Source organism: Rutilus rutilus (assembly GCF_951802725.1).
Source record: "Rutilus rutilus genome assembly, chromosome: 12".
Classification (NCBI taxonomy): Eukaryota; Metazoa; Chordata; class Actinopteri; order Cypriniformes; family Leuciscidae; genus Rutilus; species Rutilus rutilus.
This window is the reverse complement of record NC_140217.1, coordinates 12116990-12405347: the sequence shown is the minus strand read 5'-3', so window position 1 is coordinate 12405347 and position 288358 is coordinate 12116990. Positions and strand designations below refer to the sequence as shown.

General features: G+C 40.6%; 4 protein-coding genes across 9 annotated transcripts in view; 3 read left to right on the top strand and 1 right to left on the bottom strand.

Moving 5' to 3' along the window:
* Positions 1–114587, top strand: part of tns1a (tensin 1a) — a 122955-nt gene extending 8368 nt beyond the window's left edge. Inside the window, exons 2-34 of one of the 3 annotated variants that reach the window (XM_084426088.1) lie at positions 7631–7745; positions 48270–48307; positions 67631–67669; positions 69595–69641; positions 70345–70516; positions 74463–74513; positions 74628–74750; positions 76075–76139; positions 76239–76322; positions 76680–76792; positions 76911–76971; positions 81213–81288; positions 81423–81552; positions 81648–81713; positions 81834–81950; positions 97676–99205; positions 100385–100462; positions 101010–101197; positions 101384–101459; positions 105216–105299; positions 105622–105648; positions 107560–107707; positions 108198–108841; positions 108946–109035; positions 109866–109994; positions 110077–110172; positions 110330–110407; positions 110587–110658; positions 110740–110769; positions 111552–111720; positions 111810–111878; positions 111999–112028; positions 112120–114587. In XM_084426088.1, coding sequence (XP_084282214.1) covers positions 7631–7745; positions 48270–48307; positions 67631–67669; positions 69595–69641; positions 70345–70516; positions 74463–74513; positions 74628–74750; positions 76075–76139; positions 76239–76322; positions 76680–76792; positions 76911–76971; positions 81213–81288; positions 81423–81552; positions 81648–81713; positions 81834–81950; positions 97676–99205; positions 100385–100462; positions 101010–101197; positions 101384–101459; positions 105216–105299; positions 105622–105648; positions 107560–107707; positions 108198–108841; positions 108946–109035; positions 109866–109994; positions 110077–110172; positions 110330–110407; positions 110587–110658; positions 110740–110769; positions 111552–111720; positions 111810–111878; positions 111999–112028; positions 112120–112261 — 4977 coding nt within the window. In that variant the 3' untranslated portion in view covers positions 112262–114587. Of the gene's footprint in view, positions 1–7630; positions 7746–48269; positions 48308–67630; positions 67670–69594; positions 69642–70344; positions 70517–74462; positions 74514–74627; positions 74751–76074; positions 76140–76238; positions 76323–76679; positions 76793–76910; positions 76972–81212; positions 81289–81422; positions 81553–81644; positions 81714–81833; positions 81951–97675; positions 99206–100384; positions 100463–101009; positions 101198–101383; positions 101460–105215; positions 105300–105621; positions 105649–107559; positions 107708–108197; positions 108842–108945; positions 109036–109865; positions 109995–110076; positions 110173–110329; positions 110408–110586; positions 110659–110739; positions 110770–111551; positions 111721–111809; positions 111879–111998; positions 112029–112119 lie in introns of all 3 variants that reach the window. The other 2 variants (XM_084426087.1, XM_084426089.1) reach the window with 2 other exon arrangements.
* Positions 114588–150499: 35912 nt separating this feature from the next.
* On the top strand, positions 150500–244414 carry col18a1b (collagen type XVIII alpha 1 chain b). Its single transcript, XM_084426262.1, has 39 exons — positions 150500–150894; positions 168286–168827; positions 169577–169660; positions 169872–169928; positions 191585–191657; positions 201039–201184; positions 207132–207194; positions 207500–207583; positions 208545–208577; positions 212292–212435; positions 212530–212583; positions 212670–212714; positions 213134–213199; positions 215603–215722; positions 215868–215936; positions 216034–216060; positions 216150–216248; positions 216333–216368; positions 216573–216656; positions 216778–216810; positions 217000–217035; positions 217295–217354; positions 222045–222122; positions 222225–222251; positions 222350–222403; positions 223486–223557; positions 223639–223704; positions 223790–223823; positions 225259–225312; positions 225448–225482; positions 225589–225702; positions 225810–225966; positions 226175–226239; positions 233955–234083; positions 235432–235464; positions 236192–236563; positions 241588–241785; positions 241877–241992; positions 242083–244414. The coding sequence occupies exons 1-39, from the start codon at positions 150600–150602 to the stop codon at positions 242285–242287; spliced, it is 4059 nt and encodes a 1352-aa protein (XP_084282388.1). The 5' UTR covers positions 150500–150599; the 3' UTR covers positions 242288–244414.
* A 1433-nt stretch (positions 244415–245847) lies between these two features.
* slc19a1 (solute carrier family 19 member 1) lies at positions 245848–256006 on the bottom strand. Of its 2 annotated transcripts, none has more exons than XM_084425925.1 (7): positions 255927–256006; positions 255107–255172; positions 254574–254875; positions 250918–251698; positions 248983–249175; positions 248483–248624; positions 245848–246439 (listed from the first exon to the last, which is right to left on the bottom strand). In XM_084425925.1, exons 3-7 carry the CDS (start codon positions 254844–254846, stop codon positions 246239–246241), a joined length of 1590 nt encoding a protein of 529 aa, XP_084282051.1. In that variant the 5' UTR covers positions 254847–254875; positions 255107–255172; positions 255927–256006; the 3' UTR covers positions 245848–246238. The 2 variants fall into 2 exon arrangements, with proteins under 2 accessions (XP_084282051.1, XP_084282052.1); XM_084425926.1 differs by lacking the exon at positions 255927–256006 and adding an exon at positions 255398–255415 and having other exon boundaries at positions 245959–246439.
* A 7890-nt stretch (positions 256007–263896) lies between these two features.
* On the top strand, positions 263897–287877 carry LOC311300791 (poly(rC)-binding protein 3; the record flags this gene model as incomplete). Of its 3 annotated transcripts, XM_084425363.1 has the most annotated exons (13): positions 263897–264240; positions 273317–273477; positions 273783–273806; positions 273998–274030; positions 274112–274228; positions 274338–274469; positions 274682–274810; positions 275831–275977; positions 276671–276712; positions 276984–277059; positions 280229–280281; positions 280401–280570; positions 287244–287877. In XM_084425363.1, the coding sequence occupies exons 2-13, from the start codon at positions 273403–273405 to the stop codon at positions 287296–287298; spliced, it is 1053 nt and encodes a 350-aa protein (XP_084281489.1). In that variant the 5' UTR covers positions 263897–264240; positions 273317–273402. The 3 variants fall into 3 exon arrangements, 2 of the variants coding, with proteins under 2 accessions (XP_084281489.1, XP_084281490.1); XR_014629374.1 differs by lacking the exon at positions 276984–277059 and having other exon boundaries at positions 263943–264240; XM_084425364.1 differs by lacking the exon at positions 287244–287877 and having other exon boundaries at positions 264126–264240; positions 280401–280574.
* Between the last annotated feature and the right edge of the window lie 481 nt (positions 287878–288358).

The following is a 288358-nucleotide window of genomic DNA, read 5'->3' as shown; positions in this document are numbered from 1 at the left end:
ATGGGGATTGGGAAGCCCGAGGTGGCGCCGTAGAGTTGTACAGAGTTAGCGGCAGAGGCAAAGCCGAGGAACTGGACGACACCAGATGAGACGGCAGATCCAAGGGACTGGACTGAACCAGCGGAGGAGAAAGAACTAGGAAGTCAACATCTACTAGGAACTAGGAACATCGGAGGAGGAAGGTCTCTGGACCGGACCGGAGCATCCAAACAGCCAGACAGGACCAGCGGAAAGGCGTCAATTTGAGGGTAGGGACTTGTGAGGGAACTGTTGACCACAGGTCTATAAGGCAGTGGTTCACTCTTGGCCCTTGGATGGACTGGACAGCGTGCTTCGACTTCGGGAACTGGCTCTGGTTCCGGGACGGACTCGACAGACTGTGAGAGGGGAACCGCAGGGCAGGAGCACCCACCCCAAATAATTCACCAAAGTCTTTTGCTCGAGGAGAGGCACAGCAGGTATGTCCATACTTCTAATTATTATATGTCGGTCGGTTCTTCTGTAACGATAATGGTAAGCACGCACAAAGAAAAAGAACTTTATATAATATAATAATATATATATATATATATATAATATAAGAACTTTATTATTATCTTAACACTCAAGAGAACATAGGAGAAACGCTATCACAACAAACAAGGGACTGAACATAACAGAGTATAAATAAAAGACAAAAACATAATGAGAGATAGGTGCAAATCATACTTAACCATAAGATAAAACGAGGACATGACCAGAGTAGGCAACCCAGAAATAAAAGGAAACAAACCAGAATATCAAAAGAAGAGTCCATAACCATGACAGTGCTCACCACTGGGGGGAAAAAAGATCCCATCTGATTGATGCATATTGGTTCTGTTGATTTTAAAAACTTTTAACTATTAAATTGTATCTCCGGAAAAACAACACTACCCATTTTGCAATGTAGTGACAAATTGCACCTGGCATTTGCTGGGGCTTATAATAATGCTTAGTCTTAACAGTAGTCAATTATTCTGAGTGAGAATTCCTAATATGCATTTGGTTTCACAGTATGTTAACAGAGCATCAATTTATATATACCTCTTTGACAGAGACAATGGCTTTCAATCCTGTGCTCCTTTTTAAAACTGCCAGATGCTTCAGTGATGGGCTGCTCTGGGAATTCAGGCAAGCTAAGCCGGGGAAGCCATGGGAAAGGAAAGAGAGTAGTGAAAGATAGAGAGTAGAGGGGCAATGAAAAATTTAAGTAACGTTAGCAGAGACATAATCAAGCAGGCATGCAGGCAAGATGGAAGAAAGCAGAGAAGGGAGGAGGGAAACAGAAAAGGAAACTAAACATTGGGGGTGGGCTGTGTTGCTTGAAAGAGAACTGCACTTGAATAAGATAGAAAAAGAAAATGGGGAGGGTGAGAGGATGGAATAAGAGTGTGAAGGAAAAGGAGAACACATAGCTGCCTTTCCTTGCCTTTGATGCATCATTGATCTCCTAAACCACCAATGGATGTTGAACAGAATACATGGGATTTATATAATTTTGAATCCGATTCAGAATGCCATCCTTATCTATCGGGTTGCCATTTTCACAGGAATGGAACCTGGTTCTGCATGCATTGTCATCATCCCAAGAACAGGTCAACATTTATGAATACATTCACTTCCTACAAATTTGTAGCCTGGATGCCAGCCGAACTTAGCCCCGCCCATTTTAGGTTTTTCGCAAATGTTTCTGAACATTTGAGGTCGGGAAGTTCGGTCTGGACTTGATACGTTGTGGAGCAACTATGCTCGAACCAGAGCTATTCGGACCAATCAAATTGTCAGGGCGGGCTTTATACGATGATGGACAGATGATCAACAGTAACTTAATCATCTATTCTACGTCATCAAAGAGTGCTGTGGTTGAATTTGTTTATAACAAAAATGACTGCCGCTGGAGAATTGAGATGAGTAGATTCCGCCATCGCGTCCGTTATAGAAGATATCGACAGCACATTAATTTTACAAGAGGAACAGAGAACCGCGATCAAGGCATTTGTCGATCAGAAAGATGAAAGAAGAACATACATCACTTACTCCTTTGCTCTGATTGGTTGTAGGTCTATCCAATTTAGTGCATTTTAGGCATTTTCTTCCTGGTTCGGTTGAAACACGCCCCTTAATCACAGCCCAGTGGAGCAGTATCAGACTCATATTCTGACTAGAATCTGATATGAAGACGTCAGGCTAACAAATTTGTGGTCTATAGAAACATCTTCAACTTTCTAAAAAAAGGGGTCAGAGAGCAATGAGAAACAAATAATACAGCTCCCCTAGAGAATGACAGTCTTTCAACACATACCACATATACTCAAGATCCAATGTGCAGGAAAGCCTTGGCTATATACACAAAATAGCATGAATATAATCACAGTAAAAATATTAAGGACAATATTTCATTAAAGCAAAATTAAGGAAATAGATTAGGGGTCATTTTTCCTCTTAAAATATACTGACATAGACATTGTTATGCAACAAAATGGGAGCTGCTTTCATCTACACATTTTAGAGGGAAATTAAAGCTTTTTTCACGGAACAGCATTTAGCATAGCCTTTGCAAGGTATAACAGAGCTTTGAGCTTACATTGACTCAAGCATTTCTTTTATAGTTTTGTTAGTCTATATGAATTATGGAGTGAGAGGGTAGCTGTCTTTTAAGATATTTTTATTCTGTTCTGCTCGTGTATAATTTAATCTGCTGGTTGCAGAAAACAGAGTGCTCTCAGTCCAGGGGGCTCCTAAAGCCTAGGAGACAGCCAGGGTCGCAGGGCAAGAAAAGATACCCATTATTTCTAACACCTTACCCAGCCACTGCTAATTATCACCCATTTAGCGAGGGTCCCTTGGGGACTGGTGAAAACCATGCAAGCTGAAAATTTATTTTTTACTGCTAGAGGTCCAAGCACCAATTTTGTTCACCTGAAGTATGTATTGTTTGTGTTAGCTTTCTTGTTTGTATTATTATTAATGGTTTAGTTCATGCAAAAATTAAAATTCTGTATGGATTTAATCATTTTTGTTCATCTCCGGGACACAAATTAAGATGTTTTTAATATTGCCTCATAATTTTTGCCTCTCCATTGAAAATCCACACAACCAAAATCTGCAAGTTTTGGAAAGTGCAAAGAGACATCGTAAAAGTTATCCACATGAATCAAGTGGTTTAATCCATGTCTTCTGAAGAGATGATCACTTTCGACGGCCATTTGAAATCCATTTTATTTTTCCCAAAATTCCGTAATTTTTTTTTTCCAAATTCTACTTTTTCAGTTTTACATTTTCTGGATTCCGTTTTTTTTTTTTTTTTTTTTTTGACTCCCATTAAATACAATTTTAGCAATCAAAAAGCAGGTCTGATTAATTGAAATTAGGTATGTCAATTTACACAAATTCCCATGATCGGTCGTCGTTTAAATTAACAATCAATTAATCTATCAATCGTTAGCCTTAAAGGTGGGGTAAGCGATATTTGAAAAACGCTGTTTGAAAGTTATTCGGACAAACACACGAACAAACAACAACAAACGTGTGTAGCCAATCAGCATTAAGGGGTGCATGGTGGAGGAGAGAGAAAGAGCAAGAGGGAGATTTGAAGAAAGAATGCAGAAATAGAGATGAGACATAATACAAAAGAGAAAAGCTCAGAAGAAATCACTGGAAAATGAAGGGTTATTACTGGGCAAGAGCTTTAATACCCGCGTTAATATTAGAAAAGCTGTCCAGAGCTGGAGAGAAGAGAGAGTGGGAAGGCCTGAAAACAGACGCGGAGGTTGCTTTGAATCTGCTTCACATGTGAGTAACACTGGGTTGGAGTGTCATTGTCTGGAGCTGCTGTGCTGTTGTATATTATAACAACCAACTCTTGTTTGTAATTACTATTATGTAATGTATGCAAATTTTTTTGTCCTTCCTTGTCATTCGTTCATCATCTGCGCTTTATTTTTCGTGAAGCATTATTTTGTTGCACTTCTGCTATGATAAACAGACATCCACTATGCTAGAGAATGAATGAAGAGAGGGGTGTGTTTGTTTGGGTTGATTTCAAATATCTACAATGTCCAACAGCGTTTTGGAAATAACGCTTACCCCACCTTTAATACTGCAATATGCATCCATTGCAGTGGCATATAGCCAACAGCATGACAGGATCTGCAAATGCTGCTCCAAACGTATGTTCCTCACCAAATTAATGAGAAGGGTTTTTAATTTAAATAAAGGACTAGTATGATTGTAAAATAAGTCGATGTGATTGATCATTTATTAAATTACTTATTTAGTAATCAAATATAATGACTAATACAACATGTCACCAACGCCGCCTCAGATGTGTGCTTGTCAGAATGTGTAGCCTACTCCTGTTGTAGATGCGCTTTTCCTGGAACAACGCGGCAACTAAACAAAATGAATTCACGACGATTTATTAAAATAGTGTTCTCATTAATGTTATGTAATATGACAGTCCCAATCATAGTTAGGCCTACTATTAGTCATGTATTGCTGTTTGTGCTGCGCTCGCTGAATGAACACCAGTAAACTTCAGCACTTTGATTGCGTGTTATGTAACTCAAAGAAATGCATCCTATATGAGATTAATCAGATAATATACAAAATAAACATAATATTACAAATTATATGTGCACAAAATGACGCGAATGTAACAAGTGAACTTGAACTAAGTTACGGTGCTATTCAGAATGTGTAACTAATGTTGTGGACGCGCTCTTCCCGGAGCAACGCGATGAAACACAGCAACTAAACCAAAATAATTCACAATGCTTTATTACAATATTGTTCTCTTTATAATGTTATGTAATATGACAGTCCCAATCATAGTCACTATATTAGTTGTGCATTGCTGTTTGAGCTGCATGCGCTGAAGCTGAAGATGATCACTGGCACGCTTTACTACAGTGTTAATTCTTAACCAACTGCATCCTATAGGAGATAAATCAGATATACTGTAGATAGGCCTATACAAATTAAACACAATATTACAACTTACATTTGCACGAAAAAAAAGGCTGCGAATGCACACGCAAACTTATAGTCATGATGAAGGTGTAACTCTAGCTGTAAAATGGTCCCAAATATAACTGGCGCGATTGCTTCATTTTTCCTTGTGTCTGCTTTACATGCTTCGCAGTTTTATCGATTAAATGTATTATCGACAATGAATCGATCGTCAATTAATTGTTAACATTCCTAACTGAAATCATGAAACCTATACAATTTAACAATAATTTATCAAAAGTATTTATTTTTTATTTTATTATTACATGTTTAGGGCCCTATGAAATACTTTTATTTTTTATTTTTATTTTTTTTACCAAATTCTGTGTTTTCTGTTTTAAGTTTTAAGATTAGTTAGCTCAGACTGGTTGGCGCCCACTTAATTTATGGTCCTAGATTGTTCTGTTTTGTTTGAACGAATCATCTCTGTCCGATCTGCTCAGTTTCTACAGCTGTTACGTTTGTTCTTCTCTAGTTGGTTTTATTTAATAAATCCTATTGTTATTTGTACTTCTTTGCAGCTAAAAATACAGAATACCGGACCCAGAATGTATTATGCTGCAGCATTCACTGCCCTAGCCAGGAAAGGACTTTCATTTGTTAAATATTCCATCTATTTCTGAACCCTCGCACAAGATATGGCCTTCAATGATGGGACCCTGAAGTCGCTGTTCTGGATTGGGGCGAACTATCACCAACCAAGAGACCTTCCAGACATGTCGATAGGAACATGAAGGGAGGCCATCCTGCGCTGTCGGGAGAGTCTCTAACCCCAATCCACACCAGAGTCCACGTCATCAGACCCAGAGCCCAGCCAACCATCACCCCAAGACACGGAAATTATGCCAGAGCCCACTGCAGACAGGAGCTTCCACCCGCTGTGACGACGGAGCCTGTAAGGATTACAGCGCCGACCATCGCTTCGGAACCGGAGCCCAGCAGTGAGTCTGACCTGGTGTGTGAGCCGGCAACAGTCGTAACAGTGGGTGATTTGGTGGAGTTGGACACTAAAAACTGGCTGATTGATTGGGAATCTGAGGTTGTGCTACCAACCAGCCCTACCCTGAGCCTTCCATACCCTCATCATCGCTGGTTCTGTCCAGTCCTAAATCATCCGTGCCTTCATCGCCACTGGTCACAGTTCCATCTGCTCTCCATCTGCACCCTGGGCTCCACTTTGAACGGCTCCATCTCCATCGGTCGTACCCTGGATGTCGCCTACAAAGTCACCATCATGGCTCCTCCCTCCATCGACTCCGCCGTGGGCTTTCATCCTAGCTGTTCTCTGGGTCACCAACAACTAACCACTCCTTCCATCATCTCCACCATGAATGCTACCTCCATCATCGCCACCCTGGTCTCTCCTGCCTCTATGTCTGCCCTCTTACAGGCCTTCACCTGCTCCTCATCCACCTCTAAAGCCCCCACCTTCCTTCCCTTGTATCATCTCTTACGGCGCAAGGTCACACCTTCCTGGAGGGGGCGTTATGTCACAATTATGTTATGTCTTGTTTGTTCTTCTCTAGTTTGTTTTATTTAATAAATGCAATTGTTATTTGTACTTCTTGGACATCTTCTTTGTCTTTGGAGCTAAAACGTTACATTGTTATAATTATTTATCAGATGGTACAACATATTATAAGGTTGTTTTTAAGCATTATGCATATATTATAATGCATTAAGAATACCCTTTTAATGCATTATAAATACAGGCTTCATATAAAGTATTAGCAATTTTTTTAATTTGTTAAGTCATCTGGAAGCAATGAGCCACAATGATTTGGTGGTGTCCCATAATAACTGCTTGACCTGTTTGATACTAAAACAACTGTATGCACAGCATACACAGGATCTATTTTTTTTGTTTTTTTTTGTGAATATGGCTTGTTTGATCATGTTCTCCATATGTGTTTGGTTTCTTTCTTTCTTTCTTTCTTTCTTTCTTTCTTTCTTTCTTTCTTTCTTTCTTTCTTATTTATGAGATTCTAATTATTATGAATCTTTTTTTTATGTGAAAGTCTTGATGCATATAAATGCACATGCCTCTCGTCAAGGTCACTGTTAAACACAAATCGTTCCCATTCTGAGTGAATGCTGTACTTACTGTAATGGTCTTAATGGTTTAATAGAGTTGTTTTAGTAAATGTCCAATGAGTGTCCACCCTTCTCTCTGGCTTTCTACAGCCAATGTCACTGATGCCAGGCTTTGCAGTCCTGAGCTTGAATGGTCTTGTCAATGTGTGACAAAAAGGCATTAAGATTTAGGGAGATAGTACAGCTGAAAATGCTGAGGATCACACTTTTCATTACCTTGACAAAATGGCTTTGCGGGACAGTGACTTAATACATGTGTAGTGTGTTGGTGTCTGTAACTGTAATGTTGACTTCCTTTCTGTCATTCTAACAATACAACTGTACAGGCCATCACTTAAAATTAGCTGTGAAATTTGTGTGAGGCTTAAAAATATCACTACCATAAAAAAGAGATATATGGTCTAAAAATTTAATTACTCTGATGAACCTTGTTCAGCTTATTGAATGTGTTCTCTCTCTCTCTCTCTCTCTCTCTCTCTCTCTCTCTCTCTCTCTCTCTCTTTAGCCAGAAGACTTTGAGGCTGTCCATTCCCACACCTTCAAGGCTAAGACCTTCAAAAAGGCAAAGAGTTGTGCAGTATGCAAGCAGGCTTTGACAAAGGAGGGCCTGGTTTGCAAAGGTCAGTACTGCCATTACAACAGATTCTATATGGTTATTATTATGATGGTGACATACAATGATTCAGCATCAATCTATCCTTGGATAGCTCATCAAAAGATCTGTGTTCATTATTTTATCCCAAGTATGGTTACTGAATTTGTGTTGTTGATACAAAATGTTTATTGTAAAAATGCGAAAGAACAGAACATCCATATTATTATTAAATCTAGTTATATCTTTGCATCTGTTCATATATCATACAAATGTAAGAAATATATTTTGGCAGTAGCAAGGCAGTTAAAATTAGCCTGCTGTTTTACCCTATAGGAACTAGTGTAAAAAAAAATGCCTTTCTGAATAGCAGACATGCAAGATTGAAGTGGGGCAGCAAGCTTTGCAAAAACACCACAGAGCTTGACAAACTCACTAGCCATCCGCTACTCTTTTGTTCCTTCAAATATCACACTGCCCTTGCCTGTTTACTCTTTTTTTCCTACTAATTGATAACATTTGTGATACAGTGAAGTTTATTTCTCTCTTTCCATCAAAAATGGTCAATTAAACAGACAATATTTCCACTTTTTGTGAATGCCCTTTAGTTTTCCTGTCTTTTGACGATTGATTGAATAATTTTTTTCCTTTGTTTTAAACAAAATCAAGTCAAGTCACCTTTATTTGTATGGTGCTTTTTACAATACAGATGGTTTCAAAGCAGCTTTACTGTGATAACAGGAAATTAATGTAACAAAGATTGCTTTGGCTGAACAGCAGCTCTAGAAGAAAGTCGTTGTCTAGTTTAAGTAAGTTCAGCATTAATTCATTTCCATTGTAAAGAACACTTAATGAAGCACCATTATGCTGTTGTTAAAGGCAACAAGTGGTGGAAAACATGTACAATTTGGTTGTGTTTAAGATAGACTAAAGCTCTATCAGGGATTTCACTTGGTCAAACATGGTCTTTGGTGGTGGTGGACAACCACAGTCAACCACACACACAATAAAAAGTACCCTACCCATGTGAACTGCGAGCCCAGTACTGACAATAAATCAAAAATAAATGCAAAGAAACGGTTTGCAATATTAACTTATCCTATTTATTCATGAAATAAAAAATAAACACTGTCAGGACAGATCATAACAAAGTGCTTAGAACTAGTGTCTTATATTTAAAAATCTGTAAATTTATAATTATGTAAAAGGTCACTTAGTGACTGATTTGAAAAGTTAGAAAATAAAATGAACAACAAAGTAACACATTACATAGAAAAAGTCTATTATTTTGCATTTACACCAATAATTGATGCACAGATCATTTGTTCTGCCCATTGCTATGGTTATCACTGTCAATCGGCACTCTTGCCAAAACTCTCGTTATAATCAATGAAGCTGTCTACGCTGTACAATGAATCTTATAATTGACATTTTGCTTATACTTTGTTGGTTATAATAAAAGGATTCACAAGTGTGCAGTACTCAGCTGCACCATTTTAAACAGTGTTGAGTGGATTCTGACTAGCTTAAACACAATGCTGCAAAAACACGTTGTAAATAGAAACCTTTGACGCTCTTCACAGAGCACATAAACAGTCACGCAAGCATTTTAAAGCAGCCGGCTGTCAGAGGGTACTGCAGAACGGCAGGTATTGTCATATTAAATTATAAAATTAATCTTTGGTGGCTGCCAAAACATTTGGCTGTCATTCAAGAAAGTGCTTTGAAATTGATGCAGACCAGAGCTTTTAGCACAGCAAAACACCTAGAAACAACTGGAACATTAATGTAATGCTCAGCATTTTTAAAGAAATTATTTTGAAACCACCAAAACAAATCTTTCACAGAATTTTACAAGCACATAATTTTACCAGATTGCTTTACCATTAGAAAAAGTTATAATTGACCATTATGCTTTCTCTAAGAGGCACACATGATCAGTCACTTAATGTTTGCGGACACCATAGAAATTAATAAGTTGTGCCATATACTAAAATGTCTGTGACTTCTTTTATAAAACTTTTTTGTTTTGTTTTGTTGTTGTTGTCATACTGTATATAGCTGCAAAATAGCTTACTCAAAATTAACTCATTAAAAAACATTGAAGATTAGCAGACAGGCTGTCAATTCATTATTAAGCAATAAACTGTTTCCTCACAAAAGTAGTTTGTTTAGCATACTCTCCTTAATTTACATTAGGGATGGGCATGAAAACCTGAGTACTCAAGTACTCAGTACTGATCAAAACCATAATCACTTGACTAATATATTAGTGCTGTCAAAATTAATGTGTTAGAGGCAGGGTAGGTGATTTGTTCCAGAAACATTTTTGTTATGCTGGTTGAAAGTCTCTTCATGTCCTGTTATGTGGCCCAGAGTGGCAAGTCTTTTTGTTGTTGTGATATACAGTATTACACACATTTTTGTCATGTATTTCATATTAAGTTTAGAAAAAGGTTTCATAGATAAGATTTGTTTAATGATTTATGTGTTTAATGCTTTATTTATAAAGTTAAGAGCAGAGAGGGAACACAAATGTACATTTATTTGTTTCATATTAACACCAATAATAAGATATTCCTTTTGTCGCTGCCTAGCATTGTTGTGCTAACATTCCGTGTGAAGCTAATGAGGAAATTATGTGGTCTTGCATTGCTCCCTTTGCCAAGTGCATTACAAATGGCTTCATTATGACACACAAGTGCCGTACTCCCTCTAAAGTCCCCACTTTAAGGGCTCTGGCCTTTAGAGTTAGTAGGGCATAGGGATGCTCACTTCCGCTTGGAGTTTGCTCTGTATTTTCATACCTCCATGCAAGCACCCTTCTCGCGCAGAAATCACACGTCATCAGCGCGTTTCATGCTATGCAGAATTCGACACTAGACAGATGTCAGTCACCTTGCACTGCAAAAGAAACAGCAGCCACCTTTTACAGTTCCTTCTGAACTAAAACAACGAGCTTGTGCTTCATTCACGCCATAATAACTGTCATTTGGAAGAGATGGAACCCTGAGTTTCAATGGCAGCACTATCAATGCCAAAATGAATATTGCATATTTTGAAATCTGGATATGCCAAATGCAGCATTTCTTAAAGTCACCATGAAATCTAAATTGACCAATTATATGCCCTCCTAATCTTTAATCAAAATAACTTCCCCCTCCCACTTGTATCTCCTCTCTGATGAAGTGTTTTCTGGCACAAGGATGGGACAACCTTGGCACTCACATAAGATTGCAAGGCAATGGCAAACGACAACAATCCAGTCAATTCCCGGTGGACAAAATTAAGTCCCGGCCAACATTTGTTCTTGTTTGAGAAGCCGTTTCCCTCGAATATGTCACAATATGACTATCTTAGCTTCCATTTAATAGACTTTAAATGACTTTAAATAAATCTTACATGATTATGCTTTATAATCGACATTGTGTAAGGTAAATGCCTAATACACTTTTTAATTGTATATATATATATTATATATACACGATTTTTTGTCAATTACCTCCATTATATATATATTACACACACCAATAAATAAATAAATAATGCACATTTCTGCCCATTTACCTTCATTGTGTGCATGTGTGGCAAACATGCCTGCAATTTATCATGAAAAACAGTTTCAAAACTCCTAGTTTTGGTATAGTACTAGTTTTAGACAGGCAGCGAGGGCAGTGATTTAGAGACAAAGTCATGGAGTCATTTCTGTGTATCAATTAAAATGTGTACTAATAATAACACTTAGAATTATTATTTTTTTAAATCAAGTACGCTCAAATGAGTTAAAGTATAGTCACATAATTAATCAGCCTAATGAAAGCGGTTTTATTTTATATGGAGCAGGTCACCTCAGGAGCTGACATCATGATCACATAACAAGCCGAATACCACTTTATTTTGGTAATCCCCTTTACTGGACACTTTCTCTCCTACAATAACCATGACTGAATTGTGTATAAAATATTGCAAATAGTGCATTTTTACTAGAGATGCACCGATTGATCGGCTGGTGACCGGAATTGGCCGATGTTCACGTGGCAACCGGCCGGTCAGTCTGACATATGCCGGTCAAATGCACTCGGGCGCCGTATGATTAACCTTTTGAGCGGTACGGTCTCATATATGGGATTTTATCTCTGTGCCCCTGAGAGTAACGTTACGGTGCCACATTTAGAATGTTCAGTGACGTTGCATTACATAACTGCCAGATTCAAACTGTGCTTTCGCGCGTTGGCTCACTTGGCTGGCGCTGAGCCAGACGCGTTCAGCGCTGTCATATATCACAACTAAGCAGTGTTTTCAACCTCATAATGTTTATTTTAGGTTTCAGATATTTAAATACACACAAGCACGAGTAAAACAATACATCTGGAGTTTGTAAAATACACACTGCTGTGGAAGCAGCAATAATAATCTATTCAAATATAATTTGCCGACATGTTCATATCAGACAAACATAGTGGAAGTAAAAGTTAACGTTAACTATAAAGTTGACTCTATTCTTCTCAGTTCACCGGCCACTTTCTTGCATTTATTTCGGGTGAAACTGATGAATTCACGTGCTGTAAATCCGACTGACAGGACAACATTGCGGCGCCCATCATAGACCAAGATTATTTATAAAGGTTTTTAAACGACCAAACACACTCACTTACACGTATTTGAGAATCGGAATATCAGATAGGCTAGTTGATGACATGGTAAGCAAGTTTGTGAATATTTTGAATAAAAAAGGAAAAGCTAAATAAAAGCGACACATACAGTATTATTGTGGCTGCGGTGTATCGCGTGACGCGTCGCCATGGAAACATTAAAGGGAACGTTCGGCTTGAAAAAACTCACTCTGGGGGTGGGGGTGTCAGTTAGAATATTTTAAATTTACGCGTGAAAGGGTTAAAGAAAAGATCGACAATAAATATTTGTGTGTGCTGTAAAGTGGTTAGAAAAAAAATTAAATCGGTATCGGCTAAAATCGGTATCGGCAGGACAACCTCAATGAAAAATCGGAAATCGGAATCAGCCTAGAAAATTGTAATCGGTGCATCTCTAATTTTTACAATGGCAGGGTACAGTTTATTTTCTTCAGTAGTAACACCATACAATACTATCCAACATCAAAAATAGAATGACTGTTACATACATAAATAATTTAAACTTGATAGGTCCTTGACTTCTGCTAGCCAATCAGCTCGCTTGCTCCTTTTTCTTCTAAAATTTAAGTAGTCTCACTTATAGTCATTTTCTGGTAAGCTGGTGATAAGCTACTAACAAAAAAAATCAACAAAACTTTCTATTTGATCAAATGGTTGCTAGAGGTCTTTTTAAGGACACTAGATCAAGTAGATTCATGTTGATAAGATGGCTCTCTGGAGTGGTGATGGTGGGGGTTTGTGTTTTATGTTCAAGTGTATATTTGTGCAACCACAGCAGCATGTCAGCTTGCTCACTGCAGCATGTCTGTGTATGTATTAGCAGTTGCACAGCTTTGTACTTGCAATGCATCAGCAGCGTAAGCAGATCCACTGTGACCAACTACTTGTCATATCCATAATAACATGCTAAAGGTTTATCCTGAGAGTTGTCATGACTGAAATATGTTTAGTTATAAAATGTTACATGGTGCATGCTAGGGGTGCAACATTTCAAGTTTCTCATGGTTCGGTTCATATTGAGGTTTTGGGATCACGGTTTCATTGCGATTTGTTTGGGGGTGGAGTACAATGTATATAAAAAGTCTACACACCCCTGTTAAAAAAAGCTGGGTTTTTTTGTGATCTAATAAATGAAACAAATATAAATTGGCATCTTGGCTTAGGAATATTTTCCCACTCTTCTTTGTAAAAAAACATTCCAGATCTGTTAATTTCCGAGGGCATCTCCTGTGCACGTACCTCTTCAGGTCCCCCAGATTTTCTATAGGATTCAGGTCTGGGCAATTCAAAAACATTAACCTTCCTTTGCTGAATCCATTCTTTTGTTGATTTAGATGTTTTGGATCATTGTCATGCTTCAGTGTGAAAGTTCTCTTCATTTTCAGCTTTCTAAGAGGTTAATCTTGGTCTCATCAGACCATAACACATTTTTCCTCATAGTTTTGGCAAACTGGTTATATGTTTTTGCAAAGTTTAGCCATAACATAGTATTTTTTTTTTTTTTTTTGATTCAGTAAATGTAAGGGACTATTAATTATATTATATTATATTATATTATATTATATTATATTATATTATATTATATTATTATATTATAGTTAAGGTTCTAAAAATAAATAAAATTCAAGGTAAATTTGAAGTCCAACAACAAATATTAATATTTTAAAAATACATATTTTAGAAATATCATTGCACTCCTTTCTGTTGTGCTCCGTCGTGCACGTCCACTCAGTTTTTACTATGATTCATTCGCTGTTAAAACAAATATTGATTTGCGCATTGATTTTAGCCCATAATATTTAAGTGATGTTGAATCCGTTGGAAATTAACGTAATCGACCTGCCTCACCACTCATAAGAAGCTTTAAGCAATCAGGCTCTAAGTTAAAACCATAAATGAATCTAGAGATCTAAAAACTTCATAATATATTCATATAACAACATTACACAGCAAATTTTAAAAGAAAATTCCACTAAATGCTTATACATGCTTCAGTCTATTCATTAACACTGCTGCTGCTGCTACTACAACTGCATATGCAGAGATAAACAATCATATTCCGCTAGCTTTGTTCCTGTTGCCATCACTGCCATGCCATCTAGTGGTTTGGCTGTGTACATGCAGAACAACGCACGGATGCAAACACATGAGACAGGCAGTAAAGTCTGTGCATAAGTGAAAGTTGTCACTCTGAATGTCTATTTGATGCTTTGTTTTTTTTTTCATCAAAACAGACATGCATTCATCAACACATTCTCACTCACAGCTCGTCACATATGGATGCTTGGTCAGGACACATTTAATACTTTGCATGCATTTGTGAAAGCAGAAATTATTTTATAAATATTTATACTTTCATAGATAGTTTGCTACTACTTATAGACCTTATGTAGCCCCGCCCCTTGTCAGCGCTGCGCTCGTTGTCTTTTGTCTTCTGGTCTGTATTTTCACAGCAGTCTTGCGTATTATGAATGAACGGCTCGTTATTAAATCTTCCCGGTCGACTGACATTTGTTAAGACATCTGCTTTAAATATTACAGTCCTCATGATAACTTTCGTTCATTTTACATTAAGTAAATCCCCTTCAAATGCTAATTACTCCTGGACAGCAATGCCATAGAAATTTACAGAGCGAAGAAATTAAAAGACAATATTCTAAAGATGTTTGCCCTTGTTTCTCTGTCATCTTCATTTATATAGCGCTTTTAACAATGTAGATTGCACATACAGTGCTATGCATAAGTTTAGGCAACCATGCTAAAGTTGACTAAAAAGAGGAATAAAAAATCATATTTTGCAAATTTAACTTAATGCCTTATTTTAAAAAATTAGGAAAAATCCAACCTTTAAGGACACCAATTTTCTTTGTGAATGAAAAATGTATCGTAAATAAATAAATGTTCTTCCTTAAAAAACAGGGTGCATAAGTTTGGGAACCACTATGTTAAATTCCCATAGAGGCAGGCAGATTTTTATTTTTAAGTTTTTTTTTTTTTTTTTTTTTTAGGATACTATGCATCCTGATAAAGTTCCCTTGGCCTTTGGAATTAAAATAGCCCCACATCATCACATAGCCTTCACCATACCTAGAGATTGGCATGGAGTACTTTCCATAAGATCATCTCTCAATGCAAATCAAACTAGCTATTAGGCTAACTGAAATAAAATCATGCCAATCTCTAGGTATAGTGAAGGCTATGTGATGATGTGGGGCTATTTTAATTCCAAAGGCCAAGGGAACTTTATCAGGATGCATAGTATCCTAAAAAAAAAAAAAAAAAAATACTTAAAAATAAAAATCTGCCTGCCTCTATGGGAATTTAACATAGTGGTGCCCAAACTTATGCACCCTGTTTTTTAAGGAAGAACATTTATTTATTTACGATACATTATTCATTCACAAAGAAAATTGGTGTCCTTAAAGGTTGGATTTTTCCTAATTTTTTAAAATAAGGCATTAAGTTAAATTTGCAAAATATGATTTTTTATTCCTCTTTTTAGTCAACTTTAGCATGGTTGCCTAAACTTATGCATAGCACTGTAGATTTCTCTGGCACATAAGGTCTATAGCGCCAGCCACTTGGATGTTAGTTGGAAACAGGTGACCAACCGTAAGGGGCTATTTACACAATACCGTTTTCAACTAAAAACGGAAAATGTTTAATGTGTTTTTCTGGCTGTTCATTTACACAACAACAGCATTTGGGGGCCTTAAAAACGTAAACTTTTGAAAACAAGTTTTAGAGTGCAAGTTTCGGAAAACGATATTGTTATCGTCTTTGTGTAAAGTTCAAAAACGTGAATCTGTTTAAACGGTGACGGGATACATATGCATAATACATTTTTAGTCTATAGGGCTGCGTGTTTGGTGCGAGTGCCCTGTAAGAGAATGCATTTACATTTACATTTTTACATTTTTATTCATTTAGCTGACGCTTTTATCCAAAGCGACTTACAATTGCTATACATGTCAGAGGTCGCACGCCTCTGGAGCAACTAGGGGTTAAGTGTCTTGCTCAGGGACACATTGGTGTCTCACAGTGGATTCGAACCCGGGTCTCTCACACCAAAGGCATGTGTCTTATCCATTGCGCCACACCACCCCCTATGCATATGTGCGCATGCGCGTAGTGTTTCTTTACAAAGTGACATCACTAACTACTGGCCTGGCATGCATAATACAGTGTTTTAGTCGTTTTTTACAGATTCGTGTGGACGGGGATCGTTTTGATAACGTTGTCATCTGTAGAAAGAAAAAATCATTACATTTTTAGAGACAGTGCTGAACACTAGTTGATTACCATCAAAGTAATTAGGATTGCCACCCATCTGAAATTATCAAGGCCATTCCAGCAGAAATGCAGAGCTCACAGCAAGAGAGGCTATGGACTGATTTACTAAATAGGTTGAGAGGGTCTTCGTAAGGAAAAGCGAATTAGGTTAAAAAGAAATTACTGCTGAATCATCCGTCAGCCAATCAAAAAAATAAAATAAAATTGTGATATACAGTATAGGCTGTAATGGGATGCTCAAACGACATGAGCCATTGAATTTCACTAAATTAATAGAGCTTCAATATTGTTCGGAGAAAGGTGCATAAGTGGGTTTTCCATAACATAAGCTATTGACGCAACGTTGAGTGAATTGAAATCATAAGGGAAATACACAATCAAAAATTTTCTTAGGCCAGTTTACGGTTCATAATCTTTCAGATGACCAGGTAACTTGTTTTCTGTGATTTTCTTATAACATCAGGCTAACAGTTTTTTTGCTGTGAGGTTTCAGACACTGTTTCTTCAGTCAATGCCTTTTTGTCAGAAAGCATAGCATTCTGTCTAATGTTTCCCATGTCTCCAGAGTCACCTTTATTTATATAGTGCTTTATACAATGCAGATTGTTTCAAAGCAGCTTCACTGTAATAAACAGAAAAACAGAATCAATTAGACAAACTTCATCAGAAATTAGACTGATTAATGACAATAGTCTCATTATTCAGCTCAAGTAAGTTCAGAATTGATTCAGTTCAGTTCAATAACAGTGTCATAACAACTATGAAACAAATTCAATTCAGCTGTAAAGCAGCTCTACAGAAGAAAATTGTGTCATCCAGCTCAATTCAGTTAACATTTTGTTCTCATCTGATAATATCAGTGCAGTCAAATCGATAAAATGACTGAATATTAAATGACTTTTAAACCCCAACTAATGCCAGACTGAACTCCAATGACTGGAGCAGATTTTAAAAACCGACTGTGAACACAGACAGAAAGGAACGTCTTGGTTACATATGGTAACCCTCGTTCCCTGAGGGAGGGAACGGAGACGTACGTTGTGGTGAACGACAGATAGGAATCTCGCTAGAGAGGCCAATCTACTTAGAGTGAAACTAAAACAAGCCAATACACATTGCCGTGCAATCATTTGCATCAGCTATGCATCCTTGCAGCGCGGGTATTTAACGAGCAGCTGGTGCGATTGCACTTCAGTTTTTTGCTGAGGAGCCAAGCCTGAAAAGCTGGTCGCCCCGGCGGGTAGCAGCAGATGTGGCGACGGGACGTACGTCTCCGTTCCCTCCCTCAGGGAACGAGGGTTACCATATGTAACCGAGACGTTCCCTTATCGGTCGGTCACTCTCGACGTACGTCGTGGTGAACGACAGATAGGAATCCCTACCAAAGCACCACAGCTGGTGCACCCCATCCAGTGCCCTGTGTAAGCCTCCACACCTTCTTGCCTGGAAGGACCGAGAGTATCCGTCACTGTTGTTCCGTGATAACCCATACAGTGAGATTATTGGATAACACTGGGAAAGCGCGCCCCGATCTGAGGGAGGGGAACGCTGCGGGAGCCACATTCTTAAGCAGAGTTATGTGGGAATAGACATATGGACTAGCCCGAGGGTTGTACTGCATATGAATAATGGGTGACTTAGCCCAAGGGAAAGACACTGGCTTCCGTTTAGGAGCAACCGTGGGGAATATACACACATGGGATCCCCGTTGGGTCAATCATGTGGGACCCAGCCTAGACCCGGTTCTCAAGGATATAGCGGATAAAGGCCTGGCACCGGATGCTCCGCCATGTCCGTGCCGAGGGTGTTGGAGGACTCAACAGGTTTTGACTCTGGAGCAATAAGGGTGCACAGTAGGATGCAGCAAGCCGACAGAGCCGGTACTCACAGTGCTTCTACCCGTTTAGGGTGAGAACACGGGAGGACACGGGCTCTACACGTAGGCTATAGTATCTAGCGAACTTGTTAGGTGTCGCCCAGCCCGCAGCTCTACAGATATCTGTTAGCGAGGAGCCACGTGCCAGCGTCCAGGAGGATGCAACGCCTCTCGTGGAGTGTGCATGCAACCTGAGCGGGCAGGGCACGCCTTGAGCTTGGTAAGCCAAGGCGATGGCATCCACTATCCAGTGGGCCATCCTCTGCTTGGAGACAGCCTTTCCCTTCTGCTGGCCTCCGCAACAGACAAAGAGCTGGGTCTGCCTCCTCCAGGGGCAGCGCTTGCAGGTTCACTACCTAATCTATAAAGGGAGTGGTAGGAACCTTGGGCACATAGCCAGGCCGGGGTCTCAGAACAGGGTTGTCGTGGTTGTCACCCGGCCCGAACTCTAGGCACGATTCATCGACCAAAAAGATATGTGGCTAGATAAAATGGCAGCCACGTAGAACTTTAGTGTAGATGGGGTCAAACCCGTTGAAAGCATTCTCGAAGGAACTCCAGCACTGAACCAACCGAGAAATTGACTGGGTTCAGGTGGCGCTGCTCGCACCATGATATAAAGTGTCGCCGTTTTATGCCATACAGCTTCCTGGTGGAACTTCCTCTAGAACTCAGAATTGTCTCAACAACCTTGGTTGAAAGATCAGAATCAGATCAAAGATTCTGATCAGCTCAAAGTTTCCAGATCTCCAGCTTGGGGTGGTAGATCGTCCCTTGCACTTGAGACAGAAGATCTCTCCCAACTGGGATCTCCCATGAAATGCCTTCCAGGACAGAGATCAGGTCCAAATAACATACTCGGGCCAGCTGGAATGGAGCCACTTTGAGAAGGTGGACTCGGTCCTGGTGAACCATTGTTAGAATTCCTGGAAGCAGAGCTGCCATGGTCACGTCTATACCATGGCATCCAGCCCCAAAGGAGCTGGAGTTGTGAGGGCAAACTGTCTCAGTGCGGAGACGGTCGGACGTCTTGAATTTATCTTCTGCCCAGAGCAGGATCTGCTGCACCTGCCTGAAAATGGGGCGCAAACCCAGTCTACCCTGATGATTTGTATAACTACCGATGTATTGCCTGTGTGTACCAACACATGTTAGCCCCTCAGGTATGGGAGGACGTTTTTCAGAGCTTGAAACACTCTCCTCATTTCTAGGCAATTTATGTGCTAATGAAGATGAGGGTATCCCCAAAGCCCACTGTCTGGGCGGCCATAGAGAACAGCAACCCATCCCGTGAGGGAGGTGTCCGTTGTTAGAGTCTTGTAACAGCAACACACCTCAGCCTGGCCCTTGTTAAAACCTTAGACTAAGTGACCTGCCTCTTTTTGTCAGGCCACTCCAAATTCAACTTGGCCATAGCACAAGTAACAACCTTGAGCAGCTCCTCGAACACGACTGATTGAGAGGCTGCTCTGCTGATGCACCCACCTGTCTGTCTACATCCAACTCCTCAAATCAAATACAGACAGCTTGAGTTTCTCATTCTGGTCTGAAGAAACCGGAAATGGAGTGAGCTTTAAGATCCAGAATGGAGTCCTCAGAGTTGATTGAGAGGACGAGAGTTACTAGGTTACTGATTATCAATGATTACCAACCCAAATTGGGTTAAATCAACCCAGCGTTTTATAGTGTATGCAGTAGAGAGGTGATCCACTCCCAGTCTGCTCCTATTGGATAGGCCTGACCAGAGTCAAATACCACCTTGCTTGAGTAGGATATACTTTTTGGCAAACTTTGTCACAATGGTGTTGACTTAAAGGGTTAGTTCACCCAAAAATGAAAATGATGTCATTAATGACTCACCCTCATGTCGTTCCAAGCCCGTAAGACCTCCGTTCATCTTCGGAACACAGTTTAAGATATTTTAGATTTAGTCCGAGAGCTTTCTGTCCCTCCATTGAAAATGTGTGTACGGTATACTGTCCATGTCCAGAAAGGTAATAAAGACATCATCAAAGTAGTCCATGTGACATCAGTGGGTTAGTTCGAATTTTTTGAAGCATCGAAAATACATTTTGGTCCAAAAATAACAAAAATGACGACTTTATTCAGCATTGTATTCTCTTGCGGGTCTGTTGTCAATCCGCGTTCACGACTCAGCAGTATGACGTAAGACGCTGCTGACGTAAGACGCTGCTGACGTGTTATCTGGTGCGCCCGAGCTTCGTTTACAGTCTGAGGGAGCACGCACGCTGTATTCAAGCTATTCTACATTGTTTGTATTTTGGTATTGCTATATTTTTTTAAATGGTGCGTAAGTGTGCATGTCAGCAGCGTCTTACGTCAGCAGCGTCTTACGTCAGCAGCATCACTGCGGAGTCGTGAACGCGGATTGACAACAGACCCGGAAGAGAATACCATGCTGAATAAAGTCGTAGTTTTTGTTATTTTTGGACCAAAATGTATTTTCGATGCTTCAAAAAATTCGAACTAACCCACTGATGTCACATGGACTACTTTGATGATGTCTTTATTGGTTTGCTTCTTTTTTTTTATCGTGCTTGTACAATGCAATGTACAATTCTATTCCAGGGCGGCTTGCAGTGGTAAACAGTTTGCAGCACATTTTTAGAGTTCCTCTTGACAGCTAGATTGTGAACGCTTCTTGCGCCATGTTTTAGCCTACTCTCTTGCACTCGAGGTATGAGTAATTGCTAAGCAGCAGTGTTTATGTTCATTCGCACACGTATACACTTTCAATCGGGGATCACCTTATTTGCTCTAAACTTCCAATGCTTCAATATTTTCTAAGGGCTTTAATTTATATGTCGAGCAAGTGCGGGCTGATCAGATGCATGACACACTTCATCAGGTCTGTTCACCTTTGTTTGCACAGTGCTTGTACAATGCTGTGTACGATTCAATTTTGGGGCGGCTTTGGATCGCGCTGCATCTATGAACAGCTTCACTTATTAACTGGTTCTATTGATTTCGTTGTGCCGCTTGCATCTGGCGTAGACAGTTTTTGAAGTGAAATAGGCATTTTCTTACTGTTTTGCTTCAATGTGGCTTATATCAATACTAATTTATTGTGCAGCAGCAGCATGCAAAGATATGCAGATTGTATTGATTGCAAAAATTATTAGCAGCAGCATAAATTTCAAATTCAGATTGTAATGTTTGAGACATTATTATTATTATTATTAATATCAGCCGCAGCACTTCCATACGGTAGTTTTGCGAAAATTAATTTCTAAGTGCTTTCATTTCTACATTGCAGCATGTGGGCCGATTCAGATGCATGCCACACTTTGGGGCGGCTTGCAGCAGCAGTCGTTTCAGATAAGGTTTGGTTACAGAAAAATTCATTGTGAAAAAAAAATTATAATTAGGGGATAGTTTAAAGTGCATTAATTATCAAATTAGTTAATATATGAAGATAATTGTAATAATAATAATAATAGATTCAGTTCTGTTTAGTGATAATGTGAAGTTAAATTATGAAATTAGTTCGTCACATTTAAAGTACAAAAAAATCTGTTATGTATAGAGTGAGTTAATTATGTTAGCAGCTAGTGAATATGCTATATCTGTTCTTGCAGCAGCAAGCAGACAATGTAGTCACTGTGAATATATTCTTTAACAGGTTAAACTTGAAATTAGAATTTGCTTATGTTTTCGGTTATTAGATTAGGCCTACAACAATTCTAAGTACTTTGGTGCAGCTGTAGCAACAGTAGGCCCTATGCATAGCAGTTCAGATTACATATTAGCGAATATTACTTGCATAAAATTTCAGTGACAAAGCATGGAAGGTCAAAAAATAAAGATATTCCAAGGCACTAGAATAGTTTAAAAAAAAATTAAAAAGCCTTTATTTCATCATGGCGTTAAAATTTAAAAACTGGTGACAAGTACACACCTACGTGTTGTGGCTTACAAGCCTTCGTCAGGGTGTGAGTCTGCATGGATGGTACTTGAACTCTTTAAAATGAAATAGGCATTTTATTACATTTTGCTTATTCAACAGGGCTTACAGCAATTCTAAGTAGGCTACTTTGTGTAGCAGCAGTAGGCTATGCTTAGCAAATTCACATCGTAATATTCGTGAATGTCATTAACAGCAGTAGCACGCATAGCAAATTTATACTGTAACATTGCGCATATTATTAACAGTAACAGCACATATTGCAAGTTCAATATTGCATGTAGTGAATATGATTAATAGCAGCAGTGGCAGAAGGAAGCAATCAATGTGGTTGTGTTAGGGTCTCAAACTCGTTAAACAATGTCTGCACTGGAGTACCACGCTACAATCGTGAAAATTCATTTGTCTTTTGTATCAAGTAGCTTGAGCGCTTGAAGTACATCAGAAATTGTGTTGCTCACATCGCATAGCGTCCAGCGTGGACAGCTTCACCTGTTATAATGGGTTCTATTGATTTTGTTGCGTCGTGTCGCTCCCATTGGCTTAATCACAGTGTAGACACACTTGAAATAGACATTCACTTAGGCCCAATCCCAAGTCTACCCCTTACCCCTTCACTTTCCCTCACCCCTCTGTTTTGCGCGTTCACGTGAAGGGGTAGGGTTGTCTCAATTCTCTTTTGGTTGGAAGGGGAGGGGTAGGGGTAGGGGGAAGGGCCAGATAGCCCTCAAACGAAGATTTTTCGGGACCACACTTCAAACGAAAGGGTATGAGAGATGTCCCTGCATACACCGGCTACAGTGGCAACATGGCTGTCCAAGCGAAAAAGGAAACCCATTTATGAAAGAATTTTTGCCATTAATAAATATTTTAACGACAAATAATAATTTGCATTCAATCTTGCAAATTCAATTAAATCATTTCAATCAATTCAATCAAACATTCAATCTTGTGTTCATATTTATGTTCATGTTCTTCAAAGAAACATTTGCAAAAAAATCGCTGAAGTTCGCTAATGATAATCCTGCAACATATTTTCATGCCTGATAACTGGTGAATGTAATTGTGGCAGGGAATTGCCTTATCTTTTACCATACATCTGCTATGAATGCATTGTTTTTTTGTGGTTATATGTGAACATGATATAAATGAACAATGCTTACAGTTTTGTGCTTTTTGCAACATGACACATGACGCTGACAACGAACTAACGTTACGTTAAAATTGCAACAAAACAACTTTGCAGCCATCATACATACCATAAACTGATCCACCAGCAAACTGTAGTGGTGTCCCATTTCTTAGGGGAATATTTTCACCCCACGCCTTGCCACTCTGTTTCAAGGGGCAAGGGTACAAGGTAGGCGAAGAGTTAGGGGTAGGCGAAAGGGTATAAAATAGAATTGGGATTGGGCCTTACATTTTTGCTTATTCAACAGGGCTTACAGCACTTATAATTTATTGTACAGCAGCAGCATACATAGTTATTCAGATTGCATTGTTTGCAAAAACAATTATTAGCAGCAGCATACATGGCAAATTCAGTTTATATGTTTGAGATTTTTGTTAGCAGCAGCAGGATGCATATCCTATGGTTGCGAATATTAGTTGGTCACAAATAATATAAACCTCAGCAGCATGTTGTTACATGTCGATTAATCAGTTGTCCTCTGTTCCCTGTTTGTCTCCTTGGTTACAAATTAATTAGGTTCCTCGTTTCGTGTGCTGTGTTAATTAGTTTTGTTAGTTCGTCCTGTTTGTTTGGTATTTAAGCCCTCTGTTTCAGTCTGTTCCTTGCCTTGCACTATTTCAGTTCTCATCTATATGTGGTTGTATGTTTCCTTGTTTAATTATTGATTTAAAGTCTCATATTGTATCTCCTTCGTCATGCACTTGATTACAGCCACCATATCCGTAACACATGCATAGTAAATTCAGATGATAATGTAGCGAATAATTAGCCTGACTTCGTCATACTCATATTCTAGTCAGAATGTGAGTCTGATACTGCTCCATAGGGCTTTGATTATGGGGCGTGTCTCAACTGAACCAGAAAAAAAAAAAAAAACTCTGCACTCAATTGGATAGACCTACAACCAATCAGAGCAACGGAGTAAATGACGCATGTTCTTCATTCATATTTTCAACCAACAAAATGTCGCGGCTCTCTGTTCCTCTTTTAAAATGAATGCGCTGTGGATATCTTCTATAACAGACGCGATGGCGGAATCTACACATGATGTTTCATAAACAAAGTTCGGGAGGAGCACGTACAAATAATCAATCCAATATCAACTTGTCATCAAACAATACCATGTCTAACGTTACCCTATATCAGCATGAGGAAGCATATTCACTCGGTCAACTTACCTAACACTCCTTGACGGTTTTTCAGCATCCCTCCACCACCCTGAATCCTCACTCTTGTCTTGGCTTGTTCTCTCACAACCAGGAATATCGGGGAGAGTATGGCTACCGAGCCCACAGCCCTCTCCTCGGACAGCACGTCATATACGCATCTGACTTATTTGTGTGAACTCGTGAAATCTAAAATACGCATTTATTCTATCTGACTTATTTGCAAGTGTGAACTCGTGAAATCTCAATTCTCCAGCGGCAGTCTTCTTTGTTGTAAACTAATTCAAATCAAGCGCTCTTTGGTGACGTGGGTGATTACGTAACCGCAGATCATCTGTCCATCATCGATTAAAGCCCGCCCTGGCAATTTGATTGGCCCGGCCTTCTGGAAGCCGAGCATAATTACTCCTCAACGGATCGAGTCCAGACCGAACTTCCCGACCAAAAAATGTTGTGGGTGGGGTTCGGGCTGGCACCCAGGCTAGCGAATAATATTAACATCATTAGCATGCAAAGCAGACATTGCGGTGAATAAAGTACTGTAGCGTCTTGCTTAATATCACCTTGTTATGAGTCATGCATTTGGCTAATGAGTTGATCATGCAATATTGTTCTTAATATGCAATTCAAATATATTAAACTATCGAAATATGAAAAAAGCGAGAAGCTGCATTTTCTGTTAGAATTAACAGAATGTGGGCATATTATACCACCAACGGTATATTTTTCTGTTGATATGAAAAAATTGGGTACATTTAGCAATATAGCGGGTGAATTATGTATGTGATGTTTTACAATGTTATGATGAACTATATCCCTTTCTCCACTGACGTTGTAAGTTGTTCAAAGCTTTTCTAAGGATGTTGATTTTTACAAGACAGCTGTCTGACTCTGAGATGGCGAACGGGAACATGATTTGTGTAACGTTAGCAACACATTATTAGCTGTTTGATAATGTAGTCAAGCAAAAGGCTAATCATATTAATTACCATTATGCGTCCGACGTTCTTTCACTGACGGAAGTGCTAAAATAAACACGTACACACCCCAACCACCGCACCACCGCCAGTAGTTGGTCCATTACCACTGTGATGGTTACGTATGTAACTGGTTCTGTGAATTCTGGATGACTGCCAGAGGCGGTGCTAAGCACTAGTGGATTATTGGTGCACCAGCCAGAGAAAAAATTACAACAAAGTCATGTCATGACATAGACTGAGCCGCGATGATATAACCCGCAGTAGCTGGGTGCCCTGCCTCGGAATGCTCTCTCACGCATTCCAAATAAAAAATAAAAAATGTATCCGGAATTCACGGAACGTCCTGGTTGCGTATGCAACCCACAGGGAACGGAGGACGTAGTCGACGTCGACTGAATGGGATCACGCTAGGGAGCCAATGCTTGAACGAGCCAATGCGCGCAATGACGACGTGAATTGCATCACGCGCTCCGCCCCGCGAGACGGGTATAAATATGGAAGCGGATGCATACCATCTGTTTTTCGCTGAGGAGCCGAGCGTAACTCGGAGTCAGCGTTGGTCCAGCTATAGTGGCAAAGGGACTACGTCCTCCGCTCCATCCTTCAGGGAACAGTGGGTTGCATACGCAACCAGGACGTTCCCTTTCAGTCGAGAACGTCAGACGTAGTCGACTGAATGGGATCTTTAACCCTGGAAAACGTCACTAGAGCTGCCACCTTCCAGTGCCTGGGTAAAAGCCTCAAGCCCCCCCGCAACTCTGAGGCGGAAAAGGGCGAGGCTTAGGCCGAGGAAGTTGACTGCTGTTCCACAGGACCACTGGGAAAGCGTACCCTGACAAGGAAGGAAGGGACTCTGCGGAAACCACATCCTGCCGAAGGGAGGTAACATGTGGGGAATACACATATGAAACTGGGCGGATGACCGGGCAGTACAACATATGGAATGTCACTGGGATGACTCCAGCCTATAACAGGGGGAGTTTGATCGACCAACAGTGACGGCAGAGCTTGACACGGGTTCACCGTAGGGAGCCGTACCGTGGAATAATACACATATGGGATCGCCGTAGGGATCACAACATATGGGCCCAGCCTAACACAGGTTCCACCAGTGCATACGAGTGATAGGCCTGGCTTCGGACGCTCCACCACATCCTTTGCCGAAGGGTATGGAGGAACTCAACAGGGTTCAGTTTAAGAGGGAACTCAACTGGAGCAAAAATTGCGCACGTATCCAGTCCATAGGAGGGGAATGGCGCAGCAAGCCGACACTTCGAACTGTGCTTACAGTGAAAACTGGCATCATGTGAAGGGAGCCTACGGAAACAACAGTTCGACACATGCTAGTTCTCTAGCGAATGTGTATAGGTGTCGCCCAGCCCCCGACTCTATTCAACATCTGTTCAGCGAGGCACTGTATGCCAATACCTAGGGGGGAGCAGTACTCTCACTTAGGACTTATTTCTCACCAAGACGAAGGCAACCACTTTGAAGTGGGCCAACCTCTGCTTGGAAACAGCCTTCCCTTCTGCTGGTTTGCATAACAGATAGAGCTGGTCTAAGGTCTAGGCTTTGCATTCTGATCACGTATAACCGCACTGAGGCGGACGGACAGAGAAAAGCCAGGGCTGGGTCTGCCTCCTCCGGGGCAGCGCTTGCAGGCTCACCACCTGGTCCCGTAGGAGAGGTAGGAACTTTGGCACACATTCAGACCGGGGACTCAACTTGTGAGAGTTAGCCAGCCCAAATTCCAGGCACAACTCGTTGACCGAAGCTAGCAAGTCCTACCCTCTAGTGAAGACCATGCGAGCAGGAGAACTGTTTCTTAAAAAACTGATTTTTTTTAACTCACTGCCTGCGATGGCTCAGGGGCGGTCTCTGCAGTGCAGTAGCACCAGAGAAAAAGACCCAAGAGGGTAAGGAGGGGACGCAAGGCGGATATATTTATCCTTGCTCGCCTCAGGGACCTTGGATTTGAATCCACTGCCTCATGATGTGCGCCAATGTAGAAGCCACAACATTTTGAGGTGGAGGGGACAGCCCTCACTCCAACCACAAGCAGTTTTATAAAAGGGAGCACTGAAGTGATCGAACACCTTCGGGATCTCCTCACGGAGAGAAGACTCAATTCAACGAACAGGTTCGACTTCTATTAGAGAAGCAAGTGTCTTTCTAGAGGGTGCTCACAGAAGTGATGGTCTCTACTGCAGCGGTTTTCAAACCCTGAGACTTAAAAAATGGGTTGCCAGGATGATTTAAGGAAAATATAGTTAAATTAAAAAACAACATTTGTTTTCATAAAATCATAGTCTATAGGCCTATATAAAAGAAACACGCGAAATATGGCTATTTAAAAAATTAATAGATTAATAAAACGAAAGAAAAAACTGACAGCATTCTGCTGAGTTTGGTTCATTTCTGTGAGGCGCGGCGCCTCACAAAAGTTGACGGAAAGGAAACCGAGACGGCAGTTTGTTTGTTTTCTTTATTTTACAAAAGCACAATGTTGTGTTTTATTGCGAGTGTACACAAATATAAATAAATACTTTGCAGTTTCGAATGATGTCCTGTATGAACAAAAACAGTATATTTTTATGATTCCATGCGCCGGCGCCTCACACACACAACATATTCCAGCATTGCAATCTTGACATCGCAGCCGGTTCATTACCAAAATAAAATAGTAAACCTAACATAAAAATTGCACTGCTCTGTTTAAATAGTCAGTAGCCTACAATTCGTACCATTCAAGAGGGATCGAGATTGGAACGTGAGTGAAGTACAAAGAAGCCCACGGGCGTAATTTCCTATGGGGACAGGGGGGATCCCGTTTGCTATTTATTTATATAGTGTGCACGCAATGTTCCTGGACGTGGACGCGCGCATCGACATAGGCTCGGTCCTGCTCCTCCGTGGTATTGCGGTTGCGTCACAGGCGATGAAACGCCAGAAACAACAACAGGTGACTTTAAGCTATCGTTATATGATCCCGCTCTTATTCATGCAAATGCTTTTAAACCATTCATGCGCGACAAGACAAAAGAGAACGCGCTGTCAGTGAATGTCCTCCTGACACACACACACACACATACACATGACCCACAGATAGACGAGCGCCAGTATCAAGTTCTCTTTCGCGCTAGAACGAACAACACACATTGCCAAAATGTCCGTTTTGTCGAGTATCCTCACAAGAACAGTCTTAAATTAGTTAAATAAAATCTTAAATGAAAGTGAAGAGTAGTGAGAGAATGGGATGCGTGAGATCGTCAGCAGCGGCTGGTCCTAAAGTGGCAGCAGCTAATTCTCTCTGTCAGTAAAGTTAACCAAAGGACAAAGAAAACAGAGAAAATTACTAACTGTTCTTGACTAAAGAATGCTTGTAGCTTTAATAAGGATTTATCTATATTTAGTTTATAATTTATGCAGTGCGGAATGTTTTGATAACCTTATTCAATCTGTAATTTCATACCTGTTAGACAGGAAAGGCACAGGTAAATATGACATTTATAATGGGTTTATGTAAGGTTTGCTTTAAGTTCACTTAAAGCTAGGGTAGGTAATCCTGTTCAGAAACACTTTTTTTATACTGGGTGAAATGGTCCTTCCATCCTGAAAGTAGTCAATACATTATGTGTTCAGAAAAAGGAATGAAAACAATCAGACCTCTGTAGCAGCTGCAGGACAGTAAAAACTCTGACCAATCACTGCCACTCGGTCCGAGTGTAAAGAACCCATCAGATGCCTTCGTGTCTCATGCCCGCGCCCCACTGCGTGCGCTGCCCTGCGTGCACTCATCACATGTCACCGTTCCCGGAAATATTCAGCTCAAAGCACCTGCATATGCAGTCAGCGAAGGCAAACAAGGCAAAAACTAGTTCCTCGGACCCTGCCCGCACTCTTGAACGGCCTCCTCTGCTTCGCCCTCAACCCCGGACCTGTCCTCGAACCGACGATGCGATACTTGTCTCCGGACTCGGAGTGTACGTTAGTCTTCATTAGAGTCAACAATGTTTTCATCATGGAAACTCTTACATGCAAAACACCGTATATGTTATGAATCTTACACGAAATTCACCTTCATCACAGTGTAACTGATGGTAATGGAAAAACGTGTATCAATGCAACCTGTTTTTAGTTTTGCCTTATAAATATAGCTCGTTACCTATAAATATAGCTAGTTACCGAATCAAACTTTACCAGTATCGATATGCTTGCTTGATAGTGAGTACTAAAAGAAATCTTATTTGTTTATATTCATAGTGATAAAGTTAGGTATTTTATTACATGTGATTCTGACATGATGTCACTGTATGTACTGCGCTCCTTCCTCTCCACTCGTCTCAGGTAATAAATGCGTCTTCCAGCTGAGCCTGAGCGTTTGGCGTCGCGCGTTCATGTGTTTTGGGGGCGTGGCTTTGGAAGGAGCTCAGAAGGGAGGGGGTGGGAGTGAATGGAAATAATGAGCTGTGTTTATTGCAGATTAAAAGGTCTACAGTCACTCGATTTTTATATTCTCTTTTTCAGAGTAATTATGTATTGGTTTATAAAGACAGTTTAAACAAATTTGGAATGTTTTTTTTTTTTTAGAAAAATCCTACCTACCCTGCCTTTAAATTAAAAGTTGTTATATTTTTTGAAGCCTAATAAATATAAAAAATTTGGGGGGATAGTCATTTAAATTTTTTTTCTTAGAAGCCTATAATAAATTATAGTTTAGCATCTAAATAAATCGCGAATATGGAAAAAAATGTATTTGAATGAGAGAGTTACATGAGCACAACACCGCTACTTTCACTTTCGCTTTAAATTATTTCGTTTTGGCTTGTTTATAGATATTTTTTTTTCATTCTTGTTCTGTTATGAATATCATTAAATTTAAAGGATTTGTTGTGGAATATTTTTAGTGTATTTTTTAAGCATACAGCAAACGATAGTAGGCTATTAATTGGTTAAAATTCTTACAATGGTTAATGGTTAACAGGTTAATTAGCATCCCTGTAGCTTTAGCTAGATCAAAAGAGTGCAGAATCAACTTTGCGTTGCAATCGCGTCATGGATAAGCCACTAATGTGCCTTTAGCCCCATTGTATTCTGTATGCTTGGCTTAAGAATAGGCCTATATAGGCCTATGGGTCGCGTCAAAAAAAAAAGAAAAAAAAAGGGTCGCTCTTGAAAAAGTTTGAAAACCAATGCTCTACTGCATAACAATTATTGCGGTAGACCAGAACCTCCTCGTCCCGTTCTTACTAGAACCAGACCTGGAACTTTCCAAGGTCTAGACGCGGGTGCCATCGTGCCCCATCCCTGAGAATGTGCTCAGAGGAAGGTGTCAGGAAGGCTGTCGAGAGGAGGTTGGTTGGGCCAATGAGGGGCGACTAACAAAACCGGTTCCATCTCTTCCTGATTTTAGCACCATAGTGCAAGAAGGCGTAGGACGAGTCCGGATGGGCAACAGACGTGGCTGTGCGGCCCCTAAGTGGTCTGAAACAGCTGGCGTAGGACGAGTCCGGATGGGCAACAGACGCTAAACAGAAACAGCTGGCCAGCTGGGGATGGAGTCTCCACTGTATCTGGACCGGAGGCTGTCGTGAGGCTTGTGAGCGGCACGATTGAGCAGGCCAGCAAAAATAGGTGGAATAAAGCAACCTTAGAAGCTTCTGACTCCAAGGAGGAGGTGGCGGGCGAGTTGCAACATGCAAGGGGAGCGCAGCTCGTCGCAATGTTGTCAGAACAGTACAAGCTCGCTGAGCAGCAGTGTAACTCGAGCAACTCGAGGCAACGAATGCCAATGCAGTCAGAGGGCACCCAGAGCTCTCTTACTGCATGCCCTATTTACGTGGCCCCTCAGCCAACATTTGGAGGACACTTGTTCCAGGAGCCACTAGCCCGGGGAAACAAAGGTCTGCTTATGGGCTGAGGGTTTGGCGACAGGCCAGGGTGTTTGTTTTCTTACACAGAGGGTGTCGCTCTGCCACGGCCACCTCGGGACTCGGTCGTCAAGCCAGTGCTGAAGCGGTCTCCATATGGAGGAAGCCGTGCGGTTGCATCTGCCATATGCCCCAGGAGCCTCTGAAAGTTTCAGTGGGACCCTTTCTCACTTCTAAATAGCACTGAGCTGGCACACCTCACTTGAGAGATGCGCTAGACCGAGACCACCTCCATACTAGAAAAGAGATACTCGGCATTTGGGCGAGATTACTCTTTCCCAGTTGACCTGAAGACCCAACTGGCTATGGAGCACTCGAAGGGTAGGACTATGTACTGATACTTCATATCTTCTTACGCAAGAACACAGTAAGCCCGTGGAGCAGAAGGATAGAGATCTGAAGTACACGTCTTTCAGGTCGAAAGCTGCAGACCAAGCTTGGGGACGGGGCATTGAAAATGCAACTCTGTGTTTACAAGTGAACGGAGGCTTTCGAAAAAGGGCCTGTATCAGTTGGCACAGAACCAAGATGGCCATAACCCACCACATATTAAGGGTACAATGAAGTACGGGCTCTGAAGCCAAACTCCATACCGGCTGGAGGGAACGGCTAGCACGCGTCCTTCGCCAGTAGGACTGCGGCGCACACACACAGGACAGGAGCTCTGCTCAACACCTAGGTGTGATGGCTCTCACTAAAAAAACCTTTTAGGAGCATTTCTGCTCAACACCTAGGTATGATGAATATCACTGAGCCTGGGCGGAAGCCGAGTGAAATGAATCGCAAGCCGGGTCTGAAGGTACCGAATGGGTCCAGGCTGGGCATCGGTTGGAAGCGTTTTAGACTTCGACAAAACCGGACTAGGGGCCAGGGAACCACAGACGTACCCGAGGTGGGGCAGCGAGGTGGAGGACAGGGATCCAGCTCTTGAGACCCGAAGGCGGCCCGAAGTGGGATCTGAGTGTGCGGTGCAACACTTACCTGACTCCACTGGGTGGCAGGGGATGCGTGAGAAGGCGGATGACCAGGTCCTCGAACCGCACCCAGCTGCCAGCTGGCGAACAAGAGGGGGCTGAGGGGTGCAAGGCTTTACAGGGTCGCAGACCACCAGACTTGCCCTCTTGGGACCCAGGGACTCTTTCTTTGAAGTGTGGGTACCGCTTGCTCTTTTTTTTGGGGAGCCAGCTCTGGAACAGACACACACACAAACAAAGACTCCACCCGGCCCTCATCAGGGGGAAGGGAGTGGATGACCCACTCCAAAGCACCTTCCTCCATCCCTGAGCAGCCCGCTCAGGAACGCTTTTGCTGTTGCTTGCCACCTGGCTTGGCAGCGCCTAGAGCGGGCTGGGCGTCCCTACTGCGGTCGGCTCTATGGTGAGGCCTGGCTGGATGCTGCTGCGGAGGCCCACATCCACCATACAACCAGGCTGAGTCAACGATGGCGCTCCTGGACCACTAACGTGGACTTCGCCAGACCGATCACGCACGTCACGACACTCGTACCCCGGAGGGCGAGGTCGGATGCGCTGCGGAGCTCACCTATGAGCGCACGGTCTGGACTACCCTTGTGCATGTCCATGAGTGCCCTGGCCTGATAGACCTGAAGCAGCGCCATGGCACGCAAGAGGAGGCGGCTTGCCCACAGGCTTTGTAAGCTCTGCCCGTCGGAACGGGCTAGAACTCACAGGCCTTAGGGGGGAGATGAGTGGCCGCATCCAAAAAGCAGCGGCCGCCACATGTGTCGCGCCAGACCGCTCCATTGGAGGGACAGCCTCGGAACCCTTCACCGCTCCTCCGTCAAGGGTAGTGAGGGGGGAAAAACGTATTCAGGCAGTTTCTGGCAGAGAAATGTGCCGTCTACAACCTGGTAAGCTCTCCATGCATTTCGGGAAGGAAAGGCACTGGGGCGGCGAGCTGAGAACCAGCGCGGCCCGTCCCGAGATACCAATCATCCAACCGAGACTGTTCGGTTCCAGTCGAGCCCGACAGCCTCGGCGGCCCGATTCGGCATAGCTGATGTTACTGGATCTGGCTCGGGCAACGTTACACTCCCAGAGGGAGATAACGCAGCAGAGTCATCATTTCCAGAGGTCAGCTCACCCTCCGATGCTGCAATCGGCATCCTGTCCCCTGGAGAGGCCCCGAATGAAACGGCTGGTCGGTCCATTACAGAGGAACCAGCGCGCTCAACGGGGCTCCACCGGCTGCGATGTGATAGAGGAGTGAGGAGCCCACAGGGATTGGTAACCGGGCAGGGAAGCCTCACTATGATCCTCTGATCACCCATCCCACACGGCGCCGTAGCGGGGCGTGGTAATGGGGACTCCAGCTTCACGCATGAAGGAGAGTCTCGATCTCAACACCGCGATAGTCATATCCTCGCAATGAGAACATAAACTATCCATAAAAGCTGCTTCAACGTGCTGCATATATACTGCCCTACAAAGGCAAAACGCCGTAACATCATGTTTGGTCAAAAATGAGTTAGTGTAATTTTTGTGGTATTTGAGACCTCCTTTATCATGTGAATAAATATCGTGAGTCAATTTGATTGTTGTAGCGAGAAAATAAAGGGCTATGACAACCGTAACTTCCAAAACCATACGAGAAACCACAGCAGAACGCAGTAACAGTTGTTACGGCTCTTTGCCTTTGTTCCAGCACGCTGAAGTTGAGTTAAGGTGTTCTGACTTTGTTTAGCCTGGCATCAAGAGAGATGTTACGGTGCCGCTGTGATGTTACTGTACTCTGGCTTTGTAATACTGTCAAAGTTTGCCGCTCTTTAACTGTCACCAAACCACGTAACATACACACGACACATCTTTGAAATAAAGTGTACTGTAGACTGCCGAGTGCTTGTTTGTATATTACAGAAACAAAGCAAGGTGAACAAGCCATACTTAGATGGTATGCAAGCTAATAGGTTGTCATAAATGTTGTTATTTTTGTTCAGATTTCGTGCGATGGTTCAGATCTGTCAATGTCAGTGACAGCCCGGAGCTAGCTAAATTTAATCTGTGTCACGTAAGTTAGCGCTAACGTTGACGCTGACACTTGCCTCACATCAGACGCTAAAAACCAATTATTAAATACACAGGCATCCTACCTTTCCATGCAATCCGATATAATCCATAATCCATAGCAATGCACGTCATCTGCTGTATCCACAACAATCCATACGTGATTGAGCCATATTTCCTTCTTGCAGGTGTTCATGTCAGATCTTACACAAATCCATTGCACTAAGCTAGTTATCGCTAACGTACAAAGTAGGCTAACCTAAATGGTAAAAGTAATTCCAACTTTTTTTCGGTTGACTCTGTCTATATTATCTCAGAATTAAAAAGCAGTAATCCAAGTCGAGTTTGTTGACTGCATCTTGAGCAGTTTGGTGGCCCTTAAAGCCCATGTTGCAGGTTAGAGCACCCAGTAAGCCAATGTATAGAAAAATAATGTAGGAACTAGATTTAAATATAAAACATATTAGACTAGATGGATTTCAGAAAAATGGCCTTCTATAAGAAGTGAGGAGCATTTATGGGTACAAGTCGGGAACTGGCCTACCTTACATATTTCAAGGGTGCTGAGTCCAAAAAAACTGGTACCCAAGTGAAATTTTGAGTTTTTGACCTTCTAATTTGCATATCAAAATGGCCGCCAAATTGCCTATCTTGCTCAGTCGTTGGACCATTTTCCCAAAAGTAGGCAATCAAGATGAGGAAATTAAGTTTCTAGATCGATAGTCAAGGGTCAGAGCAAAGATATAATGGAGGCTCACTGCCTTTTTTATGTATATATATGCAAAATACCAACTTTTAAGGTGAAATTAAGCATTATTTGTGTCATTTTTTAGGGCCGACATACATCAATCAATATCACTCTTAAATGTTCCCAGTGTATATATGATATGTGATGTATTCCATATTACATAATAACTAAGAAAAACACCATTGCAAGTTGTCTGAGATTTTATTTTTTTATGCAAATTAAGCATTTGTTCTCTAAATTCTAAGACGGGAAAAACCCAGGTGAATAGGGAAAAATATTCAAAAAGAGACCACCATGAAACTTCCCAAGTTGAATATTTAGATCAGGACATAGCATGGTCAGTCCCATCTCTGAGGACCCTTTGCCTGAGGTGAATGTAACAGCAAAGAGGATCATAACAGTTTCACACGCTTTGGTAAATTTCCTGTTTTTTTTATTTTTTTAGACAAACAATGTCAATATTCCTTAGTTATTGATTGAACTTCTTACCCTATTTATCCAAAATGATACTTTTTCAACCATAGTGGGTCAAAATTTTGGGCCATATGATTTCCGCGATCACAGAATCGCGGACGGAATTGCGGATGCGGAATCTAGTTTTAACGTGGAATTTCGCAGAATTGTACATATTTGTAATGGAGTACCGGTACTCACTAACGTTTATAGGCTCGGCTGCTTTCAGACGCTCCCATGTCTCTGAATGGCGCGGCATTCAGTGAGAAAAATTATCCTTAATTTTTCAGCCAAAAAATTATCCTTAATTTTGTATTTATTGTCAACGTAGTGCGGCAGCCAGCAGACTGTATAAGCGTGCTCATTGGCTGCCCTGCGGCAACTGCAGCAGCCTACCAGTGAGCCCTGCGTGACGTCACGCCCAATGAGGGCGCTTTGTGCCCTCCACACGCCTCAGCCCACCAGAATGGGTGTGGCTAGCTTGTATAAAAGAGGCTGAAAGGCTGAAATTCTGGTTTTCATAGACTGAAGCGAATAAGCTCGTGGCGCGACACGGCAGGTTACGCAATACTCGTTCCCTCTTCTAGAGAGAAGTGAGGCCACGTTAGGTAACCGAGTACGTTCTCTTACGAGAGGTTCTCTCGTATTGCGTAAGTTGCTTACGCTACGGGAACCCCTTGTCAACGCCGTGCGCGCCGAGCATCCACTGCATGAGTCCCAGTGGAGCCCGGGGAACACAACATGCGGGAACAGGCGGCCAGCAACGCGGGCCAGCACATGTCATAAGCACTTCATAGGAATACAGAGCGGCTCTGCCAGTCTATGTATTAGCATGGAGAATGTGGCCAGCAGCACGGGCCGGCACAGTACATAAGCACATCATAGGGAGAATATAGAGCGGCTTCGCCTGGTCTATGTATAGAGAGTATAACCCCTAGCGCAGCTGAGTGGAGAATAGGCGGCCAGCAACGCAGGCCAGCACCAGTGCACAAGCGCGTGATGAGGAAAATACAGAGCGGCTCCACCGGTCTGTATATAGAGAATCTCATCCCTTAGTGCAGCTCACCAGAAAAGCTAGTAGTACACGAAAGTAGTCTGCACATGAACGACTGGGCAGAACATACATATCACTTAAACTGATATCAGTTTAGCCTGCAAGGCGGGAACTTCCAGGTTATAAAATCTCACGAATGTAGAGGGGGAGGCCCAGCCTGCCACCATACAAATGTCGTGAATAGAAATCCCGCTGGACCAAGCCCACGATGAGGCTATGCCTCTAGTGGAATGGGCTCTGATGCCCAAAGGGCACTGCAGGTGTTTGGACGCATAAGCTGCTGCAATAGCGTCCACTATCCATCTGGACAGTCTCTGTTTCGAGGTGGCGAGACCCCTGGTGCACCCACCAAACGAAACAAAGAGCTGCTCAGATTGCCTAAAGGCGGCGGAGCGTGTGATGTAAACTCTCAGTGCCCTGACGGGGCATAAGAGGTTATCACTGTCCTCACTATCGGATGCTGGCAGTGCCGACAGGGAGATGATCTGCGCTCTAAAGGGAGTGCCAATCGCTTTGGGGACGTACCCGTGTCTCGGTTTGAGGATGACTTTGGAGTTATTTGGTCCGAATTCGAGACATGCGGGGCTAACAGACAGTGCATGTAGATCCCCCACGCGTTTTACTGACGACAGACCTGTCAGAAAACGGTTTTGAGCAAAAGGTATTTCAGATCCACAGATTCTAGCGGTTCAAAGGGAAACGCTTTCAGGGCCTCTAGGACCAGAGAAAGATCCCAAATAGGAACTGAGGGGGACCGCGGGGGGTTCACCATCCTGGCTCCTCTAAGGAAGCGAATGATAAGCTCGCTCCTTCCTATTGCACGGCTGCACGTCGTCTCCGCGAATGCTGCAATAGCCGCAACATACACTTTGAGCGTGGAGGGGGACCTGCCCTTGTTCAACAGCTCTTGTAGGAAGGAGAGCACCTGTGAAACCCCACATGTGTGTGGATCCAGGCTCTTAGTAGCGCACCATTTGGAGAACACTGTCCATTTAGATGCATAGAGCCTTCACGTGGAAGGAGCTCTAGACTGCGTGATCGTGTTTACGACCCCTTCTGGCAAATCAACGGGTATCCGTTAATTATCCAGGCATGCATGCTTGATAGAGAAGATCTTTCCTTACTGGGATCGGCCATGGGGCTGAGTGCGACAGCCTAACTAGCTCTGGGTACCAGATTTGGTTCTCCCATCGCGGGGCTATGAGGAGCACTGAGTGGTGCGTTTCCCTGATCCTCTTGATTACCTGTGGTAACAGCGAGATCGGAGGGAAAGCATACAGCAGGCGGCTGGGCCAAGTTTGGGCCAGCACGTCCTCGCTCTTTGAGAAAAACGTTGGGCAGTGAGCGTTGTCTTTTGACCCAAAAAGGTCGGCTTCCGCCCTGCCAAACAGGCGCCACAGTAGCTGGACTGTCTGGGGGTGCAGGAACCATTCTCCCGGTGGAATGTTGTCTCTGCAGCAGAGCTGCTGCAGCTGATGCCATACAACCCAGCATCCTCTGAAATGTTTTTAGAGGTGCGGCGCTGCCCAACTGAAAAGACGCGGCCAGGCGTCGGATAGTGTCGACAGCCGGGCCGTCATTGCCACAGAGTCCAGTTCCAAACCCAGAAAAGAGGTTGACTGACTGGGCAGTAATGAGCTTTTGGTCCAGTTGACTGTGAGACCCAGGCTTTCCAGGTGGCTGAGAAGCACTGTTCTGTGAGAGATAAGTTCTTCCTCTGACTGTGCTAGAATCAGCCAATCGTCCAAATAGTTCAAAATCTGCATGCCCTGACCTCTCAGGGGAGCGAAAGCCGTGTCCATGCACTTCGTGAATGTACGGGGTGCTAAAGACAGGCCGAACGGCAGGACGGTGTACTGATATACCTGACCGTTGAAGGCGAATCTCAAGAATGGCCTGTGACGGGGTATTATCTGGATCTGAAAGTAAGCGTCTTTCAGATCGAGGGGAAATAAACCAGTCCCTCGGGCGAATCTGCGCGAGGATCTGTCTGGTTGTGAGCATTTTGAACGGTCTTTTCATAAGAGCTTTGTTCAAATATCTCAGATCTAAAATCGGTCTGAGAGCTCCGTCCTTCTTGGGCACGAGGAAGTAACGGCTGTAAAAGCCTGACTCACTCAGAGAAGGGTGTACCGGTTCTATGGCCCCTTTGCACAGAAGTTTCGCTATTCCTGCACGAAGTAGGTGTGCTACTTCCCCATTCACTCTCGTCTCGGTTCGCGCTCGAAAGCGCGGGGGACGGCGAGCGAACTGCAATGAATAGCCCTCTCTTACTGTGCTCAGCACCCATTCTGACGCACCTGGAATAGCTTCCCACACTTTCGCATGTACGGCTAGGGGCAGAATGGCCTCCGGGCTCCGATTGCCGCATTCCACGGGCTCGAGAACCTGATTCGGAGGCGTGGGCGCAGTGCGTGCACTCTCGGTGCTTGAATACGGCGGCTCGCAGACAGCGATGGCTGGCCGTTTTACACACGATGTCCCGGAGGAAGTTACAAGGTGTTTTTTTCCTTATTCACCTGGGTTTTTCCCGTCTTAGAATTTAGAGGACAAATGCTTAATTTGCATAAAAAAATAAAAATCTCAGACAACTTGCAATGGTGTTTTTCTTAGTTAGACATTTCTTAGTTTTTCGCATAGACATGAAAATCACTATCCAAACTTAAATGGTTGTAATTCAAGAATGCTTTGTAATAGACCTATGGACAAGTTGTATTCCAAATTTTAGGTTGATATCTCAAAAAATGAGCTTTCAGTAAGATTTTATTTGGGCGCAGTAACAAACTTTTTCACTAGATGGACAGCCAAGCTTCCTTACTGACCATATAAGGGCGCCTCCATTTTCATATGTTTTGAGTGATCTGAACCAAGTATTTCCATAATTTTCATACAATTTATGAAGTAGACATCCTATTCAGAAGTAGTATGGGTGGTTTGGCAGTATTTGATTTGAATTCAACCTCTAATAAACGCATAAAAAGAGCATATATGTGCGTTATAGCTGGCAGCCGCATCACAAATCGAGAATCCATAATATTTTTGTTTATATATATAAAAAAAAATCACTTTTTTTTTTAATAAAATTGAATTGGTGTTAATTTTTGAACTCTTGGTATGAAAACAAACTGAGCTTTCTACCAATCTTTCATGATTTTTCATGTTTATTGCTATTTCAAAATAAAGGCCTAAACACGCCTAATGAATATGAAATATTCTTGTTGCAAATTGATAAATTACTGCTCCTCTGTAATTTATTTTAAAAACATTTGTATTCAATTATAATTAAATTATCTTTATTGTGAAAATATTTATTGTATTTATTCATACTGTGCATACTGTACTGCAAAGTAACTTATCTGTCATACTGTTTAACTTTGTTAGTGTTGCCGCACTATCCTGATCATTATAGCACTAAATAGGAACAACCAAAGGTCTTCTATATAATTTAAAACACATACCATGATGACTAGACCTTGGTTAGGTGTTCTTATAATGGATGTAAGTATGGGGGACAGCAAGCAAATATTGATTATATGTCAGTTACTGATTTTTGCCTTTGTACGACTCCTTATTTTTGGCACATGATACAAAGGCAGAATACAGTAACTGCCAAACAAGGGTCAAAGGTTAATTTTGAGCTCAAGATTTTTTGCATACAAACATTTCTTCATTATAGCAACTAGTTGTCAAATTTTGGGAGTCCTACCTATAATACTTTTGTCTGGACAAAACAGAAACTTTAAAGTCATTTTTCTCAGTTTCACACTCTAGCGAGTTAAGGTCTTTTGCCTTTGCAGGGCAGTATACACATACATTATATACACATATATATTACAAACACGTGATACAACCATTGTGACCGTCCATATGGGGGGACAGGGAACGATCGCATCCAGAAACGCACGGGTGGAAAAACATCTTGAAAAAGACGCAAACGCACCCGTGTTGCTCTTTCAGGAAATGAGACCCATCACCAGTGCCGGAGCACACAGGGGAATTTGATGCTGTTAAAACAGCAGTTGAGAGCTCAAAGCTCGCGATCACTGCTGCACTCGCGCTGTAGAATCACCAGCAGCTGGGAGAGTCTTCCTAGAAGAAGCAACGACACACTCGCTCGTTGTACACTCTTCAGAGACATCGACGTAAAAAACGATCGGCTCCGAAGCGAAAGACAGATGGTGTATGCATCCGCTTCCGTATTTATACCCGTCTCGTGGGGCGGAGCGCGTGATGCGCGTTCAAGCATGCTCGAAGAAGATAGGCTCCCTAGCGTGATCCCATTCAGTCGACGTCGACTACGTTTGACGTTCTCGACTGAAAGGGGACCACAGTTACATACATAACTAGCGTTCTGTTTCATTCCTCCTGACCACCAGAGGCGGTGCTGAACACTAGTGGATGACACATACCAACACAGTCATGAGGAATGCCACCAACCCGAAAACATCAAGATTGCTCCAGAAGGACTGTAGAGCTCACATCATCGGAAGCAGCAACATTGACCTTGTAAAATCACGCAAAGGTACATGGCAAAGACCAGGTAGCCACAGAGCAGACATCTGCCAAGGGAACTCCCCGTAAAGCAGCCCAAGATGAAGTAGAGTGGCAAGTAGAACATTCTACTACTGCCCTAGTAGAATGGCAAGTAACACCTTCTGGTAAGGGTTGATGAGATGTATTATAGGCTAGTTTTATCACCTCTACAATCCAACGTGACAGTCTTTGTTTGTAAAACAAAGACAAAGTAATTGTCATAACAGACAAGTAATTGATCCGTCTGTCTAAAAGAAGCGGTAGGTTCTACGTAGGACTTTAAAGGCATGTACAGGGTAGAGAAGATTAGACCTCCCATCGATATTAGAGTGGGAAGAGCAGCCAGATGAATGGACTAATTCACAAATTGTGGTAATAAAACCTTGGGAATAAGGGTTGGATTAGGTCGAAGAATGACCCCTGGATCCTATGGTAACCAGCGTAAGCATGACTCACTAACTGGCAGGGCATGAAGCTCACCAACACGTTTAGCAGAAGCAACAGCCAGAAGAAACGCCACTTTCAAGGACAACTATTTAATATCTGCGACACCCAATGGTTCAAATGGTGGTGCACAAAGGAATTTGTGTAAAAGCGGTAAATCCCACACAGGAAAAAGTGTAAAACAAACAAGCTTTAAACGCCTTGCTCCCTTCAGAAAATTACCAAACCGGTTATAAGATCCCAAAGAAGAACCATCAACTGTAGCATGATGAGCAGATATGCCATCAACATACACTTTTAAGGTAGAAGGCACTTTGTTGTCTTCTAATAGATGTTGTTGGATACTCAGTACTTGTGAAGTGTGAAGAGAAGATCCAGATCCAGATGCCAAATCTGCCGGCTCAGCTGTATTGTTTTGTTCTTATGTGAATTAGCACTTATGTGATTTTAAATGTCTGAAACCTAAAATAAACATTATGAGGTTGAAAACCTTCGCAGCCAGGGCATCATCAAAATCCAATCTGCTGCAAGCCACATGCTCTTGGGAAATGAGAGTTGATTTCGGAAGGAGGCTGCAGTTTCCGGAAGTGGTCCACACAGCTCTTCAACCAGATATCGTCCTGTGGTCAGCCAAAGACCGTAAAATCCTTCTAATCGAGCTGACCTTGCCATGGGAGGAGGGCTGTGAGGAGGCTCATGAGAGGAAGGCCTTAAAATATCAGCCTTTAATTTTAATTTTTAAGCCTCTACTTTTATATCATGCTGTGTTTTATATTATAGAGCATAAAACATCCTTGTGTCGTATATTTATTTAGCATTTAAAGGTTGCTTACCTGTCTATAGTTCATATTTCAACATGTTTCCGTCAATTTCATACATTTCAGTCTGGCACCAGTTCAACTAGAACAAAGTGAAGTTTATGCAACAATAACACGCTAACTAATATACTGTAAGTGAGAATGCATTTCTTACCTTAAAAATCATTCTTATCTTCAAATTGTGTTCTTCTTCTTCTGAGGTAATTCCAAAGTAAACTCATAGCATGTCTTCCAAACTCGATGAAAATCAGAGGAATGATGAAGTTTGATGCTTTGTTTTGAGGTGATGGGGGAGCGTTTACAGGTTTGCATTCCTTCATGTGGACGATTAGCATGATAATCGCTTGTGCACGTGTGGGTGTGGTCACATTAGAGATAATGAGCAGAGCATGAGAAACTGTACCTCTCGTTGGTTTCATACGGATGAATTAAAAAGAGAATATTTGTTTGTATGAATTGTATCATTTAAAAATAGCACTTCAAGCTTTCTAAAGACATTTCTCTCATTTCTGTGTGGCAAGTATTCACTGAGTTACAGTTCATTTTCTGTGGATTAGAATGGACTTCACACTGAGAGAGAGATGGCAGAACGCGCATCATGTTTATTTTCTTTATTTTACGAAAATCACAACATTTAGTTTTTACTATGAGTGTACACAAATAAAAGTAGACATTTAACAGTTTTGAATCATATATATAAAACACTCAAATGTATGACAAAAATCGACAGAGTTATTTGAGTGTCTTTCGCACTGATAAGAAAAAAAAGCGAGGCTATCGCGATGGCGCGATGGCCGACACCAGGGGGTTAAACACCATAGACCCAGGATCGGCTGTAACTCGCCATCTTTTTTTGGAACAAGGAAGTATGTGGAGTAAAAACCATCCCTCTGACTGAGGGGAGGAACTTTTGTAATGGCTCCTTTCTCCAATAGTGAACGAATTTCTAGAGAAAGGGCCATTGAACTCTTTAAATCCACCGACGTCGAAACTGCAGGTTGTATCCCCTGCTCAAAGTTGCCAGAACCCAGGGGTCAGACACTGAACTCCTCCAGTAATTTAGATGTTGAAAAGAGAAGCGACCAACTACCGGCACAAGATCATGAGGGTTTATGTTCTCTGCTTTAGTATGATGACCCTGGGCCATTTTAGTCCCTCTATGTCGTGGTGGTGTCTGAAGTTGGGAAGCCATGTGGTGACGTAATAGCTGCTCCGAAATCAGGTAGCGCAGTTGAGCTGGAGCTGGTGGCATCCTAAAAGAAGGTGCTCGTGGTGTCTGAGTTAGCTTTTTCATGGCTTCTGAGAGTTTCATTCTTTTCTCTAATACCTCAGAGACATTGGGCCCAAAAAGATGTCCCAGTACAATTTGTAGTTCTCTCAGGGTCTTTTTACAATCTTCAGGTAACTGTGCCTGTGCAAGCCATACTGCTGGGCTGTTAGGAGGGTTGCTGATAGTGTCCCAAGCTCACAAGTCACATGATCCATAGCCAGTAGAGTAGTTTGTAGGAACTGAGGCACAGAAGGGTCCACATTTGAGGGCCAAGTCAATTAAAGTCAAGAGGCAGCTGGTATATGGTATTCTTTGCTTGAGTTATAAAAGCTAATGACTCATATGCCTTCTTCAATAATATGTCAGTTCATCCACATTGTGCACTTGGATGCACATACATGTACATAACCTCTTAGTGCTTCATCAGGAAATACCACCAATGCTGCTACTGTCTCAGGCTCCTGCCCCACTTTTATTTATTTTAAACCACTGCTTTACCTTAAATGTAAAATACTTTATTTAACGTACTGCTTTAAACTCATTTGGCAACATGTTCCAGAGTTGGGAGCCCTTTACAGAAAAGGCTCTTTGCCCTTGTGTAGTTCTACAGAAATCAATCCAACAATTCCTACCTGTTGTACTCCTGGTGATTCTACTTGTATCATCCTGTCTCTTTATCAATTTAGTAATGCTTAGAATAAAGATATAGTGTTAGTTGTACACCGCATGGAGTGTGTTGTAAAAGGGTGGAAACACCACAACGTCCTGTTAGTACCGTAGGAACTCAAACAGTGAAAAACATGAGCCCGGAAAAAAACAATTGGTAGATAATTTTTTTTGGTTAGGACAGAAATATTTATGACAAACACTCAAACACGTAATCACACGTAAAATGAATCAAAAACTAGCCTTTGGATAGTACCATGTGGAATGCAGTAACCTACATGACAGATTAAATCTTAGGTTAGGACCGAAAGATTTATGACTGCGACAAACACTCAGAATCACACATAAAATGAATCAAAAACTGCCCTTCGGATAGCACCGGGTGGCATACAACAACCTACATGACAGTAATTATGCAATAAAAAGTAATCATGAGCGAGAAAGCGAAAGAGGCTGGGCACCGAGCTACTGTCATGGCGTGAGTTTGTTGTTATATTCTCTTGACCTATCTGGCTGGCGCTGTGATAATCCACTAGTGCTTAGCACCACCTCTGGCGGTCAGGAGGAATGAAACTGCTCTCTTTGGGGGTCATAGTGGACTAAGGCTTCTGCTGACTGAATAATTTATTTTGCCTGTTCAAATGTATCCTCTTGTTCAACACTCCATTTGCACTTATAATTAGAACTGTGAAGAAATTTTGCAGAACCTTCTGCTCTCCAGTGTCCACCTTGTGTCCTTGAACATTTCCTCCATTCCCATTAATATGCTTTTCGCTTCAGTCGTAGCTCGGCTCTTGGCAGAGTCTTGGCAGTACTGTGGCAAGAGTCTGGAGGTGCTTGTGGTCAACTTGTAGTCCCCACATAGTCTCACTGAATTGTCAGGCTTTAGTATGGGTACTATGGGTGCTGAGTTATTCATTGGCTCTATGTGCTCTGTGTGATGTGCTCTTTGCACTTTTCCTTGTTTGTCTGTCTTGTGCACTGTGCTTCCCCTTTAAACTCTGCAGCTTCCATTTTTGACTTGTATACCCTCAGTATGTCTTTTTGACACATTTATGTTATTTTATTTTTACTTAATGAGTGACACGCACTCTACTGCTGCTGCTCAGCCCGACATCAGTAGCATGTTTTGCTTTGACCCCCTCTTTGCTTATAGCTTGGGCCAGGTTAAACCACAGTTTGTGCATCTTCATGGCACTTGGGTATCTGCATTTTGGGCCTGCAAATCCCTCACATTCTTGTTGACTGTCTCTATTGCTCTGTTTCTTACAATGACCTGTGGTCACTGTGGTCGTTGGATATTCCACAGACCAGCGTCTTTCTCTGTGCATTTCTGTTGATGTGTTTCCATAATTGCAGTTTCCTTAGCATCTTTGCTTAACATATACTGTATATCCTTATATATATCTGAATTCTAACTAACAAAAGTGATTTCTGTCTTGCTGCATCAGTAATATTTATTTGACTCGATGTTGAATGGCATCTTGCTGCCTACCATGCTAGCCATCTTCTTTCCCTTTCTTAAAATCTTGACTTCACAATCAGTAAAGTTAATCTTTCTGCTCTAGAGACCTCCTCAGTCTTTCCTTTTTTTTTTTCCTTGATGGCATTTATATAATGATTTGAGACTTGAGGTTTCAGTCAGGATGTTCACTGAGAAGCTATCCCTTGCAAAAATATAGTGTTCTGACAAACTCCTGTGGCAAACTTATGGTGAACATTGACACAAATTCATCATTTTTTTACATTTGAGCTTTGTGGCGAACAGTGTGCAGCAACTTTGCGGCTGACAGTTGTGGCAAGTCTATGGTGAATATGAGTGTAATACAAGTGCTTCTACTTTTTGGTGTAGATTCAAAGTATTTTTTATACCATTGAAGGTTTGAATATATAAAACAATTATCTCTTGACAAATACATATTAAAAAACAACAACAAAAAATCAAACACTATGTGCAATACTTCTAAAAATATTTGTCTTCAACATATAAATCATAATTCAAATTAAAAGCAGTGGTTAGCTATAATTCAATACATAATATTAAATAACCAAGATAAACAATCAATATATACCAAGATAAACAATCAATATATATATATATATATATATATATATATATATATATATATATATATATATATATATTTAAAAAAAAAATATCATAACCTCAACCATTAAACACTAAATTCATTCATTTACTTGTTTTTTTATTCACATATCCTATTAAGCATGACTACTCCCCTACAGGTACGAGTTCACTTCTTTGTTGAAATCTGCATCTTTCATTTTCAGATGATCTGAAAATGAACTGAAAAAGAGAGTGAAACTAAACTGTATAATGGGGTGACGGAACATTAAGCATGTGTTATTCATTTCATTGCTCACTTTATTAATTTTAACTTAAATGCTGTTGATGTCTTGCCATACAGATCACATGATTCTTAAAGTCCCTCCATGAGTTTGTGAATGGTGAAGCCTGGGCCTTCATGCTGGAACCTCTCAAGAGTTGTTACAAGCCATGTTTTTAAGACTGCCAATGACTTCAGTATCAGGGGCAGGCTTCATTCTCTTTCAGGATCAACTGGTAAATAAATGAGTTTCTAAACAATCTATATATACAACTGATACAGAATATGAGCATGACTATTCATCTAATCACATCTAACATTCTCAGCAGGCAGCATATTTACAGTCATTGAAATGAAAACCTCACTTACATAAGTAAATATAAAGTATGGGAGAAAAGAGGGACACAGATTAAATATGACACACAAGTGAGATAGATAGATAGATAGATAGATAGATAGATAGATAGATAGATAGATAGATAGATAGATAGATAGATAGATAGATAGATAGATAGATAGATAGATAGATAGATAGATAGATAGATAGATAGATAGATAGATAATGTTTCTTAACTAATTTGCTGTTTTGAATAAAAAAATCACTTACATAATTCATCTAGATCTGAAGAACTGTCACATTAGCAGAACTTCAGTCATATCTATTGACATAAAGTTCATGCTATTTTCATATTTTTGTCATTGATATAATTTGTTATGAAGTATAATTGCCTCACCTCAGAGAAACTCACTGCTTTTAGGTTGCTGCAGATTTGCCGCAAAGTACCCATAAGTTAGCCGCAAAGAAATGTTTTTGCAAGGGACATGCTATTTTTACTGTAAATAGTATTACAGTATAAATAGTGGTAAATGCTGTTTGCACCAAACATACATAGCAACAAACATCTTGTTTGCATTAAATACAAATAGTGACATGTCATTCACATAAAGTGTTATTAGAAGTAACTGAATATTTGTACTCAGGGCAAATAGTGGGCAGAGGTAGTGAAATTAGCCATAGCCTATTTGCACCTGTCTTGTAGAACACAGATTAGATTATCTTTACAAAGCACTTTTATAGTGTGAATTGGTACAGTAAGAGTAAATGATTGTATATTGAACTTTTAATCCAATAATTCTATGATCACATTTAATGCATTTTTTTTTCTTTTCTTTTCCTGCAGTGTGCAAGTTGTCCTGCCATAAGAAATGTGAGGTAAAGGTAAATCATGGATATATTTTTCATATGTTTCTTTCTTTTCTTACTTTTAAAAGAGGACTTTTATAAAATGATATCTTTGTATTCTCTTTTATATCTGTGTATCATGCTAGATTTTGACACACAATATTTTATTGGTGTGTTTTATTTAATTGACCTTTATTGACCTCTGTGTACATGTGTGTTAAAATCACCCTAGTTTGCAGTGCCAAACGTATGAAACAAAGCAGTGTTTACACCTAGAAGCTTAACTACAGACAACCAACAAGAAATTGAACAGAATGTGCCTCATATCATAGCTTCATACAGTCACATTCATTCACAGAAGCTGTATGTGTTTTAAAACACCAATCAGGATTTATGTGTCAACATTTTTACTTACCAATACGAAAGCTCAAAATAAGCTGGTTATTTAAACCACTCGCATGCTGTATTTATCTGAGCATGGCTGCTGATGCCACAAATGTGCAAATAAGAAATTTAACTGAGGGTTTAAGAATGTAAAGTGTAAAAAAACATCAGATTATAAGTACCCAGGATTAATTGTTAAATTATTGTTAAAAAATTGTTAAGTATGAAAAGTATGTTTTCAGAAAGTCATAAGTATGTTAAGCAGAAAACATGATACAAGATGACCCAGGAACCCTGGGTGTGCAAAGCCCTAAAGTTACACTGTCATCTGCGTGTGGTAACATACCTAATAACCTAATCATGTGTGGGACCTCCTTTAGCCCACAAAACGAGCCACGCAGCGAGGCATTGATTCGACGAGTTGGCGTTAGGTCTCCTGGGGTATCTGGCACCATAATGTCCACAGCAGGTCCTCCAGTTCCCGTTCATTGCAGGGTGGTGGTGATGTAGTGCAAGCCCCCTTTTTCAAGTTGAACCACAAATGTTCGATTGAGTTCATGTCAGGTGAATTTGGATGCCAAGGCATTACACTCCTTGACGAGTCTGGCAGAGTGGCATGGCACATTATCCTGTTGGTAATAGCCATCACTGGCTGGGAACACAGTTTACATGAATGGGTGAACTTGGTCCACAACGGTGGTCAGATATCAGACAGCTGGCAGGGATTGTGCTATTCCAGTATCCCAAGAAAACATCTTCTGCTCAACAGTGCCATCCAGGTGCCTGCAAAGCGCAACAGTCTTTGCTCACCTCTGGCGTCAGTGAGCTGCAGACGACACACGGCTGGATGACAGTTTGTCGTTTGGCCATCCATGCACCACATTTGATATGTACTTATTACTTATTATTACCCGCAATGCGCGCTTTTTCTGAGATTGAAGTTCCGAGGTGCCATGCAATCACAATTTGTCCTTTATGAAACTCAAATTGCAGCTTTTCCCATTCTGGCACCGAACACTCGACCAGCATTTACTTTAATTGCAAGTGCCTCACTGAAAGCCATATATTTATATATATATTTTTAAAGAAAAGGTGAGACAAGTTGAAATACATTTTTGTGATAATCAACATAATGCCAAAAATGACAAATTATTTGCTGCTATAATCTAATTTTTACAAGTTTTATTAGCATGTTTATAAAGTTAGCTTATTGCATTGCAAAAATACTAAAATACAACTTCAAAATAATAAGGTAGACAGAATACAGTTTTAACTGAGGCCAAACTGCAGTTGTAATCAAAATGATTAAACCCCTATTGCAAATCAGGTTTATTGGCAAAATGTACATATTTTCATCTGTTTGCAATGAACAAATCAAACAAAAGTAATTGAAATAACTCAACACAATAAATGGTTCAAGTGGTTTCCCCAAATTCAACTGAAAATGCAACTTTTAATGACTCCATTCTCCAATGACGCCCAAGCTTCAGCTTCCTCACTGATAGCATGATGTATTCTCCTAGGATTTCCTGATATACAAAAATGAATCCATCTTGCCTGCCACATGCTGCAAGTTTCCAGAGCCAGAGGATGCAGAGCAGCCCCAGAGCATCACAGAGCCACCAACGTACTTAACTGAAGACAGAGTGTTCTTTTCAGCATATGCTTCATTCTTCTTTCTTGCAGACATACCGCTGATCCATAGGGTAGAAAAGTTCCAGTTTTGCTTCATCGCTCCACAGAACAGAATCCCAAAAGTTCTGTGGCTTATTTATATGATTTTGAGCACTTTTCCTGTGCTTTTGGGTCATCAGTGGTGTACGTCTTGGAGTTCTGGCTTGGAAACCATCTGCTTCGTACATGCCATACTGTGCAAGCTGAAACCTCAGTGCCTGTTGCCACAAAGTCTTGCTGCAGGTCTTTTGCAGTCACTCAAGGGTTTTTCTGAACCTACCTTTTCAGAAATCTGGTTACAGTCGTTGATAGCTTCCTTTTTCTGCTCCGTCCAGGTAGTGTAACCACTGTTCTTTCAACTTTGAACTTGCACACTATGCTTCCAACAGTGTCTCTAGGAACATTTAGTGCCTTCCCTATCTTTTTGTATCCTGTTCCTTGTTTGTAAAGGGCAATGATATCCTTCTATTAACTTTTTGGACTATTCTTTTCATTTCATTTCATTTTATTGTTTATTTTTACAGGGACAATGCACAATTAAAAGTAATTGCACCAGAATTAGCTAATAGCTAGTTTACATCTGCTGTCCCTGGGCAGGTAAACAAATAAAATAACATACATTACATATACACCACATAAAACATCACAATACATACAGGTCCAGGAATATAAAATTTAAAACCAGAATATAAAACAGATAATGTACAACACAGTCATTAGTGGTTGCAGATCTGTTGTGATAGGAGCCAGTACTTAAGCTTATTTTTAAAAATTGAGAAGCTATTGAGGCTTCGAATGTTTGTAGGTAAGGAATTCCACAACCCCACTACTCTAACTGAAAAAGCTTTTTGCCCAAAGGCTGTTTTTCTGTACTGCGGTACCAAATCTCCCCTGGCAGATGCTCTATACCTGCACTTCCATTATGGGTCACGCATCCCTGAAGAGGGGGTGGAGCAAGATTATGAATAATTTTGTACATCAGGCACACATCAGTATAAAATACAAAATTATTAAAACTTAAAAAATGTAACCTTTTCAAAATAGTACAATGATGATAGTCCCCAACACTTTCATGATTTGTTTATGAAGGGAGTACACAGGCTTAAGTGTAGTTGCATCTGCTTGTGACCAAGTTGTTATACAATACGACAAGTGAGGGAGAATCAGAGTATGTACTAAAAGAAGTGCAGCTGATTCAGAGAGCTGGTGCCTGATGTTTTTAAAATTATTCAAATTGAATTTAACATTATTTATAACCCTTTTTACTTGCTTTTTAAAAGACAGGTGTTGGTCTATTATTATTCCTAAATATTTAACATGTGTCACAAATTTGATTGCTTCACCATTAAATATGATATCTGGATTCACAGAGTTTTGTTTTCGTGCAGTGAAATACGTGCATACAGTTTTACTTACATTTAGAGACGAACAAGACTCATTCAACCAATTTGAGACTTTCACCATTGCAGATGACAGTTTGTTTGCAGCTAGTTCTTTAGTTCTTGCATGAGTAAAAAGCACAGTATCATCTGCATACATTATAACATTTACACCTGGACATACTTGAGGCAGATCATTAATATAAATACTAAATAAAATCGGTCCTAAAATTGACCCCTGAGGAACCCCCGTAGGACAGCTAGAAAATGAAGAGCATTTATCAGCCACTCTTGTGCATTGACTTCTATTACTGAGGTATGATTTCATCCACATCAAGGCAGCATCTGATAAATTAAAATTCTGAAGTTTTGACATTAAACAGTTATGATTCATTGTGTCAAATGCCTTTGCTAAGTCTAAAAACACAGCTCCAACAACACCACCTTTGTCAAGTTGACTTCTAATTTGTTCGAGAAAATAACAATTAGCAGTTTCAGTAGAATAATTTTTTCGAAACCCAAATTGCATTGGGTGTAGATTCACTTCACTTTCGTTTAAATAAGAAACTAATTGATCACAAACTACTGTTTCTGCAATTTTTGATGCTATTGGAAGGATACTTATGGGTCTATAATTTGATGGAAGAGTCCTATCACCTGCTTTAAAAATAGGTGTCACTACTGCTGCCTTCCAGCAATTTGGAAAATAGGAGTTTGTTATTGACAGATTTGTCAAGTGTGTTAGAGGTTTGCAAAGAATTGATTTATAAGTTTTAAAAAATCGTGCATCAGTATCATAAACATCTTTAGACCTAGATTCTGAGACATTTTCAATAGTGAAGACAGGCGTTTCATTGTTTATGGGTTCTAGTACTCCAGATCTAGCACCAAATTTCCTAGCCAGACACTGTACAGAGTTCAAGAAGAAGGAATTAAAAATTGTAGCTATTTTTTCTTTATCTTCTGTTAGTTTCGATTGGTCCTGTATAATCCAATTTTGAACTGATTTATTCTCCTTCTTTGTAATTTTATCAATATTTTTCCCAATTAATTTACTATTTCCTTTAGAATCCTCAATTAATTTAATAAAATAATTAGCTTTGGCCTGTCTTAATTCTTTTACTACTTTATTTCGCAAATTCTGGAATTTTCTCTTATCATGTGGTAATTTAGATTTAAGAGCAGCCTTTAATGCCAAGTCTCTCTGCTTCATTAGCTTCCAGAGCTGTTCATTTAACCATGGCAGATGTACTTTACTCGAGTAAGATATATTTTTACTAAATTAATTTTTAGTCGTATTAACTCTATCCATCATATAGATAACATCATTCCAGTCCAGGTGCTTTAATTTCTCCTCGAATTGGCCAATTAGAGATTTTGGTATAATATTAAAAAAGCTTTTGCCTTCTTGTCTGTATAAAAACCTTTTTTTTTGTCAACTTTCTTACAATTAAGGTCAGGTTGTTGTCTGACATACCTGTTACCAAATTAAATGATTTTGTAATTCTTTCAGGTTTATTAGTAAAAATTAAATCTATCTGAGTTTGTGTTGATTGAGTAATCCTAGGTGGGCCAAGGATCATTTGTGTAAGATTCAACTGATCTGATATACTTTTAAGTTGATATCTCTTAGCTTTTTCCGCCCAGTTTATATTAAAATCACCTAAAACAATTAATTCCTTTTTTGTACCAATTTCCTTTAGTACAGATTTCAATTTATCATAAAATGTCTTTGTATAATTTGGGGGTCTGTATAATCCAACCACAGTAAAAGACATTTGAGGAGATAAGACAATAGTAACAATAATACATTCTAAATCTTGCGTTGAATTAAGATGAACCTCCACACATTTAAAATGATTACGAACATACAGAAGGACTCCTCCTCTACCTGATTTTCTATCCTTCCTAAAAACATGATATCCCTGTACAGCAAAAGCAGTCTTTGGTGATAACTCAGTTAGCCATGATTCCGAGAGAAAAAGAAAGTCCAAATTCGAATCCATCAGCAGACCCTCAATTTGCTCTGTCTTTGATACAATACTTCTTATATTCAAATGTCCGCCGAGCAGGCCTTTGGGTTTTAGTCTTTTATCCCACACTGCTTTAAACGGGTTAACTGGTTGAAAAAGTTCAAACTTCCTTTTATTCGTCATTCTATTTAAATGTTCTTTACAGCCATTCAGGTTAAGAATAGTGTTTTGTGGAGTTGCAATCGGACTTACAGATCGATTGTCACTTCCTTGATGCAGTTCAGTGGCGTTTACAAGCTGAGGTGTAATGCTATCCGGCAAAAATGGCTTTCGTTCAACTTTGCAAACTGGTCCCGGGTTTGAATGAACGTCACCTGCCAGTAAGATCGTGATTAGCAAGTAGCTGGTTAGCTTGTAGTTTGGGCTTGAAGATTTCATCCTAGAGCGTGGCCGGACAGTAGTTGGTAAGTTAGCCGTTCCATTGCTCAGGATATTTTGATACAGCTTGATGACTCAGCTGAGCGAAGACAACAACGCTTCCCCGCGCAACACCGCCAGCTCGACCAAGCCAGCAGCAACGGAGCGAAAGCAGCAGGAGAGCTAAGATGTAAATAATCATTCCGCCTCGATACGCCATATTTCCAGTAAATTGCTTTAATCTGGTTCCAGTTCTCAGTTCTCAGTTTGATTTGCAACAAAACCCATTCTTATTGAAGTTAGTATTGTACTTATATTTGGTTTTGGCTGAGCAAACTCCAGCAGCACCTGCCGTACTCCGCGTCCGCTCCGCCATCTTCCTTCCGAACTAAATAGAACTAAAGTTCAGGCTGTCTGATGTGATGTGTTGATCTGCTGAATCATATTAATCCGCTGCAGTGAATAAGTCAACAACTGCTTCGACTGATTCAGTCAGTGAGAGATTCAGCCAAACTCAATTCAACTCAATTCTTTTGACTTAGCCATATTTCTAACATGAAGTCAATCGTAACACTCAACAAACCTAGCCAGTTCAGATATTTCATGTGTCATTGATTAGTTGCATCAGGTGTGCATGAGACAACACCTGTTTTGCAGATTTGTGCTGTTGTGGGGGATTCTATTCAGGGGGTGGAATCATTTTGAGACTGCAGAAGTCATTAAAAGTAACCACTTGAAACATTTGTTGTGTTGAGCTATTTCAGTTACTTTTGTTTGATTTGTTCATTGCAAACAGCTGAAAGTCTGTACATTTTGCCAATAAACCTGATTTGCAAATGGGGGTTGAAAAAATGTTTTCAAACATTTAAATGAAATATACTGAAACATTTTGCTCTGGTTGTTTTCAGACATTATTAATGTATGCATCAGTATCAGTGCAGTCAGCACAGGACCACATATTAAAACAGAGTGTTACATTAAAGTATTAATGGAAATTATGGAAATTAAATGAAGACAAATCAATAACAAAAACAGGCACAACAGTTTTGTTGACCAGACATTAATTACAATCTCGTCCCAGTTAAAGAGGACTAAGAAAATGAAAAACATATTCCCAAAAAAGTTCTTTGAATGCTGTTGAAGGAATGTAGACTATGCAGTGACATTTTCCATGCAGAGAGAGGATGCTAATGTGAATGTGCTCATGGATGATGACAGTTCGAGCTTGCATGATTCACAGTGTTACAACTGTACCGCATTTCTACATTACTTCTTGAAATCATTAAAATGTATTATGTAGATGTATTGTTCCTCTACACAACTCTCAGGATGACAACAGATAACTTTGTTATTTGTTGCCCCCCCCCCCCCACCCCCCACGTGGCCATAACCTGCCATTACATCTCCCCTTTTTATATGAAAGTTTAACTGTTTTAACAGAACCTATAATGAAATACATTCAACAGTCTGGCTACTTAGTTATTTCACTCACTTAATTTATAACTTTACGAATAAAGTTTGCAGACTTTATCTTAAAGTAACTGCAAGATTCAATATATCAGAACATGGCTTTTCTAATAAACATTTCACTTTTCAAACAGAAAATTATGACCCTTTTTTTTTTCTTATCCTCTGTGATGTGTATGCGTGTGTTTCATGTTTAAGGCGAGACACTACAGGTGAATAGGGTAAAATTTTTAACTAGCAGATATCACCATGAAACTTTCCCAGTTGATTACCTACATTAAGATGAGAAAAAAATGTATTACAAGTTTTCTGTAATTTAATGTTTAAATATGCAAATCAGGCAATATCTAATCAAATATGCACTAATTTGCATATATTTAAAAAAACGATATCTCAGTATTGGATAAAGCCAGGTTAAAAATTATTTTTTCATTGTGTTCACATATTAGATGGGAAAAAAATTACAGAGGGATTTATGGATATCTACTTTTGTTATCCTGTAAATCAGAAAATACTGTCAATAGCCTTAAAAAAAAAGATTTTCGCCATGTTTTTTGGAATAAAATGTTATATAAATCAGGCTAGGAATAATATATTTACAAATCCCTCTGTAAATGTCTTCATAATATAACTAGGTACAAGTCTGGAAAGTTTGGTGTATATAGGTGCTACTGAAGTGGAGATTTCGGACTTGGAGAATGAGAGAAAAGTCATTTTGAGAAAACGGGCTTTAAAGATTTTTCATCAGCCAATGAGATTGCGCATTCAGCCCTTTTACTTTCACGATTGGTTGCTGATAAAAAGGAAATGACCATATTTGGATCCGACAGGATTGTACACAACATAGAGAGCTTCCTAACGGTGCTTCTGATGACAGGCTGACGGCAGAGATCGCGGAGCAGCACGTTGATTAAGAACGCGAACTTTTGTTGAATTTATGAGAAATCTACAGACGCAAACAGACAAAGTGTAATAAAATAAAGACCTAAATGTGTATTTCGGACTTTTTTTCAACACAAGTCTGAAAGAAGACATGTTATTGAAGACAAATATCCCCAAATCTCAAAATTGACCAGTAAAAAAAAAAACAATGTTTTTGCCTGCCGTGTCTCGCCTTAAATGCCCAATCTCTCAGGAGCCTTAGACAGTCTCCCTGACCTAGTCATTGTCATGTCACCTGGAGGCACTGGAACTTTCCTGAGGTGGAAACGGTTGCGTCGTAGCCATTCTCCCTCCAGGGTCTCTACCTCGTATGAGCGTGGTGTAGGTGCCGGACTAACAACAGTCTCTCTTGTGCATGTGGGTTTGATCCACACGTGCTGTCCAGGCTGGAGAGGTGGTAAGGTTTGAGTACGGTGTCTCCGGTTGAATGTTCGTTGCTGTTTCAGTTTCAACACTGTGTCCTTTTCTCTGAACCTCTCAAGATCGGGCCACTGTGGTTGTAACTGCTCTGGTGACACGGGGACTGGTGTTCTGATTCTCCTCCCCATCAGTAGTTGTGCTGGGGAGCTGCCGTGCACCAATGGAGTGGCCCTGTAGACCAGGAGAGCTTTGTGGAAATCTCCCTCTTTCACTAAAAGAGACAGTTCTGACGGCCCCGTTCAGCCTCCCCATTGTTGCAGGGGTAACGGGGGCTCCTTGTCACATGGGCAAAGTCATAATCCCGTGCAAACTGAGCGAATTCATGACAGGAGAATTGCGGACCATTGTTTGTGAAAAGCACTTCTGGGCATCCATATCTGGCAAACAATCTTGCAATAGTCTGTTTTGCTGATGTGCTGCCAGGTAGGGACAAACTTCAATATAGCGAGAGAAGTAGTCTATCATGACTAAATCTAAGTTCCCATTCTGCCATTGGAAGAGATAAGCTGCAACCCTCTGCCATGGTCTGCTTGGGAGTTCTGTTGTGAGCAGAGGCTCGACTGGTGTTTGAGCTTCGCGTGTGCAAATCTCACATCTCTCGACCATTTGCTTTACAGCAGACGTGATGCCTGGCCACCAGACTGATTCTCTGACCCTTGTTTTGGCATTTGTTGATACCTTGATGTCCCTGGTGCAGTCTCTGCAGGATGTCAGGTTTCATGCACTCAGGGATTATAAGTCTCTCTCCTTTCATGAGCAGTCCTCTTCCTTCATGCAAAACTGACCTATTGGGCCAGTAGGGTAGCAGCTGCTCATGCACATGTGTCCCTGCCATCCATTTGCAATGTATCAGCTGAGACGTTTGCAGGTGTTATCTGAGGTTTGTGCACTCTTAATCTGTTCCAGCTTTGTCAGTGTGGCTGGCAGGCTTTCTACTACGCTGTCCAGGTAAGCTTTGCATTCTCTTTCCAGGTCTTGCTCCGCCTCTGTGGCTGCTGCTGGAAGAGGCGCTCTGGACATTGTGTCAGCTGTTATCAGATTTTTACCTGGGACATGGATGATGTCGAAGTTGAATCTGAGCAGCCTGAGTCTGAATCTGATAATCCTCGGCGAGAGGTCATCTAGTGCTCTGGACTTCAGGAGAATTATGAGTGGCTTGTGATCAGTTCTTATGGTAAAGTCCAGTCCACTCAAGTATCCTCGCAAGCGCTCACATGCCCAGGTCACAGCCAAAGCCTCCTTTTCTATCTGGGCATATCTTGATTCTGCTTTGTTCAGACTTCTAGAAATGAAGACGACAGGTCTCCACTCTCCGTCTGTCTGTTTTTGTGTCAGGACACCTCCAAGTCCATATGAAGAAGCATCCGCCGATACCATAGTTTCGTGATTTGGGCTATACTGGGCTAACACAGTCTCTGATCCCAATTCTTTTTTTGTCTCCAGGAACGCTTTCTGTTGGGGTGCTCCCCATGTCCAGCTGTTCTCTGTCTTCAGCAGGTCACGAATGGGCTTTGTCAGATCTGGCAGGCGTGGTGAAAATTTGCCTACAAAGTTCACCATGCCCATGAAACGGCGAACATCCGCCACATCCTTTGGCTCTGGCATCTCCAGGATTGCCTTTATTTTACCCGGGTCTGCTCTGATGCCCTGAGAATTTATGACATGACCCAGGAAACAGATCTCTGTCAGGGCAAACTGGCATTTCTCATTCAGAGTGAGCCCAGCCTCTCTGAATTTCTGTAGCACCCTGTGCAGCCTGTCGTCATGCTCCGCCCGGTCTCTTCCTATAACCAGGACATCATCAGCGTGACATAGGACTCCGTCAACGCCATCAATCAGCTGAGAGAAACCGATTATATGCCAAAAGGTAACCTTTTGAAGTAGTAGCGGCCCTCTGATGTGATGAACGTCGTCAACAGCATTGAGTCTTTGTGGAGTGGTACCTGCCAGAAGCCTGATGTCGCGTCGAGCTTTGTGAATACTCTGGCTCCTTCCAGCTTGGCCAGTGTCTCATCCCTGCCGGTAAGATGTGTCTCTCTCTGACGACGGTCTCGTTCAGATGGGTTAAGTCCACGCAAATGCAAATTTTCCCTGACGTTTTCACTATAGGGACCATACCCACACACCATTCAGTCGGTTCTTCAACACGGGCTATGACCCCCATCTTCTCCATCCGGTCTAGTTCCTCTTTGACTTTGGCCCAGAGAGGGATGGCCACACGTCGCGTGGCCGAGAGGGCATAGGGTGCCGTGTTGTCTCTCAGCTTAATTTTATACTCCCTCTTAAGGTTACCCAGCCCTTTAAATACGTCTGGGTAAGTTGAGCGGAAGTGTTTTTCTGCGTCGTCAATGCTATTGAGCTGAGGGATCATTTGTAGTCTGCGGATAGCTGGGAGCCCCAATAAGGGTGTGGTCAGGTCCTTCACAATGAACACCTCCTCCTCAATCTTTCTGTCCCCTCTCTGAATGACTGCATACACTTGCCCTTTTACATCCAGAGGTTGGTTGGCGGGCCCAGCAGGGGTCTGCCCGGCACTGAGTGCATATATATATATATATTAGCATTAGTTAAAAGCAGAAGGAACATCAGGTATATATATATCTGTCCTTTTAACATTGTAGAGAGAAATGACTCGAAGAAAATGATAAAGTGTTTATGAGGACACAGAAAATGTAACTACAACACTCAAATTTTAAGGACTAAAAACACATAGGATCAACCTAAAATGTATTCTCTACCGCAAGATAAAATGACCATGGATTGGAAACCATGAAGGTACACTTATTCTTTACCAGACTCAATGTGCTCAAATGAGCAGTGCCACCAGGAATATGCATCTTTTTCAGAGATCCTTGGAAAATAACAATTCAGAGATAAATATTTTAGGTGTTGGTAGAAGTATATTGTTTGTATTATGAACTTGTTCTTGTCTTGGTACTTGCATACATTTTGTTTTAAGTCAATGACAACAGTTTCAAGGTTTTTTTTTAAGTCTCATGCATTTTATTGTTATGTCTTTGATGTGAATGATCTGTGTTATTTACTGGTTTGATGTAGCTCTGTTTGTAGGACATCAGAGATCCAGATGCTATTCAGTTTAAAGAGAAACCATGTTATGTACTTACCTTCATGTCATTCTAAACCCATATGTCATTATTTTTCAAGTTCATTAGGTTACAGTGGAACACAAAAAGGGCATTTTAAAATAATTTTAACTGAGCTTTTCTACGATGACAGATCATAGTGACCATATCTGTCCAGCTCCAAAAGGACAAAAACACCAAAAAGTATTCAAGTTTTCCATACAACCCATGCACTATATTTAACCCTCTACCGCACGCATTATGATAGACCTATAGAAAAAAATATTTGACTCTTTTTCTTTTCTTAGAATGGCTTAACTTGAAGTGCTGTAAAAAAAAGATTTGGAAAAAAATATTGTTTTAAGGTACTTTATGATATGTTGCCATATGGCAACAACATACAATAGTGGACATTTTTTGGAATTTTTTTTTTACATTTAAATTAGATTTTTTTTCCATTCTACAAATGCCTTGGCAGTCCTTAACATATGTGTCATGATTCCTGTCTTGTGTTCCCCTTGTCTTGTGTGGACTTTTGTTATTTCCTGTTCTGTGCCATGTTTTGTAGCTGTTTCATGTTCCTGTCCTGAGTTCCGTTGTTTGCCCTGGATTACCTGTTTGTTTTATTAAAGTCGTGCTTGCATGTGGATTCTCTCTCCGCTTCGTCCTTGCCTATATGTTACAGATATGAAACAAAGTCTCAGATTTCAATTTACGTCCATTTTCTTACGAAATTCAAAACCATAAATACAGTTTTGGCGCTGTGGCGTGAGATCGCTTTGGCGCAGCTCAGCTCAAGAGATATTTCATATAACTTTATTATTAGAAAAACTAAATAAAAGTGTAATTTAAGAGTTTGTATGCAAATCAGTTCATTTTTACCTTCAATATTATAGTAGGCTAATGAAGCCTAGTAGGCTACAACTGACTCCTATAGTTTACAGTTAAGTTAAGAGATTTGTTTTCCTTGAGAAAATTTGCCATGTAATGTACCTGATATCCAGAATAATCAATACTGAATCGAATCGGAATCGAAATCGAATCGAATTGCAAGCTTGTGAATCGAAATCGAATCAAATTGTGAAATTTGTGTCAATACCCAGCCCTATTATTAACGTTAGATCCATCAGCATGAAGACAAGTTCCACTCTCATTTACTGCGTCATCAATCTAAGCCTTTGTTATTGTAAGAGGTTAGTGAACCCTAGTGGCGAAAAAAAATTACAAACTGTAGCTTTAAATCATCTTTTTTGTAGATGGCATTTTCAAATTTATCCACTTGGCAGAATGTCTTCAAAAAATACTCAGTTGTCACAGGACAAAAATACTGTCTCAGTGTGGATGAAACAGTCTACCACTCTTAACTGCAGTATGTTACTTTTTTTAGTAACTAGAAAACAAATTCCTTGTCAAATTAGAATATGTTAAGTTTTACCCACAATTATATATCATCTTAGACAGCATTTTCTAAGGATATGTCCAGATGTGCATTTCATCTCGACTTTATTATTAAAATAAAACTCCATTATCCCCAAAAAAATTCTGTGTCATTTCAACAATCTGGAAAAAAGGTGGACAAAAGAACAGTCTGAATTAACTAAAGTGTAAAATGATGCATGGCCATAAACATTTGCAATAACATAGGTGTCACGTGTCAGTGTATGTTTGGACTTTCAGTTTGTGTTTTGATTTGTTCCTGTTTTCCTTTGTTCTTTTTCCACCACTCCTTCGTTTCCATGGTTACTGTCATTATCAGTTCAGTTGTATCACTTATTTAGTCATCATCGCCATCTGTATCACCTGTGTTCTGTTAATCAGTGTAATCTGTGTTTGTATTTAACACGTCTGTTCTGTCAGTCTTTGTCTGATCTCCGTTATATTTAGTGTGTGTTGCTACCTGTTCTGCTGTCCTGTGTTTAATTACATTAAACCTTTGTTTTTGGAACTATATCCTCATCTCCGGCTGCCTTCCTGCAACCACCCGTGACAGAAGATCGGACCAGCCCATATGGACGACAGGGCTATATTTGTCGCCATTGCTCAAGAGAGCACAGAATTTTTCTCCTTTGTGGTGAACTTTGTTCGTTGAGCCGTCACTAGCCCCCTCAACGATGAAACCCTAATGCTGCTCTTCTGGATCGGGGGCCAATTTCCACCAGGCCACCGACCTCCCAAACACTGATGGCCTGAACTGGAGGGAAGCCATCAGCAGGTGTTTGATGTGCGTTGCGTCCCGATCCAGAGAACAACCACCATCACCAGCAGCCGCCGAGACCACCCTTATAGAGCTTCTTCACGTCATGCCTGTCGAGCACTCAGCAAAGATTTCTGTTCCTGTTCCCAGAGCCTGTATCTGTCCCAGAGCCTGTATCTGTCCCAGAGCCTGTATCTGTCCCTGAGCCTGTATCTGTTCCTGAGCCTGAATCTGAGCCTGAGTCTGTTCCAGAACCTGAGCCTGAGATGGTTCCTGAGCCTGTTCCTGAAGTCCCACCCAGCCTCCCTCTCCCACCCTTATTCCACCATCAGGGATGTGGGGTCGCCGTGGGTCTGCCAGTCTCCAACTCCATCATGGTCTGTGGATCCCTGGTCTCCGCCTCCGGCCTCAGGACTCCACCTCGGCCCGTCAGTCCATTAGCTCTACCTTGGCTCCCACCTCCCTCATCTCCACCGTGGTCCATCAGTCCACCAGCTACGCCGGGCTCCCTCGTCCCTCCAGCTCCACCTTGGTCATTCGTCGGCCTGCCCTCGCCTCGGGACTACACTCCTCTGGCTTTGCCTCGTCCCTTTGTCCCTCTGGCTCCGTTGGGCTCCTCACTCCCTCCAGCTCCACCTTGGTCCTCAGTCGCTCCGGCTCCAACGCGGCCTTCTGGATCCCCGCCTGCGTCTCGCTAACCAGAGCCATCGGCATCGCCATGTCCCTCGGGATCCTCAGCATCGCCTTGGCTTGTCGGCTCTCCGGCTTCATCCGGGTGTCCTCTTCCACCTGCTCCACCTCCGTCAGTCAGCCCCCTGGAGTTGCCTGCCCTGCCTCCGCCCTGGCCTCCTGCACAGCCTGCTCCGTCCTGGCCTCCTGCATCGTCTGCTCCGCCCTGGTCCCTCCTGCCTTCTGTCTGCCCTTCACCTGCTCTTCGTCCTCCTCCTGAGCCCTCCCTCCCTCCGTTCCTCCGTTCCTCCCTCCCTCCGCAGTTGGTCTATCTACGGCACAAGGTCGCGCCTTCCAGGAGGGGGAGGTACTGTCACATGTCAGTGTATGTTTGGACTTTCAGTTTGTGTTTTGATTTGTTCCTGTTTTCCTTTGTTATTTTCCCGCCACTCCTTCGTTTCCATGGTTACTGTCATTCAGTTAAGTTGTATCACCTGTTTAGTCATCATCGTCATCTGTATCACCTGTGTTCTGTTAATCAGTGTAATCTGTGTTTGTATTTATGTTCGGTCAGTCTTCGTCTGATCTCCATTATATTTAGTGTGTGTTGCTACCTGTTCTGCTGTCCTGTGTTTAATTACCTTAAACCTTCGTTTTTGGAAATATATCCTCGTCTCCATCTGCCTTCCTGCAACCACCCGTGACAATAGGGGCATTATTGAACCCCATAATCAGTTTACGTGTTCACGTACTGTACATTAAAGAGAAAACTGTCATTTGCAGTTAAACAAACAAACAGAACAGAGTTAGAATTGTAGCACTTCCTGTTCCATCATCCCAAAGTCAATGGGTTTTGGTTAAATGTCTGAAATAAGGTCTGTGTGTAATGTTCAGGCAGGGAAGAGGTGAGGATGTAATTCCAACTTTTTAGTCACACAAAACATAATTCAAGTAGAAAACCACAATAACTTTACATACACACATAAGACGCATTTCCACTGAAATTACCTGGAACAATTTGTCCTAGGAACTTTTTTTCCCCCCAGACTATGGGATGAATATAGTATCAAAATGATTAACACGTGCAAGCACAATTATCCATGAACCTGATAAATGTTGCAGATATGTTTTACTATCCACAACTAAATGCCTTTCAACTTGCGTGTGCAAAATTCAAAATTAAATGCATGTGTAGCAATTTGTACAAATAGACATTTTTGTGAATACAAATTATTTCTTTTGTATTAGTGTATCATAATTTGCGCATGCAACAAAGAAGATGTGCATGTGTGGATCAGGTGACACGCGTGCATTCATTGACGTCTTTTTTGAGTCAGTCTCATTTGATTCATTTGGATTTTGAGACTTTCATTTCACGGTTTCATTTCGCTAATTATTAATGTGTGCACAACAACCCATCTATTTGACAAATTCACAAATGTGCGTCACTACATTTAAACTAATACAATACAACTTGTGTGTGCAAAATCCAGAATCATATGAATGTGCAGCATTTTGGACAAATAGAGACATAGTTGTTAATACAAAACCTCGATTTTGTATTAATGTAGGTCAGGATTTGTGCAAATAGAGACATAGTTGTTAATACAAAACCTCGATTTTGTATTAATGTAGGTCAGGATTTGTGCATGCAACAAGATGTGCATTTGTGGATCAGGTGACGCGTGCATCATTGACTCATTTCTGTGTTGATCCTATTTGATTCATTTGGATTTTGAGACTTTCATTTCGCCCGTTTAGTCTTGCATGATCCACACACAGCTGTCTGAGAAAACCTGCTACCACTAGATGGCAGTAGCTGCTAAAACAGACGTTCTTCCCTATTTAATGTGGATTAAGCAAGTAATATTGAAGCACCAACTTTAGTACACAATATAGGCCTACCTTATAAATAAAGCATACTTTGTAGAAGCAAACAGATTAAATCAGATTGTGAACAACACCCATAGAAAACCATTATAAAACACTTAACGTGCAATAGTGCGTTGCATGTTCAATAAGGTGTATAGGCTACTGAGTTTTAATATCACCGTCTTACTGCATTAACGTTAAGCTTTTTCTTTATAATATTCTCTATGGGAAGAAAACTATACACCGACAATAGTACAGTAGGCTACACAACTATTTTCAGTTTCAGTCAACTAAACCAACAAAATGAAAGTCTCAAAATCCAAATGAATCAAATCGGATCGACCCAGAAACGAGTCACCTGATCCACAAATGCGCATCTTACTTGTTGCATGCACAGATTCTGACCTACATTAATACAAAACCGAGGTTTTGTATTAACAACTATGTTTCTATTTGTACAAAATGCTGCACATTCACGTGATTCTGGATTTTGCACACACAAGTTGTAGCCTATTAGTTTAATGTAGTGATGCACATTTGTCAATTTGTCAAATAGATGGGTAGTTGTGCGCGCATTAATAATTAGCACCAGGCCTATTCATTTGTAGTTGTTTGTGTGTGGGTTGTGAAATGCTTTATGATAGTCTCAAAATCCAAATGAATCAAATTAGATTGACTCACAAACAATCATGAATGCACACATGCACATTTTCTTTGTTGCATGCGCAAATTATGATACACTAATACAAAAGAAAACATTTGTATTCACAAAAATGTCTCTATTTGTACAAATTGCTACACATTCATTTAATTTTGAGTTTGCACACACAAGTTGAAAGGCATTTGGTTGTGGATAGTAAAACATATCTGCAACATTTATCAAGTTCATGGATAATTGTGCTTGCACGTGTTAATCATTTTGATACTATATTCATCACATATTGGACTGGTCGCTACTTTACAGATCCCGCTGGATTTCATCCTCTGAATTTAAGTTTAAAAAAGTCTAAACCTCGTTGTCGGTCCATGAATTGAGGCTTTCACAGCCACGTGTTTAAAATCACACTCTTGACTGAAAGTGTTGTCAGAAGTTTAGTAATGGTGATGCGACCGTCGTGTAGTCTGTTTATAGCCTATGTTAGCTTTTCACTTCTGCTGATTGTATTTATTCTTCAAAAATTTTAAAAGTTGTGTGAGGATATTTAATGATGTACAAAATGTGTAAGATCATAAACTTTTGTTGGTCACAGAGATCCTATTAGGATTTTGCAGAGGGAACCAGGGTGATGCTATTTTATGATAGAATTTTATAATATAGAAATATTGGATTACTCTTTCATTAAATTATGCTTTTGTTAAAGCAGCAGTATTTTAAAAGCTATTTTATGAAAGAGTGTGATTACGTAATTACCTTTTGCTAATTACAAGAAGTGAGAGTTGTATCACTTAAAGGGTTAGTTGAAAATTCAGTCAGTAATTACTCACCCTCATGTTGTTCCAAACCTGTAAGACTTTTGTTTATCTTCAGAACACAAATTAAGATATTTTTGATTAAATCTAAGAGCTGGATCACTCCTCTATAGGCTTCTATGGGATCGAAACTTGCCGGCCCAGAAAGTTAGAAAAGACAATGTTTAAAATAGTCCAAGTGACTACAGTGGCTCAACCATAAGTTTATCAAGTGACGAGAATACTTTTTGTGCGCAAAACCGAGAATACTTTTTGTCTGTGTGGGCCTCTGAGTGAGTTCATGTAGTGTAACAGCACAGCGCTTCTGTGTTGTACGTCAGCATGTAGGCTCACTGTTGGCCGATGCTGGTCATGTGTGTGATGCGTACAACACAGAAGCGCTGCGCTGTGAACTCACTCAGAGGCCCACACAGAGGAAAATGAATAGTTGAATAAAGTCGTTATTTTTGTTTGTTTTTTTGCGCACAAAAAGTATTCTCGTCGCTTGATAAACTTTTATGGTTGAGCCACTGTAGTCACTAAAATGGACTAATGGACTATTTTAAACATTGTCTTTTCTAACTTGCCTAACTGCGCCGGCAAGTTTCGATCCCATAGAAGCCTATGGAGGAGTGATCCAGCTCTCAGATTTAAACAAAAATATCTTAATTTGTGTTCCAGTCAGAGATGAACAAAACATGAGGGTGAGTGGAGGAACAACATGAGGGTGAGTAATTACTAACAGAATTTTCATTTTTGGGTGAACTAACCCTTTAACACACTTTTTCCCTGTGCCACTTCACTACTACCACCTATTCTTGTCTACATTCAAAGCAAAGCTTTTGTGATCTCAGATGGGCCTACTGTTTTGCACTGTTTTTGATTCATTTAGTCACTGGTATGAATCAAAATTGCTCACCCATATGTCACTTTAAGCAAGAATAAATATTTAAAAGTATGTGAACCCTTTGGATTTACCTGGATTCCTGCCTGAAGTTGTCATCAAATTTGACTTGATCTATACTGTGCTTTTCAAACCTGTCCCAGACCACTGCATTTTGTATGTCTCCCTAATCTATCACACCTGGTTTAATTCATCGGCTTTTTATAGAGACTGCAGACATCTAAAATGTGTAGAAATATGATAAACAAATGATATATAATTCAAAGTGGGTAAAAATTATTTATTTATTCAAGATGTGTACAACACATTTTATCTGCAGCAAATTGTAAAGTTTAAAAGTTAACAAATTTAGATTTCAGTATCCAGTACAGTATTCTACACATGAGAACCTGATATTGACAATATGGTGAGGGAACAAATCCCCAAAAAATTCTGCTTAAAATACTGTACTGATACATTTAAAAATATAGCTGATGTTTTCAGTCACAGTTGTCTCTTTTCTACCTCTATCTCATTCTCTTTTTATCTGTAGGTAGCCACAGCCTGTGAATCTACAACTAACAACAGTCAGGTCAGCTCTTTTGTATTACTTATTTGCATTTTTTTTTTTTTTTTTTGCTCAATATTCCTCCTTCCATTCAGCACAGGATGAATTTGAGTTATTCGTGAAACAACACATCTTGTACAATTACTTTATTACTACAGATTGGGTTGCTTTAGTTTTAGAGCTAGTAATACTAATAATTGTGTTTGATCTTATTCTGCCAGTTGTCTTAAACACTAAGGTCTCCATCACAATTTCAATTAAAATTACAATGAAATCGGCAATCTTTTTTCTTTTCTTTTTTTTGTCTTGGTGCGACGCAAGTAATTAAGAACTAACTCTGATGCAGGCATTTCCATGTTTGTCACATCTTTTATTCAAATGACACCAAATATTGCATGGTGATGATAAAAATGCATACAGGTCAATTTGACCTTTTTTTCTCAACCTATATCCAAGAAACATGTAAATTACATTGCTGAGATATCAATGGAAGTCCGTTCAAAAGATCTCAAAGTAGTTGAAAAACTGATGAAATTTGGCATGTGTTCTCTGGATGTGCTGTTGTCCATGTGTATCACAAATTTGAACAATGTGGCAATAGCCAATATGGACCACACCTAAAAACCATATCTGCTTAAACATTCATATTTATTATACTTTGAAAATATATGTGCAATTATACTTTATATCGCCAAAAGTATTGGGACACCCTTCCAAATCATTGAATTCAGGTATTCCAAATCACTTCCATGGCCATGGCATGCAGACTGCGTCTACAAACATTTGTGAAAGAATGGGTTGCTCTCAGGAGCTCAGTGAATTCAAGCATGGTACCGTGATAGGTTACCATTCGTGAAATTTCCTCACTACTAAATATTCCATAGTCAACTGTTAGTGGTATTATAACAAAGTGGAAGCAATTGGGAACAACAACAACTCAGCCACGAAGTGGTAGGCCACGTAAAATCACAGAGTGGGGTCAGCGCATGCTGAGGCGCACAGTGCGCAGAAGTCGCCAACTTTCTGCAGATTCAATAGCTACAGACCTCCAATCTTCGTGTGGGCTTCAGATTAGCTCAAGAACAGTGTGTAGAGAGCTTCATGGAAAGGGTTTCCATGGCCGAGCAGCTGCATCCAAGCCTTACATCACCAAGTGCAATGCAAAGTGTCGGATGCAGTGGTGTAAAGCACGCCGCCACTGGACTCTAGACCAGTGGAGATATATTCTCTGGAGTGACGAATCACGCTTCTCTGTCTGGCAATCTGATGGACGAGTCTGGGTTTGGCGGTTGCCAGGAGAACGGTACTTGGCTGACTGCATTGTGCCAAGTGTAATGTTTGGTGGAGGGGGGATTATGGTGCGGGGTTGTTTTTCAGGGGTTGGGCTTGGCCCCTTAGTTCCAGTGAAAGGAACTCTTAATGCTTCAGTATGCCAAGACATTTTGGACAATTTCATGCTCCTAACTTTATGGGAACAGTTTGTGGACCGCGCACCAGTGCACAAAGCAAGGTCCATAAAGATATGGATGAGCGAGTTTGATGTGGAGGAACTTGACTGGCCTGCACAGAATCCTGACCTCAACCCGATAGAACACCTTTGGGATGAATTAGAGCGGAGACTGCGAGCCATGCCTTCTCGTCCAACAGCAGTGCCTGACCTCACAATTGCGCTTCTAGAAGAATGGTCAAAAATTCCCATAAACACACTCCTAAACCTTGTGGAAAGCCTTTCCAGAAGAGTTGAAGCTGTTATAGCTGCAAAGGGTGGGCCAATTTCATATTAAACCCTACGTATTAAGAATGGGATATCATTAAAGTTCATGTGCATGTAAAGGCAGATGTCCCAAAACTTTTGGCAATATAGTGTATTTGTGGAAATATGTGCAATTATATTTGTGGAAATATATGTGGATTGTGTGTGTGTTTTTTCTGTCATCATGTATAACCAGGGATCCACAAAGTCTCCCAATATGGACTCAAAACGAAGACCATCCAGGTATGCATGCTAATTTACACTGACATCATATCCTGGAGTTTTGTCATTTGTGCTAGCCATTGATCTGCGGTGATCAAGTTCAATATTTAAATTGATTTGGTTAATGTAAATTTAATTGAATAATTTGCGATTTCGGCTGACAATTTAGCTACAATTGCAAATACTTCAGATGACGCCAACTTTGGATCGACATACAAAATCTATCAAATATTATCCTTACATTGTATATTATCTTTGTAGTGTAATCATTACGAGCACAGTTTGTAATTGCTATGCTACCTAACACGTTCACTGTGTCTGCTTAACTGAATATATGACATTAACTAAGCACATGCCATATTATGTTATAGTTGTGTATTACTGCCATATGGACGTTATTTTGACACATTATTTACTTTGTAAATTGTAACACTGAAACAAGCATTTTTTTGTAAAGCTGCTTTGAAACAATATGTATTGTGAAAGGTGATATATGGTCTGTGTGCTTATTCAATATGTCTGGTATACTCTATCATCTCCCCTATGGCTGGTTTATCATATTTTTTTGTTTTATATCGTATATCTTTGTGTCTTAGATCAATAAACAGCAAGATGTTTCTACACAAAAAAAAAAAAAAAAAAAACATGCCCAATTACACTATATAAAGCAGGTTTACTGCATCTTTTATTTAGTGTCTAGCATTTGTTATTTCTCTTCCCTAAGGAGCCTGAGTCTGATGCAAACAATGGAAGAAATTAATGAGGTGGACCTTGTCTACATCACAGAACGCATCATTGCTCTGTCCTTTCCTGGTGGAACAGAGGAGCATAAATACAGTGTACACCTGAGGGATGTGACCAGCATGCTCCGTTCTAAACACCAGCAGCACTATCTAGTAAGAATCCTCCAAACCTTGGAGCAATTGACAGTCCCAAAATAAAGAGAAAAGAAGTTCTAGAAAAGTTCTAGTACATTATTTTTGGTGAATTGGAGTTTAGTGTTCCCTTTAAAGGGAACTCGAGCTGCGTCGAGACGCTGTGGGAACGCCCCTGTATGATTGCGTTGTGAAGCACGTGTATAATCAGTCCAATGGTGTGACGAGACGTCATAGGCGGGTGACATCATAGACCAGCAAACTATAAAGCACACTTGAAAACAAACTCCTTCTTCGAGGAGGAGGGTGCGGGTCCCGCTGCTGCCGAGGCACAGTGGTGACACACATCTTGGGACTCGCAAATGGATCTGACAGCGGGGTTTGAGACAGGCCCAGCCCTACCTCAGCCTTCACCTGCCAGATCTAGATCCTTATCTCAGGGAGAAGCACGTGCTGCGGTTTCTTCTCCCCGAGCTGAGGCACCAATGCTGCGATTATCCAGTTCTGAGGAACTGGATGTCATCAGCATTGATGCAGGGGATTTTGAGGATTCGCCATCTCATACCCCTGCTGATGAGGAGCTTTTGGAGGTTGTGACTCGCACTGTTGCCAAATTAAATATAGATTTTGCAAGCATACCAGGTTGATCTGCTTTAGGGACATGGATGATTGTGAGGAAGTCAGATCTGTCTCTCCGGGCCACCAAGGAGGCGGCCAAATCAGTAGGACAGTCTATGGCAGCCCTGGTGGCCACAAAATGACATTTATGACTGAATTTGTCTGATATGAAAGATAGCGACAGATCTTTTCTTCTGGACGCTCCGCTTTCGCCTTCGGGTCGCAGGGTAGCAGTCGCAGTCGAAGCCGGTTAGAGGCAGGCAAGATCTGAGGACTGTCATCATCTCTAAGAAGGCTTCGACAAAGAAGAAGTCCTGACGCCGAGGCTATTAGACTTCTGAGGGTGGTCCCCTCCAGGGGAGAGACGGGTATGTGTTGAATTACATCGACGATTGGTTGATTTTAGCTCGGTCCGAGCAGATGACGGTTCGGCATCGAGATGTCGTTCTGTCCCACATAAAGATGCTGGGGTTGAGGCTCAACGCCAAGAAGAGTGTGCTCCTCCCGTCTCAGAGGACCACTTTTCTAGGTGTGGTATGGAATTCGACAACGATGCGGACACAGTTGTCACCTGCACGTATTACTTCGATTCTCTCAGCCGTAAATAGGGGTAAAACTAGGCCAGTCACTTACTGTGAAACAGTTTCAGAGACTGTTGGGTCTCTTGGCAGCTTCGTCCAACGTAATAACTTTTGGCCTCCTGTATATGAGACTCCTGCAGCAGTGGCTCAGGACCAAGGGGTTTTCTCCAAGGGGAAATACGTTTTGCAAGATCAAGGTTACACGGCGATGCCTACGTGCCTTAATCATGTGGAAGAAACCTTGGTCCCTCGCCCAAGGCCCAGTGCTGGGGGCTTCTTGTCGTCGCGTAATGCTATCGACGGATGCTTCCCTCACAGGTTGGGGGCCGATCATGAGTGGTCGCTCGGCGAAAGGTCCATGGCAGGACCATCTACTTTCTTGGCACATAAATCGGCTAGAAATGATGGCGGTGTTTCGAGCTCTCAAGTACTTCCTGCCAGACCTGAGAGGTCACCATGTGCTTGTCCACACGGACAACAGGGGGGTCTGAGGTCACGTCACTTATGCAAACTGGCTCATCAGATCCTCCTATGGGCCCAAGGGAAATGACTGTCTCTAAGGGCAGTATATATTCCGGGGCCGAGGTGGTGAAGCTCCTTTGGGAGAAATTTGGTCAAGCTCAAGTTTTCGCATCTTCAGAGACAACTCATTGTCCCATGTGGTTCTCTCTCACACATCCAGCTCCTCAGGGGGTATGGCCGAGGTGTGGCCTCACACAGGTGAGGCTACACCTGTACACTTTTCCTCCGATATCTATGCTTCTGGGAGTTCTGGAGAGGGTTCGCCGGGAAGGGACCCGTCTGTTACTAGGAGCCCCGTACTGGCCGGCCCGAGTTTGGTTCTCGGACCTGGTGTCCCTTCTAGACGGCTCTCTGCTGGAGATTCCGAGCAGGAGGGACCTGCTGTCCCAAGCAGAGGGCACGATTTATCACCCTCGCCCGGAGTTGTGGAAACTGTGGGCTTGGCCCCTGAGGAGGCCCAGCTCATAGAATCAGGTCTCTCGACCGAGGTTGTGGAGACCAAACTCCAATCCAGAGTTCCCTCCACAAGAAGACTGTATGCACTGAAATGGAAACTGTTCTCTGCTTGTTGCGGAGAACGCCAACTGAATCCTGTTAACTGCCCTGTTGGTACAGTACTCGATTATCTGCAAGAACGTTTCTCTGCGGGGTTATCTCCTTCCACCTTGAAGGTGTATGTGGCGGCTATATCTGCTTACCATTCTCCTCTGGGTGGTGCATCATTGGGGAGATATCCTCTCATTACTCGTTTTCTTCGTGGCACCCTGAGGCTGAGGCCTGCACTGCGCACTAGAGCACCGGCTTGGGATTTGGCCGTTGTTTTGGAAGGCCTGGCTTTGGCTCCCTTCGAGCCAATTGAAGAGGTTTCAGAAAAGTTCCTTACACTAAAAACTTTATTTCTCCTTGCTATTTCTTCTATTAAGAGAATTGAAGATTTGCAAGCCTCGTCGGTTGCTCCTACATGCCTAGAATTTGCACCTGGTATGGTGAAAGCCTTTCTTCACCCTAGGCCGGGTTATATTCCTAAGGTCCCTACTAATGTTGCAGGCCCAATAGTGCTGCAGGCCTTCTGTCCTCCACCTTTAATACAACAGATCAGGAAAAACTTAATCTGATGTGCCCTGTGCAAGCTTTTGATGCTTACGTACACAGAGCTGCCGTGGCGTAAATCGAATCAACTGTTCGTCTGTTTCGGGTCACCAAGAAAAGGTTACCCTGCATCCAAGCAGAGGATAAGTGAGTGGGTAGTCGAGGCTATCTCACTTGCTTATGAAGCGGCTGGTCAGGCTTAACCTTTGGCTCTCCGGGCCCATTCTACCAGGAGTATGGATGCCTCAAAGGCTTTATTATCAGGGGTTTCCCTTCTTGACATCTGTGATGCGGCAGGCTGGTCCTCACTGCATACATTTGTTAGATTTTACGACTTGGATCTAGGCTCCACTCCAGGGTCTAGGGTGCTTGCTTCTTAGTGTGCGCAATGATTTCACACAGAACAGGCATTTGCTATTATGGCGTCTTGGGTATAGTCTTCCCACAGCGTCTCGACGCTGCTTGATTTCCCCTGAAAGGGAACGTTTCAGGTTACGTATGTAACCCTGGTTCCCTGAAGATGGAACGAGATGCTGCGTCACCCTGCCATACTCCCTGTATGTCTGTGATAGACTTGCTTCGGCCTATCAGCGCAGTCTGTTTTCAGGTGTGGTTTCCTGGTCTATGACGTCACCCGCCTAAAACGTCTCGTCACACCATTGGACTGATTTTACACATGCTTCACGACGCAATCACACAAGGGCGTTCCCACAGCGTCTCGACGCAGCGTCTCGACGCAGCGTCTCTTTCCCTCTTCAGGGAACCAGGGTTGCATATGTAACCTGAGACGTTTCCCTGTATTATTAACTGACTATTAACTGGTCATAATGTGGGAGGTTCTTGCTCCGTCCATGCAGTAAATGCATGTTCTTGAATGAGCAGGGGTTTCTTGCCTATTTACTTCTCAGGTAATGTTAATGGTTTGACATGGTTTTAAAATCAGTCAGCACTGTACAAATGTATCTTTATATTTATAAGTAAAGCTACATATTACATGTAAGCTTCTTTCTATGACCAAAGGTCCGATCTATTCTTCACAATATGTGTTATGTTTTTCTGAAGAAGAGAATGCATACAGGTTTGGAATTAGGATGAGTAAAGAGGATGTTCTTAACTAGAAGCAATTAATGTTTAATGTTTTTTGTTTCCAATTTCAGCTGCTTAATCTCAGTGAACGGAGGCATGACATCACCAAGCAGAACCCAAGGGTGATCTTTATTTATTTACAGTATTTATATATTTATTTATTTACTTTTTATTTTACAGTTCCTGTCAGCTTGTGGTCTTAGAGTTGATTTTATGTATGTGTGCATTTATGACAGGTGCTGGATTTTGGTTGGCCTGATCATCATGCTCCTGCTCTAGACAAAATTTGCAGTATCTGTAAAGCCATGGACACCTGGCTTAATGCAGACCCTCACAATGTAGTGGTACTGCACAACAAGGTGATTATCATATCACACCTGTCCTTAGGCACCCAATCTCCACCACCCTCGCTTTGCATGACTGTCCGGACTGACGTGCAGTTGTTAATTAGTATGCTGTAATTGGAACTTTTACAATGAAGTATAAAATGGAATTTACAAAATTAAGATGATGTTTTCATGAATTGGAATTTAATATTTTATGTTGCTGGTTTGTTAGCTGTAGTAATCTGCTCACAACTGGACACACAGAAGGATTCTTGTCTTATCATCGCCGTAATTGCAGAACCTGATTTCACCAAGTGCAAAATGTTCCTGGATCATCATCCTTGTTGTTCCTGGAACAACATTCCAATCAACCAATCAGATTTGAGGGACAAGTTTAGAGTTTATGCCAAGTTTAGGCTTACAAACAGGGTTTGGTGCTTCTACATCAGTGTTATTCACCTATCATTTCCCTCTGATTTTAGGGATGACTTATGGGTAGGGTTAGGTTTAGGAGTTATATGGTTAAGACTACATTTTCAGACAGGAATGTTGTTCCAGGATCAACACAATATGTTGACCCAGGAATGTGTCTAACTCGGCAAAATCAGGACATGCTGGGCTTTCTAGACATCTGCAATCTAAGATAATGATGAAGATAATTATAACCAGAGGTGACATAATCCTTTTGTGTCATATCCAGAACAGCAGTCATGGTGCTGTTAACAATTGATGGATATCTAAAGTTTTTCACCTAATCTCTTTGTAGAGAAAAGTTGGTGACACATCTGAGTTGTTGCTATGTTTGCATCCATGGAAATAATCAAATTGTCCTTCAGTTTCCCATGTTCAAAGTTAGCAGTTAACCACTTGAAGGATACCTGCACACATTTCTGATGCTTAATAACTTATATTCAGTGATGTCATCATCAAATTCCCAGATTCAAATTGGCTTTTGCACCAAACCGGAGAGGCCATACTAAGTGGCTGTAATTCATACTCACTCAAACAGCTACTTAAAATTTATTTTCAAGCACATAAGGTAATGTTATTGAAACATATGTGTGTAGCCATGTCCATTTACATCAGAGATGTGCTGCTGCTGGCTGAACAGTTTTCATTCATATTTACACAAACAATTCCAAACATTATTTTTCCACAATTTTGCCGTCAGCCAGTCTGTGTTGTCATTGCATAATTCAGTAATTACGCACATGGCATGTATGGCTCATGTGATTGGCTTAAAATATCCTGTGGTCCCATAAGCCAAGATGGCATAGTTCAAATGACGGTGCCTTTGATGGTGCTTTGTTTTCACTTTGCATATTCTCCTTTATAAATCTGGCACAAATTCTTACAGGGAAACTGGGGGAGAACTGGTGTGGTGGTTGGTGCCTATATGCACTACAGTAACATATCTGCCAGGTAGGACATGTCTATTTTTAAACATTTTGGTGTGTTAGATACGTTAGAGAGGACCCTGCATTTGTGTTGAGTGTTTATGTTTTGTTTTCATATTTTCAGTGCTGACCAGGCATTGGACAGGTTTGCCATGAAGCGTTTTTATGAAGATAAAGCCATGCCTGTGGGCCAGCCTTCGCAGAGAAGGTCAGCAATGACTGATTACCCTGTCACACAAGCCTATTTTGACTCTGCACCACAATATCCATGCTAATTTTTTTATTTATATCATGGAATTAAACATATTGCCTGCTGAACCACACTGTGACTTGCTTTTTTTTTTTTTTTTTGCGTGAAATAGGTAATTGTGCTTTAGATGTCTGCGAATCACATCACATTGCAAAGTCTAAACTGAGTCCATGCACTTGCAGTTTTAGGATTGAACCAGCAGATGATACCAAAGTACATGGAATTACAGTGGAACATAAAATTATGTCTAATTAGCCATGGTGTTGAATGTCAACCAATATGAACAATGATTAATGATTCTGTAATGCTGTGTAGGTATGTGCATTACTTTGCTGGTCTCCTTTCTGGGCACATAAAAATCAACAACAAGCCCCTGTTCCTTCACCATGTCATCATGCATGGCATCCCTAATTTTGAGTCTAAAGGAGGTAGGTGCAAACACTGCTACACATTCAAATCCATCAGTGCAATTTATGTATATTGTACTATGTTTGAACAAGTGACCTTAACATCAGTGATGTGCTTTACTATATCTAACCCTGTCAGGTTGCCGACCCTTCCTCAAAATCCATCAATCAATGCAGCCTGTGTACACTTCTGGAATTTAGTAAGTAAAATGCTTCCTAGTATGTATGCTAAATTATTTTAATATGTAAAGTGTGGTTGTGATCTCATTATGTTATATATGATGTCTGGTTGTAGCACACATACATTTTCATTTATGTAGAGACATGTACATCTTACATCACTGGCAGCTTCTAAACTATAGGCAAACTTTAGCAAATACGTTTCAAGTTAAGATAGAAAATAAATTTATTTTAGTCAATAGATAATAAAAAAATCCAAAGTAGTGTATCTAACAGATGAGATTTGTGAAGATCAGAGTTTAGAGAAAGAAAGGCCCAAAAGAAGTAAGCTGAGTATATGATATCATATGATATCAAAAGATAAGATAAATGAGTATATGATATCAAAAGTCCCAAAAAGGACATTCATAAAAAGAATACAATTTGAATAAATTCAAATATGAAGGATTTAGCACCCACCAGTATTTAATCAGTTCGATTATTTAAATGTGTTCAATGCCATCACATTTGATTAACAGATTTACCTGATTTGACATTATAACGGTTCATTGTGATCTCTTTTGCCGCATTCAACTTGTTTTGAAGGAATTCATGTTTGAAGGATGTTTACGTTCACAAGAGCACCATGACGCATGCGTGTTGTGTTGGCGCGAGAGCATACATCATTGCATAAATGGGCATTGGAGATTAATATTTTGTAAATAAAGTGGTAATTTGTTTTTTGTCCGTTTTTTGCGCAAACAAAAGAATTTGCGTCGCTTCATAAAATTGAGGTTAAACCACTTGGGTCCCATGGATTGCTTGTATAATGTCTTTACTACCTCTCTGGGGCTGGAAAGTGGTAGTTGTTTAGGCTGTCAATGGAGGGACAGAAAGCTCTCAGATATCATTAAAAAGATCTCCATTTGTGTTCAGAAGATGAACAAATGTCTTAAAGGGTAACTCAACCCCTGGTCAGAGCCTGACTCCACCCACTGGCAATATTTGAAAAATGCTGGAAAAGTGGGCAGAGCCCAGCGCAGATAGAGGGGATGAACCGAGGGCGGGTCTGAGCGGGGGGCGGGCACCTGAGAACCGCATTTCAATAGCGCGCGCGCACTCTATAGGCATATTCACATTTGCAGATAATGAGTTGCCATGAAAACGACTGACATCTCTATCTTTTCATACAGATTACATAAACAGAGAATATTTGTTTTCATTTTGAATTAGATAATTGAATAGCAGAGACTTCAATTTTTATAAAGATATTGCTTATGCCTGTGTGACTAGTATTTGCTGAGTTTTGTTTAGAGACGTGGAGTTTATTCAAATAACACTTGGCTAATGCTACCGCTAACCCACATGTCGAGGTCACTTCAGTGATTAGGGAAAAGCACGTAAAAGTCCTGGCAGAAAGCCAGTATATCCATTGGTTTTTTTTTTTTTAAGTTTACTTTTAACTTAGTGTTAACTAATAATTGTTGCAAACTGGTACTACCAACAAAATATTAGCGTATTCCTGGAACTGGGCGTTGTTACACTATATCCTTATACATCGCTTTCTGCCAGGATTTGTACGTGCTTTTCCCTAATCACTGAAGTGACCTCGACGTGCGGGTTAGCAGTAGCATTAGCCATCAGGCAAGTGTTTTTTAAATAAACTCCTGATGTACTTACAAACTTTCCAGTGCCTCGTTTTATGAGTACAGAACACTGATCTATATAATGACTGGATAGCTCATGACGTTCTAAACGGCCATAAGGCAGTGAAGCCACCGGAAGTGTTCGAGCGGCCATCTTACGATTCCCTACAAGCAGAGGCTCAAACGGCCATTATACAGAGATTGGTAGCTCCGACGGCACTTTTAAGATGACCCGCTGTGCAGCATACAAGTGTAAAACGACGTTCACAAAAGGATGTAGAAAGACTGCCCACAGGTTTTAATTCAAGCCCTATAATTAATATTTTATATGCACAATTGTCACGTGTTGTTTTCTCCGAGACAAGAGTAATGCTGCTGCTTCTTCAAAAAACAAGGATAAAACTGTCAACAGTAGCCTATAAGAAACCTCAGAGCAGCATTAAATTAAAACAATTAAGTGTCCAATAGTGACACCATTTGACAGCTCAAAAGAGCTTCGTGCAGAGTCCGTTTACCGTTACAACCCATACAATTTGTATTATGCATTTCCTGAACATGTACTTGCTAACTAATCAAACACTTTATTTGAACAAACTACTGATCTATAAAACACAATCGGTCTTCCGACCTTTAACTATCGTGTCAAATTGATTTTGATAAGCGTGGGGGAGAGAGAGCATACAGCGCTCGTGTTGTTTGAAGACGGTGAGAGTGCGCGCGCGCAGCCGAGGTTCTCTCTCTCTCTGCTCGTTCTTATGTGCGCCCTTTCCACTGATCTAAATAATTTGTTGTTACGACGACTTATTTGTTCCCTCGTTTTAATAAATCGTGGACACGTTTAACTAATTCCATCACTCTTTGATTTAACGAATTACAACGTGGCCACAATATAGTAAAACGAGGGAACAAATTAGTAAAACGTGCTGAGGTATTATTAATTCGTGGCCACGAATCAATATTCACCTGAATATTCACCAATTCACAGAAATATAGGTCTTTAGCATTCACTATTTAATTAATAGTATCAAACTGTTTTTCTTACCTGTGAAGATAGCTCTTCAGTGAAGGCCGACTAGTTCTTGTACAGCTTTTTATTCCTTTTAAATGCTTAGGATGTTTGCGTTGTAAGAATGTACAGGGAGACTTTAGATTTAAAAACGGTGTCTCCTTAGGCAATGTTTTCTCAGTCAAATCATAAAATGTCCTATTGATTCAATAGAACGCGTGAGCTCACTAAGGAATACCAATATGGCGGCGCGGTGGCTTCACTGTTTATGACATCATGAGCTATCCAGTCATTCTAGATCAGTGGTACAGAACCTATTTGTACTACTGTAGAAGTTTGGTACCATTCCGGGCATTATTAGTGGGGTAATTTACGAGATACATCCTAGGTTCCATTAGCGCCTGCACTAAGCCATTCGGCTCAATCGGCTGTTATATCTAAATAAGCTCTACCTTTAATAATGTTCGACCAAGGGGAAAAAAAGCTTCTGGGGGGGTGTTTGGCTTGAGGTCATGGTGCAAAGGACCCTAGGTTTATTTTACTCTGAACCATCCCTTTAGCTAAAAAAAGTTGTTTTAGGGTTTAGTTACCCTTTAATGGTTTGGGGGGGGGGGGGGGGGGGGGGGGGGGGGGGTTGAACTAACCGTTTAATTATTTTATTGTGTTATATTTTGGGTTAAAAATATGTGTATAATAGTATATGGTGACCTATTGTAAAATTATTATTACTTTACATATATGCCTTCTACGTTTTTATATTGTTGAGAAGTGGTTACATTTAGGATAGGGGTGATAAAATAAAACCATTTATGGCCTGAATAAAACTCGAAAATACTCCAAAAACTCCAAAAACTCCAAACTGTGGTTTCACAGATTGGCCTTAGATTAAGTCAGGATTAGGCCTTAGTTTAATTAGAACATTTAAGTAGCTTTTATAAATGTGCCTTAGAAAAAACATTACTGGTGTGCATCTTGAGACAAACACAATGGCACTGACATATTTAAAGATATGCCAAGTTGCTTTCGGTTAAAACAGCTCAAACATGCATTTTAGCTGGGACTAGTTTTAAGCCTTGTCTGTGAAACTGGGGGTATAAATGTTACATACACATAGTTATGAATTATTATAAAATCAGGGTGAAAGTGTGCATACTGTAAGCTACTGTATATTAATATATGTGTGTGAGAGTCTGGTATAACATCTGTTGCCCTCTTGTTAAGGGATTAACCTATCTTAATCTGTACCTCTGTGTGTATGTGGAAGTTGGCAGAGACAGTGACAATGACAAGGCTGCAGTTCATTTGTTTAACGTTTGAATGAAAGGGTCCTCTGTGCTCTCTGCCCTGGCCAAGAAAAGATCCTTGAATTATTTTCTCATCTGACTTTTGCGCCAAACACTTGTCCATCTCTTTTTCTAACTTTGTTTTTATGGCATTAATATCCTGTGTAACTCCAGAAATTCTGCTACTTCTAGTTAATTTTTTATGTTCTTGTTCAGCAGAGGATAATATTTTAACAAGCTAGTCATCAATTTAGGCTTAGTTTGTATAATTCAGCATCGAGACAGTTTGAAGTATGCCTGTAATAACCCCATTCATAATTTCTTCCCCTTCCCTCTCTGTTTTACAGTAACGTTCAAGGCGACAGCCATACAAGCATCTGTATCACCATTGAGCCTGGCCTGCTACTAAAAGGAGATATACTGGTAGGAAGTTCAACAGTACCAATATCAACACCAACATTATTGTTATAGTTGAAGAAGAATCCAATAAATGTATTTTCCATACTCTCCCAATATGTTTAATTTTCTGTCCCTTTTTCATATCCTCCATCCTGAAGCTGAAATGTTATCACAAGCGTTATCAAAACCCCAATAGGGATGTGATCTTCAGAGTACAGTTCCACACATGTGCATTACACAATTTAGCTCTGGTCTTCACCAAGAATGACCTTGATGAGGCATTTAAAGGTTAGTGTGCTTTATGTTTATTAATTGCGAATAAAAAAAAGACTAAACACCACCACAGTGGCATGCAGACTGATCATAAATATGTGATTTAGCAGATGAGAGGTTTCCTGAATATGGGAAGGTGGAGTTTATCTTTTCTTTTGGTCCAGAGAAAATCAAAGGTAATTTAATATTACCAAAACTGTAGTTTGTATATCTTTTCTGCACAGAGATAAGATCTTGATAAAAGAGATTCGCATGCTGCAAGGCCTCGACTCAAAGTTCTTTTTTGTCCCTCTAAGGGTTGGATCATCTACAGAACGGACCTAGTGTCTCTGTGGACTACAACACCCAGGATCCTCTGATCCGCTGGGACTCTTATGAAAACTTCAACAGGAGATTTGAAGACATTAAAGATGGTGAGAGGAACTATTCTCTGTGTGCTCAGGCTCAAGGTGCTGACTGGTCAGATATCTGTGTTATCTGAATCTTGTGGTGATTCTGAGATTTTTATTAATTTGTTTGCTGCAATTGACGGTGGGAACAAGGTCAAAATATAATGGTCATTTGGCCTTGTATGTACACCATGTTTCATTTCATTTAACGTGCTATGGGGTAATGGAATGATTGTGCTCTTGGCGAAGGCAGCTTCTTTATAGAACTAGAGGGGGTCAGTTGTTCTGCTAGCTTGCTGATTGGCATAAACACCCAAGTGAACAAGGAGGGCTAAATGAGATGTATGGATTCTCCTCTCATTGCTACTAGAAATCTCCTCAAGACTTGTTTCATGGATTATGATTGTTCTTCTGGGTATTCAGCATATTGCAGATTTGATAAAGTAATTTGGCTTTATGATAGGATAGCTCTGTTTGCTTATTTTCATCCATTAAAAAAAAAAAAAAAAAATGGTGTATCGGGTCATTAGGACACTTATCCCCTTGGCTTATTTTTTTTTTAAACCATGTGGTCTGCCATAAAGAGCCATTCCCATGCCTCCTGCCAATCAGAGTTTTAAATAGCATCTAGAGAAATAGAAGGCGTCAGTGGCCCTGCTGGCAGCCCCAGGGAGGGGTGGAAAACTGACACTCCTCTCTTCAGTGTCCTCTTCTGGGAGGAAGGGCTGGTGGGTAAGGCCAGGAGACGTGGGTACCCCAACACACACACACGCAGTTAAATACACAATGAATACATTGACAGTAAAGGAAAGATTGATGCAGTCTTGACATTGACAGGGCTTTGGAAAATGGCGCAGAGCCCTAAGGAAATCCACAATTACAAAGCCCAATTAAAATTAATCTGTATACAAATAAATAACTATACAGTGTACTGTGTAGATAAGCAACTTGCTTATAACTCTCCTGTTATATTCCTGTCCTTTTTATGGATTTCTAAATGATCTAATCGTGCCATTCGCAACACAAGAGTAATCAAATACCGGTATAGAAGGCTGCTTACCTCACTCCAGTGACAATTTTTCCAGCAACCCTCTACCTCCCCATCTCAACCATCTCAAGCCATTTTATTACTAATATTTATTTAAGGAAGTTCAGGGGTGCTTAGAGCTTGAGTCAAGTTTGGTAAACCAAATATGTAAACCTTTATCTCTTGAGAGAGGATTATATATTAAAATGGCATGCAACAAGTAATTTAAAATTTTGGCAAAACTAAATTAAAAAGCAAAATAAACTGGAATGCTATCAGACACTTAACCTAACTTAATACACAAAGCAGCCACATACAAACATTGCTTTTAAAGGAAGAAAGAGTCTGCTGTGGTTAAGGGACACTTTTTACTTCATAGTTTGGAGAGTTTAAGCGATATTAGACTCTCAAATCTCTTTCTACATATCTCCATTTGTGTGTGTTTCCAGGTAAAGGGTATGTGGTGTCTGTGTGCGTATTCTTATGACAGAGACAGAGGGGTGCTCTGGGGCAGTATAGCCACCAGGGCTTGTTTACAGCTCAGGCTCCCATATTTGGCTGCTGCACAGCTTCATGGCATTTTTGGAATGACTAAGAGGGAAGTGTGTGGAACAGATAGAGAGAGACAGAGAGAGGTGACTGTGGCTCTTAGTCAGAGTGACTCACAAAAGAGAGCGACTGATTAATGAACTAGACACAATGATCTCACAACGAAGACACAGAGACTGGCAAAGTCTCTGGTGAGCAGCGCTTAATACCGTTTTTTGAATCAGAACTGAATTTTATTTTCCATTGGGCTTGAAAGTAGGTGAGTGTTACAGTCGAAGTATCCTCATTCAAACTATCTACTCATTCTCAATGAATGTATATGTGTGCGTTCAAGTGACTAGGTGTAATTATTATGTTCTGCTACTGTATATCTTTTTTGGGGTCTTGTCACAAGTAATTGTATCATCTGTGCTGCTGTGTGATATGTGATGTTTTTTTTTTTAAGATTATTGCAAATCTGTTTGTCTTAGATAATACGTGCTTTTAAAGGACATGTGGTTTTTCAGTAGTTTTTGTAGGTCTTTTCTATTCTTTTTATAGCAACGCAATTATCTTTATGTAGTTCTTATATTGAATCATCATTGCCATATTAACTTGTATAAATCCAAAATCTGAGATCACATTGAATGGGTTACACAGAACAATTTAGAATTTTAAAGCATTTAAAATAAAGAAAAATTATGATGGTAAAATCAAGAAGAAATATATAACACTTTTACAATAAGGTTTCATTTGTTAACATTCGTTATTAACAAACAGTGAACAGTCAATACTTCTAAAGCATTTATAAATTTTAGTTAATGTTAATTTTAACGTCTACTAATACATTATTAAGAATAAATGTAGTATTTGTTAACATTAGTTAATGCACTCTGAACTAACGGGAACATGAATATTTTATTAACTGCCATTAACAAAGACTAATAAATGCTGTAAGAATGTATTATTCATTGTTAGTTCATGTTAGTTATTGCATCAATAATGTTAAAGGGGTCCTATTATGCCCTTTACAAATTCTTGATTTTGTTTTTGGGGTGTACTAGAATATGTTTTCATGCTTGATTGTTCAAAAAACACATTATTTTTCACATATTTTACATTAATACAGCTCCCCAGTCTGGTTGAACGTATTGTTTTCAATGAAGCCACTCCTTCCGAAATTCGAAATGTGCTGTGATTGGTTAGCTGGCTAAGTGTGTTGTGATTGGCAGCTCTTAGCGCATGTTGTGGAAATGTCACGCTCCTTTATAACTGCAAGCTCTACTCAAATATAAATATTAATGATGGCATCAATTTCAAACCATTTAGAACCCGATTCAGACCCTGACAATGTTAATGAACAAGAGGACTGTGTAGAACGGATTTCAAGCACAGACTTTGCAAGCACAGATTTCCCAGAACGTTTCAAAGTGGTATGTTTTTTTTTTTATCCACCATTTAATCACATAAACTATGGTAATACAAACAGTAATCGATCACAAAATCATGGATAATTTTCCTAAAGCTGGGTGCACACTGTGAGATTTATTATCGTCCTTTACGATTGGTGCTTGTCAGACTGTACGAACATGATCATCGCTGTAAGCCATGTCACACTGTAAGATTTCAGTTGTCATTAATGTCAGACTGTACGACAGTCAAGACGCGTTAAAAATGGATGCACGCAAGAAAACTTGTCCGGAGTTTTACATCATCAATCAAGCTACATTATACGCGGCATAGAAATGGTGGCTTCAAAGAAATCTCTAATGTTAATTTTGGTCACGCCTTGTCTTGAAAAACAAAGACAATTTGATGGTTGTCTGCACACTGCCACACTGCAGGATTGTGAGTCAAATCTTCTGACGCTGCCAGAATTTCGTCGGAGATAAAACGGTAATTAATCGGCTGTTGGTGAACAAATTAACGTTCAAAGACTTCAGATTTTAGCCTAGGATCAGAGGATTCTTTTAGGATTTGCAAAATTTGTCTCAGACGGCCAAATCGCAGCCAAAATCGCACAGTGTGCACCCGACTTAAGGGGCAGTGAACAGTCTTACAAAAGCAAGACCTTACAAAAGTTACCTTACTACATCAATACTGTAATTTTAGTTAGCAGGCTAGCAGAGGCATAGCTTTGCCCTTTGTTTACATCATAGCTATCATAGCAACTACATAAAGCTTATAATTTAAACTGTTAATAGAAAACACAACTACAAATAATAAGACGTAATTACAAGTTGTGATCCATAAACAAGATTGTCCCGACAAAATGGGAATGGCTACGTCTTTCAGGAGAAGCTTTTGTGCATATAGCCTGCATTGTACTCTCTTCTGGAAGCCGTTTTCCGTAGAATGTGCAGCGCACAGACAAACATTGAGGTTATAATATTCAGGAATAGTGTTAAAAATATATTTTAACCTCTTTAAGTTCGTTAGCCTTAGGACAAACTATTTCGGGGGTGGAAAAAAACAGCAACAACTCTTCCTCTTCTCTAAAGCACCCACACATGGCCTCACCATGTTGTCATTTTTATGTAAATGTATGTACATTTTAGGGTTTGTGATGTCACTAATCCAGGAAGAAGCTCGTTGTAGTCCCTACCAGCCATTCCCTTTCGAGGGAACTCGAACTGCGTCGAATGACACTTTGGGGGAACGCCCCTCAGTGTAGCGCCTCTGAAGTATGAATGAAACTAAACCAATCCTGATTGGTGTTGCGTCATGACTTAATGTGTGACGGCATATGCGGAAGCTACAAAAGGACGCCGGCACACAACAGAGATAGCTTTCTGTTCTTCAGCAAGCGCTCTCTGTTCTTGTATGTCCTATTTGGTGTTGTTTGTCACAAGTCACAAGTCACAAGCATTTATATATAAATATGGCGAGTAAAACCAGTTACAGGAGGTGTGTGCATCCCTGCCCACATTATATCACGGGTGGGGACACACACCAACTGTGTGTACACTGTTTGGGAGCGCAGCACGCGCGGGCAGCTCTCGAGGGGGCTGCTTGCGAGGATTCTGAAAAATGAACAATCCGTGTGCTGCGCTCCCGTCTGGCCATTTTCGATGATGATGGCCAGGCTCGCGAGCCTCGTGGTGCGGGACCCGCGTTCGCTGAGGCGGCGCAGCAACGCTCTTCATGGGGCTCGCAGATGGATCTGGCGGGGGATCCCGAGACTGCCGAGGCACGCTCTCGTAATTCATCCGCCAGTTCCGATGCTCTCCCTCCTCGCGCAGAAGCCCGCTCTGCGGCTTCTTCCACACAAGTGGAGAGCCCGATGCTTGAGCTGTCTGCTTCCGAGGAAGTAGACGTGCTCAGCATTGAAGGCGGGGATTTTGGGGATGACTCGCCACCCCATGTCCCCGCATATGAGAAGCTGGTGGAGGTTGTTTCTCGTGCTGTGGCCCGTCTTAATATCAGTTGGCCACATGAGAGGCAGGAAGCGCTAGTAAAAAGCAAGTTGGACGAGCGCTTCCTGCAGAGCAACCTCGCCATCGGGGTTTACCGTTCTTTCCCGATTTGCATAATGAGTTGTGTAAACTGCGAAAAAATCCACACTCATCTCGCGTGTCCAACCCCCCTGTTTTGAACTACAGTAACATCTTGGGGGTGCGAGAGAACGGTTATGGGATGATGCCCCGGGTGGAACAGCCGCTTGCCACCTATTTAGCCCCCGAGTCTGCATCATCCCTAAAAACCCCGGTGCTGCCCACTAAACCGTGTCGTGAAACATCATCGTTGGTGGGCAGGGCTTATATGGCTGCGGGTCGGGCTGGTGCTAGTCTGCATACAATGGCAGTACTACAAGCGTACCAGGCCGACCTTCTCAAAGATATAGATGAGGGCGAGGGACCAACTCCGGAAGACATTGCGGAGTTGAGGAAGGCTGCAGACTTGTCTCTCCGAGTCACCAAGGAAACGGCCCGTGCAATCGGCCATTCCATGGCGGCAATGGTGGTCTCGGAGAGACATCTGTGGTTAAATCTGTCGGGCATCAAGGAGAAAGACAGGGCTTTCCTCCTTGATGCCCTGATTTCGCCTTCTGGCCTGTTCGGCGACTCGGTTAACATCGTCGTCGACAGGTTTCAGGAGGCGAAGAAACAGTCTGCAGCCTTCAGACAATATCTCCCTCGCCGCTCAAAATCAAAGAAGCCTGCCCCCAGTGGGCAGCTGCAGCCATCCACCAGCTCCTCCACCTATAGACAAGTGCAAAAAGAGAGCGTCGCTTCTAGAGCCCCCCCTCAAACAGCATGGGGGCATAGATGCTCAGCCGAAGCCTCAGCCTAAGCAGGGCGACCTGAGGGCCGTCCTGCAGGCGAAAAAGGCTAGGTCCTCTGCGGGCGGGGAAGCGATCGAGGTCGCCTGCTAAGCGGAGCCCGCAGGAAATCGATGTCGACTTCCCGCCGTCAAGTGCACTTCGAGACGCATCGGTTTCCAGCGAACGCGCCCTGCACTGTCCGCCCCACAGGCTTGCAGCCAGGCAGCACTCGCGTCCGCACATCGAGAATCGTTTTCGGTCGAACCCTGCTGGAGATCCGCTTCAGGGGGCCAAGAACGAATCCTGATTAATACCCGAAGCCAGCCTCGGTTCCCGCCCACCAAAGTTCAATGGGGTGGTCTGGACTGTAGTCGACCCAAAGCAGAGTCGGGTTTTGGAACAAGAACTCCCTGCTGATAAAGGAGACTATAGAACGTATTCCTCCTCCAGACAGGGAGTCCGGGTTTTACAGCCGCTACTTCATAGTTCCCAAGAAGGATGGGGGGTTGCGTCCGATAATAGATCTCAGGCACTTGAATCGGAGATTCAGGTTCAAGATGCTCACTATTCCCATCATCGTGAACCAAATTCAATCCGAGGATTGGTTTGTCAGGATAGATCTGAAGGACGCATACTTCCACATTTCCATCCTTCCATCTCACTGGAAGTTCCTGAGGTTCACTTTCGGGGGCGAAGTGTACTAATATCGGGTTCTTCCGTTCGGCCTAGCTCTCTCCCCTCGCACATTTACAAAATGTATGGACGTAGCTCTAGCACCGCTGAGGCTTCAGGGTATCAGGGTCCTCAATTATATCGACGACTGGCTGATCCTGGCCCAGTCACAAGAGCTGGCAATTCGGCATCGAGATGTTGTCCTTGCCCACATCCAGAGCCTGGGGTTGAGACTCAACACGAAAAAGAGCATGTTGGCACCAGCCCAGAGAACCACGTTCCTGGGAGTGGTGTGGGATTCAGTCACGATGTGGGCACAATTGTCTCCTGCACGGATCGAATCCATCCTGGCCACGGTGACCAAGATAAAGCTAGGCCAGGCCATCACTGTAAAACATTTTCAGAGAGTGTTAGGTCTCATGGCAGCAGCATCCAATATCATTCCATTCGGTCTCCTGCACATGAGGCGCCTGCAGTAGTGGTTGAAAACCAAGGGGTTCTCCCCGAGGGGAAACCCATTTCGCATGATCAGGGTTACGCGCAGATGCCTTCGTTCCCTATCTATGTGGAAGAAAGCTTGGTTTCTGTCCCAAGGTCCCGTGCTGGGAGCGGCATGTCGCCGGAAAGCCGCCTCGACAGACGCCTCCCTCACGGGCTGGGGCGCGGTCATGGACGGCCACTTTACGAGAGGTCTATGACAGGACCATCATTCCTCTTGGCATAGGAAATGTTGCGAGCTCTGAGGAGCTTCCTGCCGGATCTCAAGGGTCATCGCGTGAGGACGGACAATATGTCGGTGGCGGCCTATGTAAACCATCAAGGGGGTCTGAGGTCTCGCCCTCTATGCAGACTGGCGCATCAGATCCTCCTGTGGTCCCAGGGGAAATTGTTGTCTCTCAGAGCAACATACATCCCAGGGAATCAGAATCAGGGAGCAGACATCCTGTCGAGGCAGGGGCTGAGGCCCGGGGAATGGAGACTCCATCCCGAGGTGGTGGATTCAATATGTCAGAGGTTCGGCCCAGTGGAAGTGGATCTATTTGCGTCTCAAGAGACGACTCACTGTCCACTGTGGTTCTCCCTCACACATCCAGCCCCACTGGGGTTGGATGCCATGGTACAGACGTGGCCGAGGCTGCGTCTGTATGCATTTCCCCCGATCGCTCTGCTCCCGGGAGTTCTAGAGAGGGTTTGTCGCGACGGGATCAGTCTATTATTGGTAGCCCCGTTGTGGCCGGCCCGAGTATGGTTCTCAGACATAATATTACTCCTTGACGGGCCTCCATGGGAGCTTCCCATCAGGTGGGACCTGCTGACTCAGGCAGAGGGCTCAATATTTCACCCTCGGCCCGAACTATGGAAACTGTGGGTCTGGCCCCTGAGGGGGCACAGTACCGAGAGGCCGGCCTGTCAGCAGGAGTAGTGGAGACCATACTTAGCTCTAGAGCTCCCTCCACGAGGAAATTGTATGGCCTAAAATAGAATGTTTTCACCGTATGGTGTAGAGAGCGTGAGGTGGACCCAGTTAACTGCCCCGTGGCTTCAGTGCTGGAGTTCCTCCAAGATCGCTTCTCGGCTGGTCTTACCCCGTCCACTCTCAAGGTGTACGTGGCTGCCATTTCGGCTTTCCACGCTCCTCTGAGTGATGGGCCTCTGGGGAGACAGCAGTTGGTCGTACGTTTCCTCCGTGGGGCATGGAGGATGAGACCTGCGACTCGTACCAGGGTTCCCACTTGGGACCTGGCGGTGGTTCTCGAAAGGGTTGGTTGAGGCCTCCTTCGAACCGCTGCAGTCAGCTGAGGCCAATAACCTTTCTCTAAAGGTGGCTTTCTTGTTGGCCATTACTTCTCTGAGGAGGGTAGGAGATCTCCAGGCGCTCTCTATTTCCAACGGGTGGAAAGCCATCCTACATCTTACATCCGGTTCTGCAGGCTTTTCATCCTCCACCTCATGTGACGGCGGATGAGGAGAGACTTCACCTGCTCTGCCCTGTCAGAGCACTCAAAATATATATCCAGAGGTCCTCCTCATGGCGGAAGTCAGACCAGTTGTTAGTGTGTTTCGGGTCGTCCAAGAAAGGGCTTCCTGCTTCTAAACAGACCATTAGCAACTGGATTGTCCATGCTATATCTATGGCCTACCAGGTGCGCAATTTGCCTTCACCTCTGGCCGTGAGGGCTCACTCTACCAGAGGCATGGCGTCCTCTAGAGCCCTCCTCTCAGGGGCCCCGATCCAGGAAGTCTGCGATGCAGCAGGATGGGCCACCCCTCACACTTTTATTAGATTTTACAGCCTGGACATTCCATCAACACCTGGCACACTTGTGCTCTCGTCCTAAGTGTGCCTGTGCGCAGCTTCACACTAGGACAGGCAGGGCTCGTTGTGGCATAGTGGGTACTCGTTCCCCCAAAGTGTCATTCGACGCAGTTCGAGTTCCCTCGAAAGGGAACGTCTCGGGTTACGACTGTAACCCTTGTTCCCTGAGAAAGGGAACGAGAACTGCGTCCCTTCGCCACGCCTCCCCCTGCCTGGGAGCGCTTGCTTCATCACAGAAGCTATCTCTGTTGTGTGCCGGCGTCCTTTTGTAGCTTCCGCATATGCCGTCACACATTACGTCATGACGCAACACCAATCAGGATTGGTTTAGTTTCATTCATACTTCAGAGGCGCTACGCTGAGGGGCGTTCCCCCAAAGTGTCATTCGACGCAGTTCTCGTTCCCTTTCTCAGGGAACAAGGGTTACAGTTGTAACCCGAGACGTTTGTAATCCTTACTAAGTGATTTCTGTAAAAGAAAATATCTCCCTTTGCATTGAACTTGCTCAAACAGCAACATTACACACTAACTAAAGTTAAAAAAGGGAAATCATAATCAAGGACCCCTTTAACAAATGAGACCTTATTGTAAAGTGTTACAGAAATATGTAATAATTTAATAACTAGATCATTATTTCTCTGTCACTTATCAAATGTAACCAAATGTCATTTGCACAAGACATCTTTGCTTCCACTGAAGGCCACAATTTGCTATTTGGAATATTCTCTAATCATACTGGGACCATCAGGTGTAGCACTAACTTGTCCATGCAAGTGTGTGTGCATGGTGTAGCAAAACTAAATTTTTTGGAACCCAACCTAATAGGCTGGACACTATTTAGGAGGCTTTAGCTCCTCAATATCTCAGCCATCCTAAAAATCTTTAAATAAGTCAGCTACCCTTAAAATATTTAATTAAGCAGAGCAAACTGAACCCAGCTGAAAATTTGACAGGCCCCATTCAGTGCCCCAATCCTATAAAATTGTGTCTAACGTGAAGCCAAATGATCCTTTGGCCAAACACTCCAAAATCAGAACAAAATAAACCTAGATTTGTGATCTCATTTTACATTCTATCTGAGTGTTTTTTATTTTATTTAAAAAATATATAATGTGAGCAAGATTCTACCTCTACTTAACATTCTAATGAAATCTTACATTTGAGGCAAGAAATGCAACTAGCAAATAATTGCAAATAATTTGAATAGTGTTTTATTTTAGTCTCTCTCTCTCTCTCTCTCTCTCTCTCTCTCTCTCTCAGTTTAGGGGTAGGTTAAGGGTTAGGGGCTGGAATAAACAGTTTGTACAATGTTTTTTTTTTTTTTTTTTTTTATATAAAACATTATTTATATGGAGTATTCTTATTTTATAAGTCCCCATAACTGTGTGTGTGTGTGTGTGTCTGTGAGATGATAGAATGTTATGCTCAACATGAATGAGCTGTGCTGTCACTGAACAGTAGCTGGATCGCTATGTGACTTCATGTTGCATATAAACAGTCCACCCCCTGCCAACACCCCACCCCCCTTTTTTTTACTGGATCATGATGCCTCTTATGCTTTCACATGTCACTGCCATTTTTGTCAGCTTACCAATGGGCCAATTTATTTCTGTAAAATGCCCGCCCATGTATCCTCCATGTATCCCCCATGTATGTCTATCAGTCAGTCAGTCAGTCTGTCTGTCAGCCATTCTATATAGCTGTCTACATGTCTGCTTTCCACCTCATATTCTTTTTTCAGATATTCCCTGCTGTCTGTCTGCCATGTGTCTGTCACCTCTCATACTTACCTTACTTTTTTTCTCTCTCTTTGTATATACTTTTATTTATTAGAATGTTCTTATCATTTTCTCTCTATTTATACATTTGGCCAGTATAACAAGATTATGGAATGTTGCACTGAAGTTGCCCTCTGCCTCTTCTCTCTCTTGACCAATACTCTGGCATTATTTACCCATGATATCATTCCCTTGGCCCTAACCTACTGGTATGGCTGTTGCTAGACAGATTGAGTAAGACTTGGCCATCATTATGCCAAGCAAGTTTGTGCATATGTTCGGAACCCCAAACAACAATCATTCATTAGTTACGCAAAACTACTTAGGTATAAGTTACCAGGGGCCAGTTGCATAAACATAGCCATTGAGTTTTTCTTAGACTGTGTCTTAAGAACTAATTTGACCAACTAGCAGTTAGTTAGTTAGTTAATCAGTCTTACTTTTCAGTGTCAAATTAGACCAATCTACGTTTTTACATAACTGACATAAAAAAGACACAGATCTAATTGACAGTGACAATTGTTTATACTGCACAGTAACACTGTACTGCTGAAAACTGTTCTTCTTAGGTCAGTGTTTATGTAGCATACTAGCCTTTTAAGAACAACAGCAGACAATTCAAAGTGCTGTACAATTTAAAAAGTATTAAAGGGGTGGTTGATTATGATTTCACTTTTCTAACTTTAGTTAGTGTGTAATGTTGCTGTTTGAGCATAAACAACATCTGCAAAGTTACAACGCTCAAAGTTTAAAGCAAAGGAAGATATTTGCTTTTAAAGAAATCGTTTTTTAAGGACTACAACAAACGGCTGGTAGGGACTACACGACATTCCTCCCTAGCGACATCACTAACCCTAAAATTTGCATAAACCCCGCCCCCGGAACACGTAGTCCATGTTGAGAAGAGGATGAGTTGTTGTAGTAGAGCTCATTTGTGAGTCTGCTCAAGCTGTCGCATCCGTCTTTTCACAGGCAATACAGTACGTAACACAAATGCAATAACATGTCACTCTGTATGCATCTTACAACAGTTCCCACACAAGCGATTTATAGATTATCATGAAAGAATATGCTAATCAATGACTTGAAGATAGTTAACTCCACATCAGGAACATAAATTCATCAACTAACCATTGCATTCTACATGTCACTTCTTCTTAAATCTCTCCATCATTGTCCGACTCCAGTTTAAACATAAAAGGCAGAACAGTTTCTGACATTTTAGTGCTTGTCTGTGAGGTAATCGGAGCTGCTAACACACAAGTTATTGAAGCTCCGCCCTCTGTGCGGGAGCAGCAGCTCATTTGCATTTAAAGGGACACACACGAAATGACGCGTTTTTACTGACCCTCTAAAAGGGACCACTTTAACATGCTGTGCAAAATTATCTGTTGGGTATTTTGAGCTAAAACTTCACATACACACTCTGGGGACAACAGAGACTTATTTTACATATTGTAACTGGTTAGGTCTGTGAGGTGGAGCTGAGAATCATCAGTATAGCAGTAATATTATATTTGCATATGTGGAAGATTGAAGCCAGAGGGAGCCGAGCATGTAACGTGCAACAGAGCCCTAAAATGGATCCCTAGGGATTATCACATGTGACAGGCACAGTTAATGAGGAAAAAATAGTGATACTAACAACAAATGTCCTATACAGCCTATACCAGCCAGACAGTGAGTGAACAAACCTGCGTCATTCTAGCTGTTAGGATGGATTTCAAATGACTAAAAATCAACATTGCCAGCTACAGCCTATATCAGCCAGACAACAAAGGAATTAAATTATTACTATCTGCATCTCTCTCAATTAAAAGGGATAGTTCACCCACAAATTTAAATTAGCCCATGATACCCTCAAGCCATATTAAAAAATGTCCTGGCTCTTCCAAGCTTTATAATGGGACTGAATGGGCATATTTTTCCCAAGTCCATCAAAGCGCATCCATCTATCATAAAAGTGCTCCACACGGCTCTGGTGAGTTGATAACGTCCTTCTGAAGTGAAGTGATGCGTTTGTGTAAGAAAAATATCCATATTTAAAACTTTTTCGTCCGGCACACGGCCGGTATGTAATGCAATGCTATGTTTCCTGTTCAGCCACCTGTGTCATGCATCAGAAGTTTGCGACCAATGTACTATTTTCTGTTGGGAAATATGACAATTATACCTGCTGGGCAAAAGGTTATGTCATCATTTTGTTGTAGAGCAAAATCAGGTGGCAGGGTTGGTGTCATTGTCCCAGAGACAAGGTGTGTCAAAAACTCAAATAACTTGACCTCACAAAGCCTTTAACCTGTATCTGTGATGGCCAATTTACTTTTTCTTCTCTCATTTTTGAACATTAAAGGTGTGATGATGCTAAAACTGACCTGCTTTTGGATGCGTTACCATATAGGCAGCCATCCATAGAGGTTCATGTCTGATGTGGGGATCTGTTGCTGATTACTGTGTATGATATATGCAAATAGCTGAAGAGACTCAAACAGAAGATGTAAATCTTGTAGAGATATAGATCTAAATCTTGTAAATGTGATAGGTTGTGCAAGGTACAGAATAAAATTGTAATTGTTGTTCACTGAAAATCTTCCCCTTTGCTCTGGCTCTCCAATCTCATTATGCTTTTTTAAACTTGCTGTGTCATGATTGGCCACATGACACATCAAACCAAAGGTCAACGTCAAACCTTGTATTGTATGTTGAAGACTAGGGATGTGTCCGTAGCTGAATAGTATGTTCGGAAAGGAAATGACACATTCTGCGGGGCCCCTAAACAGGCCTTGGTGATGGAAAAAATATGAGATTGGAGGAAAAACTATATTTCAATGTTTTTGCATTCTCTCACAATTAAATAGTTAGTTAATTAGATTTTATATACAGTGGGTACGGAAAGTATTCAGACCCCCTTACATTTTTTACTCTTTGTTATATTGCAGCCATTTGCTAAAATCATTTAAGTTCTTTTTTTTTCTCATTATTGTACACACAGCACCCCATATTGACAGAAAAACACAGAATTGTTGACATTTTTGCACATTTATTAAAAAAGAAAAACTGAAATATCACATGGTCCTAAGTATTCAGACCCTTTGCTGTGACACTCATATATTTAACTCAGGTGCTGTCCATTTCTTCTGATCATCCTTGAGATGGTTCTACACCTTCATTTGAGTCCAGCTGTGTTTGATTATACTGATTGGACTTGATTAGGAAAGCCACACACCTGTCTATAAGACCTTACAGCTCACAGTGCATGTCAGAGCAAATGAGAATCATGAGGTCAAAGGAACTGCCTGAAGAGCTCAGAGACAGAATTGTGGCAAGGCACAGATCTGGCCAAGGTTACAAAAAAAATTCTGCTGCACTTAAGGTTCCTAAGAGCACAGTGGCCTCCATAATCCTTAAATCGAAGACGTTTGGGACGACCAGAACCCTTCCTAGAGCTGGCCGTCCGGCCAAACTGAACTATCGGGGGAGAAGAGCCTTGGTGAGAGAGGTAAAGAAGAACCCAAAGATCACTGTGGCTGAGCTCCAGAGATGCAGTCGGGAGATGGGAGAAAGTTGTAGTAAGTCAACCATCACTGCAGCCATCCACCAGTCTGGGCTTTATGGCAGAGTGGCCCGACGGAAGCCTCTCCTCAGTGCAAGACACATGAAAGCACACCTGAAGGACTCCAAGATGGTGATAAATAAGATTCTCTGGTCTGATGAGACTTTTTGGCCTTAATTCTAAGCGGTATGTGTGGAGAAAACCAGGCACTGCTCATCACCTGTCCAATACAGTCTCAACAGTGAAGCATGGTGGTGGCAGCATCATGCTGTGTGGGGTGTTTTTCAGCTGCAGGGACAGGACGACTGGTTGCAATCGAGGGAAAGATGAATGCGGCCAAGTACAGGGATATCCTGGACGAAAACTTTCTCCGGAGTGCTCTGGACCTCAGACTGGGCCGAAGGTTCACCTTCCAACAAGACAATGACCCTAAGCACACAGCTAAAATAATGAAGGAGTGGCTTCACAACAACTCCGTGACAGTTCTTGAATGGCCCAGCCAGAGCCCTGACTTAAACCCAATTGAGCATCTCTGGAGAGACCTGAAAATGGCTGTCCACCAACGTTTACCATCCAACCTGACAGAACTGGAGAGGATCTGCAAGGAGGAATGGCAGAGGATACCCAAATCCAGGTGTGAAAAACTTGTTGCATCTTTCCCAAAAAGACTCATGGCTGTATTAGATCAAAAGGGTGCTTCTACTAAATACTGAGCAAAGGGTCTGAACACTTAGGACCATGTGATATTTCAGTTTTTCTTTTTTAATAAATGTGCAAAAATGTCAACAATTCTGTGTTTTTCTGTCAATATGGGGTGCTGTGTGTACAATAATGAGAAAAAAAAAAAAAAGAACTTAAATGATTTTAGCAAATGGCTGCAATATAACAAAGAGTGAAAAATTTAAGGGGGTCTGAATACTTTCTGTACCCACTGTATTTTGCGGGCATCAGGGAGCCGCTATCAATACGTGGGGTATTAAAAAATTGCTTTCAAATTCGCTATCACATGTACTCTGTGTATAGGGTGCAGCGGTACTTACCACACATTTTACAAGATAAGATTTTTGTCAATGAAGCCCAGGATCTGGTGTGCACCAAATCCTCGGATATAGTCCTATCAGTCATCTCTCCTTACTGTCTTCACATGATAAGAGAAATCTGATGTACTGTAATGTAACCGACTACCGCAGCAAGCCTAACCATGTCTCTTTAGGGGCTCTGCTGAATGCATTTTTTATTTTTTGTGCCTTTTAGAAATCTGATTTAAGCTTTGGGCATATCCTTATTTAAAGACACTACTTTTTAAATTGAACTTGAGCGCAAATGACATTTGAGAGCTCAGGTGGAGGGTAAGATTTTCAGTTAATAACGGATTCAATTTGATCTTGTTGGCCTCCATTGTCAAAGCTATCATTTGACTTCAGAAGAGAAACTGTCCAGAATAGTGGATGTGTCATTTGTACTAAGATGTATAGGTTCAATGACGTTACAAAAGGGTGAGCAAATGATAGTGATCATTTTTGAGTGATCTAGTACAGAAAATACGATTTTTAATGTAGAAAACTAACAAATTGAGTTTATTAATGCTATTTTTATAACCTCTCTTTCAGACGTTGCTCATTCTCAAGGTCCAGTAAACAGCAGCCTTTACGTCCAGGTTCAGAAGAAAGACTCTCTTGAGGGTATTGTGTCTGCCTGTGGGGCTTATTCAACTGACCGTGCTCCTCCTGTAGTTGAACACGCCCTTCCTCTTCCAGTGGCCAACCATCCACTACCAGCTGCAGATCACGCCCTTTCTGTCAGCAGTGACTCAGGCAACTCCACTGCTTCTGTTAAGACAGACCGCACAGATGATGCTCAACAGTCTTTATCATGCTCAGGGCCTGTGAGCCAAGTTCCTCCTGAGACTGCAATTAGCCCTTGTGAGAACCGAGAGTTGGAACAGCTTCTGAGTGGTTCTGAGGGACCACCACATCTCTCTCATCAGAATTTCCTCTCTTTTGCTAACACAAGCCCAGGGGGTGGTGTGCGGCACCTTGTGCCCGCCCAGGTCCACGTTAACGGACAAGCAGGTGCTGAGCGTGAAACTGATATTATTGACGACGAGTTACCGGAAAGCCAGGTTGGAGATAACAGTGCAGGCAGTCTTGGCACACTGTCCTCCTTTGAGGGTCAAGATACACCAGCTGACAGAAAAGCAGTCACTGAATCCACTGTAGTAGAAGTAGACGGACAACGTGGTACTTTCCTAGAGCGAAGGCCTAAAAAGGAGATGCCTGTACACCAGCTTCGAGGGTCTTCATCAGCACATGGACTGATAGACTACAGTGGGCAGAACGAAGGAATGTATCGCTCGCAGTCATATGGTGGCCTGGTGCTGGATGGAGGACCTCGGTACATGCCACAAGCTCCTGAACGTAATACCAGCAGCCGAGAGGCAGTGCAGCGAGGGCTCAGTGCTTGGCATCAATATGGTCTTGTGGATGACCCCTTCTTTGGCTCGAATGGTACCCTGCCACATTTCCCAGCTCGTGGAGGAGGATCACAGCAGGATGTAGAACAGTCTATAGATGCCCTAAATATGCTCATGCTTGACTTGGAGCCTTCACATACACCAGTTCCCAAATCTCAGAGTGCTCCACCTGGTGAGAGCATCTCAGCTTTCCAACCACCTTTTGCCCAGACACTAGCCAGACCTTCTTACCAGGCTGACCAGGCCATCTATAGCGTCACTGGTGGCCCACCTCTCTCTTCTTCTGCCAGTTTTGGCCAGTCCTCACAAAGATCATCACCTGCTTACCCCATGACTCCACTATCTGAGCATCATCAAAGGGGTTTTCAGTCCCCTCAGGCCCATTCACCAATCTATCAGCAAGATCCCTACAGTATCCGTGGAGGTTCAGTTACAACACCATCCCCAACTTTACCCCTCCCATCTCCAATCAAGCCCCAGTATGTCTACCCAGGAACTAGCGAGGTGTCTTACTCCCCAGATCTTCAGGGCACATTCCCAAGCCCTCAGAGAAGCTACAGCACATCATCATCACCACTTCCCCCTGTTACCCTTGTAAAAGAGCCTGAGCCAAAGTCTGAGGAAGAGATGCTAAACATTGAGGGTCTTGTGGCCCAACGTGTGGCAGGTGAGGAAGATGGAAACACTTTGGTCTGAATACATGATTTTTGATGCGTATGCAAGATGTTTGAAATAAAATAAAAAATAATCATCTATTGATTATGTAATACATTTTTCTTGGTTTTACCTCTGTAGTTTAGAGAAAACAAGAATAAAAAATGACAAATTTAGCTGAAGCTGGCTCACAATTATGGTTCATTATCAAAGTTTGTAATTACAACTTGATGGATAATCAGGACATGATTCTACTTAGCCTCAGCGCTGATTTTAACACATTGAGAATATATCTTAGTCTTCTCCTGTTTTCATATAACTCTTCAGAATATGGACAAGTTATTTCACTCACTGAAATAGAGTGCATGATCTAATATTGAATCATATTTGACAAAGAAACTAATACACCAAGCACTGGTAGGCCATAAAACTGTTATCAAGTTCTCTCGTCTCCTGATTTAGTCCTATAGGAGTTAGACCAAACATATAAACATTGGAAAAGTTCCCTGAAAGGTATGTCCCACTGCATGGATACAAAATGAACACATGTTCTAATACTGAACTATAAAGTTGACCTATACACTAAAGAATGACGAAAGGAGATTATAGATGTGTCATCATTTCTCATGTGGATGAAAAGTATTCCTGGCAGACAATCACACTGTTCACATCAACTCTGTGTAGGAGTGAATAGCTGCATAGATGTAAGTCACCAGCTACCAGAATAGACCCATACCATGCTGTGCTTCAGCTACTGTACCATGCATTCTCTGGCTTGAACAACAGACTTTTGAATTTACAGGACAATACATAGTAGCACCACCTTCTGACAATTAATTGAATTGCCGGGAAGAGCTCACTGAAGCAAACTTATTCTAAGGAGGCTGTTGTGTCTCTTGTGCCACTCAGTACTATAGCAGGCCACTATATCGCTTTGGTTACTTAATTATTTAGTCACATATGTAAATCCACATACAATTACAAAAACAGATTCTAGTAATATAGCGTTGTACTTTAATTAAATATGACAAGGTCCAGAAATTAGGGTTCAGCTTCACCATTTCTTCATTTTTCTTCTTGTTCACCCTTCTGTCTGTCTCTGCTCTGGCATATGGACCACCCCTCACACCACTGATACCCCACCTGCACTCTCCTCTTCTTCTACTTCAACCCACTCCATTCCTCCACCCAGAGTACAACGCTCGCATCCGGGGCATCTCCAAGAGCATGTCCATCCGGTCCGAACATCATCGTTCCTATTCCTTCTCTGGTTTGTCCCCTCTCACGATCCTCCACCTCTCACTCTGTTCCCTACTCCCTTCTATTCTCTCTTTTTAAATCTCTGTCATCTTACTTGCCTCATATTATTTCTGTTTTATATCACTGGAATGCTTGGGTAAAGATGAATGCATATTTAAATATGATTTCATATCAAAACCAGGTCAAAGTTTAAATTCAACATGGCTGCTCCACTTTTACTGAAATGGCCATAACTTTTGAATGCAACCAGTTATTATCACAAATGTTGGTACACAATATGTAAGGCTCGGATCTAAGGAGCGTTCAGTCATCAAAAACATAGCATCCAGAGGCCACTGAATAATGTAGGGCCTGGTCTACCTTAGTAAAATGGCTGTAATTTGTGACATTAGAAACAAAATACACATTTAATAGAAATTTTGCAAAATACAGTAAAGTAAGGAATATTTATGGCCTGTATATTTTCACCTGCATTGGCAAAAAGTTAAAATTAGACACTGGTTGCACATGATCTGCATTTGTTTAAAGAACTTAGAACACTCTTCCATGTTCTTTAGGATCCCATTCACGTACAGTAACCCCAGATGAAGCCATGCCAACTATACGCAGACGAACCACCAGTGAGAGCCAGTACCTCAGTAGCCAAAATGACAGTGCAGCCCTTGGGGTGTGTTCTCCATTGAAACCTGTGTCTCCAGAGTTTGTCAACACAATTGCAATGAACCCAGGTGGACAACCCAAGGAGGTATATAATTTAACATATATATGTATATAATTTAATTTTAAAATTGTATTTATCATTGTATTGCTTTAAATAAATTATTGCACATTTGTTTTACTTCTCTCAGTTGTATGACCGTACATAGCACAACAGATTATTATTGTGATAGATTGAACACATTTTTTTTTTCATCCTATGTTTCCCTTTCAGAAGCCTGTGCATAGTTACAGGGAGGCCTTTGAGGAGATGGAATCAGTTCCTTTTAGTCCTACCCGCAATAGTGGTGGTGAGACATATCTCCTGTCCTGACCTCTACCTTTCCTGTGTCGCCAAAAACCTTACCACATTCTCTTTAACATGTAATTTTAGCCTTCCTGCTAAAATCATGATTCATATTAAACAATAAACAAAAGAAATATATGAAGAGTTCAGATGCAAAAGCCTCTAAGTGCCATCTGAAATTTTCTTCTAGAATGATCATTTTTTATCAAGCTTGTATATTTAAATTCAGTAATTTCACTTAAATGACAATGAAAATTACCTATTAATTGTCATTTAAGTGAAATTACTCAACTTAAATATACGGGCTTGATAAAAATGATCATTCTAGAAGAAAATTTCAGATGGCACTTAGAGGCTTTTGCATCTGAACTCTTCATATATAATGGACAGTTAAAATTCTGTCATGATTTTAGGTGAGAAAAGTAAAGGTAAATGTGAAGGTGATGTATTTGATATATAACAATTGCTTTTTTACTTTCATGATATTTGTATTAAAGGGTTAGTTCACCCAAAAATGAAAATTCTGTCAGTAATTACTCACCCTCATGTTGTTCCAACCCCGTAAGACATTCGTTCATCTTCGGAACACAAATTAAGATATTTTTGATGAAATCTGAGAGCTGGCTCACTCCTCCATAGACTTCTAGGTGACCGAAACTTGCTGGCCCAGAAAAGTTATTAAAGAGATCATTAATATAGTCCAAGTGAGTAATGAGGGTGAGTAATTACTGACAGAATTTTCATTTTTGGGTGAACTATAACCCTTTAATTGTACACCACTTACAGAATGTGAAAACCATTGAATACTTCCATTCCATCATAATATTAATTCCTCTATTGAAAAATGTTTTGGATGGACTAAGCACATATGGAAGTTATGGCTTTCACATACCAACTTCCAAGCAATGATGAAAATATTCTTGGAAAGAATTTGCATTGAATACTGAATTTACATAGAATTGCTGAATCTGCTGTGACAAGGGAGGCTGCATGTGAAAAACTGTTCTGTGGCAAGGTTAGGCTAAATGCTGAATGCTTAAATGCATTTTATCCTGACCTATTTATTTGTTTATTTATTTATTTATCAGCATGTTAAAAGGTGTGAGAAGCGGTCCATGCATAATGCGAGGTTTGATACTATATGTATCAGTACATAGTAACTGATTTTGTTGTTGTAACTACCTCTGAAACTTTCCATATGTATATTGTGAGTAGTTTAGCTCCTTCATGCAAATCTAATGATTTAAGGGAAGCCTATTATAAAACTTAAAGTTACTTATATTTTCCACTTTCAACGCTTGTATATTTCCCTGCTTGACTCGTGTCTTGCTTTTGGCTTCTGAGTTTGGAGTTCATTTGCATGAATCAAGGGCACCTCCTTACTGCTTAAATTATTGGCATTATTTACCTCAAATATGTATAACATTTTTGAGATGGAGAGCTGTTAAGCTGCAACCCCACTTTTGAAAAATCCCCAGAAATGACATACCCAAACTGAAACAGATACAGTTCATGAACCCTTTGTACTAAAAGCACAAGTATGATCTCATTTGAAAGCTGACACCTGGCAGTTTATTGTAAATGTAGAATTAATTATTGTCATAACGATTTTTTTTATTTTTTTATAAATAGCTTCAAAGTTTTGTAAAGTTATTAGAAATTTATTTTTATGAAACATCCTCATGAAAATAAAATTGAAGTTGGCACTGTAGCAATCTAGAAATGCACTACAGCTAAAGCCACATGTCTAAACATTTTATATTTAAAATCTGAAGTCTAAAACTCTGTATTTAGTTAAATGTTTTTCAAGATCATGTCATATGACTTTATTTTGATTAGACTCTAAAATGCTACTGATGTTTAGTCATCATCTATTCAGTCTTTTGTCTCTATTGTTTTGTGGTGCAAACGAGCCCCATTCAGTCTGTGTCTCCCCTGCACACATTTACACCTCTCCAGCCTGGTTATGGCTCTAAATATGCATTTCTTTTGTCTGCATTATAGTTACTAACGACTGGCTATTCACAGGCTATTCATAGGGTTTCAATCCCTATTTTTTTTATCAAAGTTCTCACTTCACGTTTGAAACTGTATCAAATAATACAAAATAATGTTCTTGAATAAAGAAACATTTCAGTAAGCATTCCTATTTAGAAAAAAAAAATCATAAAAGAATAACTGCAAGGTTGCAGGTGCACCCAGAGCTAGCTGGCATGTTAGCTTTAGCACACCATCAATACACGACCATTTATGAGATTAAAATCATGTTTGTGCTCCAAACTTACTTTATAACGCAAGTCGAGTGTTTTAAATAATCTTCTGTAATCTAATTTGGCTTCAGATAAAAAAAAAAAATCAGACAGAAAATATATTATTTTATAGTATTCTGCACGATGATAAAGTCTATATCGATTAGCATTGCATTATAAATATAATCTATTATTATGAAAATACCTGGCATGGCTTGGAGGACACAGGTAAATCAAATATCATTGAAATCATGTTTATTGTCTTCAAAACATCTTTATCTGCGATCTCTGTTAGCTTTGTGTGTGTTCGAGACTAGGCCTATGTCACACTTCCTGCTTCCGGAACGCGTAGTAGGGATTCAGAACTTCCGGTCAACAGTATTTCTCCATAAGGATTTAGATTATCAGCCATAATGTCTAAACCATCCGAGGTAGACTGACCACGAGCTATGAGGTTGTGAAACGAATGTTTTTGCTCCTGTAGAAGCTATACGTTCGTATGAAATCAACCCTGTTTTAAGAAAAACATGTTTTATCCGCGATCTTATGAAAAAAAACTACACTACCCACAATCCTAAGCGTAGCAGCAACGTCTGCTGATTGGTCCAACTCGCTGTTACCATAGAAACGTTTACCTTACTGACGAACAGCCCGCCGCTGTTGTTGTAGTGTACCGGGTTGCTCTGCGTCAGGACGTAGACAGCCATTCCTCAGCTTTCACGCTTTTCCATTTGAGAGTTTTCATTTACCATCCGAACCACATCGTCATATGTGACTTCAGGCAGGTTGCGGAGATATTTGGTCCAGCAGTATCTATCGGACTCCGCCATTGTAAAAAGTTAACCGGAAGAGCCGTATCCCTACTAAAAGACGTACTTCCGGTCTTCAATTTTTTCGTGACATAGGCCTCTTCCTGGAATGTCACATGACAATGGCTCTTCTTCATGTTCCATATATGGACTATTATTGTGCATATAGCGCCCTCAGGCTGTTGGTATGAATTGAAAACACAGTAAATTAGAGTATGAAGCGCTCATAATGATTACATCGACGCATTTGGGTATAAATTCAATAACTATTATTCCTGTCTATAGAAATATGATGTAAATCTATGAGAATCTACCAATATTTCTCCAAATCTGCACATTTTTGAGCTAAAGCCCTGAGGGACGTTGTTTTGTGAATCGCTGTCATGACGACAGCACGGAGTGTTTTTTATGAATGAAAGCGGCTGACGCTCATAATTCATATTAAAGGTATCGACTCACTTTTTCATTTCATAACTCCTGACACAAATTAAGACATAACTGTCACTATAAGTTTCTCAGAATACAGTAGTGGTCAAATACTGAAACTTGAGTCTTATATCTTTTTAATTATGTATAGTTTGTCAAGGTATAACATTAAATCTTATAGTAACTTTGAACAAAAAAAAAAAAAAAAAAAATCAAAGTCTGACAATCAAAGTCTTTTTTTTTTTCTCCTGCCTTTCTCCCCTTTTGTTTAAATAGGTCATTCTGGCCAGGCCATTCTGCCAGCCACAGGCCTGAAGGCCCAGAACCCTGCAGAAGCTCTGGTACAACAAAGCAACTCAGGTGAGTTCCTATAAAACCAGAATAGTCCACTGTAACATCCACTTTTCTTTTTGGTGTATTATGGAAATTTTTATATACTAGTTTTATATATTCCAATTTTGTAATAATGTATTAAGTGCATTGCTTGGTTTATTAATCATTACATCAGAAATACCCCTCTGCCCCACACCTCTCATCTATTTGCAGTGCTTATTTCTGTCACTGCTTTGCATTCTCACCACATTCACACTATCAATATTCTCTTCCCCTTATAACCCCCCCATAAAAAAAAGAAGAAAACTGTCACTACTCCTCTTTCTCTTTTTGTGTCTGACGCTGTCAGATTCTGATTATAGTGATGGTATGGAAGGTAAGACTATTTTTTTTTAGATGACAGTGGGAACCCATACAATGACATTATGTCATTATGCTCAAGAATGCTACACATTCCCTTCTGCACACATTCACTCCTGTTAACTTCTGAAAACCATTCTTGTTTATGTTTATGTGGGTTCTATTGAAATGGTATTTCAGTATTATAGTGTAAAAATAGGGCTCTGCTCAGTGACTCTGAAATTGTTTTCCCCAATAAAATTCAAATGATAAATAAACATGCTCAAACACCTTTCATTTGTCCTAATAAGGCAGCATAAAGTGTAACAAAAAGAATACATATTTAATGATCCAACCTGCTCCAACTCACCTGTCTGAATCATGTTCAGGTGTGTTTGATTAGAGTTAAACTCTTCAGGACTGTTGCTCTCCAGGAGCAGGGTCGGCTACCCATGATTTATACAATGCCCTGAGCATGCTCAAAGTCCCTTTCAAGGAAAGTCTGTTCACTCGGCGGCCATATTTGCAAAGCCTCCGGGCAGCTATTTTGGTCATCCAAGACCAAGTCCTAATACAATACTGCCCTACAAAGGCAAAAGACCGTAAGTCGCTAGAGTGTGGAACTGAGAAAAATGACTTTAAAGATTTTTAGTTGTCCCGTCAAATTAATTATAGGTAGGACACTGGAAATCTGGCAAATAGTTGTTTTAGTAATGGAAATTATATACATAAAAAAATTTTGAGCTCAAACTTGACTTTTGACCACTATTTTAAAGTTACTGTACTCTGCCTTTGTATTGTCAGCAAAAAGTGAGAAGTCATGCCAAGGCAAAAGGCAGTAACTTCCACATTATCAATATTTGGTTGCTGATCACCATTAACAAAATCATTATAGTAACACCTGTATAAAATCTAGTCACCATGGCATTTATTTTGTATGATTTACAATTATTTATAGCCATCTACTTATTGCTATCCTGTGCTTTGGTTGCATTCTGATGGCATTATTAATACATTTGACATGACAAAATACCTCCATAGATATATTAGTCCAGCGTTGGCTCGACCGTGTTTAGGGCGGGGCTGAAGGCGCCGGCGAAGTTTTGGCACTCTGCCAGCAAGATGCATGAGTGTTTCAACCAGGTCCTGTACCCGAACTGAGTGAGGCGGGGCTTTAATTCTTGGTTGTATTCATCTGATACGGCAATGCGTAATGTTTTTCTGTCAACTCTGCATAATCCTTCGCGATCGTTATCGCACGTTTGTCGACGGCGGGTTCAGACCATACTAAATGTTCTGACCGCAGTTGTGCAGGAGAAAGCTCTGAGGACATTAGAAGTTAGAGGGACTGATGGCAGCTGTACAAAGTACACAGGCTACACCGTAATTTTAACATTAAAACAAAGGCAGATAACAGTACAATCTGGTAGGTAGCATTATTTGATAGAACACCGGCACAGTAACTTCATATTGACGCGCGGCTAAACAAAGGCAGAGCACCGTAACTCCATTTCGAGCGTTCCAAAACAAAGCCAAAGAGCCGTAACTGATGTTACGGTGCTCTGCCTTTGTTTCTCATGGGCTTTTGGAAGTTACTGTTAAGACAATTCATTATTTTCTCGCAAAAACAACGGAATTGATTTAAGATACTTATCCACATGATAAAGGAGGTCTTGAATGTGCCAAAAATATAAATAACTCATTTTCGACCAAAAACGAAGTTACGGTCTTTTGCCTTTGCACGGCAGAATATTACCCATCGTTCTATCTGCCATTTAGAATTTTGTTAAAAACCAACTGTTTTGAACTCATCCTAGAGCTTTAATCACATACTGCTCAAATTTGTGTCATATAATGTTGAGACAGTGCCAGTAATAGTTATTCACAGATATATATTGTTTTCGTATTCCCAAGTTGTTTCTTGTTTATGTTTTTGTTTTTGTTATAGAGCCACATGGTTTCATGGGAACAGGAGTCCAAGGAGGAGGATTGATTTCTCCATTGCAGCACCCATACTCCTCTGCTTTTGAAAAACCAGTTCCTCCTGCCCACACTTTCAACCCACCTCAGCCTGTTAACAAATCTTGTTCTGATGGGTAAGTGTTGTTATCTGACCACCGTCCCATTCTCAAATCCAAAATATGGTAAAACATTAGAATAATGGTCTGTCATAGGAAGCACTACAGGACAAATGGGTAGTGCTACATTAACACTTCAGCTAATACTATTAACTAATATGGAAACAAGATTAACTAATCAGTAAGTAATAACAAATTAATGACTGAGATAATTCCTTATTAGATAATCAATAATTACTGAATAAGATTAGCCTTATTAAGAACTATTAACTATGACAAATCATAAAGAATTACCATTAATTACTAATCACAACATGAACATGTGCCTGAGATGTGAGCAAATTTGTCTTTTTTACTCTGAACATGGTGCTAAAAATGCATCTCTAATTACATAGTTCCTCAAGAACTACACTACAAAAATATGTGTCCTCATTTGTTTGGGTGAAATGTATCTGTTTTCTTTTATGTACTCACACTTTCTCTTTTTATCTATTTTGTTTTCAAACAGTTTTGGCAGTCAGCCTGCCTTTGCATCATTTCCATCTGAGCCCATCCGGGCTCCTCTCTTTCCAGACACCTTTACTTACCTTAACCCTGATGAGGCCACTGTTAACATCATGGGTGTTCATCATGTTCCAGGAAGCCCCAACACACTCCACCGTACGGTGGCCACCAATACACCACCAAGCCCTGCCCTTCAACGTAGGCTTGGTGGTCAGAGCAGCCCTTCTTTGGGGCGACGTATACCAACAGCCAGTGGCAGCAGTGAACCAACCACTCCCAACAGTCCTCTTTTGGGTCGCAGTGGCAAATTCATCCCGCCAAGTCCTGTGCTAGACCGTCAACTCTCACCTGCTCCAGTTTCCTCTAGCCCAGATCACAAAGCTCCATCAAGGGGCCAGGTCACTCCAGATGAGAGACATGGGGCACAGTCCAGGCAAAGCACGACTTCTATGGTTCAGCCTGGACCTGCTACCCCCACATTTGCCCTAGAGCAATCCTGTAGCCCTTCACTGTTCTTGCCCCTGGACACAAGAGTGGGATCCATTGCAGGAAATTCTGAAAGTTTTCCAGCAGACAGCACAGAAAGTAGGAAAGCTCCAACTCCTACACAATTGCCACCACAAGGACCTGAAATCACCTCAATATATGGTAAGATAAGAAATCCAGCCAGGAACCATGCAAATGAAATCACTAAAAGAAACAGACGTGTACTTATTTAATAAACTATTCAGCAAACCATTTATTCTTTTCAGCCGATGGACCTCCAGATATTAGATTGAATATCAAATTTGTTCAAGATACATCCAAATATTGGTACAAACCAGAAATCTCCAGGGAACAAGGTGAGAGATTTAATATCAGTTTTCACATACTGTTTTCTCTGAATCCGTGTAGAGTGGAGCCAAACCCTTCTGTCACAGGAGCGGCCATATCAAAACATGGGTGGGTAACTCTGGCTCTCGAGATCCATTTCCCTGCAGAGCTTATACTGCCTTCACATGCTATTGGAAATTTCGTAAATACGAGTTTCTTAGTCGGAAACTGGACATGAACGCCCTCTCAAGTGGTATTTACTACTAGGAAACTTTGAGATAACTTTGATGCCCGAGTTTGCTGCTGTGACTGGTATATCTTTATTATGTGCTTTGCATGGTCGTTATATCCATCAGGAACATTTAATTAAGTATAATATTTAAATACTCCTAGTGTTTGATTTAAGCCTATTGATAATTGTTTTGGGAGATTTTTCATTTTGATTGATATTTATAACAACAACAACAACAACAACAAAAAACATGATCACAGTGCAGCATTCCACTTATCAACATTTATTTACATGTATTAGATACTGTATGTGTTTTTCTTTTTCTTTCTTTTGGTCTAACATCTGGTTTATGGTGTTAAAATAACATTTCCCCAAGACACAGGCAAGTATGAATCTGGCAACCTCCATGATTCCTAATTCTTTCAAACAACAAAGCATTTGAATGCGACAAACATTTATCAGGATTGGAGGTAAACTCTGCAGGAAAGTGGATCTCCAGGACTAGAAATTCCCAGCCCTGTCAAAGCCCCATTTTGGTCATTACAGAAGATTTTCTGTTTACTGTGTTTTGCCTTTATAAAGAAGTATAACTGACTGGTGACACATTTTCTCATTTGTATGTTTCAGCCATTTGTATTCTTAAAGATCGTGAACCAGGAGCATTTGTCATTCGAGACAGTAACTCATTCAGAGGAGCATATGGTTTGGCCATGAAAGTAGCCTCTCCCCCTCCAATGATGCAGCAGAACAAGAAAGGTAAAATAACTCTGCATGTCATCATTTCAGTCATCACTGAACAGACCTTCCTCCTCATTTATCTTTTGTTCTTACCTTGAAGTTGGAGACATCACAAATGAGTTGGTACGACACTTCTTGATTGAAACCAGTGCCAAGGGTGTGAGACTTAAGGGTTGTCCAAACGAACCATACTTCGGTAATAATGAATTCCGACAGACGTTTGTATTTCTGTCTGCTGTCTATTGCACTGACTTAAATTGGTACCCTTTGAATACTATGTCTGTAGTCTTCCACCCATCAGCTTGTTTGTGTACTGTAACTTGTCTTTTGTGTGTGTATGTGTGTCTTTACAGGGTGTCTGTCTGCTCTAGTATATCAACATGCCATCACACCTTTGGCTCTTCCATGCAAGCTTATGATTCCTACAAGAGGTGAGAATGCCATTGTCACCCCATTTCTGCAGCCTCTGTAATTGACCTCTTCTCAGTGGATGGTGGTTTTGTTTGTGTTCTCCAAACACTGGCTGTTTTTTCACTCAGTGTCAATTTGCATTTAATCAAATCAGTCTTTGGTTTTTGAGTCTTTGTCTCTTACTTTTATTTGTGAACAGATCCAAATGAAGAGGCCTTGGAGTTAGCAACACCAACTTGTTCAACCATGGATTTATTAAAGCAGGGAGCAGGTGAGTCTCTCTCTCTCTTTCTGTTTCTGTTTCACTTCCTTATTTTTCTCCTAATTTCTTGTCAATTTCCTACCGCTTCAGGACCTCCTAAACCTACTGAAGATTATTATGGTAAATATGGCACATCATATCCTAGGTGCATGCTAATTTTATATTAACTACTGGCTATGAACATCATCTACAGTACTTTCACCATATGCACCTGAAACCGGTCCTGACATAAGGTGATAGCAGCTGACTTCACTGTCAAACCACCACAGCCATCTGAATTGATTTTGTATTTAAAACACAAACAGAATTTTAATATCAATATCACTTTTTTTTCTTTTCTTTTTTTAAAGGTTAATATCAAAAGTAGCAGTCCGAAACTGGTGTGGCCATAAGCCACTTTAAGTACTACAGTGCATCTTATCCTCATGGACTGCACTAGATTTGCCAGTTTTTGCTGTGAGATTTTACCACACTCTTACACCAAGGAACTTGCAAGTTCTCAAACACCTCTGGGGGGACATATGGTTACACATGGTTTGGCACTTTTTTTTCCCGAGTTTATATTTAGTATCTTTTACCCAGAGGTGTAAAGTCCAGGGGTCAGAAAGTAAAAGTCCTGCCATATGTTTATTCCACCCATGAACTCAGCCAGCTGATTTCACTAATTAGTTCTATCTCCTGGCTGAAAAACTGTGCTAATCCAGGTGATTGGAACCAAATACTGAGGAGGACTTTTACTTTCTGATCCTGGACTTTACACCTCTGCTTTTACCTCAGATCATAGCTATGACATGTTTGTTTTTGTTTAGTTTTTTTGCATGATACTGTTTTGGTGTTGTTTGAGACAAACAAGTTTCAGGATGCAGCCTCTATTTTGCACTTATTTTATCTTTTTCCCCTAGCATGTAATGTTTTGTACATAAACTCTGTGGATATGGAATCTCTGACCGGTCCTCAGGCTGTGGCCAAAGCCATCACTGAAACGCTTGCTGCCAAATCTGCTCCTATGGCAACCATTGTCCATTTCAAAGTGTCCATACAGGGCATCACACTCACCGACAATCAGAGGAAGTGAGTGGACTAAATAGGATTCATTTTTAAACTGTTGCCTTGAATCAAGCATATTTCCTTTGTATAACCAAACTTCTTTTTTCTTGAAGGATATTTTTCAGACGTCATTACCCGATTAACATGATAACATACTGCAATTTGGACCCACAAGACAGAAAGTGAGTGTTTTGGTTAGATATTTTAGTTGACTTTTCTGCATGATCCATGTACATTTCATAATTTCAGAAATATGTTTGACATTAAATTCAATGAGATCCTCTGGCTCATTGTTCTTACAGGTGGAACAAAGCAGAGGGTGGGGTAGCAAAGTGAGTATGCCACATTGAATCATTGTCAAAAATGTTGTTAAAGAGAAAAATATATTGCTCTAACAAACATTTACTCTGGTTTATAATGCAGACTGTTTGGGTTTGTGGCTCGAAAAAAAGGCAGCACAACTGATAATGTGAGTCACCTGTTTGCTGAGCTGGAACCAGACCAGCCTGCTTCAGACATTATCCGTTTTGTCTCCAACGTCATGCTGAACACTCAGAAACCTTGAGTGGCTGCCCAGCAACCATCTTGATTTCTCCATACGAGTCTGAATTTTCTCACCAAAGAGGATTTGGTTATTCTTATCTTATTTTTCCAGAGTGGATTATTCTTTTTACATACTGTATTACTTTATTTTTGTTGAATAACTTTGGGGGTTGGGCTCTTACTCTTTCTTCTTTGTGAAGATTTGAAAACGATGCTGTTTTTTTAGTAAAGATCTTGCTGAAAAGCAGATTAAGAGTGTGCCAGGGTTAAGGTAGTAAGTGTATATGGCAGGGATAAAGGTAGTCCCTTTTGGCCTTCCATATCAGGAGGCAGAACTTTAAAAAAAATAAAAAAAATAAAAATAGTTACAAATGCCATTATTGTGATTGAACAACCAAAGGTAGAAAAAAAAAGAAGACAAAAAGAAAAAAAGATAAGATCAGACAAGTCAAAAACTCTTTCTGTGTCCTCATGTGAAAAGTATGAAGATTTTGCATGTTTGCTTGCAAGATTCACAAGAGTAAGTCATTTTCTCTGAATTCAGAGGACTTTAGTTTACTCTGCTGTTACTCAGAAAAGCATTTTGCAGAATTTAGCTTTTCACTTCATCTTCAACTTCAAATAACAGACCAAATCTGTTTGGGGAAAAAAGTGGTCCAAAAAAAAAAAAAAAAAAAAAAAAATCACTTCGCCCCCAGGCTTGTCAAATTGATTACCACAAAAAGACTTTCTACACTTGCCTGTGGACATGGAACTAGCAACTACACTGCAGTCACTGGAAACTTTCTGCTGATAAATCCAAATGGATAGTAAAGATCCCACTGGCTCTACCCACAATGTCCTGGCTGTGGTAGTAGATGTTTAGCTTTTTTCTGAACTGTGCTCAACATCCCATTCACAGCTTTGCCCCAGTCAGTGACAAATATACAACAACATTTTGTTACATACTATTTGAGTGCATGGGTAGGTCCATTTTGTACTTGTCTAAAATGTATTATGACAAACCATGACATTTACTGAATATTTATTTTTGTTTCAGTATTACTCATAACTAATATTTAAAATAGTGTATAGTCTACAGAGAAAAAAAAGTTACCTTAAAAGTTAAAAACAAATTATTTTAGCTAAAATATCAAAATCAGGTTTTGAGAAGCTCTTGATGTAAAATGTATGTTACAGTTTTTGTCTTTATTTGAATGTGTTCACTGTGTCATTGGTAGGTGTTTTAGAATGAAAAGGCATGAATGTGGAATAAATTGAGAAAAAGTATTTTAGATTAAAAAAACACCAATACATGTATAAATTTGCCATGAGTGCTGCCATTATGTGTGTGAATCAAACAGCTCCTGCAATTGATATGGATTATGTTATTGGTCAAAGGGAGGTCAGTTATTTGCAGTTGTCTATGGAAATGTAAAAGAGCCAATGTAATGTGTTTGCCATAAGAATATGGAATTTCATGTAATGCACCGTCCATCCTGTCAGTAACTAGGTTGTTATAGGATGTTCCTTCTCTGTTCACCGTCATTAAGTGCTTTATAATCATAGATGGGGCAAAAGAGATTGAATATAATACATTATCTAAATTAATTGACAGGATGGAGGGTGTTTTGTTATAGATTTCTCTATAACAAGAGGTAATGACAGTACAAGTGAACTCTGAGTTAAGTACGCCATTGGTAGAAAGTCAAAGCAGTTGCAATGGGTTAGCAGTGTTAAATAATTAATAAGGTTTTACTGTTTTTCAAAGTGAGTTCTAGCTGCAACTGCAATGTTCCACTGTTTTAAGGAGAGTGATCATGGATGAAGTGCAGGGAACTGTGGGGTTTACAGTCATTTTGTCTATTTTCAAATAGTCAAAAAGGAGCAAAATGTGCAGTTGAAAATAAAAACAAAAATCATAAAGTGAACAACTTTTAGTTGTATCTATTTTCAGGATGTTTTGTGGTTGGTGAATGCAGACCATATTGAAATACATTGTAGCAGGACGGTATAATCGGAGTGAGAAACCCTCTAAATGCAGCTGACTTCGCCACCCTGTTAAACAGGGAAATATTAATACTTATAGGCTAATTGCCAACAAAAGGACACACAGGAACGTGGTTTCAAAAGAAGGGCCTGAGACATGGATACAAAAGCTGTATTTCACTATAATCAAGCATGAATCTTAAAAGATTATTAAAAGACTGTAGGACTGGGGCTAGAACATGCAAACATTGAAGACACTAGAAAACATGAAAAAGGAGTTACCTATGGCAGGTAAACTAGTTTAATGAGCACAAGGCTCTTATAAATCACGAAACTCTTACCACCAGGTGCACAGATCTCACTACACCACACACACACACATAAGATGAAGCATGAACACACTGCACTCTGTGACAGTCCCACCACCGCACAAGAAGGCCAACTAGCGGCCTGCCCTGAAGTCTCGGCTCTGGATAACTGGTCTGACGGAGAAAACCAGTAAACAGCGCGGATACACGATGAAGAGCAGGTTTAGATCACGGGAAACAAATGTAAAAAAAGCAGCAGCGTCAGAGAATCTTGCCCCACCGGCTTCAATGAACACAACGGGCACTGCGGTCCACAGGCAGTGACGCACAAGCGGTGCTCTGACACACAAGCGGTGCCTTAAAATTCCCCTTTTTATACCCACTAGACGTGATTGGACAACTTGTGCACCTATGGAATGTTAGAAAGCAAACACCACGCTCAATGCACCGTTTATCCCACTACACATTGATAGAAAAATCTGTCATTAAACGGAAAGGTATGCTGTCATTTTGTGGAATTACAATGCAGTTTAGTAGCTTACTAATAACAGGGTTGTGGACTCGAGTCGCATGACTTGGACTTGACTTGGACTCGACTCCCAAATTTGATGACTTGTTGCGACTCGATATAATCAAAGATTGTGACTCGACTTAGACTTTGACAACAATAACTCACGACTTGACTCGGACTTGAGCCCTGTGTAACGACTGAGACAAGTCAGACATAAGTATTTGTTATAGGTTAACAAATGATATTTAGAACTCACTCTGGGATCTGTGGCCCCATCCCCCCAAAGAGGGCAAGAAGGTCTTAGTTACCATGACCACGATCAGATAAGTTGGTTTTATGACTCTTAGCAATGTGAACAGGGCCTCTGCCACAAGACCTACAGATATTAGAACAGACTCTCCTGCATTCATTTATCGATGAACTGATTAACATGAAATTAACATGCATCCCAGAACTTTTTGTGAATGATTTACTGTCTTGTGTTGTGTCTTTTAATACTATTATCTTTTGATACTATTATCTCTTTGATACTACGTATTTTATTATAGAACCAACGGTCAATGTAACCTCAACTATACCATGTTTGGTCTCTATAAATTGGTACTTTGAAGATCGAAATGATTGTCGAAATGATATGCCGATTGCCGTGCAACATATTAGTATTACAAGAATCTTTCTTAGTTTCGTCATCAGAAACCAATCCAGCTGCCATTCCAAATGAGCACGCTTAGAACAAAGATTCATAAATCAACAACAGAGGAATCTTCCCGCTTGGAAATTCCACCCTTCTAATTGGTCAAGCAAACCCGGAGAGGTGGGGCCTTTCTCAGGCTTTATTAGAGACAAATCCACAGTGACCCTCCTCTCTCTTCTTCTGGCCTCTACTGCTGCTTCTTCAGGTTGATTGTCTGGACCACCGCCTGCTATGCCTTCACCCTGGCCTTCTCGGTACGTTCAGGATGCCGTGCTGTCCAGCGTGGCCTCAGCAGGCCCCAGGGCAGCAGGCTTCGACTCACAACCAGCCATGTGCTCACTCAGGAGAGAGTGGACTCTCTCAACCACAACAGCATCAAGGACAACCTCAGGAGTTCAACGTCTTCATTCAATGCAGAAGAACTCCATCGCAACTCCCATCATTTGCCCTGTGTGCTCTCTCCGGCCCAGGGCCGGCAGGCCACAATCTGTCCTCCAGCCAATGAGAACAGTGTCAAAATAACCATGCAAGTTCATCATATCTTCTCCATTCAGCGGAGAAGAAAACTATTGCATCTTGTACAGTAACATTTGACACTCACGGACTCATCAACGACTTCCATTTTCAACCGCTTCAAGAACTGTGTCCACTGCACAGACCATGCAAGTATCAATTTTAATGAGGTTCTCTGAAAATGATAAGCTGATGGTTCTTTTCATAGTCAAATAGATATTTTCCATAGTTACATTTCCTGCTTCCAGTTCCATATCACTCAACATTTTACCTATGCGTGTGTATGGCCCGATATATTGGTCCAACGCCGGTTCGCCAATACACGGGGAAGGTTATCACGTGTTCTGTCCTGACTCATGCAAAGTATTGGTTGGTTAAATTTGCAATACATTAATCATGTATTCTCTCGTTATTTCCTCTGACTCCATAAATGAAAGGTTTTAATAATATCTGTGCCTCACTAAAAGTGAGTGAATGTTTGACTATTCCTTTTAACCATTAAATGAACAATGTCAAAATCAGTTAGAATAATCACATGTAACAATTTAATATTTCAGATATCAGAGATCAATTCCACAATCAATTCAAATATCTAGAACATGGTTATACATTGGTTACACCAAATAATATTACCCAGCTTGTACGAGAGAGAGAGAGAGAGAGAGAGAGAGAGAGAGAGAGAGACCACCTATTCCATTCCTGTCCAGCAAAGAAGCGGGAGAACACCTTCCTTTATCCTCCTGACCAGGTGACATGGGGGATGGGGGAGACCACCCTCAAATGGCTTCTATTCAACAAAAGGGGGGTTGCCTTATTTGGCCTTATCTCTTAACCAGTTTTGCTCTAAACTTCTATAAACCTTATTTCCTTTTATTTTATCTATCTGGATATGAGATATCTGTACCACTCACTTTGAGACATTTCAAATGACACCAAAAACATAACAGTCAATGATAAACATTCACATTAAACCATGTTCTTGTGTGAGTTCTTAGTTGTTTTCTGAGAGGAAGGGAGGTTGTATGGGGGAGGTCCATAGACCAGGCCTCAACCAGTATTTTCAGTCTTACAGATTTCCCTCCTTGATCCCGTGGGTCACATTCTGATGAACACTTACGGGGTCACAGTAAGACGTTTGTTATAATCCTTGAAGATGTAGCACAAAAATTGTCTTTGCAATGTTGGCATCTGTAGAAGCTCAGTGGTTCTCTTGCGTTCAGGTTCTCTTCCTGTAATCCTGTGACGTGAGCAAAGTTCATAGAGTCAATCTGGACCTTTTGTGACTTGTTCAGTTGACGTGTCATTCCTTCATGGAGAAACTTCCGCTTACCTGGCACCTTTTCCACGATGATGATCTGACCCTTCTTGACCAATCCTGTCACCTCCACCGTACCGGTGGTCTGGGCAGACCTCAGTGGATGAAGGGGTTCTCCTTTGATCCACACTGCTTTGTGTGAGACACCTGAAAAGCATCTTAAATGTCCGCTTCACGATTGAGCACATATGAACTTACAGTCGTAAGGAAATGCATAGGAACACATAATGCAATAAAGCAAAATCATGTCATGTTCAATGTAAAATACCATGTTCATGTCAGCAAATGTGAGTGGTACATTTGGTCTCATTAATTACCTGATTTTTAATTACCACGCCAATAGTGCTCCTATAGAGGGTCAAGGAAGGACAAAGGAAGATCTTACAAGCTCTTACCCTGTTTCTAGAAACATTTAAATAAAAGGCATTCTAACAAAACAACCAGTGCTGGGTTAAAACAACATTTCATGAAGAGTGTCAGCTAAATTTTGGTGTAACCAAACATAAAGATTCAATTGAATTGATGTCCAAACACATTGTTGCAAGTAAAATGGACAATATACAAATATGCAAAAAACAAAATAAGTTTCAGAAGTTAAATCAAAATAAGTTTCAGAAATGTTTGTCTGAATTACTCAAAGGAAATCAAAATAAGTTTCAGGGATTACAATCAAAATAAGTTTCAGAAATTAAAATCAAAATAAGTTTAAATGCAGAAATCAAAATAAGTTTCAGAAATGTTTTTCTGAATTACTCAAAGGAAAAAATGCAAAAATCAAAATAAGTTTCAGAAATGCAGCAAGAAGTCGGTGTAAACCAAATAATCAAATAAATGGTAGGATCAATGGTTTTGTGTGTTTGTGTGAGTGTTTTTTAGAATGTCAAAGTGTGTTTTTGTCTGTGAGAGAGAGTGTGTTAGTGTGTGTGTGTTTATCTGTGTCTGTGAGAGAGAGTGTGTGTGTGTGTGTGTGTGTGTGTGTGTGTGTGTGTGTGTGTGTGTGTGTGTGTGTGTGTGTGTGTGTGTGTGTGTGTGTGTGTGTGTGTGTGTTTATCTGTGTCTGTGACAAAGAGTGTTTGTGTGTCTGTGAGAGAGTGTGTTTGAGAGTGTGTGTGTATTGATCTGGCTAAGTCACAGTCGATGACAGAGTTGAATTGTAAATTTTGTCATTGATTGAAGTGGTCACACTTCAGATTTATCCATATTAATTATGTTTCTGTTATTAGTAGGTATGTTGAGAAATCAGGGGCCCTCTGATTTTCCAACTCCCACCAACAATCATAGAGTTTGAAATTTAATGGCAGGTCTGCCTTGGAATTTGTCTTGATTTGTGACTGTAGCCATTCAGTTTCCCATGTGTGTTACATTAGTTGGCAGTTTGTTGTGAATAGCGTATGCTATTCTCTGTGTCTCTGATCGTGAGATCAGCTCCATCCTGTGTGTGTGAAGCTATCTGGATCTGTTAGGCTGAACACTTGGATATACTATCTACTCCAGGTGATGATGTTATGAGGGTATAGTGATGGAGGTGTGTGTTCAGTGTTCATGTCTAGGAGATGGGTGGAATCTAATCTATAACAATTGTGTTGCAAATTTCGATCCAGTTCTAAACTGGGAGGCCATATTTATGCAGTAATGTAACAGTGTGACGTGTGAAAAGGCCTTTTGTAATGTCTTTTCACCCATCACCCATCTCCTCTCAGGTTATGTTCTAACAATTCCGCTGTCCTGGATTTGCTCCAGGTGGGCTCCTGCCCCTCCTGGCATCTGTCTTCCGAGGAATTTGCAGAAGTAAGCCTGAGACAGAAAACAGAGGAGAGCGAACCACAGATAATTCCAATATTTCAAAAGCATTAAATTCAGACTTGTGGAATTATTTTACTTGTTCCATTATCATGTCAGTTGCAATTTTAATTCCAGATGTCACATGAAACCGAGTTTCATAGACCAAGTCTGAATTGTTGCTGTTGTTTCAGTGTGTTGTGACACCTGAAGCTGCTTTTTCAGTTCAGCCTTCAGTCCGCTGCATGTGCAATGCTCATTGCTTTCTCTCATTACAGCTAGATCTGTGGGTTGTCTGGTTAGCATTTGCTGTTTATGGTGTCGTTCACACATTTTACTTTGTGCAGATATTTTTCGACCTGCAAAAAACTGTGGTACTTCTGTCTGCTCTTTAGCATTTCACACCCTCCTCGTAAATTTACTTCTCTGATTAGATTACACTTTAGTTGTTGCACAATTTGGTTTGCTATTACCTGTGCCACAATTCTAGCCGTGTTTTCTAACGGTGAAAAATAAAGGCATACCCCTCCCCTTTTGGCACTGGGTAGCACACAAATGAAATTCTGTTTCAGAAATTCAATTTTAATGACGAAAGTCACACTTCTCCAATTATTGTCCTGCTTGGCGATTATAATATATTGTATATTATAATTCGAGTTATAATACAATTATATTCTTTAACAATACAAGTCAAATTATATTGTTTTCGGTCTCTGAACAGTCTCTGGAACAACTGAACGCATGGTTCAAATCTCTACTCGTTATCATGTCAATACATTTGAATATGAAAAGGTTTTTGGCTCAGTGCTGATGAGATGCACATTCGCTGTTTCTCTTTTTTCTTTGTGAACGAATTTTTGATTCTTCTTTTAACTCTGATTATATTTACCCGCTTAGATCAGGAAACTATATCGCTTCGAGTTCCCAGGTCTCCGGCACAAGTGGTCAGCCCCGAAGATCAGAAGCTGAGGCAATGGCTAAATATCTAGGATTTTGCCGTAATTCCCACGCGCAACAATCAAAGATATATTCAATAGCCCCCTTGGATGCCCTTCAGGAACTTAATTTAACCGTTTTACTTTAGTAAGTTTTGACCACCATTAAAGACGCCAGTAGATCAACTTTACTTCTCTTTAATAGCTTTGGATTAGCCAAGCCTGTGATTGTTCATGTGCACTTCGTCGTCGTCGGAAGCGTCCAAGCTAAGTTAATCAACCAGCATCTTGCTGATCCTAGACGGACAAACACATCCTCTCATCCAAGTAGCCTGCACACTTCTTGATATCAGTTATTAGCCGTCGCTAATCTCTGACGCAACCTTGTGGTAATATACGAATCCGTTAATCTATTTGGGAAAAACAAATCTCAGAGTAATTCAGAATAAATTCAAACGTAAGAATTTATGATTTTTGTTCAAAGTTCAGAGTTACTGCGTTCTCTGACGCCTTAAATATGAAAAGGTTTTATTTTTTTTATTTTTTTTCAGGATTAATGAGATGCGTTCGCTGTTTCTGATTTTCAAATTCATTGTGAATCACATTATAGCCATCAAATTCAGCATAGACACACGTGTTTAATTCAGTTTACACAGGATACATTGCCTAGAATACATCTAAAACCTTTACCTAAGTGTTCCAAATACACCCACAGCAAAGCAATAGAATACAAGATATATATCACCTTTGCTTAAGTGTTTCAACTACACTTACAGTAAAGTAATCCCGTGTTTAAAGAGTAAACTTTAAATTAGCCTATGGCATGCTGTTTTCAAAACGCCCAAGGTTAATGCTAAATCTATGTGTATATATAACACAAACAACTATTGTGTGTTTTATGAAAACAACAATATGTTATGCACAATTACAATTTTGAAAATGCAGACAGGTTCAACGAATTTAGATGTTAAACTATTAAGCTATTTGCTATTGGGCTGCTACCTGACTAGCAAATGACACTAATAGCTGAAGGCCTTGAGTGACAAAAGTTGTTAGGTCAGTAAGAGTTTTAGATGCATTTGAGCTTTGCTTACTTGCAGAGTGCTGGTTTGTGTCATTAGCTTGTGATTGTCTGCATTTTTTTAAATAGGGTGGAGGTCTGCCTCTGTCCAGTGACCAACACTTTTCCTCTGTATGGCCTGTTTTGTGACAGGAATTACATAATCTATTCAGTTTGCTACAGTGTGGCTTTCTGAATTCTCCTGCAGATGGAGGATTTTCATGACATTCTAACACAGCTACCTCACCATGCATTTGTTTCCGTGACTCAATTCTTGTTGCCCAGCTAACAATACCTTCAAATGTATTTTGTGCTGGAGGAGCACCACACATGAGTGATTGCTATACACGCGGCCCTGCATTTGTAAGCAGGAATTCAAGGAGAATTACATTGTTGTGGTTAACACCTTCAATTCCAGAATACTCCTCAAAAAGGTCAAACATATTTTCTGCATATGTCTCAAACAATTCTTCAGTACTCTGTTTCCGATTGAAAATCAATTCCCATCCAACAGGACTACAACCACGCAGCTCGCGAAGGCATTGTTTTAGTCTATTCAAGATTTCGCTCTCAGGCTCATTTTGAGCCATTGACTGCACAATGGTGCCTGTCATCAAAACCTGCACTGTTAAAAATGTATTGTAATTTTACAGGAAATTCCTGGCAACTAATTGCAGTAAATTTATAGCAAGTAATATACGGTATTATTACTGTTTATGATTACAATAAAGTAATGTTTTTATACAGCAGTGCTACTGTGACTATAGTAGCATTATTACAGTAAAATGCTGTAATTTATTTCAATTTACTGTATATTTACTGCAACTCAGTTGCCAGGAATTTCCTGTATTTTCACAGGACAGAATTAAAATTTTATATTGTAATTCAATGTACTGTATCCTGTTATTTGTAAATATTACAATACAATGCTGTAATTATCCGTATTAGGCAATTAAAAACACAACAATGATATCTTTTTAATCTTTTATTAAAAACTGTTTTCTTAGGAGGGTGTAAACAGGTGCGTTGAGCCCGTATCTCTTCTCTGCTATGCAGCCCGTCTGGGAGTCGATTCCACAAAAAGTTCTGAAAACCGAGAGAGGAAAAAAAGTTTTAAGTTTTCATATCTGTTAAATAATGACAAATACTGTGTAAAAAAACAAAAGTAACCTATTCCTACTTTGTCATAAAAGAAAATGACTTTGATGTATTTATTTAATATTAACAACTTAACATTTAGAATTACATTGGCTTTTACATTGTTTTTTTGTAAATATATAATGTCATTGTATGCATGTATGCACTGTATATTGAATGACGCTTTGGACAAAAGCATCTGCTAAATACCTTAACCACACTTCAAAATGTTTTATTTAATTAATTAATGAAAGTCATAATGTTAAACTGCTGTCCGTCAGACTCTTCTGTTTACACATAAATGTCCTGCATGGGAATACCAACTCTAGGTAGAACAGACACTTAACAGTAATAGCTGGGTCTCCATCCAACTTTTTAATGCACATTTTAACCATTTGAAAAAGAAATCCTGACCTGAAACGGATAAAATTCACAATATATTTACAATCGGAGTTATATTAATAAACACCCTGATGCTTCCAAGCTTTATAATGGCAGTGGATTGCAACATCAGTTTGAAGCTCAAAAAAGTCCATCTATCCATCATAAAAGTGCTTCACACAGTTCTGAGGGGTTAATAAAGGCCTTCTGAAGCAAAGCAATGAGTTTGTAAAGTTTTAAATATTAATATTTTTCTTACATGAAGTAAAATTACTAGCTTCCGGCCAAAAGAACAAATAACATACAGATTTTACTCTAAAGCGCAACTTATGGAACGTACTGCTGATATTTACACTACGCCATGACGCACTACACTACTTCTGATGTCTGATGTTGCGTAAGTTGCACTTTGAATGCAAGTAGACTGCGTATGGCCGTTTGGCCGTAAGCTAGAATTTTACTTTGTGACGTGTTAAATATGGATATTTTTCTTACACAAACTCTTCGCTTCAGGAGGCCTATTTTAACCGCTCAGAGCCGCGTGGAACACTTTTATGATGGACAAATGCACTTTTTTGAGCTTCAAACTGATCCACTGCCATTATAAAGCTTGGAAGTGTCCGTTTTTTTTTTTTTTTTTTATAACTCAGATTGTATTTGTCTGAAAGAATGGCTTGGAGGTAAGTAAATCATGGGGTAATTTTCATTTAGGGAAGAATATACCTTGTACAATTAAGCAAGGTGTGCTTGGTAGGGTCTCTCTCTGGATATCAGCAGCTGTGGCAGAGGGCTAGGGAATAAAAAATTTAAACATTACCAAATGTATTACCAATTACACAACAAATACCAATTACAAACAAAATGGTTAACTTGATTTTAATACTCCTGATAATTTGCTGCCTTCTCTGAAGACAAAGAGAGCAGTGAAAGCCTTTCAACAGAACCTAGGATCCGAAAAAATATTTAATGACGATGCTGGTTGGTTTAAGTTGTGCACGCGCAGTTTATTTTAGATAAAGACAGCTTACATGACTGCTCTTTCACCCTGGTTGGCCAAGCACAAAGTAAAGTTATAACATCTGAACATACCAGATGCTATATTCAGCTTTTATCACAGTTAACGTTATAGCTAACTTACAGAATTAAATGAAGATACCAACATTGTCATTTAATTAAAGCCCATATTTCAATCTCGTTATTTGAAATATTAATTAAATTAAAATCCTGGTATCTTCATTTAATTCTGTAAGTAACGTTATTCAGTGACCGTAAAATCTACAAGCTACGTTTATGCTAGTGTGCAAACCACCACGACTTCAAGACCCCTGATTACAAGACAGCAAAACATAAGTCCTAATAACGTTACAACAGCCTGTCCGGTAGCAAGTGTAATCAATGCAATAATAATAACCTGAGCTAAGGAAGCTTACCGGGCTAACGTTAATGCTTATTTTTACAGTCTGTGCTAACATTATTTGAGCTATCGTCATTGTGGTGGTTTTCCATTAACGTTACGTTACAAGCTCAGCTCGACTCGATTCTAACGTTACTCACCATGTTTGTTTTTCCATCGTGAATCTAGTGTCTTGTACCTGATGTGGTAACTTACCTTTTTCCTTATGGATTGTGTAAGACGCCGCCACTTCACCGGGGTCAGTTCATGTTGTTTATACCGGGAGTGAGCGAGTCGAGTCGAGGCGAGTTGAGCTAGCAACATTATAGGGATCTAACGTGTCTAGCTAATGTCACTGAAATATACCAAACGAAAAATTGTGAATATCTTGTACCTTTACACCTGCATGTGGTTCCTTTTCCGTATAGATTGAGTAAGAAGACGCCACTTCACCGCGGTCAGTTCAGGTTGTTTTTTTTAGTCGACTCAGGGCGAACGTCACTGAAGCAAATGTCACTGAAATATACCAAACGAAACAATCAGCAGCACTCACTCATATCAACGGTATTAATATATCCATATACTTATATAATAGATGTCATGTTAACGTTTCATACCTGAGATGTGTTCTTCTTCCAAAAATGTTTGATTCTCTGGTACCGTTGGCCGCGCAATTTCAAAATTCAAACAGCAGCTATCCCACAATGCTATGCTGTCGCTGTAAAATAATGCTTCTACAGTGTAGTTACAATAAAATTACAGGACTGTCCATAAATTTCCCATCATGCATTTGCATTTACAATAAAAACGTGAATACAATATGTTGTTGTAAAATTTATTGTAAAAATTACATCAATTTCTAACAGTGTGTGGTATCTTATAGATCAGAACATCTGGAATTGAGCTGATAACAATTTGCCAAATATCTTTTGGTTCGAGTTGAAATGCATGTTTTAGACTAACAATGTGTCTCCACCATGGTTCGAATGGCCCTTTCAAAGGGAATGGTCCGATCTCTGCTTTAAACAAGCTACATTCAGTTACTGTTAAAGGATGCCGAATGGTCGACTCTGTGCCGTTTGGGTGCCGTATCACCTTAAGGGCTGAAACAGGCACTCTTTTCATAACTTTATCACATGCTTCATCTGTCTGAAAAGATACGAGATTATTAGAGCAGGCTGCCTCATCTAAGAAGTGTACATTTTTAGCCCAATCGCTGTTAAGCTTTTTGGGAGACTTGCTTTTAGCATTTAGCTTAGCGTTAAGATCTGCAATGGTGTCTTTGTGATTTTTACACTTTTTAGTCAGGGCTAACAGCTCAGCTAGTAATTTATCTAGCTGTGTTTGAAGATCTTGAAAATTTTCCTCAGACTTTTGTGCCTCTGCATTTTTAGAATGCACTTCTTCACATTTAGCATCCATAAGCGAAGATAGAAATTTTGTTAACTCGTTTAGCCGTTTATAACTTATGAAGTTTAAAGCCTCAATTATTTCACCATGTTTTGCTGCTTACTACCCACTGTTTTCCACCAAGTGAAAATTTCATTGTCAATAGCATCCATGTTAAGACCTTTTCTACTGAGTTTGTACAGTGTAGGCTCAACCTTTTCAGCCCATAATGTAAACAGGACATGATCAGTACACATGATTTAACAATAATGGGACTACTTAGATTATTCTGATACTTCTAATCTCTGTTTCATACAATTCATGCAAACGGAGACTTTCCCTACCATGCCATGAAGCAATGAAAACAGACTTACTCACTCCGAGGTTAGAAGATCAGCATTAATCCATTCAAAAGTGTCCCCATTTCGATGACCAATTGCAAATTAAATTGAATTACTTAATTTAATTCCATCGGTGTTAAAGTTTAAGCTTTTAAATGCAATATAGAGTTTGTCAAGATTAGTTTAGGTTTAGTATAGGATATTAATGTTTTCAATGTGGCTTTTGGGCCTACCAGTCAGCCAGTGACACAAAACAAGGGTTAAGCGTTTGGGCGCAACATGGCTTTAGCATTTAGCATTAACTTTAGCCTTGAGCGTTTTGAAAGTAACATGGACAATAGTATTTAGTTTTCCCAAAATTTGCTTTTCATAAACAATGCATCGATCTGCCTTTTTATTTATAAAATCACGTGTTTTCCGATCGTTTACAAACTTAGATTTTTCTTTCTCTGTTTTCTGTTAGTTTGCTCATTCTCTTCACGTGTTGCTGGTTTGTTTTAACAAGCCCAGATACAACAATGGCCGGAAAACATGCGGCTGATTTTAAAACTTTTTAGGCTTTACTTTTTCACTTTAGGTTTCGTTTCTTGTTGCTTAGGCAAAACAAGGAGATCTTTAAAATCTAATACACAAGGTTTTTCATTCTTCATCTGGCTGCCGCATCACGTTTCTAAACAAAGGGCTTTAATTCCGACCCGTAAACAGTGCAAACATTTCTTCAACACTTCTATAAAGGGCAGAAAAAGTTTACTTACCATAGCGGCGGAAGAAAGAGAAGATGTTCAAACCTCGTGCTGATTTTAGAATCCCAAATACTTGCTGGAAAGGATGTTTCTCGTGAAACTGTTTTGATCTGTTTTGAGATCACGTCGAGGTCACCATTTTTGTAAGGCCCGATATATTGGTCCAACGCCGGTTCGCCAATACACGGGGAAGGTTATCACGTGTTCTGTCCTCACTCATGCAAAGTATTGGTTGGTTAAATTTGCAATACTTTAATCATGTATTCTCTCGTTATTTCATCTGACTCCATAAATGAAAGGTTTTAATAATATCTGTGCCTCACTAAAAGTCCTTTTAACCATTAAATGAACAATGTCAAAATCAGTTAGAATAATCACATGTAACAATTTAATATTTCAGATATCAGAGATTAATTCCACAATCAATTCAAATATCTAGAACATGGTTATACATTGGTTACACCAAATAATCTTACCCAGCTTGTACGAGAGAGAGAGAGAGAGAGAGAGAGAGAGAGAGAGAGAGAGAGAGAGAGAGAGAGAGAGAGAGAGAGAGAGACCACGTATTCCATTCCTGTCCAGCAAAGAAGCGCCCAGAGAGAGGGAGAACACCTTCCTTTATCCTCTTGAGGTGACATGGGGGATGGGGGAGACCACCCTCAAATGGCTTCTATTCAACAAAAGGGGGGTTGCCTTATCTGGCCTTATCTCTTAACCAGTTTTCTCTAAACTTCAATAAACCTTATTTCCTTTTATTTTATCTATCTGGATATGAGATATCTGTACCACTCACTTTGAGACATTTCAAATGACACCAAAAACATAACAGTCAATGATAAACATTCACATTAAACCATGTTCTTGTGTGAGTTCTTAGTTGTTTTCTGAGAGGAAGGGAGGTTGTATGGGGAGGTCCATAGACCAGGCCTCAACCAGTATTTTCAGTCTTACACATGTATGTATGTATGTATGTATGTATGTATGTTTGTTTAGTTTAGTTATGTTTGTGATTTAGTTAATAAAATTAAATTAATACATAATGTATTTGGTTCTGATTCTCTGCTTGCAACAAAGTCCATTTTACGATTTTGATCTTGTTACATGCTCTAAGCGCTGTACATGCTAAGAAATAATAATTTTTCGGTGCCCATGAAAGATACGCTTTTCTTAGAATAAATGAATAACTATAACATTTCGGGAGAAATGGATGGATTTACGTTTTGTAAATATGACAGGCACGTAGCCCCAAAAAGTGTCACGTGACGCTTGATACATCACCATGGGGCTGTTTGCAGCATATCATAAGAGACAGAGGAAAAACATTGGGACCACTCCAGCACATCAGCTAAGTCACTACATTGACATATCTGAAGGATAGAACGCCCTCTTGTTCTGGGCTATAAACCGGAAAAACTTCCTGCACTATTCCGAGTGGCCATCAGGGTCTTGGCAGTGCCTGCCTCTAGTTCTCCAGTGGAGCGTGTTTTCAGCCATGGAGACATCATACTACGGCCCCATCGTGCACAAATGTCTGACAGACTTTTGGGCAATTTGATAGTGCCCAAAGAAAAGATCAATCACTCTTACTGACTCAAACATTCATTTCACTCACATTGACTCTCTCTTAGTATTAAGTATGGTAGCACAGCATTTTTAAATGACTGTCTTCATGAGTTTGTCTGCATCCATGTTGCATGTTTCCTCTCTCACTTGTAAATTGTGGTATGGTAGCAGTTATTTCTAATGCATCTGTGTTTCTCACAGATGTTTTTTCTTATTCGGTTCCAAATAATGGCTTAGATTCACTCATAAGCCGCTTTCCGACCAAGTAGTTACAGGAACTTAGTTATAGGAACTGTCCACTTCTAAACAGTTCTATGAACTACTCTCCCCCAAACTCGGTTTTGCTGTTTGCGTTCGCACTGGCCAAGTGGCCATAGGAACTGGTAGGAGGGGTAAGGGAGTGACGCAAGCATGGCGACTTTTATTTTGACGGAGCGACGGACCTTTATTTTGACGGCGCTGAGAACGCCAGAGCAAACAATGCTCGCATTCTCTGTGTTCATTAGTTAGCGATCTGTCTAACAGTACTGTTCAACATGTTATTAGATAGAACTGTTATACTTGTTTAAGACTTGAAGCTTAAACTTGAGGATTGCAACTTGACTTGGACTTGCCTGTTTTGACTCGGGACTTGACTTGGGACTTGTCTGTCTTGAATCGGGACTTGACTCGAGACTTGAATGCAAAGACTCGAGACTTATGCCGAGTTCAGACTGCACGATTTTAGCCCCGATTTTGGCTCGCCAACAGGTTTTGAGAAATCGCAGACAAATGTCCAAAATCACAGGCAAATCGGTGCTCATTCACGCGAGTGACAATCACGCAGTGTGAATGAGCAAAGACGCGATCTGAGAGAATCGCCAACGAGTCGCCGACGCCCGTAAGATATTTGGCATGCTAAATATCTGGACCTGTTGGCGATTCAAAATCCTGCTGTGTGAAAAGTGTTCTGACTGAAAACTACATCGGCGATGACCTACAGCCAATGAGAGAGCAAGATACAGAGCAGCGGGGAGTTCGGGGAGGAGTTATAGGCCACAATATCAGTATTTTAATAGATATATTTACAATTATATCAAACAGAAACAAAGCACAAACATTTGCTTGACCAGCAGCAACAGCAGCACATTGCAAAATTATTTATTTACCCCCAACTCTCTTTGCAGAACACACAGTCCTTGCTCCCCTTGTCTTCCCAGCCATTTCCTCATGCATAATGTTTTTTTTTGTTTTGTTTTTTTTTTGCTGCAAATCAGCGCACAGACAATTTGGATCGCAAGCTTCTTGCAGGCTATCATTTTTAATAACAATTTCAGTCTCGCGCGAGAACTGCGGTCTTACGCACGCGGGATTTTGCGTTATTTCCTTATCACTTCTCGCGTGTGTTTGGTTGCGAAAGTTGTCTGTGATTCTTCCTCCTGAAAGTCATGCAGTGTGAAACCTGCTGTCGCCGATGCATCGTGCAGTGTGAACACACCAGCAATTGAATGTTACCCTGGATAGTCGTGCAGTGTGAAAAGAACAGTGACCCGACTACTTTGAAAATCGTGCAATGTGAACTCGGCATTACTTGTAACTTGCAAAACAATGACTTGGTCCCACCTCTGACTAATAATTATCAGTTTGTGGTAATGTAGAAGTTTCTCAGCAAATGGCAGTGTTTTCTCGTTAAGGACAGAGTATTACAATTAACAAATAGGTTTCTGATGTTTTCTGATTCAATAGCAGGGCTTTGAAAGAAAATGTTCACCTGGTTAGACTGTATTAACACTGAAAGGCATAATGCACAAAACTTTTGATGCTTATCTTATTTACATTTGTGGTGGGACGTACAGAGATTAGTTTCTAATTAACCTAATTCTCTTGGGTAATCGAGTGTCCAATTATAAGCCTTGAGGGAGCAAATACAATTTCTATAAAGATTCTCACTGCCCGGGGACCGCCCATTCTGTTTTTTTTTTTTTTTTTTTTTTCATGCCTTCCGCTTTGAGGTATGTGTTGTTTGGCTAACTAGTTAGCACATAGATGTGTGAATTTATGTAACAGTTATTTGGTTTATAGCTTTATTGCGGATAGTTCTTTGCTGTGGGTTGTTGGCGGCTACCATTTCCCCTTCACATGCCGTGCTTTGTTGACATGGATACCCTTCTGTGTGTGCGTGACTTGGATTTGTGACTGGCTATGAAATGAAGGAGGAATAGTCTGTGTTCTCGGATACCGTGCATTCAGTGAAGCCTGTGGGGCAACACTATTTGATGCTGCTGTTTGTCTATCCTGGTTTCTCCTGTGACAAACTCGCTCGTCAGCGCGCGTGCGCTCAGTTCATGTGTTTTGTGTGACACCTGCTCTCCAGCATGCATTCGCTTCTGTGATCGCTGGGTTTTTTCAACTAATCCTTCGATTTAAACTAGTTTTTTTCAGTCAGTGGCGGAATTGTTTTCTAAACCTGCAAAATAGCATGAGGGAACGTTTGCGCCAGAACACGCCTCCTCTTTGCGCTGAACCGCCCCGGGAAGCGCAAGTGTATTTCTTAGTTAACAGACGTGTGTCTGTGAAGGGAAAAGTCCGCTGTGCGCGGGTGCAAAATAGGAATGATACATGTGTCGGTGTACAAAGTCAATTGCGCTGGGTGCAAGATAGGGCCCTTAGGCTATGTGTAGTGCTGCATAAAGTAATAATAACAATAGCCTATAGCAGGAGGCCTATAAATCTAAAATCTAAAAAAAAGGAACACTTCAGTAACACTACACTAGAGAAAAATGTATGGATTATCATATGTTACTTCAAATAACATATGCCATATCAAACTATAGCCATATCACTACTATAGCCATAATACCCTGTAGCCCAAGACTGGTTGCCCACTGAAGCTAAGCAGGGCTGAGCCTGGTTAGTAGCCGGATGGGAGACCTCCTGAGAAAAACCAGGTTGCTGCTGGAAGAGGTGTTAGTGAGGCCAGAAGGGGGTGCTCACCCTGTGGTCTGTGTGGGTCCTAACGCCCCAGTGTAGTGACGGGGACACTATACTGTCAAAGAGTACCGTCCTTCGGATGAGACGTTAAACCGAGGTCCTGACCCTCTCTGATCAAAATCCCAGGATGTCCTTTGAAAAAGAGTAGGGGTGAAACCCCGGCATTCTGGCCAAATTTGCCCATTGGCCCCTGTCCATCATGGCCTCCTAATCATCCCCATATACTGATTGACTTCATCACTGTCTCCTCTCCACCGATAAGCTAGTGTGTGGTGGGCGTTCTGGCGCAATATGGCTGCCGTCGCATCATCCAAGTGGATGCTGCACATTGGTGGTGGTTGAGGAGGTTCCCCCCTTCCATATGTGAAGCGCTTTGAGGACCCAGAAAAGTGCTATATAAATGTAACAAATTATTATAAATTATTATTATAAATGTTTCCATTCGTTATGACGTTATGAAATGAGATTGGAGTAAAAACATGAAGCCTAATGTTTGCCGCATTTTGCTTTTCAGATGCACAGCGCAAGTGACTCAAACTCACAGCGCATGCAGAGAACATTTACTGAAGCCATCGAGCCTCTCCAAACTATGAAACATTATTGTTACCATATTATACATATCTACGTTTGAGCAGATATCCACAAACACAGTATTTAACAGTAAACACGGGTCTAAACATTATAATATTCACCATATTAGGGTAAACACTCATACTAGCCTGCTTTTATATCATGCTGTGTTTTACTATCGAACATAAAAACATCCTTGTGTCGTATATGTATATAAATTCAGCATTGAAAGGTTGCCTACCTGTCTAGTTCACATTTCAACATGTTTCTGGCTATATACTGTATAGATACATATACATGTACGACATTAGGCTGCATGTTTTTACTCCAATCTCATTTCATAACGTACATTTTAGTCTGGCACCAGTTTGACTAGTTGCTACAATGTAAAGTTTATACAACAATAACATGCTTACTATTATGAGTGTAAATGTCTTACCTTAAAAATCTTTCTCATCTTCAAATCGCGTTCTTCTAATTCTTCTGAGGTAAATCCAAGGTAAACAGGACAGCACAGCACAAACACAACATGTCTTCCAAACTCGATGAAAAGCAGAGGAGTACGTTACTGGAGTCACTGATTCTTTGTTTTTGAGGTGATTGGGCGTTTACAGGCCTGCGTTCCTTCACTTGGACGATTTGCATGTCAATTGCTCATGTGCGCGTGGGTGTGGTCACATTAAGAGTGCTGACACATGGAGTTAAAGGTGATATCACTGGTTTCTATTCTTATATGTGATATAAGTGCTGTGCATTCATGCTTGACCTTATTGGTGTGCGTGTGTCGTGGTGAGACCTGTGCACAGGGTGGTAAGATTGTGGTATAGGAGCCTTGTGCTCATTAAACTAGTTTACCTTCCATTGGTAAGCCTCGGCCTCCTTTTCATGTTTGTTAGTGTCTTCAATGTTTGTATTTGTTAACCTGGTCCTACAGTCTTTTAATGTTTTTTAAGATTATTGCTTGATGATTGAAATAAAGCTTTTGTATCTTTGGTATCTACGCCCCAGGCCCCAGGCCCTTTGTAGGTGGTTAAATTCATTAGTATTGATGTTTCCCTGGTTAACAGGGTGGCGTAGTCAGCTGCATCTTTAGAGGTTGCTTTGCCTCTCAAGGTCCCACGACACATTGACTAGTTATTATTATACTTGTTATCACAAGTGTTGGACAGGAACGCAAAAACAAATACCATTGCACATCTATGCTCTTAAAATATCTTTAGCAACAGACACTGCATTTGATTTAGCGAAGGATACAATATTTACTTCCATGATGATGATCAATGCAGCATTAAACAGCACAATAGCTGTAACTAACATCTAATTTAGACTGAATTGTTACATCGCCACCAAAGATTGATTCAACAGGTAATTTAATGAGAGCTTAAACTGTGACTGCCCTTCATGCTGAGTGCAAGGAAAGTGATTAGAGTGCACTCTATCTGAGCAAACAGTCAGATATGAATCTAAAGAAGCAGGTCAGATGAACAGATTTGTAAGTAGCTCAATTCAAACTTGTAAGTGTATTTTGCCCTTACTCACACACAAAACAAGATTAATCTGTGCCAGATACCTGTGGAAAAAATCTAAATTGACTGACAGAGTAAATGCAGTCATAGTTCTCTAAGCCCCTATTTGCGGTGGTTTCTATTCTTATATGTGATATCACCTTTAACTCCATGTGTCAGCACTCTTATCATGTGCCTTATTCTGGTTTAACTTGTGAACACTACAGTGTACATATTTATACCTGCAGTCTGAATTTCACAACTATTTAAAAACACGTGTGTGTGTGTGTGTGTGTGTGTGTGTGAGAGAGAGAGAGAGAGAGAGAGAGAGAGAGAGAGAGAGAGAGAGAGAGAGAGAGAGAGAGAGAGAGAGAGAGAGAGAGAAACGGTTTCACCAGTTTTGTGGTCTGTGAGCAACCCAAATGCTGCGCTCTCAGTTAACCAATCCTCCTGAAAGAACTTGTAATGTATTTGTTGCCTGGTTGGAAAATCCTTTCCATGAAAAACATTTAAAATGTCTTAATTCATTAATGTCCAATTACATTGCTTGGGAACGCAACGTGAGACCAATGAATTGCATAATTCTGAAACCTTCTTACTGAAGACTACGGTTTCAATGTTTATGGCCCTGTCCCAAATGGCACCCTAAGCACTCGTGGTCTTCCCATGAGTCCGCACTTTCGTGACGTAATGCCGCTTTGACTGTCGGGAAGAAGTCTGCTGCAGAGCCTGCATCAGTGCGGGCTCGGCAAAAGTGCGTATCGAGGGCGCATATCGACTGCAAAGGGGGCGCTTGCGAGCACCCTTCTGAGGCTTAAAATTACAAATGGGACACCCTATGGTCTCAAAGACTTAACAGACACGCGCACGTGGCAGTCATTGTAAGTCCACAAGACCGAAAATGCATATGAAGTGTGCCATTTGGGACAGGGCCTATATATATATATATATATATATATATATATATACACACTCTAAAAAATGCTGGGTTAAAAACAACCCAATTTGGGTTATTTGGCAACCCAGCGCTGGGTAAATATTGGACAGAACACATGCTGGGTTATTTTGACCCAGCAGGTTGGGTTTTTATACATTAACCCATCTGCTGGGTTGTTTTTAATCAGTGCTGGGTCAAACAACCCCCATGCTACAGGTTATTCATTTTAGATAATAATAATAATAAAACGAATAAAAAAATGTAAAAAATATATTAATAACAATAATAACACTACTGTTTATTGATTCAATTAAAGTGTTTATTCCAGGAAATTAATATAATCATAAATGCATTCATGTTAAAAAAAAACAGTTAGACATCTGCAACATAAACGGAGGCCCACAAAAATCATTTGTGCTAAAATGTTGGTATGTTAAAAGATTATAAAATGGTAAGATTCTCAAAATTCAAAACTCTACACTTATAAACTGTAAAATAGCCTATAGCTAAAGATTCTCTTCACAAAGAATACAATAAAAAACACATAAGTACATACATTGCAATTCACTTAAATAAGCAATCATTTAGTCCTGTGTAGCAAAATAAAAACGCTGACATCTAGCGAAACTGATCGAAACTTAAATGATCGGTCATTTAAAAAAAAAACAAAAAAAAAACATTTATATAGGCCTACTATTATATTAAACCACAAATGGCCGATGGTTTCGCTAGATAAAACCCTTATTTCTCGACTGGGATTGTGTAGAGACTCTGAAGCTGCATTGAGACGGACAGTTTAACCTTCTTTGAACGTTGGGATAGTTGGTTGTCATTAAAGGGCCCAAACCTTATTTCCACTCGTCACAAACTCCCCGAGGACAGTCAAGCGTTGCCCTCATGATTTGGATTCAGCCCCTCTTTCTGTCTCACAATGTTGTCAGTGTTTATTGGGCATGCAGTAAGTCTCCACTGGTAATTTTCTTTCATTTGTATACTTTTACTTTTAATTTTAGAATAAAAATATTAGAATAGCCTAGAATAAAAAAAGTTTTAGATAAAGATGCGATCTCTTTGGTCTATATTGGGATTATCGCTTTACCTGGTACTTATGAAGAAGGTAACAGAATCTCACCGTACAGGTAACAAAATCACCTGTTCCTCTTATCGAAATGTTGCAGTAGGCCTATAAAAAAAAAAAAAAGTAATTAATGAATTAGAATGTCCAGCGTCCACTAGAATTGTAGATATATTTGGCCTATATATTTTGTTTTGTGTTCTTGTGGACATCTCACAGACTTCTTTATGAATGTTAGAATAATTATCCGCTGCAAATGTGTAAGTGCAATATTATTCTTCAGTGATTAAAAATATATGATATATGTTTGCCAAAACATGTGTTCATGTTTGGACATTTCGACTCAGACAGTTTTAATATCTTAAGCCACATCATTTAAGATATTATTGTTTATTTTGACTTTGTGTAGCCTACATTTCTGTAGTTGTATACATCTCCAAAGCAACCTATTGAAACACAACAGTAGGCTAATTGGAACACAATAAACCATTAGAGTTTACATGTAAATTGATGAACAATTAATTATATATATATTGAAATTATTATTATTATTTATTTATTTTTCAAGAATAAAGAAATGGCTTTCGTCTATGAATATATGCCTATCAATTAAACTCATATACTAATTGCACTTTGATATAGAATTAATGATTGCGTTGAACCAGTTTGTTCAAAGCTTGATGGTATATAAAACTTTCCAGGCAAGGCATCCTTTGATTATATGTAAACTTTTACAGGCTTTTATGGCATTGCTGCAGTATGCATGCAGGGCTGTTGTTTTTGTAATGTTTTTTTAAAAACCATTGAAACAAACATGTTTTTTTATGGCAGTGTCTACTACCACTACATGTCATATTGACTGTACCCTTATGAAACTAACTATCCATTCCACTGTTGGCAAAGAAAATCCACTAAATTATGTTATATCAACAGGGAACTCTTTTCCTGTTATCATAAGGGCAGTACTGGCAAGGCATGTCCATAAACCGTTGTAAAGAAAGACTAAGGGCCCTATCTTGCACCCAGCGCAATTGACTTTGTACACCGACGCATGTTTCATTCCTATTTTGCACCCGCGCAAAGCGCGCTTTTCCCTCCACAGAAGCACGTCGCTAAACTAGGGAATGAACTTGCGCTCTCTGGGCGGTTCAGCGCAAAAAAGGAGGCGTGTTTTGGCGCAAACGTTCCCTGGTGCTATTTTACTGTTCCATAAAACAATTGCGCCACTGGCCAGAAAAAACCTAGTCTAAAGTCAGTGGCGCGTTGCGCGTTGTTCATTATGCTATTTTAAGGGCGCATGCTTGACCATAATGTATAGAGTGCACAACGCTCCTACACTGTGATTCTCTAATCTACACAGAAGCAGCAGTTTTCATTTTTGCAAATCATATTATTACAAACGATAGATAGATAGATAGATAGATAGATAGATAGATAGATAGATAGATAGATAGATAGATAGATAGATAGATAGATAGATAGATAGATAATTTATTATAAATATAATAATTTATTATAAAAGCATACATCTAGCTTACACATTTACCCACATTATTATATGCCTGTTTAGCCGAAGCTAATTTGGGTGTGTTTCTCCCATCCCCAATGTCACTTCTCTCTCTTTTACGGCCGTGAAGAGAGCGTTGCTCTCCTCGGCTGTGAACCGCTCTTGACGCGCGCCTGGCAAATCCGCCGTTATAATAGCAATACGCCAAGGAAAAAGTGCGTCTGCTCTTAAAGGGAATGTGAGATGATGCTCTGATTGGTTTATTTCACGTTACGCCCAAACCACACCTATGAATAATGAAGCTACTTCAGACCAACCCCTTTTAGATTTGCGCCCGGCGCAAGAGTCATTTATCCCGCCGGGAAAATAGCAACAGCGCCAAGAGTCCCGCCCACAAAGTTACTTGCGCTTTGCGCTTTGACACTTGCGTTTCAGATCGTTAAAATAGGGCCCTAAGGCTTGTTCCACTAAGTATTGCTTGGATTTCCAATGTGTGTTAATTGTGAGTGAAGAACTGATAAAAAAAATCCCAAAGCTCCCCACACAGACAAAAATGTAACACCTCAATAGATGGAGAGAAGAAATCATGGCATGTGTGTATCGAAGCTTTTAGTGAGGTCAGAAAAACAATTTTGGTAAATTTTGCAATTGACAAGGCATAGTTACTGAAGTAGCCTGTACATGCCACGTTTAATTTGTTTTGAATGTTTATGGCAAAAACAAAAACAAAACAAAAAAATAGAAAAGAGCTCTAACATGCACACTATAAAGTTCACACAATGCCTGATTTTAGTGGAAGTGATTGTCCAATTTGATACATACAGTAGCCTAATATTTAGCTGACAAACGTAATCATACTCCCTGTCAGTATTCTTTTTTCTTTCAGTTCACTTGAATCTCTTTAGTTTTCTTGTAAATGAGGGAATGTGCCTCTGTGTCTTTCTGTTCTGACTTCTAATGAATGCTGCATTGTGAAATGTATGGAACATTAATTCCATTACCTCACTCTGCCAAAATCCTTCTCTTATATGGCATTCATGTTGAAAAGTTTGTGACGGGATGATACAAAGCTGAGGGAGTAGAGAAAACCCTTCAATATTCTGTTGTGCTAAAGAGTATCTTTTAAATCTTTTCACACTTTAAATGAATGATGCTAGACAATAATTATTTTACAGTATACATTACATTACAAACATTAATTTAAAGCCAAAGATTTCATAATATGACAAAATATAAAATTGCATAATGTACTGTATAAGACTACTGACCCATGAAGTCATTCAATATAAAAATATGTCAAATTTTTTGTCTAATGCATTTAACAAAATACTTAAATTGTATTATGTGCAGGTAGTATTCAAATATGTCTGAGTGTATGGAGCCTGAATCCATTTTCTAATTATTTACGTTTTATGGGAGTGGGAAATCACTGCTGAGTGTTTTGTAACAGTTTCCATTTCCATGGTAAGGACTTTTATAGTTGATGGATCTTGCATAAGATTATAGGTATTTCTTTCTGGGAATTCAATTCAGCAATTAAGATGCTTAAAAAACCAGATTATATCACACTGACATGACAGAAGCATACTGTACGTCATAGCTTAAGAAGTTATTGGTTGGTTTGTCTTTAAAATTTACAGGTTGTAATTAAAAAGGAATTTTTACTGTACAGAAAGTTAGAGATTTTGGCAGTCTATCTGAACACACATATATAGTGTGCATTTATTTTCCAGCAGATGGTGCTCTTTCTAAACTGAGGAGTAAAAGCAATTTCTCTGACTATCAAAACATCATCACTTTTAAACAGAGGAGCAAATGCATAGTCTCTTACTATAAAAACATCATCACTTATTGTTGTTGCATTTAGAATTATTTTTTAAGGTCATTAAGTGTTTAAGGTCATTTTATGCCCTGCATTTTGTGCAATTATTGTTTTAGACTCAGCCCTTTGACAATACAGTGTGCGTTTATATCCTTAGTTTAGGTTTCCTGTACTGATTGTCATTTTACTGCTAGGATGTAGGCCTATTTCCTTTGGAGATCCCCTTTTCTCACAAGCACAAAATCTCAGGAGTAATGGTGGCTATGGCAAAATAAAAAATATAGCAGAAGCCAAATCTGTTCTCTGTCCTTAAATGTGGTTGTCAGAATAATAACACATGAATGTTAGTCAAATGGTTACATAAATTGGTACTGGTTACAAATGTTAGTGTAGTAATTCCTTCTAGGTAATTCAAAATCTTTAAATAGTAATTGGGTTCCCTTTATATTTGTGACCCTTGTCAATGGAATTAACATCTGTCAGCATGTGTGTGTGATGTTAATAGTGTGGGAAAGCAAGACACTTCTGTCACTGGAATTCATTTAGTCACTTATAACCATTCTGGAGCCATTAAGTGTTAGACTATGCTATGGAATAAAAATAAATAAAAAAATACCACACACAAAGAGACACCTAATAGCCTATAAAAAAATATATAATTCACTGCATGATTTATTATGTATTGTAATCATGTTTTAGAAAGCAACTGTCACGATACAGAGGGAAGCAGACAAGTAAGTGATACGTAAACAGTTTTATTGAGCAGTGGCACAGATCCAAACAGTTTTGCAGACAGATGAGCTTGGGGCAGAGTGACAGAATGGATGAAGGACTGGATGACAATATGGGCCTGTGTCTTGTAGATGAATGGAGAGAGAGCAGCAGGCTGTAGGCGGATGACAGGTGGCTGAAGATGGATGACTGAAGACGGATGACAGGAGTTCGGGTAAGGAATCCTTGAAGCGGGCAAGTACAGGTAGGTATCGGGGTAGAGTCTGTATGCGTTCGTAGGGACGAGACCAGACAAGGGAGTGAAGGAGAAGAGTCTATATAGTGTGCGCTGATGATGATGTGCAGGTGCAGGGAATCAGAATTCTGGGGAGAGTGAACGAGTTGGCGGAGCGTGCTGATCTGGTGACTCCGTTACAGTACTCCCTCCTCCACGGGCGGCTCCTGACGGCTGGATGGGACGACGACGGGACCTACCTCGACCTCTGGGAGCCAGTCAAACTGGGTGTTCAGTATGGAATTGTGTGAGGAGTGTGCAATCAAGGATGTCATGACGAGCAGCCCAGGAATGCTCCTCGGGACTGTAATCCTCCCAGCCAATGAGGTACTGCAGCCTAGGACCCCGCCATCACGAGTCTAGGATAGCTCGGCGCCGGTAGATGACTTCTTCTGCGATTTCGGGAGGAGGAGGTACCTCATCGCCACCAGACTCTGTGGGAGGAGACAACATAGGTTCAGTGTGGGGTTTTAGGAGAGACACATGGAAAGATGGTGAGATACGGTAGTGAGGTGGAAGGTTTAGCCTGTAACTGCCTCTGCACAGTGAATGGACCTATGTACCGGGGACTCAGCTTATGGCAAGGCAGGCGGAGACGTATGTCCCATGTCGAGAGCCACACCTTCTGGCCTAGTTCGTAGCGAGGGGTAGATGTTCTTCGGACGATGTTCTTTGGGCTTGTCTCTTTTGTCTCCGCACTGCCTGTTGGAGATGCACATGAGCTGAGTCCCATACCCTCTCGCTCTGCTGGAACCAGTGGTTGACAGCTGAAACCTCTGAGGGCTCACCCGACCAGGGGATTAATGGAGGTTGGTATCCCAGAATACATTGGAAAGGGGTAAGCCCTGTGGTGGATTGTCGTAAAGAGTTCTGGGCATACTCCGCTCACAGGAGGAATTGACTCCAGCTGCCCTGGCAGTAGGACCTCAGGTATCGGTCAGCCTGGCCGTTGGTTTGAGGATGGTATCTTCGGAAACTATATCTTCGGGAAGAACGAAGTGACTGAAAACGTTCTGGAATATGGCTTCAGCCGCTTCGAAGGCCGTAGGTAACACCTTAAGGGAAATCAATTCACATGCCTTTGAGAAGCAGTCCACGATGACGAACACACAGGTATGGTTCGCTGAGGGTGGAAGGTCAGTCATAAAGTCAATGCCCAGATGCGACCGTGGACAATGTGGAATAGGCAGGGGAACCAGCTTTCCTTCAGGACATTTCCGGGGAGTGTTGGTAACTGAACAGACTGAGCATCCTTTAACGAACCGGGAGATATCCTGAGTCATGGTGGGCCACCAGTAGCGCTGACGTAGGAGCGAGAGGGTACCTGGGTGTCCAGAGCACGGAGATGTATGAGCTGAGTCCAGAAGGGGAATACGATAGGTTGGAGGAACATAGAGGAGCCCTTCTGGACCTCCCAGCGGAGCAGGGTTGGAGCGAGTAGCTTGGGTAATTTGCTCATCGATGGCCCATTAGATAGGACTCATGATCATGGCTGGAGGTGATTGATGATGAATAGGTTCGCGGGAAGAATCTTCTGGATCAGGTTGATGAAGACGTGATAAGGCATCAGCCTTAACGTTCTTATCTCCAGGTCGATATGAGACAGTGAAATCGAACCTGGTGAAGCATATAGCCCCCCGGGCTTAACGTGGGTTCAACCTCTTAGCTTCCCGCAGATATTTAAGGTTTCGATGATCGATGATTACCTCAAACCGGTGAATACTCCCTCCAGCCAATGTCTCCATTTCTCCAGAGCCAACTTGATGGCGAGCAGTTCTCAATTACCTATGTCGTAGTTCTGCTCCGCCGGAGACAGCTTCTTGGAATAGAAGGCACGTGGATGGAATCTAGGAGGATCACCCTGCCGCTGAGATAAGACAGCTCCGACCCCGGTAGAGGAGGCGTCAACCTTGATGATGAATGGGAGATCTGGGTGGACCAGGATCGGAGTGGCTTGGAAGGCAAGTTGTAGAAATGCCTCTGAGGCAGAAGGAGTTAAGGACAGAGACTTGGGCCAGCCCTTGAGTGAAGAGGTCAGAGGTGAACTGAGTAGGCTATAGTTGTATATAAACCGTCTGTAGAAGTTTGCAAATCCTAGGAAGCGCTGGAGTTACTCGATGGTAGTAGGTTGAGGCCAGTTCCGAATGGTATCCACCTTCCTCTGGTCCATCTGGATGCCTCGTTGATCGATGACATATCCCAGGAAATGTACAGAGGTGGTATGGAACTCGCACTTCTCCAGTTTGAGGTAGAGATGGTGATGGCGGAGCTTCTCGAGGACCTGCATCACGTGGAGGCGATGTTCGGCCAGGTTCTGGGAATAGATAAGGATGTCATCGATATAGACCACGACGAATCATTGGAGAAATTCCCGGGACACCTCATTCATATATCCCTGGAAGACAGAAGGTGAGTTGGACAGGCCATATGGAATGACCCAATATTCGTAGTGTCCTGAAGGGGTAACGAAGGCTGTTTTCCACTCATCGCCTCGGCGTATACGAATGAGGTTGTATGCACTCCACAGGTCCAGCTTGGAGAAGATGCAAGTTCCCGTAGCTGTTCCAGAGCTGCCAGGACCAGAGGAAGTGGATAGCTGTACTTTACAGTCTATAGCTGTGTCCCAGTGTGAAGGCTGCATCCTTCGAAGGCCGCGGACTTCAAATGATGCAGCCTATGCGTCCTCCGAAGGACGCACCATGTAGCCTCCGTAGGATTTCCTAATTGCACAGCCAGCTGTTCCCGATTACCGCTCCAGGCGCCAAGCAACGGTGCAAGAGTATGCTGCCATCCTGATAATTCATTTGATATAATTGAGTAAACAGCTATAGAGCCAGAATTGGCTATTGTCATTTTTATGTTTTATATTTTACTGGAGGACATGGTATTAAGGATGTTTCAGGTCATGTACTTTCGGCTTAGCCGAAGATTCAAATGTTCATTTATATCTTACCTTGATGCGATTTTGTAGGCTAGTGTATTCTTTTTATTATGCACATAAATGGACCATGGTAAATATATTTACACAGGTTTTCAACCCTATTTGAATATAAAACCCAGTTGAATATAAAAAGTCCAGTGCGAATGTTACTCCCGCTCTTCATCGGCAGCTGTCAGTCACTGTTGCTAGGCGACAAGAACAATCCTCCGTAGGCTAGACCGGTCCGAGCGCTTCAGATGCGCCCTTTGAAATGGGACGGAGCTGTAGTTAGCAACAATTTGTTAATATTGTGACAATAGGCCTACATTTTGTTACTTTAATTTTCAAAATAACCAGTGATGGTATGTAAGAAACTACATACTTCGTTAATACTCAAAGTAATTTTCCCACACAGGACAGCAACACTACAAAATTGTTATTTTACAATATGATGCATTGTTTTACATTAAACTACACAAAAATATATAGTTTAAATGTATCAACCTTGAAAATATTCAGAAGTAAAATGCAATATATTCAGTAATATAAATGCAAAACATCATAAAAACCCTGACAAGGTTTTTTTCCTGCAGAATTCCTTTACTTTTACTCTTGATACCTTAAGTACATTAGAGTATGCAAGATCATTTTGCTTAACTAAGGTTTGAAATATATGACTAGTAGTTCTCTTACGAGAGATCCTCTCGTACTGCGTAGAATACGCTAGGGGAAAATCCTTTTCCACGAGAATACTGAAGCCAAAAAATTTTCCTTTAATTTTGTATTAATGTAAAACGCGTTGCGGCAGCATACATACATAGGCGAGACAGCTCGCGCGCCTATTGGCTGGTCTGCTGGCAACTGCTTGAGCCTATCGAGCGAGACCTAGAGTGACGTCAGACCCAATGAGGGCGCTTTGCGTCACGTCCCGCTGAAACGGGCGTGGCTTAGGTCTATAAATACCGCTCGCAGGCTTCATATCTCTGATTTTTCATCCTTCAGCGAAGCAACTCACATCGCTGGATCTGAGAAGAAGCCGCGCTGTTGAAGAAAGCACTTCAGCGGGACAAGTCGAGAAGCTGCTGGCCGCGCCGCCTTCATCGCCTTCCTGCTGCGCTATCCAGCGCCTATATCCTTTCTCTGCATTGTGTGTGTGTTCGCCAGCGCGACACACACTGTCTGAAAGAGCTGCGTCTTTTTTAAGATGCCTTCCTGCGGCTCGTGCAGAGCCACACTCAGCGATGGGGACCGCCACGTGATATGCGCTTCCTGCCTGGGTCAAGATCATGCACGGCGGCTGCCCTCACTGCGAGCTGTTGCCATTAGCGACTCTGAGGACTCGCTTGGCACAATTCAGCGAGACTGCGCCCACACCTGCTGTAGTGCCGCGCCGTAAAAAGCGCCACGCTCAGCGAATCCCGGAACCTTCTCCCAGCCGTCAAAGCTCGCCGGTGCACCCGCCTGCTTCTCCGGTTTCATCAGCATCACTTCCTGACGGACAACGGCCGCGGTCTGCCGCCGCTTCTGTCGACGACGCTGATGAAGTCGACGTGCTGCTGCGAGAGGGGGATTCCTGCTCTCTCTTGGCATCAGGTAGTGAGGGTTGGGCGAGCTCTGAGGATCTCGCCCCTCCTGCCCGTGCTTCAACGGGGAAGAGAGCGAGCATTGAGGCGGAGCTCATGCGCGTACTCACTCAGGCCACGGCGAGCCTCGGACTCGAGTGGATTACGCCTGAGCAGCCTGCTCACAACCGGCTGGACGGCTACTTCCTGCCTGGGGAGCGCACTTCACCTGCATCCAAGCCAGCGCCTTTTCTTCCTGAGCTTCATGAAGAAGTCGCTAAGTCTTGGAACTCCCCTTTTTCGGCCAGGACACGATACTCTGTTTCTCTGGCGTTCTCCGCTGTCGTCGACGCTAAAAACAGAGGCTACCACTCCCTGCCGCCGGTCGAAGAGGCTATTGCAGCGCACTTATGCCCACCCTCCGCTGGACGGCGTGCTAAGATGGCGCTGCCCTCAAAAGCCTGCCGCACGACGTCAGCCCTGCTCCGTCGCGTTTTCTCCTGCCGGTCTCTTCGGAACCTCGGTCAAAGACTTCGCCGATAGGTTCGCTGAGGTGCAGAAAGCGACCCAGGCCATGAGGCACTTCATCCCGAAGCACTCCGGTTCTGCAGCAGGCCGTGCGAAACCGTCTGCTCAGAGCTCACAGCCTAAGCCTCCGCCCACTGCCTCCTCTTCACAACGCCGCCAGACCCAGAGCTCGAGACTGCGCTCTCGCTCATCCAGCCGCCGCCCCGCCCCGCGTGGCCTGCGGCCAAAGGTTGCGTTGAAGCCAGAGGCCCCGAAATCGTCCTAGCACGCCTAGGAAAGCGACGGTGTCCAAGTCCCGCTGCGGCCGGACTTCCACCAAAGCTTGCCGCTCATCCAGTTCTAGGAAATGTGACTGGTCCAGCGTATTTAGCAGCCAACAAGCCGGTTCCATTGCCCGCTTGCCTGCACAAAAAAGCCGTTTTTATGGCTACCCAGATAAATCCCTTAAAGAGTGTATTTTCTGGTGTCCCGGCCACGGCCGATGGTGTTTCATGTGTAGAAAAAATGCCCACTACTCAGTGCCCATTCCTACACACAAGCACAGCCCTTCACACAGGGCTCGCGCACATAAAATCGACTCAGATCGGTTGCGCATTAAACGTAGCAAACGTGCCCACTACCCAGTGCCCACAAACGCTACTTCCCACATGTCTCACGGTCTCTGTAAAAACGAGACCAGTATGCATACGCTCTGCTCACGCGAGCAATGCTGTAAAAGTGGTATATGTGCCCGCTACCCTGTGCCCACGTCCACACACAGACATGGAACTAGCCCAGCCCTCCCCCTCTCGGTTAAACACTACAGAGGAGTCGAGCGCGGGCATTCTGCCCGCTGTTATCAGCGCGCCCCCTGCCTCAGATGTCATGAGCGCGATGCTTATGTCACAGCACACCGAAGCCGCTGTATCGCAAGCCGATCAGAGCGCGCTTCGCATCCAGCCCCTAGCTACTCGCGCACATGCGTGGGAAAAGCTTCCCGGGGTTTCGAGATGGGTGCTGAACATCATAAAAGAAGGCTATTCGCTGCAGTTTCGCCGGCGCCCTCGCCGCTACATGGCGCGCGTCGAGACCACGGTAGAATCGAAAGTAGCACACCTACTTCGGGCCGAGATTCTGAAACTGTTGAGCAAAGGGGCTATAGAACCCCTATCTCAAGCTCAAAGCGAAGGGGGGCTTTACAGCAGATACTTCCTGGTGCCCAAGAAAGACGGGGGTCTCAGACCCATACTAGATCTGCGGCAACTGAACAGAGCGCTTGTGAAGCGTCAGTTCAGGATGCTCACGACCAGAAAAATCCTCGCGCATGTCCGCCGAGGGGACTGGTTTGTGTCAATAGATCTAAAGGACGCGTATTTTCAAATACAGATAGCGTCACGTCACAGGCGATTTTTGAGATTCGCCTTCGAGGGCCAGGCATATCAGTACACAGTCCTGCCTTTCGGCTTGTCCCTGGCACCCCGTACATTTACGAAGTGCATGGACGCAGCGCTCGCACCCCTCAGACTGTGGGGCATACGAGTGCTGAACTATTTGGACGACTGGCTGATTCTAGCCCAATCTCACTCGGAGCTCGTGGAGCACAGGACCATTTTACTCGATCACCTCGAGAATCTCGGTCTCGCAGTGAATTGGGAAAAGAGCTCGCTATTCCCCAGACAGATTATATCTTTTCTGGGAATAGAACTTAACTCGCTGTCAATGAGAGCACGCCTGTCATCTCAGCGCACACTGGACATTCGGCGCGCAGCCGGCTCGTTCCGCTGCGGCGCGATAGTCCCTCTCAAGATATTTCAAAGGATGCTAGGTCTGATGGCCTCAGCATCATCAGTTCTCCAGTTGGGCCTTCTGCGCATGCACCCACTGCAGTTCTGGCTCAGAGAGAGAGTGCCACGCACAGCGTGGGCCTCCGGTCGGCTTCGCTTCAAGGTCAATCAAGCGTGCATTGCAGCTTTGAAACCTTGGGAGGCAAAAGACTGGTACCAATCAGGTGTAGGCCTGGGGACTTCCTCGAGAGTGATGGTGGTGTCCACGGACGCATCCACCTCGGGATGGGGAGCGCTGCTCGAGGGCAGACCGCTTTTTGGCCAATGGTCAAAGCAGGAGAAGCTCCTACATATCAACTGCCCCTGATAAGGGGACACCACGTGCTAGTACGTTCAGACAACGTCTCAGTGGTGTCCTACATAAATCGCCAGGGCGGCCTCAGGTCCCTGACTCTGTACAGGCTATCCAGGCGCCTCCTGATATGGGCTCGCAGCAACCTGCTCTCGCTGAGAGCAGCGCACGTGCCAGGGCTCCTAAATATAGGGCCAGACAGACTGTCCAGGAACCAGGTTCCGACAGGAGAATGGTCTTTGCACCCACAGACAGTCCAGCTGCTGTGGAGGAAATTCGGCAGAGCGGAAGTAGACCTGTTCGCGTCTCAAGAAAACGCTCACTGTCCAGAATTTTTCTCGAAGAGCAAGGACGCGCTGACCCACGAGTGGCCTCGCCGTCCTCTCTACGCTTTTCCCCCCGTCTCCCTCCTGACACAGGTGGTAGAACGGGTCAGGGAAGAAAGATGCTCAGTGCTGCTTGTAGCCCCACTTTGGACGAGCCAACCTTGGTTCCCAATTGTGATGCAGTTAGCAAGCACCGCCCTGTGGCCAGTGCCTCTGAGGAGGGATCTCCTCTCTCAAGCCAACGGCTCGATCTGGCATCCTCACCCAGAGCTGTGGTCCCTTCATGTGTTGGCCATCAACGGGTACCCGCTGACCTCCCACAGGGAGTGTTAAACACTATCACGCAGGCCAGAGCTCCGTCTACGCGACGTCTCTACGCCTCCAAATGGTCGGTGTTTTCTGGCTGGTGCACAGCTCGTGGTGTGTCACCCCTACATTGCGGTGTGACTGAGGTTCTCTCCTTCCTACAGGAATTGTTGGATAAGGGCAGGTCCCCTTCCACGCTTAAAGTCTATGTGGCGGCCATAGCAGTGTTCTCTTCGACCACGCTTGGCCAGTCTATTGGAAGGAACGATTTAGTCATTCGCTTCCTTAGAGGAGCTAAGAGACTGAATCCTCCCAGACCTCCCACAGTCCCTATATGGGACCTTTCTACGGTACTGGAAGCCATGAAAGGTCATCCATTCAAGCCCTTGCAGAAGATTGATCTTAAACACCTGTCTTTCAAGACGGCGTTTCTTCTGGCTCTCGCTTCAGTGAAGCGCATAGGGGACTTACACGCGCTCTCAGTAAGCGCGACGTGCATGGAACTTGGGCCTAATGACTCTAGAGTTATACTCAAACCTAAGCACGGTTATGTTCCTAAATCCCTCAATACACCGTTCAGAGCACAGGTCGTCTCCCTGTCTGCCCTGCCGGTCACTGAAGGAAATATGGACGAAAGCTCCCTTTGCCCAGTCAGGGCATTAAGAGCTTATGTGTCTCGCTCGTCTGTTTTCAGACAGACGGAGCAGCTCTTTGTTTCATTCAGCGGGCGTTCTAAGGGACTAGCCGCTTCGAAACAGACCCTATCCAGATGGATAGTGGACGCAATAGCGCTAGCTTACACAACCAAGGGCATGCAGTGCCCACTGGGTGTCAAGGCGCACTCCACGAGAAGCATGGCTTCATCGTGGGCCTGGTCAAGTGGGATTGCCTTGCAAGATATTTGTATGGCGGCAGGCTGGGCCTCTCCGTCTACATTTATAAGGTTTTACAACCTAGAGGTTCCCGGACTACAAGCCAGGCTACTGTCGGTCTAGTACGGCCAAATCTCATAAACTGACACTGTCAGTTATGCAGCTATTGAGAATTGCAGTGCTGCTCTATGCTGCCATATAGGAAGATAGTGGCTAAACCCCTCCTCTTCCAGGATTCCCTGTGAGTCCCCTGGGTGATTACTGTATGAACTCCGGGCTGTCGCCCTTGAGTCTATAGTATCAGATCCCAGCACGCACAGCGTTTTACAGTAGGTTCCCCTGGCCTAGTGTATTCTACGCAGTACGAGAGTATCTCTCGTAAGAGAACGTACTCGGTTACTAACGTAACCTCGGTTCTCTCTAGAGAGAGGAACGAGTACTGCGTATCCTGCCGTGCATGCACGCGCTCTGGTTGCTTCGACTATGAAAAACCAGAGATATGAAGCCTGCGAGCGGTATTTATAGACCTAAGCCACGCCCGTTTCGGCGGGACGTGACGCAGAGGGCGCGAAGCGCCCTCATTGGGTCTGACGTCACTCTAGGTCTCGCTCGATAGGCTCAAGCAGTTGCCAGCAGACCAGCCAATAGGCGCGCGAGCTGTCTCGCCTATGTCTGTATGCTGCCGCAACGCGTTTTACATTAATACAAAATTAAAGGATAATTTTTTGGCTTCAGTATTCTCGTGGAAAAGGATTTTCCCCTAGCGTATTCTACGCAGTACTCGTTCCTCTCTCTAGAGAGAACCGAGGTTACGTTAGTAACCGAGTACGTTTTATATTAATATGTAGGCTAATACTTTTAATTTATAATGATAACAACCTGTGTTCTAAGGCCAATTCACACTGCCAGAAGTGCAAAAACCACAGTTGCTGGGTTTTATTGAGTCAGTGTGTTCACCCTGTTGGGACCTAGCCTGGAAGATGCTATGTGTGTGTGTGTGTGTGTGTGTGTGTGTGTGTGTGTGTGTGTGTGCGTGTGTGCGTGCGTGCGTGCGTGTGTGTGTGTGTGTGTGTGTGTGTGTGTGTGTGTGTGTGTGTGTGTTGCTTGTGCCTGTTATAAGTTTGCATGTAAGAAATACAGGAAATGTGAGAGCATGCAGGATACGGAATAGACAAAGTGATTGTTAGAAGGCCAAGTACCCATGGTGTGATCAGGGTTAGCTGAGAGCATATGTGGAGTCGAACAGCTGGACAGACAGTTTGAGATTTTGAGCAGAGGAGGTTCAGGCATGGTCAGAATCAGAATGTGGGAAAACTGTCTTTCACAAAGATGAGGTTATGGGTTTCCACACATACGTAGGCTGATGCCTTCACCAGATCAGATATGCTGTCAGCTGTTGTGTGTCTGTCATTCAGACCCACGCCAAACAGCCCTGCTGGCATGAATAGATGCACTATGAGCTCTGAGTACAACCAGTGGGGGACTGAGAAGAAATGCTGTGTAAAACATTTGCTTGGATTTTCTCTTAAATAACTGCAGTACTATTTTGTGCAGCTACAAATTTAGGAATAAACAGTATTAAAAATGTGTAAAAATGACTGAAGACTATTCACAGTGATAAAAGAACAGCACTGAAACTAATTTATTTTGGGTGTTATTGTTGTCACACAAATTTTAAAGGATAATGAGATATGTTCATACACTGAAAGTCAAAGAGGTCTAATTTCGTTTAGAGCACGTTAATTTCTTCTTTTAAAGAAATAAATGCATAAATGGAGACAGCATATGATAGTTTTGGTATTATTCCAATTAAATATATTTATTTATATTATAATTTAAAAAGCTATGTGCACATGGTATTTAGATTCATCCACGTTGCATTTTATTGGTATTAATGGTCAAAGATTAATTGTTAATTTGACAGACAATTTCATTCATGAAAATTAAAAAGTAACCAAATTAGGTAAGTTACAAGCAAACAAGTACACTCCATACATGGATTCTATTCTCAGCATTAGTAAAACTGAGCTGCACATAGGCTGCACATCTGTGTTCTTGGAGTGTTGTCCATTGGGACACAAAAGGATATTGAGTGTTACTCACATTTTGGAGGGCAAGTAGAAGTAGCCAATGACGTTCAACTATTAAAAAGAACACGCCTTCTGTCTCTTTCTCCCTCTATCACAATGAGCTAAGAGAAGGAAAGGATAGCTCATTGCATTGCAGTATTGGTTTGGCTACTTTTGCAAAACACCTGATAGCATGTTCTGAATGACTCGTGCAGCGGAAGAACTAGTGTATGTACAAAGATGAGGTTCAGCTCGGGCTTGACTCTCCTGTTTATTCTGGACGTGGGTCCTCTTAATGCCTTTTGGTGGACCAGTCAAAGTGTCACAAAGGGCCCCACAGTGGACAAAGACAGTTCTGTCAGTGGAACGACCAGTGAGGACAAGAACATTGGTGATGTTGGGTCAGATATCATAGATCTAGCCAGAGGGATCCAAGGATTTGTGCAGAACTGGGACCAGAACCCAACTGTGAAATGGAATAGTGCTGTCACCTGGATACCTGGTCTCTCCTCGAAGGATGGCCATTCGAAAAAGGGTAATGATAAGTATTTATCAGAGAAAGTCAAACATGAAATAAATGTCAAAGGTTCCTCAGGTGATGCCAGTGGGTCTGGCTTAGGCTCAGGGCCCACTTTGGATTTGGCTCAGGAAGGCAAAAAAACAACCAACCTTAAAGGGACGTGGGTTACTGACAGCAGGATTAGCATAATTAGCACCACCGCTTTCCCTAAGGATTCCACAAACTGCTTACCAAGAGGCTCTGACTGGCCTTTCTGTATATCTCATGGTGAAGTAAAATTTTCTCTACCTAATTTTTTTAACCACACCCATGCAGAGGATGTGGTAGCTGTATTGAATGAATGGGATTGGCTCCTGCGTTCAGGCTGCCACCATGGTTTGGAATGGTTTTTTTGCCTACTACTGGCACCAAGATGCCATCAGCCCTCTGAAAATTCTGGGATAGTCCTGCTACCCTGCAGGACATTCTGTGAGGTGCTGCTGGACAGCTGCTGGACAGTCCTAAAGGAGAGGGGCCTGCCTGTGGCCTGCCACACCCTCCCAGAGGGACCAGAGCCTAGTCAGCCATGCATAACCGTTAGTAACCACAAAGGTAAAACTGGGATGCATCTTAAACTTGTGCTGCTTGCTTGTTGGTATGTGTGTTGAAATGTGTTATGGGTGTGCTATCTACCATGAGAGGCACAGGTCACTTCCTGTCTGCCAGCGGTTGCTCTGCTCTGCTACTGCTTTGCCAGGGTTTAGACCAACATTTAGGGATACGCTAACCAGCAGAGAGTTTGCATTCTCAACGTTCAGTTCAGAGTTCTGTTTGACCCATAGCTCATATTTGTATGTAAAACCTGTGTGCAAACCTTTTTAAACAGAAATTATGATTCATCAGTACATTTGCACTTAAATATAAAATTTTGTATAAAATAAACAACAAGATTGCACACACAAAAAAAAAAAAGAATCCTGGCGGTCTACATTTATTATTATTAAAAAACAGAATAAGTAGTGCACTACAATACAAAATTAAGTGGGTCACATTTTATATTAGATGTCTTTAACTATGTACTTACATGAAAAATCATCCAGGTGTACTTGTTCTGTTCGTGCTGTTTTGCAAAACACTTGCTGCTATTGAGGTGGGATACGGGTAAGGTTTGGGTAGGTTTGGTGGTATGGTTAGGTTTAAGGGACGGGTCAACAATGTAATTATAGATGTCATTACAGAAATTAAATACAACTGTAATTACATGCAGGTATTTTTAAAATATAAATAAAATGAAAAAAACATTTCTGTACAGAATAAGGGCATTGTATCAAATTATTAATTTAAGTGTTAGTACACAGTAGTTAAAGGCACTTAATACAAAATGGGTTCATTAAGTGTGTTAAAGCTAGATCTGTGATTCTACATAAAATCCAAGTTGATCATGTATAGTTAAGGCTTATATAAAAGTTGTTTATTGTATTTCGACTAGTTTCGCGAGTGGCACACTTGACTGCACTTGGAGATCTTGCTGTGCATGTTTGTTTAAAGAAAGTTACTAATACAGGAGAAAATTGTTGTGTGGAAAACTGGTTCCAAGTTTGGTTTAGTATGCTAATTATTGTGTGTGTGCAAGTTCCTTCTTAAGGAACAAGTCTGTCTATGCACATGTGTATACACCTCAAATTTTGTGTCAGTTCTTTGTTTGCGCACATAAGTAACTTTTATGCAGTTATCATTGAATGAGACCAATGTGGCAATATACTTTATACTCTGTTATGTCAGCAGGGGCGTTGTAAAGGGGGAGGGTGGATTTGGATCATTCTGAGGGCCTTGTTCAGACTAGATGCCAATTCGGCTCTATCATGTGGCAATTACTATAACAAGACAAGCACTTATATTATAATAATAATTTATATATTATTACATATTTTTATCAGTCTGCAATCCAAATTACTTGTCTTTCTCTATTTTTTGTTCTCTCTTATCTAGCTCTGTGTCTCTTACCTTTCTTTGCTCTTTTGTTTTCTTTCTAAACTCCAGACTGAGCTTCTAGTCATCTGTCAACACAATTTTTACTGCTGGTAACCGCTACATGACCTATTCTTAATTGTGTTTGTATGAGAAGAGAGAGATCACAGAGTGATACAAGACACATGAAATCTTCAACACACTATCATGACAGTTCGTAGGTTAAAATTTAGGAAATTGGTGGTGAATTTGTATGAATTCATACATTTACTTAAGATTTGCCTACACCACACTGAGGGATAGATTTAGGGGTGAAGCTTCATGATGCTTGCTTTTTAAATTGTATGTTTTCATTCAAATCAAAATATAGGAATTCATATTAAATCATCAATTTATAATAGCTGTTTTCTCATGAGACCAGGTTGAAAATCTGTATAATTTATCACAATATCACAAAAAATATCACAATAAAATTGATTCCCACCATGGTGAATTGTATGTCAGAATTCTTGTTAAACACAACCCCAGTTTGACCACCCAATCCACTTGCATATGTGGTGGATGTACATGAACAATCCTGTATAAGACCTCAGCCATGTTTGATAGAGAGAGGGCACTTGGACTAAAAAGCAGATTATTGTGTGTCTGTGTGTCTTTTTAAAAAAGGAAGTAACTTTCTTTGCATGCTGGGTGTAACAAGATTCTCTCTGAAAATTACTGGACACTGGGCACTCTATAATCAAACTCAAGTGCCTTTATTTTTAGCTATGAGGGACTTTTTTGAATGATGTGCAAGAAGTGTTAAGAGTTTGATAGAAAAAAGGATTCATTGTGAAGACAGTTGTGAAGATCTGTTGTGAGGGGAGAGCAAGTCTCATCTCACACAACGTCTTCCTTGATCATTTAATGACCTTGCATGTTTATGACCAGCACGCAGTATGATGCAATTAAAAAGGATATTGCTCTGATCTAGCACTGTGGTCTTGTTGAAAGCACCATGAAAATCCCAGAGTTCTCAGAGGCAAGCAACTGCCAAAAAAACATATTAAAGATTATCGTGCAGACCATGATGTAGTTTTCTCTTCTTTTTTCCCCCACATCTAGCACTGCATCCAGACTTCATAATTTCACAAGATTACTTTGTTTCAGTGCATTTTTTTTCATCAGTATTATTTGTCCAACAAGGTTTAAAGGGTGCTGAATTACAATAATTGGTAGTGGCAGCTGTTTCATGCTGGTCATTTTCTTGAGTAACTCTTTGTCTTATCTCTTGGGAAGCAGGGGCTCAGATCATTTTTTGAAGGGAAAGTTTATCTTAATTTGGTCTCTTGAGAGTCCATGAAGTATCAGTTAACAGGATCCTCCGGTTACCATCTCATGCATTTAACTCCCAATTACCTACCCAGCTGTCAGTGGTCTGTGGATTTACGACCATTAAGCAACAATTTTACCTTACAAAGAAGTTTTTTTTTTTAGGATATTTGCATTTTTAAAAGTTTTCAGTGTTATTGGTGTCAAATGTTTGTTATTTTTTGTACTATATTACTAAACTTTATTGTGTTTAATGTGTGTATTTAGTCATGATCTAGGCCTATCACAGCTGAAGGATACACATGTGGGAGACAGCCTGGAACAGTTGGCCAATAACACTAGTGCCCAAGGGATGATTTATTCATCAGCATGTTCATATTAGTTGTAGTACTGCACATGTTTCTTGACAATAATTACTTTATGCATAGATTGTTTAAGTAGTCCAGAATGAAAATTGACCAGAAGGCTGCTTTAAATTATTAGAGGCCAAGCACTGAAAGTGCGTAGGCACCTATTGAAATCGTTGGCGTTCTTATTATTCTTCCGCTTCTTCTTCCGCCATGGAAGTCTATGGCAGCCCATAGAACCGCTTGTGGGAAAGTTATGAAATTTGGCACACTGACAGTCTGAAATGTCACCATAGCAAATTTGGAGTCTCTAACTCAATCCCTCTAGTGCCACCAACTGTCCAAAGTTTCACTCATGTTTATGCTAATAACTAATTTGACGTAGCACTTGTGAAAAACAGACTTAAGGCTGTATCTCCGCAACGCTTTATCGCATTCAGACCAAACTTGGTACATTTTATCACAAGCATGACCTGAGGCAACATGCTGCGTTTCGGTGCAGCACCACCTACTGGTCCGGAGATACAAAAAATGGCTAACTTTGCTTATAACTATAACGATGCCCTGAAGGAGCCTGAGAAGTTTTGAACCAGTGCCACCTAGTGGTAAAATTGAAATTTCAAATGCTTATAACTCTGGGTGTGGTTGACTTATTTTCAAGGGAAAATATTTCATCTCCTTAGATTCCTGAATCCTTGCCGAGTCCAATGATACCAAACATGCTAGGTTTCAGTTTGTGTAGCATTGTGATTTAGCGCTTAAAAAACATTTGCCAATATCTTCGAAACCGATAGACCGATCGAGACAAAATCACAGTAGGAAGTATGGAAACATAGGTCGTTGGCCAAACACTTATTCCCAAATGTCTAAATATTAATAGTAAGTGGCAAGAAAATGCAAACAAAGTCAGGTGTGTTTACACATATAAATGTCTATAACTCCAAAACGAAATGAGATATTTTCACCAAATTTGACACACATATGTATGAAACTCACACACTCTGAGGACACATAAACTAATTGGTGGGATTGTGCCTATTGATGGCGCTATAATGGAACAAAACAAGGAAATTGCCATTAATTACAATATTAATGTATATTAAATGCTACACTTTATGAATGCATTGATGTACCGTTTAGAAAATCGGTATTTCATCGGCACCATGCCTTGAAGTTACTCAAAAAGTTTCAGGGCAGCGCCACCTTGTGGTAAAAAAGTTATAACAAAATTTCCAAACATGCTAATAACTTTTGAATACATTTGCCTATGTATTCCTATGTTGCCTATGTAATGACACTGGTCTTATTATATTCCTTGGGTTATGCCGAAAACATAGATACCAATTTTACCATACTTCCTGTCCATCTTTATTTTCTTTTAAAACCTACTTTTTCGACCTTCTCCTAGACCGTTGTCCGATTTTCACCAAAATTGAATCGTATCATCTCCACACTGCGCCGACAGAACGTAATGGATTTCGTGTTGATAGACAAAAACGTTTTCATATACGCAGAGCAAAGTTGAGGCATGTTGCAAAAATGGCTATTCAGGCTTTATCTCTGCAATGCCTTGACATATTGACACCAAACTTTGTATGTGTCATTGTCACCTTACTCTGACCACACCAATCAATTTCATAACTGCACCACCTATTGGTCAAAAGTGACAAACCATTAAATTATATTATTAGTGACTGTATATAAGTTTTTTTCTTTTCACCTATTTTGCCTAAAATCATCTTAAAATGTCTTTAATTGCTCATTGTTGCAGTTGGTCAGACACTCCTAGACATGTTGGCATGGTTTGTTGCCTGATAATTGCTGCTTGCAGCTATATTTTCCTTTGAAATCATGTTTTGAAAAGATTCCTTGCTTACACTTACACTTTTAAAATATTTTTTATCAAATGTATGTGTGCATCATGTAGAAAATTAGCTCAAAATAAATATTAATAATCAATCATAACTTGTAATAATTAATTATGAATATTTGGATCAGTTAATAGAATTTATTTAATGTAGTAAAATTAATATTACAATCAATCAACCTGTTTGTCCTGTGAACGCTCAGTGTTAATTGTTTATTAATTCTAATAGGCTCAAGCCCCTGCCCCTTTTGTCTCAAAATGTATTGTGCCCCTCTCTGATAAATGTAAATAATAATAATTATTAAAATAAATATTATAATAAATAACAATACACTTATACACCATTGCCACTAACAATAATAAATGTTTTTTGTTTGTTTGTTTGTTTTTTTTGGCGGAAGCATTTGGCGGAGTTTCCTTTGCAGCAAAGAAGCCCAAGAGGCGAAACCAGAGCTACGGAGAGCCTGCCCACTCCCTATTAAGTCCTATTGTACCGAATTTTGGTTGTAGTACCACCAGAGTTCCACTGGGGGCGATCGCCATGAGTGCAAAATGAATGGGAGTCAATGGGGCTAGACAGCTAAATTTGTCTCTTTCACCCGATTGCCGTTGAGAAATCTCAGATCTGATTGTAGATTTTGCAAGTTCAACATGGGTTTTAGGTCGAAAGTTGAATGAAAAAGTACTTATGTCGTTTTGATTTCTTACAGGTTGAGTTGTTGTTGCCCATAACACGCTAGCATTCTGCTAATGACGTCAGCATTCTGACGTCATTGACATTTTGAAAGACTTTTTAAAGCAAATAACTGACTCTAAAAAATCTAACATCCAGCAATGTGTAATTTCTTTGCATCTCCTTTCGAATACAACATTCAAATTATTAGACAAAAAATTATATCCTGAGAAAAGTGGATTTTGAGGGGTATACCGCCATTGACCTCCATTCATTCTGCACTCGTCCTGTGAGCGCCCTCATATGGAATCAGAGTGGAACTGCAACCAGTTCAGAAGCCGGAAGTGTAGTGAGAGTGAAACTTCTCGCCATATTAGACATTCTCTGGCGAAACTCAATAGAACGCTCCATAGCAACAGTTGCCCCCATGACGTGACGGCGCGGCCGCCATTATGCACTGAAAACTGAAGGAAAACGCCGAAAAATAATGGGAGTCAATGGCACTGAACCAACTTAACATAACAAAAACTTAACATAACTTAATTTTTTCTGGCCGTCATACAGGGCTCCAGACTAACTTTTTTCACCTCCGTCCTGGAACCGTCCTGAAAAACAATTTGAACCGTCCTAAAGTGAATGTCAACCGTCCCAAAATAAACATGTTGTTTCTGTACTTTGTTATTATCATCTATAGTTGTTAGTCACATAATAAAAACACCATTAAAATGTGTATGATATATATAATTATATTTATTTAGCTCCATTCAAAGTAGTTATCTGTAAACAGGTAAAAAACAGATTTAATAAAAAATAACAGGAGTTAAATGCTTTTTTGTATTCATGCAGAACAAATCTCTTTTTTTTTACATATACGAAAATTAAGAGAAAAATACATACAGCTCAAAATGTTTTTGAGTTGGTTGGATTAAACAATAACAAATAAATACTGGTGACAACATATCTCAAAAAATATCATTTTTTATTCTTTCAAGCCGAAAGAATTAAATATAATGAATCCTTATTAAAGCTATTAACGAGCAGTGAATGCTTTTCTTTTGTTGCTTGATCAATATTAAGGACACAGACCGCATTAGGTTTATTACCCACTGTCACTTTAAGACATCGGATCATGTCCAATGACATGCGGATCAATTGCACTGATGCACATCCGATACACTCAAAACTGTTTAAGACATAACCAACATAGTTTACGTGAATACTCTGCAAAACGGACATTTCGACATAATGTCGTGTGTATTTGTCCATTCAGACACGAAAGAGAGCTCAATTCAGCATGGCTGCACGCTTCGGGTCGGGTGTGCGCGCAAACCGTACCGAATAGAGCTTTTTTTTTTTTTTTTTGCGTCGTCACTCTTATTCAGATCTATATCTGTCTGCTCTACTCATTCTCCCAGACGTTTACATTTTTTTTAACGTTTTATGAGACATGCAGCGCATGTCAACCCGTGTGCTGCTGGGTAGATCAGCACGTTACAGTACAAATGTGCGCATCTACCACAAACGCAGGACATAATTTCTGACTGGATCGCTTCGCAAATCGTCACTATCTAACATTTGTGTCTAGTTTTTATTCGTTGACGAAAATGTCAATAGATTTTCGTCATAGTTTTTGTAATTCAAAACTAATTTTAGTAATTTAGTAATTCTAATCTAATTTTAAACTTATCGTCTCGTTTTCGTCTGTGAAAATAAGCCATGTGATAGATGTACCGCGAAACAAGTCTCCGGGTGAGTAGCCGGCCAGTGATAGTAACTATAGTAACAGCATGAGAAGACGCGCTCCGTTGTAGTCAGCACTTGGTCGGTTAATTTTGGCATTTTCTAAGTAAGTTACCCTAATAGGCTAGTAATAAATGAACACACATACAAAAATGTCTTTTGTCCTGAAGGCGTCCTGGAGAATATTTCTGTTCGTCCTAAACACATTTTCTATCGTCCCCAGGACGATAGGACGCCGTTAGTCTCGAGCCCTGCCGTCATATCTAAATATGAAAACAATTTAAAATACATTAATGAGGATGACCGACGTTAAATGACGTTAAATGACAGAAAATGTTACGTCTATGTGTTGGTTAGGCATGGCCTAATTACCCTTAGGAAAATAGTATTTTGGGACAAAACATTACTATAGAAGTACTATAAGACTACTATAGCAATACTATAGCGGCTCTAGGATATTATAGAGGTATTACAGAACATAACATACTTCTGTGATGTTCTGTAATACCTCTATAATATTTTAAAGCTGATATAGTATTTCTATAGTAGTCTTATCGTACTTCTATAGTAGGCCTATGTCCCAAATTACTATAGTATTTCCTATAAGATTACTATAATATTTTGTCCCAAAATACTATAAGATTCCTATAGTACTTTTTCGTAAGGGTATGTCCCCCACCGAATCGGCTTCATTAGCCTACCACTTACGGTTTGCAAAGATACAATTATAAAATTACTGCAAACCTTTAATCTATCAATATTTATGTTCTATTATTCATTTTCCTTGTTATATGAATAACAGAAATTCATGAAATAATATAGGCCTATAGGCAGACACACAGTAATAAGATGTTTATTCAAATGTTGATTTTGAAATTAGTGAACATCACCATATATATGATTTGGAAAAATAAATAAAATTATAAATGAACATTTCTAAAGACAGTTAATCTTTTACATAGAATATCACAAAAATATTTACAACTTGTTTTTTCAACATCTTCAGTGAAAGTGCACACAGTGAACGTTTCAATGGCAAGAACAAAAACAATCTGTGAATGTCCTATTACAGGCGGAAGGGTACAAAAAAGATGCGCAATCTAGCAAGTGCACACATGAACTATAAACAGTACTAAAATGGAAGTGGTGCCATAAGATCTCAGTAATTAATCAGACACCACCATAGTGTGTGCATTTGTGTATGAGAAGTTTTTTTGTATTTTTTTCTTTTTGTGAGAGAAGAGGCATTGACATAGAATGGAACATTAGTCAAAAATTATTGCAGAACACTGCTTGCGTTTTGACCACTTGCTCATCTTCACAGTTTGGTTGTGTGACGTGCAAACTGGCGCTAACGATTTCAGCAGATTTCAGTCCATAATGGCGGACGCGCCTCCGCAGCGCCATCTACAGACTGTTACCCATAACACAACAGAGTTTCGCCTCTTGGGCTTCTATACTCTTTGTTTGCAGCGCTATCTATGTACGCAGCAGTTCGCCGCGAGTCTTCAAACTGCACGGGCAGCAGGTAACATTAAGCTAATACGGAAAAGTTACATTTATCTTACCATGCTACTGTAAAAGTTGCGGCAGCATGTGAGTTATGCTTAACAATCATAAAAGTATCATTTCAGCCGCTTTCTGAGTCTGACAATGTCATTCGTTTTTATCCAAGGCCATAGCAAGTGTTATTAGCTTGGGGAAATAGCCTACATCTAACGTTAGTGAAAGGACATTTTAAGTCCATGCCCAGCTCTAAATTGTAAGGAATTTATATCTTTGATTTCATAGTACACTTTACAATAAGGTTCATTTGTTTATTATTCATATTAACTAACATTAACTAATCATGAGCAAAACATTTGTTAGGCTACTGTAGGCCTATTTGTTAACCTTAGTTAATAATAATAAAACTTTTAATTGTTTGTTCATGTTATGTCACAGTCAGAGCATTAACTAATGTTAACAAATACAACTTTTGATTTTAATAATGTTTTAGTAAATGCTGAAATTAATATTAACTAAGATTAATAAATGGTGTAGAAGTGCAGTTATTAGTTCATGTTAAAGTCCACATGAATTCAAAATTGACCATATTTACTTTGTTTGCCTAAATTGTTAGTTTTGTGGTGAACAATTCATCCATGCAAGTCAATCCACACAAAAAATTTTTTTGGCTTTGTAATCTTTAATCAAAATCTGAAAATGCTCCTCCCCTCTGCCTTGGAGGACCTTCTCTGATGACGTATGTTTGACGGCTTGGTTTGGGAAACGCTTAACCACTCCCCTCAAACCGTTAGTCTGCTATGAGCGAGAGATGGAGAGGAGGAGCGCTAGAGTAAAACCCTGCCCTCTATTCAATATTCCTTTTCACTGGGAAATACGTCACAGCACTGGAGAAAAGTCGTTTGCAACTTCCGGTTCACGCGGACTTTAACAAATTTAACTAATGAAACCTTATTGTAGGAAGTGTTACTGATTTGATGATAGCTAACACTAATGAATACATACATACCATTTATAACATCAACATAACTAAACATGAATTCCTCATAATTATCTACTTGATTCTCTGTTTTGTTTGGTAAAGTAAATCATATTTAGTAATATGATCATAATTTCCCTATTTTTGTTTGATGTATTATGCATTCTAATTGTATCAACATATTTTCATTGGTAATGAAGAGATGCTCTCTGACCTACTGCTGCTCTCCATCGAGCGAGACATTCCAAATAATTGTGAGGAAGTCATTAAAATATATAAAAACACAACAGACAGACAGGTACTGCTAAAGGCTATCTGTTGTTATTGTTATGCTTGTCCTTAAGGCTGTTTGGTAGCTATTGGAAAAATGTCTGAGCTTAAGGCTATCTGTTTGCTAATTGGAAACATGCTCAGATTTTTTTTTTTTTTTTTAAGGGTTTAAGGGGGGCTCGACCAAAAAAGTTTGAGAACCAGTGCTCTAAAAGCTGTTAGTTGCTATTGGAAAAATGGTTGTTTTAAAGGGACTGTGTGTAGGAATTTCTCCCATCTAGTGGTGAAATTGTATTTTGCATTCAAACGAATAATGCTCTCCAGCGCCTCACTTTTTCAAATGCGCGTTGCATCTACGGTAGCCGTTATGTACTAAAAAGCTATGACAGGATGTCTCATAATAGCACTTCGAGTTTTTCTTCGGGTGAACAGGTTTGTTATTTAAAACAAACTGAAACTTGAAACAACGAAAAAAAGAATGTGACAGTATGAATTACTGACTGTGAAAAACATTAACTATGGTAATTAGTAGTAATGCCTTCTTTACTCGTTATATTTTTTGAAGTACGTACATTGTTAGATATCATCATCATCAGAGCCTTCTCTAACGTTACTTTACTCAATAGCTGCTATTCATCAAAGAGCCTGTTTAACTTTTAACTATAAATGTTCTACTGTCTATATAATAAAGTACACAACCAAGCAATGAAAAAAAAAGCTTGTAATTAAGACCGTAACATTGACTTAACTGTCGAGAAGAAAGCAGGCAACTTCAGGGTCTCTTTTGAAAGCTTTCTCCTGCATTAGCTATCCCGACATTAACCCTTGTTTTTGTAATCTCCGGTCACGTTTCCTTTTACGGTCTATTTTGGACTTTTTCGACGACGAGGACTCATCCTGTGACTCAGCATATGTATGAATGAACGGTGTATAAATAACCGTGCAGTGCATCCTTTTAAACTTGCCGCGGCAGTGACAAGCGCCTCTCACTGCTCTGCTCCTCCACTTCTGCTGGCTTCAGTCACGTGACGCTGGTTCTGAACGAAAACGCGTTGTGGAAACGCATTGGCCTAGTACTTTTTGTCCCTCTCTGCTATTATAGTTTTTCAAGATGGCGGAACTACATGGAAGCCTCCGTGGACCTACCCGTCCCATGTATATAAAGATAATAAATTATTAGTTTACGAGGATTAATCTGATCATTGGCATAGGTATTTGTACACCATTGAGGGCATATTTATTAATAAAAATATAGATTTTAGATAATAAAATACCTAAAAAGCTACACATAGTCCCTTTAAGGTTATTTAGCCCAGTCGTTATTTGGAACATGGCTGTGTTTTAGGCTTACATCTGGTGTCATTGTCACATGCTGTGCTTAGCTTATCCAGGTATCAGCAAAATGCTTGTCGTTGTTTCAGCAACATTGCTATCAGTACTGAACTGGTTGCTAATGCAAATGTTATTGAATATATACTTATTACTTAGACTTCTAGTATTATTGCGCATACTGTACTAAGTGACATGCTGTTGTATTCAAAGTGCTGTTTTAGGCTTATCTGGTTGCATTGGAAAAATGCTCATTCTTTATTCTATCCGATTATTGCAACATGCTGTGTTAAATTTAGCGCATGCTTTGTGGCTAAAGCTTATCTAGATTATTGGTACATATTGTGCAAAATACACATTAGGTATGTTCACAGCAGAGGGCTGTCATTCAACACTAACAACATCGTAGCGGAATTCAGTACGACGAGAGCAGAAATCATTTTCATGAATGAGGAAGCACACTGTACTACATTGCTTAGCTGCCACTGCATATGACTCAGAGCTACAGGGTGTATGCTTCCCCTGCCAAACTACACTAGTTTTAATACTAGTCCTATGGTTATATAACATGCTTGTTGTATCAGATTTTGTTGCCGCTAGTATGAGCTATTGCTGTAGGGTGTATGCTTCCCCTACCAAACTACATAGTTTTAATACTAGTCCTATGGTTATACAACAAGCTTGTTGTATCAGATTGTGTTGCCGCTAGTCAGAGCTTGCTGTAGGGTGTATGCTTCCCCTGCCAAACTACACTAGTTTTAGCAATAGTTCTGTCATTGTACAACTTGCTTGTTGTACCAGTTTGTTGCTGCTAGTCTGAGCTATTGCTGTAGGGTGTATGCTTCCCCTACCAAACTACACTAGTTTTAATACTAGTCCTATGGTTACACAACATGCTTGTTGTATCAGATTTTGTTGCTGCTAGTCAGAGCTATTGCTGTAGGGTGTATGCTTCCCCTGCCAATCTACACCAAATAACGGCGCGCTTGTTCATTTACATTGAAGCAAAAGCGAAGATTAAAAATCATTTGGTTAACCGAAAAGACATTGTTATTTTCCAAGATATCCTACATTGTTTTGATGTTTGTACTGTAGTGATCTGTCCACCTAAAATACATTTTTTGGTGAAAAGGATGAGGATGAAATAGGAAGGGAGGAGATGGCTGGATGACAGGATTTAGTTTGAATAAGAAATTAATGTATGAAATCCAAATTTTATAATATAGCCTATAAAAGATGCGACGTAGTTAATCTAGTTTATTTATTTTATTTTTTGGCTAGTAGAAGTTCTGAATGGCCGGTAACTGAAAAATGTAGTAGCCAAATTGGCCTGAGGTGCCTGATGCCAGTTTCAGTTTCGCTTTAAATAAATTTGTTTAAGCTACATTTATTTTTCTTTCTTGTTTTGTTCTGGATACCATTCAGTCAAAAGGATTTGTTGTTGAGTGAGAGGAAATAAAATACATGTCTATAACTTAGGTAAACATTTTGTTTTAATTAATGGTAGGCTATTTTACATAATTTTTGCATGTAATAATAAAATGTGACAGATACACAGATACGATTTTGTCACGGTTTGCAGGTTTGTCTGTTCATTCTGACTGTTGTGTGCTGTCAGTGGTCTGATTGCCTATCAGCGTTGCCTAGCTACCAACTGTGTTGACGAGCTAATCAGATCAGCCGCACATGCGGCTCGTCATCGTTACCTATACAGGTGCTGGTCATAAAATTAGAATATCATCAAAAAGTTGATTTATTTCAAGAATTCAACTTAACAGGTGAAACTAATATATGATATAGACTCATTGCATGCAAAGTGAGATATTTCAAGCCTTTATTTGTTATAATTTTGATGATTATGGCTTACAGCTTATGAAACCCACGAAATCAAAATCCCAGAAAATTAGAATATTACATGAAATCACACAGTAATTATTTACACAGTAATACCATGGTCATTGAACCAGGTTTTGGTTCTTTTGGCAGTGTGGGCAGGTGCAAATCCTGCTGGAAAATGAAGGAAGCATGAAGTGCTCTGAAAATGTCCTGGTAGACGGCTGCATTGACTCTGGATTTAATAAAGCACAGTGGACCAAAGTCCTCTTTTCTGATGAGAGCAAATTTTGCATCTCATTTGGAAACCAAGGTCCCAGAGTCTGGAGGAAGAATGGAGAGGCACACAATCCAAGATGCTTGAAGTCCAGTGTGAAGTTTCCACAGTCTGTGTTGGTTTGGGGAGCCATGTCATCGGCTGGTGTTGGTCCAATGTGCTGTCCACTCAACGCAGCCGTCTACCAGGACATTTTCAGAGCACTTCATGCTTCCTTCATTTTCCAGCAGGATTTGCACCTGCCCACACTGGCAAAAGAACCAAAACCTGGTTCAATGACCATGGTATTACTGTGTAATTACTGTGTGATTTCATGTAATATTCTAATTTTCTGGGATTTTGATTTCGTGGGTTTCATAAGCTGTAAGCCATAATCATCAAAATTATAACAAATAAAGGCTTGAAATATCTCACTTTGCATGGAATGAGTCTATATAATATATTAGTTTCACCTGTTAAGTTGAATTCTTGAAATAAATCAACTTTTTGATGATATTCTAATTTTATGACCAGCACCTGTACATCTTGTGTTTGCTGTGTTCTTTGTCAGATTGTTTTGGGTTTCATGTCTTGTCACCTTGTTCTTGTCAGTATCTCTCAAATCTCCAGGTCTTGTGTTTTTGCTTCCTGCTTGTGTCTGGATTACTTACTGTCTGACTGTTTCAGGATTATCATCTCTTTGTTATTCGGCAGACATCCCAGCCCATTGCGGCCCCCTCGCTGCCAAGGCCTGCTTCCATCCCTGCACTATTGCATCTGACCATCCTGTCCTGCCTGTATCTCCTGTTTATTATCAATAAACTGTATATTGCATTCACAACTGGATATTGTGTTCTTTACCCCTGACAGATTTTTTTTCTCTCAACTACTTATGTTGCACCAATAAAACAAGCATATTGTGTTCTTTGTTATCACCCACATTATCTTTGGGTTATAATTCACTGTTGTAATTATGATGGGGTCCTGAATTTTTTCTACCCTCTATGGGGTCCCTGGTCTCAAAAAGGTTGAGAACCCCTGAATTAGGTGGTTATGTCACATACTACCATTATAATGAGTTGTGTTATGGCTTCATGGGAAGTCGTTTTCGAATGGCACCGCAACAACATGATGCACTCTCACTCACATGGTAATTTGAAGGCTGGACTACTAGTAGATTGTGTTTGAGAGTTGATGTTGTGAGGTAGGATGCAGGAGCGAGTGGACACATCTGGATTAAATAATGGGCCAGCTATACTCACAGAATCCCCTGTGTAAGCGTTTTGAAACATGGTGACAGCACAACTCAGCAATGAAATGAATGTTGGCTAAGTGTGTGAGCGACTGGACAGCCGTGTCTAATGAGAATCATGGTGTATGGGGAAAAGTCTCTAAGCTTCCATTGCCGTTAAAACATGACCCTGGAATTGGACATGCCGTTCCCACAGTCAGAACTTTTAGCCAGGTTCAGCTCAAACATGCCTGTCGATCTTTCATTACACTGCAAAAAAATGCTAAAAAGATAATTTTTCTTACCCCATTGGCAGATAATTTTGCTTCACTGTAAAAAAAAATTACATTCCCAAGTCAAAAATTTCTAGTGACTGGTCACATCTAAATTTTTCAATTAGTCTGACGTATTATTAACAGTGTTGTTAAAAAGCCAATGTTAACAGACTATTGCAACAAGAATTGCACTTGGGCCAATTTAAAAATTTTGATGTAGAAAATTTTGACTTGGAGAGGTTAGAATTTTTTTACAGTGTTGTTATAAGCAAAAACTCTTTTCCCCTAGAAAACAAGACATAATATCTAATGCCATTTATTTAATTGTCTAGTAAATGCATCTTGATTTCAGATTTTTTTTATATATTTGGACTGGAAACAGGACAAAAATAGGTAGGAAAAGCTTCTTTTTTTTTTTTTTTTAGATTATGCAAGATTTTTTTTGTATAATGTTGCTCTAAAGTATAACTCTAGAATTATGTTTTACATGCACAGTAACGTGTTATTGGTACTGGCTGACAGCTGTAAGGTTGAAATGATAATGAATTAATATCTGAATTTAAGAGCAAAATATAAACAAATAAAACCAAGATCATGCAGGGGTGTTTATTTTTTTGCCCTTGTGAAAGTGTACTTAACTGAATTGAATGTGCACTTATAAGGAAATTAATTTATTTTTATTTTTTTTACTATACAGTGCTAGCAGATAATATAATATCTATGAAATAAAAGTGTATGTAAAAAGAGTACATTTTCATAACAACACATTAAAAAGTGCTCTTTGTAATTTGTAATAAAGACCTAGAACTGTTGTGGAACAATTTCTGTGATCTCACAATCATGAGCCCTGAGAAAGCAAAAATTTCACATAATCAGAAAACTAAGTTTAGTCTGATTCTCACAGGACTTACAGTAATGTACACTGTGAAGTATTATTCCACTGCGTCTCACTGTTTTCCCCTAAGTTCTGTAGACATGACAATAAACACCAGTAACCATTTTTATCAGTCCCCAGATGATGTAGCTTGTTGATTTATGACTTTGCACTGGTTGACTTTCTGGAAAGGTGCAATTTCACTTCACATGTATTGCAAAGATTAAATGGCCCTTTTTCTAAAATGTTATTTTATGCACTATTAGGAACTGAATGTTGATGGAGGCATCTATTTTGAATATTTCAATAGTACATTTCAGTTATAACTAAATTTAGACATTTGACCAGTATAGGAACTGAATTCAAAAAGAAGCATCTATTTTTTATATTTTAATAGCAATATTGAACATTTCAGTAAATTCTTCATGTAATATGTAAGGGTTAATGCCCGACGAGGTGTCCATTGTCAGGTATTAATGGACGACAGCAAGGCGTGAACTGTCCGACGCGCAGCGGAGGATTTTTAAAACATTAGTTTATATTTTAATTAGTTTTACAATCGAAATCTAAAGTTTTTACAAACAATAACTTAGTTTCTGAGATATTTATAGTCCGCTCAGCTCGTAGAACCCTTCAGTTTTGTTTTGATACAATAAATTGTAAACGGATACTTTGACTGCCTGTTGCTATGGTTACTCACAGCTGATGTAGCCAGCGCATTTATTTATTAATTTTGAACGGTAAACAGTCAGTTTCACCAGAACTCCTTTACTAGGTGTCCTCTATCACTTTTTAATGGACACCCTGCAGCCAATCAGAATCGAGTATTCACCCAGACCATGGTATAATTTTTTTTTAATGTACCATCACCGAACATCACATTAATTTAAACTGCCTTCAGAAGCTTGGGTCTCGTTTTACTGTAGTAAAAGTCACTGTACTAATTCACAATATTTTTTGTACCATAGAAGAGAGTGGAGTCTCCCTGCTGCAACTTATTGGAAGCCCTCCGCCTGAAGAGATCACCCAGGCTCCAGGCCCAAACAGACAAACCGCTTACTTCTTCACAAAGGATACCAACACAGGGCAGATGGCACTTGCCCACTTTCCCACTCATTTCTACCGAGACTTCTCTCTTGTGTTCCACTTGAAGCCCACCTCTGATGATGCTGGGGTCCTCTTCTCCATCACAGACTCCAATCAAAATATCATGTACGTGGGGGTCAAGCTCTCAGCTGTGGAAGATGGCAAAAGGAAAGTTATTTTTTATTACACAGAGCCTGATTCAGATAGATCTCAAGAGGTGGCCAACTTTGAGGTGGCACACCAGCCTCTAGAGTGGAGTCGCTTCTCTCTGGCAGTTAATATGGACCAAGTGTCTTTCTACGAGGACTGTGATACTGAGCCCAAGGTGGTAAAGTTTGAGCGCTCACCTAATGACTTGGAGCTGGAGACAAACTCCAGGATCTTTGTTGGACAAAGTGGAGCTGATGACCCAGACAAATATCAAGTATGTCCTGTGTATCTTTGAAAGTGTTATATTTGTAATTTTTCTCAAATATTCAAAGGGTCATTCTCAGGGGTGTGGACAACAAGGAATGTTGACCTGGATCTTTTGTAGCCTTTCTATCTGTCTCTGTTTGTCTTTCTGTTAAATTATTAATTGATCAGTCAATCGTCCCAGACAAATATGATCTAGCTACTATCTGGTCAACATATGTTTGTGACCCTGGACCACAAAAACCAGTCACATGTTTTTTTTTTTTTTATTATTGAGATTTATACATCATCTGAAAGCTGAATAAATAAGCGTTCCATTGATGTATGGTTTGTCAGGATAGGACAATATTTGGTCGAGATACAACTATTTGTAAATCTGGAATCTGAGGGTGTAAAAAAATCAAAACATTGAGAAAATCACCTTTAAAGTTGTCCATTTATGTTCGCGATTGTGCAGTATCCACTCACAAAAATACATGTTTTATATATTTACAGTAGGAAATTTACAAAATATCTTCATGGAACATGATCTTTACTTAATATCCCAATGATTTTTGGCATAAAAGAAAAATCTATAATTTTTTACCCATACAATGTATTGTTGGCTATTGCCACAAATATACCCGTGCGACTTATGACTGGTTTTGTGATCCAGGGTCACATATTTTTTCCATCCGTCCAGAAATACACTTATATTCATATACAACCACAGCTGATATGTTGGCTGATGTTGATGTTGGACCTGTCTTTTTTATTTAGGGCATGATCTCAGAGTTAAGAGTGGTTGGAAACCCACGGGCTGCAGAGCGTCATTGTGATGAAGCTGATGATGATGACTATGATGTAAGCTGCATATAAACTTGAGACTGTCAATCTTACATCTACAGAGAGGTTTTTATTTTTTTATTTTTTAGCAAGGAATTTATTGCTTATAGATCACAGACAGGAATGACTTTTTTGGCACTGACAATGTATGAATGTCTTGAAGGCTTACTAACTATCTGGTCATTTTTGTGGTAAAATGGTGGTAATGTCCATTTTTCATTATTTGTAGGGTTCTGGAGACAACGGAAGTGGAATAGAGGACATAGTGGATGTAGAACATAATTTAGTAGGTATTTTTGTACATTAATGTATTTATCAGAAAAAAATACAGTGTTCTGGCAAACCCCTCTAGTACTTTTTTAGTAAATGTGTTGCAAGTATACAAATGAGCTTTGTGGTAAGTTGTTCCCTTTCGAAAGTGGAACTCGCACTGCGTCGATGACGCTTTGGGGAATGCCTCAGGCGTGACAGAAATCACTATTAAATCACGGCAATCATATTGACCGGCGACAGCCGCTGACTTCATTAACCTGCAACCTGGAAGTATAAAAGGGTGCCTTGCAAACATGACAATCACCTTTTTTGTCTTCAGGGACTGTTCTGTCTGTAAACGCTTGAGATTACGGTAAGAAATAACAATGAAATGCACTGAGAAAGCTAAGCAATGCTTCCAGAGGTGTGCAGACCCATGCCCAAGATACTTGACGGCGGGTGACACACACGAGATGTGCATTTTTTGTTTGGGTGAAGAGCACGCACAGGCAGTTCTTGAGGGAGCTGCCTGTGCAAACGGTGTGCGTTTTCCCTTGAGAACGCTCCGCTCTCGTCTGGCCCTCTTCTCGAGCGAAGAGGGCTCAGCATCTGGACCTTGTGGTTCGGGTCCCGCACATGCTGAGGCAGAGCGGCGACGTGCATCATGGGGTTCCCAGATGGAGCTCGCCGATCGCCTTGAGAGGGGAATAACCCTCTCAGACAATTTGGTGGCTGACAAGGGTGAGCTGCAGGTGGAGGATTTCTCTCCTCCGCCTAACCCAACAGCGAGTGCTCTTCAGGATGAGCAGGAGATGGCTGATGAGGGTGTTGATAATCAGATAAATTCTGAACCCTCTCAGCCACTCTGCTCTGTGTATGCTGAGCTGGTGAATGTAATGGATCGTGCTGCAGGCAGGCAGGCTGCGGTTGGCTTGGCAGCGCGTTAGGGGAGAGATCGCTCGCGGTAGGCTTGACGATCGGTTTCTCCCCAGCCATAAACCACCAGCTCAGGTGAGCCTTCCATTCCTTCCTGATCTCCATACGGAGATTGAGAGGGCATGGAAGAACCCATTTTCGGCCCATATCCACCAACATCAGCGTGCTAGTTTTGCTGATGTTGAGGGGATAGGAGAACATGGGTATGTGTCAATATACATCAACGTGCACATCAAATATACATGCATGTGTCAGGCATCAACACTGAGAGCTCCAACCCTGCCATCCAAACCTTTGAAAGCAACATCGCGTTTGAATGGCAGAGCATACACGGCAGCAGGTCAGTGTTGCACACCATGGCGTGTTGAAGGTGTACCTGGCCGATCTGCTGGGGGATCCCGACCAGGGGGCAGGGATGTCCCCTGAGGCAGTTGCTGAGCTGCGCCGTACCACGGATCTTGCTATCCAGACCACTAAGCAAACTGCTGCCGCGATCGGCCGGTCGATGGCGGTGATGGTGGCCACGGAGAGACATCTGTGGTTGAACATGGCCGATATCGGGGAGAAAGAGAAGGGCTTTTGATTCACCGGTTTCGCCTTCCGAACTTTTCGGCACCTCTGCCTCGTTGGTTAGAAATTTCAGAGAGGCGAAGGCGTGCTCAGCTGCATTTAGGACCTGAGGTCCGCTTCCATGCCCAGGCAAGCGGGAGGGCCTGGCCCATCATGGTCAGAGGACCGTAGACAGGGCAAGAGAGCCAGCGTTGCCTCAAGTGCGCCCCCTCCATGGAGGAGTAGGTCGCAGAAGAGGCGGGACTCCAGCAAGAAGAGGGATCTGAGGGAGGTGATCCAGCACAAACGCACACAGCGTCGGTGATGGATCACTTCCCCTGAGGGCGTAATTATTTCTTAGCCCTCTCCTCTCTTCCACGACTCCCCGGGCGCTTCTTACATCAGGCCCATGATGAATACGATATTCTGATGGCCTGCATTGGCTTGGTTAGTGAGAGTGCCTCTTTCAGGCATGTAATGGTGGTAGACCCCAGGTTCATAGAGAACTGTGTGGTGAAGTCTGCACTTTGCACGCCGCAGGTGAGCTGAGTAGGTCTTAATTTCAGTTTTGTGTGCAACTGACACTAAAATGTATTTCTCTACAGACCATCGTTCCATGTGTAGAGTTATGGGCTTAGTGGTTTTTGCAGCCTCTCATAGGAGAAATCTTTCCCTTGAGGCTGTTGCTCCTCCGAGCCTCAGGCAGATCTATGCATATAGATCTATGCATATAGATCTTACCAGGGCTGCCTCAATAGCTGGCCTAGGCTATACTAGGGATAGTGGAGGCGGTCTGCTGAAGCATTTCTGCCTCTGGCCTTTCACTATGTGAGTTTAGGCTGTTTTAGCATCCCTAGATGACAGCCTCCTCCCAATGGGAGTCGTTTGGCCAAGGCCCACCCCCTTCTCTGCATTCGGGGGTGAGAAGAGTAATACAGGTTGATGTAGAGGCATGATTGATAAAGACCTAGGGTTAGGCCTCTTAGAAGGCCTCCCCAGTACAATGGGTCTTTTTGGGCAGGATAGGGCTGTTTTTCGCTCTGTGAAGAGATTGTTTTTGGTTGTCTATGCTGTGCAGAGCTAGCATATTGACTTAGGCCTCTAGAGTAGGCTTCACTCAGCTCACTGAGCCACTGCTCAAGCGATGGGTTGAAGGTGGTTGGCTTGCAAGCAAACCCCACTCCCCTAGGCTGGGCGCAGAAAAAATGCTGTCACCTCTAGAGTCACTGGCAGGCCCACACCCTGTTAATCCTCTGGGGTTCTGGCGGTCGTGCCAGCATGATTGTCTCGCTTTTTTCCCAATGAAAACGAGATGAACAGTTTCTCAAGCGCGTCCTCATTAACTCTAATGTGACCACACCCACGGGCAGCAAGAGCTGTTCACGTGCAAATAGTCCACGTGAAGGAACGTGAACCTGTAAACGCCTCATTACCTCAAAAACAAAGACTCAGATACTTCAGTACTCCTCTGCTTTTCATTGAGTTTGGAAGACACGTTGTGTTTGTGCTGTGCTGTGCTGTGCTGTGCTTTTTACCTTGGATTTACCTCAGAAGAATTAGAAGAACGCGATCTGAAGATGAGAAATATTTTTAAGGTAAGAAATTTCCACTCATAATTGTAAGCATGTTATTGTAGCATAAACTTAACATTGTAGCTACTAGTTAAACTGGTGCCAGACTAATATATATATATATATATATATATATATAGTAAATATTTACCGAAATTATAACCAGAAAAATCTAAAATGTATTTCCTAATTCGTGCATCCCTATAGTTTCTCTTGATATCAGCATGTTCACAGTTGTTGTTGTTTTTACAGGGACCAGATGCCACTGATGAGTCCCTGCTGACTTAGACATTCACATGAGTCTCTGTACATGAACATGGTAAAATGAAAAATCAAACACCATGGAAATGACAGACTATGTTTCAGGAATGTCACAAAGGTGTGTGACTGCTCAAGTCTCTGTCTTTAGATCAATGTGTTCAATAATGTGTTTTTGTTGTCCTTTGTTGTGTATCTTTGGATTATGTTGTGTTGTAAATAAATCCAAACAATCAAAAAGCCATTCTTTTTAAAATCTCTACTCATTCTTTGTTCTGGTTCTCTCACAGTTCCACCTGATAGGGCCATTATGGGATGGTCTTTGTCTTTCTCAGGTGTGAAACACATCCAAACAATCAAAAAGCCATTCTTTTTTAAATCTCATTCTTTGTGAAATGTTCCTCAGAATGATAGGGCCTGATAGCACCTGATAGGGCCATTATGGGAGGGTCTTCTCAGGTGTGAAACACATCAATATTCATGAAGTGTTCATGCCTCCTTGCATAAAGCTTTCTTACACAAAATATGTCTTACAAATTTTAAATCAATCAATTGTTTTATCTGAATGAGTATGCAGGATGATATTTCACATAGTTTTGAAACAAATATTCTAGGCTACGTGATACAATTTTCAAAAGTCTTGGGAAGAAATAATCAGTATGGGTTTCATTACCTTATTTCAGTGACCTTTTTTTTTTTCACAAACCACGCATAAACGTCATTATCTCAAAACTATAAACTTTAACATACATACTGCTCACATATTATTGTAGCAGAGTTTGTGCTGAATACAGTGTAATCAGACTTTAGCCATGGAAATGTCACAAGTAACAGAAATAAGCACAAATGTCAGAGCATATCAGAACAGCTCCAGGGCCCAGAAAACACCTCAGACCCCAGAGGGTTAAATTCTCAAGGGCAGGTGGTTGGTACTCCCCTGTTGATACAGGGTAGTTCTGAGTACTCCACTCTCAGCTCTGTATCATTCTACCTCACACCACTATGGCTCGGGTCGAGTGGAAAGTTCTAACCTTCACTGCATTTTGGTTTTCGAAGTATGCTCCCTTGAAGCCAGAGCATTGCCATGAGCTGACGCCCATGCATATAGATGGTAGGCCCCTCAATCTGGGGCCTCCATTGAGGCAGGGTGGTGTATGTTGTACTCCCCTTGCCTAAAGGGTTTTAAGTGTTTGCGTTTTTGCTGAGTACACTGCCATGGGCAACGTGGTTAGGTACCAGGAATACTTTAGGCGCTGTGTAAACAGCTTATCTGCCAACGAAGGCTGCGCTGTCAAGTAGTAGGCCTCTGCAGGCCTCCTTGGCGGGCCGCCCCCCAAAAAGGGCTCTTTAGGCCAGTTTGCCTCAGGTGGTTGGCCTTAGTAGTTCGGGCAGTAGACTCACTGACGGGTAGTAGGCCTTAACAGGCCTCTTTGGAAGAGAGTCCCAATGTTGTAGGACATACATTAAAGCTGCGACCAGGCAGCCAGCCTCAAGAGGCCTCCAGTGGGTGGCCCCAGTATTTGAGTTGGTGTAGTATGGCTCCCAACAGTGTTGTGTTCATAGCAGAATAGACTTGCTATCAGCTAGTAGGCCCTACCAGGCCTCCCTGAAAACCAACTGGGACATCTTCGAGGACGAGGACCTGGAGGCTTATACCACCACGGTACTTTCATACATCAACGCATGTGTTGACAACGTTACAATCAGCAAACAGTTTCGAATGTACCCTAACCAAAAGCCCTGGTGCACGGGAGTGGTTCGTAATCTCCTCAAAGAGCGCAACACCGCCTTTAGGTCCGGCGACAGAGCACTATATAGCTCTTCAGGAGCCAGCCTGAAGAGAGGCATCAGAAATGCCAAAGCAGCTCACAAGAGGAGGATTGAGGATCACTTTAACAACAACAACCTACAGAGGGCCTGGCAGGGCATCCAGCAGCTCACCAATTACAGAAGCATCAACACTACCGCAGACGGCGACATCGCTTTGGCAGAGAAATTAAATTGTTACTTCGTCTGCTTTGAGGTAAGGAGCACAGCCACCGACGCATCTCGTCTCCTTCACCTGATGGCAACAACAATAGTTATACACTCATTGTGCTGGAGCATTAGGTGAGGCGGGTGCTCAGTAAACCTGCGGAAAGCTACAGGTCCAGATGGGGTCACAGGCAGAGTACTAAAGGACTGTGCGGCGCAGCTCTCAGAGGTCTTCACAAGACTCTTCAATCTGTCCCTGTCCAAATCCATTGTTTCACCATGTCTCAAATCTGCTACAATAATTCCCCTGCCCAAGAAACCTACCATAAGCAACTTAAATGACTTCCGCCCTGTAGCACTTACACCAGTGAGCACTTACACTAAGTGCTTTGAGCAGTTGGTCCAGCACCATATCATAGCTAACCTCCCATCCACCTTTGATCCATACCAGTTTGCCTACAGAGCGAACAGGTCTACAGAAGATGCTGTTATCTGCTCTCCACAATGGTCTCATCTTAACAAACTGCTTTCAATACAATAATTCCTGGGGGACTTGTCAACAAACTTATTGATTTAGGACTCCCCCGATCCATCTGCCAATGGATTATGGACTTCCTGACCAACTGACCTCAAACCGTAAGAATAGGTACTCACATCTCCACTCAACTCACACTCAGCACCGACTTCCCCCAGGGCTGTGTGTTGAGTCCACTGCTCTACTCTCTCTACACATACGACTGCACCACCACCCACCCTACCAACACCATCATTAAGTATGCGGACGACACAACCGTGGTTGGTCTCATCTCGGGGGAAGATGAGTCAGCCCATCGGGAGGAGGTCCGCAGACTGGTTGTGTGGTGCAAGGACAATAACCTCATCTTGAACACATCCAAGACAAAGGAATTAATTATTGATTTTCGTAGGAAAAGGGCAGACACGGAACCACTCCACATTAACCCTCTATGGTCGGCAAACGCCCCGGTGAAAAGAGAATCTGTGAGATGTCTAATTTTGTATGTGTCCACTTACAATCAAAACAAAACATTTTGCTTTTGTAAAATAAAGAAAATAAACAGGGTATGCTTTCTGCCTCTCCGTCTCTGTGAACTTTTTTTTCTTGAGCACTTCTATAAACTGAAACAAAACGCCTCGGTTACGACTGTAACCTCGGTTCCCTGAAGAGGGAACGAGCGTTGCATCGAGATTGACGCTATGGGGAACGCTTTGCGTGATGATGTCTTGAAGCACATGTAAAATCAGTCCAATGGCGTGGCGGAACGTCAGATGCGGGTGACGTCACGTACCAGGAAGCTATAAAGCCTGCTCGAGAAACAGAGCGCGTCAGCTTCGTAAAGTCTGAAGTAGTCGCTAACAGGCATGAAGGAGATATGGCAAGGTGACGCAACGCTCGTTCCCTCTTCAGGGAACCGAGGTTACAGTCATAACCGAGGCGTTCCCTTTCAAGGGAACTCGCGTTGCGCCGAGATTGACGCTATGGGGAACGTCCATACCAACTACCATAGCTACAAATGTCTGTCCTGTGTGAAATCGAGTGAGCAGCACTAGGATGACAAAACCTGAGACCCTGGTGTAGAGTCTAGGTCCAGAGAGTAAAATCTGACGAAGGTGTGCGGTGAGGACCAGCCTGCCGCATCACAAACGTCCTGTAGGGAAACTCCTGATATAAGGGCCTTGCAGGCTGCCATACTCCTTGTAGAGTGAGACAGGACAGCCAAAGGAGAAGGCTGTCCGGCCGCCTCATAAGCAAGTGAAATGGCCTCAACCACCCACTTGTCCATTCTTTGCTTAGATGCAGGGGACCCCTTATTCGGGGGCCCGAAACACACAAACAGTTGATCAGTTTTATGCCACAGGGCAGCTCTGTGGACATAAGCATCTAACGCCCGAACAGGGCAGAGCAAATTATTTCTTTCCTGGTCCGTATTCTGAAAAGGAGGAGGACAGAAGGCCTGCAGAATAATAGGTCTGGCCACATTAGTGGGGACCTTGGGGATATAACCTGGCCTAGGATGGAGAAATGCTTTGACCATACCAGGTGCAAACTCTAAGCATGAGGGAGCAACCGACAATGCCTGTAAATCCCCTATTCTCTTAAGAGAAGAAATAGCGAGGAGGAAAAGAGCTTTCAGTGTCAGAAATTTGACCGGTACATCCTCTATAGGCTCGAAAGGGGCCAGGGAAAGGCCTTGGAGAGCAACAGCCAAACCCCAAGTGGGCACCCTGGAACGAGCTGCAGGTCTCAGCCTCAAAGTGCCACGAAGGAAACGAGATACCAAAGGGTCCTTCCCCACAGACATTCCACCCAAAGGAATGTGGTAAGCACCTATGGCCGCCACATAAACCTTTAAATTGGACGGGGTTAGACCTGCAGTGAACCGCTCCTGCAGGAACTCCAGCACTGTACCAACTGGGCAGTTAACTGGGTCCAAACGACGGTCACTACACCAGGAAGTGAAAACTCTCCACTTCAGGGCATAAAGTTTCCTCGTGGAGGGAGCTCTGGAATGTAGAATGGTCTCTACAACCTCAGTTGAGAGACCTGACTCTATGAGCTGGGCCCCCTCAGAGGCCAAGCCCACAGCTTCCACAGTTCTGGTCGGGGTGAAATATCGAGAGAGACACGAGATCGGGAAACCATACTCTGCCCGGCCAGCGCGGGGCTACAATAAGTAGGTGAATCCGGTCCCTGCGAACTCTCTCCAGAACTCCCGGGAGCAGAGCAATTGGGGGAAAAGCGTATAGACGTAGCCTCGGCCACGTCTGTACCATAGCGTCCAGTCCCAGAGGAGCTGGATGCGTGAGGGAGAACCAAAGTGGACAGTGAGACGTCTCTCGAGACGCAAACAGATCCACTTGTGCTTGGCCGAACACCCTCCATATCTGCTCCACCACCTCGGGGTGGAGCCTCCATTCCCCTGGCCTCAGCCTCTGTCTCGACAGAAAATCTGCTCCTAAATTCTGGTCCCCAGAAATGTAAGCTGCTCTGAGAGACAACAGCTTGTCCTGGGACCACAAGAGGATATGGCGTGCCAGCTTGCATAATGGGCGTGAGCGCAAACCCCCTTGATGATTTATGTAGGCGACTACCGATTTATTGTCTGTGTGAACTAAAACATGGTGTCCCCTGAGATCTGTGAGAAAATGCTTGCGAGCCAGAAATACAGCCAACAACTCCAGGCGGTTGATGTGCCATGAAAGATGATGGTCTCTCCACAGACCCTGAGTTGAACGACCCTGAAAGATCGCTCCCCAGCCCGTGAGGGAGGCATCCGTCGTTAGCAGCTTGCGATGACAAGAAGCTCCCAGCACGGGGCCTTGGGACAGAAACCAAGGTTTCTTCCACATAACCAGGGCACGTAAGCAGCGCCGCGTGACCCTGATTTTGCGAAACGGGTTGCCCCTCGGGGAAAACCCCTTGGTCCTGAGCCACCACTGCAGGGGCCTCATGTGCAGTAGTCCAAAAGGTATCACGTTGGAAGCTGCTGCCATAAGGCCCAACAGTCTCTGAAACTGTTTGACAGTGAGTGACAGGCCTAGCTTTATACTCTTTACAGCTGCAAGGATGGACTCTGTGCGTGGCGGTGACAGGCGCCTGCATCGACACTGAATCCCAAACTACCCCCAGAAAAGTGGTCCTCTGAAGCGGAGTAAGCACACTCTTTTTGGCGTTCAGCCGTAACCCCAACTCTTCCATATGTGCGAGAACGACATCTCGATGCCGAACCGCCATCTGATGCGACTGAGCTAGAATCAACCAATCGGCGATGTATTTCATGATGCGAATACCCTGAAGGCGCAAGCTAGGCCGAATGGAAGAACTCGATATTGGTAAGCTTTGCCCCCGAAAGCAAACCTCATGAACTTCCTGTGATACGGACGGATGGATACATGGAAATACGCGTCCTTGAGATCTATCGAGACAAGCCAGTCCTCGGACCTGATCTGTGGCACGATCGGTCTCAATGTTAACATCTTGAATTTGAGCTGCATAACTGACTCGTTTAGAACTCGAAGGTCCAGAATGGGACGCAATCCTCCGTCCTTTTTTGGAACTATGAAGTACCGACTGTAAAACCCGGCTTCCCTGTTGGAGGGAGGTACATATTCTATGGCCCCTTTCTCTAACAGAGTGTTCACTTCTTGTTCCATAACCAGAACCTGCTCGGGGGCCACCACTGTGGATAGGACCCCCATAAACCAGGGTGGGCGTGACCCAAACTGTATTTGATACCCTTTTTCTACGGTCTGCAGGACCCAACGAGAAACATTTGGCAGTAGCTTCCACGCTGTCAAAGATTCTACTAGAGGTACCAGCCTCTCGAGACTGGATTCTGGATTTTGTTGTTGTTGAGTAGTCAGTCCATCGCCCTGTAACGGAGGACCGGCAGGGAACGACTGAACAGACTGCTCTGAATCCCTCCTCAGAGGGGGCGGGCATCCCGAGGCCACTACGTTTCCGGGTGGTCCTTGAGATATGTGCTCGCCGGAGACCGCTGTGCCCTGAAACACCAGAGGTGGCAGGGTTGGCAGAACGGTCCCCTGAGGGCACCGAAGAGAGACGGGCACCGTAAAAAGAAGTGTTGACCGCTCTGCTTCGCGGGGGGACTACCCTCATTGGCCTGAGCCCTCGGGCGTCAGGACCTTTTTGCACCAGCCTTCTTGGCGATAATAACGGTCCGCAGATCCGTTTTACCCCTCGAAGGCTGGTGTTGCGAGCGCCCTCCGTGTCCCTGAGATTTCTGAGGGGGAGCACGGGAGGCAACGCTCTGCTTTTGAGTGGCACGATACGAGGAGCTACTCTTGGATGACTGAGGCTGCTCCCGCTCAGCAGCCTGTTGATGAGAACGGCGGGGGAGGAGTTTCTGTAAAGCCGCTGCCTGCTTAGATGCCTCTTGAAATTTCTCAATGGCAGTATTGACTGCATCGCCGAAGAGACCAGTAGTGGAAAGAGGCGCATCCATCAGAACATTTTTCTCCTTTTCTTTAATATTGCTGAGGTTGAGCCACAGATACCTCTCAGTGGCCACCAGGGCTGCCATAGACCAGCCGATCGATTTTGCCGTCTCCTTGGTGGCCCTGAGAGACATATCTGTGGCTCGCCGAAGTTCACATACAACCTCAGGACCAATACCCCCGTTCTCATTTAAATCACCCAATAATTCTGCCTGGTAGGCTTGCAACATGGACATAGTGTGTAAACAAGCCGCAGCTTGACCAGCGGCAGAATATGCTTTGCCCACCAGCGAAGATGTTGTTCTGACTGGCTTGGTGGGCAGTACCGGAGCCTTTAATGAAGATGCCGTCGCTGGAGAGAGATAGCTCGCAAGCGTCTCCTCCACCTTCGGCATTTCACCATAACCATGCTCTCTGTAGTTTGATATAGATGAATAGTTGGATGTTTGTGCACTGTATACTCTATATGAAACTGGTTTCTCCCACGATCTCGACACCTCGGTGTGGAGATCGGGGAAAAACGGCAGGCTCCGGCGTTGAGGTTGTGATCGTGTGGGCAGGAAACGTTCGTCGAGCTTACTTTTTGAACGAACGTCCTGCTTATCAGCTGGCCACTCAATATTAAGTCTTTCGACTGCTCTTGTCACTACCTCAATTAACTCCTCAAAAGCATGAGACTGAGGTGGCGAATCCTCAGACTCAGCTTCAATACTGACAACATCCAGTTCCTCAGAACAGAACATCCAGTTCTGTCTGAACTGCTGCCTGCTCACCATATGTACTTTATATATATATATAATGATATAAAGACAGACAACACCAAATAAACGGGACAGATTTCACAGAGAGCGCTACTGAAGACACAGAAGCTGACGCGCTCTGTTTCTCGAGCAGGCTTTATAGCTTCCTGGTACGTGACGTCACCCGCATCTGACGTTCCGCCACGCCATTGGACTGATTTTGCATGTGCTTCAAGACATCATCACGCAAACCGTTCCCCATAGCGTCAATCTCGACGCAACGCGAGTTCCCTTGAAAGGGAACTCAGCGAATACTTGTCACACATTTATGAGCCATATACCTTTATAAACATTTAAGTGTGTACTTTTAAATGATCTGATTCAAAACAAAAACAAATATTCTCTGTTTAAGTAATTTGTATAAAACTGTAAGGACACTAGCTCAAATGATATAGGGAATCAATAATGATGAATCGGGTATGATTCATATATCGCATACAGTTACATTAAATTATCGAAGCTGAAAATAGATAGTATATGAATAATCAATCACAACGAATTATAATTCATCATTCATATATCAATAGTCCTATCACAGATCGATTATCTGAGATAACCCTTAACCTGAGATGAGATAATGTGGTGTTCGGGTCATTTTGACCCGGAGAAGATTTTCTTTTTCCCGAAAATACTAGTTAATGTTATCGCTTTGGACTGAAACTTAGTGACTTTTATCACAAATGGTATAAATACTTCTGAAATGTTTTGTGACAATTTTCTTAATTTTTTCTTGTGGTGTTCCCGGTCAAAAATGAATAAGTCCAAAGTCCAAAAAAGGACTACAAAAAATAGCTTATAAATCGCTTGTTATGCTATATTATCACCCAATATTGGATTCAATCTTTTTGTCAACTTGTTCTCTTTCAATTAGGACTGGTTTTATATTTCTATTTGCATCTGATTAATCGTAGGCCTCATTTATTTGAGAGTAGACATCTCATTTTTTGAGTAAAAAAAACATTATTTTTGAATAATTTTGGAAATTTTAAATAAAATCTGAAGAAAATTGCCACTGTTGATCACACTAGTCTACTTGAATTTTTCACCAGGAATTTTGTTTTGAAAAACTTTTATTTTGTACAAAATGGCACATTGTTACTCTTGTGGTGTTCCCGGTCAAAAATGACCGGCCTACAAAAAATAGCTTATAAATCACTCATTATGCAATATTATCACCCAATATTGGATTAAATCTTTTTGTCCACTTGTTCTCTTTCAATTAGGACTGGTTTTATATTTCTATTTGCATCTGATTAATTGTAGTCCTCATTTATTTGAGAGTAGGCATCTCAATTTTTGAGTAAAAAAAACATTATTTTGGAAATTTTAAATAAAATCTAAAGAAAATTGCCACTGTTGATCACACTAGTCTACTTTAATCTTTCACCAGGAATTTTGTTTTGAAAAACTTTTATTTTGTACAATATGGCACAGAGTTACACTTGTGGTGTTCCACTGGGCCATTGAGGGCCATTGTGGGCCATTGTTTCAATGGGCCATTGAAAGTGAATGGGAGAGACCAATGCATCCAATGAATGGAACAACACAAAATATGTATCATTTTAAAGCTTAGCTTTAAATCTCAGCTTTTTAATGCATCTAATCACTTTGATCAACTCCTAACGACTGCTGAGTTATCACTCTAAAACTGAGTGTACCCCCTGCAGGCGCCACCTAGCTGCGAAATAAATAATCATAATATTTTTACCTTGATCAACTTAAAATAGGTGTCATTTGAAAGCTTAGAGTCTGAAATTTACAATGAATGTAGCCAATTTGATAAACTCCTAAGTAGTGCTGAGTTATTTGCTGATAAATAGAAGAAAAAAAATCATAATTTATAAACTACTTTTTTGTATTACATTCAGCAATATGTCAAATACATCATACAGCTCAGATAGTCCTGTGTCATATGTCATTTGAAAGGTCTCAATGAGTAGAATACAACAAGCATAATTATTTCAGGCTTTTTACTAAATTTGAGCTAGGTTTTTCTAAAAGAAGCCCTTCAAGAGAGCCATGTGTAAACCATGTATGGATGCTGCATTTTAGACACATTTCCGCTCGTAACTTCATGAAACATGCTCCGATTGTGGAAAATGACACATCATTATTTACAGCAGATGCTTACAATTAAAATGAGTCCAAACTCAACATAATCCATCACTCAGAACTAAAGATATTCCTCATGGAGTTCTAACCCAAAAAAATACGACAGACGCACAGACTCATGTAGCCAATCAAGGTAGCTTAGACTTGGCCTTTTTACTCATATCTTCATGAAAAATACATTGATCATGAAAAATGGCACATCCTTATTTACAGCAGGAGCTCGCGATTAGAATGAGCCCAAACTCAATATATTCCCTCAATCAGATCTAAAGATATTCCTCATGGCGTTCTAACACAGAAAATACCACAGACGCACCTAGCCAAGTATATACTCATGAAGCACTCGCGTTTGGTTTTCGCTCATAACTTCAGGAAGCATGCACAGATCGTAGAAAACTGTACATCATTATTTTCAGCAGACTATCTCGATTAAAAAGAGCCCAAACTCAGCATAATCCATCACTCAGATCTAAAGATATTCCTAATGGAGTTGTAACACACAAACCCCAACAGGCGCACACAGAGCCTTGAATATAGATGTAGCCTAGCACTTATGTCGCGTTTTAACTCATAACTCAATGAAGCATGCATAAATTGTGGAAAATGGCACATCATTATTTACATGAGGTTGTTAAGATTAAAAAGAGCCCAAACTCACCATAATCCATCACTCAGATCTAAAGATATTCCTCATGGACTTCTAACACATGTCTCTCCCATTCACTTTCAATGGCCAATTGAAACAATGGCCCTCAATGGCCCAGTGGAACACCACAAGTGTAACTCTGTGCCATTTTGTACAAAATAAAAGTTTTTCAAAACAAAATTCCTGGTGAAAAATTAAAGTAGACTAGTGTGATCAACAGTGCCAATTTTCTTCAGATTTTATTTTATTTTTTTCAAAATTATATAAAAAAAAAAAAAAAAAATCTCAAAAAATGAGATGCCTACTCTCAAATAAATGAGGCCTACAATTAATCAGATGCAAATAGAAATATAAAACCAGTCCTAATTGGAAGAGAACAAGTGGACAAAAAGATTGAATCCAATATTGGGTGATAATATAGCATAACAAGTGATTTATAAGCTATTTTTTGTAGGCCGGTCATTTTTGACCGGGAACACCACAAAGGTGACAATGTGCCATTGTGTACAAAATAAAAGTTTTTCAAAACAAAATTCCTGGTGAAAAATTAAAGTAGACTAGTGTGATCAACAGTGCCAATTTTCTTCAGATTTTATTCAATATTTCCAAAATTATTCAAAAATATAAAAAAATTTACTCAAAAAATTAGATGCCTACTATCAAATAAATGAGGCCTACGAATAATCAGATGCAAATATAAATATAAAACCAGTCCTAATTGAAAGAGAACAAGTGGACAAACAGATTGAATCCAATATTGGGTGATAATATTGCATAACGAGTGATTTATAAGCTATTTTTTGTAGGCCGGTCATTTTTGACCGGGAACACCACAAGGGTGACAATGTGCCATTTTGTGCCATATTGTACAAAATAAAAGTTTTTCAAAACAAAATTCCTTGTGAAACATTAAAGTAGACTAGTGTGATCAACAGTGCCAATTTTCTTCAGATTTTATTTAATATTTCCAAAATTATTCAAACTTTTTTTTTTTTTTACTCAAAAAATTAGATGCCTACTATCAAATAAATGAGGCCTACGAATAATCAGATGCAAATATAAATATAAAACCAGTCCTAATTGAAAGAGAACAAGTGGACAAAAAGATTGAATCCAATATTGGGTGATAATATTGCATAACGAGTGATTTATAAGCTATTTTTTGTAGGCCGGTCATTTTTGACCGGGAACACCACAAGAGTGACAATGTGCCATTTTGTACAAAATAAAAGTTTTTCAAAACAAAATTCCTGGTGAAATATTAAAGTAGACTAGTGTGATCAACAGTGCCAATTTTCTTCAGATTTCATTTAATATTTCCAAAATTATTCAAAAATAATGTTTTTTTTACTCAAAAAATGAGATGTCTACTATCAAATAAATGAGGCCTACAATTAATCAGATGCAAATAGAAATATAAAACCAGTCCTAACTGAAAGAGAACAAGTTGACAAAAAGATTGAATCCAATATTGGGTGATAATATTGCATAACAAGTGATTTATAAGCTATTTTTTATAGTCCGGTCATTTTTGACCGGGAACACCACAGGGGAAATTGGGTTGTGAACACCACACAAGGGTTAATGGAATTCATTTAGTTATCAAACAAACTGTTTGTCCCGCAAACTGGCCGTAAGATCCCTCTATCAATTCTCAGGAAAAGTTATCCTTTTATAGACTCTCACGAAGAGGCTATTTTTCTGGCCACGAAAAATAACTATTCTGTTCTATAAAAACTAATTAAATTATCAACAAAGGTAAAGCTTGTAGCTTAGATCTAACATTTAAGATCATCTAACGTTTCACTCGATGACGAAACTGAACAAAGGCAAATAAAAGACGGAAACAAAGAAAAGACTAGAATGAAACGAGACTGAAGAAAAAAACAAATGGAGAAACTCCTCAAGGAGTTTCACTGTTGTGGAAGCTGGAAACCTCTCTCTGGCGAAGTGCCAAGAGGGACTTTCTGGGTCGGTCTCTTATGGAGAGTCTTAGTTTACGCCTACTACGCGTACGTGGACCAATCACCTTCAGAGATTTTAGAGCGGTAAGATTTCCTTTGTCCTGTCGGGACGGTTCATCTGCATAATTTACGGGGATGTCGAAATTCAGCAGTTATACCCAGAAAGGTGATATGTATAAAAATAATGCATATTATTGTAACTTGTCGTCGCCAATCAAATCATGATTTCTTAGTCCATAGTCAATACACTGCAAAACCAACAAGATGTCCAGTTTCTCAAACCCTTGCTCATTAGTTTTAATGTGACCACGCCCACGCACGCAAAAGAGATTGACATACAAATCGTCCACATGGAACGCGAACGCGCTCATTACCTCAAAAACAAAGCACCAAACTTCATCAGTCCTCTGCTTTTCGTCGAGTTTGGGAGACACGCTGTGAGCTTACATTGGATTTACCTCAAAAGAAGAAGAACGCGATTTGAAGACAAGAAAGATGTAAGGTAAGAAATGGATTCTGAATTATATTAGTTAGTGTTATTGTTGCATAAACTTCACATTGCAGTTGAACTTTTACTAGACTAAAATGTATGAAATCGACAGAAACGTTTAAATATGAACTATAGACAGGCAGGCTACCTTTCAATGCGAAATTTACAGTATATATATAGATAGATAGATAGGCTATATGTGTGTGTGTATTTTGTCAATTTTAAAAAGCAATTTTAACCAGAAAAATCTAAAATGTATTCCCCAAATCGTGCAGCCCTATAGTTTCTCTTGATATCAGCATATTCACAGCTGTTTTTTTTATTTATTTTTACAGGGACCATATGCCCCACTGATGAGTCCTGCTGACTTCAACATTCACATGAGTCTCTGTACATGACCATGGTAAAGTGAAAAATCAAACACCTTGGAAATGACAGGCATGTACTAATTTTCAGGGATGGCACAAAGGTGTGTGACTGGTTAAGTCTCTGTCTTTAGTTCAGTGTGTTAAATAATGTGTTTTTTTGTCATTTGTTGTGGATCTTTCGATTATGTTGTGTTGTAAATAAATCCAAACAATCAAAAAGCCATTCTTTTTTAAATCTCCTCATTCTTTGTGAAAGGTTCCTCAGAATGATAGGGCCTGATAGCACCTGATAGGGCCATTATGGGAGGGTGTTTGTCTTTCTCAGGTATGAAACACATCAATATTTATGATACATGTGATACAATTTTCAAAAGTCTTGTGAGGAAATAATCAGTATGGGTTTCATGACCTTATTTCAGTGACAATTTTTTTTTATTTTTTAACAAACCACACATAAATGTCATTATCTCAAAACTACAAACTTTTACATACATGCTGCTGACATATTATTGTAGCAGAGTTTGTGCTGAATACAGTGTTATCTGACTTTAGCCATGAAAATGTCACAAGTAACAGAAACAAACACAAATGTCAGAGCATGTCAGAACAACTCCAGGGCCTAGAAAACACCTCAGACCCCAGAGGGTTAATGGGGAATGTGTGAAAAGGGTTTCTGTCTTCAAGTTCCTAGGCACAGATATCACAGAGGACTTCTCTTGGACCACCAGTACCCATCACATGGTCAAGAAGGCCCAGCAGCGACTCCACTTCCTAAGAATCCTCAGAAAAAAACATCTGGAGAAGAAGCTGCTGGTGTGCTTCTACCGCTGCTCTATTGAAAGCGTGCTGGCCTACTGCATATCCACCTGGTATGCCAGCTGCTCAGCAGCGGATAGGAGGGCCCTCCAGAGGGTCATTAACACCACCCAAAAAATCATCGGCTGCACTCTGTGCTCCCTGCAGGACATCTTCAGTTCCCGCTGCCTCACCAGGTCTGCCAACATTCTAAGAGACCCCTCACATCCCAGACATCATTTGTTTGCACGGTTGCCTTCTGGCAAATGTTTCATGTCCATCAAATCCCGAACAAATAGACTTAAAAACAGTTTTTACCCCTCTGCAATTCGGACACTAAATGCTGCTAGTCACTTTCACAGACCGTCTGCAACAACTGGCACTTATACATCAGGACTTTGGTACTGAGCCCCTCTGAGTGTCGAACTGTATGCACTGAAAGCATTCAATTACCATCTATGCCCTGTTCCCTGCTGGTGGAATGATCTGCCTAACTCAACCAGAGCTGCTGAGTCCATAGCCACTTTCAAGAAACGGCTGAAGACACTTCTTTTTCGACAGCACTTGATCCAGTAATACTAACACTTTCTCTTCTTTTCTATTCTAAAATAATTTTTTTTAAATTAACAATTAAACTGAGAAGGGTCATAGCACTTGCATATTGTTGTCCTACTGTTAGTTTAGCTGCTTCTATTGTTCTCATTTGTAAGTCGCTTTGGATAAAAGCGTCTGCTAAATGAATAAAAGTAAATGTAAATGTAAATCTATGCTATTTAATTGTATTGCTATTTATATTTAGGCCCTCTCATGAGTTTTCGAGTAACGGGGTACACAGCCAGCAGATAGGGTCCTTGGCTGTTAAATTCACTGGTCAATCAGACAATTGGCTTCAGTGGGCCTCTCTGGAGGTGAACCCCGATCATGATCAGCCAAATAAGATTTGCCACTGTATGGTTGGCTGTTTAGGCCTCCCAGAAGGCAAACCCCCAACAGAGTGGGTAATTTTTCCCAGCTAGACCTAGCTGCCAGGCGGTTGGCCTAATCAGGCCACCATGAAGCAGTCCCCAACCTTACTGGTCCATGGCAGTCAGTTTCTTACTGGGATACTCTGGGTTCGGGCCAAATTCTGAGCCCAGAGCCCAGAACCCAGAGGCCAGAGCCCTGCGGAAAATTTCAGATGAGAATTTCGGGCTCACTGTGCAAGAACCTTAAATCACTGAACATATCTTTCAATTCAATTCGATTCAATTCACGTTTATTTGTATAGCGCTTTTCACAAAAAACATAATTTCAAAGCAGCTTTACAGAAACTGCATGAGTCCATATTACAATTTAGAGTGTTCTGTTATCAGAGGTAACTGTCTAAGTTATGTATTTCAGAAATGTACATATACAAAATCACAGTTCACGAGTTCACACTTACATACAATTTGAGGGGATAAAGTTTAATGCGTATTTGGCGTGCTGTCCGGGGGGAGAGCTCCGAGCTCGGAGTTCGGCCCGAACCCAGAGTACTCCCCCCCATGTAAGTGTTTAGGACTAGAAGCGTGGAGAAGGGGTGGTGGGAGGATGCTGCAAAACTGTCAATGGATTGAGGTGAGACTGCTGAATGTATATATACACCTCTCACCATTGATTGCTGAGTGCTCTCCACTTGTGTTAATTATCTGAACGTGCTCCTCCTGAACTTTGTTAATAAAACATAATTTAGCTAAAAAGGTTTTTTTTTTTTTTTTTTTTTTGTAATTTAACACTAGAAGTGCCATGGCGGTCATTTTGACCGTTTAGAATTTTATATCTGCAATAACTTTGTTGAAAAAATAAATAAAATCCTGCTGGTACCTGACTTTTCCTAAAAGTGTCTGTATTTTCATTTAAAATGTTTTTCATATAAATTACACAAGGCAAAAAAACAAATGAACATATTTACCTATTTCGGCCATAGACGGTCATATTGACCGCACTGAATTTCGCGGTATTATTATACATATACCAATATACACAACCATAAAATGTGGTGAAAAATACACAAAACATATTCCACAACAAATCATTTAAATGTAATGATATTCAGATCAGAACAAGAATGAAAAAATAACTATAAACAAGCTAAAATGAAATACTTTATAAGCGAAAGTGAAAGTAAGCTGCATTAAGCTCACGTAACTCTCTAATTAGAATCAAAATGTTTCAACATTTGCGATGTATTTGGATGGTAAACTATTCTTTATTATAGGCTTTGTACTTCACTCACGTTCCAATATCGACAGAAAAAATCATCTTCTTCACATGCGCAAAATGGTACGAATTGTACTAGGCTACTGACTATATAAACTGAGCAGTGGAATTTTTATATGTTAGGTTGAATATTTTATTATTATATTTTATTATGGCTATAATGAACAGGCTGCAATGTCAAGATTGCAATGCTGGAATATGGTGTGTGTGTGTGTAAGGCGCGGGCGCGATTGAACAGTGGAAACATGAAAACATAGGCTACTCCGTCACTTTGTTCAGGACATCTACGGATATTAGCCTATTTATTTATAAATGTATAATTAAACTTGTTTAAATGTACAGTTTGGTGTTGTTTTGTTTTTAAAAGATATCCTAATACAATAAATGCATTAATCTCTCAATTGGGTATTTATCATTAAAGATATAGAGTTTGGAATCTAGCGGTCAAAATGACCGCTTGCGGCAGTTCTAGTAGTTATGGAATTCTGGCACTTCTTGTGTTAAAGGAGAAGTTCACTTTCAAAAAAACTTTTGCTGATAATTTACTCACCCCCATGTCATCCAAGATGTCCATGTCTTTCTTTCTTCAGTCGCAAAGAAATTAAGGTTTTTGATGAAAACATTCCAGGATTTCCCCCCATGTAATGGATTCTATTGGGACCCAAACGGTAGAAGGTCCAAATGACAGTTTAAGTGCAGCTTCAAAGGGCTTTAAACGATACCAGACGATGAATAAGGGTCTTATCTAGCGAAACGATCGGTCATTTCCAAAATAAATAAAAAAGTTTAAGTTTTATAAGCACAAACGCTCGCCTTGCTCTGTTCTGTGATGCGCGTTCGTGACGTCACGTAATACGCAATTACGTTGAAAAGGTCACGCTTGACGTGTTTACAAATGTTCAGGAGGAGGACCATATACACATTTTCAAATGTATTTGTGTCAGTTTATCGTTTAAAATGCCCATTTCGTGTGCGTATCCTGGGTGTTTTAATATTAAAAAGCCAAAAAGAACATTTTCTTCAGGACAGAAATTTTTCAAGCGTGACCTTTTCAACGTAATTGCGTATTACGTGACGTCACGAACGCGCATCACAGAACAGAGCAAGGCGAGCGTTTGTGCTTATAAAACTTAAACTTTTTTATTTATTTTGGAAATGACCGATCGTTTCGCTAGATAAGACCCTTATTCATCATCTGGTATCGTTTAAAGCCCTTTGAAGCTGCACTTAAACTGTCATTTGGACCTTCTACCGTTTGGGTCCCAATAGAATCCATTACATGGGGGGAAATCCTGGAATGTTTTCATCAAAAACCTTAATTTCTTTGCGACTGAAGAAAGAAAGACATGGACATCTTGGATGACATGGGGGTGAGTAAATTATCAGCAAAAGTTTTTTTGAAAGTGAACTTCTCCTTTAATGCAGATACAATGAGCTCATTGAAGTAATGAATACTTGTTTGTTAACAAATGATTATGACATATAGAAAATATAGCATTGGTGCATGTAAATTCAGAGTTTGCGTCATCTGAAGTCTTCACAGGAGTTGGCGTTGTATCTACACAGGTGTTGGGCATCTGAAGTCTTCATAATAGGCTGGATCCAAACTGGAGCTGATGTAGTCTCTAGTTACCTCAGGATGGGCATCCCAAAAAAAAAAAAATAGAGATAAAAATCTTCATTGTGATTGGTTGATCAGGGACCAATAGTGACCAGGCATTACTCATATTATAAAAGCATAACGTTTTATTGGTTTAAACACAAACACACACACACACACACACACACACAAAGTGATTTCCATTCCAATGGATGCAAAGGGGATATGGAGTCTAAAGGGGATATTGCACTATGGAATTAATTATGTCAGACAAAATAACCTGACATAGCTTGTTTAAGTAATGTTTAGTAAGGTTTTTCATTACTAAGGATGATAAAATAAAGTAACTAAACAACATCTTATATCAATCACAAGTTATGTCTCTTTAAAAGTTGTCCATTCTGTTTTTTAGCCCCTGCCTCCACAACCTGTTTCTAAAGTGGGTAAGCCTATGTTGGACACAGATGACCATCAGAGAGAGACAGGTCTGTGAAATTTCTGATTTTTCAAATTTTTTCAGTTTTTTTAATTAATATAAGACAAGAGGACAAAGAAACTGGAAAAATTATATAATGTCTCAGTTACCAAAGTAACGCCTCATTCCCTGAAGGAGGAAACGGGGACTTAGTCGATCGTATGCCGACTGTATGGGATAACGCCTAGTGAGCCTGATCACTCTGATTACTCTTAAAATCAAGCCAACAAGCTTTGGCAGGTGCGTAATCAACGCCCCGCCTTACCCTACGGGTATAAACACGGAAGTGGATGCACCTACCAGTTGTTTTTCGCTGAGGAGCAGATCGTGCCCCAGTCAGCGGTGGTCCAGTAGAAGTGGCAAGGGGACTAAGTCTCCGTTCCCTCCTTCAGGGAACGAGGGTTACATTGGTAACCGAGACGTTCCCTTTCAGTAGGGTAACGTTTGACTTAGTCAATTGTATACCGACTGTATGGGATCCTCTAACACGCCACTACTACTGCCACCTTCCAGTGCCTAAACACAAAGCTGCAAGAGCCTCCGCATGGCGGACGGTCGAGCTTAGGTCAGGAAGTCACTGCTGTTCCACAGGACCACTGGGAAAGCGTACCTTGAAGGAGAGGTCTACGCTGCGAAGCCACATCTACATGAGAGTAACATGTGGAAAACACTTAAGGACCAGGCACCTAAGCGGGTAGTATAACATATGGGATGTCATTGAGGTGGCTCCAGCCGCAGAAGGTTTTTTTTGTGAAAAAACATCACAATGTATGGGCCCCACCTAGCACAAGTTTCACAAGCATACAAGTGATAGGACTAGTATCAGACGCTCCGCCACATCTACTTCCGACAAGGGGCTTGGAGGAACTCAATAGGGTTCCGTAGAACTCACCAGAGTAAATTTACGCACTTATCCAGTCCAAGGAGGGGAATGGCGTAGCAAGCCGACACTAAACTCAGGCTAAGTGAGGCTGACTTCAATGAAGGAGCATACTAAGCCGTGAGTTCAGTACACATTATTGTAATGTCCTGAAAAGTCAGGGCTGGGTCTGCCTCCTCCAAGGCAGCGCTCGCAGGCTCACTATCTATTCCCATTACAGGAGAGATAGGAGCCTTAGCATATATCCAGGCCAGGGTCCCCTGCAGGAGTAGCCCGAATCCAGGCACACTTCGTCAACTGAAATGATGCAAGTTCCCACCTTCTGAGGAGTAAAACACAATAGGAGAACTGTTACTTAAAACAGGTTTTTAACTCGCTACCTGACTACTCAGGGGACCGCTTCGAGTGCATGACACTGGAGAAGTCTCCGAGAAGGTAAGAGCTATGCAAGAAGGATGATCCCTTGCATTGCTCAGGAACCAGACGATCAAATTGTACCCCCCTCAGAAGCCGCACCGTGACGTGCCCATGAGAACATCGTCACCCAGAAAGGTGGAACGGAAGCCGCACCCCACAATTCTAGTGCAGGAGGGAAGTGACAAAATGACCGAACATCTCAGGGGTTCTTATTTCTAAGAACGCCAACGAACCAGTTCTACTTCGGATCACAAGCAGGCCTCCAGTATGGAGGGGGCTCACGCAGAAGTATTAGTATCCATAGCTCTTTCAGAGGTAGATACTGAACCACCACAACCAAGCTGCCATTTAGGGCTCAGTGCGGGTGCCATCGATGCCCATCTCTGAGTGACTCTGAGGCGGCATGATTGAGCAGGCCAGAGTTCTACTGTGGAGAAGCGTACCCAGCTTCAGCCCCATCTGGTACCCCAGGAGGTAGTGGCAGGCGAGTTTGGACCAGCGAGGAAGCCCTTGAATTATCCTCGCTGAAACTCTAGGCGAAAAGACGCCAATGTAGTCTGACACGCCCAACTTAACTGACTACATGCCCGTTATACATGGCCCCTGCGCTCATGTCCCCAGATCTGGTCTAGAGTCACTGACTCGAAAACCAAGACCTGTACACGGCTAAGGGTTTGGTAGCACACGGTCAACACATGGAGGAAACCATCCAGGATGGCTGCATCTCACACATGCCCCGGGAGCCTCTGAAATTAATCAGTGGGACCCTTTCTTACCCCAACACTGACCGGACATGTCCCCTGAGGAACATGTAAACCAAGTTCACCTCCAGTCTAAGAAAGGTAAGGACCCGTACCGAGACCTCCACCCCAGACGCCAGGCACGGGATGACCCATGTCTCGCGGAAGAGTGGAGCCCAAAGTACTGATCCAGCAGGTCCTTCGTTGCAACCACTGAAGGACCACAGTTTTACCTGCTGTGTGAAAACTGAACGGGGGCTTGTAATCTCCCAAAAAAGGCCCGAACAGTAAACACAGATCCCAATGAACTCACTGTAACCCAAGTATTACAGAAACGGATCTCATAGAGACCCGTTTCCATATCGGCTGGAGGAATGGCCTCACCGCAACCCTCACCAGTGGGAAGCGATGACCACACTCGTCACGGTACTACCTGCACACATAGTGACACAGGCAGCACCAGACCGAACGGGTGCCAGACGAACTGAATCGCCTTAGCCGAGTCAAAAATACACTAACCAATCGAGACGATCAGGAACACCTTTCAGCGCTACAACTGACCACCCCAAAAGGCTCAGCGTACCAAACCTACTCAGAATGAGGCAACAGTTCAGAGGCAGAAACCTAGCTTCAGAGAGCCCGTAGGCGGCCAAAGACCAGGTCTGCCTCCTTAGTTAGCAGCAGAGTGCGTAAGAAGGCATGAGCGGGTCCTCGAATGCATTACTGCTAACTAATGAAGCTGAGTCTCTAGCATAAGGAAAAAAGCTGAAACAGCCAGGAACACCTCACGGCGCCATACCGGTGAATCAACAGAATTCCAGATACCATCAACCACAACTTCAGTAAACAGGGACTCTACTCGTAAGGCCTGTAGGCGACCTCATGTGCACATGTAAGTGCACTTACCCGTTTCCCCTGTTTCAGAGGATCTCAAAATAGCGTGAGACGCCCAACCGATACCGAATTGCCATAATGAGGGCTGGTGATACAGACGTGACTGTTGGTGTCAGGCTCCTGGGTTGCACACCTACAGCTCACCTCTGCTAATGCTCAGGGATAAAGATGTAGGTACCACTGGCCCCGCTTTTACGGGGAGCCAGTGGCGGAACAGACATACACTAACAAAGACTCCCCCCGGTCCTCCACCGAGGGGAGGGAGTGAACCGGTACCATCTCCAAGAACAAAATCCCATCCCTGGGCGGCCCACCTCACTAGCACTTGCGCTTGTGCTTACCACCTGGCTTGGCAGCACCTGAGGTGGGCGGGGCGCTACGCCTGTGTCTGGATCCACGCTGAGCCCCGGGTGAAGGCTGCCGCACGTGCTCAGCGGGAGAAGAGGCGGACGCAGGGGGATGCCCTCGGCGACGGGCAGGCGGAGGATCTACCCCCGACGGCCGGGTGGAGGCAGCAGCAGGCCGTCGGGGAAGGATGTGCCGGATGGCCTCCGTCTGCTTCTGTACAGTGGAGAACTGTTGGGCGAAGTTCTCCACCGCGTCGCCGAATAACCCAACCTGGGAAATGGGGTAGTCCAGGAACCGAACCTTGTCCGCTTCCCTCATATCCGCCAGGTTGAGCCAGGGATGGCGCTCCTGGACCACCAAGGTGGACATCGCCAGACTGATCGCGCGAGCTGCAACCTTTGTACCCCGGAGGGCCAAATCGGTTGCAGTGCAGAGCTCACCCATGAACTCTGCACTACTCTCGTGCATGTCCATGAGTGCCTGGTCCTGGTGGACCTGAAGCAATGCCATGGCATGCAGCGAAGATGCGGCCTGCCCACAGGCATTAGTTTTCACTGTTATGCTGGCGACACTCAGCTGTATATTTCTTCAAAACCTAACGAAACTTACCAATTCACAAAGTTAACGGAATGCATAGCTGATATAAAATAAAAATAAATAAAAAATAAAAACAATTGGATGACTAGTAATTTCCTACTTCTAAATTCTGAAAAAACAGAGATTCTAATTATTGGACAAAAAACTTCCACACGTAATAACCTAGAATACTGTTCAGAACACTTGATGGCTGCTCTGTTATGTCTTCGTCGTCGGTTAGGAACCTGGGTGTGCTCTTTGATACCAATCTTTCATTTGAAAGTTACGTGTCTAGTATCTGTAAAACCGCATTTTTCCATCTTAAAAATATATCTAAATTACGCCATATGCTCTCATTGACAAATGCAGAACAATTAGTTAATGCGTTCATGACATCAAGGCTAGATTATTGTAATTCTCTACTGGGTGGTTGCCCTGCACGCTTAATAAACAAACTACAGCTAGTTCAAAACGCAGCAGCTCAAGTTCTTACCAGAATCAGGAAGTATGACCATATTAGCCCGGTTCTGTCAACACTGCATTGGCTGCCTATTAAACATCGCATACATTTTAAAATATTGCTGATTACTTACAAAGCACTAAATGGTTTAGCTCCGCAGTACTTGAGCGAGCTCTTAATGCATTATAGTCCTTCACGTCTATTGCGATCTCAAAATTCCGGCCAGTTAATAATACCTAGAATATCAAAATCGACTGCTGGCGGTAGATCCTTTTCCTATTTAGCACCAAAACTTTGGAACAGTCTTCCTACCATTGTCCGGGAAGCAGACACACTCTGTCAGTTCAAAGCTAGATTAAAGACACATCTCTTTGACCTAGCATTCACATAATACATTATAGACATTATAATTTAATGTTAGGATGCATAGATTAGGTCAGCCGGAACCGGGAACACTTCCCATAAATCCTGATGTACTTGTTACATCATAAGAAGAATGGCATCTACGCTAATTTTAGTGTCTTTGTTTATCCCGAGGTTTTCCCGCAGCCTGCCGGATCCAGGCCGTATTCAGATCTGACGAAGGACCTTTGCCTGGACAACGCAGTGCTGAAGTGCCAACTAGTCTCTCCCTATGGAGGATTCCTTTACCACTCTACAGATAAAGTGTTGTCGGGAAAATTCGTTTCGCGTACCTACCCCGAAGTGACAAAATAAAAAAAAATTCTGTATCAAAATGTATAAGGAAAGACCAGTACTTTGTTTAAGCTTGGTTTGTAGGGAATTAAAAACCTGCGCACATATATTCAAACGCACATAACTATAGTACCAATTCTTAATGCGCATGTGAACGCCATCAGCGTTTCTCACAAGTTCGCGTTTAAAGTCTGTGTAGAGAGAATGGTGTCGTCTTAGCGGCCCCTAATTTAATAACTAATGATCGTTGCGACGGAAGCGAATCAATCAAAACTAACTTTAGCTGGAAAATAACTTTATTAAAGAACCGCTATAAAGCCAAAACAATCTCTGTTACCTTAAATTATACGTTTATCTCTGTAAAGCTGCTTTGAAACAATCTACATTGTTAAAAGCGCTATATAAATGAAGATGACTTGACTTGACTTGACTAGCGGTTGCTGGACACAGTTGCATCGCAACAGACCGCTCCACTGGGGGGATCGCCTCGTAACCCTTATCCGCACCTCCATCGAGGGTAATGAGGGAGGAGGAGCTACCAAGCCTGTTTCTGGCAGAGAAAGGTGCCTTCCACAACCTAGTGAGCGCCTCATGCACTTCAGGAAAGAAAGGTACCGGAGCGGCGGGCTGAGAACCAGACCGGCCCGCTCCAAGAAACCAATCATCCAACCGAGACGGTTCGGGACGCGGTGGAGTATTCCACACAAGCCCGACCGCCTCGGCGGCCTTCTTGAGCATAGCCGTCATCTCAGGATCCAACATCAGCATTGCCACCCTCCCGGAGAAGGGCAACGGCACAGAGTCTTCCTCCGTCAAATCAAGCTCCCCCTCTGATGCTGCGATGGACATCCCATCGTCCAGAGTCGCCCCAAAAGAAATGTCCGGTCGGTCCATCACAGAGGTACCGGCGCATTCCTGCTGAGCTTCCCCCGGCTGCGATGCCTGAGAAACGGGAGGGATCCACGGGGCCACGCCGGGCGGATTACCCCTCACCGTAACTCTCAGATCACCCGTACCCTGCGGCATTCCTGGTTTCCCCTGGGAGGGTAACCCAGGGTGCACTCTAGAACGGGGCAAAGGCACGGGGACTACACTTCCGCGTTTAACGGAAGCGAGTCTCGATCTTAGCACCGAGATGATCATATCCCCGCAATGAGGACATGAATCATCCACAAGAGCCGCTTCAGCATGCTGAATGCCCAGGCACGTGACGCAGCTCTCGTGGCCGTCAGAGGACGACAGAGACCGACCGCACCCAGAAACGCACGGATGAAATGGCATCTTGAAAAAGACACACAAATCACAACCGTGTTTGCTCTTTTAGAAATGGGACCCGTCACCAGTGCCGGAGCACACAGGGGAACAACCGCGGCAACACTCGAAAGTGAAGCACTCACTACTTCCGCTCTCAACCGCATCAACAAAACACTCTTACTAAGAAGAAAATGCTGTGAAAACAGCTGAAGAGAGCTTCCGTAGCTCGCGACCACCGCTGCAACTGATGTAAACACCGACACCAGGAGAGTCTCCCAGAAGAACACCGGCACACTCGTTGTATAGTCGCTCGATCAGAGACCATCAGAATGAACCGATCAGCTCCGAAAGCGAAAGACAACTGGTAGGTGCATCCACTTCCGTGTTAATACCCATAGGGTAAGGCGGGGTGTTGATTACGCACCTGCCAAAGCTTGTTGGCTTGATTTTAAGGCGAGACACGGCAGGCAAAAACATCGTTTTTTTTTTTACTGGTCAGTTTTGAGATTTTGGGATATTTGTCTTCAATAACATGTCTTCTTTCAGACTGTGGTGAAAAAAAGTCCAAAATACACATTTAGGTCTTTATTTTACTACACTTTGTCTGTTTGCGTCTGTAGATTTCTCATAAATTCAATCAAAGTTGGCGTTGTAAATCATCCCGCCGATCCGTGATCTCTGTCTGCTCTCTATCATCACACGCACCGTTAGAAAGCTCTCTCTTCACTGTACAATGCTGTCGGATCCAAATATGGTCATTTCCTTTTTATCAGCAACCAATCGTGAAAGTAAAAGGGCTGAATGCGCAATCTCATTGGCTGATGATAAATCTTTAAAGCCCGTTTTCTCAAAATGACCTTTCTCTCATACTCAAAGTCCGAAATCTCCACTTCAGGAGCACCTATATACACCAAACTTTCCAGTCTTGTACCTAGTTATATTATGAAGACATTTACAGAGGGATTTGTAAATATATTATTCCTAGCCTGATTTATATAACATTTTATTCCAAAAAACATGGCAAAAATCTTTTTTTAAGGCTATTGACAGTATATTCTGATTTACAGGATAACAAAAGTAGATATCCATAAATCCCTCTGTATTTTTTTCCCCATCTAATATGTGAACACAATGAAAGAATTATTTTTAACCTGGCTTTATCCAATACTCAGATTTCGTTTTTTTAAATATATACAAATTAGCGCATATTTAATTAGATATTGCCTAATTTGCATATTTAAACATTAAATTACAGAAAACTTGTAATACATTTTTTTTCTCATCTTAATGTAGGTAATCAACTGGGAAAGTTTCATGGTGATATCTGCTAGTTAAAATTTACCCTATTCACCTGTAGTGTCTCGCCTTAAGAGTAATCAGAGTGATCGGGCTCACTAGGCGTTATCCCATACAGTCGGTATATGATCGACTAAGTCGAACGTTACCCGACTGAAAGGGAACTCAAATTATAGAATGTTGTATGTGTTTGTTTAGAAAGTGCAGTGAATGTTTATTGATGGTGATGCTTACATCAGGAACTGTTTTTCAGTTGGTTATTCCTGGTTTTGGCATATCATTTTAAAAATTGTGGAATCTATCATATGTGACCAACAAATATAATTTTAGCTCACAAAATATGATGCTGAAATAGGCATGCAGGCACAAATATCTTCCAACAGATTGCAATAAAGATGCTGCAGTGCCATCTTGTGGACATTGCAATAGTTTTATCATATGTTTCAAAAGTTTAATTGTATTAACATTACCTTTAAATGTCTGGGATCACCATGATTCTTTTATATTGAGTCAAATCACAATATTAGAATGATTTCTTAAGGATCATGTAACAGTGAGGACTGGAGTAATGGTCACTGAAAAAAATGCATTGCTATCACAGGAAAAACAAAATATTAAACTTTTTACAATATATTAAAATAGAAAATAGTTATTTTAAATTGTAAAAATGTCACAATTTTACTGTTTTGACTGTATTTTTATAAATTACAAAGCCAAGTCTGTCTGCAGAGCAACTCTAGTTTGTTGTCTTTGACAGCCTTAAATACTGTTTTGTCAATGCATTTCTTCAAGAGTGATTTTTCACAGAGGCAAATTAAGCCACTACAGTCTCTAGATACACAGAGCTAGAAGTTTGAAAAGCATAGCTTTTGAATTGATGGAAAATATGTTTATCACATTTTTAAATTACTTTGGCAAAGCTGACACATCAGCTTGCTTGTATACAGCTTCAATAATATTGGAAGCAGCCACATTAACCCTGTAGTATCTGGAAAAAGCGTTTGTTGAAAGCCATGTAGTTGCTGCACAGATGTCACTTAGAGGGACACCTTTTAGTGCAGCCCAAGACGTTGAGATGGCTCTTGTCGAATGGCATCTCACCCCCAATGGCAATGGATATTTATTGGATTCGTAAGCATGGGTGATAACCTCAACTGCCCAGTGCGGCAATCTCTGCTTTGAGAGGGGCTGACCTCTTTTTGGCCCCCCATAACAGAGAAAATGTTGGTCTGATTGCTGAAAAACTTCTGTGGCCCTCAGCACAAAAGTCTGCTTCCACAAAAGTCTGCTTCCACTTCCCTCCTGTGTATTCAACGTCGGAGGATTAAACACTGCCAGCTCAATAGCCCGGTTTCTAAAAAGGGCAGAAAGCCTCGAGGGTAGAAATGCTGGGTTCGGCCATAACGACTGAGCCATCCACATTCCACCGTATATAGGATGTGTTAACTGATAACGTGTGGAGTTCACTCACACGCTTAGTAGAAGTAATGGCCAAGAGAAACACTGTCTTCAGTGAGATCCATTTCAGGTCACTCTGCTCCAGAGGTTCGAACTGAGGAAATGTAAGAGATTTTAAGACTAGGCTCAGGTCCCATGAGGGCACCTGAGTGGGCGCAGGGGGGCGCAGTCGTTAAGCACCGGTAAGAAACTGAGTAACCAAGGCATGAGACCCTAATGGCTGACCATCTAATCGTACAAGAATAGATGCACACTTCATATACATATACAGTATGTAGACACATGCATTTTCTGAAAAAAATTATAAGTTCAAAGGGTATTATAATTTATGGCCTTTGTCCAGGATGAACCTTCCAGTCCTGTTTTCATCAGGTTTCTCTGGCGCTAAAGGAGATAAAGGTGTGAAGGAAAATAAGAGGGACCAAGGAGACCATAGATTCACAGGGCCAAAACGTGATTGGGAAACTAATGGGACTACAGTCTCACTCTGCAGCACAGGTGGAACTTGTGGAGAAAAGGTACAATTTTGTTTTAGATTATTATTTTTTACTTTTTTAAATCAAATGTATTAAATTATGTTTTATTAACAAAGTTCGGAGGAACCCGTTCAAATTATCTACCCAATCAGCACGAGAGGAGGTCTATGTTCCTCTACAGTTTTTTTTTTGCATTTGGCCCATGCCCAAAAGCCATCATGTCCGAAATCGAGCTCTTCCTGTCTGACGATGAGTCCTTCATCTTTGCGAAAACTCCACCACAGTCCACCGGGCCAAGGAGCGATCCTCCTCCGCCGAGCCCCGGCCGTCATCTCGTCATCTTGTCATCTTCCAAGCAATTTTCCTCTTATACCTGAAGGCTTTTCTACTGATTTCATGCCTAAGTGGTATACTTAAACTTATAATTATTTAGAATAAGTAACAAATCCTGGTGAAAGTATGATGATCTGCCTTAGCTTCTTGGCTCCTTTTCTGTGGCACACGGTAAATGATAGAGCCGTCAATCTAGTGATTAATCCAATTCAAGCGCTTTAACCATAAAACACTACATCATCATCGTGCAGAGTGTAATAGAAACAAAGTCCCTCGTGACCAGGATGACTCAAGATCCTCCCCTACTTAACCTGTGACTTCCTGCAGACTGTCCCTACGGAATCTTCTCGCCCTGACTCCGAGACAGAAAGCTCTGATGGTTATCCAGAACTCATAGAACCGCAGTTACATAGATAACTCTCTATTCTATTTCGTTCTTCCTGACCGCCAGTGGCAGTGGTTCACACTGGATGACTTATAACAACAAGGTTACAAGGAGGTCCCACTTACCCTTAAGAATAGGTTGAGTCGTTGAGCAGCTCAAAGAAACTGAGTAACGTAGGCATGAGACCCCAATGGCTGACCATCTATTTGTACATGATGTACTGAAATTGCAGCCACATAGACTCGTAGGGCCCTATCTTGCACCCAGCGCAATTGACTTTGTACACCGACGCATGTATCATTTTGCACCCAACACACAGCTGACTTTTCCCTCAACAGACGCACGTTGGTAAATTAGGGAGTGAACTTGCGCTCCCAGGGACGGTTCAGCGAAAAGAGGAGGCGTGTTCCGGCGCAAACATTCCCTGGTGCTATTTTGCAGTTCCAGAAAACAATTCCGCCACAGACCAGGAAAAATCTAGTCTAAAGTCAGTGGCGCGTTATTCAGATGCTATTTTTAGGGCGCATGCTTGGCCATAATGTAGCGTGTGCACAACGTGCATACACTTTGCTTCTCTCATCTACACACAGACGCAGCAGTTGCCATTTTTGCAAACCATACATAATTACAAGGAAAAATATTCCACATGAGGCAAATCATTGTGGTGTTCATGAAGATGTGAAAAAATAGGCATAAATCTAGCTTACACATTTACCAAAATGATTATACGCCTGTTTAACCGAAGCTAATTTGGGTGGGTTTCTCCCATTCCCATACAATGTCACTTTTCTGTCTTTTACGGCCCTGACGAGAACGTCGGTCTCCTCAGCTGTGAACCGCTCCTGGTGTGCGCCTGGCAAATCCGCCGTTATAATAGCAATCTGCCATGGAACAAACACGCCTACTCTTAAAGGGAATGTGAGATGATGCTCTGATTGGTTTATTTCACGTTACGCCCAAACCACACCTATGAGTAATGTAGCTACTTCAGACCAACCCATTTTAGATTTGCGTCGGGCACAAGAGTCATTTATCCCGCCTGTATAATAGCAACTGTATAATAGCAACAGCGCCCGAGATCCGCCCACAAAGTTACTTGCGTTTCGCGTTTGATACTTGCGTTTCAGATCGTTAAAAAAGGGCCATTAAAGTAGAAGCTGCCCTATTATTTAGTGACTGCAGAAAATGTAAAACCAGGGGATCAGTGCTCTGGGGCCACTACTTGCTCCCTGCACCAATCAGAGAAGAGCTTCCATTGATAGGCATAAGCACTACTGGTGGAAGGTGCTCTAGAGTTTAATATAGTGTTCTACACCTCTCGGTCACTAACTTTATAAAGTGGTTCCGGCCCTTCTTAGGCCAAACACAGAGCTGCATGTGGTCTGGATTTGTGTACCAAATATGACCCTCCAACTGGTGGAGGAGATCCGTTCTCCTGGGAAGGCTCCGGGGATACCCCTCTAGTAGCTTGTACAGCTCTAGAAACCATGGTCTCCCTGGTCAGTTCGGTGCTACTAGCAGCAGCCTGTGTTGTCCCTGAAGGACCCTTTGAACAGTTGCCAAGATCAACGGTATTGGGGAAAAGGCATAGAGTAACCGTTCTGGCCAGGCATGGGCTAGAGCATCCTGCCACAGCGGACAGGATTATTCTGCTAGTGAGAACCAGAGACGGCAGTGGGTCAATGTCACAGATGCGAAGAGGGCCACCTCTGCCCTGCCAAACTGCTGCCATATCATCTCTACCACCTCTGGGTTGAGCCTTCACACCCTTGTCTGTAGCGCGACAATCTGCAACCACGTATGACACCCCTGGGATGTGCATGTCAGCAGTTCCTGTGATACCTAAAGGGATTGGCTGGACCTCATACCCCCTTGATGGTTGATGTGATAACCCACTGATGTGTCGTCTGACCTGAAGAGAATATGCCTGCCCTTCTAAAATGGTGCAAAGTGCTTCAGAGCCAGCAGTACTGCTCGAAGTTCTAGGGTAATTATACTCTCGCCCTTTCTTGGAGGGAATCCCATTGTCCTCTGACTGCTCTGTGTTGCCAGACTCCCCCCAAGCCGGTTAGAGACACGTCGGTCTGGACTATCTCCATTCGAGAGGGAATCACACCCAGAACAACCCCCTTGGTCAGATATGACCTCTTCCTCCATGACTTCAAGGCGAGAAGGCCTCGCTCTGTAACCTTGATCAACCTGTTCTTGTGCCAACTGGGATTCAGGTGGAGACTGTTCACCCATCTCTGAAAAGGATGCAGCAAAAAGGAGGCCCAATGGTATCACAGTAGCAGCTGCCGCCAACATACCCATGAGCCTGAGGATGCACCTGAATGGAAGTCTGGCCTACCTGGGCGTGTTGAAAACTGAGAGCGTGGTAGTTCATGTCCCATAGAGGGCTGCGAGTAATGTAAGTGAGATGGTGGGACTCTCCTCAGGTCAGCAAACTGCTGCCTGGTCTGATTCACCTGGACCCTGCGCTCCAGTGTCTGCTGCACCGCTGGCCCAAAGAGCTGCCCTGGAACTACTGGAAGGTCCCTTAGTGTTCTCCTAGAGGCCTCAGACAGAAGAGATTGTGCAAGTCAGACTTGGTGGCATGTTTGCGTTAGCGTTGACACAAGCTTGCCCAGCTCTCTTGTCATGAATGCCAGTGCCTGAAGCGAGGCATCACTTAAGTTGTGGGTTAAAGGATCACTGCCTGATGACTCAAGAGACTGAGACAGGGCCAACATGAAAAGGGAGAGAGAATTGTCAATGCGAACTATTATGTCTGTGTTATATGCTTGGATGAGGAGATCATCTGTAATCCGGCATTGAGGCTGGGGGCAACAAACATTAGGCCTCAAGACCTTCTCTGGGGAGAGAACAAAAGAGGCAATAATTGGATCAACTTTAGGCATCTGAGCCAAGCCATAAGTGTCTGCATCCTGCACAGCAGCCACTGCTCTACTTGCACTAATGGGGTGTGTAAGAGATCTAGGGTTAGCTCAGCATCTTTGGAACTCTTTTGATGGTGGAATGGTAAAAGAAAAGGGTTTCGCCAAACCTCTGAAAAAAGCACTAGAAAAGGTCGCCACTGTAGGGGCTGTGTCAAGACCTAAGCAAGCCAATGCAGCCTGAAGAGCTTGCTTCACCACCTCTTGCTCTGACTGTGGACCTTCTGCAGATCCGTGACCTGGGAGCAATCATGGGAGAAACAGGACTGAAGATCAGACAACATTCACTTCTTCATCATCATAGAACTGGCTGTGAGAAGTCGCAATTGACAGGACATCCTCCTCCAAAATGATCGACTCCATAGTGTGGGCTTCAACTAAAGATACTAGTTTCTCGCCCTGGCTGCAAATTCATAAGCAAAGACTTAATCTGAGCAAACTCAGCAGTCAACACATCCAGCTTCTATCCATCATAAACGAACTCCACACGGCTCCGGGGGGTTAATAAAGGTCTTCTGAAGCGAAGCGATGCATTTGTGTAAGAAAAATATCCATATTTAAAACTTTATATAGTCAAATAACTAGCTTCTGGCCAAACGAACATTCAGATTGCACGTAAGTCTAAAGCACAATGTATGCGAGTAATGTGATGTACTACTGATATTTACGCTACGCCATGAAGCACAACGCTACTTCCAACATCACAAGTTGCATACGTTGTGCTTTGGGCTGGTATTCTCACCGTTTACTGAAGCGCTGGTTGAGCTCTTCCAACTGAATGCAGTGAGTATCTCTGTTTGACTGCAGGCAGGGCTTACTCATCCAGTGCTATGAGCATTCTGTCAAAGTTCCCATTGGATGCTGTGAGAGCCCTCACAGTCGAACAGCCAGACCCAATTTCACGAGTCCCCTCTTCACATGGGCACCTGCAGGCTCCCGTCAGATGTTGTGTGGGCCTTCCCAGGCGGCATTTAAAAAATCATGTGAACCCTGTTTGACGCTGTGCTCACCCGTCTGATGCTGTGAGCTGCATCAGATTACTCTGAGTTCGGGCCAAATTCCGGGCTCTGAGCCCTCCCCCCGGAGAGCACTCCAAATACACATACTCTTTTACTCCATCTGATTATTTGTAAGTGTTAACTCATGAATTGATTGCCGCATTAAGATGATGCTTACAGAGAGCATACCCTAAAGTCTAAAATAGAAACTGTTCAAGTAAAAAGGCAAGTAAATAGATTGTTGAATACTGTATCTTTTTAGTTGGGTGAGGATATGCAATTTGCATGGTAAATCATACATTAATCTGCTTTACCCTGTGTCCTAATCCGGTGTGACACAACAGTTTTTTTTTTTCCCAATCATATCTCTTTTGCTTCCCCAGGGTGATCATGAAGAGAAAGGAATGAAGGTCTATTTTAGTGGTACACACACAACCTTCACCAGGGCAGCAAATAGATGTTGACTTCTGTCAAATTTCAGAAATCCATCCTGAAATCCCCAACAGACTTTTAATCTTCTTTAAACAAGATTTGATCAAGTGGTATTCATAGATGTTGCATACTGTAGGTCACACAAGATTGACTTTTTTCTTCTTAAAGGCAAAGAACCAACTCTATGTATGTTCTGCAAGACCTCCCTTTACATTAAACATATTTTATTGGACTGTCTCACTTTTAATGCAAGTAGACAGCATTTTTTTGTAGTAAGCTCACTTAAGGACTTGTTTAGGGAGATTTTACCAGAAAAGGTTTTTAAATTTGTATCATATGTTAATGTAAAACATCTTGTATAATATTTCTTGCTGTTTTGTTTTGTTTTTATTTTTATACGATTTATGCAGCTCTTGTATTTTTGAAACTCAGTTTTTGCCATGAAGATGGCCTCAGATGCTGACATAGTATTAAAAAGCTATATTACTACTACTACTGTCAGATTCCAGTTAGGCTGATGAACACAACACTGATGGCCATCTCTCTGTATAGAGTAGTGTTGGGTCTGGTCATAAAAGGGTGCAGGGTCCAATGGGCCCATCAGGTCCAGAGGGCCCTGTGGGTCCAAAGGGCTCAAAGGGGGAGCCAGTGAGTAACATAAACTTCCTTTGACATCGAATTAGTTTTTAAAATGAATAATAGTTGACTGTCAGTGTCTGTTAAAAACACAATACAATTGATAGTTTAAGAACACAGTTTAAACATAATTTTGATGTTTTATTGGTTAAACCAGGAGAGAACGGCAAACTTGTGAGTTTTCTGGACAAACATTTCTGGGCTGTGTTTGAATATATACTAAGACTGTGTTTATTAATTCATCATTCTCCTTTGGTCTTACTATTCAGGGCTCAGAAGGACGTCAAGGTTTTCAAGGACTACCTGGTTCTATAGGACCTAAAGGGCAAAAGGTGGTTTGCAAAAATCAGATTTTTTTTTATTATTATTCATTTTTATTAAGTTTATTAATTATTTGAGTGTGCAAACTATGTGGGTCTCTGGTGGACAGTTTAGCAAAAAGTAATGAAATTTACAATATATCTATCACATTCAGCCATTGAGGCATAATTAGTCAATAATCTTGGAGGTAAAAAAAAAAAAAAACTTGTTGACCAGAATTTTGGTAAAACACGACTGAACAAATAAAAATATTATTTTTTCACTGCAGTCTTTGTATGGACCAATAAAAAACATTTAGTCTTTTTTGTATCTGTAGGGACAGAAAGGGGAAGGATATCAAGGCCCTAGAGGTCCACCTGGGCCGCCTGGACCTCCTGGACCCTCAATTTCAGACAGGACTGTGAGTATGAATACTGCTATTGTAGGTCTGTGTGCTTGGACTTAAAATGTGCATACAACCGAATGATCCATTGAATGCTTTGTTGGAAAAATACACTCTTACCAGAATAATTATATTAAACGTGTGTGTATTTCAGTTAAAGCTGTTTAAGTTATCAAGCTGCACTTTACTGTATGCAGTAAAGTGTGACGCACTTTTTGTTCTGTGCGTTTTTACTAAAATATAAGTGCTCCGAGTCTTTTATTAAAAACCAACAGTTCACACATTTGCACAAATAATGAAAAAGCTGTCTTCTGAACAAAGAGCTGAGTTGTGTCCCAGATGACGCATATCCACTATGTACTTATGCACTATGTACTTATGTACTCAACCTTGTAGTAGGTACCTTAGTAACCTTAGTAATAACTTTTTAAGTAATTAGTAAAAAAATTTATAGGGTTATGTTGTCATTCAACATCAGAGCTTAGCTCACCATCCACTACGTAATTAAAGCTGAAACATTTGAACCCATGAAGTGTTCAACATTCCACACACTACTTACACTATTTATACTTAAAAATGGCATAGAATAGTCCATACTGTAAGTAAGCATATTGTGATGCACCTCATGTCTTCAAAAATAGGGAAAACTGAGCAGCAATTTATTTTGGGAGACTGTCAAAGATTGATCACCTAGTGCTCTCATTTGTCTTTCACTTAACCTACTGATTGAATTCATAGCAGAGAAGCTTAAGTGTTGTTCACCAACATTTTGGTACTTTGTTGACACAAAGAAACATAGACAACAATAGGATGTGAACATTGTTGTAATTTTTTTTTTGTTGTTGTTTGTTTTAAAAGCTTTGTTTTCTTGAGTTTCCTTTTACTGAAAATTAGCAAACATATATTTACACATAATACCATGAAACCCGATGAATGAGCTAAAACAAATGTGTTTTATACTGTAATGTTTTCTCTTTAGACATTTGGGGATATGGAGGGTTCTGGATTGCAGGTATGTTTTAGCAATCAGCTAATCTAACCCTTGATATTATTGGATATTATAAATAGTAGGGATGGGACGAAATATCGTTTGACGAAATATCGCGATACAAAACGTGACGAAACGCATCGAGGTCGAAAAAAATGGATCGCGAAATAAAGATAGATGGCACTGCTGCATGATTTGCGTAGTATATGTAATAAAATATGTATATTTTATTGACACTGGAACAGTATGCATTCAAAAAGAATGCTTATTTAATTCAATAATAAATATTACAAAAAGTTGGCTTTAGCTGGATTCGAACCCCAGTCTCGGTGAACACCTGCAATAGAAAACAGTGTAATATAAATGCGTGATTTTCCCACACGAAGAAACCGGAAATTGTATCATAAGACCTATGCTGAGGAAGACATATCTCTGAACGTCACATTTCACCTTTTCTTTTCGATTTTCTGCGTTTTTCGCATCCACAGCCTGTATTTTGAATGGTGTTTGACAATTCAGAGCCACCGTGCAAGCGAACGACAAAATCCAGCTGTTCGGTTCTGTCTGCCCAGCGCTTCCGCCGGCCGTGTGTGTGTGTGTCCATACCTTAGACATACTGCCAGTCTCTGTTCAGGATCGATTGGTTCACGGAAATTGGTCGTGTTCTTTTTAATATGTGGCTCCAGTATCGCTAGCAAAGCATCAAACTGTTCCACTGACATTCTGAGGTAAATTTTGAATTGCTCGGGATAATTTCGCAACTCCTTGATAAGGAGGTGAAACTCTCCTTCCTCTCGGCGCAATCTCAGGATTGGATGGACCCAATATTTTCCTCTTTCTTTTTCTCTTTTTAAGAAGAAAGAGGGCAACGAAATCATCCTCACTGCTTGACGAATCCATTTAGTATTTTTTGCGCAAAGGTTTAATAAATACGCATCGGACTCAGTGTGCAAGGTTTCTGTGCGTGACGAATTTTAAGGCTGACGAACACGAAAAAACGCATACGAAAATTTCGGACTCAGTGTACAATGGCCTTAAGACTGTCTGTAAGCTATGCCATGCTGTCATTCCGTACACCACATCCAACACATCCAACATGAACCACCACCTTCAACGTCACCATAATAAAGTTGTTGTTATACAGTAATATTTTTTTCTTTTTTGATATCGTATCGTGACGTATCGTATCGTGACCCTGGCATATCGAGGTGCATCGTATCGTGAGTTTAAGTGTATCGTCCCATCCCTAATAAATAGATATTATTATCAATAGTAGTAGAAGTAGTTATGGTATAGTTAAGGTACATGTCTTCAAATTTGTCTCAGATCATATTCTAACCATGATGGCAAAAAATGATTATAGGCTTTCTGACATTAAACCCTTCTCATATATAGCATCAACAAATCTGATGGCAAGATGCTGTATCTTGGCAACACTTTGGCATATTAACAATCTGTGCATGTCCCTTTGCCTCCCATGCCCTTTCTAAACTATTTCAATATGGTGACAGCACCACCTATTGGTCAAAAGTCATAGGGGAGAGCAGGGCGCAACCTAACGCTTTTTGACTTTCTCAGTTTGTATAAATCTACTTAGGGTTCAGAGTATTTCTTTTTTTTCCACATTCATTCCACACATGTCTTTTACAAATATGTGGCTTTGTTTCATTAATACAGTGTACCTTTTTCTTTATTGAGATATAGGTGATAGGTGGAGCACATTGTAACATGTGAGGGGCACATTGTAACACGACCATATGACAGCTTAACATGTTATTTGATTATCTAATCAAAAAATATACATGACAAGCTAAAATATTTTGTCAATAAAATACAATTATTCTCTTCTTTTTTTTCATATAAAATTAAATTTTTTGAGAAATTCAAAATGAAATCATTTTGGAGTTTAACAATGAACACAATGCAAAACACAGCTATACAGCATTGGTCAAAACAATACAGGCAAACAAATGAAACTTAATCAGACATTCAGAAAAACCCTCCACTCACAGTTCTCACAGAACAGGAGATAATTAGACGAGCCAGTACAAATGCTGTAAATTTCATGAAATAATATTTTCTAAATGTTCAGGTTCTTCCTCTCAGTCTTCATTCGCATTTTCCCCCATGGTTTCTCAACAGAAATTCATAAAAGTTGATTATGCCAATTATATTGGTAACTATAGAATAGCATAGTTCTAAGAGCGGGGCACATTGTAATGCAGTGTTACAACGCACCCTATCTGCGCAACTGGAATTTAATCCTGGTTAGTATATTCTGCTAGTTAGTGAATCAGTTGGATATCTAAACTGCTAAATAACAGACTGGAGATTTAAATACTGTCAGATTTGTCTAATTTTAAATAAACACAAAAAATACAGATGAAAAAATAACTTAAGCAATTTACTTTTGCTATTAAATGCTAAATAAATGTTAAACAAATGCTCAGTGATATCTCCCAAAGATTTCAGAATTTTTGCAAATTTTTTTCTATATTGTCGATATGGCAACTATTAAATACCGTTAGCCTCATAGCATAATTGCCTAAGTTACGTCCTATTTAAAAAAAAAAAGTACTTACAAGGTTCACACCGCCGCCGGCGAGAGCGTCAAAGTGGCCGGAAGTCATTCATTTTCAATGAGAGCCGGCGGCGAGCTCCGGCAAGGACGGCGCGACACGTCTTGGACGGTGAGAGCGGCAAAGAGAGTTGAAGTCAGGTCAACTTTATGGTAATAAGCTATGACGCGGTTAGGCAGCAACCAATCAGAATGTAGAAGTTCAAGGCATTGACGCTTGCTTACAGATCTATCACACGCTCAGCTCCCTCCTACCTTCACTCACTCCTACGAGCCTACATCCCCACCAGACGCCTACGATCAATCAACGAGCGACGTCTCGTGGTTCCATCACAGAAAGCCACAAAATCACTTTCCAGATCATTCTCATTCACAGTTCCATGCTGGTGGAACACTCTCCCCACCCTCATCCGGAATGCTGAATCCCTGACAACATTCAAAAAACAGCTGAAAACCCATCTCTTCCATGAGCACCTAAACTCATTAAAAAAAAAAAAAAAAAACCTTTCCCATAAAATCCCACTTATCATGCTTATGCTACTCTGAATAATGCCTGAACTTCGTATTCTGAACACTTCTTGCGTTGTTGTTGTCTTTTGCCTCTTCATGATGACTCGCTTAATTTAGTCCTGATTTGTAAGTCGCTTTGGATAAAAGCGTCTGCTAAATGACTAAATGTAAATGTAAATGTAAATGTAGAAGTCCTCCGCCTGAGAGGATTCCAGCAATCCTGTAGTGTAAACATTGGTCTACTTCGATCTATGTCAGAGCAGCTCTGTCCCCGAATCTTTCTCCGGCGTCGTTGGCAGGGCGGCGAGAGCGGCGAGAGCGGCGAGAGCGAATTTTGTCGCTCTCGCCGGCGGCGGTGTGAACGTACAGTTAGGCAATTATGCTATGAGGCTAACGATACACTAAGTTTCATCATGCTAGCATTTGTGGAAGTATTTAAACCATGTGTGATACATACAACTAACCCCGCGTTAGTTTGTGTCCCGCTCACCCCTACTATGCAAATGTATTAAGTAGTTTTAATTTTTTTTTTTTTTTTTATCACCATTTTGGATTCTGTGTTCTAATAAATTCAACAGATCTGCTGATGTTACGTTTGGCTCTTTAATTGCATTTTGCAGTTATATTTCAGTATGTTCTCATCTTTTCAGGGTTTATGTTGTCCTTCTGGTCCACCTGGGCCTCCTGGGCCCCCTGGGCCCCCAGGGCCAGACTGGGGAATTGGATCAGAATTAGAGTCCACTGAAATTGGCCCCACTGGTCCTCCGAGACAAAATGGGTCCACTGGGCGTCCTGTAAGAAATCCTCCCTTCATTAATCCCATGCATTTTAAAACCTTTGTTAGAATTTTATTTATCTTGTTGTTTATTCTGTTTTTTTATGACTCAGGGGCCCCCAGGTCGACCTGGAAAACCTGGTCCTCCTGGTCCCCCAGGCCAAAAGGTAAAATAAATATTACAATTATTTCCATATGCCTAATAGTAAAATTAAAGACAGCAACTTATTTTTTTCTTCTCTCTTTCTTTTAGGGAGACTGTGGTGAGCTTGGCTTGCCTGGAGTTGCAGGGGGAAAGGTAAAACAAGTGATGCTAACATATTTAATGAATCAGATTTTAAGATTTGATCACAGAATACTGAGATATGACATAAGAGTTCAGATGCAAAAGCCTCTAAGTGCCATCTGAAATGTTCTTCTAGAATGATCATTTTTATCAAGCTTGTATCCCATACACAAAAGAAATATATGTAAATATATTTTAAAGTTCAGTAATTTCACTTAAATGGCAATGCAAATTACCTATTAATTGTCATTTTAGTGAAATTACTTAACTTAAATATACAAGCTTGATAAAAATGATCATTCTAGAAGAAAATTTCAGATGGCACTTAGAGGCTTTTGCATCTGAACTCTTCATATACAATCAGACATTCACATATATCAGAAGCCTTTTCCATTGGGAAGGTAATCTACAGTATGTTTTTCTCCCTTTAGCAAAGCTCCTCTGCTTTCTCTTTTTTCTCCAATTGGTTTCCTTCCTGGGAGACTAGTGGGACACAGGTATCATAAAATCATGCATGACAACAAACTAACTGCACTGGGTGTGGTGTCACAAGAACTTTACTAATGAATTAAAGTGCTATTCTTTAAGTCATTAGCTCACTAAAGACAACTTTTCATAGTAAAATATTTTTTTAGTGAGTGCGAGTGAATCAAACATTTCAGACTTACCTTATTGTTTGACTCTGAGTGTTCTTATCTCTTATTGTGTGAGGCTTGCTTGTCTTTGTCATACATTTTCACAACACTGAGACAATTGAGGACTGTGCACATAACCTGCATTACGCTGTTTTCTTGAATGATATTTACTGTAGTTCAGTCATGATAACTCTCTGAATAAATTTTAGCATGGTAATGGATATGGCAGTTCCCATACACAAAAGAAATGTATTTGAAATATTTTTTTTGGAATATATGCAAATATTTGAAATTGGCCCAATAAATATATTTTAGTTAAATATATGTAAATATATTTAGAAATTTAAAAAGTCAACATTTTCACAAACAAACAACACATTTTCAAGTTATTTTTTAGATAGACCACTTCAGCCACGGATGTGGGCATGTGAGAGCTGTGCTCTACTTCACCCACCCACGTTTTTCCTACTGGTCGGGGATCAAGCAATTTAGGAGCCTTAACCAGTAGGCCACGGCTGCCCCTTTACTGACTTAATTGGCCTAAAATGACAATTTTATGTAGGAAACAACACACAGAATGCAGAGTTTTTTTCCCTATTTTTACAGAATTGAATACAGATATTTAATAGTGTGTGTATGCAGTGTTCCACACTGAGTTCTATCTATTGTTTAAGTGCACTTCACTGTTGGAGTATCATTGTTATACTTGCATCATAAATATTGTGCATATTTTCAATATTTAAATGACTTCAGGAAAGATGTCAATAAAACAACAATAAATCTAATAATTGCACTTAGTGTTAGGTACGTGCCACCTAATATGGCCTAATAGTCCTAGGAAAGCAACTATCTGTCATTTTACATTGCAGTCATTTAAATGTAAGTACAGTATTTATTAGAGCTGTGTGTCATAATACAGTAGTGAAATATGGTAGCCTACTGTTGTGTATTGGGGAAAAGGTAGAGGAATTACTATGATCAAAATACATTTTCAACCCTTCTTTAGCAAGCTAAACATTTTATGACCATATATTTTGTCAAGTATTTTACATTACATGTTATAAATGTAAATATATTTCACACTTAACATCATATATTTTTGTTATATTTCAGAATATATTTCAAAATGATAAATATAAGTGGTCAACGTCAATGTATTTGGAATATATGCCACATATATTTTTGACACTTTAAAATATATTTACATATATTTCTTTTGTGTATGGGTTTAGTGTATTTGGTCTTAACGGACTAGATCTTCTTTACAAATCATTTGTTTAGAACCAGATCAGCTTTGCAGATTGGCCAAGTCATATGATTTTACTTAAGTGAGGATTCATTATGTCGAAATTTCAATGTTTAGCTGCTAAGGGATGTTGATTTCAAAGTAAAACCATGAACCAGAGTGTAATGGATGGTTTTATCTGTTCTCAGGTTTTTTAATATACCATATTCCTGAAAATTATAGTCTACTTGTTAAGTCTGACATCATGCACCACCATTTCTATAAGAACGCAAGCAACAAACAGTTCTGATATACACTTATGGTGATCCGTAATACTACCAAAAAATCATGATCCTAAACTTTCTCTCTAAAGCAAAATCTTTTTTTATAAATAGTTAAAATGTTGGTGTCTGGGATGCAGTGACCATGTTTTTTTATTTTTTTTAAGCTTAGCTTAAATGTATGCTATAAATAAACAGTGCTCATAAACAGCTGTTAGAACAGTATTCTCTATTGAAATGAAGTGGAGGCTTAACCCAAAAACAATATTCGATAAGTCATGACTTAACAAGAGGATATGAGGATCTATATATCACAGTGTCATGTGTTGCTTCAGTGAAGTGAACGACACAGGAGAATATGAAAAAAAACAGTCTTTAATCCAATAATCCAGAACAAAAATACTCAGGACAACTATCAACAACGTAAAACTCACAACACCGAACAAATACCAGACAGAACTCAAGGCTTAACTACTCTGGGAGGGTAATCGACTGAACAGAAACAGGTGCATGGCACTAATTAACAGCCAAGGAAACTAACAAGGGAACACAAGCAGGCAAAACAGGGATAGAACTCAGTGAAAGCAAACCCAAACTGAACATGCATGTAACACAGGCCCTGTTGTACACAAGGACATTGGCTGGCATATTACCTATCAATAACCAGTTTCATGACTGAACTTCAAGTCAATTGACTCACTTTTTAAGAATACCTTTGTACAAGTCATAAATCCTCCCACCCTATTCCCTTCTCTGCAGGGTCCACAGGGTGCATCAGGGATCCTAGGGCAGGAAAGTCTGGCTGGGCTGCCTGGGCCCATGGGACCTCAAGGACCTCCAGGGCCCCCTGGACCCCCTGGACCCGCATTCCGAATTACTGTAAGTTACTTAATTTTTGAAGTTCAGAACCACCTAAACCTTTGATCTCAGGACCGTCACAAGAGCTGTGCAGTCACACAGGACTTTGTGCCACCTGGGGGCTTAACACATGATCTGCCATATCCACTTTTTGTGTTTTTTTCAGACTGATGGGAAAGAAAAAGAAGTTGCTCTTCAATACATTCCAGGAGTCATGGGCCCACCAGGTCCACAGGTAACTGTGTACTGCTGTTACATTATCATCACAGCACAGCACCACAGTGTATATCCCACCTTATACCTGTTTATTCTTTTTATTTATTTTTCTGAAGGGGCCTCAGGGGATACCTGGACTACCGGTGAGATTTTGACAGTTGATAATGTGAAATCCATGTTGCCAAATTATAATCTACTCAGGACCAAAGTCAGTTATCTTTAAACTCTGCAGGGCACACCTGGTTTCCCAGGTATTCCAGGCCAGAAAGGCGATGAAGGTCAAAGAGGACGAGAGGGAATCCCAGGGTTAGATGGCTTTCCAGGAAAAATAGTGAGTGAAAGTTGACTAGCTTGAAGATCAGCTTTCAATGTCAAAATTGTAACTTTTAACAAAATAAATCTTTCAATTTGACAGGGGCTAAAGGGGGAAAGAGGATGGAAAGGTGACAAAGTGAGTGTTAATTTCTAAAATAATAATGATTTGAGGACACTTTTTAATGCTAGGTGTAGAATCTCTATTGCTGTTTTTCTCATCTCTCAGCAACAGAGGTGTTCAACAGTCGTATCCAGTTTAACACTGCAAATTGTCTGTGGATCTAGGCAACAACTGTATAATAATAATAATAATTATAATAATATCTATATTTATGTTTAGGGTGATCCTGGTCGTGTGGCAGGGCCTCCAGGACCGCCAGGGCCACCAGGTCCTCAAGGACAAATGATCTATATTAATGGCAGTGTAAGTGTTATCAAAAAGATAAACCCTCAAATGACTTTGTATAACTCTACATAACACTTTACTAATCCTTCACAACTTTGCAGTTCTGATGCTAAATGATCTAAATAACATTTAATTTCAGAAGAAGGAAGAATATGGAATTCCTGGACCACAGGTGAAAGGCATTAATAAATATTAATTATAATAGCTCTTCCATAACATGAATATTTAAACTGCATGCCGTTCAATATTGAATGTCCCAGACTCCCAGGTAATTCTGATTTGCTATTTACATATCTTTACTGCATTATATTGCATATGGAATCACACTCCAAGCATTGTGTTTTTGTCCTTGTTTTATTAGGGAGAACCTGGTATAGCTGGTCAGGCAGGATTTCCTGTAAGTTTTTTAATGTCTAACTTATAATTTTGTTGTAAGTCTAGTAAGCTGTGTGCTGTAAAATAAGTGTTTGGTAAATCACTTGTATTTTATATTTTGGATAACATCCATTTCTACCACAGCTGGTGTTAATATCACAATCAGGGTGTGGATTACTTTGGGCAAGCTTTGAAAATAAAAAGTCAGTAGGGCCAAACTGAAACTTTCTGTGAGAAGAGAGAAATGTTTTATATGAACTTTTTTGTATATATTTTTAAAGGGACCAATGGGTCCAAAAGGTGATCGGGGGGAACCTGGGCTACCAGGAGACTCTATCAAGGTAATCTGTTTTTCCCCTTCTGTCAGAACATACAACCTGAAGTAACAGAATACTACAGGGTTCCAGAAATTCCGATGTGCATACTGAGCTTGTTTGAATCAAAAAATGCCTTGGTTTCGACTGTAACCTTGTTTCCATTAAGAGGGAACTCGCGCTGCATCAAGATTGACGCTATGGGAAGGCTCTGCGTGATTGCATCGGGAAGCACGTGTGAAATCAGTCCAATGGCGGTATAGCAATGGCAGTATAGGCGGGTGACGTCATGGTAGGAAGCTATAAAGCGCACCCAGACCAAACATTGTCAGCTTCTGATAGGCCGAAGCAAGTCCATCACAGGCATGCAGGGTGACGCAGCGTCTCGCTCCCTCTTCAGGGAACCGAGGTTACAGTCGTACAGTCCACATCCTTTCAAGGGAACTCACGATACATCGAGATTGAGGCTATGGGAACGTCTATACCAACGCAGCGTTGCATAGTGAACAGTGCCTATATTGTGTGAAATCAGGCGAGCACAACAAAGACAGAATCACCTGGGACCCAGGGGTGAAGCCCAAATCTAGGTTGTAAACCTGACGAATGTGTGGGGAAAGGACCAGCCTGCCGCATCACACACCTCTTGTAGGGATACCCCTATTATAAGGCTTACAAAGCCGCCATACTACTCCTGATCCAATGCACCACGATCAAACAACCTCTGGTGTTATCTTTGTGGTTTTCCTTGTGCTGATCACGTCTCATACTTTTAACCATTAGTCTTGGGTTAACTGCCTAATGTTGACACGTTCTTCCTTCAGCTAGGCTCATCTTTATAAGTTTGTATGGCCATAAAGTATTTAGCTGAGGGGGGGTTTGTTAGTTTGCTCAGACTGAATGAGGTCTCAAATGGCAGATTGTCTGATTTAGATTCCTGCATGTTGATCCGGAGTTTCTATGAAATTCTGCTTTTTGATTAGTCTGAAAGATTCATTTGGGTCTGGTTCATTTTCAAAACCTACATATGTTTGGCAGAAGTTTCCACGCTGCCAAAAAATCTACTAAGGGAACCAGTCTCTCAAGGCTGGTCTTAGGTGTTACTCGAGCAACCAATTCGATGTCCTGAAGCGGTGAACCGGCAGGGAACAGACAAACTGATTGCTCTTAGACCCTCCTCAGAGGGGGGCGAGCATCCCTGCACCGCTACGTTTCCAGGCAGACACTGAGATATGGGCTCACCGGACACCACTGCGCCCCGAAGCACACGAGGTGGCGGGGTTGGCAGAACGGCCCACTGAGGGCACCAGAGGGAAACTGGCACCGTACAATGAGGTGTTAACCACTTCTTCCCCCAGAGGGGACTGCCTTCAGAGGTCTGCCGCCATTGGCGTCAGGATCCTTCACCGAAGCCTTTTTTGAGATAATGACGGTCCTCAGATTTGTCTTACCCCAAGACAACTTTGGCTGAGACAACTAAAGCAACCAGAATCTCGAGACTGGTCTCTAGCATAGCTCGAGAAGCCAATCCAGTGCACTGAAACAGATGGCCGGCAGGAACAACCCTCTACAATGCAAGTGAATCACTCGTGTATGCGACTAAATCTTCACTTTGGGCGACTAAATAATATCTATCATTAGCCATTGGCTAATATATTCTTAGATTTTACTCGTCAATGTGTGTATTAGAGGGCAAGTATAAGTTTAGCATAGATATATTTTCACACACAGATAGAGTTTCAAGTCATCAATCGATCTACTATTTCAATTAAACTCAATGGATGTGCAGCGTATCTGTATTTGACGTACCGTAAACTCTATTGTGAAGGTGCACGACTCGCCGTCGCTTTGCTGAGAGCGCTGTGTTTCTCACACACACTTAAAGAGAAAGAGAGAGAGAGAGAGAGAGTGTCTTATATACCACATAGAATCGACACGCTACATGTAAACGATATTCTTTGTTGTATTTTCCTGTCAATATAACAGAGTTCACTGGAATTATTCAGCTTTTAAGAACAAGCAGAAAATATGCCGGGAGTGGACGGAAGTAATGGGCAAACGGCATTCTTATTGGCTGGCACTCATCCCTGTTCTGATTTCAGCAAATTAGTTCGAGTGAACGCTGACAATGTGATTAATGTTCATGAACCCTTCTGCTCATCAATCCTTAGTGCGTTGTATATTGTTATTATTAGTAGTAGAATTGTCAGTATTACTATCTTTTAATAATAATTACAGTTATCTATTACAATATTTTAAGCACCACCACCAGTCCTAAGTTCAGTTAAAATGACAAATATGCATTCTTACATGGTGACCAAGTTTTAGTTCTAATTACTAAAGTTATATCATTAAATAGTGCTTGAATATCATAATCATAATATAATGCTTGATTGACTGATGTTAAGAGTGTACCTTCAGATATTTAAAAAGCTGTGTCATTTTACCAAGATAAGCTGATTTGGTGGAATCATATATATATATATATATATATATATATATAGTATAGTATAGTATAGTATATATATATATATATATGGTGTAGTGTATATATTAGAATATCAGTCTGGCGAGTAACTAAAAAAAAATGACTAAAATGACTATGATTCTATTTCCAAGGTGTGCGTAGAGGGTTAAGGAAACAACCGAAACTGACCCTTCTTAAAACCTCCTCCTGCGTGTCAGACACTGAGACTATAACTCGCTGGAGACCGCTGCGCCTCAAAGCACACAAGGTGGTGGGGTTGGCAGAACGGCCCCTGAGGGCTCGAAGGGAGATGGGCATCGTATAATGAGGTGTTATCCATTTCCCCCCAGGAATTTTACCATTTATTGTCTCAGAATTAAATGCAGCCAAAGATCAACCAGACAACTAAACACGGTCTGGATGAAATGCTGAATAGTATATTAATACAGACATCTAACTCCTCAAAGATCAGATGAGTATATATATTATTTAATTTCTTAAATGCAGCCAAATGTAAACCTAGACAAGTAAAAACGGTCTGCACAAAAAGCTGAATATAGTGTATAAATACAGACATCAAAATCAGATGAGTAGACTTATTTAACATTTAATTCCTCAAAATTAAATGCAGCCAAAATCAACCAGACAGAAAACTCGGTCTGGTTGAAAGGCTTAATATATTTTCATACAGACATATAAGTTACAAAGCCAGACAAATATTTCCATTTAATTTCTCAATTAAATGCAGCCAAGACACAAGCAGACAAGAATACATGGCCTGAATGACAGGCTGAATATTCATATTATAATCTCAAACACAAAAAGAACCAAAAATAATAAATAATTAATTAGTTTGCACACAACAATCATAGGAAAAAGAGAGAGAGGGAAATTCCTGTGTGCTCAGTTCCCTACTCATATAGCCTATTGCGGACCCGTAATCTACACGTTGCCTCAGCTAATGTGAGATCCGAGCCACTAGATTCTTATTGCAGCCCCGTAATCTACACGCTGCCGCAGCATATGCGAGATCCGAGACCGAGTCAAAGAATCTTTATTGCAGACCCATAATCTACGCGCTGCCTCGGCAAACGCGAGATCCAAGCCAAAGAATCTTTGTTGACTTTCTTCCCTCTGAAAGAAAGTCAACAGGAGCAGAGTTAAAGCTCTCGATAGTGCATATCTTACACGTCGGGAATTTATGAATGAACACTGTCAGCCCCCTTTTACTAGAGCTGACATGCATGCTCCACTCCCAAACAAACAACATTCCCACTCATAATGTAGCGAGGGCAGGGAAAAACACACAATCCAAAATGATGTTTGCTATTATGGACAAACAACAATAAATAGACAGAGACAATTTCACACAGAGCGCTTGCTGAAGGCACAGAAGCTGATAATGTTTGGTCTGGGTGCGCTTTATAGCTTCCTGCCTTGATGTCACCCGCCTATACGCCATGGGACTGATTTCACACGTGCTTCACAACGCAATCACACAGAGCGTTCCCATAGCGTCAATCTCGACGCAGCGCGAGTTCCCTTGAAAGGGAAATTTTATTCCCTTGATCTATATATGTGCATTTAAAGTTCATTTCAATTAAATTAAGCACTTCAATTAAATTAATCACTAAATTTAGCACTTTTTACAATACATATGGCTTCAAAGCTAGCTTTACAGAAATTACAATTTAGAGTAGTCTGTTATCAGATGTGACTGTGTCCAAGTAATGTCCATATGTAAAAAAATTACAGTTCTAAGAAAATACAAATCCTGTAGTTAGCTAACATGTATTAATTTAGGCAGAAACAATGAGCTTATTAAAGCAATTATTACAAGTAGAGATCATAATGATTACAATATATAGAAAATTTGGCAGTTGTGAATATTGATTTAGAGTCTTCATATTTTAAGTCTTTTTCATTTTCGTGTCAGTGAAAAAAAGTAAAAACATGGTCATAAAAAAGAGATTGAGATTGGAATTACAAAATTTTAATTGGTAAAAGATAACAGAATGATAATAGAATTTTCATTTTTAGGTTATTGACTGTAAATGCTTTTATCATTCATCAGCTAGAAAAAAACAATATGTTCCTCTGTGTAGTTATCAATATACTGTAGTTAGAAAGATTTTTTTTTAAACCAGGACAGCAGTCAACAGCAATCCGGCCCTGGTGTTAGTAATGTTTAGAAGATGCTATCTTTATCCAAGCAATTTTTTTTTTTTTTTACATTTTGTTCTTTTTTTTTAGGGTCAGAAGGGTGAACCTGGTCTAATCTATGACTCCAGTGGTAGCCCAATTTATACGGGAGGGCTGGCTGGACAGCTGGTGAGAAATCTGCGGCTGTCATTCAGATGGATTTGTTTAGAACAGAACTACTAAACATCCATAGCATTGTTAAACAATTAATGTAGTTATTCTCCGTTTTAGGCCGAGCCAGGACTTCCAGGACCTGTGGTGAGTCTTGCTGAGGAATTTGTTTACCTGCACAATGGACCAATTGAGAAATATAATGATGATTGTTATAGATATGCTGATATATTTTCACTCATTAGGGACCAGTAGGGCCACCTGGACCAAAAGGTGAAATAGGATTACCAGGCAGATCAGTGAGTATCTCTCATGCTGAATCAAAATCAACAACATTTTCTGCAACTTTACAACATTTTTGAAAGTGCAATATTAATTAACTACATGAATTTAGTTTAGGATTAGTTAATAATAAATTATTAATCTCATGCTGTCTAACTTTTTTATATTTCAACTGGCATAAAATTCAAGTGAAATTTATTTGTAAAGTGCTTTCTAGAATACACATTGCTTCAGCGCAGCTTTACAGCTTTACATTACATACTGTTATTTGCTTTACCATACAGTAAGATTTCGGTCTGGGCAACATAACGATATATATTGATGATACGAGTGCTCCTCTGGATTAAGATCTAGCTATATTCTATTTATAGTGTTGTTTAACAGACAAATCAGTGCCTCAGTGACTCGGGCACATGTATGAGTTTTCAAAGGCAATTAAGCTATTTAAATATTGGTCTGTATTATTCTATTAAGAAATGTAAATGTTAGTTGGTTTTGTTGTAAGTGAGAGTAAGCGATTCTCAAAAAGTATTAATGAAAATATGATGATCGTTGTTGCAGATAACAAGTCTGAAAAGTGTGATACACAGGTACACTGTAGTGTAAACAGTAGTAGTTAAAATAGGTAGCTGCTAGAAAGTCAACACATAATGGTTTAATAATCAGAGAATGTAAATAAAAGAAACTCTAATTTATTAGAACAGTCCCAAATCCCTCTCATTACTAACACAAAAACACTTCCAGCTGTTTGTTCACTCTGAATGAAACTAGTATATAAAATTCTATGCAGTCCCATTATCATGTTTAACTGAAATTCAGCATGGTCATGGCCGGGAAAAAAATAAAAGTAATGGGCATGGCCACTTTTAAGTAAGTAACTTAAATTGCCTATAACACAGTGACATAATTTTTGTGTACATGTGCAAATATAAGTACCATAAAAGACAAACATAAAAACTATTGGCCATTGGTCTAATAAACTTTGTTGCTTGCAACTATATTTTAAATGCATTTTTATAATATTATATATCTTAATCAGTTTTTGATCATTTGAATAATTTGGTATATTCTTGATTTCACAATATTCTTAATCAAAAAGGGTCGACCTGGTCTAAATGGAAAAAAGGGGGCAAAAGGTGATTCAGGTGGAGGATATGGTAATGGCTATCAGGTAAAAAATGACTATGTATTTGGTTTTAATTGTTACTATAGAAGTACATATACTATAATATAGATTTCAAACTGATTTTAGGGACCCCCTGGTCCACCTGGGCCACCAGGTCCTCCTGGAACTCCAGCTTCTGTGGAAAGATTTAATGTGAGTAATGAATATCTTGTAGGTTTGTTTGCTATAAAAATAGCATGTGTACTGGCTCACAGTTTTTAATGTGATCTACTTTAAGGGTTATGATGATGGCAGGTCAAGGTTTCCCATTGGTGAGTTGAGAATGAATCTGATTTGTCATTTTCCAATCCATATCACATTCCAGTTTAGTATAACATGAATACAGTGGCGTGCACAGACCTCCTCCGGGGCGGAAGGACCAAAAAGGGCACTTTTTTAAAAAACATTTATTTTTTAAATAAATCACCTGTATTTAAAGCAGTACCCATCTGTCAGTTGTGTTTTTATATATTTTAATGACTTCCTCACAATTATTTGGAATATCTCGCTCGATGGAGAGCAGCAGTAGGTCAGAGAGCCTCTCTTCATTACCAATGAAAATAGGTTGATACAATTAGAATGCATAATACATCAAACAAAAATAGGGGCATGATGATACTATTACTAAATATTATTTACTTTACCAAACAAAACAGATAATCAAGTAGGTAATTATGAGGAATTCATGTTTAGTTATGTTGATGTTATAAATTTGATGTATGTATTCATTTAAGTGTTAGGCTAGCTATCATGAAATCAGTAATGCTTTACAATAAGGTTTTATTAGTTAAATTTGTTAACATGAACTAATAATGAACTGCACTTCTACACCATTTATTAATCTTAGTTAATATTAATTTCAGCATTTACTAAAACATTATTAAAATCAAAAGTTGTATTTGTTAACATTAGTTAATGCACTAACATGAACAAACAATTAAAAGTTGTATTATTATTAACTAAGATTAACAAATAGGCCTACAGTAGCCTAACAAATGAACCTTATTGTAAAGTGTACTATGAAATCAAACATATAAATTCCTTACAATTTAGAGCTGGACATGGACTTAAAATTTCCTTTCACTAACAGTTAGATGTATTTCCCCAAGCTAATAACACTTGCTATGGCCTTGGATAAAAACTAATCTCATTGTCAGACTCAGTCAGAATGCAGCTGAAATTATACTTTTTATGATTGTTAAGCATAACTCACATGTTGCCGCAACTTTTACAGTAGCATGGTAGGATAAATGTAACTTTTCCATATTAGCTTAATGTTACCTGCTGCCCGTGCAGTTTGAAGACTTGCAGCGATAGCGCTGCAAAGGAAACTCCGCCTACTACCACTTCAACTCCGCCAAATGATTCCGCCAAAAAACAATTTATTTAATTTTTTTTTTTATTATTATTGTTAGTGGCAATGGTTTATAAGTGTATTGTTATTTATTATAATATTTATTTTAATAATTATTATCATTTACATTTATCAGAGAGGGGCACAATACATTTTGAGACAAAAGGGGCAGGGGCTTGAGCCCCCCTTGTGCACGCCACTGCATGAATATGTATTTAAGAATAGTTGTTTGTGATGAATCAGTATGCTCTTATTCCAAAGGGAATGCAAATCTTCTGAAGAATGTGTAAGTTGCTTTTGGAACAGCTGCTAACTGAATAAATGTAAATATATTTCAAATTTCATTACTTCAGCTGTCAAAGGGGACAAGGGTGAAAGAGGAGCATCTGGCATCCCTGGCTTGCCAGGTATGATTTATTGAAGCATCGAGACTTTTTATAGGATATTCAGAGAAGTGAATATTATCTTCTTCTTTTTTTTACTGTGAAATGTGAACATGACTTCATCTATCATGACGTGACTGTCATCGTTATCTGCCGTAGGTCTCACTACCACCTTTGACATTTATACGTTTAAGGTATGATGTTCCTTTACACAAGTTTTCTGTTTACATGTAGTACTGTTTGCTGAAAATGTGCAGCACATGGAAAATGTACTGTATTATGTAATATGTTATGCTGTAGCATGAGATGAAAGGTGAGCATGGTCCTAAAGGGGAGAAGGGAGAACCAGGAGGAGGTTTCTACGACCCTCGTCATGGTGGATTACAAGGTCCACCTGGAAGACCTGGACCACCGGTGACATAGCACAGACATGAAATGATTCCTCTCAGATTCTGAGTTTACCTTTGTTTCTTCTTATCGTCTAAAGTGGCTTACTTGACTAAATGTTAATTTCGCTATAGGGCCCTAGAGGTGAATCTATTAGTGGACCTCCAGGTCCCCCTGGGCCTTCTGGAGCCCCAGGAATTGGTTATGAGGGTCGCCCAGGTAGTCCTGGCCCACCAGGTCCACCTGGACCACCGGGATCATTGCTGCCAGGAGCATACAGACCCTCACAAAGTAAGGAATCCACACTGCTACTCAACACATAAAATATATTTTGGGTTCCCAGGGATGCAGATTTGAATGTGACCTGCTTCATGTCCTGATCTCATTTCTTGTCTCTCCCTTTTTCCAGTCTTCTCTCTTGCTGTCCTGTCCATTAAATGCAAAAGCTCATAAATAAATAAAAAAACAACTTTTTCATTTTAACAACTTGATCCTTTAGCAATCAGTATTCCTGGGCCACCTGGACCACCTGGACCTCCTGGACCCCCTGGACATTTATCTCGGGTGAGTTTTCACCACAGAAACACTGCTTGCTGTCAGTGGGCACACTGATGTAAACATCACTTATCTTTCTTTCAGTATGGAGCTTATAATATGACAAAATGATTTGAATTTGAATTGTGTAAATTTGAATCATTGACAAGTGTAATCTAACAAAATGGAATATTATGTGGAATTTTAAATAGTTCTGAATTTGATTTCTTTAAATGAATATTGAACATTTGAAATTTAACGAATTTAAATGTTTTTTGGCTGAATTTTATAGACGTATTTTCAAACAGCTATTTTTTTGTTCTGAATTCTTAGACTGCAAATATTCAGTTTTAAAAAATACAGATTCAAGTTTTCAAGATGAAGAAGAAATTCGGAACTTCAAATTCAGTTTTCTAAAATTCAAACCGTGGAAAATTCAGATCGTAAAGAAAGTAGGTCACAGGTCATCCACAGGGAAGAGTAGAGGATCTCAGAAAAGTCGAACGGAGCATTTTGGCTGCAGTTTTCTGCCGCAAACGTGGTGGTGGTTCAAGAGAATCCGTGTATCATTCGTTCAGTAATTTTTTTATTTAATATTAAGAGTAGAAAAATGAGAAAATTGAGATTTCTAATATTCTAATAATAGTCATCTGCTGCTTATAACTTATATATATTATAACTTATTTTCTCATCAAACAACTAGACTAACGAATGGCTCGACACAACGGAAGAGCCTAGACAGGGCTTTCTTCTGTGTAGACCAGCAGTTCTTAAGTGCCAGGGGATCTGTGAAATAATTTGCTATAACCTACCGTAGCCTATTTTCCGGACTGAAACACGCTGTAATTTATTCCAAAGTGACTTACGCATATATAATGCATTTAACGTCAAATAATATAAATGTTGACTTTCAAAAGTAGGCACGCCAAGAAGGCTATTCGCTGTATTTTGGTTCATTTTTGGTGTGCGCCAAAAAGATCTTTAAGGAGACTGAGACGCGCTAAAGCAGCGCATCATGTTGTTTTATTTATTTTTGTAGTCAAAAATAAATCATTTTGTAGTCATTTTGAATGTACACAAATAAAAATATACATTTTACTGTTTCGAATGATGTCATATTATCTGTATGACTAAATGACAGAGTTTAAGTTATTAAGAAAATATTAAGTTATTTCTCCCTGCTGTGGAACAAATCCAAGTGATGGCGCTGCATCGCGCGCTCACACAACATAGTAGCCTATCAGTTCTGGCATTGCTAACTTCACATCGCAGCATGTTCATTATCAAAATAAAACACAGTCAACCAAACATATAAAAAGTTATTCTGCTGGTTTTTATGACGATGTGATGCCCGCACGTTTCTCTCTCAACTTGGAGATGATCCGGTGTAACTTGCACTCCGGTGCATGCGACTTATTTTCTGGCAAATACGATCAGTTAAAAAATGTTTGCTGTATTATTACAAAATGCAGAGTGGAGACCATTTGGGCACAAAAAAAAAAAAAACATATTGTGTTCATTACCCCCAGCCACATTCATTTTGGGCTTAATCACTGTTATTAGTAGAGGGTCCTTGGAAATTTTGTTTAAAAATAAAACACAAGGCCTACATCATAAAACTCAGAAGATTATGTATTTTAATATCTTTGATAGTCAGTCTGACTGACAGTTCATGCATGTATGTTAGGCCTATATAGGCTACCTAAGTCAATGCATTATTCTTTCCTTTTAGTATTAGTGTTTAAAATGCTTAATTTACTACTAATTATATTGATTTATATCTTAAATTCTTTTTTAACTTACTGGGAGACCATGCAGGCCATGACAGCCGTCATTTAGCCTACCCTGCCATACCCAGCTGATGCAAAGTGTAGGTAAATTCATATCTACACAGAAGAAAGCCCTGTCTAGGCTCTTCCCCGTACGGGTTGTGTCGAGTCATTGTCTGGTTGTTTGATGAGAAAAAGATGAAATGTATATACATTTTTACTATGTAGTTGCAATAAACGCGTTAAGAATCTGTGCAACTGCAGCAGCGAATGACTATTATTAGAATATTAGAAATCTAATATTCAAGCTGTTTTCTGGTTTTTCTATTCTTAATATTAAATCAAAAAACGAATGATACACGGATTCTCTTGAACCACCTCCACGTTTGCAGCAGAAAAAGTAATCGGTTACCTAATGTAACCTCTGTTCTCTCTAGAAGAGGGAACGAGTATTGCGTAAGTTGCTTACGCTACGGGTAATGTCATCTTTTCTCGAGATATGAAGCCAAAAAATTATCCTTAATTTTTATAATCTTGTCAACGCAGTGCAGCAGCACGCAGACCTAGAGCAGGCTATCTAGCGTGCTCATTGGCTGCCCTGCGGCAACTACAGCAGCCTACCACTGAGCCTGGCGTGACGTCACGCCCAATGAACCAAAGGGCACTGCAGGTTTTTAGACGCGTACGCAGCCGCAATAGCGTCCACTATCCATCTGGACAGACTGTGTTTCGAGGCGGCGAGACCCTTGGTGCGCCCACCAAACTAAACGAAAAGCTGCTCCGAGCGCCTGACAGCGGCGGAGTGCGTGATGTAATTTCTCAGTGCTCTGACAGGGCAGAGGAGGTTATTATCGACCTCGCTGCCGGATGCCGGCAAGGCTGAGAGAGAAATGACCTGCGCTTTGAAAGGAGTGCCCATCACTTTGGGGACGTAACCGTGCCTCAGTTTGAGAATGACCTTTGAGTCATTAGGTCCGAACTCACCCACACGTTTGACTGACGACAGAGCTATCAGAAAAACGGTTTTGAGCGTGAGGTATTTCAAATCCACAGTTTCTATAGGTTCGAAGGGAGTGAGAGCTATGAGAGTGAGCTCTGTGAGAGACACCGGGGAGATCGTGCTTGTATGTAGGGGTGAACACTGGGACGTGGGCACATTTTCTACACTCATAACACCATCGGCGTGAGCCGGATAACCAGACATTACACTCTTTCTGAGATTTCTCTGGGTCGCCGTAAAAACGGCGTTTGTGTGCAGGCGAGCGAGTTGTTCAACTGACTCGTTGGCTGCGGTGTACGCTACTGCAGTAGCCTTTTCTAAGGGGACTGACAGAGCTGGGCGTTTTGATGGCGGTCCGGCCGCGGTGGGACTCAACCATCTTTTCCTCCTTGCGACTGCTAGGAGGACTTCGCAGGCTCGGGCTTCAGCGCAATCTTAGGCCGGGGTCCCCGGGGGGGAGGCGGTCTGTGACGGCTGGTCGAGCGCGATCTAGGGCGGCCGCCCTGTCGTCGCTGCGATGACGGAGGCTGAGAAGAGCGCTGTGACGAGCTACGTGCAGGAGGCTGAGCTTGAGAGCGGCCTGCAGCTGAGCTCGAGCGGCGGGGCAGGAAGAGATTCATGGCCTGCGATGCCTTCTGTACCTCGGAAAAGTGTCCAACCTAGTTGGTCGACAGCCTTAGTGAGGAGGCGGAGAAGTTCCGCGTCGACATTGGCGCGGGCCCGGCTAGACTCCTGGGTCGAAGAAGAGGTGGAGCGGTGTGATCCGGACCACTCTTCGCTGTCCGAGGCCAGGAGAGAGCAGCTGTCACCGATAGCGGCCTCATCCGCTTCATCCCCTGAGGCGACGGCAGTGCGGGCTGGAACGGCCGCTGCGCGTCGGGAAAGGGGGGCGGAGAAGGAGAGAGCGAGGCTCGCGGGAAGGGTTCCGGCGAGCACTTAGCTACTGCATCGGGTTCCGGTGGCCTCTGGGAGCGGCGCTTATTCTTGCGCGGTCCGGCGGAGGCAGGTGGAGAGACAGCGTGAGCGTCGAACAAGGCGAGTCGAGCCCGCAGGGTCGACATCGGCAATTCTTCGCAGAATTCGCAGCCCCCCGAAGAGAGAGCGAGGGCTGCGTGGTCTCGTCCCAGGCAGAGAGCGCAGATCACATGGCGGTCCCTGTCGCTGAGCGGGGCTCGGCAAGAGCCATAGGAAATGCGAGGCATTTTGCAACAAACTCTTTTAGAGGAGTGTGTCGCGGGGCGAGCACACAAAGAAAGCACAGCAAAAAAGGATACTGTCGCCGAATAGCGAAGCAGGCACGGATGGCTGAAGGCGGCGAAGACGACCGGCTTCCTCAGGCTCTATCCTCGGCTTGCTGGTCGCTTGTTTCGACGGCGGCTTCTCTCAGAGTCCAGCGATGCGGAGAGCTTCGCTGAAGAGACGAAAATCAGGGGAGCAGCCTCCGAGCCCTTCCTTATATACGCTAAACCACGCCCCTTCTGGCGGGCTGTGACGCGTGAGGGCGCCATTCGCCCTCATTGGGCGTGACGTCACGCCAGGCTCAGTGGTAGGCTGCTGCAGTTGCCGCAGGGCAGCCAATGAGCACGCTAGATAGCCTGCTCTAGGTCTGCGTGCTGCTGCACTGCGTTGACAAGATTATAAAAATTAAGAATAATTTTTTGGCTTCATATCTCGAGAAAAGATGACTTTATAAGCAACTTACGCAATACGAGAGAACCTCTCGTAAGAGAACTACTGCAGTGCAGCCAAAATGCTCCGTTGACTTTTCTGAGATCCTCTACTCTTCCCTGTGGATGACCTGTGACCTACTTTTCTGAATTTTCCGCGGTTTGAAGTTTAGAAAACTGAATTTGAAGTTCCGAATTTCTTCTTCATCTTGAAAACTTGAATCTGTATATTTGCAGTCTAAGAGTTCCGAACAAAAAAATTGCTGTTTGAAAATACATGTCTATAAAATTCAGCCAAAAAACATTTAAATTCGTTAAATTTCAAATGTTCAATATTCGTTTAAAAAATCTAATTCAGAACTATTTAAAATTCCACATAATATTCAATTTTGTTAATTACACTTGTCAATAATTCAAATTTACACAATTCAAATTCAAATCATTTTGTCATATTATAAGTTCCATATTTTAGCCGTTAGTGAGAAGTAATGGTTATTGTCCAAAAGTCACTACATCAATATGGCACTATTAAAAAAAGTTATAAATAACATCAAAACACCTCTAATGCACATCTGTAATCTGTCACTTCTAAATGGCTGTGTTCCCAAAAAAATGAAAATTGCAAAAGTTACTCGATTAGAAAAATTGGTTGAAAAATATAAACTGATTAATGAAAGTCAATATGGATTCAGAAGCAAAAGATCTACATCAATGGCTATAATTGATGCAACAGAAGAATTATCAAATGCATTGGACAATAAAAAAATTATCATTGGAATATTTATTGATCTGAAAAAAGCCTTTGACACTATCAATCACGCAATACTACTCAAGAAACTAGAAAGGTATGGGATACGAGGGGTGGCTGGAAACTGGGTAAAAAGCTACTTAAAGGCAGGGTAGGCAGGATTTTTCTAAAAGACTTTTCCCCAAATTTTCTTTATATACCAATACATAATTAAAATGTAAGTACTATGAAAAAGAGAGTATAAAAATCGAGTGTCTTTAGTCCTCTCAGGGCTGCAATAAACACAGCTACTTATTTCCAATGATTGGCTGGGCGACTGTCACTCTCCCTCGCTACCATGGCTACCACCCCTGCTGCTACAGGAGCTGCCCACATGCGCGCACCCGTTTGACTCGAGGAGGGGAAGAGGCACGGAGAGAGGCACGGAAGCTAGGAAGAATCACAATTATGGCAGAGAAAGAGCAGTCAAAATTCCCAGTACCTGCATATACAGTCAGCGAAGGCAAACAAGGCAAAAAAAGGAACTAGTAAGGTAGAAAGGTAGGCTATTTGTCTCCGGAGTGTAACGTTAGTCCTCATCAGAGCCAACAGTGCTTTCATCGTGGAAGCTCTTACATGCAAAATGTTATGAATCTTACATGAAATTCACCTTCATCACAGTGTAACTGATGGTAATGGGAAAACGTGTATCAATGCAACTTGTTTTTAGCTTTGCCTTATGTTACTAGCTCGTTACCGAATCAAACTCAATATATTTTAAACTTTACCAGTATCGATATGCTAGCTTGATAGTGAGTACTAACAGCCATGTTAGTTGTTTATATTCATAATGATAAGGTATTTTATTACATGTGATTCTGACATGATGTCACTACATGCACTGTGCTCCTCTCTGCTCGGCGCTGGCAAACGCGTCCTCCAAGCTGAGCGGTCGGAATCGCGCGTTCATGTGTTTTGGGGGCGTGGCTTTGGAAGGAGCCCAGAAGGGAGGGGGTGGGAGTGAATGGAAATAAGTAGAATGTGTTTATTGCAGCCCTGAGTGGACTACAGACACTCGATTTTTATACTCTCTTTTTCAGAGTACTTACATTTTAATTATGAATTGGTATATAAAGACAGTTTAAACAAATTTGGGACAGAAGTCCCTGCCAGTCCCTGCCTTTAAGGGACAGAATACAATATGTGCAGATGGGTGAGTCCTCATCTAACTGTCGTGTAATTTCTTGCGGTGTCCCCCAGGGGTCAGTATTGGGCCCTAAATTATTCAACTTGTACATCAATGATATATTTAAGGTGTCACGGACATTTTCTGTTGTAATGACAATTATGATAAGGTTATTAATGTTGTAAATACTGAACTAAGGAATATTAAAAATGGATGAACAGCAATGAATTATCTTTAAACTTAAATAAAACTAAAGCCATATTATTTGGTAATTATAAAACAAAACCGGAAAAGACGATTGAGATAGATGGGATACAAATTGAAAATGTCTCTGAAATAAAAAATTTAGGAGTTACAATAGATAATAAACTAACTTGGAAAAATTACATTAGACACATGAAAACCAAAGTCTCCAAAAGCCTTGCAATAATAAATACAGCCAAATACACTCTGTACCCTGTATTGTTCCCTGACTCTACCATACTTAACTTACTGCGTTGAAGTATGGGGAATTAATTATAATAAGTTATAACTCAGTACAGTCACTCCTAATCTTACAAAAAAAGGGCTAAACGTACCATACACAAGGCTGAATATCTTGAACACACAAATCCACTTTTTCTCAAATCAAAGTTATTAAAAATACAGGACCTTGTTAAATTCAACAAGGCACAATTCTTATTTAAAGCATTTCACAACCTATTACCTCCTAACATACAAAAGTTATTCACACAGAGAGAGCAGTTGTACAGTTTGAGGAGCTATGAGAACTTTTCAATACCAATGGCCAAAACCACTAGGAGGAGTTTCTGTGTGTCTATGCGGGGTTAAACTATGGAATAGTCTGGAGCTTGAACACAAACAATGTCAAAGCATTCACCAGTTTAAAGCACTCTATAAACAGAAGGTCTTGTCACAGTTCAAGAAGGGCGGGGCTTAATCGTCTGGTGATGTATTCATAGGCTGTGTTATCTTACCTTTTAGGTATTCTGATTACCATTGTTGGTATTACTATAATTGTTACCTGCGGTCACATATGGTGTGTATTTAAAATATGTTTGTGTTTTTTCATATGTGTATATATAAATATGTAATTGAGAGTTATGATAACGTTAACAATTAAGGAAGCAGCTACCTTTGTTTTTCTTTTAAATTGTAACAGACCGGGTGGGTCTAAATAAGTCTGACTTCTTCCCACTCCGTTTCGAGCAATTGATTGATTTATGTTGATAAAGTAAGGTGAATTTACCTTGTTTTATAGATCGAATCAAATGCTTCTTTATTGCCTTTGTTATATGTCAGAAAACTGACATATATTTCATTTCATTTCAACATCAACTTGTTTTCTGAGATAATTCATCTTTTCTTGTTTGTTGGTTTGTTTTCATTTCCTCAGGTTATGGTTTTGAGGTCTTTTGACGCTATGGCTGCATCAACTATTCAGTATCCAGAAGGCACGCTAATCTATGTAACAGACAAGAAAGAACTTTTTATGAGAGAAGAGGATGGTGTCAGAAAAGTCCTGGTAATTGTCTATGCTTTAATCTTTTTTTTCTCCATCTTCATGTAAGAAGAGTACAAACTTAAAGCCCAAAGTATACTTTACTTGTCCATGTTCCAAAAAATGTATGTGATAAACACGACCATCCACCCTCAATGTCAAAGCAGCATACTTTGAAAGACTTGTGCACTCAAATGTGAGCTAGACGGAGCAAAATGCAGAAAATTAAGTATAAAGGGCCTTTCAAATAGATTTAGATTTAGAAAATAGAAAGTATTAATCTCTGCAGATTGAGTGTGCATTTCCCCATTCAGTGGGCATTTTCAAACCAACAGGCAAAGCAGGTATAGTGGTTTAAAATGCCCATCAGATTGAAAATGTCCACTGAAACACCCATTTTGGTTCTGCAGAGACAAGTATCAAATAGAAGGGTCTGTTAGGTGCGCCAAATGCATCCATCCACTGTTGTGGCTGATGGAGTATACTTTGAAAGGCCTGCATGCTCAACTGTGTATAAGTTGAAAGACATTAAACAAAATATAAAGGGTTAGTATACCCAAAAATTATTCACCCTGATGTCCAAACTCACAAGTCCTTTGTTCATCTTTGGAACACAAATTAAGATATTTTTCATGAAATCTGAGAGGTTTTTGAACCCAGAGCAGCGCTTCCAGGTTCTACATCAGAGCGCCGGCTCATTATTGGCCAGCTCCTGCATCAGAATCACACACATGCGTCGTGGTGCTCACGTAAATTGCTTCGATCAATAATGAGCCGGTATTCTGACGTAGAACCTGGAAGCGCTTCACTGTGTTTACTACATGAACGGCGTAGGAGAATGACGTTGAAGAGAAGAGATTGTTGAATAAAGTTGTTATTTTCGTTGCTTCATAACATTAAGGTTGAACCACTGGAGTCACATGGACTATTTTAACGATGTATTTACTACCTTTCTGGGCCTTGAAAGTTGCAATGACGTTACTGCCTATGGCTGGTTCAAAAACCTCTCGAATTTCATCAAAAATATCTTAATTTGTGTTCTGAAGATGAAAGAAGGTCTTGCGGGTTTGGAACGACATTAGGGTGAGTAATTAATGACAGACTTTTTTTTTTTTTTTTTTTGAACTTTTTTTAGAACTTTTTTTTGGTGAACTAACCCTTTAAGAACAGGAAACAGTCTTACATATTATATTTCCCTTATTCCATAGCATCACATTTGCACTTTTTATTAAATTAGTATTTAATCTGTTAGTGCCATTAGCTGCATTAGCCCTGACGTTTATTACTTGGCATGTATCCTTTTTGTAATTTTCCAAGAATCTATTTGCTGAGAACCTAAACATTTCTGATGTTTCTGGTTGTTTCGTTTCAGCTTGGAGAATATACCCCTTTCCACCGGGGTCTGGTAAGTAACACAATTAAGTAATTAATCAACCTTAACTTCCTTTGCCCATATGCATTTGACTAACAAGTACTGTAACAATTTAAGCCATGAATAAATGTGCGGTCACGTTAGCAAAAAAAATTTCAAGGGCAAAAAAGGTCAATTGGCAATGGTTGATTGATGCAGTTTTGAACTTGGTAGCTTCAGATTGTCTGATTTGATTTCTTCATGCCTGTAACTGTGCGTGTCTTGTTATTAAACAAGCTAACAAGCTTGAATGTTAATCATTTGCATAGGCGCATTGTACTAATTGTACGCATTGTACTTACAGCTGCTAAAAAGATGATTGTATTGAGATGGAAACCCGATAATTCACTTTTGTTTAACATTGGATCCTTACATTTCTGGATGTGATTCTTCCAGAGCTATCTACTGCTCGAGTTAATGGTGCAAATTGGTGTAGTTGGCACACTAATGCAGTCACTGAAAGATTGGTTGAGGTGATGAAAGTGTAGCGATGCATGAAGCACAACTCACATAGAATTCACTTTCAAACTAAGCAGCTTTTTGTTGGTCGACATGGCACATTTTTGACCAACTTCGAAATCTGCATGGGAAACTTTTCCACCCTCATGCTAAACTTCTGATCACGTGGATTCCTGTTGAAATGATTTTGCCAGGCAACGGTAAATGTGACCGCATTTTTCTCCTTGCTTTTTTTTTTTGTTGTTGCACGGTTGGTTTCTAGGATAAACAGATGGAAGCAGTGGAGCCTCCACAAGTGGTTCACTACTCTCAGGACTACCCCACTACCTCTCGCCCAAGAAACCCTCCACAACCAGAAGCCCTGTATCCTGTGCCACATGATCCCAGATACCAGCCATCATATGACCCATACCACAGACATACAGATCCACACTCCTTTTCTCCAACTGATCCACGGTACTCGCCATCAGTCGACCCAATTTACCAGCACTATCCTGATTCCAGAAAGCACATTCACGGCAGCCACCTGGATCAGTCTGGCTATCCTGACAGAAGATATGAACGTACGCATCACCTCAGGCCTGTCATTGAAGAAGCCAAGCTTCCAGCTCACACACACACAGCAGGACATGCAGTAAGCACCTCATCATTTTTTATGAGGAATAATTGTTTGCTTGTCTATTTATTTTTGCCTATGCACCATGAGGAATGTCCTTTGTTTTTTGTTTTGTTTTTATATGTAACACTTTATTTTAAGGTGACGTAGTTACGTTACTATACTTACTATAATAAAAACAATAAATTACGCATAATTACAAGTAACTAACCCTAAACCAAAACCTAACCATAACACTATAGTAAGTACATGTAGTTAATTAATATTACTCACTTATTTAAGTACAATTTAATTACGTCACCTTAAAATAAAGTTTAACCGACAAGTATATTAACATAGAAAATATTTTAGTATGCTATAAATAATGCCTATATCTTTTAAATTGTAATAATATTTCACTTTTTTTTTTTATCAAGAGACTTAAAAAAAAAAAAAAATAGAGCATGACAGAAAATGTACAAACCATTGGTTAAAGTGATGGATCAGAACTATTTGTAGCAACCTTTTTATTCCAAATTATTTGTTTCAGTCTTCAACTAGTATTGTCACATTTATTTAGGCATATATAGCGCTTTATACAAATACAGAACGTTTCAAAGCAGCCGAGTAATAAACAAGAAAATAATAGTATTAATGTTGCAAAGTTCTTTAATTATGAAATGAATACAATTTCAGCTGTAAAGCAGCTTTAAAAAAACTAACAATAGTGTCATTATTAAGCTCAATTTAGTTCAATGTTGATTCAGTTTAGTTCAATTCAACTAAAAAGCAGCTCTACCGAAGATAATATTGTCATTATTCAACTCAGGTCAGTTCAGCGTAACATAAAAAAAAAAAATGTAAAAAAAATTAAAAAATGTATTTTACACAAACAAACAAAAATAATAATTCATTTCACATTTATTTGTATAAAGTGCTTTTCACAATACACATCATTTCAAAGCAGCTTTACAGAAAATGCATGAGTCCACATTACAATTTAGTGTGATCTGTTATCAGAGGTAACTGTCTAAGTTCCCTTTCGAGAGGTCTCTCCTATTGCGTAAGTAGCTTACGCTATGGGAAAACTCCTTTTCTTGAGAATATTGAAGCCAAAATTTTAAAATGCAGTGCAGCTGCACAGTATACACAGATGAACGGCGAGAGCGGTCATTGGCTGTGCTGCGGCAACTGCACGAACCTATGGCGCCCTGACGCGTCAGAGCCCGCCAGAATGGGCGTGGCCTAAGGCTATAAATTTAGCCCATTGTCCGCCTGGGACTTCAGATTTAATCTCCTTCAGCGAATCACCACTTCACTGACCTCTGGATAAGAAGCTTCTCGCCGCCGTCGAAAAGCCTTCAGCAGAACAAGCCACCTGCCTTGCAGTTCTGAGGACGCCTGCATTCCTGGTTTTTCAACTGGACGCCGCCTTCAGCCGCTGTTCTGCTGTGTCATCCGGCGCGCAATATATCCTTTTAACGCATTAGTGTGTTTGCCGTTGCGTCACACTTTTTCTAAAAGAGCAAATTTGAGGCGTTGTTGCAAATGCCTCGAATCGGCGGAGACTGTCACATCCTCTGCGCTTCCTGTCTGGGCCGTTACCACGCGGAAGATGCACTCGCTAAGGGCGGCTGCCCTGAGTGTGACGAGATGGATCTCCCCACCCTGCGGGCTCGACTGGCTGATTTCGCCAACGACGACCCCGCTTCCCGCTCTCTCTCCGTTTGTTTGAGCCGCTCAAAACTGCGCCGTGCATAAAGGATGTCAGAGCGGACGGACACGAGCAATGTTCAGCGCCCGCGGCAGCGCACGCTGATGAAGCGCCCGTTAAGAATGCTGACGACCAAACAAATCCTCGCGCAAATTCGCCCGGGGGATTGGTTTTTCTCAGTGGATCTGAAAGATGCTTATTTTCATATCCAAATATCGCCTCATCACAGGCCGTTTCTGAGATTCGCCTTGAGGGGCAGGCTTACCAGCACACAGTACCCAGTACACAGTTCGGCCTATCTCTGGCATCCCGTACATTACGAAGTGTATGGATGCGGCACTTACCCCCCTGAGACAGCGGGGAGTGCAAGTACTAAACTACCTCGACAATTGGCTGGTTATAGCTCAATCAGAGGCACAGTTGATAACTCACAGATCCTGGCTCCTCAGCCATCTATAATGCCTGGGTCTCAGGATCAACATTTCCAAGAGCACACTATCTCCCAGCCAGAATATTTCCTTTCTGGGTATAGTGCTAGACTCTATTCAAATGAAGACGTGCCTCTCTTCAGAGCGCGCGCTCTCTATTCGACGCCTAGCGGCATCTTTCAGAGCGGGCGCCCGCGCTCCCCTCAAAAGATTTCAGAGGATGTTGGGTCTCATGGCCTCAGCATCAGCGGTACTCCAGCTCGGATTACTGCACATGCGTCCTCTCCAGCGCTGGCTAAAAGCCCGTGTCCCAGCTCACGCGTGGCGTTCTGGCCACTTACTAATCAGAGCGAATCACGGCTGCATCAAAGCCCTGACTCCCTGGAAAACGATCGACTGGTACCAGTCTGGCATGAGTTTGGGTGTGATTTTGAGGGGAAAGGTGATCACGACAGACACCTCCAACCTAGGTTGGGGAGCCCTCTACGAGGGCAGGCCCGTCTCTGGCCTTTGGTCAAGCCCAGAGAAGCGCCTACACATAAACTGTCTGGAGATGAGAGCGGTCGCTCTATCACTGAAAGCCTTTCTCACATATCTAAAAGGCTACCATGTCCTGGTCCGAACGGACAACATGGCAGTGGTGTCTTACATAAATCGCCAGGGCGGCCTTAGGTAGAACATCCTGCACGCCATGGCCAAGAGTCTCATTCTATGGGCTCAGCACAATCTGCGCTCACTGAGAGCAGCGCATGTGCCAGGCATTCTGAACCAGGGTGCAGATATGCTGTCCAGAGACAATGTTCCCCCAGGGGAATGGTCTCTCCACCCTCTAATGGTTCAACTAATATGGAGCATCTTCGGCGAGGCAGAGGTCGACCTCTTCGCCTCAGAAGACAACGCTCATTGCCGAAAGTTTTTTTTCAAAGAACACGGACGCGCTTGCCCACGAATGGCCGAGCCGTCCGTTGTATGCATTTCCTCCGGTCACGATGCTACCACAGGTCATCGAACGGATCAGGGAAAGCAAGTGTGCAGTGCTACTAATAGCCCCTCTCTGGAAGACCCAGCTTTGGTTCGCCGAGGTGACACAATTGCTGAAATCAGCCCCATGGCCAATTCTGCTGAGGAGAGATCTCCTCACGCAGGCGAACGGGAAAATCTGGCATCCCCATCCCGACTTGTGGGCCCTTCATGTATGGCCCCTCAACGGGTACCCGGGTGTCTCCCGGATAGGGTGCTGAGAACCATCACTGAAGCAAGAGCGCCCTCAACCAGGCGCCTCTATAGTCAGAAATGGAGGGTGTTCTCTGGCTGGTGCGTTGCTCGGAGCCTGGACCCCAACTCTTGCGATGTACTCGCCTTTTTACAAGAGCTTTTGGACGCGGGTCGCACCCCCTCCACGCTCAAAGTATATGTGGCGGCCATAAAAGCATTCCACGCTCTTGTGGCCGGACAATCAATAGGAAGAAACAACCTCGTTGTCCGCTTCATTAAAGGGGCAAGGAGGCTTAATCCTCCGCGACCCCCCTCTGTGCCAATCTGGGACCTCTCCACGGTCCTAGAAGTACTGAAGGGTGCCCCATTTGAGCCGCTTCAGTCTGCAGACCTGAAGCACTTCTCACTCAAAACCGCTCTTTTACTGGCGCTCGCCTCAGTTAAAAGAGTAGGCGATTTACACGCGCTGTCATCAAGCACGTCCTGTCTTGAGTTTGGGCCTAACGACTCCAGAGCCGTCCTTAAACCAAGGCATGGTTATATTCCTAAGGTGCTCTCGACTCCTTTCAGAGCACAGGTTATTTCCTTAGCAGCTCTTTCCTCACCAGAGGACGAAAGAGACGTGAGTTTACTCTGTCCCGTCAGGGCTCTCAGAGTTTATCTAGAGCGTTCTGTCTCGTTCAGACAGTCAGAACAGCTTTTTGTGTGCTTTGGCGACCGCACCAAGGGTCTCGCCGTCTCAAAGCAGAGATTATCGCGCTGGATAGTTGATGCTATAGCGCTGGCTTATGAATCTAAGGGCCTTCATTGCCCCTTAGGTATCAGAGCTCATTCCACGAGAGGCATGGCCTCGTCTTGGGCTTGGTCAAGTGGAGAATACCCATTGATGATATCTGTGCGGCAGCCGGCTGGGCCTCACCGTCCACATTAATCAGGTTTTATAACCTACAAGTCCCTGCTTTGTATTCAAGGGTACTTTCAATATGAAATGTGTAAGCACAAACCCCCCATAAAACTTGGGCCGATACATATCCTAACGTAACCTCGGTTCCCTGAGATGAGGAAACGAGTATTGCGTAACTCGCCGTGCTTGTGCTTTGATCAAGGGATCACTTCAGTTGATTTAACCTGAAGTCCCAGGCAGACAATGGGCTCAATATACAGCCTTAGGCCATGGCCATTCTGGAGGGCTCTGACACGTCAGGGCAATCCGCCATATGTTCGTGCAGTTGCCGCAGCACAGCCAATGACCGCTCACGCCGTTCATCTGTGTATGCTGTGCAGCTGCACTGCGTTTAAAAATTTTGGCTTCAATATTCTCGAGAAAAGGAGTTTTCCCATAGCGTAAGGAGGTTTCCCATGCGTACTTACGCAATACTCGTTCCCTCATCTCAGGGAACCGAGGTTACGTTAGTAACCGAGACGTTATGTATTTCAGAAATGTACATATACAAATCACAGTTAGCTAAAAATTACAAACAATGTAATAAGTTAAGGCAGAAACAATGAGCTTATTGAAGTAATGAATACTTGATTGTTAACAAATGATAATGACAGAAAATTGTAGCATTGGAGTATAATTGGGAATTTGTTAACAATAGAAAGGGCTGAAGGTCAGCTGATGTCCTTTTATATAATCTATATTGTTTGTAATATAAACTTATTTTCAAGTTATCTTATAATAACTATATGTTTTGTCATCCTAGCTGCACCTAATTTCTCTCAACTCACCCCAACGGGGCGACATGCGGGATATTAGAGGTGTAGACCACCAGTGCTTCTTACAGGCCCAAGCAATTGGGCTCAAAGGAACATTCAGGGCTTTTCTGTCATCCCGGTTACAGGATCTACACAGTATTGTTCGAAAGCATGACAGGAATCTGTTTCCTATAGTAAATCTTCAAGTAAGATCCTTCATTTGTCACAAAATCTTTTTCTTTTTTTTTCAGTTAATACTGTAGTCTTTTATAAAGCTGTTTAATATCTTCACCACAGGATGAGGAATTATTCAGCAACTGGGAGTCTATCTTTAGTGACTCAGAGGGCAGGCTGAATGATGATGTGCGCATCTACTCGTTTGACGGTCGAGATGTTCTCAATGATGATGCCTGGTAAGGGGGTCTAAGACATATTCCTTAACAACTAGAACCTTAACAGAAATTATTAACCTGCCATTTTTTTCTCCATAACCACTTTAATAGGCCAGAGAAGATGATATGGCATGGATCAAGCACTGATGGAAACAGGCAAACAGACAGCTACTGTGAAACATGGCGAACTGGTAGTCATGCCGTCACTGGCATGGCTTCCTCTCTCCAAGATGGCTACCTACTTCAGCAGTTGCCACGTGGCTGCGCCAGCTCTTTTATTGTACTGTGCATTGAGAACAGCTACATTGCTGAGTAAACCAAAAACGTGTGTAAGACCAAAATTTGCCTTGAGTCTCACCACAAACTGTATGTATGTTCATCTACATTGTATTTTAGATTAAAATTCTGACAATTAATTTTGTATGTATTAACTGCTGTGTGACAGCTATCAGTATATCAAAAGATATACGTGGCTCCTCCTTACACCATAATCTTTACAACAAACATTTTATCATTGCAGAAAATATGCAATTTAGAAACATTTAGAGTAAATTAACTGTTTTATATTTTTTTTATAAAAATGTACGTTGTTGTATTTTCGCACATAACAGGGTAATATAGAACACACTAAGTCAAAAACAACTATTAAAATACATCTGGTTTTAAAATGGATGTTTTGTAGTGCCTTCACAATGTCTTGCCAAAACACCAACATTTTAATAACTAATTCTCTTTAAACTACTTTGTTGTCATTACCATTTTCATTCACATTACTATTTAAATGATTTTATATAAACATATCTATGTAACCTTTCTACATTTTTATACTTTGCAAATCAATCACATCAAACATTCCATGATTGTAATGCAAAAAGACTAGTTTACTTTCTCTAAAGAAAGATGACTTCATAAAAATAGGTAAATCATTGTTAGTTTTTTATTAATATTTATTTTATTTTTTACACATAACTTGAACAAAATTTTTTAAGAGTTTTAGCCCATTGCAGTCTCTCTATTCTACCACCGCCTGCTGTATTCTAAAGTTCAAATGTGACCACTAAAAAAAAAATTCGCAAAAAGCCATTTTTACTTTTATTTACTGCATTTTCAATGGCACTTACATTAATTAATAAATACAACCTATGTTTTACATGTCACTGGTTGTTTCACTCTTAAAGATTCTGTAATATTTATTTGGAAAATAAAGTCATTATTGTTATTGGTTTCTTACTGGTCATACCGATCCCTATCATTGGAACAATAGTGTACAGTGCTGGTCAAAATGATTTGCCCCCTTAGTAAATATGATCAAAGATGGCTGTAAAAAATAAATCTGCATTGTTAATCCTTTTGATATTTTATAAAAAAAAAAAAAAAAAAAAATCGAACCTTTCATTGAAGTAAAATAATTGAACCTGGGAGGGAAAATCACATTATGAAGTAAATGTTTTTCTCCAAAACATGTTGAGAACAATTATTTGCCCCCTTTTATTAAATACTTTTTGCAACCTCCTTTTTCCAAGATAACAGCTATGAGTCTTCTCCTATAACGCCTGATGAGTTTGGAGAACACCTGACAAGAGATCAGTGACCATTCCTCCATACAGAATCTCTCCAGATCCTTCAGATTCCCAGATCCATGTTGGCGCTTCTTCTCTTCAGTTCACTGTCAAGTTTTGATTTTTTATCTGTTGGTATTTGATGGAATCCATGATGCCATGTATCTGAACAAGATGTCCAGGACCTCTGGCAGAAAATTAGGCCCACAGCATTAAAGATACAGCAGAGTATTTCATTTTACACATGGGGTACTTTTTTATCTCTGTGTGCGCCAAACCCATATTAAGTGTTTGCTGCCAAAAAAGCTGTATTTTTTTTTTGTTTCATCAAAAAATGTGTAATGTGATTCCCCCCACACCCCACACCCCCCCACACACCCCACACACCCACTTTTAATTATTTTATATAAAAGGTTCGATTTTTTTTTTTTTTTTTTTTTTATAAAATATCAAAAGGATAAACAATGCAGATTTTTTTTTTACAGCCATCTTTGATCATATTTACCAAGGGGGCAAATAATTCTGACCAGCACTGTATATGTAACAATATTGCCAGTTATTCTTGTCTAATTAGGTCCACCTGTAAAAAGCCAAAGCATGAGCCACCATTGTGTCTCCAAGCAACACACAGTAGTGTGGTTTTGTTACTGAATGAATCTGTTTTTTCGTGAATGATTCAATGACTAGCTCACAACACAAAAAGGCACTTGGTGCCATAATTATGTAATGGTAGAAAGCGAGTTTGAGTCTAGACCCCTCACTTCAGCCAGGCATACACCTAATTTATATCTCAACCTTTATGAGAGATATAATTATGCACCATTCCAGTCATGTCTGCCAAAATTGCAACCAATTGTTTGGATAGCTACTTCTGCAAATATAAAAATAAAGATCATTTATACAAACACCAGCTGTCTTTCATTTGTTTTCCTTGTTTCCACCTTGGGATACATGTTCTGATATCAGTCAGCTTCAGCTTTACCAGACAGCAATCGGCATTTCATTTAAAACTACCTCTATTACTCCTGTCAAGAGATGGACCAAGACAGAACAAAACCTACAAGCTAATCCTTATCCTTTTTATTTAAACATTTTCCTTAAAGTTTAAACATTGTCTTAGTAACATGTTCAATTACTTAGTTTATTATATTAACACATGACTTCTATTACACATGCAGCGACTAGATAATATTTAGTTTTAAATCTAGTTTCTCTCAAGATTTCTTCCCTTTATTACATAGACATGGAGTTTTTTGTCCTTGCCATAGTCACCTTAAGCTTGGCTGCTGTTGTTGAATATTAAGGCATATTTTTCTCTAAAGCTGCTTTTAAGCAATATGGGATTTCAAATTGTAATATAAATAAAAATTACTTAAAACTTTTAATTTAATAACAATTTATTTGTAATTATACATGGTCTGGAGATCCTAAAATGTGATCACACTACAATATATATATATATATATATATATATATATATACATATACATACATATATAAAAGAAAACCAGTAGTATCAATTTTAAAATACAGAAGAACTAAGCAAATGTCCTGTGTACAATACAATCTTGTTTGTGTGAAATTTCGGTAACACTTTACAATGTCTCATTTGTTAACATTAGTTAATGTATAAACTAACATGAACTAACAATGAGCATTTGTTGCAGTATTTATGAATTTTTGTTAATGTTAGTTCATGAAAATCCAGCTGGTCATTATTTGCTCATGTTAGTTCACAGTGCATTAACTAATGTTCACAAATACAGCTTTTGATTTTAATGTATTAGTACCATAATTGTTGAAATTAACATTAAATTAAGATTAACAAATGCTGTAGACGTATTGGACATTCTTAGTTCGTTAACTAATTTAGTTAACTAGTGAAAAAGTGTTACCGAAATTTCTTTTATACAGGTTCTATAAAGATGTTCACATTGAAAAACATGGCAAGTTACTTAGCATAATTTTTCCTTTGTCAATAAAAATATTTCCAAAAGAACTAAAGTATCAAACTATGCATGTCACCAGGTGACAACAGTGTGAATGCAACAATTTTCTGTTCAAAAAACTGTTTGGAACATTGTTATTACTCCACGTTTGCTCCACTATGGGTTATCCATTTCCCACTCCTGCGTACTGGTGAGCAGAACCCATTTCTGAGTGATTCTGGAGTGAAAGAAAAGACTGGAGGCAAAAATCCCACAACTCTAACTCCCCCAATTAGCTTCCACTGGATACCGATCACATATTCTAAGGACATACTAAATATCAGCCAGGAACACCGCTTGGCCAATCAATTAACAGAATTACAACTGTTGTGCAATAGTAATTATTTAAACTTTAATATTTAGCTGCAAATAATACTGGCATCACTGTACTCTAAAGTTATAGAGTAATCCTTGCCATGTTTGGCTTCCAAACATTCCTTATAAAATTATTTTATTAACCCTGACAAAGATAACTTTATAACATGACAAACAACAAGAGACATCCAGATATGACAATATCTCGATCCGAAAATGTACAATTAGATTTTGATGAGGTTTTAAAAAAAATCTATTGCTATTCCTAACAATTGGACTAAATTTTTTGTTTATAAAATGATGAAACCAGGACTATTCATACTTAAAATAATCAAATGTTCTGATTTTGAAGTAACAGTTAAAGAGATGGAGAAACTCCACCTGTAGGCACAATTTCTTTGAATCTCATGTCTTGATGCTGGCTCCATTATGTGCGGTTGTGCCGTCACTGGCAGCTGATGCCATGGGACTAAGTTCAGTGGCTATGGCTACTTCCGTAGCCTCCTGGCCTGATCTTTGATTGCGGTAATGAGACGTGATGATAAAGGCACTACATCCCAGGTAAATCACAGTCAACAGAGTGAAGTAAAAGAAATAAACAAAAAACTGCAAGAGAAAGAGAGAAACAGAATCAGGCCAAAATCATTCTGCATTATATTACTGTAATTTCTTTTTTTTTTTTCTTTTTTTTTTTAAATGCTAGGACCCATTTCTCAATACTTAGGTCACTTTTTCAAAACTCCTGATCAATGTTTATATGTGAATAAAATAATAAATTCAATCTGTTCATCATTTAATGTTTTACGATCTTTATGAAGTTTTTGAAGCGATAAAGTGGTAGTTGTGTGGACTGTAAATGGAGGGACAGAAAGCTCTCAGATTTCAATAAAAATATCTTAATTTGTGTTCCAAAGATGAATGAAGGTCTTACGGTTTTGGAACGACATGCAGGAGTATTGAAAGAATCTTCCATTTTGGGTAAACTAACCCTTTAAACATAAGTTTAAAGTAGCTGTATCCCTACACAGGTGTTTGTCTTTCAATTTCATTACCCTCTATTAGGGCTGTACCAGAATATTCGAGTATTCGAATATTCGTTCGGTGGGTTGGTATTCGATTTTCAAATTTGACATTCGAATATTCGGTTTAATTTTTTTTTTTTTTTTTTCACACCTGGCATCCCCCTAGAAACTGTTCCCATTCGCGCTTGAATGGGGCTGTCATGCATTTTCTCAGATCGGATAGTTCTCTCTGATTTATCAATATGAACAATGAACACATAAATGTGTTTTTGCAAAACGGATATGAATCCGAACTTCAAATCCCGCGCTATAGGCAGATGTGATGGAGTGCACGTCACTAGCAACAGATAAGCTGCATTTTACTGATCGTCAGCTAAAATTTCTAAATCAAAGACCGCAATATGAGAGCGGCAACAGCCCTGGTAAGATCATTTCGATTCTTTACTTTTAATGAACGTTGATTGTGTGTTAAAGCATCTGCGACCCACTTTCACTTTGATTTGCGATAGTTTGCACGTTGGCTTTATGAATAGATGCTGATCTGCGGTGACGCGTGCTGTAGGCTAAGTAAGCATCGTCATATCTGGCTATAACATGATATAGCCTAAAACACCCTCTCACACGGTTATTGTTTTAGTATTTTTGGGCGAAATACAATACTCTTATTTTAGAGCGCAGAACAGCGGAGTTTGTATGGGCAAAAGTGCATGCCTGAGCTTGTAACGTTAGTCTATAAGCTGCGTTGCTTTGACATTGTGGAAATAGAATAGAAACAATATATTAGCCTACCCTTTACTGTGCTGTAATTACTGTGCTGTTGATTTCTGATTTGAGAGTTATTTGTTACTCAGAAAAATATTAGGCTGTGTTTTGTATCAAGTGCAGTGTTGCGCGTGAGGCGCGCGCGCGCTTCCCGCTCGCGCTGTTCTGTATTAAAAGTTTATTAATTCTGAACGTGTCACGTCTCGCGTGTCTATATTGCACCAAATGTGACACTGCACTCGTGAAGTCGATTGGATGAACGGTTCTAAATGCAAGATAAATAATCTAAATGCAAACAGACAGACGCATAGAGATTCCTGCCTTTATTAGAGAGAAGAATATGTTCAGCCCCCTCCCTCCGAAGCTTCGAATATTCGATGTTAATTCCTGTCGAAGCTTCGAAGCTCAAAAAATGGTATTCGGACCAGCCCTACCCTCTATATAAAAGGGGGAAAACTTAGGAATAATTTTTAATTGTAATGTAAACAATGACCATGTAAAATATACTGCAGTGTATTTTGAACCGTAGGGAGGTTTCATTATTGTTTTGTGAAATTATTTTACAAAAGAAATCATTGTGTAATGCTACATGTTTTAAAGGTCATTGTTTATGGTTTACGACAAAGTGTGTTTGTTGGGTGATAACCTTTGCTAGTGTTATGGAAGAATGAGATGATTTGAGACATGTATGAAGTGTTTTGGTAGTTTTAGAGAATTTTGATTGTGAAATCACCTGATGTGCCAAGCTAAAAGTTAGTAAAGGGAACTGTGTGAAGAGTTTTGAAAAAGTGACCCAATTATTTAGTATTGGTCCTGTTTATCTGTGTGTAACTATTAACAGAAGTCAACCTAGAATTGTACACACCTGAGAATGAACATCCAAACCCAATCCACTCTTATCAACCACAATTATAGTGATGACTGTCTTCAGAACTGTTCCAAGAAAAGTGTTTACTCCAAACACTAAAGCACACAATTCTTTAGTGAGAGAGGAGGCAATCTGGAAACTGAAAGGAAAAAACACAAAATGAATTATTTATGGACAAAATGCAGAGAACAGACATCTGGATAATTGTTAAAAAAAGTGTATTTTCTTTAAATGGTTTAATTTCATTAGTGTTTTTCTTTTAGACTCATCAAAAGCTCCACATTTCAAACAACAACAAACTTCAAGATCTTGCTCTCTGTGAAATAAATGTTTTTACAGGTGCATACAACTCATCTCCTCCTCAGTCAATTCAAAACATTTTATGCAATATGCACCATCGTTGTTTAATGTGGGTTTTTAACAAAAAAAAAACACATGAAAAAATCTTTTACATACATTTAATAATAAAATTAAGCAAATAGCTTAATATCACTCACATGGCAATAGGCACAAGGAACTGGTAGAAGCCTCTGAAAAGGGCATACGACACATAGCAAACCCAGATATTTCCTGTGATGCCCATGAGAAGCAGTAGACCGGCCTGTGCCCCAGTAATCAATCCAATCACCAGTTCAGACCACAGATTCCATCTAATTTTCACATAGCCTGCTGCAAATGACGCGATTGCACCTATGGAGCACATGAAGCGTGATTGTCATGTAATTATCATGCTGATTAACAAACGTCTATTCTCAGCAAGACCAAATTGGTGCATGAAAATCTGAAAAACTGTTTGCAAATATTTTTCAACTTGTGTGTCATTTACACCATGGGTTCTTCATTCCTTGTCATGGAGAGATGCTTTCCTGCCGAGTATAGCTCCAACTCTGATTAAATGCACCTGAATCAACAAAAAACTCAGCAGGGAAGTGGCTTTCCAGCACTAGGAATAAGGAATCCTGGCTTACATTTTTTTGTTGTTGTTGTTTTTGTGTTTGCCAAGCATGTGTCATGCCCAAGCTCAAAGGTTGAGGAACATGAACTTTGCTTGTTCTCGCCAAATAGTAAACCATCAGGTATCATGTAAACCTCAATTAGGATTTTGATTCATGCGGAAAAGATCAAACGTCAAGATCCTAGTAAAAAAAACAACTGTAGGTCACAATGACTTGCGTTGGGAACTCTGATGACCCATTATTGCTAGTATAAGCAAGCAGATAATTATTGGCCGATGAATGGCTGTTATTATAAATCCATAGTATTTTGTTTTTAAAAAAAGAGAATTACAACAAACAAAAATCTAAAACTTTATAGTTTGTCAGCTAAAGTGGTTTAATTATCGCCCAATGCAATTTAAAATACATAGTTTGATGTACTTTTAAGAAATAAACATAACTCATGTTGTACTACTACACATAAATGCAGAGCTGTTATCATTACACTCACACAGCAACTCACAATGACTTGCCCTCTTAAAACAAAACGCATAAGTGCTAAAGCGGAAATGAAACAGAAGTAGCAACAGATCTTTGATTTCATATTGTGACGTATATACCAGTTTTTCAACAGATTACCAAAAAAGAAAAACATGTAGGATGGGGACTTGATTCTATACATCGGTTAATTGCATGAAGGCAGATCTGAATGCAAACTTGCAATCAAATGTAAGAAAGGGCCTGGGTTTAAACATACTAAATGATTGGAGAAGTACGGCATATGACATTTTGATTTAAAATGATCAGATCAAAACACATGCATGGGTGAATTGTTCACAATAAGATCAATAAAATTAATAAAGAAATAGATAGGATAGATTTTTATTTTATGACGACTTTTTTTTTTTATCTTTGCCATAACTTATTGCCATCCCAATAATTTTGTGCAAGATGATGACAAAATAAATCAAAAAGTGTTTTGGAGGCTGATGATAACTGATATATTGTGCATCTTTAATTTTGAACACTGGTTTAAATGAGCAGTGTTTAAGTAAGTAAATTTATTTCCACACTGAAATAAATCAACAGTTGGTAGGCAGTACCCTTGTCAACAAAATGTTTATTCGTTTGCTTAAAGGGATAGTTCACCCAAAAATAAAAATTGTGTTGAATGATAAACCAAACAGTTGATGGACCCCATTGACTTTCATAGTATTAGTTTTTCCATCCTATGGAAGTCAATGGTGCCAATCAACTGTTTGGTTACTGACATTCTTCAAAATATCTTCTTTTGTGTTCATCAGAAGAAATAAATTCATACAGGTTTGGAACAACTTGAGGGTGAGTAAATGCTGACAGAATTTTTGGGTGAACTATCCCTTTAAGAAATCAGAGTGGATGCTACTTACAAAAAAAACTGATTCTGTGGTTGAGATTATTTGTTGTTGTTTTAATTTAACAAATATAGCAACTACAACAAGATATAATCCGTCTTACCTAATAATGTAGAGGCAGCTTCAACCGCTCCATTGTAGACGTGCTTGTTTTCTATGGCAGGGTAGACTTTATTCCACAGGATGTGCACATAAAACACAACTAAATAGTAACCAGTGGAGTTGAACACCCACCACAAGCTCCAAAGCCTTAAACTAGGGACCTTCACAACATTCTTTAACTCCTTCAACATCTGAACAAACACCGAATTTGCCCAGGAGAGGGAATTGTGGCTAGTGCCAGGTGCTGCCACACTGCCATCCTTCTTTTCTGGATTAATGCGGGCCAATTCTGATTGAGCTGCTTCCTTCCTCTCCTTCTCTAGACGGGCTTGATTGAAAAACATGCTACGTTTGGGCCATGGCAAGCAGAAGGACAAGAGTAGCCCAAAAATGACAAACCCCAAAGAGACCTTGCTTAACGTCATGTATGATACATTCCCTAGTGACAAACACATCTGACCCAGCACAGAGCTCGTGAAGACTCCCATGAGCACAGCTGAGCGGGAGTAGCTGGCGACACGCTGGTAAACATTCGCTGGTACTAGCGAGAATATGTAGGAGGAGTATGCCACACGGGCAGCCATGGTGATGCCGTAAAAGAACTCCATAAATTGCATCTCCAGCAACGAGTAGCCCAAAAGCAGCAAGAGCCAAATGGAAACATGACTCAAGCTCTGAAGGATCAGCACAGGTTTGTAGCGTAGATAATCTGTCAGCAGAAACACAGGCACCAGCACAGCCATATAGGAATATGTGAGGACCGGGGTGATTTCATTGGTAACCTGAAAAGATATCAGAAAGTCATTGTTACATCTTATACGGGGTAGAGGGAGAGCAGGGATATTTTAATGTTCAAATGTAACATCAGTAATAACATAATAGACAATGCACTTACATACCTCCACCACCAGGAGTTTACAGTGTGAAACATCAGATTACGAATTATACCCATGATTAATTGTTAACATGATTAATAGCAGTGTGAAACAAGATTCCAGGGTTTAGAATGACTCAGGGTTAAAGTGAGAATGTGCCATCTGAGATGAGGGTAGTGTACATGGAGAGCACATGGCATCCCAGAATACATTTGATTGTTATATTAAAAATGTGGACAAGGCGTAGATTTTTAAAAACATTTTTTACATTTAAAAAGTGACTCTTTGAGGTTTAAAGTATTTTCCTCATCAGACTTTTTCTTACTTGCTGTGTGTTCACATACTGTGTTGTTTTATTTATGTACAGATATGTAATAGTATGGCCCCGTAAAAATGGTACCCTTAACATTAGCAGTCTTCCTACAAGTCAGCAGTTTCACAATGTAGTAATTGTGAAACTACATTGTTTCAATGTCACTTTGACTGTCAAGAAGAAGTCTGCAGCTGAGCTCGCTTCAGTTCAGGCTTGAATAACTTTTTGTTCACGTTTTGTAGTATGTTCATATAAAATAATTCACATTTATGGAGCTTTTTCATTATGGTTACATTTATTGCATACCACTATTACAATTAGCCTATACAGAATAAATGTAACATCAGCCTTTGTGTACTTCTAGTTTAATTGTATTCGACTCGTTTGAGTTATAAATTTAACTGACACGGGTAATGACTGTTAACATACAGTTGTGGCAAAACTTCACAGCGACAGACTAAATATTTTCTGAACAGATAAACAAAAACCAAATGAATGATCCCTACTCTGCCTAATGCAAGACATGCATTTAATCACCTTAGCAAGCAGACTGAAAAAAATGTCCCTTTTTTGTCTAATCAGTAGGGCTGTACCAGAATATTCGAGTATTCGAATATTCGTTCGGTGGGTTGGTATTCGATTTTCAAATTTGACATTCGAATATTCGTTTTAATTTTTTTTTATTTTTTTTCACACCTGGCATCCCCCTAGAAACTGTTCCCATTCGCGCTTGAATGGGGCTGTCATGCATTTTCTCAGATCGGATAGTTCTCTCTGATTTATCAATATGAACAATGAACACATAAATGTGTTTTTGCAAAACGGATATGAATCCGAACTTCAAATCCCGCGCTATAGGCAGATGTGATGGAGTGCACGTCACTAGCAACAGATAAGCTGCATTTTACTGATCGTCAGCTAAAATTTCTAAATCAAAGACCGCAATATGAGAGCGGCAACAGCCCTGGTAAGATCATTTCGATTCTTTACTTTTAATGAACGTTGATTGTGTGTTAAAGCATCTGCGACCCACTTTCACTTTGATTTGCGATAGTTTGCACGTTGGCTTTATGAATAGATGCTGATCTGCGGTGACGCGTGCTGTAGGCTAAGTAAGCATCGTCATATCTGGCTATAACATGATATAGCCTAAAACACCCTCTCACACGGTTATTGTTTTAGTATTTTTGGGCGAAATACAATACTCTTATTTTAGAGCGCAGAACAGCGGAGTTTGTATGGGCAAAAGTGCATGCCTGAGCTTGTAACGTTAGTCTATAAGCTGCGTTGCTTTGACATTGTGGAAATAGAATAGAAACAATATATTAGCCTACCCTTTACTGTGCTGTAATTACTGTGCTGTTGATTTCTGATTTGAGAGTTATTTGTTACTCAGAAAAATATTAGGCTGTGTTTTGTATCAAGTGCAGTGTTGCGCGTGAGGCGCGCGCGCGCTTCCCGCTCGCGCTGTTCTGTATTAAAAGTTTATTAATTCTGAACGTGTCACGTCTCGCGTGTCTATATTGCACCAAATGTGACACTGCACTCGTGAAGTCGATTGGATGAACGGTTCTAAATGCAAGATAAATAATCTAAATGCAAACAGACAGACGCATAGAGATTCCTGCCTTTATTAGAGAGAAGAATATGTTCAGCCCCCTCCCTCCGAAGCTTCGAATATTCGATGTTAATTCCTGTCGAAGCTTCGAAGCTCAAAAAATGGTATTCGGACCAGCCCTACTAATCAGATACATAAGTATGACATATACAACAGTTTTTGGGTGTTCTTTTAGTTAGTAAAACATTTTGAACATGTAATAAAATATATAATGTGAAAGAGAACTTGGGCCAAACAGAAGTGTCTTAATCTATGACATAGACACTGGGCAGTAAACAGATAAAATATGGCACTTGGTCTACTTTGCAGTGGAATATTCGCATACAGATTTTCTCTGCATGTGGTTGACTAATGTTATGGCTTTCGTCAAATCATTGGCAGTTAAAAAAAACATTCAGTTAGAGCTTTATAAGTTCAGTACAGTTCAGGCAAATTCATTTTATAATTCAGGATTTAGAAGTGTTAACAAAAAAGACATTATGTGGTTAATTAATAACTCTAATGAGTGGGCATGATCTAGGTCCTTCCTCCAAAGCAAATCTGACCCACTGTAGAGGAATGTGAACTCTGACCACATTCACATGGTTTGCCAGAACCCAGCAGCTGTGTCGGGGTTTTAAGACCAAGTTACACAATCATAACTGTGTATAAACTAAGTATTGGCAACAAAATAAATACATACTGTAGTGCGTAAACAGTCTCTCAAGTTTCGGTGTTTACGAAATTTAAAACAAACAAACAAACAGTATGTTTTATCAGATTGAATAAAGTCACTCAAACAATGTCATATTTCTTAAGTGTTTTTTCACAAACTAGAATACGATTAGAATAAAAGTAGAATAGCACCAGACCTGATCTCTGGTGAAGTTCTTCTCTGTACTGAGCAGGTATGGTGTGATAAAGGGCTCTCCAGGCTTCAGCTGCACCATGAAGCCATAGAAACAAAGGTAAACAACGGACCATATCCATGAACTGGTCTTCTGCGTTTGGGTTTCCAGGTCTTCCTTGGTTTCAAAGATGACTGACTCGGGAGCCACATTTTCCGCAGTGTGTCCATTGTCATCAGTCTTCATTTCCTCCTTACCATCCTCTGTCCTTTCATTGCATATAATCACTTCCACCATGTTACAGCAATACAACTGATGCTGTAAAGCTGATTTAATGATGTAAAAATGCAGAAGGAATGTTAATGTCCAAGTTAATAGCTGAAGGTTTAGCAGTTTAATAGAGCGACTGCGAGAACAACCAAGCGACTGCACTAGCCAGTAAATCCTAAGATATGCGCCGTGTTAACTATTACTGGGAGCTGAGAGGACACTTTCATAATGATACAGCAATGTGTTAAACAGCTACAAGCTGACATTTTTTCAGTGCGAGCATTCACCTTTGCTCAACTTCCAGGTTCCAGCACCGTCAAAAGTGCTACCAAACTGGAACGAACATTGTGATTCTGTAAAGAAGCACAAAGTAAATCAAGTTGTTAGTTTGATTTTTATAATGAAATTTGTATATAATTAATAGATTTAAATTCAGTATATAGATTGGTCTGTGATTTTCTTGTTCGTGGGTCTTTAATAACTAAATTTAATAACTTTAATTAATCTCTACAAGACAGCATGAACAGTCAAAGGAGTTCCCAGACATGAGTTATTGGCTCTAATGAAAGTAAACCTACTGTAAACGTGCAGTAACACAGTGATAGCACTTAGCCTAATTTTACAGTCATGTTCCCCATGTACAATTGCAATAACTTGGTACTGACTCTGAACCTACCCCTAAACCTAACCTTAACCCATGTAGTTACCTTATATTACAAAGTACTTTCTTGGGTAAGTACACTTAAGTGCTCAAACTGTAAAATAAAGTGCAACCCACTGAGTAAATTGCATTTATTCACAAATCAAATGTCTAACAGCGCAATGTCAGCTCTAATACACATCTAACGACGACCAAGTCTACTTGTTAATGGATAACAAAATCTCGTACTCTCTTGATATTATTGTTCGCATATAACGTTAATCCTACTAATGTTCAAGTATGCATGGAGCTGATTCGAGTTAAATTTGCCTGTTGCTTTTCCTGCGGTCAATTTAAACCCTTTAGTGCTGAGCTAATCATCTTTGAGACTGAAAATTTTATAGTGTAAGTTATTTATACACAGCGCGACAGACTTTAACCCATCAGAACAGGATGACAACACGTACCAATTTTGTCACTGAGAACCGGTCGGTCTAAAATCCACGAGACACATGCATGCTTGTAGTCGCGCGCGAATAACCCACTCCCACTGACTATCTGCGCATGCGCACCGGATGTTTATCTTAACTTGAACGAATCGTACTTTTGAGTCGGATCTTTTTAATGAACTCTTCATTGATAATTTCACAAAACTGGTCTGAATGATTCCTTCTGAATGAATCGGAACACTGAACCGATGTCTCTTCTCTGTCTCTGGGGGGTTTAATGAATCCCATTCTCACTAAAATATTTGTCAGTCTTATCAATAATGAGTCAAAACAGAGCTGTTCAATCATAATGTAAAATGTATAGGCCAATAAAAATTTCCAATAATTTTTGGCAATTTCTCATTGGTTAACGTTTATCTACAACATAAATTATATACAGTTATTCATCGAACGTGCATTTTGAAGCCGATGATTCTGCAGCTGTGTAATGTGTTATGATGCTTTGCCAAAAGAGGGCGCTCCAGGAATGGAATTTAAGTGAGAAGTGTTTACTACTAATCAGAAACTCTATTTTATGGTTTTGTTGACTGGGGTAAGATTGTGTGTAAATAATGTAAGATAATCTCTGAATAACGCTATCAATACCTTAAAAATGTCCGAGCTTTACAAAGTATTTATTTGATATCTGTATACTGCACCCTTGTTTGTGTTTATTATAGAAAAAAAAGACCTTGTGAACAAAGGCATCAAATAGACTGTTAAGGGTCCTTGTCATAATCAAGCATGTTTTATCTTTAAGTTACTTATTTTATTTTATTGTATTATTTTTTTCTCAGCCATTTGTTCACAGAATTATTAAATGCTGTAAGAAGCTTCCATTCATCACTCTCTTTCTTATCCATGATATAACATAGTAAATCCTGCATTAGCAGTCACATCACTTACTACTGAAGTTCAAGTGCCTAGAAAGTTCATTGTGCACATCACACTCTGAACTGTGCTCTCTCTCTCTCTCTCTCTCTCTCTCTCTCTCTCTCTCTCTCTCTCTCTCTCTCTCTCTCTGAAAGGTTCATTTAGCTAAAGGAAAATAACTTGGCTATTAATATAGTAGCCTAAATCATTATCTCTTATCACTGACAAAATACATACGACCAATATGGTCACGTCACACTTTATATTAGGTGTCTTTAATTACTATGCACTTACATAACAAAAATGTTAGGTAGCCTACAGTGTACTTATTGTTCGTGTTCATGTTGTGTTGCAAAACACTTTTGCTGCTATTGAGGTAGGATATGGGTATGGTTAGGAGCAGGTTTGCTGGTATAGTTAGGTTTATGGTTGGGTTAAGGGGAGGAGTCGGGTCAACAGTGTAATTATAGATGTAATTACAAAAAATTACAGTTGTTATTACATGCACTTTAAAAAATATATATAAGTACACAATGTAAAGACGTATACACAAGTGTATTGTATACAAATAATTAATTTAAATGTTAGTAAATAGTAGTCAGAGACACTTAAAGTCAGCATGAAATCAAAATTGACGATTCTTGTTTATTATGGAATATTGTAGTATTTTTTTATAAAGGAATTATCCGTGCACATCCTTATTTTTTTAAAAACATCAATTTGCCCTCGTAATCTTGAATCAAAATACAACCTGTCACATGAGGTCACAGCAATAGCAAATATCAACGATCCAATAAATTTTTGATTTTCTTGTTCGAGAAGCCGTTTCACTCCGAGCAGCAATATTACATACATCAACAGTAAAGAACACAATGTTTGCATTTGCTTACATACTGTAGACTGCCGGTCCACAGAGATAATTTGGAATGCTTCTAGCTAAACTTCTCCTCAACTGTATTCAACGTGAGGTGTCTGGCATCTCAAACGAGCCTATTGATAGCTTGCAGGTTACAAGGGAGTCTGGTTACTTCAAAGGTGACACATAACAATTTCATTGTACATTTTACACCCTTGCTTTGTACTGTGTTTGCATCAGCACCAAGCGAAATTATAGTTATACTTGGCACTATTTGTTGCCTTACTCAAAAGTTCGAAAGTCAAATTAACTATTTCCTAAAACCAGAGGCTGACATAGATTCAAGAATATAAATCACATGGAAATTATGCACATTGACATCAACAGCATGCCATGTATTTTGTACTGTGCAGATGCATTAGGGTCCAGGTCAGGGGTGCAAAAGCTTTATGTGAGAGACAGACTCAAGCTGTCAAGCTGTTGTCTTTTGTTCCTCTGAGAATAAAGGAAATACAGCCTCTGGCTGTTGAGATGGACACATGATTCTCCAGTGTTAGAGCAATGGTGCATTAAATCTTAGCCCCCATCTACACATATTTTGGTGTTGAAATGTGTAAAAAAAAAAAGAAAGAAAAAAAAAGAAAGAAAGAAAGAAAACTGTACAAATGATTCCTCATTTTTTGCTAGGTAATTTATTATGATTTGGTATAATTTAACCCTGTAAAACCTGACATTTAAAAATAGTCAGGGAAATAAATTTTTATTCATATGGAACAGATTATTGAAGACAATTTTTTTAATTTAAAAAAAGTTTTTGTATTTTGTGTTTTTGTTGAGTATCATATTATCAGGATTATGTCTTGTTAGTTGTTTTTTTATTCCTATGTCTTGTTTTCATGTTTACCCAGCCCGATCTCACGGGAAAAAGTACAAATTCTACGAGGTGGCTTATTCGTACGAATTCATACGAATGACCTACCCCTGACCCCGCCCCTAAACCTACCCATCACGTGGGTTTAGACAAATCGTACAAATTCGTACGAGTGAGGTCGTACGAATTAGTACGAATTAGCCAACTTTTTATCATTCGTACGAATTCGTACGAATTGGTCGTGAGATAGCGTTGGTTTACCCTTTCAGTTAAGTCTTTAGCGTGTCCTAGTTAGTTTCCTTAGTTAATGATTATGTTAATCTGTCTATCATTAAGTTCCCTTGTTAACCCTGTGTATATATACTCCCTGTCCTTTTCAGGCTTTTGTCAGCTCTCGTGTCGTGCTAAGTAGTGTTAGCATGTCTATTTCCTTGCGTAAACTCCTTGTTTATTAAAAGTATTGCCTGTGATTTCTCTGCATCATGCATCTCCTTAAATTCAACATTTCTTTTAGGACCACTATCGTCAAAGATGATTGACAATTAGCATACAGTTTGGATTGGCGGTATGGTTCTGTTCTGGGCAAGAACTCCCTGCCCATCCATGCAGCTTAGCATGGATAAGAGCAGCAACAACTCACCTCAGGGTAAACAGAACAGAACCAACATACAAGTATAACAGATCATTTTCATTTTCAATGATTTAATGTACAACCTTAATCAAGGGTGGTAGTGGCTCAGTGGTTCATGTAGGTTGTCTACAAACCGGAAGGTTGGTGGTTCAATCCCTGGTTCCACCTGTCCAAGTGTCAAGGTGTCCATGAGCAAGACACCTAACCCCAGCTGCTCCTTCAAGCCATTTCTTCTTCAGTTGTACCTGCACTCACCTACATCATCAACACCTCTCTCCACACTGGTACCATTCCCACAGCATTTAAGCAGGCTCGAATAACCCTACTGCTTAAGAGACCCTCTCTAAATCCAGCACTTTTAGAAAACTACAGATCGTCCTACATGTTCAACCAAGTCTCTACCTTTCTTACACAGAACAACCTCCTGGACAACAACCAATCTGGTTTCAAAAGCAGCAACTAAACTGAGACTGCCCTCAGTTAATGAAGCTTGGTGACTGGCAAGAGCAGATTCCAAATCCTCAGTACTCATCTTGGTGGATCTGTCTGCTGCTTTTGACACCAGATCCCCCTGTCAACCCTCATAACAAAGGGCATCTCAGGAACCACACTCCATTGGCTCAAGTCTTACCTCTCAGATAGGTCTTCAGGGTGTTGTGGAGGGGTGAGGTGTCTTAAGTCCCAACATCTAGTTACTGGGGTGCCTCAGCTCAACTCAACTCAACCTTGTGAAGACAGAACTGCTTGTGGTCTCAGCCAACCCAACACTTCATCACAAGTTCTCCATTCAGGTGGAGTCGTGAATCAACTCAATTTGCCTTATATAACATTAGGAAGATCAGGCCCTTCGTATTGGAACAGGCTACACAACTCCCTGTCCAAGCTCTTGTTCTATCCAGACTAGACTATTGTAATTCTCTCTTGGCAGGCCTTCTAGCATGTACTGTTAAACCCCTGCAACTGATCCAGAATGCTGCAGCAAGACTGGTCTTTAACAAGCCGAAGAGAGCGCACGTCACACCTCTCTTCATAAACTTGCACTGGTTGCCAATTGCTGCTCGCTTCAAATTCAAGGCACTGATGTTTGCCTACATAACAAGCACTGACTCTGGACCCCTATACTTAAACTCACTATTTCAGACTTACGTGCCCTCCAGAAGCTTGCAAGTGAACGGCACCTTGTGGTGCCATCCCAAATAGGCACAAAATTACTTTCACAGGCATTTACTTTGACTGTTCCATGCTGGTGGAATGACCTGCCTATCAACCCGAGCTGCTGAGTTTTTAGCCATTTTCTAGAAACGACTGAAGACGCATATTTTTTTGTCAACACTTGACCCAATACTAACACTTACTATTATATCTATTATATATTAAAAACGCCTTGCTACATGTACTGTGCTAGATCAGGGTTTCTCAAACTGGAGGGCCTGGAGGGCCACTGTCCTGCACAGTTTAGCTTCAACCCTGATCAAACACACCTGAGCAAGCTAATCAATGTCTTCAGGATCACTAGAAACTCACAGCTAGGTGTGTTTGCTCAGGGTTGGAGCTAAACTGTGCAGGACAGTGGCCCTCCAGGACCGAGTTTGAGAACCTCTGTGCTAGACTAACTGGGACTAGTCAAAGCACTTGCATATTGTTTCCCTATTGTTAGTTTGATTACTTCGGTTGTTCTCCTCATTCGTAAGTCACTTTGGATAAATGCGTCTGCTAAATTATTAAATGTAAACATAATTACTCAGAAATACTGAGCATATAAAGAAGGAAAAAAACACCTACATTTTATTCAGATGCCCGTTGATTGATTACTTTATACAACAAGGAACATTCAGGCCCTACTATAGCCTAATCTTTGGTCCCATGCAGATGAGATGGAGCCTACCCATAAAACATGCGTCCCCATTACTGTAAGGCCACATTTACACATAGCCGGGTATTTAGAGAAACAAATATTTCCCCCCCTCCATTTTCAAAAATAACATCGTGCACACAACATCGTTTTCAAAAAAGTTGTCGTTTAAATCAACCCGCATAAATACGCCGTCGAGCAACATCATAACTATGCCAAACCTATGGGCAGCAGTGTAGGGAGAAGGATAAAGCCATGCAAGCCAATCAGAATCCTCAAAATCGACAACAACGAATCGCACGAGCGACTTCCTGTTCCTTTCAAAACAACAGATCGAGGTTCGTTTGTGTGGACAGATAGCGAAGCAAATGCAAACAGGCCAAAAGCGTTTGCACAAAAGTAAAAATGAGTACCACCTTAACAGCATCCATGATCAAACAGTAGCCAAACAAACTCTAAACATAGGGCGCTCACATGACGTAAGCGTTTTCTGGCGCATAATGTGACGTTTGAGAACCTAAAACCCTGTTTCTCCCAGTTGACACGGCAACACATAACCGGCGTTTTCAGAAATCTCCACTTTGGCCAGAGTTTTTAGAAATAATCGTTTTCTGGGATAAAAAAGGCGTTTTCGTGTAAATGACAGGCCAAAACGCAGGGAAATATCTGCGTTTTCCCATCGTGTAAACGGGGCCTAAATTTAAGCAACAACCCATGTCTGAACCCTGAAATTTCACTGCTTCTCAAACATGAGAATTCCACTTTCACAGGTATCAAGCTCACTGTCCTCACTTTCTTTTCTTTCACAACAATGATTATTAGGTTTGTTAGTTTGTTGTATTGCCATACCAGCATATATGGCTATTTTCATGACAAGATCAATGTATTTAAAAGAAACAAATAGTAGTAACATACAGTAGTACTAAAACACAACAACTGAAAACCAAATCACATCATAATAACAAATATTATACAATGCATGGTTATTATGAATTGTTATGCCATAAGGCTCATCAGGTTCATAAGTTAAATAAATATGTGTTGCTAATTAGTGAATATAGTCAATAGACTATTCTGTAATACTACTTTGTAGAGTGGCCTGTACTGTGTATTGAGTTTGCCTATAGGATGCTTCTTTGTCCTTCATGCCTCTCTGGGCCCATTAGATAACTGAAATGATGTGTGTACCAGGGAATGTCGATGACTGAATTGAGGCTGTTCTCCTTGCTGGGGGCAATGCAGACTGGGTATTGTGATAGAGAGGTACCATAGTGACATGTCATACACTCATTAAGTTCAATATCTCCAAACTTGCCCTGGAAAGTATATCAAACCCTATACTGTTCAATGAATGCCGTTAAATAATACCCTAAAGGTGTCATATTATGTTGTTTTAATAATTAAATTATTTTCCCTGAGGTGAACTTATGATGTAAGTAAAGTTTTTTTTTTCCCTATAGGACCATTTTTCACTCTTTCTCTTACTTAAAACAGTCAATTTTATAAGCAAAAATCCACATTTTACTTATGTTGACATATAATTTTAAATATAGCATCAACTCAAAACTTTCACTTTAATAATAAAATAAAACTAGAAACATCATGCCTGAACAGACAGGAAGAGTATATATATATATATCAAATCCCAAATGTTAAGGCAAAAACTGTTGCAAACATTCCTGAAGTCCCCTAAATCACACAAATCCACACAATGAAACGTTACAAGTATATTCAAATATATGATAATTAATAGGGGCTCATGAGATATTGAAAAATATAAATGTGTCCTAAACCTTAGAGGATGACCTATTTTATGTTGGCAGAGAGAATTATTTTGACTATATTGAACCAGTACTGTGTGTTTCTGACTTGTCATTCAGTCGAGGTACAGGCTTAGCATCCAATATCTCCAAAGAAGAAGGGGGTTGGAAAGTGATTGTGGGACAATTTACAGCAAAGATGCCTGAACATCAACTTTATTTCCTTTGATTGGGCAGCCTTTCTTTTCACAACAATCTGGAGCTTCAGTTTCAATGTGGAGCAAATTTAATGCTCTATTTGTGTCATTTTCCCAGGGGCCATTTAATAGTGAGCAGGCTGCGTATCACCATTCGTTATGGTCGCAGCAAAATGACCAATTTGTAAAGTTTTAACAAACTCTATCATGACGAAGTGTGAATGTTTTTAAGAAGGAGGCTAAGTAAAGCCCATAGGAACATATTATAGACTTGGTTTTGTAGCAATTAGAATAAAGTGGGACAGAAAAGCACATTATTTGTATTTTATATATATATAAATAAATAATGTATATATAACCCCCTCTAATGTCCCATGTAAGTACAATAATAGAGAATATATGTACACTGACTTTCTGAACGGAGTACTTCAGTCATAATGACTGGAGCTTAATCCCTTCATAACTGTCCTGACATCGCTATGGATTTGCTCTGGGTCACTTAATCCATGGAGGAGAACGCTAAAGCTCATTGTAATTCTGGGCTGGCTTGAGCATAGAATTGAAAGTCGAGTACATTGGGGCAGCAACGTAACATTAAAGGACAGCCTGTCACCATAATTCACGACTGTGTGCTGTAGAATATAAAGATGTAAATACTCTATCAATATCACTGAGGAAAGTGGTCATTGTTGCTATGAAGTTAGTAGCTATTATACTCTATGTCTTTGGTTTGAAACACTGGTGCTTTGTTTGGTGATGTGGGGCAGGGGGTGATTAGGAGATTTACTTATGTTACTCATTGTAGGAGTAAATATCTATCATCATAACCAGGACACCCTCCGGGTAAAGAACACGGATGACACAGATGAGTGTCATCCAATTGTTTTTGCTGAATCGCCAGAGTGTCTCATTGGACAGATCCGAATATCTTGCAGGAGGGGAAACCCCTGTGCCCCTGCACCAATGGTCTCCTGACCTGTTTTCAGCTCTTCACAACACTATCCGAAGATCAAAACCGAACCCCAAAATCAGTCCAACTGCATTTTGTCATTATTCTGTTTCGCCACAAAGTCACGTGTTGTGACATTGTGTTCACATGACTCCATCTTCTAGCCAATTGGATGCCACCTTTCAATCTGAGTTAACCAAGAGGATAGGGAAAAAAATATTTTCCCTTTGCCTGTCATTCGGTTTTTATTAATCTTTTCGCAAACGTCGAAAGTGGTGGCCATCTGCTTCGAGTAGCACCAAAGGTAAAGCCTGTTTTCAAGCTTCTATATTTAGGGTTTTCTGATGTTGTTTTAGTATGATGTTTTGTTTTGAATGTTTATTATGATATGCAATCAAAATTTGAAATAAAATGGGAATTGATAATATGTAACCTACAAATTATGATATTTTTTCTCAATGTATTTTTGCATTCATTTTGATCGAAAACAAACACACAAATGTTGACGTTATACTTAATTTTCACTTATCTTACTATAAATAGCATCATAAAATGATCAAGATGTTGGTTTAAAACACCTTTACCGTATCCGCTTTGGAACTAGTTTTGTTTTCTAGGCCGACCGTAGGTCAAACACATCATTAATTCATGAATCGCTACAACTATTGTTTAAACCTTGCTGGACATTGTTCGGAAATGGCTGGATTTGATTCACGAGGACATTCCTAAATGAGTCAATACACCTAATTAAACAAATACAAAAGAGCAATATATGTTTGAGAAAAGTGTGGCTATCTCTTGGGAGAACTGGTCAATTAGATGTCCTTTATTTCTTCCTCACTGCTGCCTGCACAACAATATGTACATTTAACTAAGCTTTTGTAGGATAATTTAATTACTGGGTAATTACCACGACACTTGTCTATGGAGATCTGCACCGCCTTTGTATGTGACAGATAGTTGAGGTGGCATTGTGCCGGAATTGACTTTGATCAGAACTGAAAATATCAGGAAAAAAAAAGAACTGTACAGCCATTATACAGATTATCATCATCATAAAATGGCTATATCAATTCATTCACTTGGTTTTCTGGGTGACTCACAATCTGATTTAAACCTTAAAGTCATTTTTGGCTATGAGTATACAACATTTATGCAACAACTAAATAAGTAAGTTAATGCTAAAAGAAGACAATGATCTCTAGTTACTGTGTCAGTTTGCCACACCAACATGTTCTTGTACAAAAATGACATACATGTATGGCTTTTTTTTTTTTTTTTTTTTTTTTATCAGAGAAGGGTTTATGTCTTATACCAGAACCTCCTTAGCAATATTTGCTTGACAGTGCCTATATAGCAGGTAGACAACTACAAAAATCATAATCTGTGACCACTAAATGTTTCCATTATTTTATACGGTTAGAAGCTATCAAACTGAGTGAATGCTTTACAGAGAAAGAAGTAGAACTGCTATCATTCAAGAAAATGTTATGTTTCGTATTTCTTGGATGGATCACAAGTTTCAGAAAATAATTTTGTTACTGTTCCTGAATTCTAACTAATTAGTTGGTTTATTAAATATAAAACCACCTTTCTAAATGTTGTTTCAGTGTAATTGTGACTTTGTGTTCAATCAGTAATTACTTGTTTCTTCCTTTGAAGTTCAGTTTACTAAATAATATCTGTTCCCACAGTGGATGGGACAATATTAGAAAATTATATGACAATAATATATAAAAATATATATATTATGGAACAATAAATCCCAGAAATCATTCCCCTTCATGCATGTTGCAAGACGACCAAGTTACAATTACAGTTAAAAGTTACAATTAAGGACATTGCAAAGTCTGATTACAGTGGTCTCTTTTTAATGGTTTTTCATTGTTAATATCTCCTTCCTGTATTTAATGCAGTTCATGCCTCGGTAGGTTTAAATAAGAGACGTCATTCTTTATTGGAACTAAAACCTTAGTCACATTGCAGAGAGGGAAGACCCTCTTCTACAATACATTTTTTTTCTACATTGAACGCAATGCAGAGATGCGCAATGGAAACGGGGGGAGCTTTTTCTGAGCATTGCTCAGCCATGCACAAAGCGTGCTTAATTTAATAGCCGCTACAGAGGAAGAGGCCAGAAGCTCTTTAGTAGAAAGCTTGACCCACTTTCCCAATCAGATGTCATGAGCAGTGCTGCTCTTACAATGCTATATGCACAGGACAAAATCACTGATGGTGCGTCTGAAAATAGTGGGGGTTATCTGATAGTTAAACTATGTAAGCCATGGTACTTAAGTATTGTACCACTGTTATTCAGCCTACAACAGTAGACTGTGAGGTTGAATTTTTAATACGTAATTACTCTACATTCAATGGTATAATGTCAATACTTGATAAATTGTGCAATAGTATTTAAAAAAAATATTATACAGACATGATATTGTTGTCTTAATATAAAAAAAGAATGAAAACCATAAAAAAAAAAAAGAATGGTTGAATCAAGCCAGACTTGATTTTTGGGTTGGGTGTAACTAAAATACAAAGTGCCAGTGAAAAACAAAAGAAATGGCCAAGAAGATTGTATAGAAAGAAGCAGAAAATTTTATTTTAAAGAGGACGATATAGTCCTAAGGGCAGCTTATATAATTTTTAATATCAAAACATACTAAATGATTTTGTATACATTTAAATATATTTAAATAGTACATTTATTGATAGTTTAAATCTAAAATATGTATAATAATAATTTCATGAATTAATAAGTTTTCTCTGCACATACTGTAAACACAGCAAGAGATAGCAGGTGTCTGCAATCCCTGATACAGAGTCATCTTTTACATTTCACTTATCGTTAAGGTTTGGATTTAGCTCTGTGAAACTTATCTCAGACCAGCAGTTACGGACAACTTTATCCTGGAGCAATAATCGAAAACAATAGGCAGTGAAAATTTCCACCATCAGTTATCTATGTGCAAGCTGAGGTCATAAGTGTATGTTGTTGGCATGAAAGCATGCCTTATTTACAACAGCAAATAAGGAGACTGATTTGGAAAATGATTGTGGTGTGTGCGTTAGCTAGTCAGTGAAATCTGCTATGATAATATATTTATTACAACTGTTTTCGCTGAGGGTGATCCTACAGTACATTCTTTTGATAGTGTTTAGCACCCTCAAGCATTCTGGTAGAACCAGACTGGCTGCATAATGCGGCTTATTTACAATATAAGTGTGAGTGCTAATGTCTAACTTACTAATAAAAGAAAACAAGAAACCTGGATTCTGTTTTTTAGTGCATAGACTTTTTCATCAGTGTGTGTTCATGTGTAGAAACGATGAAATGATGAGTTTGAAAAACAGAATGAGTTTGCTAATTTGAAGCAAATATGCCTCAAACGGTGCCATATGTGGCCATTTTGTTTTCTGCACAACCTCATCACATCAGACAGAAGCAAAACTCTAATTAGATAACAATGCAAAAACAAAGCTCCTGTCGACACTCTCTTTAGTAGGTCCCTTCCTCAGATGCATTATGCACCCAAAAGTATTTCAGAATCAGAACTGATTCATCTATGATCCCCTTTGCACAAAACAATGCCATCTGTTTTGGCCTGATTGGCCCTTATGAAAGTGTGTTGTGTATAATGCTCCCTCATGATTAATGGCTCATCCTACTGTGATAAAAAAAAAAAAACTTTATAATGTTCAACATGCTCTTGAGCTTTCAATATTTGAAATCATCAAGATGTGAATTGTCTCTAGGACACGCAACCTCTTTTTTATAACTCAGGAAGTTTATTTGCCATTCGCTTCTAGTCTTCAGGCCTGGCACAGATCGTAGTGGATTTCTGTAGATTATTTTTGCTGTTAAGAGGGACTGGACACCAACCGCTGGATGTTGTTAATCTGGATTAAAGTCTTTGCATAATCTGGCATCCTGTGGGAGATTGGAGGACATCTGGCTAGATCTCATCCATCTCTATCTGTCCCTCTATCTGTCCCTACCACTGCCTGCTGGTCTGAGATGTGCAAACCAACATTCTCAACATTCTCAATTTGAGACTTGTAGCTTATTTAGATTAATGTCTCCTGTTTTCCAAAAAGCTTTTCTTTTTTATACAGTCTATACTCTCTTGTTTGAACTATAAAACAACATTTTATTTGATACACATATTACCTTTTATTTCATTCAGCCACCTGAGCCATGAAATGATGCAGCCACAGGAAAATGATGTCCTGCTGATAAACTTGGCTAATGGCATACAAGTACAAAACACACACAATTCCTTAATTAGCGACTATCCTAATCTGTAAAATCAAAGGCTGCTGTAGTAATACTATATCATTATTTCATGATATTAATAGCTTTGCAAAATACATATTTGTGATTTATACATTGTTTGCAAGAAAATTTACAACGTATTACTTTATATTTATGGAAATATTTAGTGATTTAGCTTTCACCAGGTACACTCTGAAAAATAAAAGGCTCTAAAAGGAAGTTCTTCACCATCAGTGTGTCACGATTATGTTCAGGTAGTTTCACTTGCATGGACTTTTAGGTTGTTTATTGTCTTTTTCATGTCCCCTTTGTTCTAGTTTTCCTGCCAGTTATCTGTCACTATGGATATTCCTTTAATTATCACAGCTGATCATTATTGAGTTCGTTATCACTGAGTATTTAAGTTCCTCATGTTTTCTGTCTTTGTTTTGGTATTGTTGGTGTTTGCTATGCATGCTGTCTCAAGTTGTTTGCGTCTGTTAATAAACCTTGTTACTATTTTGAAACTTTTAACCTGCCTTCATCATCATCTTTGGAATCTAAACATTACAGAATACCAGACCTAAAAAGGATTATGGCTCAAGCCAAACAGTTTATTGCCCTTGCCCGTGCTGGGCTTCCATTGTTTGAATTTTCACTTTTGCCAGATCACCGAACGGACTTTGATAATGGCACTCTTTTCTTGATTGGGGATCTGATCTGAAGGAGGAAACATGGAGAGAAGCAGTTCTCCAGTGTCTGCAGTGTGCCTACCCCAAACCCAGAGCCCACCACGCAGCCATGCCCAGAGCCCAGCCAGCCACCCTCCATGCCGCAAACAGATTACAAGCTAGAGCCCATCGCAGATGGGGAGCTTATGCCTGCCACGGACCTCAGGTCTTCCGGTCACCAGCTTCATCCAAGCAAGTGGTTCCCCTGGCTCCGTCTCCAGCCGCTAATCCTGTCACTCCATCTTGGTCCGCAGTCCTGTCGGTTCCACCTTGGCTCCTCCCTCCCTCGGCTCTTCCAGAGACTGTCGTCCATACAGCTCCACCTTGGTCAGATGTCACCCTGCCTGCGCCACGGACTTTCAAGCCATCTACTGCGCTCCATCTCTCCACCCCTTCGCCTTCAGCGGACTCTGCCTTCCCTCCGGGTACGCAGCGGCTCCGCCTCAGTCTTCTGGACCATCGTGAGTCACGGCCATCCAACCCGATCTTACGGCAATTCATACAAATTTTACGAGGTGACTAATTCGTATGAATTCATACGACCTCACTCAAACGATTTTTGCTAAATCATACATATTTTACGTGTTGCCCAATTCGGATGAATTCATAAGAATGACCTACCCGACCCCGCCCCTAAACCTACCCATCACGTGGGTTTAGACAAATCGTACGAATTTGTACGAGTGAGGTCATACGAATTCGTACAAATTAGCCACCTTTTATCACTTGTACGAATTGGTCGTGAGATAGTGTTGGGCCATTCCCATCTGCTCTCCGTCTGCACATTGGACTCCACTTCCTATGGCTTCATCTCCGTTAGTAGTCCCCCTGGTGTCGTCAGCCAAAGCTCCACCATGGCTCCTCCCCCCGTTGATTCCACCTTGGGCTATCATCCTGGGGTGCGTTTCCCGAAAGCATTGTTAGCCAATTATGGTCGCAAGTTTCGTCGTTATCAATATAGTTCAACGAGTCGTGTTTCCCGAAACCATCGTTCTAACGAACATTCACAAACAGCATCGCAAAGTTGTGTGGTTGGAACGACAGCTCTCGATCTGTGGTTAGAAGCATAGTTTCTTGTTTTCATGACATGTGGACTCAATAAATCCTTATCTTGAGCAAAATAATTATGCAAGCTGACATTCAGTGCAATCTGTATCTTTTATTTAGAATACATACAAATGTCATTTGTCGTTTAGTTTGTCAAGAGATTTAAAGCACCGTTTTTGAAGAGTGTGCATGTGCGAACGTGTATGATTCACTATGATTGAATCTGGAAATAAAGCAAAATAACAGAAAAATGAGAAATAGTCCTCAGATGCCACGTCTGTAATTTATAGCAAAACATCTAGCATTAATTCGATCTCAGACAGATTCATTAAAAGAAGTTATTACTCCACCACCTGCATGACATCATTAACCAATGTGGTTGAATACGGTTTCGGGAAACAGTCGTGACTAGCTACTTGATTTCTTCAATGATGCATCGTACTATGGTAGTTAAGCAGCGAATTACGTTTTGTACGGGAAACGCACCCCTGGCTGTGCTCTGGTGTACCACCTGGCCACTCCTCCCATACTCACCTCCCTGTGGAGGTCTCAACCCTTGTTCCATCGTGGGAGGCGTTCAGTCACTATTTTTTTCAGTTAGCTTTACTTCATGGACTTTTAGTTCGTTTATCGTCTGTTTCCTGTCTCCTTTGTTCTAGTTTTCCCGCCAGTCATCTGGATATTCATTTAATTATCAAAGCTTATGTGTTCCTTATGTGAGCTCCTGTGAAAGTCAGGAAGAAGAGTGGCAGACAAAAAGCACCTTGGAGAAACTCAACAGCAGTGCAAAATATGAGAAGACAATGCAGAAAAGCAGAGCGCATGTGGTGGAAGACAAAACTTGTAGTCCATTATAACATCTACAAAGACAGCATCCATGCTTTCAATATGGAACTAAGCAAAGCTAGACAGACTTTCTTCTCAAATATTATAAACAGCAATTTAAACAACACACGCACTCTTTTTGCTACTGTAGAGAGACTGAAAAAAAACCCAAGCCAGATTCTCAGTGAAATGCTCTCAGACAGCAAGTGCAGTGAGTTTGCTTCTTTCTTCTCTGAGAAAATCAATAATATCAGAAAGGTGATCAGCACATCCTTGAGTTGCGCTTGGGTCAGACAGATCAGACCACCTGAGAAAGTAGTTACTTTGTCTGATTTCAAAGAAATTGATGGCAAAATTTTGGAAGAAACCGTACAGCACCTTAAAACATCAACCTGCGCTCTTTACTCTTTACATCTTTTTTCAAAAGTGTGTTAAACAGTTAAGAAGCAGATCTTCTAGAAGTGGTAAATGCCTCACTTCTCTCTGGGAGTTTTCCAAACTTTCCAAAGTTTTCCAAGCCCCTCCTGAAAAAGAGCAATCTGGTTAAGACCATATTAGGCAACTATAGATCGATCTCAAATCTTCCTTTCATAGGCAAGATCATTGAAAAAGTTGTCTTCAATCAGCTGAACAAATTCTTAAGCTCGAATGGATACTTTGACAATTTTCAATCTAGTTTCCGACCGCACCACAGCACAGAGACAGCACTCATAAAGATAATAAATGATATTTGCTTAAATACTGATACAGGCAAATTATCAGTGCTGGTACTACTCGACCTCAGTGCTGCATTTGACACAGTCAATCACAACATACTTCTTAACAGGCTGGAAAACTGGGTCGGGCTTTCTGGGATAGTCCTAAAATGGTTCAGGTCATACTTCAGAGGGAGAGGTTATTATGTGAGTATAGGAGACCATAAGTCTGAGTGGACATCCATGACATGCGGAGTCCCTCAAGGCTAAATTCTTGCGCCACTCCTGTTCAAATAATGAGAAAGAACCAAATTGCTTACCACAGCTATGCAGACGACACACAGATCTACTTAGCCATATCGCCTAATGACAGCCCCATTGACTCCTGTGCCAATGCACTGATGAAGTCAACAGTTGGATGTGCCAAAACTTTCTTCAGTTAAACGAAGACAAAACTGAAGTCATTGCATTTGGAAACAAAGATGAAGTTCTCAAGGTGAACGCATACCTTAACTCTAGGGGTCAAGCAACTAAAAATAACTAAATCAGCATACTATCATCTGAAAAATATTGCAAGAATTAGATGCTTTGTTTCCAGACAAGACTTAGAGAAACTTGTTCATGCTTTCATCACCAGCAGGGTGGATTATTGTAATGGCCTTCCCAAAAAGACCATAAGACAGTTGCAGCTCATACAGAACGCTGCCGCCAGGATTCTGAGCAGAACCAGAAAATATGAACATATCACACCAGTCCTCAGGTCTTCACACTGGCTCCCAGTTAGATTTAGGATTGATTTTAAAGTATTATTACTGATATATAAATCATTCAATGGCCTAGGACCTCAATACATTGCAGATATGCTCACTGAATATAAACCCAACAGATCACCCAGATCATTAGGATCACATCAGCTAGAAATACCAAGGGTTCACTGTAAGCATGGCGAGTCCGCTTTTCGTTATTATGCCAGCCACAACTGGAACCAGCTTCCAGAAGAGATCAGATGCGCTCCTACAGTAGTCACATTCAAATCCAGACTCAAAACACATCTGTTTAGCTGTGCATTTACTGAATGAGCACTGTGCCGCTGTTCGTCTGACTGATTGTACTGTACTGTATTTTATTTTTCTAAACTGTTTTAATTATTCTTATTTCTTTTAATTATTTTAATTTCTTCTATGTAAAACACTTTGAATTGCCATTGTGTATGAAATGTGCTATATAAATAAACTTGCCTTGCCTTGCCTTATCATTGAGTATTTAAGTTTCTCATTTCCTTTTTGTCTTTGTCCGGTATTGTTGGAGGTTGCTATGCACTGTCTCGAGTTGTTCACTTCTGTCAATAAACCTAGTTACTATTTTGAAACTCTTGACCTGCCTTCTTCATCTCTGGAATCCAAACGTGACACAGTGCCAATAGAAGGACATTTACTTTTAAGAGTGTATTATAAACTCCACTGATGTTAACCAACCAAAACTTGGCCCTGCACTCTTCCATTTTTGGTTCCCCAAAGAACTTTTCCGTTCTAAAATAAAAGAACCATTTTCCACTATAAAGAATCTAATGTGCAATGGAAAGTTTCTATGAATGATAAAGGTTCTTCATGGAACCACTAATGCCAGGAAAGCACCTTTATTTTTAAGAAAGTGGGAAGATGTATAAAAATTGACATGACTCAGATGTCACTCTTTTTACTCCATAAAACGTTTGTTTCTCTGATTTCTAATAATACATTTGAATCTGCTTTTGTTTCAAGATGAAAATATAAAAAATTAGCATTTAAGGTTTTGTTTGTGTGTTTGCTTCTTTTGAACTTTTAGGTGACTGTGTGGTGACCACTGGCCCCCGCATTATTTAACTGCTCCTGTAAGATCCTAAGTCATTCACCCAATCCTAAATCCTCACCATGGAGCCCAACAAAGTGCAGTCTGAAGGAGGGCTCAATGTCACTCTAACTATTAGGCTCCTAATGCACGGCAAGGTAAAAGAACAACATGCACCTCATCTAAAATTTCGATATACAAAATGTACTGCTCCATGTTAATACATCTTCCAGTGATAAAGAACAGATTCTGGACACAGTATGTTTTGTAAGAGGACGAAAAGGCCTTAAAAAAATAGATCTAACAAAAATCTGATATGATCTTTACAATCACAGGAACCTTTTTTAGGGCTCTTTGGTTTTACATATGTGTTTTATGCTCCCCATACATGTGTTAGTTAGGCTGCACAATAATTGGATTGTAAGTTCGTAATTACCAAACACATTCTCTTTTTATCTTGCAGGAGGTTGGCAGCATCATAGGCAAGGTAAATTGCTGCATTCAGCAACCAAGTCAATGCTTGCAAACCCTTGAGTTTGTATCAGTCAGTTATTAAATTAATGAATGGATTTTAACATGTATTTAGCAAAAATGTCGATTTGTATAATCATTAACAGTCTGTGTTTTATCAATGCATTAAACAATACAACGCAAAATTAAACAATGCATTATTTTCAGAAAGGGGAAACTGTGAAGAAGATGCGTGAGGAAGTAAGTAATGATACAAATCATTTTATGTGCTGTGATAAGTGCAACATGGTTATTAAAAAACTAGACAATCTGTTTCTACAGAGTAGTGCACGCATAAATATTTCAGAGGGGAACTGCCCAGAGAGGATAGTTACCATCACAGGACCCACAGATGCCATATTCAAGGCCTTCGCCATGATCGCATACAAGTTTGAAGAAGTATCAGACATCATTTTTGAATGAAAATGTTATATTTACAATTAAAACCCCAAAATAAGTTAATAAAAACTGTAACAGTAATGGTAACTGATATTTTGGTTGTACCCAGGATATCATTAACTCTATGAGCAACAGCCAGGCCACAAGTAAGCCTCCAGTGACCTTGCGCTTAGTGGTGCCGGCCAGTCAGTGTGGCTCTCTAATTGGGAAGGGGGGTTCCAAGATCAAGGAGATGAGGGAGGTATGTTTACACTTATAACTTCTTTATTTCCATTTGCATTTTATTACAATGCATCCATTAGTATATCCAAACAATGCCATCATTCTTCAACAACTACAACTGCAAAATTCTAAATGTTACCATGCCTTAGATATACAGGAACAAGTACAGTATGGTACTTTCTGTGTGCTAGGGGTCTCTATCCTGGCTGATTGTGCTGTGCTTTTCTCCAGTCTACAGGAGCTCAGGTGCAAGTGGCTGGAGACATGCTGCCCAATTCCACTGAACGGGCAGTCACGATCTCAGGTGCTCCAGAGGCCATTATCCAGTGTGTGAAGCAGATCTGTGTGGTCATGTTGGAGGTAAGGAAAAGACCAATTACGGTGGTTTTGAGGTCGAAGGAATAGTTCATCAAACTCTCGTTGTCATTCCAAACTTGTATGGCTTTCTGTTTTCTGTGGAACACAAAAGAAGATATTTTTAAGAATGTTTCAGATGGTTTTGTCAATGGGGTAAAAAACTTTCATGCTACAAAAATGAGATAAAAGTACAGTAGTGTAAACATATCAAAATGTAACTCATATTCATTCTCAAATCAGATCCAAACATTGATCAGTGCACACATACACAGACTGTATTAAATATTGTGACAGAAAAATCAACTAATGCCAAACCTTATTGGTTCTTGGCCATCATGTTGCCAGACATCATGGAATGCAAGAATCAAAGAGGTTTGATGTTGATGTATGGATTCATTTCACGGGGGCATAAAGATTTATCGTAACATGAGGGTGAGGAACTGATGACATATTTTTTATTTTTGGGTGAATTATTCCTCTACAATAGGGAATCTTTTTTGTTTTCTGACACAGATTTACAGTAGATGTTCAGATTTATATATCTGCATCAAAGAGAGAGTTAATTCATAGTCTCATTTTGGTAACCATGTAGTCTTGTCTTCCAAATATTCCCCTACTTTTTTATCAGCCAAACCCCTTAGATGTAAAAAAAAATTAACAGACCCCGAGATTTTACATTAATATTTCAATAATTTAACAACACATTTGCATATTTACTGTGTTCTGACATCAATAGTAATAATTGTATTATTATTGTTGTTGTTATTAGTAGTAGTTGTACTACAAGTAGTAGTAAAAGTAGTTTTAACTAATACATTTTTTTATCGTGCAACCCCATTTATTCATTTAAATTTTACATTTGATATAATTAATTATTAGCATTTCATAAACTCACAAACCCTCTGCAGTTCCCTGAAGCCCCTGTTTGGGAATCCCTGATCTATTACATTTCTATTAAAGTCTACCCTCACTTTTCTTTTTTCTCAATTTCCATCTTTATTTAACCTCCCCAATCCTTGCCAGTCCCCACCCAAAGGTGCTACAATTCCATACAGGCCGAAGCCTGCCACTGCACCAGTCATTTTCTCTGGGGGCCAGGTAAGAGCAGACACACTGACAGCTCCAGCCACAGCCAACCTCAGCTTGTTACTGCAGCATCAGCCTCTGCCTGTAAGTATGGTCAGAATATACACTACGACTACAGACAATTCCAAGTTGTAAATAATTCCAAGGTGTAAACAAGTATTCATATTCCTATGGGGCAACAAATGTAACCTGGCAATTGGACAGAAATTCTGACAAAATACTGTTACATTTTAATGCAATTTGTACACAGAAAGACAAAATCCATGTAGTTGGATTTAATCAACAGATTGCACAAAATCCTAAATCTTCCATGCATTTCATGTACATAAGTCAAGCCAAGTTATTTATTTATAGTGCTTTATACAATGCAGATGGTTTCAAAGCAGCTTCACATTAATAAACTTGAAAATAACAAGTGTTAATGTTGTAAAATTCATTAATTATGAAACAAAATCAAGCTGTAAAACATTCACCCTTCTGTGCACAAAATGGAAGGAACTAAATCCATTGATGACTTCATGACGACTTTATATTTTCAATGCAGACTTCTGTGTACAAAATGTATTAAATTGTAACCTTTTTTGTTATGAAATTTTATATTTCATGTCACATAGTTCATTCAGTCCATGAAATGAATTGCCCCATGCATGTGTTTCACTCATAATATTTCATTATCATTGAACATAAAAAAAAAAAAGGAAAAAAAAGTATATGTACATTCGTCTATGTACATTGATAATGTTTGAAAATTCTCTTTCCTTTTCATTTCCATCTAAGACCTACACCATTCAGGGACAATACGCCATTCCACACCCAGACGTGAGTAAAATGTACCTTCTAATCCTTCATCCCTCTTTAGCGTAACATTCTTGTTACCTTTGCTTTTTCTTTTTCATGACCTGCTTTATTAAAATTCATAAAATTGATAGGTCAATATTTATGTGTTTTCAATAGAAGGCAGTCATACGTGAGATTTCTCACAGCCTCCCCTTGTTAGTGTCTAGATGAGTTTGTAAAGGTCCAAACAGGACTCCTTTATTTAATGATAACTTCTTAGGTGTACTACTGACCCTCCTCCCTCCCCCCGCAGTTGACAAAGCTCCATCAGCTGGCTATGCAGCAAACCCCCTTTACCTCCCTCGGACAGACCACCCCCGCTTTCCCTGGTACGTACCCAACCCTCCCGCTACACACCCTTCACTATATACCTGTAGGTCTTTCATTCACTTTCTTGTCTTTCACTCTTCTCCCCCTGGATGGGTAACTTGACAATCCATCATATACTTTTCATTGCATTTAAGATTTAAATTTACTTAAAGGTACACTATGTAACTTTTTTTGCTAAAAAATTATTTCATAATTGTAATATTTAAATAATGAGCAAATACATCATCAATCCCTTCCAAAACGTGTTTTTGTCTTACCCTGATTCACTACGGTAAGCCCGTGCATTTCTCGTCACATCTCAAATAAAAGAAAAGTTGCTCCAGCTACTTTGACTCAAAGACTTTACATAAACAAAGATGGTGCACTCATTTTACTTTTGAAAGGAAGAAAGTGCAACATGCAATATTGCGGAATAAGTCCCGCCTTCTATCTAAAAGAGCCAATTGCCGATCTGTAAAGTCATCGCATCACTGCAGCTGCCAGGTCCAGTCAGTATAGAATCATGCTGCGTCCCAATTTGCCTACTTATACTAGGGTGAACTCAAGTTGATTGGCTGATTTGTTGACAGGTTGACCCAATCAACCTGAATTCACCCCTACGCCCTAAAAGTATGTAGTTTTTGTAAAGAAAAAGTACATACTTTTGAGTGTGTAGTAGTATAGACAAGCTTTAGGGCATACTGCTTTGTTATAATTGCGTCTTTAACGTATAGCTCTGTCACTTAGTTACGTGCATCCTGTCACTGTGTAAACTGCCCTGTCAATCATCTTGACACAGTTAAAGTCCTCCACATTTAATTCAATTTAATCTCCTATCATTTTGGAGAGAAATGTAGTAACACGTTGATCTGCCAATCATGAGTCTTTCATGTGGAGAACTCTTGCCATGTGTTTGCAATTTGCATAATGACGCATTTAAAAGTTAATGACTAAATGTATCTTTACAAAAGTTCACAATGCTGTTGCCGATGAAATATAATGTGGATAACATAAATATCTTTTCATCAGGTTAGATACTGATTAATAATCACTCAAACACATTTTTGTAAACCTCTACTTAACAGTCGGACTCGCACAATCACCATGTTTGTAGTTTTAATCGAATACTCATCTAATGTGCAATGGGTTGTGGACAATATTAGCCCTTAGAGTGTGCATGGATCTGCATTTTGAGTTCTAACTGGAAAAAGTAGACCATCTAGGTATCCTTGGAATACTCATTTCAAAATACTACAATTTAAGACACACAAATTCTAATTTCGAATACTATTTAGGATGGATAGTATGCCAATTAGAATACAGAATCAGTGTTCTGAGACACGCGCTTAAGACTGCACACACGCATTGGCTGGTCTAACCAAAAAAATAAGCTTATGCTGTCTGAGCATAAGAAACAACACTTATGAGCCAGTTGTTGTCAGATTTCATTGGTGATTTCAAATATGTAATTTAATCGAAAGCTTGGTGAACAGCTTTGGAGAATTCGATTTTTTCCCTTTCAAAGAGATAAGAGTTGTACTTGCATGACTAAAATAGCTGCCCGAGAGGAATTTCAAAGATGGCCGCCGAGTGAAATAAACAGAGAGTCTGCTGGCAAAAAGAGAAAGCGACAGAGCTCGTAATAAAACGAGAATCAACATTGGCTTGGCGTTTCGGAGATGGTGAGAATTGAGGGATTTGAAATGTGTAAAAGTGACACGGGGATGGCATTTTATTACTCAACAGGAGAGCAGGGGTGTGCGATATATATTGTCTGCGATAATATCGAAAATGTACGTGATGTAGCCTTGTAGATCAGACTAGTGCTGGTGCGCATTTAGAGTGTGTGATTTAGTCTTTATTTATAATTTATTAATAAATATCACAAGAGTGCAGTTTTTCTCCAAATATAAAAAATGGCTTTATAAAGGTAAAAATGCCTATATTAGGTAAAAATCAATTGAAACATATTGGAAACAATTATTTCTGTCACTGCCTGTGAACTGACCACCACACAGAGTATGAAGAATATCAAAAACTTTAGGAGTCGGCTGTCCACGACAGTCCTAAACCTGCCAAAGTACCCACACAATAAACACACTCAGCAAAATATCGTCTAATAATCGTTATCGAGAAAATCCCAGAAAATAGAGATATCTTTTTTTGTTAGTATCGCACACCCCTACATGTGAGTAATGTATTTTATTGAACAGATATGTAGCTCTCTAACAAAGTTCATTGTAAAACAATGGCTGCATCCAAAATCGCATACTTCCCTACTATATAGTAGGCCAAAAACAGTATGTGAATAAAGAAGTATGGCCAAATTCACAGTACTCATAAAAGAGTAGGCAAAAAGTACCCGGATGACCTACTTCTTCCGGCGAGATTTTGAAGTGTGCATAAGATGGATACTTTACAATCCCATGAGGCCACGGGAGAGGATTTATGAATGGCAGTGAAACGAAACAACTGATGCTGGTAGGTCACATCATGGCGAATGTAGTATGTCCAGATTTCATTCATACTGCACACACTAAATAGAACATACTTTTTTTATCAGTCGTGAAGTTATTACTTATTCAAAATAAGTACCTACTCAAGAGAGAATGCTATGGTGCAGCCATTATCTATTGTGAAGGGTCGAATTCATCTGCAGTCACGCAGAGCCAAAGCACAACCAAAACAATGTTCTTCTGCAAAATGCATGTGGTTTTCTTTATTTATCCATTAGAGGGCCAAAAGTTACATAGTGAACCTTTAAGAAAACTGTGACCAGGCATTACTGCATCCTATAGAGTGGCACTTCTCTTCTCCCTAGAGCAAACATCCGTTGGATGAATAGGCAAGTCATTTAACAACATAAGGTAAAACATAAAACCCTAATGTACATAACTGATAAGAAAAAAACTATATTTCAATGAAAAACCATCATGTGAAGTGTCACTCAGGAAATTGAATGTCAATTTATGGGTTTTCACTGTAAATTATAAGATGACTTGATTTTTTCCACTACCAAAACTCACGTTAAGTTCCCTTACTATACGATGATACATATCACCGTATAGTAAGGGAACTTACCGTTAACCAATTAACAGGTTTTAATCAGTGTGTACGGTTTTAACATGGTTAAGTTGCATAAAATGTTCTCTGTGTTTCTCAGTTCTCCCACTCTCTTTCTGTTTCTAGGTGTGGATGCCAGTTCACAGGCCAGTACTCATGAACTCACCATTCCAAATGATGTGAGCATAATTCTTTGTCTTCAGGAACCCCCTCATTGGACAACTGTATCAAAGAAGAATGTAAGGAAGAGTCCTTGACTAGCCAAGCTGATTTTAATCTGTCTGCTTTATGTTTGCAGCTAATAGGCTGCATAATCGGACGTCAGGGCACCAAAATTAATGAAATCCGTCAGATGTCTGGGGCTCAGATCAAAATAGCTAATGCCATGGAGGGGTCATCAGACCGTCAGATCACCATTACGGGAACACCTGCCAACATCAGCCTGGCACAGTACCTCATAAATGCCAGGTGAGTTTCAAAGCAAGCAATAACATGTAACTAGTAAAAACAGATGAACAAGTTTTTCATTTCTTAATTAGAAAAGAAAAAATAGACAAGAAAAAATATTGCCTGCATACTGAAGTTACAGCTCCATACAATATATATTGTGTGTGTGTGTATGAACACCGCAATGTTATAATAAATATTATTACAGTTTAAAATAACTGTTTGATATTTTCATTTTATAATAATTTTTTTTTCCTGAAATGGCAAAACTACCATTACTTCAGCCTTCAGTATTACATGATCCGTAAGAAATTATTCTAATATGCTGATTTAATATTCAAGAAATCATTCTTATTATTATAATATGAAAATGCTTGTGGTGCTTAAAGGCAGGGTAGGCAGGATTTTTCTAAAAAAAACTTTTTCCCAAATTTGTTTAAACTGTCTTTATATACCAATACATAATTAAAATGTAAGTACTCTGAAAAAGAGAGTATAAAAATCGAGTGTCTGTAGTCCTCTCAGGGCTGCAATAAACACAGCTACTTATTCCATTCACTCCCACCCCCTCCCTTCTGGGCTCCTTCCAAAGCCACGCCCCCAAAACACATGAACGCGCGATGCTGACCGCTCAGCTGGAGGAGGACTGGAGGAGTTTGATTCGGTAACGAGCTAGTAACATAAGGCAAAGCTAAAAACAGGTTGCATTGATACACGGTTTCCCATTAGCATCAGTTACACTGTGATGAAGGTGAATTTCGTGTAAGATTCATTACATATACGGTGTTTTGCATGTAAGAGCTTCCAAGATGAAAGCACTGTTGGCTCTGATGAGGACTAACGTTACACTCCGGAGACAAGTAGCCTACCTTTCTACCTTACTAGTTCCTTTTTTTGCCTTGTTTGCCTTCGCTGACTGTATATGCAGGTACTGGGAATTTTGACTGCTCTTTCTCTGCCATAATTGTGATTCTTCCTAGCTTCCGTGCCTCTCTCCGTGCCTCTTCCCCTCCTCGAGTCAAACGGGTGCGCGCATGTGGGCAGCTCCTGTAGCAGCAGGGGTGGTAGCCATGGTAGCGAGGGAGAGTGACAGTTGGCCAGCTAATCATTTCATTCGTTCCAAATGGAAATAAGTAGCTGTGTTTATTGCAGCCCTGAGAGGACTACAGACACTCAATTTTTATACTCTCTTTTTCAGAGTACTTACATTTTAATTATGTATTGGTATATAAAGACAGTTTGAACAAATTTGGGGAAAAGTTTTTTAGAAAAATCCTGCCTACCCTGCCTTTAATAAAATGTGGAAGTGTGAAAGAGTTTTTTTTTTTTTTTAAATATAGAAATTAGGGGTGTAACGATTCATCAACTACATCGATGTATCGATTTATATTCCTATGATCCAACTACATCGGCAAGTTGGCCTTCCGGACTACATATATCAATCTAACATCATTTTAAAAGGTAATGAATCGATTGTATCGATACTAGGAAATAACGCATTGGATTTAAGCACGTCAGACTTTATATGGATGTTTTTTCTTAGCACTTTTAATGATAAAAGCGTTAAACGTTACTCGATTCAGTCTGCCTTTCTGTGACGTCGTTGCCATGCGTGACGCGCCAGCAGCAGCGCAAAGACAACAAGCAGCGCAAAGTCTCTCAGTCACCTCAGAAAAACGGACTTTCCTGTCTCTCAGCCGCTATACTGCAGTAGCGCGCACTCTTCAATTGCACGCGCAAATGCGCAGGAGCGCGCTGTGTCACTCCACTAAAGTGCAAAAGACATACGAGAATGCAACGTCGTAAATTAGTAAGTTAAGAAATAAAAGTAAAATACCAATAAATTACGTTATTGGTACGTCGTGTGTTGCTATTTATCAGGAGCAGTTTCCATGTTTCTTTACCAGTTCTTCTAAGTATTGTGTATCACCATGGTAGCCATTTTGTTGTTTGTTTCCATAACAAAATGCCACTTACTGGTTATTTTGTATATTTTTATATGACTGTGGTGGCTCATACCAAGATTGTATTAACAAAAACTAGTTTGGGACTGCTATTTAATAGCTTAACCTCGCAGTGCCTACTGTTTATCAGTATTTGTCATATTCTTAAAAAAAAAAATGGTATGTTAAGTAAAGGGGGAAAGAACTTGTGTGTCAACAATTTTTGTGTAAACAAATGTATTATAATAGGCCTATATAATTCCTAAAAAGGTGGGTCGCGGCTTGATGACCATGGGGATATGTGGGTCCCATGGCCAAACTATTCAAAACATCATCCAATGTTGTGATAATCGTAATTAATAATCACAATTACAATTTCAAGGGAATAATCGACAATTATAATTTTTGTCATAATCGTGCAGTCCTACTTTATTCAAATAAAATGTGAATGAATTTGACATTAATTGTTGTTTACTTGTTTGTTTATATCCATAATTAATTGATACCTGATTCCCTTACAAGAATTTTTGGCTAAAAAGTCACTGAATCGATTTCAAGTCACTGAATCGTTTCGGATCGTATCGTTCTAAATGAACCAATATCGTCCTTGAATCGTATCGACAACCACGAATCGCGATACGAATCGAATCGTTGTTAAAACGAATCATTACACCCCTAATAGAAATATTTTGTTGTCTTTACTGTTATTTTTTTATTTAATGAATCCTTGCTGAAAAAGAGTAGGCCCTATACATTTATTTCAAAAACATTTTTGCTGACCCCAAACTTTTTAATGGTAGTATATGTTATTTCCTTTTCCTTTTCCAGTATATGTTATTTACCTGTTCTAAAAAACAAAAACAATTAAAGCCAACATGAAAACAAAGATTACATTTCTAGATCTTTAAAATATTTTTTTGTCTTCTTTATCGTGAACACTCTTATTTGTTATTGATTCTTATGCTGTACATGCACTCTTCTATAGAAAAGGTTCTATAGAACATTCATCTATAGGGTTTGTTTTGGGTTACTTGACTGTAACCCTGTTCCCTGAAAAAGCAGGAATGAGATGCTGCGCTTTGTGTTGTGAACACGTGTGGCAAACACGGCAAGACTTTGGCTTAAATACTCTGATGATGACGTCATCGGAATATGCAAGTCAGAGGCTAGACGTGTGACGTGCGATCAACAGGTCACTTTGTCTGAAGAACGTCCTGGACACACCCCCAATGCAGCAATGAAGCGCAGCATCTAATTTTTCTGGGAACAGGGTAACAGTCAAGTAACCAGAGACGTTCCCTTTCAAAAGCTACTCTCAATGCTGCGCTTGATTTAAGCGCTATGGGAACAAGAATACCAACGCCACCGCACTGGAAGTGCCTGGACCCCTCAAGGTTGTGTAGTGTGTGCGCACAAACACGAGAAGGGCCTCATACATTGTCGACTAAAGGACATGTTAGCCGGGAGTAACATGAACATCCAAACTATAAAATCTAATAAATGTGTGCGGAGAGGACCAGCCTGCTGCATCACATACTTGCTGCAAGGGGGCGCCTCTTGCTAAAGCCCTGGAGGATGCAACCCCCCTGGTAGAATGAGCCCTAACACCTAGAGGTGAAGCTTGACCGCGTGCCTCATAGGCTACAGCAATAGCATCCCTCACCCAATGCAACAGTCTACTTTGTGGTGGCCGCCCCCCAGTTACAGCCCTCATAACAAATGAACAGCTGCTCTGACTTACGCCACTGGCTAGTGCGATGGACGTAAATCTGAAGAGCACGAACTGGGCACAGTGATTGGAGTCTCTCCTGCTCCGGCGAAGTGAACGGCGGAGGACAAAAGGCTTCAAGGTTGACCGGATGTATGGTCGAAAATTAAACTTTTGGAAGATTGTTGGGGTGAGGGTGCAAAATAGCCTTGACCAGTCCAGGGGCAAAGTCTAAGCAGGCTGGCGAAACGAACAGAGCCTACAAATCCCCAATCCTCTTTAGTGATGAGATAGCCATAAGGAAAACCATCTTTAGAGTCAGAAGTTTGACCGGCGCTGACTTTAGTGGTTCAAAGGGGTTGTTGACTAGCTCCTCAAGGACCACGGCTAAATCCCATGAGGGAACTTTTACTCTGACAGGTGGTCTCAGTCGCCTAGCTCCACAAATGAAGCGTGAGATCAGGGGGATTTTCACCACTGAAAAATCAGAATCAGAAACTAAATCAGAGCATGGCAAGACGAAATGGCGGCCACAAATACTCTGAAAGTAGCAGTACGTGTGCCTGCTGACAGATTTTCCTGCAGAAACTACAGCACTGAAACAATCTGGCAGTGGACTGGGTCTGCATAATGTATAGTACACCACCTTTCAAAGACGCAGAACTTAAGGGTGTACATTCTTCTAGTGGAGGGATACCTAGCACTGGGCCATGGCGTCCAGACCCAGGGGGGCTGGAGGAGTCAGTGAGAAGTAAAGGGGACATTGCGCTGTGTTGTCCACCCGCTCCAGGACATGGTAGCCCCTTAACTGCTGGAGGAAGTATTTCTGGGCTAGAAATGCAGCCATCAATTCGAGGCAATTGATGTGCCAATCGAAATAATTAATAATAATTCATTACATTTATATAGCGCTTTTCTCGGCACTCAAAGCGCTTTACATAGAAGGGGCAATCTCCTCAACCACCACCAATGTGCAGCATCCACTTGGATGATGCAACGGCAGCCATATTGCGCCAGAACGCCCACCACACACCAGCTTACTGGTGGAGAGGAGACAGTGATGAAGCCAATCAGTATATGGGGATGATTAGGAGGCCATGATGGACAGAGGCCACTGGGCAAATTTGGCCAGGATGCCGGGGTTACACCCCTACTCTTTCGAAAGACATCCTGGGATTTTTAATGACCACAGAGAGTCAGGACCTCGGTTTTACGTCTCATCCGAAGGACGGTGCTCTTTGACAGTATAGTGTCCCCGTCACTATACTGGGGCATTAGGACCCACACAGACCACAGGGTGAGCACCCCCTGCTGGCCTCACTAACACCTCTTCCAGCAGCAACCTGGTTTTCCCAGGAGGTCTCCCATCCAGGTACTAACCAGGCTCAGCCCTGCTTAGCTTCAGTGGGCAACCAGTCTTGGGCTACAGGGTGACATGGCTGCTGAAAATGACAGCCTCTCCTGACCCCTTGGGCTGGACAGCCATCTAAGATCGCACCCCAGCCCGTCAGGGAAGCGTCTGTCGTTAACATCCTGCAACAACAACACGCACCTAGAGTGGGACCCAAGGTGAGGAACAGCGGTCTGAGCCACATAGAAAGGGTACGAAGCCCGCTGCGCGTAACCCTTACCATACAGTAAGCTTCGCTCTCAAAAGCAAACCTCAGGAACTTCCTGTGTTGTGGCAGAATTTCTATATGAAAATGTGTGTCCATGAGGTCAATTGTAACAAACCAATCTTAGTGTTGAATTTGAGACACAATCATTTTGATTGTCAACATTTTGAACTTGAGTGTTCTGAGGTTCTTGAGTGTTCTTGAGTGAACTTGAGTGTTCACGCTCCGCCCTGCAGCACGGGTATAAATATGGAAGTGGAGGCACGCACCACTAGTTTTTCGCTGAGGAGCCAAGTGGAGCCCGGAGTCAACGGTGGTCCAGCAATAGTGGCAAGGGGACTACGTCTCCGTTCCCTCCTTCAGGGAACTAGGGTTACAGACGTACCCGAGATGTTCCCTTTCATTCGCTCACGTTCGACGTAATCGATGTGTTGACTGATTGGGATCCCTATTAAAACGCCACTAGTGCTGCCACCTTCCAGTGCCTAGACAAAAGCCTCCTGATCCACCCGCATTATTGAGGCGGAGATAGGACAGGGCTTAGGCCAGGGAAGTCACTGCTGTTCCGCAAGACCCACTCAGTCAGACTTGTTAACACTGGGAAAGCGTGCCCTTTTGTTGGAAGGAATACGCTGCGTGAATATAAAGGCAACACACATTTTGAGGGCGGAGGGAGACAGCCCTCGCTCCGACCCATCTTGCAGGAAAGAAAGCACAGAAGTGATCGAACACCTTCGGGGGGTCTCCTCGGTGAGAAGAACACCACTCAACAAACAGGTTCCACTTCAGTGGAATGCAAAGCTCACACGCCAATGTGTGAATTGGTTCGTTTTATCAATACTCGAAGATGACAAGGCTCCCTAAGCGTGATCTCAATCAGTCAACACGTCGACTATGTCGAACGTGAGCGACTGAAAGGGAACTGAAATAATCCATTACACATGAAAGTATGCAATCATTTAAGAAATTTCTCCCTATAGATCCTTTTTGGCATAAAGGGTTCTTTAAAATTGAGTCAAGAACCCTATGGATGTCCTGCGGCTGTAGTAAGTGCATGCTAAATGAGAATTAAACACAAACTTTTATATTAACAATTATACTAAGAACACACAGGAAATCACAGGAGTAATAAACATAGATGCACAACCATACAAACATCAGTGACACCATTTACAGAAAGAAGTGAGGGCTTAAATACACTAGATAGTTAGAGCTATATAATTAACAGAACCAGAAACAAGTGTGTAACTTAATCAGTAACCATGGAAACAAACTAGTAACAAGATCTTAGGAAAACAGTGACAGGGAACAATGAAAACGAAACCAAAACAGAACAGAACATGACTGTGAAAATAGAACCCTGTTGAACCTTTTTTTTTTTTTTTTTCTAAAAGTGTGATTACATATTGTTGTTATACTCTCTGCAGGTTCAGAGATGTGGCAGCCATGTGGACTGACCCTTCAACCATGACAACCTCCTGAAGTCACATTATGCCCTGTTTAGACGCTCTGGTCTTGAACTGTTTTTGGGCCTCATCAGTTTTCTTAAAACCTGGGAATTATATAGTTTGTTCTTCAGGATTTTTGAATTGTATTTAGTGTAATTCAGACAGTCAATTCAATCATTCTAGAAAGAAAAAAAGCTTCACCCGAAAGGAGCCTGTTTTTATTGTCTACACTGAAAGTTCTCTTCAGTCTAAAATATTCTAATAAGCAACATGTATTTAGGTAATTTTGGAACTGTGTTTGTGTACAATAATATGATGCATTGTCTTATTAATTAGATATAGTTTAGAGTTTTAGCACTGAAACTTAGCATGCTGAATGTCTAGCAGTTGTTATTGCTCTTATTTATTTAAATTAACTGCTTTCTCAATATTTTACGGTATATTAAAAATTGATTCAAGTTATCATACATGTAATGTGAGCAATAAATTGTATTAAAATGCGCTTTATTTAATTTAACTTCCATAAGTGGCAAAACAGGCTGTCATAAATGTTGTGATTTTAGAAAAAGAGAAAACTGATCTCCAATTCATTTTAATTATTAAACAAAACTGTTTTACAGTGAGGATGACACCAGTGTAAATTCATTGTCAGTTTATAATTTATAACACACAATATATTTCACACAGAGTGTGATATCCAATGATTTTTTTTTGGTGTCACTTTACAACAAGGTTTCATTTGTTAGCATTAGTTATCTACATTGGTAGTTACACAAACTAACAACAAACAATACTACAGCCTTTATTAATCTTATTTAATGTTAACCTCAGCATTTACTAATACATATAAAAAGTTGGATCTGTTAAAGGGTTCGTTCACCCATAAATGAAAATTCTGTCAGTAATTACTCACCCTCATGTTGTTCCAACCCCGTAAGACTTTCGTTCATCTTCGGAACACAAATTAAGATTTTTTTTATGACATCTGAGAGCTGCATCACTCCTTCGTAGGCTTCTAGTCAATTTCATTCTGCCGGTCCAGAAAAGTTAGTAAAGACATCGTTAAAATAGTCCAAGTGACTACAGTGGCTTAA

What these genes read in the sequence shown, in the direction of transcription:
- col18a1b (XM_084426262.1), top strand. Translation starts at nt 150,600, where the DNA reads ATGAGGTTCAGCTCGGGCTTGACTCTCCTGTTTATTCTGGACGTGGGT. An exon ending in GACCCGCATTCCGAATTACT is followed by an intron (nt 215,723 to 215,867) that starts GTAAGTTACTTA and finishes TGTTTTTTTCAG; the next exon opens with ACTGATGGGAAAGAAAAAGA. An exon ending in ATGGTGTCAGAAAAGTCCTG is followed by an intron (nt 234,084 to 235,431) that starts GTAATTGTCTAT and finishes GTTTCGTTTCAG; the next exon opens with CTTGGAGAATATACCCCTTT.
- slc19a1 (XM_084425925.1), bottom strand. Translation starts at nt 254,846, where the DNA reads ATGGTGGAAGTGATTATATGCAATGAAAGGACAGAGGATGGTAAGGAG. An exon ending in AGCTGCCTCTACATTATTAG is followed by an intron (nt 249,176 to 250,917) that starts GTAAGACGGATT and finishes TGTGCTCCATAG; the next exon opens with GTGCAATCGCGTCATTTGCA. An exon ending in GTTTGGATGTTCATTCTCAG is followed by an intron (nt 246,440 to 248,482) that starts GTGTGTACAATT and finishes TTTCTCTTGCAG; the next exon opens with TTTTTTGTTTATTTCTTTTA.